Consider the following 288,358-nt stretch of genomic DNA (forward strand, 5'->3'; position numbering starts at 1 on the left):
GATACTCTAATACAAACCCTTTTCTATCCATTGATCAGAACAGTATTTTTAAATTTGGCCATAGGAAAATAAGTGACCAAGAGAAATAAATCTAATAATTAACAGTTAGGAGACTACAAAGTTCTTTGGTGTGTATTAATATAAAGTAGGGACAATATTTATTTTAAAAAGAAGGCATATATATATGGGATTTTATTCATATATATGGGGTTTTATATATGTGTATAGGTGTGTATATATGTATTAAAAATAGGTGTATATGTATTAAAACATATGTCTCAAATACATATATATGTATATATGCACACACAGCCCCATATATATGTATAGACAGGACTGCCTGTTTATATTTATGTATAGGGATATATATGTGGGTGTGTGGGTTTGTATATATATCCCTATATATCAATATAGACAGGTAGTCATATACACACACACATCTATGTATCCCTATACATAAATATAGACAGGCAGTCCTTACTTTGTACAGCAGTGTGAGACCAGAAAAAGACCATGCAAGCTGAAACCACGCAAAGTGATCTTAATAAGCAATGGAAAAAAATTATAATTAATGTTACCTTTAAACATTTTGTTAAAGTATTTAAAACTCTCTTACTGACAGTTTTAAATACAGAGAAAAATAAAAAATAGCTGGTATTTATTCCATACTCTGTTATCTAAAACAGAAATGTTGAGAATTACATGTCTTATTTCTTTGTAAAAATTTTATTGAGTAGTTTTGTTACAGACTGAATGTTTGTGTTTCCCATAAATTTGAATGTTGATGCTCTAATCTCCAATGTGATGGTATTTGGAGGTGGGGCCTTTGGGAGGAAATTAGGTTTAGATTAGGTCCTGAGTGTGGGGCCTTCATGATGGGATTAGTATCTTTACAAAAGGAAGAAGAAATCAGAGCTCACTCTCTCTCTAACCATGTGAGACAGGTAGAAGGCACAGGGAGAAGGCATCTGTCTGCAAGCCAGCAAAAGAGCCCTACCCAGAACCTGACCATTGTAGCTGGCACTCTGATTTCGGATTTCCTAGCCTCCAGAACTGTGAGAAATAAATGTCTGTTACAGTCAAGTGCCACATACTGATGATGTTTCAATCAGTGAGAGACCACACCTATGACGCTCGTCCCATAAGATTATAATACCATATTTTTTACCATAACTTTTCTATGTTTAGATACATTAGATACACAAATACTTACCATTGTGTTACAACTGCCTGGAGTATCCAGTCCAATAACATACTGTACAGGTTTGTAGCCTAGGAGCAATAGGTTATATATCTTATAGTCTAGGTATGCAGTAGGCTGTAGCATCTAGATTTGTGTCAGTACACTCCATGATGTTCACAAGGCAAAATAGCCTAATGATGCGTTTCTTGGTACACGTCCCTGTCCTTTAGTGATGCATGACTGTATTTAAGCCATTCAGTCTATGGTAGTTTGTCACTACATCCCAAGCTAAGACAAGTTTCAACAGTGTTTACCACCACCTTCTTGTCATATAACTTAGGATATGGCGCAAGCATCTTTTCTGTGTCTACGCTAATTGCCATATACTTTTCTACATTTGGATCCATTACTAATTCATTTTTTATCCTTTGTATTTTCAGTGTTGTGAAATATCTCCAAGAATTCCTTTAATGTGAATTTTTTTGAATCAGAATTATTTCCTCTACAATATCTTCATCTTCTTCATCACAAAGTTTTCTCCCATTTATATTAATAAGCTCACTTTCACTAAGTTTCTCTGGATGCATTTCTAGAGTCTCTCAGATGGTAGTGGTAGTTTCAGCATTTCCAAGGTTGGCTATGCTATGTCTTTTATAAGTGTATTTATGTTCAATATTCAAATTTCACTTTCAGTATTGCCACCTTTTTGTCTTTGCTGTAGTTCCATTTTTGTTGACCAGATCCTGGTTAAATTATGCATTCTTTTGCAAGATGTCATTTGGATTTATTACAGGGAGACAAGGAGTCAACACATACATGCTTTGCTGTCTGTGCATGAACAGAATAGCAAATATTCAGTGACAGATCACTGGAAGACTTTAAAGGAAGTGAGATGACTGGTCACTAATCATATGTGCATTTGTTATTTTTATAGTGATTTCTGGACTGAAGAACTGGCAGCAAAGTTTGTACATTTAGTCGTTACTCTCAGTTATTATACTGTAACTAAAATTTGAACGCTGTTTTGGGGGGAATAGTGTTATCTAATCATAGTAACTGAAATTTCTAAAAATCAGAATTATACAAAGCAAACACATGCATACATATACACACACACATCACACATACATATATAGAGTCAATGTGTTGTAACCTGATCTTATATTTTAGTTACTTTCCTATTCTTTCCGCCTAGGTGGTTTTTCTCCTTTATTTCTGCTTGTAAAATTATGTTCTCTTCCTTCATTATTGCCTATTGGAGAAGATCTAGGAGATGTGTCTGTAAACAAAACTTCAGCAAGCTCCCTGTTGCCGTCAGGTGCTGGGCAGACAGTTCTCTAGACAGAAGTCACAAAGGCATTTTGGGATGCGCTCAGTGATTGGTGGCATGGCCATTCTTTTTCAGTTGCAACAAGCTTGCTTTCTATTGTCATTTGTGGGTTTCTCATGTTTATCAGAATAAATCGGTACTTGACAAGTTAGGAACTCAACTCTGGGGAGTACTGCTTGAACAAGTTTAGCAGCAGTAAAAGTCTATGATATATTGAATGCAAAAATGGCCCTTGTTCTCCACCCATCTCTGTGTTCGCCTCTTTGTAATTTGACTTTGTAGCTCCTCCCTTACTTCTTGAATCTGGCTGGCCTTGGGACTTGCCTTGGCCAATTGACTGAGATGGCCAAGTGACAATGTACTACTGCCTGGCATGCCTCTACTCTCTCAGTAGAGCCTAAGAGCCTACCTAGCCTGATGGAGTTTGAGAGACCACATAGAGAAAAATTAAGTTGTCCCAAGAGAAGCCATCCTAGACCAGCATACAGCCAGATGACTCCCATATATGAGACAGCTCAGTGAAGATCAGCCAGAGCCTACCAACCCGATCATGGCTGCATGAAAATGTCAGCTCAGACCAGAAAAGGGACTTGGCTGAACCATAGACTTGTGAAGGATAGTAAATGTTTATTATATAGAATTTTGGGGTTTTAAAAATTACCAATAGTTGAATAATACAATACTGTTTATGGGGGCACTGCTTTTTGTTTTCTTAAATTAACCTAGCTGCTGTTGTAATCTATAAAAATGCCCTTTCTTTAGTCCTCAGCAGCAGATTAACTCCAAGCCAATTCTCCTACTTGAACTTAAAACAGATCTCTTACAGCTCCATCATCAGAGCAGCTGAAGTGTACAATCTGGAAGGGCAGAGGCCAGATCTTTCTGTGTACTGTTTAGTCAGCACATTGCAAATTATCTGCTTCACAAGATCATTCAATAAACATGCCAAATGAATGAAGGCTGAAAGTGCTTCTTGACAAGGAGCAATACATCTAGGGATACTTGATTAATGCTCGAAACATCTCACCATCTTGAAAATGTTTTCCTTTAAAACAAAATTCAATTAAAATTTCATTTTTGCTCCTCCTGGGAAGAAAAAAATAATTCTTTTTCTACGAGCAATAGAGTTTCCATGCAAAAGTGAGAACATATTTGTAGATGAAATAATATGAAGGTAATCATGCCAGAGGATGGCACCTGTCCATATCACTCGTCTAAAGAATGAGGCCTTTGAGACATGGCTTTGAGTTTTCATGTGAATGCTAAAGGCGGTTGTGTCCACTCATCTATATTTTCTTATCTGAAGCTCCTTTGTGAGCAAGGCCACAGTTTTGAAAGATAGCAATCTGAGTTTAGAATTTAGATGCTATGATCCATTCATGGCTCCTAAGACTTGGGGTAAAGAGAGCAAACTTATTTTATTCAATGTTGGCCATGTCCTGAGGCTCTATTAGGCTAAGATCAGACTATAATCTAAAGTGGACAGGAAAGAGGAATTTGAATACTCTCGTTTTTCTTAAAAGAGATTCATTCACTTAAAGTCTGGAGGAAATCCCCTTAATTGATATTCTAAAAGAACTGTTATTTGGAAAATTCGTTAGAAAGCCCATGCCTGGCAAATTTTGAGATCAATATTTTCAAAGCATAAATAGAACCATTTGGTATATTTCCAGGGCAACTTTTTAGAGCATGCAGTCAAAATATAATAAATGGTGTCTTAGAAGGCAGGAATATGCTAATTTACATCCAATCTTAAATGCTTTGCTCAACATAGAAGTGAGCCTATATAGTGGATCATATACCTGCTCAGTGTCTCAAATAGCTTCTAGGGAGTCGTGATTTGGAAATAAGGATGTTAGTAAGATGCCAAGATGGTCCATGAGATGCAGAGGGTAATTGAGCTGTCCAAGGAACTGGTCTAATCTGATCCATTGTGATCCATTTCCAAACATTCTTCAGTCACTCTGAGAATTCTTTCATGCACATTAATAAGCATTCCTTATTCCTCTACCCCCTATCAAGACCAATATATTACAAAGTCAAAATTCAGTTTTCAATTGAATTTTTAAATTTTTATTTGAAAAATACAATACACAGCAGAGAATTCTTTCCTCCCCTACTGTTCTTTCACAAAGGAAACTGTATGGTAAATGTAACTGAGATATTTGGCTAGGATAGATCCTGAGAAAAGAGAGGCCCAGTTAGAAGTGGAAAATACAAAGTCTGTCAAAGAAGATTCACCTCTCTTTTAACATAAAAGAGCCTTTTAAGTTATCATAGGAATCAGATAAAACATGTGCAGAATTTCTGCCATGCAAACAGAGACTACTGAAATTTTCAAGTTGACCAAATTATACTGACCTGGGCCCCAAGTAAGTAGAATAAAAAGGATGTTTTTATCAGAAAGATATGTGTTTGCCTGCTTTTACCAGACTACATATGTACATATTTACATATTAATATTTTCTGAAATATGATTTTCATTCTCAATAATAGCATCATGAATAAGGGCTATTTTCTGGCTTTTGCCTTATTCACATATATCTTGCCTTTTTCATCTGATTTTTCCTCATGACAGCATCACTCACTGTACAATCTTGAGCCCATGATGTGTAAATAGTAGAGGTGACTTTACTCTGGTTCTGGGTTAAATCTGAGTTTTTGAAGAATTTATAACTCCTGCATTCAGATGAGGTTTAGCAAGGTACAAAGAAGCAACCTTGACATACGAACATATAGCTAAGGCTTCCAGCAGGAAAAACATTCCTGCTTGGCTCCTTGGAAGTCTGATGTAGAATCAATAGAACTGATGAAACTCTGGAAGCCTTACTAGTAATCTAGCTTTCTTTACATTGTGATCATCCCCTTCACTTTCATTCTCAATAAGTGAATCCCCTATTATTGTTATTGCCTAAAAAATCTTTAAAAAGGGGCCGGGCACGGTGGCTCACGCCTGTAATCCCAGCACTTTGGGAGGCCGAGGCGGGCAGATCATGAGGTCAGGAGATCGAGACCATCCTGGCTAACACGGTGAAACCCCGTCTCTACTAAAAATACAAAAAATTAGCCGGGCGTGGTGGCGGGCGCCTGTAGTCCCAGCTACTCGGAGAGGCTGAGGCAGGAGAATGGCGTGAACCCGGGAGGCGGAGCTTGCAGTGAGCCGAGATTGCGCCACTGCACTCCAGCCTGGGGGACAGAGCAAGACTCCGTCTCAAAAAAAAAAAAAAAAAAAAAACTTTAAAAAGAGTCAAGACATTCAAAGTTTCTTCATGTTCTAAATTTCCAACAGGACTGAATCACTCTAGAGGTCCGAAGCTAGTAGAAATTTTCTTTGCTTTTCTTTTCTTTTTCCTTTTTGGCCCTAGTAGAAGTGTTTTAGCTTCCACAGTGATAGAAATGGGCAACTTACATCTATCTGGGGAGTAATGGACAATCTTTGGTTATATTTATTTGCTGATTTCTGTTGAAATTACAGAGACAAAAGTTTGCTTTCTTTAGTACTGTAAAGTTTAGAAAGATTCATTTCAGTCAATTACTGCCAAAGTTACTTTGCCATATAAGCCAAAGTTACTTAGGGTAGTTTTAATTATTGCAAAGTTATTGTTGAGGAGCTCACCTTCCTTATATTATGGCGATTTTAATCTGTAATTCCACATGCTAAATGTAAGGTATGTCCCTTGGGCACTCTCCTGAGTGGGAGGCTGGGACCTGAGGCTGAGGGTGGAAGGGGAGATGCTGAATTTAGGCTTCTCTTTTACAAACAGCCTCACATCTAGACTCTTGATATTCATTATTTTAAAACTGGATTACAATTATTATATAGTTTTATATTTGAAAAGTGTTCATTCTTAAAACAGAAACATTTAAAACACAGCAGAGCTTTCATAATTGTATTCTGGCATTTCTTTATTTTTTGAACCATAGGTAGTTGCCCAGGATTCTACTGAGCTCTGAAAGGCCTCAGTGTCCAAAATGAGATGACAGCTGCGCTATATTAGAAAGGAATATGAGTTCAGGGTCAGAAAACCTGAATTTAAGCTTCAACTATGTCTCTTACTAGTTTGTGATTTGGCATGTTATTTACCCTGTCTTGGCTTCATTTTTCTTATCTATAAAAATAAAGCCATACTCTTCATGTTTATACCAGGTTATTATGAGGATTACATAAAATAATTGCTGTAAATATACTTTGTAAACTATAAAGTACTACACAAATGCAAAGTAAAGTACATTAACCATATTTCTAGCATTTATATAATTTAAATTATGTGTCAGGGTGTAGTTCTTTCCCATTTAAATTATGTGGAATCTTTAGTAGTAAAAAAGCCTAAGAGTGGAGCCTTTGACCACTCTTGAGACACTGCTACCCATGGGAAATTACTCAATAATAAGGTACCAGTGCTGAATTTACTCATTTAAACTATTCTAAATACTGCCTGCATTCAAAAACAAGTCATGAATTAAGCCACAATTGTCAGGAGAAGAAGTCCAAATAAATAATTTTTAATTATGATACATTACTTATTACAGTAAAAATTGGCATTTTCCCCTTCAAAAGCAGAAGCACCAGTCTTAGAATGTATAGTATGAATGGTATTTTACGTGAAATATAACATAATGTGGAAACATTATTTTACTATAGGACATACTTTCTAAAAGTAAAGTAATTTCACACACTGAAATGTTAGAATGGAAATAATGTCATGCTGAATAACAAAATAAAAACCCCCATGACTTTCAAAGTCCACTTCAAATTAAATATGGCATACTGCTGAATAGACATATGAAAACTAAAAAAAATAACTAGCCCAAAATAGAAGGTTTTCATACACAAATACGATTTATGTAGAGATTTCTCTTAACATAATTGCAATGATTCTGTGAGAAACTAAAGCGAATGTTTTATTTAAGAATTTTGTTCATTTGGTCATCACATTTTTGTTGAACACCTACTTTGTGCTAGGCTTTGTTGTAACTGCTGGGGACACAGAAAAAAAAAAGACAATCCTGCCCTCGAGGAGCTCACAGTCTAGTGGGGGAAACAGGTTGACATTGATTTTAAAATTATAAAAATTATTAAACAACTTTATAAACTTCCTTTGCAATCAAACAAACTTTGGGTGTTATGAATGGATGGTAAAAAGGGATGATGTCCAATGTAGTGAAAAACCATCTGCTTCAGTATCATGTGACTTCTGCGAAGGCAGTGATGTGGTTCTGCAAAAAGAAAAAGGAATGACAAAGTGAGAGGCTTGGGAACATTAGCTTTGTAAAATATGTAGTACCTTTACAAATAATCATTAGCTTATATGCTGAATGTTGAAGTTGCCAAAACATCCAGCATTATTAAACTAAGTTTTATATATTATTACATAATTTTCACTGCTAATTGCATATTTTATTCAATAATCTTAATTATACAAATAGATTAAAATGTTATACCTGCTTTATTCAAAATTAACTCCGAAATTTGAAAAGATAAAAATGGCAATGCCAGACACGTTAATATTCTGTTCAGTGTTAATGGAATTTTAATGCTGCATGTTGGAGTTTCAGATTAATTGCTCCCTGAGAGACAGATGGTGTAGAATGAGGTGGTGAAATGCTCAGACTAAAATGGCATTTGCTAGTTGACAAAAATCTACTTAAACACTTCATTTTTGATGCATGAATCCTGACTCCAGACCGTAGTCTCTGTTGTTTACCTCTGCCATAGAATTCTTTACAGAGCTTTTTTTTTTTTTTTTTTTTGGAAATCAACAGAATTATGTACAAAGAAACTCTGTGGAATGGCTAATATTTAAATAGAATCAGGCAGGCAACAGGCCATGTCATGCCTGCTGAAATACTGCAATGAAAAACCACTATTACATAATTAATCACGCTACATATGGGCTTATGTCAAGATCTAATATGACTGACAACCCCAACAAATAACATCAACATTACAAAAGGGTTCTACCATCATACTACCCATTTTAAATGTGTTTTGTATAGTTTTTGTATGGCTTTTGCATTCGCTTTTATAATAAATGATATCATAAACAGAATTTTGTATGATGAATGTATGCTATAAAATTTTCTCAACATACATATAGCTTTTTTCAAGTTTAAGTATTTTAATTCATCAAAACATATTTAAAATGTGTGTAAAGAAATTAAATTCATTTTCATTGAATTTAGGCATATTAAACCACATGAAAAGAATCTCATTGACTACAATTTGGGACATTATCTTCTAGGCTTGACCCACTTAATACTAGAGAAAAACAAAATTAGTAAGAATCAGGAGTGAGCAGAGCATGCTGAGTTTTTCACTAACTCCTGGTAACACTTTAGAAACTTTAATTTCCCATTTAAAAATGCATCACGAAAATGCCTGGACATTCAGTAGCTCATCTCTAAGTTTTCTTGAGTTTTCCTTACAAAAGCTCAGGAATGACTTCAGGGTAAAGATGACTTGTCAGAGTTATATAATGCACTACGATTGAATTAAAACAATAAGAACTATGGAAATAATACATCACAGTTTTATTTCTAGTGGCCCCACGGGTACTTGAAACCAGTGAACTGAGAAAATGCAATTTGATATAGAGTGTTTCAGCACAAAACCGTCATGAACATCACACTTCTTAATAGGATCTAGAACAACATAATTTCTGGAAAGATGTTAAGATAGAAATTAAAGATTAATCAGTCAGTGACAACTGGTGGGTAGGAAAAGGGTCAATAAGGGGCAGCAGAGAGAAAAGAAAGGAGGTAAGAAAGAACATGGATGGTGTCCCAAAGGCCACTGGCCTAGGCCTCAGGGTTCCCATTGTTGACCCAGATAATGAAGGGAGGGTTCACAAGGCTCATTAAATTTGCTGAAGATGATCTTTAGGGGGCAACCACCAACCTGGAAAGCAGAATTAAATACACATTAAAGGACTTCAATAAACAGAGAAATAATCAGAAGCAAACCACTGATGATCAATGCAGAGCTTGACAGAAATAGAGGAAAAACCAACTGCACAAGTGCAAGCTGGAGAGTGTAACAAAGAAACTGTAATAACTGTAGGGTGACCATATAATTTATCATCTAAATATGGACATGTGGAAGGGGGAAAAGGGTGCTAATACTACACAAGGACAACAGGCTTAAATGAGGATTGTCCCAAATAGTAATATAAAGTCACCCTAGACTGTGGTTTAATGTGTCCATTAAAATGCACATGTTGGAAACTTAATTTCTAAGGCAACAGTGTTGATAGGTGAGGCCTAATGGGAGGTGATTAGACCACTAGGGTTTTGCCCTCATGAAAGAATTAATGTCCTTATTATAGGTCAGGGTTTGTTATAAAAAAGCAAGTTTAGTCCCCTTCTCTCTCGTTCCCTCTTTTTGTGCTTCCATTATGTTATGGTGCAGCAAGAAGGCCCTTACCAGATGTGAGCACCTTGACCTTGGACTTCCCAGCCTCCAGAATCCTAAGCCAATAAATTTCTGCTCCTCATAAATTACCCAGTTTGTGGTATTCTGTTATAGCAGCATAAAACAGACTAAGAAACCTTAATAATGAGGCATGGAATGTATAACTGTAGGTGAGCTATTGAGATCTAGAAAATACTGGAATTCAGTCTTGGCATTTAAAATCACATGCTTCAGTGATCACTAGATCTCCCTTTAACTGCCCATAAATTTTAAGCCATAATACTCTTTTCCTATGCAAAAATATTACCAAGTTAAACTACAAGGACAACAGTTGATTTCTAGACTGACTGTATTTTTAGATCCCAGGATTCTAGGGAAAACTCTTGCCCCCTCCCCCAAATTAGCATCTTTCCATTTCACATCACTTAAGTTTTAACTTCTGAGGTGCTTTCATTTTTTCCTATTTGACTGGGATTAGAAGTATCCTGCTTGGGGCTCATCATTTTAGTTGCAGTTAGCAGACAGATAAACAGACAAAAATAAAACACTGAAGTGACTATGCCTAGGGAAGAGAAAATTAAGGGGAAATTTAATCGTAGTACATGAAAGAAGTGTACAGACAGATCAGAGAGCTTCTGTTCATTTACTTTACTGTTTAAGAGCAAATGAACCTATATCATAAATGAAAGAGATGGATTATTTATCTCAGTAGTTTGTTTTTTTTTTAAGTTTAATTCTCTTCTGGCACAGGGGTGATCTTCCTTGAAGGAATCTAAAGAAGGGCCAAGATAATTACTTGAGGTCCTTTTATAAGAATCTATTATATGATGGTACATTATACAACTTACATTACCAAGGTATGTACATTCATAATTTGAAATACACAGATGGCCTAATTCCTGTGCAGGAAGTTATTGTCCATTCACTTCCCAGCAGTATTTTTCCCATTAACATGGAAAACCAGAATTCTGTTTAGTATTTTCAGATTGCTGTCTTGAGAAATGGACTGCCTATGAGGCAAAGTAGTTGACCAAGTGTTTCTCTTTTTCAATATGGCTAAATTCTTAATATGCAATACTAAATCTTATTAGTAGATGATAGTGCAAAAAAGCAGTAGGCAAACCAAAAGCTCATGCTTAAAAGTTCTATTCAGAATCATGAGAAGAAAGTGGCCATATAATTTATTGTCACAATTCCTGGTACCTTCTGCAATTACATTAACAGAGGCTTACCATGAAGATGACAAAGCTTGACCCCAAATAGTTGAAGATTAGAATATGCTACATGAAGCATCCATTAGAAAGTGTTCACTCAGGTGCACAGCAAACCACTGAGCAAAATACTGAGTCTGGTCCTTGAGTGCAGGGGTCACAAGAGAAAGCAAACACGTTGTTTCTGGAAAGTTGTACTGGATACTTAAATTTAATAAATTTTAAAGTCTCTATAGCATGTCCATTTTAAAAGCTCTAAGTTCTGCATGAAAATCTCTATTTTACTATTTATTCTACACCTCCACATAGAAAATACAGTCTGTAATTTTAAAAAAATGTTAATTAAGACAAAACCGTCACGATTCATGACACGAAACTTTGGTGATGACTTGCCATCTGGCAAGACCTGTCACTCAACAATCAACAAATAAGGGGAAAAGTATGGGAAAATGCAAAAAGGATACTCCAGGGAAGTCTTTGGAATTACAGCTATAGGAAAACAAGTAAAATGCCATTATTAATGGCTTCTTAGTGAAGGAATGCTAAATTCATATTGATGATTGAAAAATAAAATGTATTTGAAAGATTAATAATTATAACTACAACAGCAGCAACCAAATGCTCTAGTTCCTATATTGCTTTTGGTTGTAAGGAAAACCTGCACAGAAGGACACATTTTTCTGTATTTGTCTTAGCTTTGCAACCCAATTCCAACACCAGTGCGCTCCAGCGCACATACGTTTATTGCCTTAATTGAAGGTGTTCACAGTGGCTTATTCTCATTATCCAGCTGAAGAGCCTGGCAAGACAGTCTTTAAAGGACCTTTCCTGTGAATTTTCTTCTTGACCATTCTCAATAGGTTGATTCTGGCACACCTACAAAATGCGTTTTACATATTACTTAAATGTTTATTTAAATATTGACTTAATTTATTCAAAGTACTGGTTTATTTAAAGTTCCATGTTGTTACATTGTTAGATCAAATGCTGAGATTAAATATTATTCCAGTTTCATTCTTTCAAGATGATTGATGATAAAAAGCTTTTGTATTTGAATAGGAGAAGCTATCAACGATCAGCATAGGGTTTTAACCTAAACATAAAATGGGATCTGTGCACCTGTCTTTCATGCAATGATTTATGTCTCTGACTCTGTTGCTGCGGAAGCTGTGTGGTACAGTGGTCTTTGCAGTCAAGTCGTCTGAATGTCAAGTGTTTAAATGTGGTCTCCATCACAACTGAAATTTTAGCAAGCAATTTAACCTTTCACAGACCCAGCTTTCTCATCTGTGAAATAGAGATAAGAATACATACTTTTTGAATGGATTTTTATTAGGATTAAACGGGATTATATACACAGGGGTCCCTGTCCCTACTCAAACATATTCATCATTTATTTATAGTTACTTATAAAAGCCACAGAAACAAGCTATAAAGTTAAAAAAAGAAAAAGTAAAATAAATAATTTTTAAGTAATTGGTTAGAATTTTACAAATAAAGCTCACCATTTGAATATAAAATACACTATTCTACCGATCTTCAATGCTCATATCCAAACAAAGTTTAAAACTCAACAAAATGTTTCTTTTAAGATTGGCTCAAACTCATTTGGTGGCAAAACCTGACCTGTTGTGAGGCAATTTATACTCCATGTTTTGCTGCAGAAATACTCATCTGTGATTACAGTTGTTGCTCCAGATGCTGCTTGTGTAACAAAATATACATATTCCTAAAATATAAAATATTTTGAATTCTGTAAAAACATCTGACACTAAGGATTCTGCAGAAGGAATCATGGTCCAATAAATTAATCAACAATTCTGACATAGCCTACATTGCATCAGGAAAAGATAGGTGGATGTCATAATCTCAAATATTGTCCATTTATTTTGCGATTTGCTTCTTTAACTCATTCATTTGCTTCATTCACTGTGTGCTTTGAGGAGGGGAAAGTGAGCAGAAGAGAGGAAAAAAGCAAAGCACACGGAGTATGTGTTCATGTGTTCGAAGGTTCTACTTTGTCACATTGTTTTCCTTCTGGTAGGTTGTGAAGTTGGTATTTTAGTAAAGAGAAACAATGTCAGAACTATTTAAGAAGAAATTAGTTAAATTCAGATTTGAAGCTGTAAAACTGATTCTAAAATTTATGTTGAGCAATTTCTTGTTGTTTTAAGAAGTTGGAGACATAAAAGCTATCATGTGACAGAACCAAAGTTTTCTTGGGAAAGGTGACTTTTTTGGAGGACTGTTAACCTTTCTGTACAGTGGTTCTGTTTCAGTTCAGAGTTTTATATTGGTTCAAATTTTTGTTACCATTCGGAAGTTTCCTTTTTTTTACTATTCAGAGAAAAGAGCTAACAGCTATCTTCTAAAAGAATCTCTAGGCAGCTTTCTCTGATAATTAAACCAGAGGCAGGCCCAGTTTTTAGGAGAGCATTAGCTACAGATCTTATGAAGTACTTCCAAGTCCTGAGAAGCCAAAGAAGCTTAAGGCTTTTCACACCAAATCTTTAGAGGCACTGATTCTCTACTGTGGCTTCATGCTGGGATCACTCAGGATCTTTAAGAAAATACTGATGCAACCCCAGAGACCAGGATTTAATTGGTATGAGGCATGGCCTGGTTACTGGAATTTTTAAAGGCTCTCCGGATGATTGTTATGTACAGACAATATTGAGAACCACTGTGTCAGAGGTTCTGCAGGCCCAGCTGTATCCAGATCAAGTGCTGACTCCATATCCAGATCACCTGATATGACTGATGTAGTACAAGTCCTGGGGCCCAAGCCCAGGCCTTCTGGATCAGAATGTCTTGGTGTGAAACCCAGATACCTTCTCTTTTTGCAAGTGCCACAAGCAATGGATTGTCTTTTATGCCAGTCTGAGTACCACTGCCTAAAGTTGAAGAAAAGTTATTAATGGAGTAAGCATTATCAGGGATGTAAAATCAATTCCTTCTTTAAGATGCTGTCCTTTCACTGGCAAAAGAGTATTGCTTAAAAAAATCAGTGAACCAGAATAATTCCAAAAAATAAATCTTTGAATTCAAGCCTTTTGACATTAACTGCACATTATATGTCATGCTTAGAGTTACACAATGCATAAACGTGTTAGGAAGACCTTCAGAAAATACCTGTTTATTTCACTTTTTTTTTTTTTGAGACAGAATCTCGTTCTGTCGCCCAGGCTGTAGTGCAGTGGCGAGATTTCAGATCACTGTAACCTCCGCCTCCCGGGTTCAAGCGATTCTCCTGCCTCAGCCTCCTGAGTAGCTGGGATTACAGGTACACACCACCACACCCAGCTAATTGTTTGTTTTTCTTTAACTCAATGTTTCCCAAATGTATTGACATGAAATTTCATGGAAGTCTATGAATGCTAACGGGTTTATGGTATTTGGTGGATATGGGTATCCATGCACTTTGTCTTCTAAGTTTGTTAACCTCCTCAACTATAATAACCTTCCTCTCTACCACAATTTTATCACATATTCATAGCTATATTCTCAACCAGTAATCATGTTTGAAATGTAAAATCCCAACTTGCCTCCTGTCTTACCTCCCTCACACAACAGGGTTTCTTTGGCCATGAGGAAATTTCCTGACTACTAATTTATCCATCTGTTCCAGTCTATCATGCTCCTTATGAATTCCGCTTCTTTTTCACTCCTTTTGGACCCCACAGTTGATCATATGATCAATCTTTAACAGCATCCTCAAGTTTCTTGCCCTTGTGCCCTTATCTCGCCTGCTGAACAAAACCATTACGCGAGCTGGAATCTCCACCTGGACCATTCTTCTCTCTTGTCCTCACTTGGCTCGTGGTCCTGCAGATCCCCCCTAAGATGATGTTTCAAGCATTGCTAAGTTTAGACAGATCTCCCTTTATGTGTTCCTCCGGTATAGCCATCATCATCTTCTGTATATCGTTACAAATTTCTCTCTCTCCCCACGAGACATATCATAGTGCTCTGTATTTGATATTTGTTACATTTCATATATTACAAATCTGATTATAAATAAAATTTCACTATACATAACAGCTGATGATAAGATAACTCAACAGTAAATTGTATCCATGCCTTGTTTTATATACTAACACTTTAACCTATAAAATTGGCTGCTTCTTAGTTATTTCATTTTCCTTTAACTTTTAAAAATGCTTTAGATTTACTAAATAAGCATCCTAACACTACTTGACAGAGAAGAATCAGAGGATGTGGACAATGGACCAAATGCATGATAAATTCTTGTAGAACCAGGAGTTGATTAAAACTCCTCATTTAAAAACTTGCTTATTTTCACAAAGAGGCACCAGTTGATAAAAATCTGAATGAGCTACATCAAGATTCATCTCAGAACCACTCAAAATCATAAGGGCCATTAGAAATGACACAGATAACTTGAAAAATGTTTTACAAAGGTAAATATATGTTTACCATACAACCTGGCAATCTCACTGCTAGGTATTTATCTAAAAGAAATAAAATATATATACTCCCAAAATCTGTATATGAATGTTTATATCAGCTTTATTCATAATTGCCAAAACATGGAAATAACCCAACCTTCAATTGGTAAATGGATAAACAAACTGTGGTGCATCCATACAACAGGATACTACTCAGCAATTAAATGGGAAAAACACAGACTACAGATGCATGTAACAAATAAGTCAGACTCAAAAACTCAAAATGCATGAGTCCACTTATATAATATCCTGAGAATGGCAAAACGCGAGGAACCAAAACAAATCAGTGGTTTCTCGAAGTTGGAGATTGAAGGAGGGATGACTACAAAGGGGAAGGCTGAAACATTTGGGAGTCACAGAAACATTCTCTGACTTGATTACGGCGATAATTTCATGAAAGTATGCATTCGTCAAAACTCATAAAACTATATGCCAAGAAAGGATGTAACAGGATGCAAATTATGCTTTAATAAGTCCCAATTAAAAAAAATTAGGCCCACCAGCCATAACATGAAGTCTAAAGGCCAAGACATGTCTAAAATTTGGTTTGTCAGTTATTGAATTATTGTTTTATCATCTGGTTATTTCAGTACAAAAGAAAAATACAAAATAAGTTTATTGAAAAATATTCAAAAATATAAATTGAAATGAGAACTTTATTTATTTTTGGCCTATAAGATTGTAAAGATTATGAAGAACAATGTTCTCCATCGTTGCAGAGACCATACAGATATGAATTCAACCAAAAGCCTTTAAAGTGTTCATACTCTGTTTCTGCAGTTCTATGTCTATGAATTTATCTTAAATTATTAATTGAGCTTACAAAAATATATATTTAAGGAACATTTACCTTAGTAGTACTTATAATTGTGGAAAATTGGAAGTGGAAGCAATAATCTATGTTGAACAAATGTAATGGTTAGAGAATTTATATGGATTATAACTTTTAATAATATAATGTTATTATGCAGCACAGTGATTATGATTTGGAGCTCTGAAGTGACAAATATGGAACATATTTCTTTGAAAATGGAAAGTAAGGATTCATATTCTTGTTTCAGAACACAGACCAGTTGTATGACCTTGGGTGTATTAACCTATGTCCCTTTCTCCGTAAAATGGAAATAAGACACACTCAAATGACTTCACATATTTCATATATGAAGTTCTCTGCATAATTCCAAGCACATATTAAGCTATAATTGAAGATTAGCTCTTAATAGTATGCCTGATATGACTGGTATATTTGTTGATCTGAAATCATATCTATGATGCACTGTTATGTGAATAAAAGCAATAAAATATACAGGGAAATTCTGTATTCAATACAAACTCATACACACGTTCATTGGGTCTCGAAGGTTATTTTAAGAAAATGTTTCCTGTGATTGTTGTGATGACCCCATAGATACTTCCTATTCATTTTTTGTTTTGCTTATTCAGATTTTCAGATCATAAATATATACAAATTATTTACGGATTGCTTCTTTAATCAAAACTGTGAAAAATAAACTGTTTCATAAAACTGTGAATTCAGTCATTGCTTATTTACCTAGTTTTAGTCAAATAAAATTTTATATTTTTTCAACAAAATGTTTTCACAGAACTGCAATCTTCTGATTGATTTTGAAGGCCCTCCATAGTGTCTCCAGGATGGTCCCCAATAAGGAAATAGACCTGAAAAAAGAGGGAGATGAATGGCTGGGATCAGGTTCCCATCCATGTGTAACTAATTATGTGTGCATTGGAAATGATTTTTAAATCTATCACTGATTATTCTCTCCTTAACTAATGACTGAATGAATCATATAATTTAAAGATACAGTCATCAATTCTATATTTATTCACATAAATCAGATGAGAAAGCTTCTAGTCTATATTCCAAAGTAATTTAATGAAAGATGCTTTTATAAAAGGCCTGTTAGATAACTGAGGGGGAAAGCTGTCTTTTATTTTTCGTGTAGTATGTAATAATTCATAAATAGTGTGGAAAAATAATTCTGAGTATACTGGAGTACAAATAGGAAAATGACATATGGCAAAATAATAACAGAATGTGCTAGTATTTTCAACCTAAAATGTTGATGCCTGTTGGACATTTTTAAGCTTCTACTTTCAATTTCCTTTTTTTAAACAAAATTAAATTTTACAAATGAGAACACAGTATAGCTTGTAAATATTGATTTACTTCAAATATTTTTAATAAATGCTCAAAGCTTAGATTAAGAAAAATGCCTAAATATGAACATATTTAGTTTCACTATTCCAATATCTAATCACTAATAAGATTGTTTTGACAAGGTCCTATATAACATTTATATTACAGTTCAGCAGCTCTGTAAAACAAAGATTTGCATTATAGAAAATCAACTGAATCTTAAATAGATTGCCAGCGTTACGCACAGCATTCTGAAACCTCAAAGGAATTTATCACAGGGAACACAGTAATGTATAATCATATTTGTCTTGGCAAGAAACCACAGGATTGTTTTCCTATTGCTATGACACTAATATATGCAACATTTTATACTACAGTATTTCCTGCATATGTGCAATGTATGAAATAGACAATCTGTATAAACTTTTAAATCCATGAAGTCTTTGTATGGGAGTATCCTAGTGTGAAATTAAAAAAAAATCCCATTAAAGAAATGATTGTTGCGGGAGGGAACTAACTCGTGTGAAGCACCTACTATGTGCCAAGAAGTTTATCTGTGATGTGTTAATTCCAACAATTATCCTACAGGGAAACCATCACTGTATCAGTTCTTCAGATAAGGAGAGGAGCGATTTGTCTAACTCCACTTCATTATTATGCAGCTGAACCAGGCTTCAAACCTAGCTGCAAAATCCAAGCTCTCTGTCCACCCATCACTCTGACTACATTCCAGTTCCTGTTTTACCATGACCACTGTAATCTTATAAAATCTACAAAATAGTCAATCAATGTAAAATTCAATTCCTTGGGTCACCGTGAGCTCTTTCAGAACATTCCTATCCATATAATTTTTTTTGCAGTTGCCATGGGAATTAAACATGGTAATTTTCATCTGTAATAGTACATATTCATTATAATATTTCTAGATTTTGGAGCTGTCATCACTTCTTATCACTTTCATTCAGCTGATGTGTCTGTTAAGAGGGGTGTGCTTTTACATGATGAGCTTCATTCGGTAGTATAGGTTGGTGAAAAGCCCCTTATCCTAAGGATAAAACTGAATCTTGTAAACTATTCCTATCATTACTTTCCCTTTCTTTTTGGCAAGAGAGAATTCCCTTTGGTTCAACTGATTAGGAGCACACCAACCTAAGAAAAAATAATGCCTGGGTTTAGACGGAAAAAAATCATTTCCTCAAAAAGCATTTTCAAATTAGCCAGGAGTGGTTATTGTGGCCTGCTGTACCTGCCTTAATAAAACTATATGGATATTAATTTCCCTTAGATCTATTGGAAATATCCCATTTTCTATCAAATCCTATTCATTCTTATATTTATTTTTAAATATTTTTGTTCTTTTACCAGATAAAGCCTTTTTCTCTATATTTTCTATATGGCATCAGTTAAAACGGATAATTCATACATTATCTCCACGTGCTGACCTATGCCAGTCTCATAGACCCAGCATTGGCCCTTGGGGTGAGAATAAGCACAGGCAGGAGAGAGAGAAGGACTACAGAGCTCAGTGCTTTGCTGTTGGGGTGACTGCAGTCTGACCTATGAGGATCATCTGGCAGGACTGCCAATGCACACCTTATCCGTTAGTTACAAAGGAGAGGAAACCGTGAAGAAAGAACGGGGAAAGGCCATAGATGAAGGATCAGCATATACTGTGGGTAAGGGAGAGGGATGGTTTTCTTAGTGACACTCTGGCTGGGAGCCCTTTTGTACTGTAAATCATGAGGTGAGATAAGTCCTCTAAATCAGCACCTAACAGCAGACTTTGCCAAATGACATCTCATCAGTCAAAATGGCGTGACGTGCTGGGCTTTACTAAGATTAAGTAAGCATCATCTGCAGCATTCAACTGGATTCTTTTTTTTTTTTTTTTTTTTTTATACTTTAGGGTTTTAGGGTACATGTGCACAATGTGCAGGTTTGTTACATATGTATCCATGTGCCATGTTGATTTCCTGCACCCATTAACTCGTCATTTAGCATTAGGTGTATCTCCTAATGCTGTCCCTCCCCCCTCCCCCCACCCCACAACAGTCCCCAGAGCGTGATGTTCCCATTCCTGTGTCCATGAGTTCTCATTGTTCAATTCCCACCTATGAGTGAGAACATGCGGTGTTTGGTTTTTTGTCCTTGCGATAGTTTACTGAGAATGATGTTTTCCAGTTTCATCCATGTCCCTACAAAGGACACGAACTCATCATTTTTTATGGCTGCATAGTATTCCATGGTGTATATGTGCCACATTTTCTTAATCCAGTCTATCGTTGTTGGACATTTGGGTTGGTTCCAACTCTTTGCTATTGTGAATAGTGCTGCAATAGCCTTTCCGATTCTTTTGTTCTTCCATGCTGCTCTCTTATTCTCTCTGAACAAGCCATTTAGGAATTAAACTACTCACTTCCTTAAAGTCCCTTTATGGAAGGACTTTAAGGAAGTCCTTTTTGGAAGGTACCCAATTGCTTACAGGATAAGAATCAACTTCTTAATGTTGCATAAAAGATCCTTCATAATATTCATCCAAGGTCACACAGAACACTTTTCCGTGTATTTATTTCCTAATTGTATTTACTCTCTAATGATTTGCCTATTCATGAACTTTACCAATTAGGATGTTTTCTATATTACAGACATCAACTTTTTGACATGTGTGTTGTTTATATTTTATACTTTGTAATTGGCCTTTTATAAATCATTTTAAACTACTCTTGGTAACTTATTTTTTAAAATGCTTGAACATTTTTCCTAGTTAGAAATGCCAAGAATGAAGCAGTGATAATGAGTTCCACCTTTATGAAATCTGGAGAATCTTATACTTTTACATTTTTGCTGGTATTATCTAGAATTTGTCTCATTTTGTCATCTTAGATAATTTTCCTTTCTGATATATCTTCTACTTAAATTTTATAGTTTTTTACAGTTTCTGTTACTTTATTTTACCACAGTTAAATCTAATTAAGTTTTATATTTAAATGGCTTCTATTCTTTCTGCCAATTCATTCATATCCTAATTTGATCTCTAGTTACTGGTGTATTACTCAGTTAATTGCTAAACATTTTCTGTACCTTTTTGTGATTAGTGTAATTCCTAAATTCTTGCATAGCTGATATTTTATGGTTATTTTAATACTTAAATGACTTTTTGGGTGGAAATAGGATTATGTCACAAACTAATTCCTTAAAAATTCTGAAGACATTACTCCATCTACATTAGAGTAGGATAGATCTTGCATCCAATGTTATGCAGACACAAGTCTGAGACCAGCATGCTAACAGCCTTGGGTAGGTAAACAATTCTTTCTGTCGTTGTGGTTGTATTAGTTTTCACTAGGTAATGCTATATACCTAGTATATATACAGTGTGTGTATATACACAGTGTGTGTGTATGTATATACTGGGTATATAGTATTACCTAGTACTATATATGCACATATATATGTATATATACACTGTGTAACAACCCCAAAGGCTCAGTGGCTTCCAACAATAATATTTATTTCATCCTCATACTACATGTTGTTGGCCAGGTTCTATGAATCTGCTCTAGGCCACAGGTTGGGGGCAGGCTGGCTTCTCCTGTCTTTCCATTTTACAGCCCAGGCTGAGGCAGCAGTACTTGTCTGGAAAATGATCTTTTCCTGCAAGAAGGCAGAAGCAAGAATACTGGCAGAAACTCATGATAGCTCTACATGTTTCTGATTAATGAAGTTTATATCAGGTCTATTCACATGTTATTGACCAAGTCCAAAGTAACTGGAGTAGGGAAGAACACTCTGCCTAAGGAAGGAAATAGCTAACAACTGGGAACAATACTACTACCTATCACAGAATTTATAGGGTCCTTTCTCCAGTACTGAAATTCCAAAATTTCACTGAGAAACATCTAATTCCAATATATATATTTCCATAATTGTTTTGTATCTGTTTAACCCTTCCAGCTTAAAGATTCAAGTATTTATTTGGAAGAAAAGTTCCTTTAAAGTATATTTCTGAATATTGCTATTGCCCCATTTGTCATCTTCTTCAGATACGATGATTCGTATGTTAGGATTCTGTGGTGTGTCCTCCATATCTATCATCTTTTCTCAGGTATCAATTTAATTCTCATTTTTTTAAATTATAAAACCTGTCAGTAATATAACCGACAACTTTTTCCAGCGTGGACTTTGTTCTTTATGGTTTCTAGTATAGTTTTCATCCCACCATGGCATCATTTGTTTTCTTATATTACATTTCTGAGGTGTCAGCTATCTTTCATCTGACATTCATTTCACATGTTTTCTTTAATTTCCTTGTCTGTGGAAAGAAGATGCTATCTATAATACATTTAATTATATTTATTGTAATCTTTTTTCTTTTTTTTCTGATGAAGTCTCACTCTGTTGTCCAGGCTGGAGTGCAGTGCCACGATCTTGGCCTGCTGCAACCTCTGCCCCCCGGGTTCAAGCGATTCTCCTGCCTCAGCTTCCCAAGTAGCTGGGACTACAGGCACGTGCCACCATGCCCAGCTAATTTTTGTATTTTTAGTAGAGGCGGCGTTTTGTCATGTTGGCCCTCGAACTTTTGACCTCAGGTGATCCACCCGCCTTGGCCTCCCAAAGTGCTGGGATTACAGGTGTGAGCCACTGCGCCCAACCAAATTTCTTACAATCTTTTTCTTTTTTTAATGCTCTATTAAAATATCTCTTTCTCTCTATTCTGTGTTTTTTAAAAGGATTTAAGTTCTTGTCCTGATTATTCATGCTTGAAATAGGACAGATTTAGCTCAGTTCATTTTCCTAAATTGAATGGGAAAAGATTCATCAGTTATCTCTTAATGATAACCATGAATTGCTAGGGAATCCTCCACTTAGATCCTGAGCAGAAGAGCTGGAGGATGTAGTTTTCTACCATCAGTCTGAATGGATTGTGAGAAGCTAAGACCGTGAGCATTTTCAGGAAGGTCACTTTGTTTCTATATAATTTTTCATTATGTTTGTTGAAACCAGGAAGACTACTGATTAGTTCAGTCTAACTTCTATTCCAGGAGTATGTGTAATCCTTGGAGGCAGCTTTTGGTTTTGAATAAAGGTAACTCCCCATCCAGGTGTGGGGTACCCATCCAGTTCACAAAAGGTTTCCTTCATCTGGCATGAACCCCTAATAGTGAGAAGCCTATCCAAGGACAGCCTCTTGTCTGAGAGCTTTCTTTCGGTATTTGCTTATTTGCTAACTCTGTCTCAAAATGGTGTTGATCCAAGGCGTTGAGATGTTCTGGAAATGAAACGGACTCCTTATTCTGTTAGAGATTGCTCCTAGCTGTCATTCTCCCTCTGGAATTTTGGGACATTAGTGAGGCTGCATAGAATTTTAGCTACACACACAGCATTGTAGTTCTTTAACAGCAAAGGAAAAATGGAATTGTCCTTTGTGGGATTTCCTAAAGCTGGATTTAGTTACACCAGATCTAGTCAAAATGCCAAAAAAAAATTTTACTTTACTCTTCACTCTTGGTGACACAGCTATTAAGATATTAATTCCTACATTATTTTTGATAATATAGGAGTGTAAATGTAATAAAATGTAAACATCTCCATCTCTATTTCCTAGAGTCAGAAATTTGTTTCTTGGACTCCTAAGGATAATTAATAGAGTCCTTGTGTCCGGAGATATCCTGAAGCCAGCAACACCGATGCTTTTTTTTTTTGAGATATGTGGGCCATTGAAGACTCGAGCCAGAAAAGCATGAATTTGAGAGAAAGGGGTGGTGTGACCCATGAGGAGATTTGGCTCCCTGGGTCCTTGGGTAGATGGGGGGTTTGTGGATCTGTAAATGACAAGCACCTGCACACAGCTCACATGAAGGGCCCCAGGGCTAATGGTACGTAAAATGGGGATGGCTGCAGATGCCACAGAAAGCTGAACCCTGGGCATGAAGGTGGGAGAGCTACCGCCAAGATTTCCATGCACAATTTGGCAGAGAAAAATAAATCAAACACTTTCAGAAAGGTGGTGTGAGCCCTAAGGAAGTACAGGGTTTTAAATTACCCTGGGGGTGTTTTTCTGAGGGCCTTTTGTCAATCTGAACATATCAGCAGTCAGTCCAATGAGGAAGCACTGGAACCTCCTTAGAGAGCAGCTTAAATAATTGAATAATTTTTAAAAAGATAATGATTTTCAGTCATAAAATTATTCACGAATAGTACAGTAGGAAAAGTAGGCAAGAAGGAAGGAAGGAAAGAAGGAAGGAAGGAAGGGAGGGAGGGCGGGAGGAAGGAAGGAAGGGTCAGGAATGTGGATAAGGTCATGGTCCACTAACCTCAGTTGCCTCCTTAAGTTTAAGCATTGCTCTGACTGGTGTCTGTTTCCCCCTCCCCTCCCCTCCCCTCCCCTCCCCTCCCTTCCCTTCCCCTCCCCTCCCTTCCCTTCCCTTCTTTCTTTTCTTTATTCTTTTCTTTCTCTGTTTCTCTCATCCACATGTTCCTTTCTATACTACTAAAGATAAATAGATGGTATTTCGCATAATTTATTTTATTATATATACATTTAATACACATATAAAGTCTTTTTAAAAAAACTTTCCGATATATATTGGAAAACTTTCCATGTTTTGATTTACCTCATCCATCTTAGCTGTTAAATAATAATAATAATTATAGTTATGATTATTAAGGGTTTCACTGGTACCAGACACAGTATAAGTGCTTTACCATTAACTTATTGAACTCATATGATGATCAATTTATGAAAGAGAAAACCGAATCACTAAGCATTTAAGTGAGTTGCCTAAGGCCAAAATTATCCAAAATCCTCAGCTAGTTTGCCCCCAGAACCTATGAGCAGAAGCACTACACTACGATGTACTGGACCCCATTGATTTAACAATTCACTACTCATGTCTATTTTAGCTTATATATTTTAATATGACAAACAGTCATAAAAAAGTTACTAGTAACCTGAATATTTAGTGGATGTTGGGATACAATGGGCCAGTTTCCACAGATGATTAATTCTTTTCACAAACCAAATGTAATGAATGTTCAGATATACTTGTCTTTCAGAAAAATCAGGACTTTTCCTCATAAACTATGGTAATTAACTATATGAAAAACTCCTATAATTAAGGGATAAATTGCTGGTGTAAAAATAAAGAATGCTTGTATGCTATACTATAATTACACTGCAGCTTATAGTTTATCAAACATGTACTTTGAACATAAAAGGTTATATAAGTACATAACTTCTAAACGAAACCCTTTGCCTTCTCCATACAAAAGTGACAACCAGAAAATGACAGCTTGGCGTAATAATGCTAACTCTTGGTCATACTTGCAGACCTAACTTTCACACCAGGCTCCCTTGCTTTTTTCAGAGGGCCAGCTTTAAGGTCTAATGTCACTCTCCAACTATCAATTATTAAGATCAAAGTACTGGGAAGAATTTTGCGTTGACTTGTTTACCAGTATGAGCCATGATGAATCCAATAAGGTGAGTGTTCACTTAGTGATGTTGACAGGCTCTTGGAAATGAAGTTTAAGTGGAATGAAGTATAATGAAACCAATTTGACCATAGGCTAATTGATATAAACAGGAATTAAGTTTCTATGGCATATTTCTGGTCACAAAGACATCACCGAACTTCTAAATAAAGACCAAAATGCTTCTAGTATAAAACATTAGAATAAATGTGATTATACATATATTTAAGAAAGATTAATAAAAACAAGCATGATAATTATCTGCCCAATTATTTCAGTTCAGGGTAGCAGGTGGCCAGAGCCTAGCATAGCCACTCAGGGCACAAGGCAGTAACCAGCCCTGGACAGGATGCCATCCCACAGCAGATGCACTAACACACGCACATCACACTCACCCACACTGGGACCGTTTAAACATGCCACTTCACCTAATAGGTACATCTTTGGGAGGTGGGAGGAAAACAGGGTAGAAAAGCCATGCAGATATGGGGAGAACGTGCAAACTCCACACAGACAGCAGCCCTAGCCAGAGAGTGTTGTTGTTTTTTTTTTCTCATCGGTGTTAGAAAGAAATGATATTGAATGAAACGATGTAATTCGAAGACCTGCTGTGTATTTATCCCAAATGCTCCTTATCACACACAAAAAGAGAAAGCTATTGTAGGCTTCCCTTAAGTGGTAGCCCTCCTCCCTTTCTGCCTGATGAACACAAATACATGTCCTCTCAGCAGCGCAGTTACAAAGGCAAGCCTGAGATGTATTCTCAGCACCTGGCCTTGTGATCATCCCATGCTCTGTGTGAGCGCAGGGGGCAGAACCTGCACTGTGCAGACAGCATTCTGCCTGGGAACAGGAATAAAAAGATGGGAGAGTAAAGCTGGAGCTCAGCAGGGTGTGGTGCCAATGCACTATAGTGAGTAAGGGGGGAACCAAATCAGATTCAAACCATTTTTATTTCCTAGCTACTGGAGTGAAAACAGAGCACATAAATTTGTTATGAACCAAAAAATTAATAAAAGAAACATGCCACTTAACCTAATATGTACATGAATACATATATTAATGAATACTTATCCCTAACAATTTATAGATGAATAGAATATTTTTGCTTTTACTATCTAATATTTCAAAGCTCACTATAAATAAAAATGAACTAGCATAACATCAACAAGAACCTTTTAAATAATTTAATAGATACATTGATGTAATGATATATATGAATATTTGGCAATGCTAGAAAGCTACCAAAAAACACTCATGCAAATAAATGTTAAAAAGTAGACGGCAGTGATTATTATTGAAGACAATTTCAGAGGTATACAAAATGAAAAGGTTGTAATAGTTGCCCTGACCATATTATTCAAAGTATGTCTAAGATCTCTTCCTATGTTTCACAACCCTTTTTTTTTTAGAGATGGGGTCATAGATGGGGTCTCCATCTGTTGCCCTGGCTGGAGTACAGTGGTGTGATCATAGCGCACTGCAGCCTTGAACTCCTGGGCTCAAGCAATCCTCCTATCTCAGCCTCCTGAGTCTCTAGTACTACAGGCACATGCCACCACACCTGGCTAATTTTTATTTTTTATTTTTTGTAGAAATGGAGTCTCACTATTGTTACAGCCCAGGGTGGTCTCGAAATCCTGACCTCAAGCGATCCTTCCTTCCACCTTACCCTCCCAAAGCGCTGGGATTACAAGCATGAACCACTATCCCTGGGCTAAATTCTACTATTTTTAAACTTTATTTAGTAAGTTAAACAAGATCTAATTTTGTACAGATTATTCAGTTTTTAAACATATTTTCTTACATAGGTATGTGTCTCAAAACATTACATTGTATAATTTTTCTCAGCTGCTTATCAATGATCTGGACTTTTGCAAATTACTTAACCATTTGGAAGTTCAGTTTTCTTAACTGTAAAAACGGGAATATGCATTACAATAGGATATCAGCTAAGTCACTATAGAAAAGAAATTAGAACAATTCAACGGCTTAGAGAGACAGTAGTTTACTTCTTTCTCAGAACCATCTAGGCTGGGTGAAATCTGCTCCATAAGCTCATCCAGGGACCCAGACTACAGGATAGATTGGTCATCTTACAAAGTGATTTCCAAGGTTGCTCCAGTCATTACCTTTTTCATTTGGTGAGAAGGGGTAGAGAATGTCCAGGGCAAGGGTCTTCAAAGAGATAAATCAGAGGTTGAACTTATCCCTTCTGCTGACATTCCATTTGTCTAAACTTGGTTTCATGGTTACACCTAACTGCAAGGGAAGCTGGGAAATATAGATTGTAGCTGGGCAGTCATGAATATAGCTAAAATTAGGGAATTCAATTACTTAAAGGAAGAAGGGAAGACAAAATACTGAGTATTAGCAGTTCTTACCATTATAACGAGGACCATGTTTAAAAATTGCTGTGAGGACTGAAATTGTATTCGTAGAGCACAGAAGTAGTTTGTGGAATTTATATAAACCATCAGCACAGGACTTGACACATACTGATGATCATTAAATGGTAGTCATTATTAGTGTTAGTATATTATTATTATTAAGTACTTCTATCCTTACCTGAATGCTTGAATTCTCTCCCAAGTATCATGGGCAAGTAATTATTTAGCTATTCTGGAATTCCTATAGTAAAAGGAAATTTTATCTCTCTTAAGGCAGCCATTTCATTTTCAGAGTTTTTTCTTCTTTCTAGCCATTATTTATCTTCTTACACTCACTTTTCTTTGTTTTGTCCTAACTGTTATCTCAGACACCCTCCAGAACAAATCTCATCCCTCTGTCATACAAGAGCCCTTCGGATTCTTATGGGAAGCTATTGCTTCTTTCATGAGTTTTCTTTAAGCATGTTTTTGTTCCTGCAACAGTCTCTCATAAACCATGATGTTGAGTACATCCTAAAGACATTAATTCACTCATTTAACAAATATTTATTGAGTGTCAACTATTTTATCAATGTCCACTTTAAAACTGTGTTGTCAAGATCAGTACACAATATTCAAAGTTGATCTGACCAGAGCCTAGCAATGCACACCATCAATCCCCTCATTCAGGGTATCATTTTCCCCAAGTGGGCCTTAAGATCATTTAACTCTTTTGGCAGCCTTATCATGCTGTTGACACATGTTGATTCGGTGCCTATTACACCCCCAGGCCTTTTTCATTTGTGCAATTAACCTGGATGTACCCTACTTTATACGTGAAGTTTTAAAAAAATCCAAATACAAAATGTTTCCTTTATTTCTCGTTAATTATGAATTGTATCTTATTGCAGTGACTGAAGAATTTTTATTCTTTCATTGAATATGTTAATTATCTCTCACAGATTTACACAATCTGAACACCTGATTAGTGTGTAACTGACTCTTCAGCTAAGATATTGACCAAATGTGGAACTGAACAGGACTGAAGAGAAGCTACTAGTAGCCCTCAGAGCAACCATTTAACTAGTTACAAATGCACGTAACTGCACCAACATTTAGGAAATATTATCCTATGTGGTTCACAAAAGTCTCAAGGAAAGTATTTACCTGGTTTCTGTGCTCACTGCCATGCCCAATGAGGCCTTGGCCTACCAGTCCAAGTGCTACCCTCTGGCTGCATTCAGCTCAACAGAGTCTCAGAATCTCCCTGATTAGGAGAGCACGACTGGTGTTTTCCTGATGACAGACCTTTGTGCACTGAGATTCAACAAATATTTATTGAACCGTGAATGTGTGCCAGGCATTGTGCTGAGCACTTTCTCATATAAATGGAGCATGGAAGACGTGAAATATATTTTGTAAAAAATGCATATATCCACAAGTAGAACTATCTTATTTTTCCTCTGTGTGAGGTCAGTACACAATGTTCCTTATTTAGAAACTACAGCAAAGTAGTAAATGGATTTCACACACAGGTACTCCTCAGCTTTTAGCATGAGGAAGACAAACAGATATTTGATTTTTTGATACGGAGTCTCACTCTGTTGCCTAAGCTGGACTGCAGTGGCATGATCTTGGCTCATTGCAACCTTTGCCTCCGGGTTCAAGTGATTCTGGTGCCTCAGCCTCCCAAGTAGCTGGGATTACAGGTGCATGCCACCACGCCCAGCTAATTTTTGTATTTTTTTTGGTAGAGATGAGGTTTCTCCATGTTGGCCAGGCTGGTCTTGAACTCCTGGTCTCAAGTGATCTGCCCGCCTTGGCCTCCCAAAAAGCTGGGATTGATTACAGGCCAGGTGCGAGTCATTGTGACTGGCCTACAAACAGATTTTTTAAATGTGATATATATTTTTCTATGATTATCTCTTTAGTGGCTAAATTCTTGCTAAATATCACATTACACTAAGTAAATCAACATAAACTGTGTGGACATGCTCCAGATATACATACAGGAATAATGATTCATTTGCTCTAGTTATTATAATTTAGAATTTAAATTGTGAATCACCTGTACAGATGTTACCTTTTCCAAAGGACTTTCTACTCGAGGAATGCTGATCATTGGCATCTGTGCCAGATTATCCATGTGTATATGCTCATTTTCTGCTTGTCTTCCTTTGAAATTATTTACCACGCACACAACCTAAAATTTCAGAAAACAATTACAGTTAAAGCAAACTGTGCTCACTGTGACTTTCACCCTTTTGAGGAGCTTAATAAATCTAAACATGTAAGAAAGTATTAAAATTACTTAAATATTACATGTATATGAATTTATATCCAGATTTATTGTATACATTTATTGTATACATTTATTGTAAAGTTTATTGTATAAATGTTAGTAGCTACTCCAATGCAGATATGTTTAAGAAAACTCATCAGTTAATATGTAGCTCACTTAATTATGACAATTTTAATATTTGAAAATTTTCATTACATTATAGTCAATGCTCAAATCAATCATAACACCATAACCTTATAAAAATTCATAGCAAGCTAACCTTTTCCTAATATGGCTAATCTACAACTGAATTTAAATGCTAATTGTTTTTCATTGCTTCAGTATCACTATATTCATAATAAACCTTCTACAACTGGCACTCTCTAATTTAGCAGCATCCCTTAATTAACCTAGTTTATCGTCTATTATTGTGTCCTATATATACTTGGCATTCCAAAAATAGCTTACTGGGGCTACCACTGAAATAGAAAACCCTCTACATAAAGAAAATTGACCCTTGTTTCAATGGATTATATCTCACAGGTGACAGAATTTGAACTAAACCAGAGGTTCTCATCCTTAATGTGCATAAAAATACATTTTGGCATTGTTAAAAATGCATATTCCTAAACCCTCCCCTAAAGATTCTGATTTAGTAAATGAAGAATGGGGCCTAGGAGTTGGCACTTCAAAAATGCATTCGAGAAGCTTCTAATGCAGGTGAATCATATTTAAGAAATAATGAATTAAACATACCAGGAAGATTATTTGCTACTGTTTGCTTACACAATAAACAAGGTATTCTTGGTAAAGGTATTCTTGAGTTTTATTTTGTTTCATATTCTATTACAAATCAAAATACAGGCCTCATTTGCAGCTATAACTTAACATTCATTTTGTAAAGTAAGCACTTAATATATACGTTTACATTTCATATTTTCACAAATGCTACAATGAAAAGCCTTTTCTTTAGTAGAGTTCATTACTGAATATCTTCAAAGGCCAATTAGATCAATTAGATCTTTGTTGCTTTCCAGTTTTTAAATAAAATTTACAAATCTACAAAATAATAACACCTACTGAGATTTTATGTCAGAAAAATACTTCTTTGCAAATTGTTACAGATTTCTTATCCTTCCACTTCCCAGAAGAACTACAGATTAGAAACATAGATCAAAGCCTGATAATTTGATACCTCAACTTTGCAGTTGCCATTTTAAAGATCTTTAAAGTAAGGGGACAGTAAGGGCTTGGAGATGGGTACTTGATAAAGCTACTACCTCATGGTGTTACCAGCTTCATGACCCCACAAATGTCTGATACTGATTGCTCTAGAGATAAGGTAAGCAAATTTTGTCTGTAAAAGGAAGACAGTAAATATTTTTGGCTTTGCAGCCTTACAACCTTTGCAGCAACTATTCAACTCCCCCTTTTTGGTGCAAAAATAGCCATGGACAGTTTATAAACAAATGAGAGTGTCATTATTCAAATATAACTTTATTTACAAAGATAGGTAGCAGATCGAATTTGGTCTGTGGGCCGCAGTTGGCTGGCTGACCACTACTCTAAAATACAAAGGATATAATCAAGAATTTTAGCCAACAATTACAACGATGATTATTCTTCTTACTCTTAGTATTTTAATTATTAGGAAAGAAATTACCTAATCCTCTGTAGAGTTATATTCCAATATTTAATAAGTCTTGTCTGCTAACATTTACAATATGGAACAGATGTCTTGTCTGTAAAAATGGTGATAAGAAAAAGTGAGGGACCTGGTTTTTGATCCTGGGCATGCCTGAGTCTAACATTCTCAGTTCTCTGCGTCTCAGTTTTATCAATTAGAAAGCGAAGAGGTTGCAATAGATCACTAAGTTAACGTCATTTCTTTGGCTGGCAAAGGTATGACAATTCAACAACTACTCAAAACTAAACTCAAGATCTGCCCTCTCCAGCACCCACTCCAAACTTGATCTTTTCTCTGGACACTTTCAAGGAAAGGCAACATGCCACCCCACCCCCCCAACACCCACCTCCACCCCAATGCAGATTCACAAGGCTAAAAACTTGAATTAATCCTTTACACTTCTTATACTTGACCAGTTACTGAATCTGCTCAATGTTACTTTCTAAATATCTTGATACCTAAATATCTTGATTTCTTATATTTGCTTCATTTTATCTCCTCCACCAACTCCAAAAACGAAGCAACCACCACCTGTTGCCTGGATTCCTACACAGCTTTCTAAACTATCTCTCTAAATCTAATCTTGGCCCCTCTATTTCCACCATAATGTGAGAATGATCTTTCCAAATGCAAACTGGATTATGTTACCCCCTTAAAGCCATTCATTGCTTGGCTTTCCGTTTTTCTTAATGTGTAAACTCTGGCCCAGCCCCACTTTTGCAGCCTTCCTTCTCCGTTTTCAAAACACTTTCTGTTACCTTTCACTTCCTGCTGTTTGGATACTCCTCACCTCCACTGTCTTTGGATGCCATATCTAACTCAGCCAAGATATCTCATCTCAGCTTCACTTCCACGTGGATGCCTTCCTTGAACTCCTAGCTGGGATGGTTTATTTTGTTTTTGTTTGTTTGCTTTTTGCTCACATGGAGCTGTGATTATTTTTATCAGAGCACTTAGTATGAAACTAAACATCATTTAAAGTAATACTTTGATTGATGTGTCTCTTCCAAGTTCCACAAATGCAAAGATGCTCTTTTTTGCTCACTGCTGTGTTCCCACTGTCACAGTGAGGGATCAGATTAATGAATAAGCAAGCATCTAGGACAGAAATTCTCAAATTTTCTGATGTGCTTATATAATTTAACATTACTTTGCTTTCAGATGTTCTGGTTTTACTTTAGTGATTTCCGCGTGCATAATTCTTGTAATTCTATTCTCTCCTACCAAGATGATATGAGTAAATCATCACTACATATATTTTTTCTTTTTCCTGTCGTGATGATAACTTAATCTGATCCATTCTTATTCATTTTCACTCTTTGTGGCAAATGAAACATCATTATTGCATGGGGGGTTAAGTGCATGGGCTTTGGGGTCAAACTGGTCTGGATCATAATACTGGATCTCTCAGTTACTAATTTTGTAAACATGGGAAAGTTACTTTATATAATCAGGCTTCAATTTTTTAAGCCTGCAAAATGAAGACAATAAAAACATTTCACTGAGCTGTCCTGAGGGTTAATTGCATTAATGTAGTAAAGAGCACAATAACTATTATTGTTGTATATGATAACATGACAAACTATTTTTGTGGCTCAATAAACTTGAGCTATTCTGCCTGATGCTGTCATAAATATCATATCAATCTACAAATATTGTTCAACTAGTATTTGTCTTGTATTTTGCTAATTACGGTGATTCTCTCTAACCTGAAACAAAATGCCCATAACAGTAATACAATTAACACAGCACATAATTCCTTATTAAATTATAAGAGGACAGACTGAAAGAGTGGTTGAAATTCAGGAAAAAATGGAAAAAATCAGCCAAACAGGGAAACTTCCTGGGGAAACTGGATCTTGTCTGAGCCAAATCTCAAGTGTGTAAAGGGTTTGAATATAGTCATCAAACGTGAACACTGTGGTATTCAGTGTCTTGTCTGCACTAGGCTTCACTTCTTACATGTGGGATTTCACTTAATCCTTAAAAGAACTCCGGGAAGTAAATAAAAAATTCTTTAATCATTCTTTCCTGTATTAATTCATTCATTATATATTTATTCAGAACTTCCTCTGTACCAGACCTTGTTCTAGTTATTGGGGATAAGCTGTGAACAAAACAAAGAAAAAGACTTCACAGAGAGCTTACATTCTAGTGGGATTGATAGCAAAGCAAAACCAAAAATGTTCCATATGGTATATTGCACAGTAATTTATTACACATTAATTAATATTACATATTAAAAGTTGAAACATCCTATGTAGAAAAGTAAAGTAAGGAATGAGGAAAGGAATCCTCAAGGAGGAGAAGTCATATTAAACATGGTTCAGGGAAGGCCTCACTATTTTAGTAAGAAGCAATAATGTCTACAATTCAACAGTTATGGTCAGAGAGCAAAGATACAAGACATGGAAGAAATATTTTTATAGTGGAAATGAATCTGGCCTAAATGAATCACTGGTGTGTGGAATGAAACAGGAGAATGAGCCAAAGACAAATGTTAGCCATTGAGTCTGGGTGACTGGGTGGTCTGGATTCCTTTAACTAAGACATAGAGACCTGGAGTAGATTAGCATTAATTTTATTTTGGAATCACTTTAGAATTCTGCACACACTGCAAGATAATTAGAAACACCCTAGGATATTACAACATACTGCAGGCCAGAGCTGGAGTTACTGCTCAAAATAAATGTGCTGAGTTTCCCAAATGAGAAAACTGGGAATCATCATAGAAGGCTCCCTGTGCCTCGTCCACATCACCTTCCATGTTCCACCAGGCTCCAAACCATTCCACCTCCTTAAATATCCTGGAGGACATGATGGATACCCTCCCTCTTTGTGATGCTAAGGGCCAATTTGCACCATCCTGTTTCCCTGGTTCCGCAAAACCCATCTCTTCTAACCTCAACTTTGTCTTATCGTCCTGCAAATACATTTTCAAAACACAAACCTTACATAGGGTAAAAGGGGCTGAGAGGAAGCAAACTATAGTTTATGGAACTTTTTCCAGTCATTCACATACTCATTCGCTGAACATGCACTATTTTGTTTAACCTTTATAGAGCCTTATAATGATCCTTTAGGGAGGCTGTTGTTTAGCCACATTTAAATATACCTATAGGTATTCACATTCATAAATGGTTGTGAAAGAATGCATAAATGCATTTTTAGTTATTATATAGGCATTTTTTACATATAATCTTTTCACGAAGTCATTTTCCTGGCAGTATGGGAATGTTCAAAGGGCTATCATGAAACGTTCTCAACATGTGCAATTGGAGGGTCTTGAGCTCAAGGGGGATCCAGAGCTCAGCTCAACATTCACCAGACAGGGAAGTGACTTGGAAGGCACCAGCATTCAGAGGTTGGCCTTGTAAGGTAATTGTAAGGTAAGGTGTTCACTGGAAATATAGGGAAGGTGACAACAGCTACAGATAAACAAGAAGGCTGATGAGATGCCAGTGAAAATGTTATGGACCCACAGAGCTGAAACACAGTTGCATCTGACACTAGTGCTTTGAAATTTTGGCTACTTACATGCTCTTGGCTTTGCCTATAATATTTTTTAAGGATTTATGTAAAGTTTGTTGTTGGTTTTGCTTTTTGAATGTTAACCAGTTTCAGCTGTGGTGAGTGAATGCAAAAAAAAAAAAAAAAAAAAAAAAAAAAAAAAAAAAAAAGGTTTTGGTTCAAGCCAGGGCCCCAGTTTTCACGAGGCTACAGGATATCTCCAGCAAAGAGAGAAGGTTGAGTCTAAGTCTTCCAGGGACCTTGGGAATCACAGAGAGTGGTATCAAAAAAAAAAAAAAAAAAAAATGGAGCACAGGATGCAGTACAGAGATGAGGTCATGGTGACTACCGCAGGAGATTCTAGAGGAAATAACTTATTTAAAATGCCCAGTACATAAATTATGTTTCAACATTTGGTAGCTGGAAAGATTCACTGAAGTGTTTGCTTACTGATTATTAACTAGTAAAATGAGGCTAATAAAGTTAAGTTACATGTAAGGGCAATTTAAGTGTAATCAAAATGGACATAAAGTATTTTTTAAATTATAATGTGTCAATGCAAAAATATGTTTTGATTCATAGTCTACACATTGTTTCATTTGAGTAAAATGTGATATACTCATAATGATTAGTGCACATGAATAGAGGGAAGTTCAGGCTGTTTATTGTGTACTCATACTTATAAAATGTTATACACTCACAACTTATACTATACTTTAATAGTATAATCAGATTTTATGGTATAAACATCAGTCAGTATTTGGTACTGATAATAAGTCAGAAAAATACTTAGAAATGCATATAAACCCTTGACTATTGCCTCTGATTAAATAAATAATGATGAATTCTAAAGTCAGACTAAAATGCATTTTCCAACAACCAAAACCTATGGAAATAGTCCTAGAAGATTTTATAATAAGATAAATGGAATGCTTACTTCATTAGAAGTCACTGTGTATGCTCTTTACTATGTGGTGAAATATGATTTGACATGGTACGGTCTTGGAAACTATTCATGAGTTTTTAGTTACTGACGTAAAACGCCTCATCTCACAGGTGAGGCTGACCTGCTAGCACTGGGACATGGAGGCTCAGGGGAAGTACAGCAGGGAGGCACTAGGGGACTTTGGGATGCTCTCGATACCCCAACATGCCAACTTCCCTGAGGAATCTTTAAAAAATATCCGAACCAGTCCTGAAACTCACCTATAATATTTTTTAAGGATTTATATAAAGTTTGTTATAAATCCTTAAAAAATATTATAGGCAGTTTTTACCCAGTCTTAAAAACTATTTGGGAGGGACAGTATGTTTTTAGGCCAGCTCTATTTTATATGAAAATATATTGTTCAACTCTAAGTGTAGGATTTGTATTTTTTTCATCCCCAAACCTGACTTGTGGCAGAACAAATGGGGGAGGAGGAAGAAATGAATGACTTAAATGATTTGTTTTATATACTTAAATGAATGATTTGTTTGATATACTACATTTAGACAAACCCAGTGATTCACACTTGTATTTTCTCACAGGTGATTATGCAAGTTAATTAAAAAGCCAATGATATATAAATAAATTTGTACTTACCAGAAATACTGCTATAGATATTCCGACCAGAAAGCCTGCTATAACATCTGACCAATGATTTCGATATTCTGCTACTCTGTTGAGTCCAGTAAGAAATGCCAAACACATTAAGCCCAAGCATAGAACTGGCTTAGCAAGTCTGGTTCCCTTGGCTTTGATTGTGTTGGTAATGTACATCTGAAACATTCAATAAAAAAACATGACTTTTCATGAAGGTATTTCCTTTATTAGCATAGCATATTAAGTGTATGTACAAACATATATTTATAGACATATATATGCCTGTATGATTCAAATCATTAAGTGGAGTTCATGAAGTTTTTGAAATCAGTTTCTTAAAAGCAGAATTCAAGAGTAGCAATTATTTCATTTTACTTACCTTATATGGCAATCTCTTACAAATGGCCAATTCTTAGCATAACATTATTAATCATCTAGAAACACCAAGCACAGATAGTCCAATTGTCTTTTTTTCTTTTTATTCTTACTGTATCCGTTCTTGTTTTATCTGAATTTTCATTTTAGATCAACCTCAACAATACTGTTAGAAGGGGGAAAACTGATGAAGTGTTTAAGTGTTTTTAATGTTTCCATTTGTGTATGCCATATTCAGAGGATGCATACTTGATAAAAACCAGGATTGTGAATATAGCTAGAAAAAATAAAGTGGAAAAGATTTCTACCAAACAGATGTTACTTTGAAGAAAGACTTTAAGATTCAATGCAATGCCAAGGTTGCTTTCATGTTGTTAAATGAAATTGTGAAATTACTTTGTTTAACTACATTTTATCAGCCAGAATTAGGACAATAAAACACTTAAGTAGGCCGGGCGCGGTGGCTCACACCTGTAATCCCAGCACTTTGGGAGGCTGAGGTGGGCAGATAACGAAGTCAGGAGATCGAGACCATCCTGGCTAATACGGTGAAACCCTGTCTCTACTAAACATACAAAAAATTAGCTGGGTGTGGTGGCAGGTGCCTGTAGTCGCAGCTACTCGGGAGGCTGAGGCAGGAGAATGGCGTGAACCCAGGAGGCGGAGCTTGCAGTGAGCCAAGATCATGCCACTGCACTTCAGCCTGGGTGACGGAGCGAGACTCTGTCTCAAAAACAAAACAAACAAACGAAAAAACACTTAAGTAAAATAAGGGAAATGTGTCAACTAAAAACAAAACAAAACAATGAATAGGTACCTACATTTCTGGCATGTGGACATATGCTAATGAATATATGGTGTCAACTGATTGCAGCGAATGAAATGTCATGAGCCACTATGCTCAAGAATAATTTGGTCCTTCCCCCATCTAATTTATTCTATAGCTCAACTGCTCATAATTTTATGCATTACTTTATAAGCAAATTTGTTGACTGTATTCAATTATTATTTCAAGTCATTAGCAGAGCAATTGTAAAAGAGATGACTTTGATAATATAATCAGATTTTATGGTATAAATGTCAGTAAGTATCTGGTACTGATAATACACTCAGAAAAATTCTTAGAAATGCATATATATCCTTAACTATTGTCCCTGGTTAAATAAACAATACATCTGCCTAAGAGAGTAAACCAAAATCAGAATTTAAGTTTTTAGTTCATATCAGCCATTTTAGAACACTATGAAATCCAGTAATTATCTTCTCTATTTTTTTTTTTCTGGGCAAAGTTTGCAGCCCTTGTAGCTACCAAAAGGGGCTGTAAAAATATGTAAGCAGTCCAAGTGATACAAGCCATCTCTCTAGCCAAGTTCTAGCCTTTTACAATCCATCCCAGGTCTCAATACTCTGGAGCGGGGGGAGCTGAACTGTCTCCATCTTGGCCTGTGACCTTCGGAGCTCGGTCTCTGTGTCTAAGACTGTGTTTGGAAAAGCTTGATAATTTCAGTTACGGGGGATAAGTATATATGAGAGGGGAACAGGAAGAGATGAGAAAGAGAAAACGATGCTTTTGCCATTCTGAGAGAATGTGTTAAAGAGTTCTGCCCACATGAATAACAAGGCGAGGCTATCACATCACTTCAGGTTTCAGTGACGCAGCTAATGGAGTAACTAGTGACTAGTGCGTATGAATAGATAGGGAAATTCAGGCTTCTGGTGAGGTTTTCTTTAACACAGCTATAAGGCTGGTTAATTATTTCTTACTTTTGCATTTCTTTACATCTGTTAATACTCAAGATATTCTGTCCTCATTGAGACAAAATAAATGTGAGAGGATAATTGAATAATATTGATACTGCTAATATCAATGAAAGCTACCATTTAATGAGGATTGCTCTTCACGGCAATGTTCTAAGCATAACAAATTACTTATTCAATCTTCAAAACAATCATCGAAGTTAGCTATCATTATTACCTACATTTTATAGGTTAAAAACGGAATCAAGATAAAGCTTATTATGAGGACTACACAATTTGATGATTGCGGTGGCACTGTTGAGAAAAGACAGGCGTAAATGGAAAGTAGAGGGAAGGCACTTAGGTATCTCCTAATCTTCCTTACTTTTTCATTGATTTCTTGCTTGGAGGAAATGGCCAATGAGCATAAGTTGAGTATCAGTGAATGCAAGACAGTCAGAATCTAAAGACAGGAGAAAGGAGGCCACCATAGAATCATAGGAGTAAGGCTACATTTACGCTCTGCTATTAGGGAGAAGTGGGAAATAGTGTAAATGTGGTCCTTGTGCAAAATACCTTACAGAATCTATATGGCTTCAGAAAACATTTGCCTTTCCCTCACCCCCGAAAGCCATCTCAGATACAGTCCATCCCTTACTTGTCCAAGTTGTACGAGCCCATAGTAAAACGTGGGCTTGGGCTACATCCCTGTGAAGTTTCTCTTGAATGTAGAGTTGATCGTTAAATTGCCCTAATGACTCAAGCAAGGTTTATAAGGAGCCCATAGACAGTCTAGCCACAATGCAAACTCATGAAAAAGCTTCTATTTAGGGATAGCCTGGTATTTGGCTTTTCCCTCCATTAGAGTGGAGAGTGGACAGTGGCTGAATTTCAAGGGTTATGTGAATTTCAAGGGTTATAGATTTAACTTTAAAGTAGATCATAGCAGTGCTTTATGATGCACAAATTTTTCTGCAGCATAATCAGTTGGCATGGATGTTACAAAAGAAAAATTAAGAGAGCTTTCACTTGTACTCAGCAACTCTTTAGTACTTTATGAACATAAGTGCCTTTTTAGCCGGTCTAATTGTGTTATCCTTACAGAAAGTCTATTATTCTTAATTTGCAGAAGAGGAAATTATGGCATAATAATCTATTAAGCATGTTGGATACAGAACAGGAATTGATTATTTATGCTCTCTTGGTTTTTAATTCACTTATGAAACCATCTAGGTTAACCAGATGTCAAAATGTAGCTAAAATAAAATACAAACAGCAGGGTGTGTGATTTGAGCAGGATGGTATTCACTCAGTCCTCTAGGGTCAGTAGATGCTCACTATCTCGCAGGCCAATCCATTTAATCATTATTAGCAGAGCTTATTCATCCATTCCACAAATATCCATTAGCACTAAGATGCAGAAAGCCAAAGCTGATCATTTGCTCCCTGTTAAGAGCCTGGTGTATAGTCTTCTACACTTTTTTTCTTTGCTTATACAAATATATACAATAATTAACACACATATAAAAAGGTTTTGCTTACTTGTTTGCTTTTACTAAAATATAATCATAATGTCCTATTAGTCTATAATATGCATTGACTCACTTGTTATAATATACATCCTTTTTGTGTAAATTGAGAAAACACTGAACTATTATTAATAGTAAAACAATGCTATTATAAAAATAAATGAAAATTAAAAAACACGAATATTTATTAAACACCTACTATGCATCAGAGGCTGTGCTAGGTTTCTTCAAAGAGGAGACATCTATGGTTAGACCCTCAAGAATGAGCATGAGAGTTCCAGGCAAAAGGGAAGTGGTAGGGGAAAGGTGTCCTAGACAACATACACAATCCTCCTCTGTGTTCTCAAAGCACCTTGTTCCGCTTCTGAGAACACTGGCCACAGTGTATGGTTATAATTTATTTTCATTGTTTCCTTCACTAAAGTGAGGACATAGAAGCCAAGTCTAGGCTATTCATTGTGGCCTAGCTTTTGGAGAACCTTTTTCCTTCTCTTGTTTTCATGCTTCTTTCACCTTTTTCTTATGCTATTTACCCCTAAAGACATCCACTAATTGTTTATTTGCAGATGATTATACCTATTCTTTTACTATTTGCCTCTTCTTTTCTACAGATCAAACAGCCTCAATTCCCCTCAGTATGGGAATAACTCAGTGGCCAGATGCCTCAGCACTCTGCACACTCTAGTGCTTTTGACATCTGTTAGTACTTCTCTCAAAGAGTACAGCCCAAAATTAAGCAAACCGGTGCCCACTACAACTGACCAGCCCAGAGTGCAGTTGAGACTCTTCTAGATTGCACCCTATAGTCTTAACTCATTGATTCGTATCTCATAGTCAAGTTAGGATTGGATTATCTTTAAACCGATTTCCAGATTTTGATGACTTTGATTAATGCAATCTAACAGGGCACTACTTTGATTAGTTTGTGTGTGTGTGTGTGTTTTAATAACTTCATAGCATTATTGGTCAAACTGTGTTTGTGGTCCACTGAATCTTCCATGACTTCTTCACATGAAATGATGCCTTATCAAGTTCCCCTTACCCTGGGCTCCTGAAATTGTTCAAAAAATCAAATTTATTATTGTTTTCAAAAAATATTTTACCCTGTCAACACCATTTTGAACTTCTTTGCTGGCATCTATCATATTATATTAGTTATCTTTCTCCCAGATTCTAGTTAGCTCCAGACAGATCACCAATAACAGGACAGCATCAAGGACAGAGCCTCATGGCACTTCGCCTGAGATATGTTTACAAACTGCTACTGACATTTTTCGTATAAAATTTTTATTTAAAAAATGGGGCATTCATTTGTTAAGCCAACCGTGTAGTGTCCTGAAAGTTTTATTTATGTACCTGGACTTGATATTCTTGTTACACTGATAAATTTGCCAAAGAGCAATGTAAAGGTGTCTGATGGGGTGTGTAACAAAATTGTGATGCAATGGTGGAAAGACCATGGACTTGGCCAGACAGACCTGTGTTCACTTAATTCAGACCTTCAGGACTGTGATGGGGGCCAGGGGTGGTAATGGTGGTATAATAAGCAGTGGGATATTGAAGTCATAAATTTTCTACACAGTGCTATAATCTAGATTGTATAAAACATGCAGTAACTCTAGTTTCCATAACTGATCAAAACTTCATCATAAGCACCCATCTTCCACTGAACAGAAATGGGATGGGAGGAATTCTGAATAAATGCTTAGTTGTTCTCAGTTTCTCACCATTCTCTCTTCTGGAAAAACAACAAGTGGGGTCTAGTTGGAGGCCTGCAAGACCTCAAGGTCAAGGTGGGGAGGCAACCCACCAGCCTTCACTGGCCTCCACTGCCAGGTGTGTATCCCACTGCTTCATTGGTGCCCTACTGACAACAACTGCTAACGTCCTTGTGGCCCCATACTGACTTGGTCCATCTAGACTCACAGGAAATAAAGATCCTTTCATCTCCAGCACATCTTCCTTGTAGCCCCAGGTGGGCTGCCTACCCTCCCAAGCTCTGCTGCAAGGTCCCTGGGCTCCCATTGTCTTCTCTGCAGCCTGACTTACCTGCTGCAGGTGTACTAAGAGAAATTGTTCTCCCAGTTTCAAGCCCTTCTTCTTTCTGTTATCTCCACAACCTCTCTGGAGTTTCTGTTATCCAGTAATCAACTGCCTTCTTTGGGTTTCTGACGTAAGGGTGCTCACCTACATGGGCACATGTGCCATTCAGCCCTTCCCTCTCCTCCAATCCTCCACTTCTTAGGACAGGAAGTACTTCCTTCCCTTCCCCTAGGTTGGTGGTATCACCCTTTATAATTTGTGTTTTCTCTATAAAATACTCAGATAATAAAATATAATAATAAGACTTATATTATATATAATTATAATTATATTTTATGCTCATAATAAAATATTCAGATATTCAAATTTTGCTTTTGATATGTAAAGCTTTGATATTTAGAAATTCCTGTTCTCTCTTGACAAAGCTAGCCTCATTTAACTACTGAAGCTAAACACTTCTTTTTCTTCTTATCCTGAGGTCTTTCTCTGAGGCACTGAACTGATATGGTAGCCAGTAGCTACTGTAGCCATTAGCACTTGAAATGTGATGAGGCCAACTATGGCACTAAATTTTCAATTTATTTGGTTTTAATGAAAAGGATTTCAAAAATGGTACTCGATTAGATAATTAGAAAATGTTAATATATGTTTGAAACAAATTGGGCTTCACATCTATTTTTTACACTGTAAATTTTATATCTAAATACAGAATAAGGATTTCAGATGAAAATTTAGTGTCTGAACTGAAATGTATTTTGCAAGTGTCAAAAATACTGGATTTAGAACATTTTGAGAAAGAAAAATGCAAACTATCTTATTACTAACTTATATTGATACATGTTGAAATGGTAATAGTTTGGATATACTGGGTTAAACAAAATATTAAATATTAATATCATCTTTTTTACTTTTAAAAAACAGAAAGTTTTAAATCATATATATATATATATATATGGTTCACTTTCTATTTCTATTGGACAATGCTGACCTAGACAAGAGCATCATAATTTAAAGGGTATGCAAAATGATCAGTGAATATTCCAAAAAAGATTATACCCATTTCAGCAGTTACTGCTACTTTATTATTTTTATTTATTATATTGCTTCGAGTTGGGCACTGATCCTAAAACCATTTTCCAGGCTGCCTGAGCTGCGTTAGGCAACATTTACCTGTATATTTTTATCTACATCTATTTTTAAATATTTGTTAATATATTACCATGTCAAATGGTAAACAGTGCAATAAAATGATAGTATCATGGAATTATTTAGAGTTTTCTAAGTTAAACTAATATATATTCCCTATTTTTTCAGATTCTAATTATCATAATGGCTACTTTTTAAAAATGTTACTTCGTCAAAGTTAACCAGTTGTTTTGTATTTTATTGATACCTTTAGAGACTTGGGAGATTCCGTATTTAGTCAGTGTAAGCTATGAGGAAAAGTTCAGCTTTAGGAATTTAATAGTCAGGGTTAAAAGTTCAATCTACCACCAATTAGCTCTGTGACCTTACACAAATTACTAAACTTCTCTGACTCTTAGTTGTATCACTTGTAAAATGAAAATAACTATGATAATCTGTAGGATTTAGAATGGTAATCACGTAAGAAGTGTAAGTTTCATTGCCGTCACATGGCACCATGAGAATTTTTGTTCGCTTTGTGATTAGAATAAATTAAATGGATTAAAACAATATATTTGGATTAAAACTATACATGTGTTAGGAGAAATAATGTATTCTAACTTATGGGCATGGGGATAAAGCTCCTTATTGTATTTGAAAATCAAGAGTAAACATCCACTTTCTTTACAATATCCTTAATGGGTACCTAACAAAAGATTACATCATCATGAACACAGAATTTATCCTGTAGCTGATGTCCTTGAATGAAAAACACTAAGGAGTCACAAACGTGATGTAAGTAACAACAACCTCAGTGTTCAGGACCAGCTGGTACATGAAGTTAAGATCTGAATATGCTCAGTAACTCTGCTGCCCTCAGCACAAAGGCCGATTGATGGTTTGGTTATGAATAACAGCTCCTTCATCATGGACACATTTACCTAATCCCTAAAGTGCAGCCATGGCTGATGTTACATGGAGACTATTTATCTCCAGTATGACTCCCCGCCGACCCAATAAATATACTGCACATGTGGCACGTCATCCATCGGCTAGAAGAACAAACACACTTTTGCTTGACATTATCATCTATGAAATCAAGAACCACACATATTCACCACTTACCATTTGTTTTCCATACACCAGATAGAAAGTGAGATGATATTTACATAAAGATAGCTTGTGATACGAGCAAAAATAAATAAATAAATAAGCTATGTAACATCTGAAGAATTATCTGCAAGCAAAATATATTTGATTGCTATAATTCTATCCCATCATCTCCAAGATTTAAAATTCCCTGACAAGCAAGTAAGGAACTAAAATCAATATGTAAAAGACAAATCTGGAAATTTTAAATACTACAAAAATATGCACAAGACATTTGGGCGAATTGAAGGGTTAGATTTGGTATACCTTACACAAAAATGAATTAGAACCTGCATAACTTAAAATACATAAATAAAAAATTTAAGTTTATTGTCAGGGACAAGAAATTAATAGTATAACAATAAAAGCATACTTCAAGTATCTCTGAATAGTCCTTAAAGCTGTCTGAAGTACTTAAATCTTTAGGACTCAAAATATTTCTCAGGATTTCTTCAGATAAGGAAAGAAACTATAATTAATGATAATGTGATAATCTATATGTCTGATCTTTGTATGATCTACTATGTACATAATATACATATATCATATAGAACCAGAAAATTTTAAATATTAAGTCACAATTAGATTCTAGATTATGAGATACTGTTGAGATACTATCTTAAATTATATAATAACAGAAAAAGACTCATCATACCTTAGAAAGATAAATATAATATTGCAGCACATTATAGGTTTGTGATCAGCAACAAAATACTTTATCAGCTCCACACTAATTTCAATAAATGTAACTAATATTAATGACAGTGTGACATTTCAAAGGATGTCCTAAAATTTAAGAGTGTGCTTATAACATATTTCTGACCTCATTCCTAACCCTCATCAGTGAGTAAGTAAAGGGCAGGGGAGAAGTTTTCCAGGTTGGGTCCTCAGGAAGTGCTCTTCTTTCCCCCTCTCAAGGCTTGCAATTTCCCTCCCCAACTCCTTTAATTTTCATTCAACCAAAAGCTTCCTACATCCATTCCCACTGAGTCCCCACCCAGCTTCCAACTCTCACTTTACACCCTTTCAAGAAGGAGGAAGGTGATGGGGATGAACCTCTGTGACCTCTCTTCTCCCACACCTACCAGATTCTACCATTCACAACAAAAACTGCGTTTAAGGCATGTTAAGTTATCAGAGGTGTCAAAACACATCTCTTTGCTTAGTGCCTGCTTGCACCTCAAATCACATCCTCAGCCTTAGTGCCAGCTGTTGGAGGAGCAGGATGACTCTTTCTCACTTTGCTACCAGTATTCTGTTCATAATTATTATAAAAAGAGTTATTTTTACATAAAAATATTTATCTTTTTCTCCCATGCTAGCTTATATGGGATAGGAATATCCTTTTCTCTTTGTAACCTCAGCACCTGGTGTGGTTCTTGGCTCACTCTCAGTAACAGCTAATCATAATAAAAGTTAAAATTTCATGAATGCTTACTATGTGTCAAGAACTGTGCTCAGTGCTTTACGTGCACTCAATCAGGTAATCCAAACAATTCCATGACATTGGTACTCAACAACAGAGGTAACTAAGACACAAAAAGGTTAAGTAACTTATCGATGGACTTAAGGCTAAAAGGTGATGAAGCTGGGATTCAAACTCAAGCAGTTCAGTTACAGAGCCCATGCGCTAACAAAGATGCTATTAATATATGCAGTACAGGAGTCAAGGATCCTTTCTCCCTCAGCCTTGGAGAGGAAGGCAGGGCTGGAGTAGTCCTCAAGCAGAGGTAAGACTACTTACCTTCAAAAGCATGCCTGAAGGAGGAGCTGAAAATGACTCAGTGTGTCAGTCTGAAGGTTGTGTGGGTCGGGGCGGGGGTGAGTACAGAGGGGAGTAGCAGGAATTAGTCCAGAGAGGTTAACGGGGCCAGGTTCAAAAAGCTTTGTGTGCCAAGTGAGGGATTCGTATTAAAAGGAAAATGGGAGGCCGTAAGGGGGATATGAGAATGTTACAGGAGTACACTTGAATTTTAAAATACCACTTTAGGAGAAGCAGTTCCCAGTGCTGGATCATCACATCTTGAACTAGAGTCATGGCTGCAGTTATGAACAGACTGGAATATTTAGGATGTTAAACTGGCCAGAATTGTTGGTTAATTGGATGCGTGCTTACGTGCACCCATGAGTTTGAACTGGGTGAGGTCATGGGTGGAAGGTGAAAGTGCAGTGAGGGAGGAATAAAACATAACAAGTCTCAGGCCTCAGTGGCCAACAGAAGTTTCTAGGCAGGAAATCTATAGTTCCACTTGGAAGTACAATTATATCCAGACATACGACAAGAATCAAGATGTTCCACCTGCTTTCTCGTGGAAACACTGTACCTCATGGTAGTCCACAATTAATAATATATTTGAAGGCTGAGTTGGATATCTAAACTCTGTGTATGACATGATTTCCATCAGGTCACAGTTTCAAACAACTGTTAAAACACCATCTAGGCCTCCGTGGAGACAGGAGTAATGTTTGTTTTGCCGCTTACTCAATACTCAGCCCTGGCACAGGGTCACTCAATGGGTGAATAAATGAACGTACTGCTTTGGAGAGCTCGGCTTGTGTATATCACACTGCTTATATCTAATTAGAACAAAAATATATACAAAATGTACAGCAACTCTCACAATGAATAATCTATGTGACCTTTCAGCCTTAAGCATTACTTTAGCTATTTTTTAGGTGTGTAGTAGTTACTATATTTTGGAAATGACCTCTAAGAAACTGTATTATTTTCCAGGAATCTATTGATTTTTCTAAAATCTAATGAACTTAACAGGCTATGGTAAAAGAATCTCTACTTCCCCTCTAGCCTGCAGTAAGCATGCACATTAGTTGGTTATAATGAGTGGATAATGGCCCAGATAGCATCAGAGGATCTGAGTTCCAGTCTTGATCCTTCAGTACATTAGGGCTATGATGTTAGGTGGGTGATGACTTATCCTCATTGAGTCTCCTCACTGGTCAAATCTGGAAAGCAGCAAGGTCTTCTTTACTACAGCTCCACACTCCTTTATCTGAGCCCTCAAGTAGAGAAGTATTTCAGCATTCAGAACATTTTCAGATTTGGGGTAATATGATCTATGTACTGCCCATTGATACCTCCAGTGTGGTCAGGGCTGCACCCTATAATAAAACACATTCACATGTCTACCTCAAAACAGATGGCTACTCACAGTAAGCAGAATAAGTGAAGAACTCCAATAAATTCAGGTCAGATAAAGTTTTTCATCCAGGGACAAACAAAACAAAAATTTGTCTTGCCTTGCATAGAGAGGGCTTTTAAAAAAAAAAGGTTTCAGTGGCTCATGCCTGTAATCCTAGCACTTTGGGAGGCCAAGGCGGGTGGATTACAAGGTCAGGAGATCGAGACCATCCTGGCTAACACGGTGAAACCCTGTCTCTACTAATAATACAAAAAACAAGCCAGGCGTGGTGGCGGGTGCCTGTAGTCCCAGCCACTCAGGAAGCTGAGGCAGGAGAATGGTGTGAACCCGGGAGGTGGAGCTTGCAGTAAGCCAAGATCACGCCACTGCACTCCAGCCTGGGCGACAGAGTGAGACTCCGTCTCAAAAAAAAAAAAAAAAAAAAAAAAAAAAAAAAAATTCAGAATTAAGAATAAAGGATTATGAAACTGAGCTGTTCTGAGGACCACATGAGATAATGGCACTAAAGAACCAAGTGCAGAGATGAAAAGCTGAGCTTTGCATAACCAAAGCTGGTGCTGTAACTACTTGGCAGCTCCAATTATGGTGGCAGGAAGGCATTTACATCTAGCTCTGAAACCTGAGAAAGTACTGAAGACATACTGGCCATTCGAATAGCCAGAGAATGTTGGTTGATTTGGGAAGACCTTTCCTGGTAAAGGGGCTGCCAGGGATGGATGGGGTTGTCTCTGATGCATGTAGTGATGTGAGGAAAGGCACCACAGGGCATGAAGTCAGGCAAGATTTGGGCAACGTGAGCAGATGTATCTGGCTAAAGCTGGAGAATCATGGTGGGAAAACTAGCTTGGCCTTGAAAGCTGTGTAAAGGAATTTGTTACTTATGCAAAAGGAGAGGGGGTAGTGTCCTAGATGCTTGAGGGGCTAGAGGAAGATGTTTCTGGCAGGTGGTGCAGCATGGGCACCAGGGGAGGAAGACAGAACACAGGGATCCTAGGCAGCATTGGCAGCATCAGGAGACATAGAAGTTGGAACCAGAAGGCAGAGAAGTTTAGCTATGCTTCTGGGATAAATGTCCATGGGAATGTGAGATACAGGATAAATTATTTCACAGGCCTGTTCCCCCAACTCTTGCTTTTCTGGGACCTGGAGCTTGGGTGGCAATAGGACATATGGTAAGGGAGCAGAGCAGGCATGTGCTTGCTGATAGGTAGGAGCCAATGGATGCAAGCTTGTCATCCCTGGGCAAAACACAGAAAGGAAGAGTGGATGCAGACTGTGTGTTTATGGCAGATAAGAAAAGATTGCCTACAATACCACTGAATAGATAGTATATAGAAAAAGCTATCAATTAAAAGTTTAAAAACAGCTTGAGGCTTCATGAGAAAGCAAAAGTGTACAGAATACATTAATTCATTCCCACACTCATTCATCCAGTTTCAAATACTATTTATGGTGTCTTTCCCATGTCCTGGATAATGAGCTTGGGCTAGCAATATAGAGATAGGGAAGTCTGTTGCTGCTGACCTCAAGGAGCTCTTAGTCCAAGAGAAAGGAGAGACACGTAAAAGACTAATAAGAATAACCGAGGTGTATGTTGAAGAGCACAAATCACAGAAATAATTCACAGGAAATAGAAGTCAGGTTGATCAACAGTTTCTTCTTAAGTCTCAAGTATAAAAAGACTCATTCCCTCAAGCAGAATGGAAACAACCACCAACCCGGACGTAAGGGGAGTGTTAGGCAAAACTTCCTGTAGGGGCCATTTTTATGAGAGACTTAAAAATGAGGGAACAGGAGAAGAAGAGTGAGGATCGTTTTTGAGGTGTTTGTGTAAACATTAGGTCTGTGACATCCCTCCAACTGTGAAACACTTCATGGTTCACAGAATTTAAAAAAATTAAAGCGGAAGGAAGTTTACAGAAAATCCAGATGCTTCTAAACCACATTCATGAATTCTTAGGTAATTCACAGAGGGGCTTCTGGAGTCTTTATGGAGTTGGGGGTGGATTACATGATTGTATGTTATAGGACTGCATATATAATTTGTAGGATCTAGTGCAAAATGAAAATGAATGACAGACCTGTTTTTCAAAAATCATTACAAATTACAAGATAGTGACAGCAGAGCATCAAACCAAGTGCTGGAGACAGGACCTGAATCAGGTCACACATCCTTGAAGCCAGGTCCACATATCATAATCTCCATTTTAGAAAGTTGTGTAGGCAATTATATAAAGAATGAATAATTTCAACCAGCAGGAGTAGGGGCTATTAGGAAATTATTAGCAGTCCAGGCAAGCCATAATGAGGGCCTGAACTAAGTTTGTACAAGTGGGAGAGGAGAGCAGTTTTATCATCCTAGGTAATACGACTGTTCACCTTTACTATTTAATTTTCTTCATTATATTTGTAATAACCCCCATTTATGATATCAACACCACAGAGCTTCATGAAATAGAAAGTACCCAATAAGACAACTTTATAGGATAAGAAAAACCAATTATAAGAACAAGTCAAACGTCCCTGTGATTCTATGTTAAAAATAGCCGCACTGAATTAGTGGGTGTCACTTTAAGTAAGTTAAACTTAAAAGCGAGGAATATGAGAACACAAGGGCCATTAAGAATAGTTAAATATAAGAAATATGCTTGCTTTATGTGCAGTGGTTCCTTTCGTGTTCCTTATCTGGCAGGTGCACGTTGATTACTTGCTCGCTGTTTACTGAGAAGCCAGCAGTGCCAGTACACTGCTTTATGCCATGGCCATGTGATTAGCAAAGGACCATGCTGGAAATCAAAATCCCACTCTCTTCCAAAAAACTACAGAGACATTCGCCACCCAGAACAAAGTGCCCAGGGTAAGGGACCTGGTATTCTGCATGGTCAGCCACCTCAATATGCACCTGGGTTTACTGGCTGCAAGGGGGAGGCAATGGAATGAAGTAGTTCTGAGAATAGACATGGGGGACGTTCTGGATTCAGATCCTGTCTCCAGCATATACCAGCTGTGTGACTGTGGGCAAGTTATTGAATTTCTCTGAGCCTCAGTTTTCTCATCTTTAATTTGAGAATTATAATAGTACCTATGGAATTTGACTATAAGGATTAAATGAGATAATCTATGTAAAGCACTTAGCACAGTACTGGCATAAATAATAGAAGGACATTATTTATTATTCACACAAATACAGTGTAACCTTCTGTGAAAAAATAAGAGTTAAAAGGTCTTAAGTTTTAGGGCTTTTTAGAGTGTGTGAGGAGCATTCTGAAGTGGGCTGCTGAAGCGTCCTGTGCTGTGCAAGATGCTGACATGGCCATAAGCAGCCATAGACTCAGCTAGTCAGCATCTCCAAACCCAACCCAGTTGTCTCCATGTCTACAGGCATGTCAGAAGTACTCAGAATTGTTTACGGGTGTGCAACAAAATTTCCTGATCCTCAGGATGTGCATGGATCCCCCTCAGGCAGTATCTCCAACTGTGGGATTGCTTAAAAGTTTTCCCAGTTGAGACTGGAGTGATGAAGAGGCTTAGCAGGAGGACATGTGGGGTCTTCTATAAATGCCAAGGTGTATCAGACAGTCTCTCTTGGCTTTAACAGAATTGCCAGAGAAAATGCAAATGGTTACTTTATTTAAGGAATTAGACCTATTTATTCAGAACAATCGATCCAATGCTTTGTGTAGGCACAGCCTCCAAGTCTTGGGTATTTTTCCTGCATCAGAATACATTGAGACAATGGATTTATTAGAGGAAAACGGCAAGTCATCTATTAGAAAGTCTTACTTCCAAATAATGAGCACTGAATATATGGCTGCTGTTGTTTGAACCAATCAACCTATTTTTCTAAGTCTGGGTTATATTTACGCCCCGGCTGGCGTTGTGACAGCTATAGAGAAACAGTCTGTAGCCTCAGAGATGTTATAGTCTACATGAGGTAGGAATACACACATGATAACTGGACAAGGGTAATCTTTAACCTTTTTAAGAGCCACATTACCAAGGCCTGCAGAGATCAGAACATGGGCAGTGGCAAACTAAGGGTGGGCATAGCAGCAGTCTGCCCAGGTGCAGGCCATGAGGGGATGCAACAGTAAAACCTACTAAATGTCTGTCTGCTATTTATCATTGCCATGCTCTAGCAATTCTAAGCAGTGTCAGTGATAACATACTCCTGCCCTCTAAATCTCCTGTTGGTTGTGGCACACTGTATTCTCCAAAGATGGCTATAACAGTCTCTAACCCCTTGCACTACTGAATCTTCCCTATCAAGAGGTGGAGTCAAATTCCCCTCCCTCTCAATCTGAGCAGCCTTAGCAATTTGCTTGTATCAAGAAAATGCAGTAGATGTGACACTATGAGCTCATAAGATTGAGCTCATAAGACACATTTCTGCCTGGTTCACTGGAACACTGGTGCTTGGAGTCCTGTAGGAAGCTGCACTCCCCAGAGCTGCCTCACTGTGTGGAAGCCAAGGCATGTGAGAAGATTATGGGTAGGCTGTTGTGGTCTTCACCTTCTCCTAGCCCAGGTGCAGTAAGGTGAATGAACAATCCTTCAGATAACTGCATGTCCTGGCTATCGAGTCACCTTTGAAGTCAGCCTTTGAATCTTCCCAGTTAAGGCTGGAAACACCATGGAGAAGAGAAAAGATAGCCACATTTTGCCTTTTTCACATATCTGACCTACAGAGTCTGTGAGTATAGTAAAATGGTTGTTTTATGCAAAGTTTGAGGTGGCTTGTTATGGAGCAATAGTAAACAGAACATTGATATAAGTTGAAATAACTGTTGCAGTTATTGTTGAGTATTAAAAATATGTATGTAAGCTTTAAGTAAGCACACTTTTGTTACATAATCTGTAATAAATACTGCATTACACATGGAAATTAATTCAAAGAATGCCCACCTATATACATTTGCCCCCTAGCAGACATGTGGACTCATCTACTCATATTCATCTGGAGAGTAAGCTCATAGAGGGTGGGAATCCTTTGTGGCTTTTGCTACATTTAGTGTCTCCAGCCCCAGTGGTAGTGCATTTAAACAGTAGTTTTGAAAAAAATAAAAAGGAAAAAAAAAAAGACATGATAGTATATTAATTGTAAAAATGAAGAAAGAGAACTTGAGCTATTTCGATTCTTCCAATCTATGTGACCACCTGAAGTTTTTATTCATGTCTAAAACTTAAAACAATAAACTAGTGTGAATGCAAAGTATAGTATTTTATTTGAGAGGCTGAAGTGGGAGGACTGCCTGAGCCCAGGAGTTCAGGGCTGCAGTGAGGAATATACAAATAATTAAGCAGCCTGAGAAACAGGGCAAGATTGTCTCAAAAAAAAAAAAAAAAGTATAGTATTTTTACTGGGTAAGTGCAAATTTTAGTTGATACATAAAACAGCATATTGAATATTTATAGCTTTAAAATTAAAATACATTTATATATTTATATAAATGTAAATCTATATTTAAATTACTTATTATATATTCAAAGTAATATATATCATTCTATCACAAAGACACATGTCTATTCACTGTACCACTACTCACAATAGCAAAGACATGGAATCAACTATAGGCTCATAAAAGAAGATGAAGTTCTGCCTGGTTCACTTGAACACTGGTGCTTGAAGTCTAAATTCCCATCAATGGTAGACTGGATAAAGAATATGTAGCACATATATACCATGGAACACTATGCAGCCATAAAAATGAATGAGATCACGTCCTCTAAAGGAACATGGATGGAGCTGGCAGTCATTATCCTTAGCAAACTCATGCAGGAACAGAAAACCAAAACCAAATACCACATGTTCTCACTTACAAGTGGGACCTAAGTCATGAGAACACATAGAGAGGAACAACACACAGTGGGGCCTATTGGAGAGTGGAGGGTGGGAGGAGACAGAAGATCAGGAAAAATAACTAATGGGTTCTAGGCTTAACACTTGGGTGATGAAATAATTTGGACAACAAACCCCCATGACACATGTTTACCTATATAGCAAACCTGCACATGAACCCCTGAAATTAAAATAAAAGTTAAAAAATTAAATATATATTAAATTTTTTAAATTTAACCATGCATATATAGTATATTTTTAAAATATACTTTACTTATTCTTATCTTAAAACTAAAAAGTAAATCAATAAAATAATGATTATTATCACATAGTTATTGCTGAAAATAATTTTTCCATATAGAGGAAGGGATGCTAAAAGTGATTTGCTTTTGTGTCAAATGTGCTAGGTGCACCACTGAAGATGTGCAGATTAATTTTAAATAAAAAGATGAGATAAAGCCTTAACAAGGGGACCAGCCTTAATCTAGGTTGCAAAGGTAAAAAGAATTTTTTTCCCACTACTTAGAATCTAACCCCTTTCTTGTAATTGGGAAATTCTCCATATGTATTGTCTCCTGTGTGGGAAGCATATATTCTATCCCACCACCAAAACTAAACAAAAATCTGAATGTGGTCTTCCTCAAAGCCTTGGCAGGCAGGCCACTGGCACGTGATCCACACTTAAGCAGATGCTCTGCAAATGATGCAAAGAAGCGGGTGAAGTGAAACATCCCCGCCACTGGCAGCCATAGTGGTGGCAGTGCAGCTGGAGGCATGGAGAAGCAGTGGTGCCAGCGATACCTGGGTCCTGCAGTCACAGCCATGTATCCTTAGCGCGCCCTTCCTGTTGTCTGGTCTTGGCTGTGGTTCTGGCTGCTTAGGTTCTATCAGTTCCTGCTCATTCCCTGAGCCTCATTTTTGAGCCTCTCCTTTCACCTCATTTTGCTTAAATCAACTTGACTCATTTTCTATTATTTATCGCAGAGAATGCTAAGGACACACAAAAAGGTGAAAACAATTTTGATGGGTGATTATGGAGGTTGGAGGCACTGGAAATGTAGGCTGAGAGAATAGCAGAAATAGTCTAGTGTAAATGAGTGGACTAGAGTGATCAAAAGTAGTCTAATATGGACTGGGTTCACATGAAGTGAGAGAGGGCATTATGCAGTAAGGGAGGGGGGTTCAGGTTGGGCACCATGACAAAATGCCATAGGCCGAGTGGCATAAATGACAGAAGTTAATTTTCTCATAGATCTACAGACTGGAAGTCCAAGATGAGGGTGCTGGCATACTTGAGTACTGGTGTGGGCTCTATGTGGCTTGCAGATGCTGCCCTCTTGCTGTGTCCTCACATGGTGGAGAGAGCTAGGAAGCAAGCTCTCTGCTGTCTCTTATAAGGACACAATCCCATCATGAGGGCCTTACCCCTTCATGATCTCATCTAACCCTAATCAGTTCTCAAAGGCTTCATCTCCAAATATTATCACTTAGGGGTTAGGGCTTCAACATATGAATCAAGGGAGGACAAAATTTAGTTCATATCTGGAGGGAAGACAGCTTTTATCCAGGGCTAAGAGGGCCTTGTATAGCACACGTAGGAGTGTAACGCTTGAAAGGGCTTTCACTGGGAGGGCAGGCTATGGAGAGCTTTTATGCAAAGGGATAAGTGCTTATAACTCATGCTTTAGGGGTGTTACTCCAGTGGCAAAGTGCAGAATGGACAAGGATGAGAAAAGAATTATGTTAGGAAGCTTACTGGAGATGATCCTGCAATAGTCAAGGCAAACAACACAAAGAAGGTAAATTCGACCAGTAGAATAACATATATGAAGAGTCTGGATTTAAGAGATATTTCAAATGTGGACCCAACAGAATTAATCAGACATCTGGATGCAGGGGTGTGGAAGAGGGAGGAGTTGAGAACGACTCAGAGATTTCAGGCTTGGGTAACTGGAGGGTAGGAATGTCAATAATCAAATCAGAAGACACAAAAGCAAGAGATGGCTGGGAGCAGTGGCAAGATCATGGTTTCGGTTTTTGAAATTCTGCAAGTAAGGTGCTAATGAGACACTCCAGAGATATGTTCAAGTTAGGCATAAAGTCTGGAGCTGAAGAGAGAGGTTAGGGCCAATGAAGGAGTTGTGGGGTTCACTTGAAAGGCATTGAGGTGGGAACAGCTGAGATCACTGTTGGAAGGGATAACAGAGGGAAGAAAACATCTAGAACAGAAACTTGGTAATTGCTGGTAACAGTTTTCTGACATTGCAATGAAGCACTTAATGAGAAGAAAAGCAAATTTGAAGAATATAATGTTTCCAACATATTAAAAAGAGAAAAACTCAAATAGAGGGAATAATTAAGAGTATCAATGCTACTGAGAAGGCCAGCAAGACAAGGATCTGAAGAGGCTCTTGATAAGATCTGGGGGATGAGGTCTGAGGAGTGGTTTCCGGAGAGTGAGTGTGCATATGTGTGTGTGTGTGTGTGTGTTGTGGAGGTGGAGTGGGCAAACCCCATGTAACTGGTTTATAAGGTGAGAAAGTGTAAAATAGTCTTTCTAGCAATTTCTTTCAAAGATGCCACGGTAGCTTGAATTAATAGAAATTTTTTGTGTGGTTGTGGGTTTATTTTTTTGTTTTTTTGATAGTGGAAGTTTTAGAATGTCCAAGGAGAACATATTTCCCTATAATATATAGAAGTTAATAGCATAAGTCTGTATAATAGAAAGATGCCTGATTAATGTATTTGACAGAACAAAGCAGTAAATACACTGTACATAAAGTAGTTAGCACAGTAAGAACTCAAGAATTATTTTTATACCTCAAATTGCTGTATTACTATAGAGAGATTTCTACTTGTTCTTTGGAGGCTTTTGTTCTCCTTCCAAGAGTTTCTTTAAACGGCATAAACAAACAAATAGCTCAAAGCAGACTGTGCTTATAAGAAGAAGGTAACCTTTATTGTAACACAACAGAAGAAGTACCAAGAAATCTCCTCAATTTAAATGCATCCTCAATTTAGAAGGAGTTTGATAACTGCAATTACAGATATATATACATATATATACACATATATATGCATATATATGTGTATATATATGTATATATGAGAGATAGAGAGAAAGAGAGAGAGAGAGGAAGTCTCGCTCTGTCGCCTAGGCTGGAGTGCAGTGGCGCAATCTCGGCTCACTGCAACCTCTGCTTCCTGGGTTCAAGTGATTCTCCGGCCTCAGCCTCCCGAATAGCTAGAATTACAGCCATGCACCACCATGCCTGGCTAATTTTTTTTGTATTTTTAGTAGAGATGGAGTTTCACCCTCAAGTGATCTGCCTGCCTTGGCCTCCCAAAGCTCTGGGATTACAAGCATGAGCCACTGCGCCCGGACTACATTGCTATATATTTTTTCCTATATGTTAAGGCACTTAAAATGTAAATATATTTGACACAGGGAGGATCAGAGAAGATACTACATCACGCTATTAATCTCTGGCTGTGCATTAGCTTGTTAGATCCTCTCTGCATTAGAACTAGGTGAAAGCAGTGTGGCAGCCACAGAGGTAAGTTTCGCTAATCTCTATTTCAAGAAATGCTGTGTCATTGTGCTGTAAGGAGACCAGTGAGCTGAGTTTCCACCTCTAGTGCACTGGATGGTAAAAACTCTCTGCTGGGCTGGCCCCTAGAAGCATGGAGAAAGTGACAGCTCTATCTGAATGAGGGTGAATTGCCTGAATTGTCTTGGCAAATGGGTAGAAGAAGGAATTAAAAGGCTCCAGGAAGTGGGCATTGCTGGAATGTACACATCATGTGAGAACTGAAAGCCCACCAGATGATATTAGCCTCGAGGGGTGGACACGTCATTCACTGAGGCATCAGAGTGTACTGGTGAGAGGGACACCAGCATCACTCAGAAGTTCAGTGATGCCTTTCCTCTGCAGGTCAGGGCTGATGGTAGGGGAAGCTGTCACAAAGCTGGGTGTCTTAATATCCATGGGGATTACAGGGTCCCTGAAGAAAGAGAAGCCAGGTGCTGGGCTTAACCACCAAAAGCCAGTGGGTCCCAATTGTCATAACAATGCACAAAGCCAGAGTGACAGCCAAAGGGACTTAATACACAGAAAGTTACAGAAGTGGTTTATAGAACATAGCACCCCTTAGGGGCAAAATAGACGGGGAGCCACAAGACTACCTAATATATATCATCCCAAGAAAATGGGAATGTATGACCTGAGGGTGGGTGCCCCAGGGAAAATCTTCAACCCTTTGCACAGTTACAACACTGAATGACTTCATTGCCTGAAGAGGCATCAGGTCCCCAGAGGGAAGGACCCTGAAACACTACAGGAGGTATACACTGTAATGATTTCCCCAGTCCTGCTTCAAAAAGACCCACAGCCATTTACTCAGGTTTCCATACACTGGAGAAAAAAAAATATCCGGATATTTTGAGGATGACTGGACACAGGGTCTGTGTAGACAATGATACATGGAGACCTGAATTAGTGTCACCACGGTCCCCTGTTAGAGTAGGGACATATGAGCCTAGGTAATAAATGAGTCCAGGCCAAAGTCTGGCTGAGAGTGGATCTACTAAGTCTCTGAGCATATCCAGGGGTCATTTCCTCAGTCCATGCATGCATAAATGGGGATGCACAATACCTGACAAGAGGAGTAACTACTTATTAGGTGAATTCAATTGAAATCTTCTGAAACTCCAAGATAATAAATAAAAAATACTACTACATTATTGAAGGGAGGATGGTGAAGATTTAATGTCACCTCTCAAGATCTCAATAATGCAGGAGTGCTGGTTCTTCTATTTCCATGTAATTCACAAGACTGTTCAGATCCTGAAGGATAAGTGTAGACCACTGAATCTTCAACCAACTAATATTGGCCATTGATTTGTTTAATGGGTTCTTTCCAATTCCATTCAAAAAAGAGAATGAGGAACAGTTCACATTCACCTGGTACACGCAATTCCTTACATCACAGTTGATGTCAGTGCTATATTAACCCTCCCACTCTCTGCCATAACTTAGACTAAAGAGATAGAGATAGTTTGGATGTCCCACAGTTTAGATGTCATTGATCATTTATATACAAGACATCATGCTGACAAGATAAACAAGAGGTGGCTAGCACACTGTAGGCCTTGGTAAGACACATGCATTCCAGATTTGGGGAAATAAATCCTACAATATTCAGGGGCCTAATGACATCAGTAAAGATTTTAGGGATCCAGTGGTCAGCAGCATGCTAGACATTCCTTCCAAAGTAAAAGGCAATTACTCCGTCTTGTACCCCTACCACAAAGAAGGACCCACCGTACTTTGTAGATCACTTTGGGTTTTGGGAAAAATACATCCCATACCAGTAAGTATTGCTCTGCCCCGTATACTAAGTGCTATCATCTGAATGTGTGTATCCCCCTCACAAATTTATATGTTGAGATCCTAACTCGCAAAGTGATGGTATTAAGAGGTGGAGTGCTTAGGTTCTGAGGGCAGAGCCCAGAGAGCTAGCTCATACTTTCCACCATGTGAGGGTACAATGACTAGACACCATGTATGAACCAAAAAGCAGGCCCTTGCCAGACACTAAATTACCAGAGCCTTGATCTTGGACTTTCTAGTCTCCAAAGCTGTGAGAAATGAATTTCTTTTGTTTATATGCTATACCCAGTTTGTGATATTTTGTTAGAGCTATCTGAATGGACTAAGATACTGGGTGGCATACAAATCTGCCAACTTTGAATAGAACCTGAAGCAAGAAAGGGCTCTGCAGCAGCAGGTACAGGCTGTGGGGAAAGCAGCTCTGGTACTTGGGCCATGTGATCCAGCAGATGTTCTAGGGATTGATTTGTCAGTGGTGGGAAAACATAGAGTCTGGAGCTTATGGCAGGCTCCAGTGGGGGAATCGCAACGTATGCCCCAGGGGTCCAGGAGTAAGGCCATGTCACCTGCAGCAGATAATTGTGTCGTTTGAAACAGACTCGAGCATGTTACTGCGCCTGACATCAAATGACCATGTATTCAGAGCTGCTCATTATAAGTGGTTGTTGTTGTTGTTTTTCTGTTCCACCTTGTCAAAGTGATATTACCGACCATGGAGTTCTACCCAGCTATAAGCACTGCCAGTGTTAGCTTTCTTGTTATGCAGTCAATTGTTGCATATGGAAAAGAAGTTAAAAATACTTAGAAGTTGTCACTTTAAAAAGCAAAGTTATTTAACACCTTAGATGATATGCAGAGCAGAACATATAAAAATTATAAAATATGCATTCACTTAAAATTAAAGAACAATTAAAATCCAATAATCAAGACTATTTGTATGGCTTTTAGTGCTTGAGCTACCTGGTCACCTGGAAGACAGGACATAAGACAGGAATTTCTGGAGCACACACATTTTCAACTATCTTCCTAATTCATAGTATGCATCATTTAATTAAAATCAACTAACAAGTTTCCTTCACCTACTGTGTGTGAGGCACTGCACTCTGGGGATAATTCAAAATTTGGCTGCCTTCTTTTCAATGGGGGTACATTCCAGGAGGTTGTGTGATGTGAAAGACCAAATATCGACTTTGGAGTCACAGTGGCCTGGGTCACATTCCTGGCTATAAAACAGACTAGCTGAATAACCGTGGACAAGTCAACTAGCTTCTCATAGTCTCAATTTTGTTACCTGTAAAATAAAGACAGCCATACCTTCATTTCAGCCACTCTAAAGAATCAGCCATATAAAGAGGTAAGGTAAAGTAACTAGTACGACAGTAAGCCAATAGTCACTTTTCAGTAAATGGCAACTGGGACATGGGTTTGAAATAAAACAGCAGAACAACTGGCCCATGAACTTGGCCACATTTAGCCGTAAGTAAAGTAAGTAAGCTGGTGATGGTTTAGAAACTCTGAGGTATACACTGCAGTACTGGCTCTAGGTCTACATCTGACTTGCCCATTCCTGTGCTTTAGGAAAAAGTGCTTAGAGATTCCCTAGCAGCTCCAATCTGTACTCACCCTGCCATGGCTCAGGCTTGGCAGCTCACAAGAGTCCCAGCTTACTCCATTCCTAAGAAACTATGACTTTCATTTCATTTCTTCTGGTCCTGGTCACATCAGTAGAAGGGCTCCCAATCTTAAGGAAACCAGCTAAATCCAAATCCAAATCCAAATCCTGAGACTCTGTCTAGGGATTTTGATTTTATGCCCAAGATTCTGTGTTGATCTTCTTAAAAGCTTTCCCTTGCCTTTAGTTTCTTTCAATTTTAATTCTCTCTTTATTCTCTACCAGACCATTTTTAAGCTGCCAAAGGAGTTTATATCAGTATGTAGAGACTTTATGCATTCTAGGTATTCAATATATATTTATGGAATTGAATCAAACATAACCATTCTGAAGCACTGCTTCTGTAATGTCACTTCTCAGTTCCACATTGCTTTTTAATTCAAGTCATAAAGCCTCAGGTTGGTTTACAAAGTCTTCCTGATTTATTCACCCTTGCTAATCCTTAAATCCCACAGTTCCAAATATACACCCCCGTGCTGAGGTTTCCCCTTACCTGTTTCTGATTGTTTCAGTGTTTCTTGTTCTTTGCCTTTGCTCCTGCTATTGCCCTTCCCTGGGATACTTCTTCTCCCCCTATTCAAATCATGTCCATCTTCAAGACTCACCCCAAGTACCACTCACCTCTGAAGCACCTCCCGTGATGCTTGCCAGCAGGACCTCATCCCTTCTGGACATTGGGTGGGACTCGTCATTACCAGATACTCTAACAATCATATTCCGTAGAGAACTTTATTATACCCCCTCCTCAGGGCAGACTAATCCAGCATTACAGTAAGCACAGTACCTAGGGCCCATGACACTTTGAAGGACGCGTGAAAATATCATAACTTTTTTTTTAGAAGCAGAAGGTAAATGTGAATTTTTAGGTTTAAAGAAAATGTTTAATGTATAACATTTATATATTATTTTTATAGAAATACACTTGTAAAATATCATTTTTAATTTTATCTATGGTAGAAGGGGCCCATGAAGGCAAAAGTACCTAGGGTCCATGGAAGTCATAAGACAGCCCTGTCTTTAGAAAGTCCTAGAATAGAAAGTCCTCTTTTCTTAATTAGAATGTTCAAGATGCTATCAGCAGTCCCCAACCTGACGTTTGCTAACATAAGAAACCCCAGACACATAAATACAATTCTGTGACATATTTTTCAGTATTTCAAACAGCCTAATCAAATAGTATATTTACCCATAACAATCCCACATGCATTAACTAAAACTTCAATGTTCTTTGCTTTTGGCTGGGAGTACACTAAGTAATTTGGCAACACTGGTGATCTCATGCTGCTTAGTGGTTGTTGAAGACACGGGAATTTCTGTGATGTGACTGAAGAACCAGAAAACCATTATAAAGCCACACGTCAATCACAGAATACCCAAATATAAGTGTCTTTTACAGAAACCAAGTAAAATTAAGGTAAGGATGCAGAGTATCCCTAGGTCTTTAGTCATTTACTTAACTGTTTATTATCATCCAAGCCATTTTAATAGTTGTATGTGCATAACTGCAAAACAGCATTATTATATTTTATGATTATGAGCAATTATTTAATATCTGGGCCTAAGATACAATGGGAAAGTATTTTAAAGATTTAAAAAGTGTTTTAAAGATTTTAAAACACGCAGTTCACAGAGTAGTGTGGGGAAAGGGAGACAGGGTTAATAATGAAAGGGGTCCATGGTAGTGAAAATATTGGAACCCAGTGGATACTTCACAAATGTCTTTTGTACTCTCCCCCAACTACATCAATAACACTTAGCTGAAGGCTAATAGGTGAAACATCAGTCGACTAATAATAGTGGTCATGGCACCAGTAGTCATAATAATAGTATAGCAGTCACATTATGAGTGCATGCTCAGTAAATATTTTTGATGTATTACATAGTAGATGCTTCATCAAATTTGCTTGTTTGACATTTAGAGCACAGGGACCTTATACGTTTCAGCATTACATTATTCCTAAGCAGGGAGCTTTAGAGGAATGGCCTTCTGATGGCAGCTAGATCTCATTTGCCAGTGAAAAGAAGTACATGATGGCAGCCCGGAGCTTTTCCTTTGGCTTACCCTATTGTTTCTACTCCAAACACAATCCCTGACCAGTCTCATGAAATCACCTGCCACAAGGAAACTGACATGCACCCTGAATCCTTATACCTCTGAGTGAGGGCTGGCTCATGCTCCTGTACAGAATTAGGTAATAAGTCTCAAAAGAAGGGGGGGGGGGGCAAACAGACACTAGTGGGTTGTGTTTATTTAACCCTTGTCTCAGCAACCTGTGAGCAGTGGTTGTTGTGCATGGGACTTTGTGAGCTTATTATAAAAGATGGCTGTGTGGGAAGTGAGAATGGGATAATGCCAACGATTGGCCACCAATGAGGAGGGGGAGAGAGGGAATGATATTTTAGAGTTTCCACCAGTATTTTGGGAAAAGACTAGGATAAATTGTTTAATGCCATAAATTCTTCCCATCCCAGTAAATTCTCCTCATTACAGTGTGACTTTGCTGCACCTCCCATCTCTAGGTGGAATCTATTTCTCTACCCCCAACAATCTGGGCTGGCCTTGTGATTTCTCTGGACAATAAAATACAGTGACAGAGACGTGTAACAAGCTTAGGAACCTAAATCTCAAGATACCCTGCAGCTTGGGTCATTACCCTATTGGAAGGCGGCTCTGAGATGCCATCAGGGAAGATGACCCTTGTGAGAAAGACCTCTTGAGAAGGAGAGAGGCCCAGCTATTTGTGCTGTCTTGGCTGAGCCCAAACCCCAGATCTCTGAATTAGCTTAATGTGTCCTATGAAAGAAGCAAGGATTGACTAGCAGGAAAACCACAGGTCAACCCTGTGTATCCTGACAGTAACAGATTGTTGTTGTTTTAAGGTCTAGGGTGGTTTATAATGCAGCAACACATAGCGGAAACAGAGGCCAATAAATGTAACTGACCCTTTTTTCTTGACATTTTCAAAAATCTAAGGTCAGAATTGGAAGTGACCCAAGGAGGTCATTTCATGTCTGTCTGTTTCAACAATTTATGAGGTTAACTGGAAATTCACCAAACATAATTTTTCATTCTCAACATTGAAGTTCATTTGCTTTTAACTGAGAAAAACTTTACCCATTTATATGAAAAGAAATACCACAAAGGTAAATTTAAACATTCTAATGTCACTGAGCACTGAATTATAAATTTGATGACTGAGGGTTAAATAACTCTCACAATTTTTTTCTTCCTGGAGAACCAATGGTACTTACAAAAATAGGAATAGAGCCTTTTTTTTTTTTATTCCTGAAAGTTTTCAGTAAAGCAAAATAAACTTCCATGATCAACTTAGCACCAAAGCCTTAATTAAAGTCAGATGTTAAGGGAGAGTTCAAATTCCTCAGTTTTATTTCCTAATCCACACAAAGAGGCATCAGAAACATATTTCTCAGTTATTATTTACGTACTCCATAACAGGGCTCATTGATTTTTATTTATATGCATTTACATATGTTTATAACACCAACACTAAATTAAATAAATATGCCTTTAAATACAGCCATAAGACCATTTCCACAGAGGATATTGAATATATGGCTGTTTTCTACTATTTACTACCCATCAAAATTCTGGCAAGCATTTCATGAGACTGCATTAGTTTGAAACACCCCAACATTCCTATTATCAAGTTTTCCCAAGGTGTCTCTAGTGAAAGTGGGAAAAAATATATTTGTATGTAAGTTTAAATATAACAGCAAAGCCTGCCTATAAGGCTTACATTTGCAGCAGGAGTTATATTCAGTGTTGCCATAGCAGCCACCCACACTCACACACACACAAAGGGGTGGGGGGGGGTAAGACAGAGAAACAGCAGAGAACAGAATCTATTGTTAAAAAGACAGAAGTACCCATCAATGTAATTACAAGCAGGAATCCTAGTTTGTAGTCTAAACCAATGTTTAACGGTACAACATTTCCCAGTGCTGGAGTGTCTATTAAGGGATTTTGCTCTAAATGAATCTACCATCTGCACCCTTGGCTTTACAGTTTATTGGATGCTGGTATTATGCAGGAAAGAATTCAGCTGCAGATTATTTAGCACACACTAGGGCTAAAATAATCTAATGTTTCCTTTTCTGGAACATTCAGAAACATTGCCACCAGAAAAATTTGTGGTTCTATAGATCTGAGAAAGTTACTTTACTTTTTGAGTCCCCTTATTTATAAAATGGGTAAAATAATATCACATACTTTAAGAAAATGTTACGAGGATTCAATAAATTATCACAAATAATCAATTATTAAATCAATAATAATGATAAATAACTTTAAAACTACAAAGGAATTAGTAAAGTATTAACTAAGTTAGTAAAAGTGAAGCAATTGGTGCCTGATACTTGGTAAATGTTCAACAAATGTTTGTTATAATAATTATTATCATTATTTCCCAATTTTTCTTATAGAACAGTATGATTTATAATTCAGAAGTTTATAAAATAAATGCATGCTGGTGGCCAGTAGACTGGAGCAAGGCAAGATGTTAAGATTCTTCTAGTGCATAAAAAATAATACTTTCTCCTGTAGCAATGCCTTTGAAACTCTATTTTGCCAGAATAAAAAGGCCAAGCATATTATCATAGCAGCACAATCAACACCACTGGCAAACATTGGTTACACAGCAAAATCTAACATGTACTGTGTTTTAAATTTTTATTTGTTTATTTATTTAGAGACAGGGTCTTGCTCTGTTACCCAGGCTGAAGTGTAGTTGAGTGATCATAGCTCACTGTAACCTCAAACTCCTGGACTCAAGAGATTCTCCCGTCTTGGCCTCTCATGTAGCCGGGACTACAGGCATGCAGCACCACACCTGGCTGAGGTTTTGCTTATTTTTTTTTCTTTCTCTCTCTCTTTTTTGTAAAGATGGGGTCTCCTAGGTTGCCTAGGCTGGTCTCAAACTCCAAAGTGATCTTTCTGCTTTTTGGTCTCCCAAAGTTCTAGTATTACAGGCATGAGCCACCACGCCCCATCTGAATCTAATGTCTATTAGTATTAAAATATTTGTATAAGAATATTTGGGGTCAGAGAGCATTCTGGAATTTGTCTCCCATCATTGGCTAGTTCATGTATTTATATGCAGATATATTTACAATTCATACCCAGATACAAATATGAACATCAAATTTAGACATGATGGCGATGAGTGAAAAGTATTTTGTGACTTCTGATTCACTCAAGTTTCAATCCCTGTTTTAAGGCTGAGTGCTTCATATTCTAGTAGAGGTGAAACATGTAGTCAAGCGATTTCTTGAATAGGAAAGAATATGCATGGGCTACCATACTTCATATCAGGCCCAAAGGTACCTTAGAATGTGCAAGAAAAAGCAATGCTGATGGGCTAAAGAAAACAGGGGAAATTAGAAGAACAGAGTTTGGGGACACAGTGAGATGGCAAGGAGAGAGTTGTAACACACAAACTTTAGAAAAGTTAGGAAGCAGTGGAAGAGAAAATAAATAGGATAGGATTAAGGAAAGAATCTTTGACTCCATAAAAAGTTTCTGGATGGGATTTTTAAAATGTCCAGGCAGTGAGGGATAGAATTAACTTGGCTTAAAAACTTTAAAAAATGTTAAAATGCATACTCTATGGTTCTAAAATTATCCTGCCATTGTAAATGTTATATGTAATGATGTATTTCTCTTCCTAAATTGTCCTTTTATTCAGTAATCTTTATTTGAATCTCAAGTAGAGATGTCACAAGGTATTCCATATATTCTTTCTGCTTTTAGAAATAACATGATTGTATTGAAAACATTTCCATTATCAAATAGCTCTTTGAGGGTAAAAAAAAATTCCAAGTTTTTCCAAGTCATTAGAAATAATCAAATTTGGTTTCAGATTGGTCCTGAGACTTTACAGATCTCTTGTTAATGAGCTGAAATTGGAAGGAAGTAGATTTGGCACCACTGGGAAGGAGAACCCCCAGAAGACATTTAATTCTCTGATCTGGCTGGGTGCAGCAGCTCACGCCTGTAATGCCAGCACTTTGGGAGGCCAAGGTGGGCGGATCGCTTGAGGTCTGAAGTTTGAGACCAGCCTGCCAACATGGTGAAACCCCATCTCTACTAAAAATACATAAATTAGTCAGGTGTGGTGGCACACACCTGTAGTCCCAGCTACTCAGAAGGCTGAGGCAGGAGAATGGCGTGAACCTGGGAGGCGGAGCTTGCAGTGAGCTGACATTGCACCACTGCACTCCAGCCTGGGTGACGGAGCGAGACTCCGTCTCAAAAAAAAAAAAAAAATCTCTGACCTTATTGGGGTTTGTGGAAAAGCCTACAGGGAACGCTTTAGGAGTCCACCTCCTGAGCTGCAAGGCACATCCGTGTGAGGAGGGAGAGGTTGATGATACCATTGTTGGGGACAAGAGCTGCCTGCCAAAGCTGCCCTTCTTTCTCCTTCTGCATATGGGTAATGCACTCACTCACTTCCAACTAAAGGTCCTAGGATAGCTGCATGGGGGCCTGGCTCTTGCCACTAAGATGGTGGCCAATACTCAAGACTAAAGGAAAAAATAGAATTTCTAAGGACACTTTGGTTAGTTCTATGAGAAAACGTTAAATGCTAATTGAGATATGATGAAGATATAGTTGCCTGTAATAATAGTGCTTTCTAGAAAAAAAGAGTGTCCCTTTCATCCCCAGCAGGGACTATGAGAGCTTGAGTAGGCAGCTAAGAGGCCTAGGTAGTTCTCTTAATCGTGCTATTACAAGTTCATAGGGAACTTGTAATGCTACAACGAATTTGTTTCCACTAAGTCCTGTTTAATATAAAGACAAACGTATTCTCAAATACAAATGCGAATGGCTACATTTTTTAATACAACCAACTACCCACACATAATCTCATGAGAGTCAACTGACTTAATTTTGTTCAGAGTACAAACAGCTATTATTAAAAATAGATTAAATGGCCTACAGAAAGATATGAATGTGCTTTAAGTGACTTTCACTATGGCAGAGAAAAAGAATTTCTACATTGGAAAAATTAACAGTAACACAGACTAAGACAACAAATTTATAATCCTTACTTACGGTCAGATACATAGCTGCATAGACACTGAGAGCTGCTTCTTTGGATGGAAAGGTTTTTCGGGCTCTCATGATGAGATCTGGGTTGCCAGTACAGGCCTCTTCCCCACTGATGAATTGTGTATACTGCTGACATCCAAGTGCTGTATAATTGGGCTTACACAGGGCAAGGAAATGTGGGGCCAGATTTCCTGTGACTACTTGTCCAGCATTTACAAAGATATCTGTAGCAAACAGTCCAAATGTATAAATTCCTGGGGAAGAAAACAAATAATTTTAACTTCTTGCGTGTGTGTGTGTTTGTGTGTGTGTGTGTGAATTTCAGTTTACAATAAACCAAAATGGAAATATTTTAGAAACTATAAAATATTCCATACATATACATAGTTCCTTTCATTTCATCCCTCTCCAGTTCTTTCCTTGGCTTTCTGGAGTGGTGAAAGTGGTAAATATTGCGCTGTCTACTACTGGTTTTTGTGCATGGCAGGTTTATAAGACATCAGATAAAATAAGAACATGTATTCTCAGACTCCGGGCAATGCAATTGTTCATGGAGTCATGTGTTCCTTGAGAGGGTATAGTCTATCATGCTCTACTAATGTTAGCAATTTCCTTTTTTCCCCCATTTTTTGAAAATTTTTTTATCTCACTAACAAAGCAAAGCAGTTGTCTCTCTTTGATTATGCTGTTACTCCCATTCAGACGGATGTTAACGCGGCTGGAGGCGCCAATTAGCACTAAATCCAGTGCCATCAGTTTTCATTTAAATATGGAAAATCTTAAGTAAAGCAGAATGCTTTCAGAGTAATCTCTACATTGTCTTCAGAAACACATTTTTTTTAAAGTCATAGAATAGCTAGTAATTTATTTCCACCTTATCTTTTATGGACTGGCTTTCAATTGATCCAATGTGGGCTATTTAGTAAACAAGGCAATCAAAATTATAGGTTATTAATTATTTTTACAGTTTTAAAATTTATTTGCTTTGGTTACCTGAAGGTATAGAACTAAGTGTGTAGATATTTTTTTCCTCCTTTGCTAAGGAACTTGCCAATTTACTTGAATACCAAAAACATTTTCTAAATTCAAAGTCATTGGTTATTATTGTTAAAACTTATTTTTCTGTTATACAGGCAAAAGAATTTTGGGCATTAATTTCAATTAAAATCTTCAAGGATGTGGTACCAACGAAAGGAAATTCATCCTTTTATAATTTTGGGAATAAAATCCAACAGGACCTATTAAAACTATCCCCAAGTAATACTTCTAAAAGTACTGATTTATTAAAATGTCATATACTTAGGTTACAATAATTAGATGTTTTTCTTTTTAGTCATATATTTCTGGATTATTTGTTTCCCAAGACTTTTCATCATTATTGGCTGTTGTATAGTATATCACCATAAAAGTTGTACCGGATCAAATGATTTTCCAGTATTAGATGCATAGCTGTTCTTTTAAATTTTTGAAATATTATATAAGATTACAAAAGGTTTACATACAAAAACCCCCACACAGCAAAACTCTATGTGTACACAAATGGGAATGAAACAAAGATATTAGTTCACTCTTTATCTAAAAAGCAAACAATAAGAAGCCCTTTCTTAACATCTCACCAGCATTGTATGAATCATACAAAGTAAAGGTTATCAAAATCAGAAATTTGAAAGAGGAAGAGAAATTAAAGAGAATTGAGCTCAATAACACTTCTTCCAAAATCTCATGGCCAAGCATGGGAACCTAAATTACAAGTCTTCTTCATTTGTACACCTTTGAAATCTAGGCTGTTTGCTGTAACGGGTTTTCTTGTTTATAACAGAGAGAAATATTTGATAAGAATGTGGAAATGTCTCTTGACACTTTAAAGTTCCCAAATGTGTTTTGGAATTAAAATGTCAGTGCATCGGCCCAAGGCTAATACTATAGTTGACTACAAAGATAATTATTAAAATGAGATCCTGTCAGTGTATCTATTCCACTGACCTAAAGAATATAGTCACTATACAGAATGATGTACTATTATACAGTGATGCTTCGCTTAGATACTTCCACTTTATTATAGCTAGAAACATCCAAATCATAAAGGAACAAGAAACAAATGGGCTTTCGTATTTTATAAAATCATATATTAAGAAGCATGCAGCGACTTAAAAACATACTGAACTTTGAGCCAAATATTCTTTAGAAATACGTGTGCAAATGCAGAAAAGTATTTTACTTAAATAGGCACAATGTAATTTGCTTAACAGTATTTAGGAAAGTATCAATTTCTTTAAATACTTTTAATTCTAAGCATATTGTTGTATATGGTTTTTTTTAATTAAATGACTTATGCAAAAAGAAATTAGTCAAGAACACAGTATTGATACATGTGAAAAAATAACATTAAAGGTTTCATTTAAAAGTTGTCCCTTCAACAGGATAAATGAGGGCTTTGGAGATACATAACTTGATGTCAGTAAAAATAACAACCTTGGATATGAAAGCCTTTCGTCTTCAGAGAGATCCAAAAGCCTTATGACATTTGGCTAGTCTTTAATGGGTTTATAGATAGATTAGGTGATCTATGCATAATATCTTCAAAGTCTTCATCCTGATCCCTTCAATATGAGAAATATGTCGAAGAGTTCCCTTCAATATGAGAACTATGTTGAAGAGTTACATTATCTTTAGTGCATCTCTTAATACTAATAAAAATTTATCTTAAATGGCATTTAGATATACAGATATACTTATTTTTATCTGATAAATCCAGGAAACAATTATTTATATTAAATTGTATTGTGTCAGTTAAAAAATGGGTCTAGGCTAAGTTCTGAATTAAAATGATTTTCAATAATTCATTCATGCATATATTTATTTATTGCTAGTATTTGAGATTGAAAGTTAAATTATTAGTGAATCTTGTCCTCTAATAAAATCCCCAAAACTTTTTTGTTTATATAAAAATCAGCTTAGAAGTAGTGCATGGAGTGCTACATTTCTTCTATTTACCAAGTTGTTTTTCTTATCCTTCGTGATGTTCAACAACCTACCTGGATTATCACCACCCTCCCACTAAGTACTGTTCAAAGATTTTCATAAACACAGTAATCACGTAATTTTTGGCTCTTAAAGAATATTAAACATCCAAAGGTGGTGTTCTTTTTGCCTTAAAAGAATGTGGAAATGACATCCTAAAGTGGGATCTTGCTATATTAAAGAGAAAGTAGTATGTAATGTTTGTTTTTAAAATTTTTAATTTATTTTTTATTTCAGTAGATTTTAGGGGAACAGGTGGTGTTTGGTTACATGAGTAAGTTCTTTAGTGGTGATGTCTGCGATTTTGATGCAACCATCACCCAAGCAGTGTGTCATGTTTATTTTTAAAAGCAAATTGAAACATTTCAAAGAAAAAAACCCCTAATATTTGCAAACAGTTAACATGTGGGTCATTTTAAGGTTTAGCTTATACATAGACACTGTTTCAGAAATATTAAAAATAATTTAATGAACACATACCAAGAAATCGGACAGTTCGGCGCACCAGCGGGTTTATGTAGCAACAGTCTCCAGTTAAAATGGTTTTTTCCTGGTTTTCAAAATCCCTTGTGGCTAGTTGTAGGCAAAAGACAGCAGTTTCTCCAACTATTATCTTGAAAGAAAATAAAAGATTAAGGAATATTAGAATTTAACCAGTATAAATGTAAAGTATTTTTATTTTAAAAATGTAAAATGGAGCCCCTTTGAATGGTAATAATCTCAGTGTAAAACGGAGCCATAATCGATTTCCTAGATCCTTTGATTATAGCCTTGTCCCTATGTATGTAAACCATATTTTTCTCATATTGAAAAATTATGAACAAAAATAGACAACATTTTTTGTTTCCTAAAAGTCTTAATTAAAAAAATAAAATATACAAAAGATATGTAAGGAAGTACTCATTTATTTTTGGTGTGTAATTAAATTCCATGTTTTATTTTTTAAGTTACTGTGTCTTATTTAAATTTGACTGTGTTACAGAATTCACAACAGATTCTCCATGCAAATATTTTTTAAAGCATCTGATATACACATACTAATTTAAAATCATATTAATACTTTTATAAATAAGAAAAGATAAATCTGCACACGTTTGACCTTGAGAGCCTCCTGTTCTGAGACATTACTAGGAATTGTCATAATTAATATGCTACTTATACTTTAGTATAAATGTTATTTTGATCTTCATTAAAACCATATGAAACTAGGAACAGCATCCTACCCTTTTTACAAGTAAAGAAATACCAAGACTTGGAACACAAGTGAGTTGCCCAAGAACAAGGTTCTGTTACAGATGCTTTGCTCTACTCTGCTGACTTGTTAAAGGACCTGGCTATCTTACATCGGTATTTGTACCATTAGTAGTGATTTTTATACATAGTCCTCAAAATCACCTAGTAAGGTATTATAGCAAGTATTAATATTCCATTTTACAAATGAGGAAATGGAGATTTAGGGAGGTTAAATAATGTGTTCCTTTTAAGGCCAGTCAGAAGCCAAGCAGAAATTTCTGACTCTATTTAATACTATGAACAACAGCACGAGAAATAAGATTAAAAGAAACTGGAGCTAACAGTGTGTCTACTAATTTGTCATTGTGAAGTTTGCTTTTATTATGTCTTGTCAAGCTTAATGAATATGCCATACAGGGAGTCCTGACATTCCCTGGGGAAGTGCTTTTAGGGTCTCTATGAAAAGTAATATTTATGATTACAAGACATTCAAAATAGAAAGTGTGAGGTAGCGAAGGAGGTTACAGGAGATTAGGTGTTTGACCTACTTTTACCCCAGTGTGAACAAAAGATTATGAGATACCTCTTCACTTTCATCCTTCTTTCTACCCCCTTTTCCTCTTTTTTTTACTATACTTCTTTTTTTTCAAGTAGGCCAGGGTTCAATGTTAAATCAGAAGACACTGAGTGGAACTAAATTAAAAGAGACTAGTCGTGCCTATTTGGTGAGACTGGATTGAGTTGGGAGAGATAAGAACTTCCAACTTCCTCCTGAATTTTAACTGTGGCATTGGTGAAGTAGAGCAGATGTGTGATGAAACAGTTCATCCAGCCAAAGGATGCACAAGAATTATTTTTCATGAGTATCTGCAGAATCTGATAAGTAGATGAACTGTGTGTTTGATACCTTATCTCTCTTTCTGAATAACGTTTTTCTCATGTCCTACCTCGTCTTCACTGCACCTTGAAAGAGATTACCATGATGATGCTTTCTGGGTTTTCAGATTCAACTTCTTCTGGGTCTGTTTTACCACAGAATGTTCCAAATTCTAACAATGCATCATCCACTCCACTTCATGAGCTGACCAGCTCCGCACATGACGGCTGCACTCTCAGCCTCCTCTTCTCCACTGCAACTTCCACTGGGTCTCCATCCCCAGGCAGGCCCCACCCCACGGTACACTGAACCTCAACTCAGGCTACCATGCTAAACTCCCTAGAATGTAGTAGGTACCCAATAATTCTTATTTAATGCATAAAGGAATCACATTTTCAAAAAACTCCCAGCTTCAATAGATCAGAATGTCCTAGTCTGCTATTAATCTTTTACCTGACTTCTAATAACCAACTTCTGGCTTGTTCCTATGATGAAGGATCTATCCTGTACCTAGTTCCTAAAACTGGAGCCTGTATATGAAGTCCCTGACTTGATAATTCTTTTTAGTTACCAGGGTCTTAACAGACCAAGAACTGCCTTGTTGGGGCCACTTTTCCTGGGGCTGTCTTCCCAGTGGCTTTCTAATGCTGACCTCTTGCTTGCCTGCATCTCAGCACATTTCACGTTGCTGAATTTCCGATTTGTGTCCAGAACAGTTTCTCAGTCACTATCATTTGGCTGCTACTATAAGAAACCCACTTGAACTATGTTAACCAAAATAGTAAGTTTATTCTAGAGTTAGTTTCCTCAGAATTGAAGGGCAGGGAGCTTGGGGATTAGGCCCATGAATGGAAAGTCCTCAGGAGTCCAGGCAACAGCTGTCACCATTTCATTCTCCGTCTTTCCCTGGAGTCACACTGTCTTTCATCTCAGTTTCTCTTTGTATGCCTTTCTGCCAGCCGGTGCTCCTGATTCCGAGCATACATGATTTCCCCAGTTGTCTTCAAGAAGCTTATCTTGAATTTGTCAGCTGGGTCCAAGGAAACAGTTCAGCTGATAAGATTTTCTAAACCTCAATTCCAAATTCCCAGGAGGTTTAGGTTGAGATAAGGCATCTCCCTCTGTCCAATGAGCCAAGGTTAAGAAGGTATGTCACGGTACATGAAAATGTCACTGTGGGTAGAGAAGGTAGTTTTCAAACACAGAGTTGCTGTGATTAGATGCCAATGTCAAACGCCTGTCCATCACATCTTGCTGGACCCTCCGGCCAGTTCTTGGTCTAGACTAGCTCTTTCCAGCATGTTCTCTGGATACTGTATTCTGTCCACCTACTTGGACTTCATCTCATCAAATGCATATGCCTAGGTGTCTGCTTTCCTCCAAGAGTATGTCTAATTCACACACTCCAGTTCTCTTTCCCCCAGAGCTCACTGTGATAGCCATGGAACCCCTCATCAAAACCATATTCTCTCTTAACTTCCCCCACCCAACTTCCTGAGTTAAAACTCCAATTGTTTACTGCTCTCAGATAATTGTTATTATTATTATTTTTTTTTTTGAGATGAAGTATAATTCTGTCACCCAGGTTGGAGTGCAGTGGCGCAATCTTGGCTCACTGCAACCTTCTGCTTCCAGGTTCAAGCAATTCTCCTGTCTCAGCCTCCCAAGTAGGTGGGACTATAGGCACATGCCACCACACCAGGTTAATGTGTGTATTTTTAGTAGAGATGGGGTTTCATCATGTTAGCCAGGCTGGTCTCAAATTCCTCACCTCAGGTGATCCACCTGCGTCTGCCTCCCGACGTGCTAGGATTACAGGCATGAGCCACCGTGCCCAGCCTGCTCTCAGATAAATTCAAATAATGAAAATAAAATAATTATAATTATGATGAATGTATTTATGTAAATGCCTTCTGAGTTAAGGGCACAGTGCTAGACACTAATGTTTGAAGAAAGGTTTATAATCTAATGGGGTAGACACAAGCAAATTGATTAATAATGGTACAAGGTTGCATAGGCTGAGCTTTATTTGACTGGTTTGGACAATACATGCTAGGAGAACACTTAGGAAGAAGTGTCACTGAGTCACTGAGAGAATCTGTGGTGGCAATGAAACACGTCACTCAAATCTCCCACTGCAGAGATGTTTACAGACAGATGGCCCTGGCTGCTGCTCCTCTGGATCCAATACTGTATCCATGCTGAGGCCACACTTCTACAGGCTCCTCCTAGCCAATGACTAAGCATGGTGGGAGTGAGCCTAATCTTCTGAAACATGGGATACCTCCAATTGGCAATTTTGGTTCAAAGATTCTCCATGAGCCTGACCAAATCCTTGTTAGAGCCATGCTTCCTATACAATCCCACTACCCCAATGAGACTACCTAACCTAGTCTGAAGTGTTTCCCACCCAGTCTTCCTTCTTTCTCCCTCTCGCGCACGGGGAGTAGACCTCCATCACAGTCTGAAGGCTCTCCTTGCTGTCTCTGGCTTACCCCTCAACTTCTGTTTTTCACAGATGTTTTTTCTAACAACTCTTGTACTTCTAATCTCACTTGATAATTGCTTCTAGGAGAATATAAACATATATAGCATCAAAGATAGGGTGTGATCCTTACTACACTTAAAGCTTGTTATTAGATAAATGTACAGAATTCAAAAACAACTCCAACTAGAAAGCATTTGGAGAGGAGGAGGTAGCCTTTCTCCTATTAGCTCTCAGCTTGACCTCAACAGAGGCTAAAGTAGATTGAGTTTGCCTTGAAGGCAGAGGCACAGTAGGTAGCACTGTCATAACTGTTGAAAAAATTATTGGCAACAAGAGCATCATTAACAATAGCAATGTTGCTATTAAAGCCAACGGCATTAGTAAACAGTCTAATATATATGTAATTGTATGCAGTTTATATTTCTATTAATAGTTGATATTCATATCTATTCTTTCTTCCTAAGCTTAGCACAGTACTAGGCACAAAGTAAGGAATTTTCATTTTCTACTGTCCTGTATATCTGTCCTTATGACTAATTTAATACCAGGTTATATTGACTGTAAGGTATACATTTCTCTTTTTCCTCTTGAATTTGAATCAGAGGCTCTGGTCAGTGAGTTACAGACCTAAGTTCTATATTAGCTGGTATTTTATTTTGGCTCCCTTTTCCTGACAGAAGCTCTCCCTGGTGGACTTCATTCCTCCTAAGACTTTATCAACCCCTGCTCCACTAAGGAATCCTAAATCTGCATATTTCCCCTAAACCCCAGATGCAGGTCTCCATCCACCTATCAAACAGTAACGTCTCAACATGCTCATATCTACCTATTGGAAGGCCACACAGCCTTTACATCCAAAATAAAATCCATGTGTTCCTCCTGCTCTTCCGTGTCACCATCTCAATTAATCCATTCAATTTCTACTTGGACTCAAGCTAAAACTCTCATATATTTACATATCATGCTGACACCTCTAGTTCCCTCATTTATCTCTTTTCATCAATTGCTTTTATTTATATTATTTTTAATTGACACAAAATTATATACATTTATAGTGTGCAACATAATGTTGTGAAATATGTATACATTAGGTAATGGTTAAATCAGACTTATTTAACATATGCATGACCTCACATAATTAGCATTTTTTGGGTGAAAACACTTAGAATCTACTCTGTTAACAATTTTTAAGTATACAATACATTCTTATTAACTATAGTCACCATGTTGCACAAGAGATCTTATTCCTTCTAACTCAATCTCCATCAATTGCTAAATCCTGTTGATTATATATCAAATAAGACCACTTTTATCACTACCTCCATTTTAAAATCCAGTCCCTCTTCACTTTTTTCCTGCATTAAAGCATACTCAGAACTTGCATTTGTGCTTCCATTTTCTCTGCTCTTCAAACTGTTACTGTCAGATTGGTTTATTGAAAGCAAATTTTGTATAATCCAAATTTTCTTTTCTTTTTCTGGAGACAGGGTCTCCCTCTGTCACCCAGGCTGGAGTGCAGGGGTGCAATTATGGCTCATTGCAATCTTTAATTCCTGGATTCAAGCCATCCTCCCACCTCAGCCTCCTGGGTAGCTAAGACTAACTACTAGAGGCGTGTGCCACCATGCCCAGTTAATTTCTTTTATTTTTTATTTTTAGTTTTCGTAGAGAGATCGGGTCTTGCTATGTTGCTGGTCTTGAACTCCTGGCCTGAAGCAACCCTCCCAAAGCACTGGGATTACAGGCATGAGCCACCACACTCAGCCCCACATTTTCTATTTACAATTTTCAGTGTGTCCTCATAGCTTGTGGATTAACCAAAATTTCATAAGAGATCATTTACTGCTGAGCCTAAACCTATCTTTTACAGCTTCAGCAATTCCTACATAGCCTTCAGACACTCTGTGCTCTAGTCACAGCTAAGCATTTTCATTCTCCAACATATCCAGTATTTCCATACATCCAGGTTTTTATGCTTGGTCCATGGCTTAGTATATCTTGGTAGGCAGTGCATGGTTCTGTGCTTGAGACATGATTTAAATATTGCCTATTCTATTGCAACTTTTTTCTATTCCTGGTGCAGTTCATCCTTCCCTTCTCTGTGTTCCAATGGCACGTTGTACATTTATTATGATAATTTCCATATGCTTTTATAAGTATCAGTAACATCTGTGTCTTCCACTCAGTTGAGAGCCTCTCTGAGGTAAGGATTGCATAACATTTATCTTTAAACTTCTACTATTATAGCACAGTGACTGACAATAAATATGAATACTGCACGAATGAAGAGAATGCAGTTCAATCTTCCCATCTCCATAGATAAGGAAACCTCCAGAGAGAGACAGAGAGAGAGAGCGAGAGATTGAACATGCCTGAGTCACATGGTAACCGGCACAGCCAGAGTCTGAATCCAAGTTCAGTTTTATTTTGACCACAGCCTCTGCCTGGGAACTTGTGAGCCTCTCCTCCAGCTTTTCCAAGTTAAGATAGGTCAGTCCCTACTGCCCACTTACAGGTCACACCCTGGAGTCCTACTACATTCCTAGCATCTCTACAGTTTCAAAAGATAGGAGATAGGGCACAAAGCACCTCATAAGGACCTCTGGACTCCTCTGCTGTCCAGGTATAAGAGAGCCGAGTATAGAAAAAAAGATTTTCCTGATTCTATTAACACACAAGCCAGTCTTCCAACAAATACCAAAAACATTCACATTGCCTTTTCTAACTCCATTGCAATTTTTTGAGACACTTTTTTCACTGAAATGTCTTCATGTCTTCTTTGCATATCCTTGGCTCTTAGGTGCCATTGAGGATCTGGTGTTTTGGTCGTTTTCTCACCTTTATCAAGAAGGGGTTCTTAATTCTGGAATCACAGGCTACCATTTTCACTAGATTCCCAAAGCATCCCTGGGGCAAAGAGCATAACTGGTTTGCTTTCCCCGCTGGGAGTGGGAAATATGAGATTTCCAGGTCACAGAAGCCAGAGATGGAGATGCTAAAAGCTTTGTCACTTCATAGTTTTCTTTGATAAAACTTCCTTTCTTCTGTGAACTAACCAATGAACGCTGTTTCTAGACAGAGTTGAGATGATGAACGGTGTTAACTGAGATTGACTGAGAAGCAGCACGGCCCCTCCTGCCTCCCACAGACACCAGCTGTCTATAGAGCAGGAGAAAGCAGCAGAACCTTGGGAAGGACACCTGTGGTCCCAGTGGGAAGGATCAACTGGCCTCCCATGGATCAGCCTTTCATGGAGGTACTCCTCCCCCACCTCAGCAAAAACTCTCCATTGCTTGGGACATGAAAGGAAAAGGAGGGGAAAAAGGACTCTGCTGGTAGACAGAGGGCAGGCTGGCACAGTCAGTGCAGAGCTGCCAACCCTTACCTCGTTTCTCTTACATCTGCCTTCCAGCTCCCCTCATCTGGGCCCACTAAAATCAACCCATCCTTACTCCTCCTCTGCCAAGAGAGGCAAAGCACCTGTCTGTTCCCAGTTGTACAGGAAGCCCTCAAACAACCTCCAGGGAAGATTAGTGACTGTTCATAGTCCTTATCAATCTGATATGGAATGTGATGAGATGCCCACCAAGGGCTCAGAAACTAATACTGAAGGGCTTTCACTGCTTTATTTATTTATTTATTTTGGAAGCAGGATCTTGTTCTGTTGCCCAGGGTGGAGTGCCGTGGTGCAATCACAGCTCACTGCAGCCTCGACCTCCTGGACTCTAATCCTCCTGCCTCAGCCTCCTGAGTAGATGAGACTACAGGCATGTGCAACCATGCCCAGTTAATTTTTGATTTTTTTTTTTTGGTAGAGATGGGATTTCATTATGTTGCCCAGGCTGGTCTTGAATTCTTGGGCTTATGCAATCCGCCCACCTCAGCCTCGCAAAGTGCTGGGATTACAGGTATGAACCACCACACCTGGCCTCACTACTTCATCTATGCATTCAGAGCTGGGTCTGAGCAATTGTGGTGTTTCTTAGTCACAGTCCCCTCCCTATTGCAATCTGACAGTCTACCTCATTGGGAGGAAGAGATCTGCTCCTGAACCCCAACCTGATAGAAGCCTTGCACCCCACTGACAGACCTTCTCAAACTTGAGTATCACATTCCTTATTACACCTCATCCCCTTGCTGGACATTACATTATGCTTTATTAATCCCAGTGTTGAACATTATGAAGCTCCTCGAATCTTGCCGTGCCTAACAAGCTGGATCTACACACTGTCTGTCCCTTCCTAATGACGCAACTAAGTTTCCATCATGTCTTTGAGGACAGGTCTGGTATCTAGCCCTGTTTTTTGTTTTTTGTTTTTAATCAATTACCTTCTTTGGTAATGAGTAAAAGGCCCCATTCTGCTGATGAATAGCAACCTACAAGAATGCAAGTGTGAATCATAAATGTCTCCAGGATGCACACATCACTTTGTTCTCATACCTCAACCTTTGTTATGCATACTCCAACTTTGTGATCTACAGTCCTTGATGACAAAATACTGAAGTTTTACTAGGAAGAGAAAATCGCTGTAGATTTTCATCAAATGTCAAACTCCAAATAGCTCTATGTTTTCATTTATAAGTACACAATCAGAAATTCCTCTCCCCTCTAACTGGTGGTGACTCAAAGATATCCATGCATCATTGATTTGAAATTGGTACAAGAAAACCATTTCAGATGTAACGCAGCAAAACAGAAGTTAGGTAATCAGTGTGACAGTATTTGGCATGTGTTTCACATCCTTCAGAGATGTGTGAAATAATATCCAAAAAGCAAAATGAATCCACAGAAGTACAGTCATGGGACACACCTAAACTTTAAACTCTGAATGTGCGAATCCAGTGAAATGTGGGGTTTCATTTGTTACAGAAGCTGGAACTTGCTAATTTACCTGTTTTTAAAAAGAGAGAGAGCAAGTCTCAGTCTCAGGGTCTTTTCCAGAAAACAATGCCTGGCTAGAATTTTTAAAACAATGTAGCCTTTTTTGTATTTATTTTATGGTTCCCTTCTACTTACCAAGTGATACTGGTTTTCCATTTGTAGTAATAATAGAATGTATTCTTTTATAATAATTTGTTAGTAAAGTGAACTGATTTTAAGAAAAAATGAATGCTAGCTGAGTTGGTATGCAGCTATATGTAAGTCATGAAGGTGATGTCCTGAGAGGAAAATTTGGGAAACATTTAACATATAATAAAACTCATTTACACTGTTCATGTAAATAGGGCTTAGGTTTTAGGCACTGTTCTAAGTGCTTTCCAAATATTGGCCAATTTAATCTTCAAAGCAATCTGATGAGGTAGATGCTAGTATTAAAATCCAGTTACAGAAGAAGAAAATAAAGAATAAAGTAACCTATATATGTTACTAGCCGTGGTTATAATTGTGGGGATGTGGCAACCAGGAAGCCCTAATACTCTGGGGAGAGGACAGTGTAAGGGAAGTGGAGGGACAAAGGCCGCTTTGATGGAAGGATGTGAGGTCAAGAATTGGATTTGATCCTTTGAGTTGTGGATCTGAACCTTTGAGTTAAGATTCGCAGTCTTTAGGAGACCCCTGTTAAAACGTAGATACCAGAGGATAAGAAACACATGAAGCTACCATCCCAGCCACTGGGTGGGATGAGCTTATTAACTCACTTTTCAATTGGGAAAGATACATGTCTATTTTGAGAGCTCTACAGACAGTAGCTCTCAAATGTGGTCCCTGAACCAACAGTATCAGCAATCTGGGAACTTGACAGAAATGCACATTCTCGGGCCCCACCCCCACTGACTCAAGAACTCTGGGGGTGGGGTCTGGCCATCTATGTTTCAACAAGCTCTCTAAGCTCTATAAGATATTTCAAGGTGTCTAAAACTCCTTTTTATTACATTGTAAATTTGTCAAGGTTATGTTAAAAGGGATTTTTAGATACTGATTCAAACAAATAATTATTATGTACTTGTACTGTGCAAAGAGCTATTCTAGGTATTGCAATAAAAGGATGAGACTATAGAAAGAGAGGTTAAATAAATCTAAAGTAAAAACAAATCCAACACTCTCACTTTCTATATATTTTAAGTGAAATATGAAGAGATGAACTGTCCTGAGAAGGATGGCTCACTTAATCAATGCTCAGCACCCAGGAAGGCCACTCACATCCTCTGCGAGTCTACTGCATGGCTCACTATGCTTAAAATGGGGAGGCCATCAAAGAAACTTACAACTTAGCTTGCACTTATTTATGCATGCATGTGCCAGTACAGACACATGTAAAAATACTAGTAAATAAATGAAGAAGGGATGAGATTAGGGGTAAGTGATAACTGACAACTGAGTGTGCAACTCACCAAAACTTGCACAAAAAGAAACTCAGTGCCTCTTTTTGAAACAATCTGGCAGAAAGGTATCCAATCTTTTCCAGCCTCTTATTAGCTGAATGAACGTAATTAATTAATTAAGTCATATAACTTCCCTTCACCTCAATGTTATCATACACAAAATGGAAACAATAGAAATAATGCCATCATGGGGCTGTTGTGAGGTTATTGTTATAACATTCATAGAAACGAGGTTATTGTTATAAGAGTCATAGTAAAGGGGCTGGCACAGAGTAAGCACTACGTAAATTTTAGTCATTATTAGGTAGCCCTGAAGGCTCTTTCTAAGTCATATCTGCAATGGCTTAGTGTTTGTGGTAAGGGAGTAAAGGAGTCTGGGATGCCTAGAATAGGGTAATAGAGTTGTTTGATAATTTGGAATAAAGTAAAAGTCCTGACACTAATCTTTCACTGCACATGTAGATGCAGGGTCAGTGGGAAGATACAGAAAAAGGAGATTCAGTCTGCTGAACAAGAACACCAAGATTCACAAGCTACGAGCATTCTTTTTAAATGACAAGAAGCTGGTGAAACCATTAACAAACACTTCCCTAGCAAAAACAAATGCTGCTGATTAAACTTTAAGTGATGTTTATGCTTTGCCCAACCACTCACATAAATGTAGCAAACATAAGCTCTAAGGAAAATGAATAAGAGTACTGTAATATACACTCATGTTATATACTTATAGTTTGTTTTTAATTTTAATATATAAAGTCAATGTCTCCATGTTCACAGATCTACTGTTGGCCAGTACTGTTATAATGTACCTATCATTCCTCAAAAGAGCGAGCTTATAATTAATAAAAAATTAGTATGTAGGTTATTAGTAAGCTTTCCAGTTTTTCTAAAATACCCATTAGAATCATTTTCCCCTTTTCTTTATCAACAATAAAAAAGCAACATGATAAAATTTAAATACTCTCTCGGAGTTAAAGATGATGGAGATTTTAGAAATAAACCTTTGAAGCACAAGCAAAATTTAACTGTCCCTAGGTCAATGTTTCTCAAATAATATTTATGTAGCAGGATGTTAAGTGATATTTTCCAGGAAAAAAAATTCTGGTGAAAAAACATCAGCTAAAACCTTACTTGTTCATCAAGATTTACAAATTATATTACTAGGCATTGTATGCCTGTATAAAAATATCTCATGTACCCCATAAATATATAAACCTACTATGTACCCATAAAAGTGAAAAACATTTTAAAAAATGTAAAATGATTCATAATTTCCGCAGCCCCATGATGGCATTATTTTATTGTGTTCAGCATATAGATAAGGACACAATGGCACATAGAGATTATATGACTTATGTAAGGTCATTCAGCTACTAAGATACAAAGCCAGACCCAATCCCATGCAGTGTAGTTTTGGAGTTCAACTTGACATTATAATATTTGATTATTTGCTTCATTTTAGGAAGAAAGGCCTAGTAGCTTAAGCTTTCTCGTATGACATTCTGAATGTATGAGTATACTTTCCTCCCAACTACTTTCCCTGTATGAACCAAAAGCATGACAATCTGTTAAAGAAAATTGTTAACTTTATTGTCCAGTGTTTTCCAAACTTATTTGAGGCTTAGAAATATATATTCTAGGGACAACCCTAAATATCTGGTAGAGCTAGTGTCTCAGAAACACTACAGGGAATACGCAAAAGCAAAAGTCTTCTTCCTTTCTAGAGGACAGAAACTTAAATTTAGGAAAGATAGTCTGGTGTAGTTATTATATGATAGAGAAAAGAATTAGAGGTCTTCAGAAGGCAAAAGTAAAGCTGAGAAATGCTGTCTTTAGAAAGCGAAAAACTCATTCACCACTTCCCCGGTTACTAGAAAAAGAAGAGAGGGAAGTTTAAAATAAAAGAGAGCAAATATTAATTCACACAATGGGAGAGAAAAAATATGATTCTAAAAGGTAACCCAGGTAGGGAACTAAAAAGGCATTTAAGTAGAGTTTTGAGATTTATGTGCAGCAGAAGTGGCTAGGGGAGGATATAAGGATTTACCAGACCTTTTGGATCTATGGCTTAGAAAGAATAACATTCTTTTTCTTATAGTATGGAAGACCTATACTTTTCCTCACTGGACTTCCTTGGAGTGTCTCTGACAACTGTATCTGGGGAGAATTATCAGGGACCTGAATCAGTGGCGTGGCTCTTTGCCAATGTCTGGTAGCAGACAGTAAATTCTACCTCTTTTTCTCCCCTTCCTTCCTTCCTTCCTTCCTTCCTTCCTTCCTTCCTTCCTTCCTTCCTTCCTTCCTTCCTTCCTTTTTTGCTAGTTCAGAAAAATCTGTGTTGTCATATGGTTGAGATGTCCCCAGTTCCAAAATACATGTTTCTGTTGTACAGTGGTCACCTGTAAGTGCCCTGCCGCTGCATTCAAGGAATATATATTCAATTGACTAAACCGTGATACTCTGAGTAACACTCTCCTTTTCAAGAAAATAGGCTTTTGAGGTGACAGCTCTGCCTGAGAAAGCAGAAACAGTATTCCTTGCAATTTCAAATTCATCATACAGATCATTCCCTTGAGGCCATCTTCTTCTGGTTTTCTTGGCTTTCATCTCTCCCATCCTTAAACAGACTGCCAGAACAAGTCTTTTAAGGCCACTCATTTTTACTGAAAAAAGGACTAGACATTTGAAGGACTTTATTTTTAAAATGCTTTCACAGGAAGAGTAAATGTTGATTACATAGGAAATCCTTATATTTTACCAAGTCATTAAAAATGTTTGATGAGAATACACAAAGAAAAGCATGATTGAAACCCAAAAATAAATGAATGAGTCTTGGAACATAAACTCATTTTGCAGTCTGGTCTCATTTGTGCTTGGGATAAATGCAGCTTTCCAGCTTACTGCTCACGTGTACTAGGAAAAGGTGCAATTATAATTTAAATGTGAAACTCTAACAGCTTGGAATGGGTTGAATTCATTATGCAAGCCAATTTAAGGGTTTCTAATACACAATGGGAAATATACTTAGAAAACAGATTATTATTCCAAATGCCTTTAATTTCAGTTTATAATATATATGTATATTTATTATATAAATTCATAAATATATTCCCTTTCCTTGTCATTTTAAAAAGTGACAAACAGCATTTACCTTAGGCCAAGTACTGTTGTAAACATCTTACATACATTAACTTGACTTGGTCCTCACAGCTACCCTATGAGGTTGATATTATTACCTCATTTTACAGGTAAGGAAACTGAGGCACAAAGAGGTTAAGTAATTTTCCCAAGGTCTCACAGCTAGTAAATGACAGATCTGACAGTCTGACTTCAATTTTAATATTATATTCATCATAAGAGATTTTTGTAGGAATGGAGTCAAAGCACTCTATGAGATACATATTAACCTACTTTATCACTCAATGTCAAACTTGACATTATAATATTTTATTATTTTGTTTTATTTTAGGAAGAAAAGTTAAAACTTTTTATCTGAACTTCTGCACTTATGAGTATAATTTCTTCCAATAAGCTTTTCTGCATAAAGCATAAAAAATGCTTGATAAATAAACCAATAAGATGCTCTAATAAACAGTGACATTTATTCAAATGAGAAGTAGAGAACAAAGTCTGTATTGGTGGGCAGTGTGATGAGGCCTGGAATGTTCATTTCTGCAGTGTTTTCCCACACTACTACATCTTATTTTTAGAAGCAGTCAATTGTTTGGACTGAGCTCCTGCACTAGGCCCAGTGAACCAAATATTGGTGATGGGGCAGTTTGGTGAGAGGTGAAGGAAATAACATGATTTCTGATAATACTAACAGGAAGTTCATTTATGAAAAATAAACTTTGGAGAAGAGTTATAGATTCATATTACATCTCAAAGGAATAATGATTATATTTATTTGCAGATGTTGCATAGCATAGCAGAAGCCCATAGAAGTGGTATGTAAGCTTTCCTATTGATTCTAAATGTTAAGGAAAAAAAAAAGTACGACTACACTATCTCTTTCACATATAACTTACTCAGTTTTTATCTGATTTCCCCTCCCTTCAAGATTCAAAGTAGCATTTCCATTTTTCTTGAACTCTGAGATAGGAATCCTTGACTTTTATACTCGTAAGGCAATCTACCCTATCTAGCCCCTTCATCCCTGTGAATATTTGTCCAAATGTCCAAATCATGCACAATCTTAGATTCTGCTTTTCTGCTGAGTCCTATTGTGGGATGCTAAAATATTGAGAGTCATCACATCCCAGCAGTTAGCATGAGTGTTGCTGAGAACATAAAATGCCAGCTGCAAGCCCCCTGGCACCAAGGTCTGTAACTCTGAGCAGCAATGCCCAGTGAAATTTTTAGAAGCAGATTCTCTCTGTTCTGTTCTTTCCATTTCATTCAAAAACAGAATTAGTCTTTCTGACCCCTTCATTGTGATGAATATTTTCATGTTAAGAGTTCTCATGTTGACCCAGAGCAGGCAAGGCTCCCCCCATGGTCTCCCCACTGGGACCATCTGTGTTTCTGACTGGTGACAACAATTCAGAGGCTTGAATGAGCCCCCATTGGCAGAATACATACTAACTTCTGTGCCACATTCTCCAGCTGCTACCTCTGACTTAACTATGGAGGATCATGAGTGGTGTTGGGCCTGAACGAACCCTCAATGAGAAGAAAGAATTCATAAAGGGTGTGAGAGACAAGGATCCTCATTTAGCAGCCTCTCTTCCCAAGCTCCCCTTGGTACCATAAGAAATTTCAAAATAACAATTTTTTGACCAATTGTTGGTCACATTTCACAGCTGGCAGATATCTGAGAATTCTGCAGTCCAAAACCAAATGGTGAATTTGCAATATATATTTGAAATCCTATGAACAAATACTTAGACACTGCCTCAAAAAGCAACAGAAAACAATTCTACGTAATGAGCAATTCTGAACACAGTTTGCTGGCCAGCAGTTTTAGATGGCTATTAAAATCTCAATCAAGTTTTCTTTCAAAATCTTAATTATAATCTCCCCATATGAACTTAAGTAAAATAATATTAAAGTGAACCTGTTATGTGCAGTACTGATACTGTTTAAAGCCTATTTAACATCAGTTTTTATAATTTATGATACCACTAGAATATTGAGGTAAATCAAAATTCTTTACATTCCGAAGTCAAACTAAAGCCCTATTTAATAATTATTAATTGAGCTTAAACTTATAAGTAGCAATGATGTTGGCCTAATCAATGTTAATTATCTTTCCTTCTCAAACAGCCTTAATTTTGTTCAGTTACCAACCTTCTTGAATGGCTATGATCTTCAGGGGAGTCAGGGCCATCTTCTGCCTCAAGGGATAAATGATTTGTCGGGTCCTGATGGCCCTGATCTGGGGTTAGTGTAGGCCTGGGCATGGCATGAGATTCTGCCCAGTGAAGCATGAGGAGACTTCTGGTAGGGATGGATGCTTCTGAAATAGGGGTTTATTTCTTTTAAAAGGACTCACAGAATACTTTTTTTAATGCTAGACATCCTTATGTTTGGATGTGATGTTTAGAAAAAGGGTGATCGTTGTGCAATCACGAGGGGAGTCAGCCCAGAGTAGAACAGACACATACTGCAGCAGAGTGGACAGAGAAGAGACACCTGGATCTTTGACCTGTTGTTCAGATATTGAATTAGTCATTTCTGAGCCACGCTAACTTAACACTGCTTGTTATGTGACAGAATAAATTTTCCTAATTGTTTAAATATCTAAGTCAGAGTTTTCTGTTATTTGCAGATGAAAGCAATTTAATCATTACAAAGACCCTGAACCTGTGAAGTACCATAGAAGATAAAATTTTAAATATACAAATAACTATCTATAAATACAAATAACTGCAATGCCATGTTGGTAAATGTAGGGATTGACAGTAGGAAGAGAATACCTTAAATTAGGGACAATAGGATGGAGAGAGAGTAAGAAAGTCTTACAAAAGTTGATGTTTTCCTATGGCACATGGCTTGAAAGGACAGGGTTATGTTGATCACAAGCAAAGTTAAACAGAGTGGAGACAGAATAAGACTCAGAGAAGCAACAAGTGGAAGAGCTTTACAGATAGGGCCATCATGTAATTTATCATTCAAACTACTATTTTTGAGTTTGAAATGGGAGGCTTAATAATATTGACACCAAGACAAAAGAAATAAACCAGGACGGACCCAGGCAAACCAGGACATAGGGTTGACACAATTATAGTGCAAAGAAGAATATAAATGAAGTCTCAGAGGAGGAGAAGTATAGAATGTCCTTGAAGAACAGCAAGTGGGCCCACTTGGCTGGCATGCAGACTAGATACAGGGGCCTAAGGGACATTATCCTGGGACCATGATGTAAATGGTTTAAGATCCAAGTGAGGTGCTGGTACTTAATTTTGTTCACAGTGGGAGGCCATAAAACTTCTGGGCAGGGGAGGGGTGAGGTCAGACCTATGCTGCAGGAAAATCAATCTGGAAAAAGGCAGGGAAGACTGGAGAGAGGAAGTAGAAAGCCCAGGAAGTGTCTGGTGTAGTAAATCCTTTCCGGGTAGTGAACCATGCTTAAAGCCGCGGGAAAGCAAAAGGGCACATGCAAATAATGAGGAGAAAAGAGCAAAGGGAAAGGAAGGCTCCAAAGTCAATTTTTAGATCACTTACACTTGGGGAGTGGGCAATAAAGAGAAGCAAACAAAGGACACTGGGCAGAAGTGTCAGCAAGTAGAGAAGAAAATTATCATGCCATGAAAACCAGAGGGGACAGACTTTCAAGACAGGGGTCCTCGATCAGCCACATTCAGTGTCACAAAGAAGTGGAAGAAGTAAATGTTCAAGCAAGGAGGTTGTCATTGGTGACCTCTGAGAAAAAGCTTGACAGTAATGAAAGCACAAAACTTTTTCACATTGCCTTTGCCTTTCAGAAAACTTTGTTAGTTAAGTCAATGGAAGAATTCTCCACACACACAGCAAATTTGACATTAGATGACCTGGCAATGGGTTTGACTTAAACGATGAAATCAATTAGGTGAGGAGTAGAAAATGGAAGAAACTCTGAAATGGATCACAGGTCCTTCATCCTATTTCATTCTTAGCTCTGTCCCACCATCCCCACTCTCTTCACAAAGTCATAGGTGCTTAAATATATTTATTTTCCCTTGCTCCCTAAACTCTCTCTGATCTCTGAAAACTCTGATCTGAGGCAGGAGAGTGTTATAGAGCTATAATCCAAGCTGTGATTCAGTATCAAGTCTCCTCTGCTAATTCAGGTTGTATATTCTGGCCTATATTTGTTAACAAGATGTATGCATTATTCCTGAAATGCAATTTCTACTTTGTACCTGAATTCCGTTAGCAGATCCCTATTCCTGAGTTTTCGCTTTGATCACTTACTTTGCACCTCAGTTGCTCTAAGGCTGGGACTGTCTGGGACTGTCTGGGACTGTGATTCCTGTCTGTCTTACAGGCAGTGAAGTTTTGCTGCTAAACCCTATATGGTGGCTAAGGCACTGTTCTCTTACTTAGCAAAAGGTTTTCTTAACACCCACCTGCTCCTAGATTCCTGGGAGCTATGTTCTGCCCACCTACTAGGACATGTCACTACTCCCCACAAGACGTCCCTGATGCAGCCTCTTTTGTAACTGTTCCTTTCAGAGATCATGTTCTGTTGCAGGACCAGATGCCCATAGAATCATCAGGAGAGTCTACCCTTCTATGCCTTGACTGTGTCCATGCCTCAAATGTTTCCACACCCTAGTTCTTGCTGACTTAATTCATCTCATCAGTTTATAGAGTAGGACTCTGCCTCACCCTGTCCTGATGCATAATAGGTTTTTGTGTCCAATCCCATCTTTGCATAAAGCATTCAGGCATGTGGTAACACTTGTAAATTGGAACCAGAGGAAAACAGATTTTGCATTGTTCTCTTCCATCGACAGAAATCACGGCATGTGATTCATGTCCTTGGAGATGTACAGGAAGCAGGGAGAAGCACTGATCCATGCATACAGATGAACTGAAGCCTTTTAAGGTTTCAGCGGAATATTTGTTGACAATATTTGCAGTACAAAAAAAGTTGTCAACAGAAGTACAAATATAACCTACATGTTATTTGGAGATAGCAAAGCACTGACTTCTTTCAATATCTATCCTATCTGATCTGATGCCTCTGACAATTATGCATAAATACAGATCTAAGCTTCCCCTGATAGGAGTATTTACCTGGAAAAAGGGTCAGCTGGAACCCATACACACGAACATACTTTGTACCTTTAAGAAGAGTCAAGGAAGAGGGGGACACTTCCCGATTTCCAGCAAATCAGGATATCTCGACCCAAGCTCTACCGAGCCAACAAGGAACAAGTAATATGTCCTATTAAGGATAGTGGTGAACAATATATGTTAATATTTGTAATCTTCTTGCACAATTTTTCCACTAATGTGAGATCATTGAGGACTTCCTTTTCATTATTGGATCCCATGCCTAGCAAGCTGCCTGGCATGTAATATATACACACTAAGAGTTTATTAATGAATCCATATGTTAAATGGACTGTGATAGAGTCAAGGCAGTTGTGGCTCCAGGGAATACACAGGCCCTGCAATCTGTAAGGCACGTGCTGAAGATGAGATCATCCCACTAAAAAGTGAAAAAAAAAAAAAAAAAAAAAAAGGCTAAATGATGCCATGAATGACCTTTCTCAAACAACTTCTTTTTAACATATAAAATGAGCTAACAAAAGGAAGACGGGTTGGGGAGAGAATCCACACATAGTAATGAATCTTTTCCTCTCACAGTGAGATACATCAAAGGGAAACCTGTAATATGTCTTGATTCAAGTTTAAGCTTCAAAAATGTTCTAATATTTTCACATCCTTCTCTATGTCCTAACATTGATGAAAAAGTGTTTTTATAAAAAGGTGATGTAAAAATCATATTTGAAACAGGTACAGTAAACCAAGTATTTGAGAAAATGGCATTAAAAATCTATTCAGATATATCTTCTAAAGTACAGATCAAAATAGTGCGTATCGGCCGGGCGCGGTGGCTCACGCCTGTAATCCCAGCACTTTGGGAGGCCGAGGCGGGCGGATCACGAGGTCAGGAGATCGAGACCACGGTGAAACCCCGTCTCTACTAAAAATACAAAAAAAAATTACCCGGGCGTGGTGGCGGGCGCCTGTAGTCCCAGCTACTCGGAGAGGCTGAGGCAGGAGAATGGCGTGAACTCAGGAGGCGGAGCTTGCAGTGAGCCGAGATCACGCTACTGCACTCCAGCCTGGGCGACAGAGCGAGACTCTGTCTCAAAAAAAAAAAAAAAAAAAAAAAATAGTGCGTATCAATTCAATGGTATTTCCTAAACCCACAGAAAAAGTAGACTAGGAAACCACCAAGTTTCTTTCATTAGCAAGAAAAAAAACTAGATCTACCCTGTCTGATGAAACTGCCACTTGCCTTGAACATTTGGCAACTGAGCACCAGAAAGGTGGCTAGTCCAGATTGAGGTGTGCTGTAAGTGCAAAATTCAGACTGGATTTCGAAGACTTAGTACAAAAACGATTAACTTATTAATAAAAATAAAAAATAACTTATTAATAAATGTGTATATTGATTACATGTTAGAAGATTTTGCATATATAGAGTTAGTAAAATAAATTATCAAAATTAATTTCACCTGTTTCTTTTTAAAAATGTGGCTACTAGAAAATTTAAAATATGGTTCACATTGTATTTCTATTGAATATCGTGTGTCCAGATTCTCTTCTCATGTCCCCTGGCCCATCATAGCATCAGACACTTGCTCCACAATAATAATTGCTCAATAGGTCCCAGGTTTAAAAGGAGCCAGAGTGGAGGAGACAGCTGCATAGGTATCATGGATATAGATTTTTGAGGCCTCTTTTGGCGTGCACATCTGATTGATTTTCTGGTAGAAATATAAATATGAGCAGAACTTTTAGATAAATTTCATCTTGTTTCTTTTTTCCAATGACTTGGTCTTTAAAAGATAAAATGCCCTATTATGGAGACTCCACCAGGCAACTGGGCATACATTTGCGGATGGATTAAATAAATACATTTGAAACTCTAGTGTATTCGATGGGCATTTTAATCAATTGTCCTAATATTTTTCATGTTCCTGAATTAGATCCAGCTTAAACATGTCAATCACATCTGAGGTCTAATCTGTAACAATCCATGATCCATTATTCTCACATATTCTATAACTAAAACAAATAGATCACAATGGAGTCAACTCACAAAATTTGTTTCTTATTTGTTTCTCCCATCTTCCTGCCCCAAAGCAATGTTCTCATTGGTTCTATGAATGTATGCTAATATATCTAGAATTTCTAACCTGTTTTTCTTATTATGACTATTTGCTTTTCATCTAGGATGCTAGGATGCTTAGATAATAAGCAAAAAAGACCATCATGTTTTTATTGACACAAGTTATTTGAAGGCAGCAAGTTCAATACATTCTTCTTTGTGAATGTATTGAACCTTATCTGTTTCCTCATGCTGACATTTGAACATACCTTCTTCCTGGTATGTTTTTATTGAGGTTAATTTCTCTATACATGGTGAACCTAACATTTGCTTGGAAGAAAGTTTTATCTTCTGGTAGAGAACTAGCCTCTGACCCAGAGAAGGCTCTTAAGGAGCATTCACATCATCTACAGTAAATACATATACTATAGCAAATGGGGCTGTAGAAAAGTACCTTTTCAATCAGTCTTACAAACCAGTAACCAAAGAAAATAAATAATAATGGCATGGTAGAATATCAAGAATGCTAACTTTTTCAAAATGTCCATGCATAATCAAATCAAACTACCTCTGGTGGTATAGCTATGAAATAGATCATGAATGTGACTTTAGATAAAAGTTGTAAAATCTTTTGCTTGCTCCAAATTTTGTCTGTCAAATGCAAGGGGAGAAAAGTAGAAATAATTTTTAATTCCTCTGCAGTCGACAATGATTACATTTGACAATGAATTCCTGACTCTATCTTTGTATCACTAGACCTCTGCCCAGTTCCTCACATAGAGAAGAAAATCAACTAATGATTGCTAAAGAAGGAAAGAAGGAATGAAGGAAGAAAGGGAGGGAGGGGTGCTACATTTTCAGCTGTATATTTCAATTGTTCAAATAGTGCTACATTTTCAATTGGTCTCTCGGTCTTTGATTTTCACATAGAATTTTTATCCCATCTTCAATCTTCTTCTTCATTAATGATGGTTCGATGTTGCATTGGGATTTGTTTCAGCTACATGTAAATTATTGCTCTCTTCACGTGTTCATAACTCTCTTTCTCTTTCTACAAATTCCTCAATACTATAAAATGGACTAAGTAGAAGAAACATGCTCCTTGTCTTCAAAACTCCCCAGGGACCCCTGGAACACATCTCTTGCTGTTACTGGAGAGTGATGGAAAAAGAATGAATTTTGAAGCCAGGCAAAACTGGTTTCAAATTACTTAACTTTATGCAGATTACATGATGGTTTTTTAATCTGTTTCTTCTTCTGCAAAAGGGTAAAGATAATACAAAATGACAGATTTGTTGTGAAAATTAAATCAGCTCCCCTCACCAGAAAAATTAAGATGTTCAAAAGCATTAGCTTCTATACAATGAACACATACCATAAGGAAACTGAGAATCAATGAGGTCAAATAATTCTTTCCATATTACAAGAATTAGTAGGAGAACCAAGACTCAAACACAGGCATGTCTGATTCTAAATCTCTCTCAATGAATATTAGTTATCTTTCCTTCCCAGCCAAATCCAAATACACCTGACAGGATGACATGAAAACATCCTGTCACTGAATTGCTAAAACGCATGTTCTCAGAGAAGGCTTCTCTATATCCTGAGTTCAAATTGATTATTTTCTTCACTGGGCTACCCCAGCATTTCACCTGATACTCATTTATACATAAAACAGTGACTGAGTACCTCCCAGGTCCCAGGCATTCTTCTAGGTACTGGAGTGAATTTTTGAAAGCTTAGCTTCTCATTTAGGTTATTTCTGTATGATTTGTACGTTGACTATAAACTTCCTGAGGTCAGAAGAGCCCTTCTAATTTATCTTCAGAGCAGTTTTCTTGTTCTTTACTCACTGCAAAGTACTTAACAAAGGATTAAAAATGCCAGGTTTATGTTCTAGTTTAAGTTCTGCTACTGTTTTGGTTGCAAGACTGTGAGCAAGTCTAATTTTTTAAGCCTCAGTTTTATCATCTCTAAATGACTGTAATATCCATGCCATTTGATTATTGTGAGCTATTCTCTAAGTGATAGAGCCTATACATATGTAAGGCGCTATGTCGTTGCTATTATAGACATCACATTATTATTTAATACATGAATGCTAGGATGAATGTTCTGCACTTAGCTTCTGTATTAGCAAATGTAAGATCAGATTGTTTGGTTCCATATCAAGGCTTTCATAATTATATTACCTCACATCTGTTGCTCAGACTCTCCTCAGAATCAGTTTCTGGTCCCAGGTTGCAGATTTCTGCCTCCTGTGATGGATTTCTGGCCTCTGACTGCTGGTAATCTGATGTGGGGCTGCCAAGCTCTGCACCCCAGATCGTGTGCCTGGGACCTCATCTCACCACCATGTTCTATACTTTGCCCCCATTTGACTTTGAATCTGACCAGCCTGCCTCATCTTACTAAGGTGTCTTTTCTCAAATTCACCACATCTTTGCTTCTTCCAGACTGCCATGCTCTGCCTTGCCTCTCAGCATCCTGGTTCCAGGCCACCCTCATATCCATAACTGTGGCTCAGCACTGCTCTCTCATGTCCAAGTGACCCCTCTATTAGAGCTATCTTTCTGATGCCTGACTGCCTGCCCATAATCCAAGCAGCCATCCTTATTTTGGTCTTCCTGGTCCTAAATGCACTACTGGTTTCTGTGACAGTCTCTATAACCAAACCCACCTCAGGCATCAGGGATGCTCTAGACCCTTTTTCTCTTGAAAGAAGCAAAAAAATATTGTGATCTGTCTGAATCTTCAGTTTCCTTCTTCCTATGCCCAAGTTTTCCGGCTTGACCTGCCTATATACTGCCAAAGCTTTTACTACTTTTGTTCCTCATAGTGTGTTCTTGCCATGCCATTAACATGACTGCTTTTACCTGCTTCTTTTGCAAACTTTTATGTGTTTTCTCTTTCAAACTCCTTTAAGTTCTCTCTGATAAGTGAAAGAAGCCAAGACTCTAGTATACTCATATCATAAAACTTATGCAAATCCAATTAATCCAATCAAAGCTTATTTGTGTAAAAGCCTGTCTTATGTGCTTTTTGAAGTCATTTCCCATGAATGGAAATCTTAGTTAGATGACTAAATTTAGAAGGATAGTGCATCTTGCAAGAAAACCAAGCACATTTAATCTTTAATAGTATAAACTGGAAAAACTTGAGTTTTTTTTTTTTTTTTTTTTTTTTTACCTACCAGGAATAGTACTGTTCGACTTCACATTAATTACAATCAGTGTTTTTCTGAAAGAACTGCAGTATCATATCCTCAAATTTATAGAGCACTATATAGGTGTATGTGTTACACTTTAATTTTCAATTTATAATGAGAAGATTGAAGATATGTATTACACAGGTGAACACACCTGTTATGCAATTTAGAAAATGCAAGTGAAGATGACTTAATTATAGAAGCAAAACATAGCCAGAGAAATAAAAATAAACTTGCCAAGTTGAATTTTAATTCTATATTTCCAACACAAACTTTCATAATTGCACAAATATTTATCTTTTAGCATTGTCCATGACGCAAGTGACAGTTTAACATCACATAGTATGTTTGTGACAAAAGTTAACTTCTTAGTAACCATCTAATTAAAAATGTATTTCACAGTATTAGTTTTTATTTCAAAGTGAGAAAAATCTAAGAATTCTGCAACACACTTAGCAGCTGAGATCCATGTGCTAAATATTGCCCTAGATTCCTTAAAACTCTAAACCAATATTATATTTTTCTCTTTAGTTTACTAAACTGAAATTGGTCACAGAAATAGAATTACTTGTGGGAGAGAGGTAGATTTAGAAGCCCCATTTTGCAGATAAAGTGAGGGTAAGATGTTAAATTGTGTATTACAGGTTTACCTCTCCAAGCTGGTAAAGGAATCTTGACTTCAACCTCTTAGTATCATTGTAATACATTTTCGACTCAACAGCTTTATGTTCTGAACCTAACTACCTCTGTGCTATACACCTTCCCAGTCTAGGCATTGTTGTAATTCCTTCAACCTACCAAGCTTTCTTCAGCCTAAACAACTTTGCATGCTGTTTGCTGGGAACACTCATCCTTCACTTCCCTGACTAGCAACATCACCTCCTCTCAGAAACCTTCTCTTTCATGATTGCCTCTTCCATTTTTCTCACTCCACTCCACCTCATTCCACTTCCAGTTATACATACCTCCATCAGGATTAGTTAAAAATATACTAATACAGGGATCCTTTCTTCTATCTCTGACTATCTAGAACCCATTACACACAGAAAGACTTGTCCAAGAAAGACTTGGTAAATGTTTTTAATAACTATATGAAGGAATGAATTACTGAATACTAACTTAAGCATGCTTAAGTCATTGTGCTTTAACATGATTGCTAATAGGCCATTTCATTTTGAACCCATATGATAAGGGGAGAAGCTAATTTGCACTTGTTTGATATTTCACAAATTAGGAAATCCTGAATTTCAATGAACAGTATCTATAAACAATAAAATCCTAATTTTATTTTATCTGTTCTGCCTGAAGTTAATTGAAGTTGTGATTGCCTGCCCAAGCAGCACCGAATCTTCCTTTACTCATTAATGTCAATCTCTAAAGTACCACTAATTTTTATCACTATCCAAGGAAAGAAACTTTTCTCAAAAATAGTTCCATGTATTGAGTCAAATGTTTCAACTCTTACTCTATGATTACTGATAAAAATGTACAGAGTATGATTCAGAGATCCTGAGTGACAATAAAATCATGACTCATCTCATTTAGAAACTCTGCCAGCTATCTGAATGCACCATGAGAACAACATCCAAAAAAGTGTTCTAATTTTATCATATATACACATTTTCAGATGTAAATTTTACTGATGGCGTTAGGTAAAATTTATAGGATGCCAATGGTTTGGACCGAGCTCCTGCACTAGGCCCAGTGAACCAAACCAAAATGGAGTCACTCATACTAACATTCCATGTCATCAAACAGAAACTAAGTTGTTTATCTGACCTTCCAAGAAATCAGAAGTGTAAGAGGTAATAGCCAATTCCTCAAACAAGCCAGTTTTAGCTGGCAGGATAAGGAAGTCCCTTCTGCTTTAACCTTTATACAGAAAGTAGCTTTGAAACAACCAATCTGCTTTTTGTTTTCTATTTCTGCTTTCTTTGGCTCTTTTCTTTCCATAAAACCAAACTCCTCTGCCTAGCTCATTGGAACACTGGCTCTATTTTATAGAATAAAGTGTTGCCAGATTCCAGAATCACAAGTAAAAGCCAATTAAGATCTTTAAATTAAATGTGTTGTAATTTTGTCTTTTGACAGTTCTTGCAACCAAAGGGACCTGCATATCACTGCTGACAACTCCAGAGATCTCTTGAGGAAAGCAGGAAAGGCACTGCTGACCCTTTTGAGGTCCCCTGTCTTCTTCATGGAGACCCAAGGGTTGTAAGTTCCTCTTAGGTAGGACTCTGATCTTTTTGCATCAACCCGCTGATTTTATGGGCTTTTGAAGCCAGACTTAGTTTGTGCTGTGAGAAGACATTTGACCTGGGGTTAGGTACCAAGGGTTAGTTTGTGCTGTCTCACAGCACATAACCTTTGGGTTTGGGGTGGCTGAGGAGTCACTGGTAAGAGCTGCAGTTTTAAAGCTACCTGATAGCTGTTGCAGTAAGTGCTTATTATTGCAGAGGGCATAAACTCCATTTTTTTTTTTTTTTTTTGAAATTCACATGTAATTTGAATTCTATTCTCTTAATTTCTTTTTCTTGTGCATTTAGGTAAGGCAGGCCTCAGGTTCCTGACTGAGTCAGACAGAAACTGGAATATCACTAGCTAAGCTGCTCAAGTGTATCTCAAAGCCAAGGCTACAACTTGACTGGTGGGCTCAGTTCAGGAACTTAAGAACTATTAAAGCAGCCTGGCAACAGAAAATAAGACTATTATGTTAGGATAAGCTGGAAATGGAACAGGGCAGTGCCTGCCAGCATCAAGAGAGTGTCTGTGCAATGGAGGGCTCTCAAATTAAGCCCACTCAGGAATACCTATCATGTGCAGAAGCTTCTAAAAAGATTTCAAAACATTTTATTGACTCTTTAAAAATATTCTTTTGCAAAGGTGAATAAAAATCTTAAGTGACTAATTGATAAGAAAATTTGAATCTACTAACCTTTTCCCTTAGTTACTATCCTATCCCAAAAGTGAAAAGAAATCTAAGATGTTTATAAAGGTTAGGACCTCAGGTAGAGCAGGTTTCCTTCTTTTTCAGAGGTACCCATGCTGAGTCCAGGCAAAGAAAATACTTTCTTTGATCTATTTGTTAATAGGTTCCACCCTGAAGTTGGTAATCTAGTAAGGAAACAAGCTAAGTTGAAAAAAAAACTACCTAGCTAACTAAATTTGTCTCCAAAACATATCTTTCTTGTATTGAGCTGGCTATGTAAAAACTCTTCATAAAAATTTATATCTATAAGAAAAACCACTCAAAATTCTTACAACAGAAGAGCTCATTGGTCTCAACAAGCCTGACCTTTGACCATTTTGTCTTAACTTGGCTTCCTACTTACACCTTTTCTTGTTTGGGATGAAGGAGCTCTTAGAACAATAGATGACGGCTATCTAGGTTTGGTGAAGTCTCCTCTCCTTTAATAAAAGTTAATTGTCCCTAATTGCTGGAACTTCCTAGGGAGAGGATTGATAATAACTGAGTTCCTCTGGGATGATCTGTCTTTAGGCAGATAAGGGGAATTCAGAAAGCTCCACCTTGCATTATGCTGTTTTTCAGGTGCCCTCAAACTAATCAACAGAGTTATGTGCTGCATAATAACATTGTGGTCATTGATTGACTACACAGATGACTGTGGTTTCAAAACCTTTTTAGTGGAGCTGAAAAATTCCTTAGTGATATTATACCATCATAACATTGTAGCACAACTACTTTATTTTTTAAAATAAATTTAGTGTAGCCTAAATGTACAGTGTTTATGAAATCTACAATAGTGTACAGCAATGTCCTAGGCCTTCACATACACTCATCACTCACTCTCTGAATCACCAGAGCAATTTCCAGTCCTGCAAACACCTTTCATGATAATTGCCCTATGCAGTGTACCATTTTTTAATCTATTATACCATATTTTTACCGTACCTTCTCTGTTTAAATATGTTTATATAAACAAATACCACTGTGTTACAACTGTCACAGTTTTGAGTATAGTAACAAGCTGCACATATTTGTACATAGCCTAGGAACAACAGATTATTCCATCTAGCCTCAGTGTATACACATTATGCCATTTAGGTTGTGTAAGTACACTTCATGATGTTTGCACAATGACAAAATCACCTAACAATACATTTGTCAGAAAGTATCCCTGTTGTTAAGGGACGTATGACTGTATACAATGCAACATATTTTGAGGTGGCATTTCCTGAATTCCTTCAATGGCTAGTTTTGTTTAAGGAACAACTGAAGTGTAATTGTTAAGAATGAGTAAATTTGGAGACTGTAAATGGGATAGAAGTTTACAAATGCACTTGTCACCGTTTCAAAAATATTTTTTCAGTAACTTGAAACCTTAAAGTCACATTATATTAAATTAAGTAATGGATATTTATGAAATGTCTGAGTCATTTCTAAGTTAGCTAAAATACTGAAACATTAATTGCTGAACATATGTTTAAAGTATATATACTTTGGCATCTTATTTTTATATGGTATGGAGAAGCTAAATATATTTAGGTATGTTAGTAAACATGAAAAAATTGTTCTAGAGGAAACGCACAATTTTAAAAATTATAAAATGTACTAACATTCATAAAATGTTAGTATAAGACACGGAGTTCAAAATTGCTTACTTCCTAGGTTTTCACTAAAACTTAAGGTTACCAGGAATTTAAAATTCTAATTAACATATGGTAACCAAAAGTAGAAATAATAAGGGGAACAACTCTGGATGTGATTAAAGTAAGGCTTTTTTTTTATAAAACAAGTTGTAAAGTATGAGGATATATTTTTATTAAAGGAATAAGGGAATAATCTTTGTTCCAAAGTAGAGTGGTTATTCCAAAATGAGAAAATAGGAAAAGTATAGGCCAAAAACTGAATGGATAAGAAAACTAGAATATTTGTGGAAGATGAATCTTGTGAAAAGAATTTTATGCGTGATAAAGCTGGCTAAAATTAGAAGGTAACTATGTTTTTCTAAATAGGGAACATTACACATCAAAAGTACACTGATGCAAAATTAAAATTTGGTCCTCTGTTACAATGACAAGGTTTTCTTGGAGTGTTGATCTGCTCTTAATAGAAAATAGTGAAATGGGTGGTTTTTTTAACCTTTTAGGTAATTGGCCTAGGAAACAGGGATTCTCTGTTATCAAGATGATTCCCTATGCTTCAAATTTTCTTTATTAATTCTTTGATTACTTAAGAAAATTGATTCTTCTCCATATTGAAAGAGCTAAGATTTTCTGACATCTATATAACTTCCTGTATTTGCCTCTTAAAGTCTTTCAATTATCACTCTGGATAAATAAATGACTAGTACTTTACAGTGATATGTAATATTGTTTTGATCAAGTGTTTTAACTACTTTGATGCTGACAAACTTCCCAAAATCACATGCTAAATTAAGTCTTCCTGATCTCAAGTTAACTTTGGGATTTTCCACTTAAGCCCTGGAAAAACCTCTAAGGATATGTCTCTTACGTAGTATAAGACAGGTATTAAAATAATTAGGCTTATTTGACATGTTAAATTATATGAGAAGCACTTTCAAATATTAAGTGATTTTTCTTTAAGTGATATTTATGGGTATGTTACTAATGAGCATCCTAAAATATTGTATGAAATTCCTAAAAATCTGATCTGTTATTAGTCATAATTTTGGTTTTGTTTTAAAACGTGGTATACAACAGAAATACCATATTTCCCTATGAGTTGTGCCATTATCATAATGAACTCAAATCAGATCTTTAACTATGGTCATTTTAAGTCCTTTTGTCCACAATTAATTGCTTTATTCTAATGCTTTTCTGAAAGCCTTTTGCAAGCAACTGTAATCCTAATGTGTTATACATTCAAATAAATTCACGGAAAAGACTCTGACAAATACTGTTTTCTGACAACTTTAGATCACACCATGGGACTGGGTAAGAATTTCTATCACTCTAATGAAGAAACCAGTGGGTTCATGAAACTGTTAACCAAAGGCAAGCAGAATAAAAATTAATTATATGAGATGAAATAAACTGATAAAGAATTACGCATTTTACACTTTTTTTTTTAACATTGCTGATTCTGTTGATTTGTTTTTCTAGGTTTAAGAAAATACGTTTTTTCTCTTAAGCTACCAAACATTTATAGCAATTTGGTATAGTATACTTTCATGAACAAAAATTGCAATATTTACCTTTTCTCCATAACCGATCTCTCCAGAATTTGGAAACTATTCATGGGCATTCTTTGATGGAAATAAAGTTATTTGCACAAGTGCACTAAGAGTATGTTCTGCTTATAACAGTATAGAGTCAGAAATATTGGTTATATTACCAAAACTTTGACTGGAATGTGGTATCTGAGAAAATACCTAGAATGAATCTGTATGTACTGCAGGTCAAGTCTAAAGTCCACTTTGATTTGGCTTCCCAGCCTTGAGAGGTTTTAAAAAGTCAAATCTGAAATTCTTTGTCAAAAGTTGCAGCAAAGCAAACTTGAAAAGAGCCCATGTTGGTCAATCACTATCCTTGTTTCATTTATGTATTCAGGCCAAGTTTAATGAGATTAGACCTACGTTGCAAACAAATTGGTCTTACCCTAATTATCTTTATTATAAATGGGATAACTGTAGAGAAAAAGCTTATGTTTATGAAGAAAAAATATACTATACCTGTTATTACGTTATAGCCCTATTCATTGTTTTCAAGATTTATTATCAACTTGTAGACTAGACTATATCCTGAATTATCTAGTTTCCTCCAATATTGGGCTACAACTCTCCAAGAACAAGATCTGCTTTGTTCCTGAAGCCCCGTAAGCTAAAACTGGACAACTCAATTTAAATTTCAAGGAATAAGTCTCATGCCTGATATGTGGGCCATATTGAGAGCTCACCAAACACCCGATACCATAACCAGAGATATTGACACTATAAATTAGGACAAGAAGTTGATGACTTCATGTAGTATACTACTTTTCTCAAGATGTCTGGACATATCATAATGAGATTCTTGCTTCTCTTAAGTTTTCCTTGTTTATGCCTATATTTTTCCCTTGGCAGGATCATGCTATAGTTGTAATTTCACAATCGGTGACTTCTGTGGGTAACTTGATGAAATATTGGATTTGACATGCCAAACTCAGATCATTATATGAACTAAGGAATCCTTTAGTCCACCCAGCATGTAACTTTAGCAACATCCCTAACACAACTGCTGTTCAAGTTGTACCAGTGGTTCCTTTTATAGAGTAAGACTTCTAGATCTGCTTTTTCTCACTCCTCTTTAATTTAACAGAGTCATGGGTTGTCAGATTACCTACTAACTGAACAGGGAGGAGTCTGTGCAGTTGCTGACACTTCTCGTTGCACATGAATAAACACATGAAGCATTGTAGGAACTCAGTTGCAAAAAGTTAATATTAACAGCCTATTTGGTTAAAATGGGCAGAATCATCATATGCTCATTCTTTGATCTGTTCAATTTTAGTTGGTTTGGTTCATGGGGACCCTGGCTAAGAAACATATTCCAAACTCTTGGAATTATTCTCCTAATAATCACAATAGTACTCTCCTTGGTATACTGTATTATCTCAAGTTTTAAATGTTTGCATTCAACTATTCATGGAATGTCAAGTGGTCTCTTTGGCTGGAATAGAAAAAAAAACTCAAAGAAATGCTTAATCATGAGGACCCTGTAACCCACAAATAGTGTGTTAAGACTAGAAACCCAGAATAATAGTAACAGAGTTGTGGTACTGCTCCAGCATACCGAAAGTAAGAGTGCAATCAAAAAAGGAGAACTGTTAAATAAAGTGTACAGAACACAGGCGTGGACTGAGCTCCTGAACTTGGCCTAAGGAACCAAACTAAATGTAATCATCCATGCTAAAGTTCCATGTCACCAAGCCAAAACTAAGTTATTTAACTGCCCTTCCAAGAAATCAGGAGAATAAGAGACAACAACCAAAACCCCAAACAAGCCAGTTCTGGCTGGCATGATACGGAGGTCCACTCTGCTTTAACCTGTGTAAGAGAAGTGACTGTGAAATCACCAATCTGCTTTTGGTTTTCTGTTTCTTCTTTCTTCAGCCCTTTTATGTCTATATAACCAGACTCCTCTGCTCAGTTCATTGGAACTCACTCTGTTTTATAGAACGAAGTGTTATCCAATTCTAGAATCACAAATAAAAGCCAATTAAGATATTTAAACTAAGTTTGTTACAATTTTTTGACAGTGGTTTGATTTATGAAAGTGAAAGAAAGATGATCTTAAGTCATCTGATTAATTTCAGAAAAAAATTGTTAAAAAGTGTACAAAGTATATAAAATATCACCCTTGATTAAGAAAGAGCAGGCCAAGCATGGTAGCTCATACCAGCACTTTGGGAGGCCAAGGTGGGTGGATTACCTGAGATCAGGAGTTTGAGACCAGCCTGGCCAACATGGTGAAACCCCATCTGTACTAAAAATACAAAAATTAGCGAGGCATGGTAGTACACGCCTGTAATCCCAGCTTCTCAGGAGGCTGAGGTAGGAGAATCGCTTGAACCCAGGAGGCGGAGGTTACAGTGAGCTGAGATCACGCCACTGTACTTCCCCCTGGGTGACAGAGTAAGGAGGCTCATCCCAAAACAAAACAAAACAAAAAACAAAAAAAGAAAAAGCAATACCGTACTATATAAATGCTTAAGTAGTGAAAATTTGAAGTTATGAATATATGTGCTATGTACTATTAAAGACATGGGAATGTGAAATAGTAACTACAAGGCAAAATATGACAATGTTAAAGATTTTTAAAACAAAAGGATGAGTATGTGAAATATTCTCCATTTGAAGTAAGTGAGATTTATTTTGGACTGTCTTATACAGCTTGGATTAAATGAAAAATGAAATGAATATACATAAGGAGAATATTAGAAATCAGTGATGATTAGGAAATAAAGTAAAACTAAAGACTTGAGTTTTGGAAAAATAATTTGGACTTTATAACCTAGGCCTCTATGGATGGGCAGTACACCCAAATATATTTTCTCATAAAAATTATCTTTTATTCAAGTGCCCAGGAAATTATTAACAGTCTTAAAGAAACAAGAGTATCTAAAATAATTTTAATTTCTATTGATTTTATTTTTTTAGATACACAAGTATTAGCGCTACTTATATCTTCCATTTTAAAGGCATTATGGTAGTCAGGATGTGGTGAGCAAGAAGCAAAAATACGCAAGACAAATATGCTAGTCTATAGGAATTTATAATCTTTTGACAGCCAAAATATGTGTGTATGTAATTAACTATAATGCACAACCATGTAGTATACTACATCATATATACTACATACAATTGGAAGCATTTTGATAATCATCTGATTCCAAGACAGTAAACCCAATTAGATGAGGTTTCCCGGAGTGTTCTCTTAAGGTTTAGAAGCCCAGCTTAATCTCAGCAGGAGAGAAAATGCCATGATCTCTCAGAAACATTTACTGTGTTCGTGAAGCAGGACAGTGTCACCATACTGTGTTTTGCCTATTTGGAAAAAAAAAAGATGAATCTTCTCTAAGGATGAAATAAATTGACCACAAGGTGTCTTTACACCCACCCCAAGTCTAATGCATTGAGAAAAAAAAAAATAGCATGCAAAATAGGTACACTTTCTACTCTATTTGCAAGAGTGAAAGTACACTAAAAATACATCATTCAGTAGTGGTGACAACAGTTAAGAACATAAGACATCTTGTGTACAGTCAGATATGGGCAGCCAGAATAGTAGAAGGGACTCATGTCCATGTTATATGAAGTTAAAGATTCTCAGTTCAAGAAAAGAAGAGTCAAAGAGCTGAAAAGTAACTTCAAACACTATGAAACCACCTAAGTTGTTCCAAATAACTTCAAAAGGTTGAGTGAGGTCAGTGAGGAGATTCAGAGAGACAGACTTTATTTCACTGGAAGGCAGAACATCCCAATAGTCAGACTTGATTTTTACATAGAAACAGCTGCCTGGGGAAGCAATGAGTCAGTATCCTGTCCCAGTTGGAGTTCAAACCTTTGCTAACCAGATAGCTAATGATACAGAGGCCGAAAAACAGGACTAGACTTTCTCAAGGGCTTAAAGCTAGTAAGCAGCAGAGCAAGGAGGAACACTTACGTGCCTGCCTGTCAGGCCAATGAGTCACTGTTCATTTCATTTGTCTTGCTTTCTCTCCAGCAATCCATCCCATACCCACAGGTACCCTTTTATCTTATGCACAGTATATAAGGTAAGGGAAAAATACAGGAGTTTATAGAAAAGATGGATTACTGTTGAGTAGAAGCATTAAGGAAAGAGTTATGAAAGAGATAGTATTGGAGCTGTCTAAATTAAAGGATGGAAAGTGTTTAAATAAATCCAAATTAAGAACAGTGAAAACAATATCAAGTACAGTAGCTCATAGAACTGCTTTCTCAAGTCACTGGTGCTTCCCAGGAAACGGTACCAGGACTGGACCAGTCCTGCTATTATGTTTGCTATTATTTTAAGAGTACTCCTAAGAACAGATTGTGTCCCTTCAAAAGTAAATATGAGTTCAAAATATAAATATATAAATGTCTATGCTTTTCTTTTAAATTTATACCACTGAATAACTCTTATACCTCTAAGTAGCTGCCAAACTAATGACTGTCTCAGGTGCAATAGATATTCCATATGTTACTTATACTGTTATATTATGCTATGTGAAAATCACACTGTAAGAATTCAAAATCTGTGCATCAAAAATGGGTAGATTTTGGTTATATCCACTTATAGCAAGTTTCTAATGTAGTGTTACTTTTTGTCTGAAAAGATTTGATGTTAGAAACAAAAAAGCATCATAATCAAGCCAAATGACGTGGGTGGTAAATGCTCTTTTTCCCTGTCTTTTGCTACCTCTTCACTATCACAGTATTTAACTATAAATACAGTATTCAGTAAAATCTTTTGGGACAACAGTATAGTCACTCGGAAAAAACTCTCATAGTAATCACATACCCTTCACCAATTAATACTGCCATAAAGAAAGATTCATTGCAGATGGCCTTAACATCTCTAGGAAATGGCAAAAAATAACAGTACTAGTGAGAAGGGCCATCCGTGTATTAAAAGCACATATGGAACCATTCTGTCGAGGTATGTCACTTCCTTTATGTGGGGTCATAGGTTAGTCGCTTAATCTTTCTGTGCCTCAGTGTCCTCATCTGTAAGCTGAAATAACAATAGGGTCTCATAATGCTGATGTAAGGGCTACATCAGCTAGTAAGGGCTAGTTAATATGTATAAAGTAGTTGAAACAATGTCTGCTACACAGTAAGTGCTCTATATATGCTAGCTACTTGTGTATTTGTGTTAGCTCATTAGTTGCATAACCTTGGACAAGTCATTTAGTCTCTCTAGGCATTGATTCGAAAATTATGAGATAAAACTATATAATCTCTAAGCCCTTCTTCATGACTAAAAAGTTCTAGTTATGAAGAAGCATGTTCTCTTTCACACTGGATTCACGAATCTTTTCCAAAAATGGGATGACAGAAAGAGCCTGATAGTGTGGCTTGAAAAAAGTGTCTACTGGATTCTCATATCTGTATTCTAGATTTAGCCCAGGAAAAATAAAAAGGGAACCCTAAGTAATCATGTAATAAGGAGCCAGAGAGAAGAGGAAATAAAGATCTCTTTGTGAAAGACCAAAAAGATTATCACATAGTTTTGACTAAGTGTCTTCATTCATTTTAGTGACTGAGCAAACCCAATACTGTGAAGGCACATGTGAAGGAAGAGGACATTGTGACCAACCCAAAAATACTGTCTAGTATTTTTTTAATTGGAAATTTTAGGAGTTCATTTTAAATTACAAGATGAATCCCCAGGTGCATTATCTCTATCCAGGACTGCTCAATTTTGGTGTGTGTGAGAACATAGCGTTCTGCTTTGATGAGATCTCTGGAAATACAGGACGTTTCTGAGTGTAAAAAGTGCTTCTGTGAACCCCAGTGTGAGAAAACGCTAAATATGAAATGGATATTAGAAAGTACAGTTTCTGCTGGTACTATCAAAAGCAGCCTTTAAAAAAGGGATCACTGCACTAGAACACAATTTACTCAGCACAGAGGTTCTGGTTATATCAACACAAATTCAATTTTCATTAGACAGGAAACGCCACATGTTATTTTAGTGTTATGCAGATATGTCAGGGGTACATTTGTACATAACTGCTCTATAATTTCATAAGTATTTTATTTCCAGATATTTCTTTGAAAGATTTGAAGAAGGAGTGGTGGGGGCTGGGCTTTATCCTAGTGTTAGGATTTGGAACAAGTCACTTAACCTCTTTAAGCCTTAATCTCAAGGTATGGTGCACATAGAAGGTGCTCACCAAATATTTGTCCAGAGAAAGGAAGGATGAGAGAGGGAGTGAGAAAGGAAAGAAGGGGGAAATGAAGGGAAAGAAGGAAAAAAATGGAAGGAGGGAGGGGAGAGGGGAGAAAGAATGGAAGTAAAGAAAGTTCCCTCCTTTATTTTCCTCTTTTTGTACTTCCATCCTTTCCACACTGTTTCAATTCCAAGTGTTTTAGATATTTCCATACCATGCCAAACACAAAACAGGTAATCAACAAATTAATGAAAACTTGAAAAATCCAATAGACTAGCAAATGTAATTGTGGCAATATGGCAAATAAAATTCAATCACTTCCACAATTATTAAGTTATCCATTAGCTAACAAATTTTGTATGTCTATTCTAGAAATAATGAGGACAAAGAAGGCCTAGTTCCTAAGTCATGAAGTCTGTAATTTACTTTAAAACACTTCACCATAATCTGTCTGATATGTATGTACCAGTTTGTTTATATTCTGATTTAAGGAGTAGTCAGCTAAAATGCTATCAAAGTGCCAAGTCCTACATAGTCACCAGCATTTTATCAGAATGTCCCACTCCAAAGTCTTTTTGCTATCTGCATGTTAATTACCAATGATTTAATTAGCTTTGTGGATGTAGAAAAGGATTTTTCACTGATGAAAGTAATGACTGAATTTGCATGATGAATGCTAAAGATGAACTCACTGGTAAAATCAAAGATTTTCAAAAGAAGATATACTTGCAGCCAACAAGAATATGAAAAAAAGCTCAACATCACTAATCATTAGAGAAATCCAAATGAAAACCACAATGAGATACCATCTCACATCAGTCAGAATGGCTATTATTAAAAAGTCAAAAAATAACAGATGCTGGCAAGGTTGCAGAAAAAAGGGAATGCTTATATTCTGCTAGTTAGAATGTAAATTAGTTTAACCATTGTGGAAAGCATTTTGGTTTCTCCAAGAACTTAAAACAGAATTGTCATTTGACTCAGCAATCCCATTGTTGGATATATACCCAAAAGAATATAAATCACTCTATCATAAAGACATATGCACATGTATGTTCATCGCAGCACTATTCACAATAGCAAAGAAATGGAATCCACTTAAATATTGAGTATATATGGACACAAAGAAGGAAACAATAGACACTGGGGCCTCCTTAAAGGTGGAGGGTGGGAGGACGGTCACGATCAAAAAACTGCCTATGGGATACTATGCTTACTACCTGGGTGATGAAATAATCTGTACACCAAACCACTGGGACATGCAATTTACTTATAACAAACCTGCATATGTACCTCCTGAACCTAGAATAAAAGTTTAAAAAGAGACTTTCAAGCTATGTGGGTTAACTAAAATAGTTTGGAGATACTTCCTACTCTTGAATGAATAGGGTACAGGACTCTAGTAAGGCCTGCACCCTCTCCCTCAATGGCTTATTCTTAATGAATTTAGAGTCCAGCCCTTGGTTTAAATGGGTTTCTGCTTGGAGCATGTCAACTTGGGGGCCCAGAATCCCACTGTGGCTGTGCCCACACTTTCATACAGGATTTCATGAACTAAAAACTTCTCAAGGACAGAGAGCTGGGAATTCATTGAACTTAGAGAACTTAGAGAACAGAAGAATATGTAAACCGTTGCTTAATAAATTGTTATTAAATAACTATGCACAGCAGAATTTGTTCTGACACTTGAATTTAATTCATTATAACATCATCACCACGAACTTCAGTTGGTGCCTGGATACCTTATCTAGTAAAAATAACCTAAAAGCTGGGCATGACCAAATTGGCTTGAATCAGATAACACCACATGACTTTGAGATGCTCAAGTCTAGTTATGGAAATGTAAATAAAATACAATATAAAGTATAATATAAAGTTATTTGAGTTTCACGACTTGCATAAACGATGAAAGATCATAGAAGAGAATGCAGTTATTCAACTGAGAGAGTCCAAGAGACCTACCTAAAGGCATTGGTGCTAGCTTGGAAGAATATATCAGAATATTCCAGGAAGTTGTTTTTTGGTTTTTTGGGGGCGGGGGAAGCATAATAGAGGTGAGAAGAAAGGAACATAAAAATGAATTCATACAAGAAATTACAAATGTATTATACACACACACACACTACCCCCACCCACACATACATACACATGCTTCACTCATACATGTTGTATCAGTGAGAAAAGCCCACGATAAATTATCTATAGAGTTTTAAATGTACCTGGCCTAGAGAATAAAACTCTAGAATCCTGTTTTTGCCACCAAAAAAAAAATGGTGATTTTACTGACAGTGATTCTCAAACTACATCTGTCATAATAAGACTAAAAAAGTAACCAGCCTGCTGAGTGAAAACTGGCATTCTCATAAAAAGTTTAAATAGTACTGAATATAGAACTCCACTTCACATATGTTAAAATATCTTTTATAATAATGATACTCCTTATGATTTTCCAAAGTCTGTTATAAGGGTGCTGCTAACTATAGGTTAAGATCCTAACTCTGACCTCAGAACTTACCTTCTCAACCTGTATAAATGGGAATGATGAGCTGAGAAAATTTAGTTCTACTGGCTATTCCACCGGTCTTAGGAATCAATAGAGTTTTATCTTTAAACACAGATTTTTTTCCTCTTTTTATGTTTGGCTGTAACTAAACATATATTAACAAGCATGTGGATACTGCAAAGAACATATTGATGTATACTCAATACGTTTTAACTCTCCCTTGCCTGCTAGAAATGCCATCATTTATGCTATAAATCAAATCAGTAGGCAACTGCAGCCAACAGAGCATGGGACCCGAAGTAATAGGTTCAGATCTTAGATATGTCATTTACCAACTGGAGCAAATTGCTAAAGCTCTCTGGATATGTTCCTATATATGATATCTGAAAAGATTAAAGAGTAAATGGTTTACCTCATTCATTCAACAAAAATGATTAAGTACACATGTCATTTGCTCTGCATTATCAATAAAAATTATTAGCATTTATGTTAAACAACTAGCTATCACTTACTGAGCACTTAGTGCACGTAAATATTTAACTCTTATCAGGTAACAGGTTAAGTATTATCTCAATTTTACAGATTAAAAAAACTGAGGCTTGGATATGTAATTTTCAGTATTTTTGTCTGAACTTCCGAAGGGCAGAGATATGCCTTACTTACTTTAGAAGCCCAGGCAATAGCACTATACCTATTACATAGTAGATACATTGTCAACTTTCAGAACTTTTGCAAATGATGAGTTGTGGCACAGTACCAGTTTAAAAATTAATATGATACACGACATACTTAATACATGGTATCAGCTATGCTCCCTAGAAATGCTATTTCAAATTACAAAATGAACGAGATGATTCTTTCTAATCATGTTGACAATACTCAGAGCTTATTGAAATATTTTGAAAACAGCCTTGGGTATTGCATTAATAATTAGTTAGGAGACCATTTTACATTTTTTTTTATCTTTGCTATTCTTTCTACAGGAAAATCAGGAAAAAAAGTATAAAAATCTTCCTCATTTTTCCACACCACAGACTAAGGCTGGCAAAGTAGTGCTGCAAGCAGTGCTAACCATCTCCAATGACCAAGTAGCTACATAACCCACGTAACCTGCTCACGTTATATTTTCCTTATATGTATGAAGTGATTTATTGTCCCCACAGTGTTTTCTCAACCATTTCATTCTCACAACAGCACTGAAAATAGGAAGAAATAAGTCAATATTTTTCAGATAAGGAACTGGCAAGAGAAGCCACATGGATAATGAGCAATGCAAGACAGAGGGAGAGACAGGAACAGGAAAGAGAGAGAAGGGTGGGAGAGGTGAAGGGAGAAAAAAACACTAACTGGTGTTATGGGTCTTTGCTTTTCTCTCAGCATCACCATCTCCTTAGCAGTATGCAAAGGAGAGACAATAAGTGGAAAAAGAGACAAAGAAGAATGGAGAGAGAAAGGGAAAAAGAAAGGGAGGGAAACAGGAAAGAAGGGAGAAAATAAATGAGTATGAGTGAAAGTATCTAAGTGAAGCAAAATCCTAAGAGACACAAGAAGGAGTCTAAACAGACCCACATATCCCCAAAGAGTAGTTCTTAACTTTTGGGGGATTTTGGATCTATCCGACAATCTATTAAAAGCACAGAGGCTCTTACTAAAGAAACTGCATATGTACATACATACATGCAATATTTTACACACAATTTCCTTGCAATCACTGCACCCCCAAATCTAGTGCCAGGTCTCATTTTAAGAAACATGCCTTAGAAACAGAAGTACCTCCACCTCTCCATATACCACGGTTTGCAGATCTAGAACCAGAGGGTGGTTCCACATAAATGTGGTGCTTGTAGCACTGTAGTAGTGTGTGCTACTGAGATGAGACGCATGCCTTTAAATCAAAACAATAGAAATATCTTTGAATCCCTTCTGCTGCCACCTACTCCTCTACAACATTTCCAAGCTTAATAGGAAACAAACGATTTCCTACACCACCCATTGAAATCATCATCTACAATAGAACACGAAGTTTTCCATCAAAGCAGGAAAATTGAAATCGAGGATAAAAGGTTTGAGAAAATTTTGACTCCTGGTATTGAATTACTATGAGTAAAATCTTTAAAGACTAATTAACATGTTAGGATAAAAGTATATAACAAAAAATGAAATGCACAGCCTTTGGTGATTCTGCCATTGCCATCATGGGACTCCAGATTGGTCATCTAATCTCTTCCAAATCTCTTCCAAATAAATTTGTTGTGAAATTGATTACATTAATGAATTTAAATAATTAGAGTCTGACATACAGTAATCTCACTAAACTTCCATTTCTCATTTATAAAATAAATATATTTAATGTTAGTCCCCAATATGTTTAAGGAAAGTACTATCCTGGGGAGTATTAAATGGAGCAATGTGTTAAATGCACCTAACACAGTGGCTGGTGTGTAAGAAATGCATGACCAATTTTAGCTAATGTTAGCCCACTTGGACAAACAGAGGAGTCACCAAAGATAGGAATCATTAATTTCATTCTAAGAACTGAATTCTGCTTAAGTTTTGCTTTTCTTCCTATTCAGACTCCCAATTTGAGAAGGTCAGTAGACTAAACTAGGTGGTTTCTTTCCACATTTAATTTCTTACCGGCCTTGGAATACTTACTTACACATGTTAACCCATTTCATACTCAGTAATCCTGTGAGGCCAGTACTCATATTTACCTCAATTTTACAATAGAGAAAACAGAGGCACAGAGAGGCTAACTGGCTCAAATTCTCACAGCTGGAAAGTAGCAGATCTGGCCTTCAAACCAAGAAGGCTCCAGAGTCTGTGATCTTAACCTGTACACGTACTGAGTCTCCAAGAGGTGGGTGTTTTTATGTCCAGTTTATGAATGAGAACATTTTGACTGAGGTCACATGGCTAGTAAGTGGGAGAAACCAGGATAAGAATCCAGACACATCTGAAACCCATGTCTGTGCTTTTTCTCCTACACCACACCACAGGAATGTTCCAGGAATGGGGATGGGCAGTGATGCCCAAGGCAGGGTTTGGGGGAAAAGAGGTCTATGGGAAAGCTTTAGGCACGTTGATCCAGTGGGGAGCTCTAGGTATGAGATGACTTTCTATCATCTATCTTCACCACATACAATGACGCCAGCACCCTTGGGATAGCAGCAGTAGCTACATTTCTCAAATCTGAGTCTCCAGGTCCAGAGGGAGCTTCCTGGAGTGGCAGATATAAATAATCTGAGATGGAGCTTAACGTTCAAACCTGCCATGCTCAGTGTCAGGGGCTGCCTTGGTTGGTGCTGGTTTTCTTTATGTTTATTCTAGCTTTGTGAAGATGGTGATCTAGCTTCATCTCCTTTAAATCATCTATGTTGCTCAGAGATCTGAGGAACAATAGCTGCTAGTGGCCACTGTATCCAAATTTGGGGAGCAGAAACTACTGTCATCACCAGTTCTTTTCATCAATGAACACCAAGGATCACTAACTAAACCTCTAACTGTACATGCAATGTCCAGTGCTCTGGCAAATGCCATACAGAACAAACTGAACGGTACCTATTTTCAAAGAGTTTATAAACTATATCATCTGTGTAAATAAGCCCAAATTACAGGTGTTTTCTGAAAATGCAATTGAAATAATATTAGACAATGCAAAATAAACTTGGAGATGAGAGTTTGAAATTATGTATTTTGATAACATTAGAGTTCTATACACTACTACCTAAAAAAAAAATGTCCTAAAACACCACCCATCAAACTTTATCTCTGATAAATTCCTACGAAATTGAGAGAATCTCTCAGCCTGGCATGGCATTTCAGGTCTTATCAATGTGAGCCCAGCCTTCACCTTCAGATGTATACACCATTTTCCCCACACACCACTCTTAGAAACAAACAAACCGTAGCCTCCATTTGCTGCCTCCACGGGGTTGTTCACGGAGCTGTTCACGGAGTGATGTCCTAACTCAGATTCCATTTCAGCCCCTGTCAAGACACATCTTAAATACCATCTTCTCCATGAAGCCTTTCCTCATGTCTCCAAACAAAAGTGATCTATCTCATCCTCTTCTGAACCACTAGAGGTCTTTGTGGAATATACAGATGCATGTATATGCATATATACATACATATGTATAACTTCTGTCATAATGACTTATATTATGATCTGTGGTATGTTTATCTAATTTCACAAATTAGACTAAATGCCTTAGGATCAGTTACAATGGTTTACTTCTGAAGTTGCCTTTATAACCTCTACTCAGCCAGATATAATGCTTAGAACACAGGAATTCAATAAATTTTACTGAATTATTATTTTCTTAATAACAATAATGTTAATGATGTAGTGAACTCTTATGGAGTATCAACTATGGGCCAAAGATGACATTTACATATTATAACTAATTTGATATTCAAAACCATGTCACTAAGGGAATTGAGGCTTAAGGAGCTTAAATACATTGTTCAAGGTTACACAGCAAGTAGAGTTCCCAACTCGTTTTTTTTTTTTTTTTTTGAGACAGAGTCTTGCACTGTCACCCAGGCTGGAGTGCAGTGGCGTGATCTCGGCTCACTGCAAGCTCCACCTTCTGGGTTCATGCCATTCTCCTGCCTCAGCCTCCCGAGTAGCTGGGACTACAGGTGCCCGCCACCACGCCCGGCTAATTTTTTGTACTTTTTATGAGAGACGGGGTTTCACCGTATTAGCCAGGATGGTCTCGATCTCCTGACCTCGTGATCCAACCGCCTCAGCCTCCCAAAGAGCTGAGATTATAGGCGTGAGCCACTGCAACCGGCCCCCAACTCTTAACAATGCAGCAGAGTGTACTTCGGATTTAAATCCAAATGTACTAGACTCGAAACCTGGGCCCTATCACTATATAAAAGTGATAAAATTCAAAATATATATTGTTTTTAATTTTTACATAAATGAATTTAGCAAGTGTGAAACAAATCTGTAGATTGTGGTAGTGAGAACGACTTTTCAAAATTACCCTCAAGAACTAGAAATGAGTTTGAAAGTTAAAGATATATATATATATATATATATATATATATATATATGAACATTTATTACTACAGGACAAAAAATGTAAAAGAGAATTTTTGAGGCATTTATTTAGAAGAACGATTCATGAGCAAATTGAATTTTCATCCTGTAATAGAAAAACCACACCTGAGAGTATGATCGAGTAAGGGGGAGAATTCTGGGTGTAACATTCTTAGCCTTGGTCCTTGGAGAAGATACTTAATCTTTCTAAGCCGTCATGTTCCCAAATGTTAGATAAGAATAATAATTATTGCTTTCAGAGATAATGCAAATATCAGAAGGATATAAGGTATGTAGAAAGTTTATTAGAGTATACAGAAGAAAGTAATAACAAATGATGGGTACTGTTAATATTATTATTATTATTTTGATGCCCAAGTGAGCATGCTAACCCAGTGTTCTTGAGAGGAGTGGAGAGGCAGAGCTGCCCCTACTGCTCCCAGCTCCTCACATGGTGACAGAGTGCACCATTCCTAGAAGCAGAAGGGAAAACAAATGCCAGCAGCACAGCTATCCTCCAAAACCTACCACTTCCTTCTCTTCTAAATTGATTCCCAAACCCATTCTCTTGTACCTAAAAGAACTAAAGCCAAAACATAGAAATCAAGGTGGATTCTGACTTCAGAAAAATCTATCCACTTATATTCTCAATGCCTGCCTGACCAGCCAGCTTCCACCTTCTTTCAGAGAACAAGCTCTTTGGAAGCAGTGGAAGTCACATGGCATTCAGGCATCAGTCCTATAGGCATACAAATGCCATACCCACCTTTTTTTGTTTGTTTTCAGATACTCCTTATTATCTGAACCACACTTTCTTCAAATACTAATTGGAGATAATATCTCCTGAAAGAGCTGCTCTGAGAAATATACGTGACTATGACTATTCGGTACCCAAAATAGAGTAGGCACTAAATAGTGACTAATTCATTCTTTTTTCTCCGTCCTACATTCCCCCTAAGTGCAGAATCATCCAAATCTTTGGGCGAGTGTGTTCTTGTCTCTAACTAGCACCTGCCACCATGATTGGATGGTTAGGACTGAAAAGTGCTATCTTATTTAAATAAGACATAGAATGGTAATTAAAGGATGAGTTACAGACATTATTGATTACAGCTATGACCAAACCTATGAGCTGAAAGTGACAGGCTCTTTCCTTTTTCTTTAAAACAATCCTTGAAAAATATCTGAGCTATTTAGTCTCCTGGAAAAAATGTACATGGGAAACCCCGATGTCCAGAAAGCAAAAAGGGCCCCAAAAAATCGACCAATTTTTTTTCTCTGCTTGTCAAATGGAGAAAAGAGAACACAAACATGAAGGCTGGATTTGGGGCTTCTAACAAATTTTAAGAACTTATTTTACATATATATATATGCAAAACATTATCTGGGGCAAGGTCTAAAACATTTCAAACCATTATGATAGAGGCAATTTGAAGTCAACTATCACAGGACATGTGATAAAGTTACTTTAAGGTTATCAAGAAATTCCTTGATTTGTTCATTGAATTCTATTTTGTGTGTTAGGAACTTTTCATTATTTTACAAATTAGTAAGTCATTGCTCCTAAAATAAAAAAAAAGATGAATATCCAAACCTAATGGATTCAACAGACATTCTTAACATTCAATTTACACATTTAGCTACTGAAAATAAAACTTCATTTTTCCTTTCCCCTTCATTTTCTTATTTCCTGTTTGTTATCTGTTGAGGGAGAGAGAGAGCGCGCATCACAGGAAGGGAACCTCCAATACTTTGTCAATATTAAAGGAACCATAAAATACCAGGTTTTCTAAAGAAACGCCAACAATTCTCCTAAGAACAAATATGCAGCATATTCACATATGTAAATTACTATAATAAAATTAATATTATGTGTAACTTATCCCAATAATTTCATATGTATATATGTGACGTGTGTATATATATATATATATATATATGCGTGTATCTGTATAGTCATTCTTTCTCTCACACACACATAGACTCAATAAATCCAAAAGGCATGCTCTGTGAGGTCCTAAGAGAAAAGGACTTAAACTGCCCAGGGAGCGGAGCAGCCTTTAAATAAATCTGAAGTGCTCTTGCAATTGAGGTACAGCTCCTGCTTTTCAGCAAAGCACTGGTGCTGAGGCCTCTTCATTTAGAAATTCTCAAATTCTTTTTTCAGATATTTGTTCCCTGGTCAGCTTATTCCCATTGGCACTTTCATCTGAAAACGAGGGAGGTGGTGAAATAGAAATACGTGCCCCGACTCGGGAAGCGGGAGTCCCTTCCACACCCCAGCAATTGATCCCCTCTCTCCTCGCCGGCCCGCGCGCCGCTGCTCTTCTTCCAGGCGCAATCGAAGAGGAGGCAGTGAGCGAGTCAAGGCCACAGAGTGGATGCAATCAAGGTTCACCCCCAAAGCTCACCTCTTTTGCAACCCGGATCCCCACTCCTCACCACCTACGGCCCCTCTTCCCTTCCATCCCCGCCCCGTCACCCAACGCTGAAGCCACCGCGGGGCGTGCGGGGGTAGCGTGTGGGAAGAGCTGGGGGCTTCTTTTCGCACCCACCCCTCACGCGCCCTAGAATGTCCTCTGGGGAAGGGGCTGCCCATAACTTGGAGGAACTTAGAAGGCAAAACCTACTGTGCCGCAACCCTCCGAGGGGCCTCAACCCCGAAGGCGAGGGGCGAGATCAGGGAGTCGGCGGCGAGGGCGAGCGCCCCCGGGCTTACCACGAGCACTGGGACCCCGGCGGCCAGCGAGTAGAGGAGCACGGGGGGCACGGCGCTGCTGTCCTCCGGGCCCGGGTAGGGCTTGCGGTAGGCGCTGTCGTGGCAGAAGAAGCCCTGCACGTTCACGGTGAACGTGTCCGTATACTCGAAGTAGTACGCCAGCATCACCGTCCCTGCCATGATCACCATCTGGAAATAGAGCATGCTGCTGGTGAGCGCCGCGGGCAGCAGGGGCATGCACGCCTCCCGGGCCGGGCCGAGCCGAGCCGAGCCGAGCGGGCGGCCGACGCGGCGGGCCCCCTCCCCGGTCCGCCGAGGCAGCCACCGGGGGCGCGGCGGCGGGGGCGGCGGGAGGACGAGGCGCGGGAGGCGGGATGGAGCCGCTGGAGGAAGAGGCGGAGGCAGGTCCGGGCTTCGAGGCGCCGGCAGGCTGCAGAGGAGGCGGCTACCCCCGGACGAGCCCCCTCTCCCCTGCCCGCCCCCTGCCCGCCGCAAGCGCCGCCCGCCCCGGCGCGGGGTCGCGAGGGAGGGCGGGGAGTCCCGGGCGACGGGCAGCGGCCGCTGCGCCCCTGCACGAGACCATTCGAGAAGCAGCGGCGCTAGGTCAAGCCCCCAGGCTAGCCCGGAGGAGGCGCTGCGTGGGCGGACAGGGCGGCAGCAGGCGGGACAGCGGCACTTGTACCCCTCAGAGGGCGGACGCTGTGGGGCTGGAGAAGCTCCTCGCGGGGGTAAAATCAAAAAGGAGGGAGGGGAGGCAGTAGAGATGGAGCTTCCAGAAACTCTTCCTAGGCACCAGCTGAGAGGTTTAAGAAATCCGCACAACGCCCGGGAAAATGGTGCGTGGACGCGTCTTCGGAGCGCAAAGCCCACCAAGGCGCAAAGTGCCCATGCGGCGCCTAGAGTTTCAACCGGTGCGTCCAGCCTGCATCCCTCGAATTCCTTGACCCAGCCCGGGCCTGGAGCCTGGCGGTGGTTTCTAGGCGCTGTTAGAAAAATCTCAGCGAGGTTTCTTTGCCTCCTCTGCAGCCTCCTAGGGCTTTGTGTATCTATATATATGTATATATAAATAATAATAGAAATCATAGCCCAGTAGCTCCCGAAGCATCATCTCTTGTACAGCGGCCCCTTCCTGGATCCATGCATTCTCTTTCTCATCTCTTCAGTCTGTCTTTATTAGCTGCTTATGAGAGGAGGCATTGCAGATTCCAGGCACTGAGCGGTCCCAGCCACCAGGGTAGGAAAAAGGACTATTTGCCTCATCTCGTTATTTATTCCCTGAATTCCAGGGAACTGCAGGGATTCCTCAGGGGTCGGGATAAAGGAGAAGGAGACCAATGCTGGCTCACAGCACATGCATACAAAAATTCATACGTCCACGGCTATCCACGCCTATGCGTGAGTATGTAACTAACTGTGGAACTGCATATATGCAAGGAGCCCGTTCTGTCATGCCATGTGGGTCCCTGCTGCAAGCTTGGTCAGCAGACTCTCAAGGGGTCTTTCTTTGAACCTCAGGCTGACACTCCTCTACTCCAGTGAGCAGGTGAGGAAGCATGAATACAAGCAAGAGGAGGAAAATATTTTTAGAACCCTGCCCTGCTCATTAAAACCTGGAATCACCTTAGAAGGGTGCTAGAATGTTGGTTCATTGTAATAGGCTGTAGCTTGATGAATTTTAGAGGTGGGCCTTTATCATCAGGAAAAACAAAACAAAACACTGTTGGTTTAAAAATCTGTTGAAATTTGGCCAATGATTGGTAGTTTGGGGATGGGATAGTAATAGCAGTGTGAGTTTCTTTAATGTAGTATTATACATACCTCACCCTCCGCATTGTTATAAACATAATTCCACAACTAATTACTTAGATCTACAGGATAGACAACACTAAGCAATGTGTATAACAAGCAATTTTGGGCAGTGGGAGTACGCTGTTCCAAAATGGACATGAGCAGCTTATATTATGAAAATATAACTACTACAAAGATACATGTTTTAAGGCTTCATTAAGAAAATCATTCTAAGACTGTAAGGGTATTTAAACTGGTACTCTGGTTCTAAGTAGGAATCCCCCCAAACTATCTCATTCACTAAGGAATGCCCCTGAATGCCCCTGAAGTCTTGTTTATAGACATTTTTTCCAATTTTTGGAAGAATGATGTTAATTTTTAAGGGCAACTCATTTCTTCAGTGTAATGAAAGTGTGCATTATTTTCACAATTAAGACTCATTGTAATGCGTTGTTAGTGTGTATGGAGTGCCCAGCACAGTACATGCAACACAGCAGAGTCCTTGTCTGACCTGTTCACTGCTGTGTCCCCAGCATGAGCACTGCACTGTATTGCACATTATGGTTACTTAAGAAAAATTTGTCGAGTAAATAAATGAACTGACTCCTCTAAGAACAACGGGAAACTGTTTTCACATAGAAAATTTGTCAAGGGTTAAGGAGTCAGAATCCGGATAAACACAGCCCACATACTTCCATGTTCACACTGAAGTAAAAGGTGTAAGTTCAGCATAAGAGCAGTGACTCTGGTATTGCCTCAGTGCAAATGCTGGCTCTGCCACTTACCACCTCTGGAAGCCTGGGCATGATGCCTCGACTCTTTCTGCCTTAGTTTCATCACCAGTAAAATTGAGATAATACTAGTACCTGATTTACAAGGTGGCTGTAAGGATTAAATGATGCTAAGATTATTATGTCTGGCACAGTTTGTAAAATTTAATTTCTAGACATAAATGTATCTAACCTACCTTAAGTAACTCAGGGCATTTCAACAGCCATCACCGGTCACTTTCTTCTCATTTGATTGCTTACAGAATGATTCTGGTTGAACCCATATTTTTGTAAGTGTGCAAATATTTTTTATAGATTTGTGCACATTCTGTCTTCTTCAAATGCTATCTATCTCAAGAATAAGATATTATATTCCTTCAGAATTCTAATATCCCCCATTATTTGTCTGTTTTAGATGGTGAAAGAATGTTGTTGACTGATTCATGGTTGGCTAACCATCCAGTGATGAAATTCAAAGTTAATATTGAATCTTAACACGTTATAAGTATACCAGTATTAAATTCACCTTCCATGAATATTTGAGCAGACTAGATATTCACAGAAGTGGTTCAGGGTGGATAAAAGAGCATGAGTTATGTGCCCTTGGGCTAATTCCTTTACCTTCCTAAGCCTGAGCTTCTTCGGGGGCAAAATGAAGTAATTTTTTTAACGTTTGGGCTTATTTTGGCAATTAAACGAGAATATGTGAGCTACCTGGTCCAAAGTAGGCACTTATTTACATGTTTCTTCACTTTATTTTCTATTAAGTCCTTTAAGCTAATTCTTTTCCAAAATATATCTTTCCAACTGCAAAGAATCCCTTAGAATCCTGCCTCAACTTTTACTTAAGTTTCTGGCTCTTTCTAGATGAAAAACAGCACTACTGTTATTTAATCCTTTACAATCCTGCCTGAATCCTTAATTTCATTCTTAGGCACATCATTGTGCTTTCAAGTGTATTATAGCTGTCAGTCTTAGCAAAACACTGTCTTGTCCTTCAAACTGTCCCTATCTCAGCTGCTACCAACGTGAATAATCTAGATTAAAAATGTGGAATTTATAACTTTTATTTTCAAATTTCTCATAATTCATATTATAGTTAGATGTGCATGACTTAACCACTCCCACTCCCACCTTGTTTCTCCACCATAAAACATAAACCATGGTAAATGTTAAGACAAATCTTGGGAGAAACATTTATCAATTCCAACACCTCTCCTCTCTCCACCCCAATACTATATGCTCTTGGAAGAAGATGAAGATGCTTACAAGAAACAGTTCTCTCAATACATAAAGAACAGCATAACTCCAGACATGATGGAGGAGATGTATAAGAAAGCTCATGCTGCTGTACGAGAGAATCCAGTCTATGAAAAGAAGCCCAAGAAAGAAGTTAAAAAGAAGAGGTGGAACCGTCCCAAAATGTCCCTTGCTCAGAAGAAGGATCGGGTAGCTCAAAAGAAGGCAAGCTTCCTCAGAGCTCAGGAGCGGGCTGCTGAGAGCTAAACCAAACAATTTCCTATGATTATTTTTCAGATATAGACAATAAACTTATGAACAGCAACTAAAAAAAAAAAAAAACTAGTAAGGTGCTCAACTAGCATGGGAAGATACAGTCCTCGTCCATATGGTTTATAACTCTTCTTTCACAGACAGAAGATGGATGTACAAAAAGTCAAGGTGGAGGGGACCCCTATCTTGGTAGGAAGTACAAGGACAAACTGAATAGTCCTTGAATGGGCGAGCATTGAATATTTGTGGATGGCTTAGATAAGTGAGTGTATTCTTCCTATTTAACTTCGAAAAACCTAAGGTGTCTGCTACAAGAGTACAGTACATCTGTACCTGGCTCCTCAAGATTATTATCAATTGGGTACTATACAACAAATCTTTTATTGTTGAGAGAGCTAGATTGAGATTTTCCTCTAAGGGCCAAGGATTTGACCTTCATTGGTTTATAGACATAATGTTGTTGGCAAAGACATACCTGAGCATTTCCAAAAAAAAGTACAGAATGTTAAATGTTGATTTCCGTGTGTTTCGGGTAAATAGTACATAAGCCAAGCCATTTTCCTGAAATGTTCTCATTCCATATGCAAAAACAGAGAAAAAAATTATAGCTGAGATGGTGGAATATGAAGGATTGAGACAGTTTTACATAAGACAAACTAGGGAAGCATCTCCAAAAGAATAGATTTCTCCTTTAAACAACAACAACAACAACAACAAAACCTATATTCATAATGTCAGACCTAAGCTAGAGATAGTTAAGGAGATTCAAGGGTGCACAAAGTTAGATGAGTATGAACTAATGAGGAACTTTAAATATTAACATATAGATTGGTGGAAGATCTCATGAGGGAAAATTTGGAAAGATATTTTTAATAGACCAGGTAACTGCTTTCAGAATAAGTAAGAGTATCTAGTATTTTATTCTAAAATTATTTAAGAGCCTACACAAGGCAGTATCTAGCAGCTTATTATTGGACTGAATCTGGAGAATGAACAAATACATTAGTCTACTAACTCCCAGACTACTTGATATGAGGAATGCCCTTGAAGCTTGAATAAGAGAAATAAGATGTAGAATCTGGTTAACTCAAGAAATGTGTGCTTAAAGACATTCACGTAAATTCAAAGATACAAAATTCTGAAAGGCAAATTTGAAAAGATAGAAACAGTTGGGATTACACCCTTGACCTCTTCATATTGACATCATACGGTACTATATCCTCACAAAATGATTTCCAGTGCTTAATTTAGGTCGTAGCTGCTTTCTTAAGCAAACAGGAAGAAAAATGGCTAGGGTAGTCATTGGAGTGTCTGTCTTTGAGTTTCCAGTTGTTATGGGATATTTATCTCAAAGGCCAGATGCATCTGACCTGGACAAGTAGTACTTATCTTGATGTTGGGACCACTGAGATGTCTTTAAAATGCCTTACTCTGCGACTGTATTATAGCTTATTCTGTTCTACATGTCCAGTATTTTAAGTTTTCACTTTTAACACAGTTATCACAAACAGAACATATATTTTATTAGATAATCTAGTTATATTTCACTGAAGGTACAGATGTGAAATTAATGGACCAGGTGAAAAGAGCTAAAATAACATAAAATATTAAGGCTGGAAAAGAAATGAAATACTTAACTAATATGTAAGGGGACACTCCTATGTGAACATAACATTTTTAAATTATTAAGTTAGCAAAAGTTAATTGGAACATGCTGATAATGTTTACTGTGTAAACCTGGCAATTACTTAGTCTCTCTGAGTCTCAGTTTGCTCATCTCTAAAATTGGGTGAATGAATCTTAACTATGCAAAGATGTTGAAAGGCTTATATTTATAAAATGCTTCATAAATAGTAAAGCATTGGGAAAATCTGCATTAGAAAATATGTGATAAGGAAAAGAGAATGCCTAAGTAGGTCCTGGGTTTTCTTCCCATCACTGGGTTCCAACCCACAAAAACTCAGATTCATCACTGCCTGGTCTGTTTTCACATCTGTGAATATTGGATTGTTTACTGTATGTTTTAATCATAAAAATACACATTGTTAAGTATAAATCCATGAGTCTATAAAATCAGAGGACGTTTCAAAATATTCAAATTCCCTGAGAGTAACTTTAAACAATTACTAAGAAAAGTACATAAGAGTGTGTCAGTGAAATATGGTGGTTAAATGCAAGGATTGGGGATTCAACAGATCAGAGTTTGTATCTTCGCGCTGTAGAATCATGATTGTGGGGCTTGACCAGGTCATTTCAGTTTCTCAGTGTCTACAGTATCCTAAAATGAGGATAATGTTTCCTACTTCACCGAAATGCCATACAGAGCCTAGGCCATTCATGATAGCCACTGATCATTACCGTGATTGTTATTCATCACCTACACTGGTATAATTCTGCCACTGCTGGATCAGCAAAACTTTCATTGATCCATTTGGAATTGTGGCAGCATTCCTGCAGAAGTGTTTTTGTAACTTCATGTTTCTTGAAGACACTTGAAAGTCATTATTTGTGTTATGATAAATGAGGACCACTCTAAACTAAATCACAAGTCCTGTTAATACTTTAAGAAACAAAGGTTCTTTAGCACTGATACAGAACACATGGGGCACCTGAGCTGATGACAGCTGTAGGTTCTTTGTCAAAGCTACAGACTATGAATGCTAATCAGCATTTGCCTGGTTGTCCTTCAGTGTCCTGTACTAGGTAAATGACTGAAATAAAAATATGGCAGAAACTAGGCACTCAAAATCATTCTTTATGTTAATACTTGGACCATAATCAACTATTAATTTTCATCTTTAAAAATTGGGATCATGAGCAGATGAACAAATCAAGGTTCATAATCTTGATTAATGAAAACCTGATTTATTCATAACTGGACCCTCTGCCACACTGGAAGCCTCAATTAAATGGAGAACATTTAATAGTATTCTACACACCATTTTTTGAAAGAGAAGTAAACCAAAACTAATGCTGATACACCTCTTCAGTAAAGTGGAGATGGTTGTGAGGATCAGAAATTTGTGAGTAAAATAGCAACCCCCCCTTCTGACGTATAGCAGTCACTAAATAGTCTTCTTGTCGTTTCAAAAAAAAAAAACAAACAAACATATTTCAGGCACTTTTTTACAAAATGTCCAGAGTTTACCCTGCCATCAGCACTTAAAAAATTCAATCTTCTACATCTTGTTCTGCTACAGTAATGAACAGTAAGAACTGAGCATTAAAATAATGATCCGTGTGTGAGATCATCAAAGATAAATGCAGTATATTCAGCATGTTTTGATGACTAATTTAAGAGTTCTGACAAAAAAAGAGGGTTTCTATTAATAAAAGCTGTAGTTCCCCAGGATACCCTCTTTTATGAGACTTTTATGAAGTTAATTGAGTTTTTACTATTCATGTTCTTCTATCTTTATTAGAGATCTATATAAGCCTAAAGATGTATTAAAGCAAGTCATCAGTGACTAAAAAAACAAGTGGAAATATTTTGTACTTATCCATTAATTAAACATGTAAAGCATCATTACACATTAAAGCATTGGTTATAATGGTTGATTGATACAATGGAATGTCTTTAGAAATACTGATACAATAACAGTGATACTCAGAAAAGTAAACAAAACAATATTCACAGTGATATGCTTCTCTTCCAAATATTTCCCCCAACTTTCTTTCAAAATGATTTTGTTTAATTTCACAGTGGTATAGTATATAAATACTTATTATTAATTATTATTATTTTGGGACAGAGTCTTGCTCTGTAACCCAGGCTGGAGTGTAGTGGTGTGATCATGGCTCACTGCAGACTTGACCTCCTGGGCCCAAGCCGTCTTCCTACTTCTGCCTCCTGAGTAGCTAGTAGCAGGTGTGCACCATTATGCCTGGCTTATTTTTTGACTTTTTTGTAGAGAGGACATCTCACTATGTTGCCCAGGCTGTTCTTGAGCTCCTGAGTTCAAGCTATCCTCCTGCCTTGGCCTCCCAAAGTGCTAGGATTACAAGTGTGAGGCACTGCACCTGGTGTAAATAATTATATCTATATATATTTTTTTGAGATGGAGTTTTGCTCTTATTGCCCAGGATGGAGTGCAGTGGTGTGATCTTGGCTCACTGCAACCCCCACCTCCTGGGTTCAAGTGATTCTCCTGCCTCAGCCCCCTGAGTACCTGGGATTACAGGCGCACACCACCATGCCCAGCTAATTTTTTTTTTTTTTGTATTTTTTAGTAGAGATGGGTTTCACCAGGTTGGCCAGGCTGGTCTTGAACTCCTGATCTCAGGTGATCCTCCCACCTCAGCCTCCCTAAGTGCTGGGATTACAGGCGTGAGCCACCGCACCCAGCCAATAATTATATTTTTAAAGTTAAATTTTTCCATGACTTAGTATCTTCCAATTCAACAATTAAGACATTATTTTCTTTCCTTAATGAAAATTCTATTCCTTGCTTATAGCTGTAAACTCTTGGGGAAAATATAGCCTCATAATTTGGTAATCCATTCAAGTGTGATGAAATTTAGGGCAGGGTTTTCACCATCACCAAAATAGCGTTCTGAAAATCGGCTGAAATTTTTTTGGAAAAATGCCCTTCAGACAATTGCAATTCGTCCACCTTTTCATTCTTCATGACAGAATACCTCATTCAAAGCAGATGATTAGGAAACTAGACAGAGCATGAAGGAAGGTCTGTTTTTCCTAAGTCTGTTATCATTCTCAAAGACAAGAAGAGCCAGAAGCGAACCTTGGATTGAGCTACAATTTGAATCCCGTTCATCTTAAACAAAGAAACCAGTCCCAAAGTAATTAACTAATTGTCTGAGTTCATGTAACTACAGAGCAAGGAAGAGAACCTCTTGGTTTTCTAATTTCCAGTTTACTTTATTACTGTTATTATTTTCAGCAAGACAAAGTCATGTTTTTATCATAATCAAGTAGCTTAGTTCTTTGGACTGAGTGTATCTGTATCTATTATATTTAACTCTATCTAAATGACTTTTTATGAGAAAGGATTCCAAGCATGTCCTATATCTAGGTTCTCTGAATCTTAGTCCAGGTGTTCTTGTACTGTAAAATATTGCTTCTTGGCCAGGTGAAGTGCCTCACACCTAAAGTCCCAGCACTTTGGGAGGCAGAGGAAGAAGGATCACTTCAGCCCAGGAGTTTGATACCATCCTGGGCAACATAACATGACCTCGTTTCTACAGGAAAAAAAAAAAAAAAACTAGCTGAGCATGGAATTGTGTGTCTATAGTCTCAGGTACTCTGGAGGCTGAGGCGGGAGGATCGCTTGAGCCCCAGGAGGTTGAATGCAGTGAGCCATAATCGTGCCACTGCATCCCAGCCTGGGTGACAGAGTGAGATACTGTCTCAAAAAAAAAAAAAAACAAACTTCTTTATGTATCTACCTGATTAATATAAATGTTAAGGAATAGAAGTTTATGTGGGAAATTTCAGTTTGCATAATGGGTCTAACAACAATGTGTGTTTTTGGCTGAGAGAAATAAATGAGAGAGCATATACAAATATACTTTGTAACTTGTGTTGCAAAGGGATCTGCCACAGGTGTATTTGCAGTTTCACTTTTAAGCCCTGTTAACTTTTAGGAAATAAGTCGCTAATGGTGGCATGTCAGGGATGTGGCAAAGTGGATTTGGGGCAAAGTGGACAAAATACATGATAAGCACAGGACTTCCGTGTGCTGTTACAGCATGCAATACAGAGACCTCAGGAAATTTCAAGCTTGAGTCTGCAGACTTTTAAACCCGACATATTTGTAATTCTACAGGAGCATAAAATTACTCTTTTGGAAATAGAAATGGAAGTTGCTCTTGAGTGACACAGAGTTTTCATTTTGGTGTTCAGTGGACCTGCAGATGAGGCTGTAGGTTTGAAGAGTAGGTGCCCCTATATCCCTTTAATATTTGATAATCTGTCTTGGTTACTAACCAGGAGATTAGAGGAGAATTGGGTGTAGACACCTGTATCAGGGTCTCCTCGAGCTGCCATAACAAAATAACAACAGACTGTAAACAACATAAATTTATTCTCTCATATTTGTGAACATTGGGCGTCCAAGACAAAGACACCCATCAGGATTGGTTTCTGGTGAGGCCTCTCTTTCTGGCTTGTGGATGGCTGCCTTCTTGCCCTGTCCTCACATGGCCTTTCCCTCTGTGTGTGCACAGAGAGACATTGATTTCTGGTGTTGTTGCTTCTTATAAGGACACAAGTCGAACCTGATTAGGGCCCCACCCTTATTACTTCATTTAACCTTAATTACCTCCTTAAAAACCCTGTCTCCAAACACCATTACATTGGAAGTTATGTCTTCAACACATGAATTAAGGGGGATACAATTTAATTTATAACAGCTCCCGGAGTAGCTTAGACTCTACTTGGGAGGGTGTTACACACTAAATTCTACTTAGAAGGACCCACAGCTCTCCTAAGTCAACATCTTGGGATGTTTTATTAGGTTGAATCATGTGAAGTTGCCATTTCTTTAGGTGAAAAAGACTTGCTCACTGACAACTTTAATTGCATCAGTCTATACAAGGTCATGTAGGTATGCTTTATTGCTGAACTATCTAGGTGATCTCATAAAGTATAACATTGAGAAATCTATCATATGTACTCATTTTTAATGATGTCATGCCTCCCAATCTGACAGATTTGAACTCTTTAAAGTTAAGTGTGAGACAACGTTAATTTTTATTACCTCATTATAAAAGTCAAAAAGCATGAGTTAAAACTGAATTAATGGCACATAACTCTAATGATTTATTTGGCAAAACGACTCCACTAAAACCTTCTTCAATGTGATTTTCATACTATAAATATTGATAATGAAAGTCACTCTTAATCACTTACATATAGCCAGAAGTAGGAAATGGCAAAATATGAGGAGTTTGGAATAAGCACACTCATATTTTTTATCTTTGGATTAGAAATTTAATTGCATCTTCTTGCTCATACTGATAAAGTCATATGCTATGCTTCAGGAATTGCAACAAGTCAATTACTGACAAGTGATGGGGTCCAGTATCAACTGAGATAAGGATGCTTAGAAATCAGCTTCATCAGAAGACTTTCCTAATGCTGTCTGGACCACCCAAGCCTTTTTTGCACTTAAGTTTTGCTTCCTTCTTTCCAGTTGGATATGACTGCATGAAAAGGAACAGATAAAATTTGCATAAATCACTTATCAGCATCAGATTACATGGTGTCACCAGTTCTGCTGGTTATATTTCAAACAGATTTACCAAATTCCTGGCCTCTAGGAACTCACTCCATAAGATAACCTTGTACTAGAAAGTCATGCAACCTAGTGTTTTGCACTTGTATAGAAACTTACTTGTTAAGAATTTATGATATGCAAAGATCTCTATTATGCATAGTACAATAGATTATCTCTGGTCTGTTAACAAAATCATTCATAAAAAAGTCAGTATTAAGAGTTTCCACACCTATAAATCAGGATGATAAAAATTTCTAAACATATATACCAGGCTACCTCAACTTTATGACAGATGGGAGGAAAAATAAACATGTTTGGCTATTTGCTATGTGACAGACACTTTACATGCTTTAATTTTATTTAATTATTTTGAAAACCCTATGAAATTAATATCATTACTCCCTGCTTTGCAAATTTTGAGCGTCAGAGTACTTTCCTACTTGCCCACAATTCCTAAGTAGCAGAATTGATGTTTGAATCGAGATCTGGCTAGTTCCCAAGGTATTTCTATTGCATCATACTGACAATTTTTAATATGTTATACCAATTCCAAAAAACCATTATATGTATTCAGCAATATATTTGAGTAAACAAGCTGTGATATATCCATATAATAGAATACTAATGAACAATAAAAGAAAAAATAACTCTGTAATTTGGATGAATCTCAAAGACATTATACTTCAGGAAGGAAGCCAATCTCAAAAGGTTATATACTGTACTGTTCTGTTTTTATATCATTCTTAAAAAGACACATCTGTAGTGGCAGAGAGCAAATCAGTGGTTCCCAGGGCTTTGGTGTGTCCATGAGAGAATATCACGAGGAAGTTCTCTGGATTGGTGGAACTGTCTTGCATCTTGGTTGTTATGGTGATGATCTGAACTATATGTGTATTACAATTTATAGACCTGTATGCCAAAAACATCAATGAAAAAATATCTGAAACGTGGAAAAAGAAGAAAGGATGACAATATACTAAAACTTCTACTATTTTTATAGTTTTATTTTTACACAGAAGGTGACATGTTTTGTGAGAGTCTTTAGTCCCATATGGACAGATACATATTCTGAGGTATCTGCATTTGGCAGATGATAAACATGATGCTTACGAATAATGGAGACTGACATGTAACAGTGTTTTGAAATTGGTATGTATGGTGTTTATCCTAAGGAGTATGGTGGACACCACAGACAACAAATCAATGCATTAAGAGTAGATCCCATCCAGTAGCTGGAGAGAACTTAGTCCTTAAATCCAATAGTTCCTTTGCAGGGTAGCCAGTGGGTGGCACGAATAGGCACCCTGTCTCAGTGATTAGAGAGACTGTACCAATTCCTGTGGAGAACTAGGGGACTACGAAAGAGGCATTGGAGGGGAACAAAACACATTTGTGTCAATCGAACCTAGAAAGTGGAGTTTGGCAGGAGGCTGGGGCTGGTGAGAGGGGAGAGTGCCAGAATTCAATCTGGCCATATCAGATAGTAGGTCACCCTCTGACCACATCCACTGACCATGTCCACTACCTAAATCTAACAGCTTATTCAGAATTAGCTTAGGAACTTGCATCTTTGAAGGTTAATGATGGAGGCTTGTGGGGAAGATCTGGCTCTTTAAATGGTTTACTTGTAGCTTCTTAGGATTATTGAACCTTCCCAAAGGTTCAGGAATGCTATTAAATGAGTTCATGTATGTGAAGAGTACTATAAACATTAGGGTACCACACAGGAGTTAGTTATTATTAACCTTGAAATTGGGAGACTGACTCAATGGAATATAATTAACTAAAGGATTAACATCTGTAAGGTAACCAAAATACCAAATGCTCAGTCTTTCAAATTTTTAAACATGCATTTCAGGTAAACATAATCCATATGTGCTTGTACCTTGTGTAAATATTCATACTGCGTATTAACAAACACATACAAATGAGTTGAAAATTATGAATTACCCAATAAAACCACAGCAGCCCATCTTGATTAGAAGATTACCCTTTCAGAAAAACCATTAAAATGCAAATATATTAAATAAATCAAATTTGGGGGGGTCGAATTTTCTGGGGACGTACAATCTTTTAGCAATATTGCATCTCCACGAAATTTCCATCTGAATTGTACTAATGATGTGCAGACTGAGAGTGCAATGAAAAAAAAATGTCTAAGACTATGGGCTTTAACTGTACCAGATGTTATATGTTCTGACAAATAAATCAAAAGGAGACGGATAAAAAAATCTTGGCACACTATATATATTTGCTAAGAGAGATATACTCTATAATAAGTAATTCACAGGAAAAATAAAAAAGTGTATATTATTTTTAATGAACACAATTCATGTGTACCAAAATATTAAGTATATTTACAGCATTATGCTAATATTTTTACGAGGCATACCGGGTAAAGGCCTGAGTTCTGTTTTAACAATGACTTTTTCAGGCAAAGCCCCTCTCCACCCAACTGATTCACAAGTGTTATATTCAGAGATGTATGTTCTGACAAAAAAATCAAAAGAAGATAGATAAATCTTTGCACACACTTTTTATATTTATGCTAGGAGAGATATACCCTATAGTAAGTAATTTACAGAGGAAATAAGTCATATATATTATTTTTGACTAACAATCACATGTATCAAAATATTAAGCATATTTACAATATGCCAATTTTTTTTTTACCAGGCATACTGTGTAAACGCCTGAGTTCTGTTTTAACAATGACTTTCTCAGGCAAAGCTCTGCTCCATTCAACTGATTCACAAGGGACACTGAGGAGGTCACCTTTGATGTATCTGTGGCTACCAGGCTTCTCAAATGAAAACTAAGATTTAGGCTGAGATAGTAAACAGCTGTTTGGTCATGATCAGTGTCTCGTTTTGCTGAATGCATAGTCTTATCCTTTTGAAGTCATCCAAGCAGGACTGTTTAAAGTCACTGTCTGAGATCACCCACTGGAGAGGAAGTCTGACAGACTCTCAAAACACTGGTTGTTGTTGTCTTGTTGTGTTCTGTGACTTCACCTTTTATAACCCTGACAGGGCTCCCAAACTTTGCAGCTCATTGAAATCGCCTGGGGAAACTTAAAACTCTTGCTGCCCAGGTCACACCCTATACCAGTTAAATCAGAATGTCTGTGGGTGGGAGCTAGGTAATCACAGTTTTTAATAATCCCCAGGTGATTTCAATATGTAGCAAAGTTTGGGAACCACTGCTTTATGGCCAATCTGATACAGAGTATAGTGCCTGACGCAGCCAGCACAGCACTTGTATTTGCAGTATAAATCAAAGAATCTAGCCTCAGGATAAAAAGCCTTCTAACTATTGCAACCTTCTAGTCCTGCACCCATTCTTGCCGTAATTTCCCCAACATTCACTCTCTCAGGTAATTTATGTACAAATGTTAAACCTCATTATATGTGGGTATTCAACTCAAAATATTAACACTACATTACTTTTAAAATATTGGATTACTAAAGATATATGCAATGATAAAAACCCATGTGAGTGAGAATGTGCTGAGATGAATATTTTCATGCACTATTTGTAGTACAGCCTTGTTGGAAAGCTATTAGGTGATAAGTGACAAAAACTGGCTCCTTGACCCAGTAAGTCTATATTTTTAAATCTGTCCTAAGAAAATAATTGGGACCTATGAAAAGAAATTATGGTTTAACCACATTATTTACATCATAATTAAATGGAAAAATTGTAATGTCCAGAAACAGAGCATGGTTGAATAAATTGTGGAATAGCAACTGAATAGTATATCATGAAGCAACTAAAAATATTACAAAAAACTTTTAAGAACACTGAATGAAAATCTTTTATAAGAATTAGAATTAGAGTTTTATTCTCTTTTACTTTTTCTCTATTTTCCAAAGCTTTCTTTAGAAAAAAAATCACATTCATAGTGGAAAAACATAACAAAATGATATTGCTAAGAAGGTCATATGAAGCCAAGATGATGGTGCCTAAAATAGGAAATAAATTGCATTTCGCAAGAGAAATATGCCTGTGAAAGGCCCAGTCTTGTTTAGCTCTGTCACAATTATACAAGTACTGTTGGGGTTTAGGGGCAGTGCCCTCACACAATGATCTGGATTGGTTAGGGAACATTTCACAGAGAAGGGAGGATTTGAGTGGAATCGTGAATATGTTTGAATTTTGGTAAGAGGAAGGATTTTGGCAGGAGTTTCAAAACCTCAAAACTTTGAACAAAGAAATGAAAGGCAGAAGTGAGATAGACGTGTTTGCAAGGCAAGTGGAAGATTGACTTAGCCAAACCAATCAGTGTTGGGAAGAAGTGGGAAATTATTTTCAACAAAGAGACTGAACCCAGATGCTAGCAAGCTTCAGCAGAACAGATCTAATAGTTTGGACTGTATCCTAAGAATAATGGGAAGCCAGCTAAACTTTTTGATCAGGAAACAGATAAGATTAAAACAGCACCCTGTGATGATTATGTGGACATTGGTGTGTATAGTAATTCACAAGGTGAAAGGATAGGAGGCACACATACAATCAATTGGGAAGCAAAGGCAGTGATCCAAAAATGCAAAAGTGATCTTCTGAAAATTCAATCTGATCAGGTTACCCGTTTGTTTAATCATGTCAGTAACTTTCTTTTATCTCAAAATAAAGAAAATATTTCTTGACATGTTATACAAGGCTCTACATGGCCTCTCCCTACCTCTCCAGCTTTCCGACTCTGTGCCATGTTCTCCCAAATCAGCACTTAGCTTCTTGTAACCTCTCTTCACCATGCTACCTCCAATTATAAGTCATCTGCACATGGGGAGTGTGACCTGGAGTGTTCCTCTCTGCTTTCTTTGTCTAATTAACTCCTACTCATACTTTACATTTCAACTTAAGTGTCACTTCCCAGATAAGTCATTTCCCACCTCCCTAATCTTCTGATTATAGGCTCACATAGCACTAAGTGTCTTTGAGGCATTGCAGTTGTCTATGTTGAGTCTATACATTTGTTTGGGCTACTATTTGATAACTCTTCATTCATTTTTCTAAGCCCCATGAAGGATGAATTGATGTACCTTTCTTTTGTATCTCCACTGCCTAAAAAATGTTCTGGCATTTGGTATGTCCTTAATCAATAGCTGTTAAATGAATGCATGACAAATAAAAAGTGGCATAGGATGCCAGAAGTACAAATTGGAGAGAAAGGAGAAACATGAGAGATGTTTTAAAAGAAGAACCAATAGAACAAAGAAGAGTGATGAATAAAAGATGATGCAAATGATGATTACTGGAGAGTCATAGTGCCGCTGACCAAAACAGAGGGGAGCATGGGGCAGGGGATGGAGAGAAAGAGAGTCGGCAGTTTCAATATTGGAAAGTTTAGACACACATAATGACTTAGAGATACAGACTTGGAAAGTATTTACATAAAGATGATGGTTAAAACCAATAAAAATGGAGAATATGGTTAAAACCAATAAAAATGGAGAATATCCCACACTGTGAATGTACACATAGCTTCATATTTCCTTGTGGAGAGACTTCTACTAGAGTAATACTCATGGTGTGTCTTCCTCATTTCTGCCCAAGTGGGAGCAATGACTTACCTAACTGGGAGTGACAGTGACATACATTGGTTCACGTTTGTTCCACTAGACGAATCTTATCTACTTAAAAGATGAAAGATCCAGAGATATGTCCCCTCTTTTTTGGGGGAGGCAGCAATTCTGGGTATATATGCCTGCCCCACAGATCTATGTTTCCTTGAGTAGTTTCTTTCAATCTCGGAGCTTGGACTAAGTGGGGAGGCAGACGATATTAACATTCCTGTTTAGTCATGGATCTAAAAGAAATAGTTACTATACCTTTGCTGATCTGCTATGTCTAATTTTGTAATTAGTTTAAAATTATTCAATAGGCCTGGTACAGTGGCTCATGCTTAAAATCCCAGCACTTTGGGAGGCCCTAGTGGGAGGATCTCTTGAGGCCAAGAGTTCAGGACCAGCCTGGGTAACATAACGATACCCTGTCTCTACAAAAAGTATTTTTGAAAAATTAATTGGGCATAGTGGTGCATACCTGTAACTCATGCCTGAAGATGAAAGGCAGGCCTAAAGTGTTCCACCTCCAGGACACGTCCTGCACTCCTTTGTCTTCGTTTACTACCCGTACCACCCCTTTTATTCCCTTTTCCTTTGGAAAAAATAGCAAGAATACACACACTTTTATTTTTATTTTTTAGCGGCTAAAATGTCTTATGAATGTGACTCCTTTTAAAAGAATCTTATATAAGAGCAACTAAAGTTATGCCAACTTCACCAATTGATCCAATGCCATGTTTTGAGACTGAACTAAGTCGTGGGGCACATCAAATCAACATAGCATGGGAAAAAGGCAAAGGAGAAAATTAATTTCACAATGTTTTTCATGTGGTCTAGCACTTGTCAGTGAAAATCAAGAATGTGTTATGTGCCCTACCTTTTTTTTTTGGTGAGAAAATGTTAAAATGTTTCAAATATGCAGTAAACAAAAGGCAAAAGCAATGTAATCATTGACAAGATTAGTTACATATAAAAACATTTTATTTATTAATGATAAAGTTATATGTAACTTTATCTGAAAATAAACACTATTTCCTCTTTATAATTTAGCTCTGTTATCAAAATCTTTCTTTTAGATCATAGAGTAAGTTACGTATTGGTTACATACAAAATCTTTATATTGAATAATGATTTTCTTCAAGTAATTTGAAGCACAGAAAAATAAACTACTAACAATGAACTTTCATTTGTTTTTATTTTTAAAAATAGGAAAATGGAGTTATAAAAGGATTAAGATAATTCAACAATTTCCCCTGAATCAGTGAGTCAGTCTCAATTGAAAATGAGTTTCTTAAAATTCATAAAAAGACTGAAATCCATAAAATAATGAATAAACAGTCACAGAGGGGTGCTGGTTACTTTCAGGACGTGATAATAAGAGCTATAACTTATCATATGTCTCTTACATGGGAGGTACTGTACTAATCAACCTATTTTTTGTACTATTATTAGGAAACATTTCAAACATTTAGAAAAATACAGAAATAATGTTTTAAAAGAAGCCCAGTGACATCCCATAACTAAGTGATGTTAGTTCGGAGGCTTATCCCTTCCAAATCTCATATTGCAATGTGACTGCCGATATTGGAGGTAGGACCTTGTGGGAGGAGATTGGATCATGGGGGCAGCTCCTTCATTAATGGTTTAGCACCATCCCCTTGGTGATAAGTGAGTTCTCCTTCAGTTAATTCATGGAAGATCTGATTGTTTAAAAGAGTCTAGGACCTCCCTCCGTCATGTTCTTGCTCCTTCTTTGCCATGTGATATGCTGATGCCCCTTTGCCTTCCATCATAATAGTAAGCTTCCTAAGCCTCTCACCAGAAGCAGATGTTGACACCATGCTTCCTGTACAGCCTGTAAAACTGTGAGCCAAAATAAGCTTTTTTTCCTTATACATTACCCCCGCTCAGGTATTTCTTTATAGCAACTCAGAAATAGACTGATATGGCATTTTTAACAACTCTGCTTTAAAAATCATGGAAAATTTAAAAACTGTATATAATTAGAGAATAGTATAATAAGCTCTCCTGTTCTTATTGCCCACCTTTGATAATCATGTTATGATCAATCTTGCTTTAACTTTACTCTCACTCTCCGTTTCCCCCAGATTATTTGGAAGCAAATCCCCAACCTGTCATTTCATCCACAAATAGTTTAGTATATATTAATTAATCCACAAATAATTCAGTATATATGCAATGTAAGTATATATGTATACATATGCTTTTTAAAAATAAAAATAAAATAATGATTGTTAACTATTAAAATATTCAATATCCAGTCAGTATTCACATTTCCACATTGTCTCCTTTCTTAATACGTTCTTCAAATAAAGAACCAAATAAGGTTGAGATTTTGCAATTTCTATATTAATTTATAGATTCCTCTTCCATATGTTTTCCCTTGCCATTTATTTTAAACATTAATCATTTAAACCATAGAGTTGCCTGTAATCTCAGCACTTTGCATGGCCAAGGCAGGTGGATGACCTGAGCCCAGGGGCTTTAAGACCAGCCGGGGCAACATGGTGAAACCCCATCGCTACCAAAAAAAAAAAAAAAAAACTTGGCCAGGTGTGGTGGCATATGCCTGTAGTCCCAGCTACTTGGGAGGTTGAGGTGGGAGGATTGATTGAGTCTGGGAGGTTAAGGCTGCAGCGAGCTGTGATCATGCCATTTACATTCCAGCCTAGGCAACAGAGAAAGATCCTGTCACAGAAAGAAATAAAAATTTAAAAAAATTAAAAATAAGCCATAGAGTCCCCATAGGCTAGATTTTGATAATTGCAACCTAATAGGGTTGATTGACATATTCCTTGGTCCCCTGCATTTCTGTGTATTAGAAGATTAATCTAGTGTTTTGTATTTTTTTTTTTTTTGCAAAAATACCTCATAGGCATTGGTATGCCCTTTCATTAGGAAATAAATAACATGGGTTTTTTTTTTTGTTTTTCTCTATTACTAATATTATCCATCATCGATGATTATCTCCTAGATCTGTTTTTTCTTTTAGGGGTTGAAAAATGTTGAATTTTTATTTTTATCATTCATTCCTCATTTATTAACTATAGTACCTATATAAGGAGAAACTTCACCTAATCAACGATTTAGTTAGTCAGTAATACAGCTTATGTAGAAAAACAGGATAAATTCTTCTTTAGCCCCTTTTTAGTATAAAAAGTGAGTTGGTTCCCTAGCATCCTGCAAAGGTGAATAATCTGGATATTAATATATTTTATATAATATTTGTATATAAATTTCATGATATGTAAATTTGAATATATTGCATATGTTATATATAATATTAATTAATAATATAACTATGATTATATTATTAGTATTTAATATATTTTACATTACTTATATATCAATTATATAATTAATTATATATTATTAATATATAATATATTTTATAGTTATAAATCTATGAACTTAGAGGCATTTGATACATTTCAATTCATTATGCTGTTATTATTGATGCTCCAATTATTCACTTTTTGGCCACTAGAAGCCTCTTCAATTGGTTTCCTGTATCCTTTTCACAGAACTGTAATTACAGTATCATCATTAGCTTCCTTCTGGTATAAGATGTAGCAGTTATCTTATATATGTTTTGTCTCAGAACTAGAACTAGCTATTTTTTCAAGGTGCTTTGGTTCCTTTTAGGGGGAAATGGTATTTATTTAGAGGCCGAAATCTGGTCAATAGAGTTGCCAGTTGCTACCCATTGGCTGGCCATTGTTTCCAGTTCTTTTCAGTGGAAAGAACTAGATTATTTTTCTTTCAGAGAAAATATGCCATGAGTTTATACTGACATTCCAATTCACATTCAAGAATACAAGATTTGTGCTTAACCTCTTTAATCTTACATCTGTACTTTATCATGCTGAAAATCCTGCATCACAAAGATATCAACATAATTATGCATCTGTTTGTCACACACCACACAAATAACAGACCAACATCAACATTACCACAAATAATATAATCATTGAAAAGAGTTAAATGTTTTTGTTGTGCTTTTTCACACAATAGTGGGGCAGTATTGTCTGCTTGGTTAGTTTTAAGCTATTTGCCACTAGAAATACAGAGACAAATAAATCCCTGTGTTTTAAAGTTATTTTAAATTGTTCCTCCCTATGTAGTTAAGCCACCAACTTGATAAATAGTAAAGTTCATTTGTTTCATTTTGCTTTTAAGTTTTAGGGATTATATTTTTTCTTCAAAATATGTTATAGCTACAGAAAATATTCACAATATAATTTGGAAGCAAATTCTTCTTTGGTCCGACCTCGAGATGAGAGCAGCCCTAGCTGACATTTTGATGGTAGCCTTGTGAGAGACTGTGAGCCACAGCTAAGCTGTGCCTGAATCAGTGACCTATGGAAACTGTGAAATAATAAATATTTATTGTTTTTAGCTGCCAAATTTGGGGATACTTTGCTACTGGACAATAAGTTACTAATATACTGCATTTCTTTTCTTGCTCATATGTTTAGCCCAGTTTTTTATAAAGTTGCTGGTGCTTTTCTATTTTTCAAGGCTCTTTATATGTTAGGGCTATTATGTTACTACATGTAATATAAGTATATTCCCAGGTTGAAATTATTTCATTTTTATGTACTCACATTTTTAAATCTTTTCTCTATTTTTCTCAATTTTGAAAACAATAAAGTTTTCCCAGTACTAATGTATCCATTCTAGTTTTTGTATGTCTTCATTTATTACATTCTGGCCTTTCACCCATTTGGAATTTATCCACAAGTTGCAATAGCATAAGACACTAAAGCATTATATAGCTTAGGCAGCCTGGTACAGTGGAATCATAATGGATATTAAACAGATCTGGGTTTGATTCCCAGCTCTACTTTTATAAGCCCTGTAACCCTGGACAAGTTATTTACTTCTGTGAGCTTCAGTTTCCACATCTCAAAAATGAAGTAAAATAAATTTACAGGGTGAAGCATAGTGTTTGACCCCTAATAGATATTCATTCTATTTTAGCTGGTGCTAAAATTATTGCTCTCATTCTATTTCAGTTGCTGATAATATTGTTCTTGTTGCTAATATACATTTTGTGACTCACCTATGTTTGCATTAAACCTATGGGTAAAACTAAACTGCAGTTTGCTGACCACGAACCAAGCCCCAGCTTTTATAAAGTTTGTATGCTTCTGGGAACTTCATGTAAGCTTATGAGAATGCCATCATTTAAAATGAAGATTATAATAGGTATTTTGTACTCAAACGCAAGCTCCCTGAGGGCAGTGTGTGTGTGTGTGTGTGTGTGTGTGTGTGTGTGTGTGTGTGAAAGAGAGAGAGAGAGAGAATGAGAGAGAGCTGTCTTCAATTCCCTGGCTGTATTCAAAATAGTTCTAATGAAGTTTTCAAGTGTTCTCCTAGCTGTCTTCTTAATTCATTTATTCCTTTAATATCTGTGTTTTTTTCTTTCTTTTTTTTTTAAGCAGCACTTTTTGAGAAGAGTGGATTATATCTACCAAATTGAATTCCTCGTATCTGGTTCTCATTTTAGTTCACGGTAATATGGCTTCTGATCTCACTGCTCCATTGAAACTTATTTTTGTAAATTCACCTAAATGCCTAATTTTTAAAACACATTATTGTCTTTATAGTACTTGACCTCTATGAGTTAGAAGTTTGACATTATGAATTACTCCTTCCTTCACAAGATTCTTCACTTCCTTGACTCCCATGAGGCTGCTGTGTCCTGGATTTTCTTCCATTTCTCAGATTTCTTCATGGACTTCCCTTCCTCCATTAATCCCTTAAATGTTGGTATTTCCTTACATCAGAAATGATATATTATCTCTCATTTTCACGTGGGACTCCAGCATCTTATGTTCATGATTCTGAAATCCATCTTCCTTAGCTTCCTTTCTTTCTCTCCCTAGTGCTTGCCACCATCTGGCATTTTTGCGCTCTTTGACTAGGAAGTAAATTCTATGACGGCAGATAAGTGATCTGTTTTGTTATTTCCCAGAATCTAGAACAATGCTTGGAAAAATATTCAAGAAATAATTACTGAATCAATGAATGAGCGGATTTTCCCATTCATTTGTTTATTTACAAGTGTTTATTGCATGCCTACTTTGTGCCAGGCACTCATCTAGACACTGCGGATAGAGCAGCAAGCAAAGCAGACAAAATCTTTATGCCTCAGGGAGCTTGCATTTGAGCACAAGAACAAGACATGTAAGTACAATGTAGTGTAGGTTAAATAGGGATAAATACAAAGGAGAGAAAAATAAAGCTGAGAATATGGAGATGAAATGCCAAATGAGAGTTGAAATTTTAGATACAATCACACAATTTTAGGTACAACGGTCCCAGTGAGAAAGAAGATGGCTTTTGAGTAAAGATCTATGGGAAGTGAAAGAACCCACCACAGGTTTACCTGTAAGGAAGAATGTTCCAGGAAGAAGGAGCGTCAAGTGTAGCAGTAGGAACTTGCCTTGCTTGAAAAGTAACAAAGAACTTGCCGGGCTGAAGTAGGAAATTGCCTGGCTTGAAAAAGAACAAAGGCACCTGTGTGGCTAGAGTGGAGTACGTGAGAGGGAAAGTTCTAAGAGATAAGATCAGAAATGGCCAGAAAGCAGCAGATTATATCTGGCCTTGTAGGTCATAGTCAAGACTTGGCTTTTCACTTTGAATGAGATGGGAAGCTATTGTTAGGAAATAGGGAGGGGACAAAATCTAACTTACTGTGTAGGGGGAACAGGTTGCAGAGGGATGTGAGGAGCAGAGACAGAAATCATTTAGGAGGCAATTATAATGATTCCCTGCCCTCTGGGCCCATACATCTGCCTGCCTAATAGATGTCTCCACTTTCATAACTTACAGTACCTCAACCTTTAACATCTTCAGAGTTAAATCCATAGTTGCCTCCCACCTTCTCCACACCTGGTTTTTCTTCTTGATCCCTATTGCAGTAAGTAGCATCACTGTGTATCCAGAAATCATACTGGAATCTTGGACATTATTTCATTGTTTTCCCTCTTTTTTATGCTAACATTAAATCAGTCCCAAATGCAATAATTATAACTTCTTTCTCTTTGAAATCTTCTCCCTCCTCTTCATTCCCTCTGCCACCATCTTAACTCAAGCCTCATCATTTCTTGCCTATTTCAGGCAATAGCCTCTGATAAATGCCCTATCTCCTGATTTGTATCCCTCTAATCTCCTCTCCGTATTGCTTTCAGAGTGAACTTCCCAACATATAAACAGATTATGTCATTTCCTTGCTTAAATAAGAATTGTTAATATGATCTTCTCTTTGTATAATTTCCATTCCTCTATTGTCTTTAAGATTTCAAACTCTTACATGGTATAAAGGCTCTTCCTGATCCCTCCCTTCATCTGTCTCTGTCCATGGCACACGCTTTCACATATGCATGATAAATCATAACCTTTTGAAAACCTTTCCTGATAATTCCCATTAGGATTAGGACTCTTTTTTGGGGTGTTCACATAGTTTTCTATGTTTGCCTCTTATTCTAATCATTTTACTTTGTTGTTGTGTTTATAGACTTATTTCCCCATAAGCGATGCACCCTCTTAGAGCAGAGCCTATATAGTTAAGAAGCAATCTTTATACTCTGGTTTCTCCTCAGATTGTATAAATCTTTTGCCTTTTACTATATAGCTAAGAAGCAAACTTTGATATTAAATATACTTAGGTTTACATTCTGGTGTTGTCTGTTCCTAGCTGTGCAATTTGGGACAACTTAAGCTCTTTGAACCTCAGTTTTCTCATCTGTGAAATAGTCAATTTACCATATAGGACTGTTGTAAGAATTAAATAAGGCAATGCCTATAGAGTGTTAGTATTTGGTATAACTCATAAGAACTTTCCATAAATGTGAGCTCTTACTACTATCATTTGTGCAATAGAGAATTAGTGAAGGTAAAATGAGGACAAGGTCAGCCTCCAAGGGAGGCAGTCATGTCACTAGAGAGGCAGGTACTAAAACAAGAAAAGCAGAACTGGGGCCCTACTGGGGACAGAGGCTGTAGGTCAGCCAGTGGCTCCCCTAATTAGACCAGGAGTGACAGCTAAACCAGACCCAAGAGGCAACTCTCAATTGAGGCTGTCAGGAGCTGGCTGAGAAGAAAAGTAGGACACACAAGGGACAGTTCTTAGAAAAGTGCTTTTCACATAGCTTTTTTGGGTTGGGTGATTTGAAGTTACATGGCTCCCCTAAGCAGCAGTACTTTTAGTAGATGTTTGGTGTTACAGGTTGAATTGTGTCCTCCCAAATATATATATAGAAATCCTAACTCCTGGTACCTCTAAATGTGACCTTAATTTGGAAATGGGATCTTTAAAGAAATAATCGGTTTAAGTGCTTTTCACATTGTTTTTTGGGGTGGGTGATTTGAAGTTACATGGCTCTTCTGAGCAGCAGTATTAAAAGTAAATGCTTGGTGTTGCAGGTTGAATTGTGTCTTTCCAAATATATATATTGAAATCCTAACTCCGGTTACCTCTGAATGTGACCTTATTTGGAAATAGGGTCTTTAAAGAGGTAACCAGTTTAAGATGACATCAGAATAGGCTCTAATTCATATGACTAGTGTCATTATAAAAAAAGGAAATTTGGATGCAGAAACAGACCAGGATGGAAGGAAGGTGATGTGAAGATGAACAGGGAGAAGATAGACATGGAAAGCCAAGGTTACTATCAAACACTAGAAGCTAGATGAGGCAAAGAAGCATTCTGCCCCCTAGAACTGTCCGAGAGAGCATGGCTTTGCCAACCCCTTTATTTCAGACTTGTAACTCCCAGAACTGTGAGACAATAGACTTCTGTTGTTTTAACCCATCCATTGTTTGGTGCTTTGCTGTGGCAGCCCTGAGAAACTAACAAACCTGATGCTATAAAATAACAGCCAGTTCTTTAAGACTAATATACATTAGGCAATGTGCTAAGCACGTTTTTAAATTTTAATTTTTTAACTGACAAATAAAAATGTTATGACCATCCTGGCTAACACGGTGAAACCCCATCTCTACTAAAAATACAAAAATTAGCTGGGCATGGTGGCGGATGCCTGTAGTCACAGCTACTTGGGAGGCTGAGACAGGAGAATGGCGTGAATCCGGAAAGTGGAGCTTGCAGTGAGCCGAGATCACACCACCACACTCCAGCCTGGGCGACAGAGTGAGACTCTGTCTATAAAATAAAGTAAAATAAAATAAAATAAGTTATATATTCATGTCATGCAACATGAGGTTTTGACATATGTGTACATTGTATAATCACTAAATCAAGCCAATTAACATATCCATTATTTCACTTTCTTATTTTGTGGTGAAGACATGTAAAGTCTCTCTTAGCAATTTATATATATATAATGTATTGTTTTTAAATATAACTTCTGAATTTATTTCTCCCTTCCAACAAAAATTTTGTATCTTTTGACCAATATTTCCCAAATCCCCAGTTGGTATGGTTTGGATTTGTGTCCCCTGCTCAAGTATCATGTTGAATTGTAATCTCCAGCGTTGGAGGAGGGGCCTGGTGGGAGGTGATTGGATCATGGGGGTGGATTTCCCCCTTGTTGTTCTTGTGATGGTTTGTGAGTCCTCACAAGATCTGGTTGTTTAAAAGTGTGTGGAACCTTCATCCTGCTCTCTCTTACACCTCCTCTGGTCATGTGAGATGTGCCTGCTTCCCCTTCACCTTCTGCTATGATTGTAAGTTTCCTGAGGCCTCCCCAGACATGCTTCCTGTTCAGCCTGCAGAATGTTGGTCAATTAAACCTCTTTTGTTTATAAATTACCCAGTCTCAGGTAGTTCTTTATAGCAACGTGAGAATGGACTAATACGCTACCCCATACCCTAGCCCCTGATAATCACCATTCTACTTTCTGGCTAAGCACTTTTCATGGATTTTAATATTCAGTCCTCATAGTTTTATGGGTTGTGTGCTATTATGTCCATTTTATAAATGATAAAACCAAGGTTTAGTGAAATTAAAGCAACTTGCCTGGGACCACATAGCTAGTAAAGGGGAGAGCCTAAATTTGAACCCAGTCTACCTGACTGAGAGTTCATGCTTTTAATCACTACCTACTGTTTTCCTGGTGCATACAATAGGACATTGGAGCTTTAGAGTAAATGTGGAGCAAAACCCCAGTTCAAGAATGTTGTTATCTTGAAAGTGATGCCAGCAAGATGGGTCTGACAACCTCTGTCATGGCTGTGAACCCTGAAGCTGCCCTCTAACTCAGCTCCGGCCTCACCCTACCATGGTCTGGAGGCAGCCTTTCTCACCCAGGGATCTGGTGAGAGCCACGTCCATCAATAACCTCCCTAACAGGCCTGCCGACCTTGGACCTGGCTGTAGACCCTTAGCAGCCCTATGATTTTGTTGTAATCCTGCTCTGCTGCAGTCTGTGGGGCAGTCCTTCCCACCCAGGGACTTGTAGGCAGCCATACTCATTAGCACCCACAGTAGCAGGCCCATTCACCTCAGACCTGACTGTGGACCATGAAGCAGTCCTGTGACCAAGCTCCAGCATCCCTCTACTTCATCCCCCAAGGACCTAGATGGAGTCACACTCATCTATACCACTGGAATAAAGGCATCCCGTATTTTGACCTGGCTCCAGCCCTGAATGACTATGCTCTCAGAGGCAGTCCTATCAGCCTATCATCTCAACAGGAGAAGGTACTTACCTACCAAAATCAGCCTGTAAAGACTGAAAGAGCTGTTTGCTCCTTCAAATACACAGACACCAAGGCAAGGCTGCATAGATTATGAAGAATTAGGAAAATATGACACTACCAAAGAAAATTAAGCACCAGTAACCAATCCTAAAAGTGGAGTTATATGAACAGCTTGACAAAGAACTCAATCATCTTAAAGAATATCAATGAACTATAATTTAATAGACAATCAAATGAAATTAGGTAAACAAATGTGAACAAAATGAGAAATTTTATTTGAAAAATAGAAACCATTAAAAAGAACCAAAAAGAAATCCTGGAGGTGAAGAATAGAGTGACGGAACAGCAAAATTCAATAGAGAGCTTCACCAGCAGACTCAATTATGCAAAAGAAAGAATCAATAAACCTGAAGACAGATCATTTGAATTTAGCCAGTTAGTGGAACATAAACAAAAAAGAATGAAGAAGATTGAAGAAAGCATACAATATGGTACACTGTCAAATTAAGCAACATATGTATTGTGGGAATACTGGAAGGAGAAGAGAGCAAACTCAATTCAAAAGCATATTAAAAGGATCATACATCATGACCAAGTGGAATTTATCTCTGTTATGTCAGAATGATTCCACATATGCAAATCAATCAATATGATACACCACATTAACAGAATGAAAATTTATACTACATGATCATCTTAATAGGTGTAGAAAAAGCATTTGACAACATTTAACATCCATTCTTAATAACAACTCTCAACAAACAAGGCATCAAAGGAAATTAACATAATAGAGACCACATATAAAAAGCACACAACTAACATCATAATCAATGCAGGGAAACTCAGATCTTTTCCTCTAAGATCCAGTAAAAGTCATGGATGCTCACTGTCACCACTTCTATTCAACACAGTACTGGAAGTCCTAGCCAGAGCAATTAGACAAGAAAAATAAATAAAACGTAACCAAATTGAAAAGGAAGAAGTAAAATTATCCTTTTTTTTGCAGATTACACAATCATATATGTAGAAAATTCTAAAGATTTCAACCAAAACAATGTTATAGTAAACAAGTTCAGTAAAGTTTCATGATACAAATCAACATACAAAAACTGGTTGCATTTCTATATACATACAATGAGCTATCTGAAAAGAATTTCATTTACCAAGCTGGAAGCAGCACACTTCCTGGTTTCAAAATGTATTTCAAAGCTACGTGATCAAAATTGTATGGCACTGGCATAGAAATAGACACATAGGCCAACAGAGCAAAAGAGAGATCCCAGAAATAAAATCCAAGCATTACAGTCCATTGGCCTACAGCAAAGTTTCCAGGAACACACAATGGGGAAAGGATGGTCTCCTCAATAAATAGTGTTGGAGCAACCATATATCCACATGCAGAAAAATGAAACTAGAACTTTGTCTCACACCATATATAAAAATAAACTCAAAATCAATTAAACATATAAATGCAAGACATAAAATGTAAATCCTATAGAAGAAAACATAGGGAAAAACTCCATGACGTTGGCCTGGGCATTAATTTTGTGGATATGACCCCAAAAGGACAGGCAATGAAAGCAAAATTAGACAAGTGAGATTGTAGCAAAGTAAAAACACCTGTACAGCAAAGGAAACAATCATCTGAGTGAAAAGGCAATCTACAGAATGGGATAAAATATTTGCAAACCACATATATGATAAGTGGCTAGTATCCAAAATATATAAGGAACTCAACTCAATAGCAAGAAAACAAATAACCTGATTTTAAATGGGCTAAGAACCTGAATAGATATTTCTAAAGAAAAGACACAGAAATAGCCAACGGGTCCATGAAAAGTGCTCAACACCACTAATTGTCAGGGAAATGCAAATCAAAACCCCAAGGACATATCACATCACACTTGTTGGAATGTCTGTTATCAAAATGACAAAAAATAACAAATGCTGGTAAGGATGGGGAGAGAAGAGAACCCTTGTACACTGTTAGTGGAAGTATCAAAGCCATCATGGAAGCAGTATGGAGATTCCTCCAAACATTAAAAATAAATCTACCATATGATTCAGCAAATCTTAATTCTTGTTAAATATTCAAAGGAAATTAAATTATTATCTTGAAGAGATATCTGCACTCTCATGTTCATTGCAATAATATTTGTGATTGCTAAAATGTGGTTATAATCCAAACGTTTGTGGACAGGGAATGGATAAAGAAAATTAGGTATATATTTATACAATAGAATATTATTCAGCCTTTAAAAATAATAAAATCCTACCATTTGCAACAGCATAGATGAACCTAGAAGATATTATGCTAAGTGAATTGAGCCAGACACAGAAAGACAAATACTGCCTTATTTTATTAATATTTGGGATCTAAAATAGTTAAACTTATAGAAACACAGAGAGAATGATGGTTGCCAGGAGCATGGGGGGTGCAGGAAATGAGAATATGATCAAAGATAAAGTGATTCAGTTATGGAGGATGAATAAGTCCTGGAGAGCTAATGTACAGCATGTTAACTATAGTTAATAATGCTGAATTTTAAACTTGAAATTTACTAAGAGGGTTGTATTAGTCTTTTTTCATGCAGATGATAAAGACATAACCAAGACTAGGAAGAAAAATAGGTTTAATGGACTTACAGTTCCTCATGGCTGGAGAAGCCTCACAAACATGGTGAAAGACAAGGAGGAGCAAATCACATCTTATGTGGATGGCAGGAGGCAAAGAGAGAGAGCTCGAATGCAGAAACTCCTGTTTTCAAAACCATCAGATCTCATGAGATTTATTCACTATTACAAGAAAAAGCACAGGAAAGACCCGTTCACATGATTTAATTACCTCCCACCAGGTTCCTACCATGACATGTGGGAATTGTGGGAGTTAAAATTCATGATGAGATTTAGGTGGAGACACAGCCAAACCATATCGTTCTGCCTTTGGCCCCTCCCAAATGTCATGCCCTCACATTTCAAAACCAATCATGTCTTCCCAACAGTCCCCCGAAGTCTTAGCTCATTTCAGCATTAACTCAAAAGTCCACAATCCAAAGTCTCATCCAAGACAAGGCAAGTCCCTTCCACCTATGAGCCAGTAAAATCAAAAGCAAGTTAGTTACTTCCTAGATACAAGTATTGGGTAAATACAGCCATTCAAAATGGGATAAATTGGCCAAAATGAAGGGACTACAGGCCCCATGCATGTCCAAAATCCAGTGGGGCAGTCACATCTTAAAGCTCCAAAATGATCTCCTTTGACTCCGTGTCTCACATCCGGGTCACTATGAAGCAAGAGATGGGTTCCCGTGGTCTTGGGAAGCTCTGCCCCTGTGGCTTTGCAGGGTGCAGCCTCCCTACTGGCTGCTTTCACAGGCTGGCATTGAGTGTCTGTGGCTTTTCCAGGTGCATGGTGAAAACTGTCAGTGGATCTACCATTCTGAGGTCTCAAGGATGGTGGCTATCTTCTCACAGCTCCACCAGGTGGTGCCCCAATGGGAACACTGTGTGAGGGCTCCAACCCCACATTTTCCTTCTTCACTGCCCTAGCAGAGGTTCTCCATGAAATCCCTGCTCCTGCAGCAAACTTCTGCCTGGGCATCCAGGCATTTCCATACATCTTCTGAAATCTAGGTGGATGTTTCCAAACCCAAATTCTAAACTTCTGTGCACTTGTGGGCTCAACAACACACGGAAGCTGCCAAGACTTGGAGCATTCATCCTCTGAAGCCATGGCCTGAGCTCTACATTGGCCCCTTTCAGCCATGGCTGGAGCAGAGCAGCTGGGATGCAGGGCACCAAGTCCCTAAGCTGCACACTGCACAGGGGCCCTGGACCCAGCCCACAAAGCCATTTTTTCCTCCTAGGCCTCCAGGCTTGTGATGGGAGAGGCTGCTATGAAGACCTCTAACATGCCCTGGAGACATTTTCCCCATTGTCTTGGGGATTAATATTTGGCTCCTCCTTATGCAAACTTCTGCAGCCAGATTGAATTTCTCCACAGAAAATGGGATTTTCTTTGCTATTGCATAGACAGGCTGCAATTTTCCAAACTTTTATGCTGTTTTCCTTTTAACACTGAATCCTTTTTACAGTATCCAAGCCACCTTTTGAATGCTTTGCTGCTTAGAAATGTCTTCTGCCAGATACCCTAAATCACCTCTCTCAAATTCAAAGTTCCACAAATCTCTAGAGCAGGGACAAATGCTGCCAGCCTCTTAGCTAAAACATAACAAGCATCACTTTTGCTCCAGTTCCCAACAAGTTTCTCATCTCCATCTGAGACCACCTCAGCCTGAATTTCATTGTCCATATCATTATCAGCATTTTTGTCAAAGCCATTGAACAAGCCTCTAGGAAGTTCCAAACCTTCCCACATTTTTGTGTCTTCTTCTGAGCCCTCTAAACTTTTCCAACCTCTGCAGTTACTCAGTTCCAAAGTTGCTGCCATGCTTTCAAGTATCTTTTCAGCAGCACCCCATTCTTAATACCAGTTTAGTGTATTAGTCCATTTACATGCTGCTGATAAGGACATACCTGAGACTGAGAAGAAAAATAGCTTTAATGGACTTACAGTTCCACATGGCTGGGGAAGCCTCACAATCATGGTGGAAGGCAAGGAGGAGGAAGTCACATCTTACATGGATGGCAACAGACAAAGAGAGAGAGCTTGAGCAGGGAAACTCCTGTTCTGAAAACTATCAGATCTCGTAAGACCTATTCACTATCATGAGAACAGCACAGGAATGGCCCACCCCCATGATTCAATTATCTCCCATCAGGTTCCTCCCACAACATGAGGGGACTGTGGGAGTTACAATTCAAGGTGCGATTTGGGCGGGGACACAGCCAAACCATATCAAAGGTAGATCTTAAGTGTTCTCACCACACATATACACACAGATGCACAAATGTTAACTATGTAAAATGATGGCTATGTTAACTACTTTGAGAAGTTGTGCACCTTAAACTATACAATTTTTGTCAATTATATGCCAATAAAGCTGAAACAATTTAGAAAGCCAAAAACAAAAATGCGATATTGTCATCTTAGTAAATGACATGCGCCATCTCTGTTATGTGCCATATTCCTGGATAATGCAAAAGGTAGGCTTCTGTAGTAACCTTGAAAAAGAATAAAGTTAGAATTAGATGATCTGGGTTCAAGCCTCTACATTTTGATTAGTAAATATATGGCATTGGGGGAGACATTTAACTTTTTTATTTATTCTTCTGCAAAAGTAACTCCTGATGCTCCAATCCATCTTTGTATTTCTTTGTATTCATTCATTCATTTATTCATTCGACAAATGCATCTTAAGCGATTACTACACACCAAAGAACAAGGCATGGCATTGGTATTTCAAAAGGGAAAAGATAGCACCTTCTCAGAACTTTCAGTCCCAATTTCTCACTTGTATTACATCATTGTAGTTGATTATCCTTGGTCAACATTAGGGATGAGTCAGATTTTTTACTATGTCTTTATTAGTATATACAGCAATTAAGAGCACCAATTTTGGAAAAGGCAGATCTGGGTTTGAATCTTGGGTCATCGTATACTGTTTACGTGACATTGGACAGGTTATCTAAGTTCTGTACACTTAAGCTTTCTCATTTGTAAAATAGGAATGTTAGTGCTTACTGCATATTGTCATTTTGAGGATTAAATGAGGTAAGATATACAAAACAAACAGTACAGTTACTGTCAAATGGAAAGTCTTAATGAATCTAACATGATTATTAATCATTTGGTACATTTTCAGCAACATAATTACTCAAATTGTTAATAAATTATTGAAATAAGATAATATAAATGAAGGGATTATATAAATTATTGGGTTATAAAAGGTAACATATTGTCTGCAATATCTGCATATCCACTAAATCATTCTCTGTTACCACTTGTTTTCTAAAGGATAACATTTGTTAACTATTTAGAATGCTGCTAAATTTTAATTTTTTTAATATTGATGATAAAAGAGATTGTTAATATTTGTTCCACAAGTTAGAAAATATAACTCAGTGTGAATAGCTGGTACTTTGAGAGCTCATTTATATGCAAACCTTTGACTGGCTATTTTACTTGAATTAGTTACTTAGTTAAAAAGTAGTCTGTATTTAGCTGGCAATATGGCAGAATAGGAACAGCTCCAGTCTGCAGCTCCCAGCGAGACCAATGCAGAAGGCAGGTGATTTCTGCATTTCCAACTGAGGTACCCTATTCATCTCAATGGGACTGGTTAGACAGTGGGTGCTGCCCATGGAGGGTGAGCAGAAGCAGGATGAGGCATCGCCCCACCCAGGAAGTGCAAGGAGCATGGGAGCCTCGCTTTCTCAGCCAAGGGAAGCTGTGAGGGACTGTGCTAACCAACACAGATACTACACTTTTCCCATGGTTTTTGCAATCTGCAGACCAGGAGACTCCCTCATGTGCCTACACCACCAGGGCCCTGGGTTTCAAGCACAAAACTGGGCAGCTGTTCAGGCAGACACTGAGCTAGCTGCAGGAGTTTATTTTTTTTCATACCCCAGTGGCACCTGGACCTCCAGGGAGACAGAACCATTCACTCACCTGGAAAGCAGGCAGAAGCCAGAGAACCAAGTTGTCTTGCTCAGTAGGTCCCACCCCCATGGAGCCCAGCAAGCTGAGAACCACTGGCTTGAAATTCTCGCTGCCAGCACAGCAGTATGAAGTCAACCTGGGATGATCAAGCTTGATGGGGAGAGAGACGTCTGCCATTACTGAGGCTTGAGTAGGTGGTTCTCCCATGACTGCACTAAAAAGGCCTGGAAGTTTGGACTGGGCAGAACTAAACACAGTGTGGCAAAGTGGCTGTGGCCAGACTGCCTTTCTAGATTCCTCTTCATTGGGCAGGGCATCTCTGAAAGAAAGTCAACAGCCACAGTCGGGATTATAGATAAAATTATAGATAAAACTCCCATCTCACTGGGACAGGGCACCTGAGGGAAGGGGCGGATGTGGGCATAGCTTCAGTGGACTTAAATGTTCCTGCCTGCCAGCTCTGAAGAGAGCAGTGGACCCTGACAAGGAGGATTCTACCGGCACAGTGCTCAAGCTCTGCTAAAGGACAGACTGCCTCCTCAAGTGGGTCCCTGAACCCTGTGCCTCCTGACTGGGAGACACCTCTCAACAGGGGTTGACAGACACTTCATATAGGAGAGCTCTGGCTGGCATAAAGCTGGTGCCCCTCTGGGATGAAGCTTCCAGAGGAAGGAGCAGGCAGCAGTCTTTGCTGTTCTGCAGCCTCCCCTGGTGATACTCAGGCAAATAAGGTCTGGAGTGGACCTCCAGCAAACTGCAGCAGACCTGCAGAAGAGAGGCCTGACTGTTAGAAGAAAAACTAACAGAAAGCAATAACATCAACATCAACAAAAAGAACCCCCACACAGAAACCCCATCAAAAGGTCATCAACCTCAAAGATCAAAGGTAAATAAATCCACGAAGATGAGGAAAAACCAGTGCAAAAAGCCTGAAAATTCCAAAAATCAGAATGCCTCTTCTCCTTCAAATGGTTGCAACTCCTCTCCAGCAAGGGCACAAGACTGGACAGAGAATGAGTTTGATGAATTGACAGAAGTAGGCTTCAAAAGGTGGGTAATAACAAACTCCTCTGAGCTAAGGGAGCCTGTTCTAACCCAATGCAATGAAGCTAAGAACCTTGACAAACGGTTATAGGAAATGCTAACTACAATAACCAGTTTAGAGAAGAACATAAATGACCCGATGGAGCTGAAAAACACAGCATGAGAACTTTGTGAAGCATACACAAGTATCAACAGCTGAATCAATCAACCCAAAGAAAGGATATCAGAGATTGAAGATCAACTAACTGAAATGAGGCATGAGACAAGATTACGGAAAAAAGATAGAAAAGGAACAAACAAAGCCTCAAGAAATATGAGACTATGTTAAACACCAAACCTACGATGGATTGAGGTCCCTGAAAGTGACAGGGAGAATGAAACGAAGTTGGAAAACACATTTCAGGATATTAACCAAGAGAACTTCCCCAACCTAGCAAGACAGGCCAACATTCAAATTCAGGAAATACAGAGAATACCACTGAGATACTCCTCAAGAAGAGCAACCCCAAGACACATAATCATCTGATTCTCCAAGGTTGAAATGAAGGAAAAAATGTTAAGGGCAGCCAGAGAGAAAGTTGAGGGTACCTACAAAGGGAAGACCATCAGACTAACAGTGAATCTCTCTGCAGAAACCCTACAAGCCAGAACAGAGTAGGGGCCAATATTCAACATTCTTAAAGGAAAGAATTTTCAAACCAGAATTTCATATCCAGCTAAACTAAGTTTCATAAGTGAAGGAGAAATAAAATTCTTTATGTACAAGCAAATGCTGAGGGGTTTTCTCACCACCATGCCTGCCTTACAAGAGCTCCTGAAGGAAGCACTAAAGATGGAAAGGAAAAACTGGAACCAGCCACTGCAAAACACACCAAAATATAAAACCAATGACACTATGAAGAGCGTGCATCAACTAATGTGCAAAATAACCAGCTAGCATCATGATGACAGGATCAAATTTACACATAACAATATTAACCTTAAGTGTAAATGGGCTAAATGTCCCAATTAAAAGACACAGACTGGCAAATTGGATACAGACTCAAGACCCATCAGTGTGCTGTATTCAGGAGACCCATCTCATGTGCAAAGACACACATAAGCTCAAGATAAAGGGATGGAGGACTATTTACAAATAAGCACGTGGAAAGCAAAAAAAAAAAAAAGAAAGAAAGAAAAAAAAAGCAGGGGTTACAATCCTAGTCTCTGACAAAACAGACTTTAAACCAACAAAGATCAAAAACAAAAAAGGACATTATATAATGGTAAAGGGATCAAAGCAACAAGAAGAGCTAACTACCCTAAATATATATGCACCCAGTACAGGAACACCCAGATTCATAAAGCAAGTTCTTAGAGACCTACAAAGAGACTTAGACTTCCACACAATATTAATGGGGGACTTTAACACTCCACTGTCAATATTAGACAGATCAATGAGACAGAAAATTAACAAGGATATTCAGGACTTGAATTCAGCTCTGGGCCAGGTGGACCTAACAGATACTTAGAGGACTCTCCACCCCAAATCAGCAGAATATACATTCTCCTCAGCACCACATAGCACTTATTCAAAAATCGACCACATAATTGGAAGTAAAACTCCTCAGCAAATGCAAAAGAATGGAAGTCATAACAGTCTCTCAGACCACAGTGCAATCAAATGAGGACTCGGGATTAAGACCCTCACTCAAAACCATACAACTACATGGGAACTGAGCAACCTGCTCCTGGATGCTTTATTTATAAATTTATGATACCAAAAGTCTCCTGAGATTTAATGATACATGATCCTTGCTCTTTAGAAAACTAAATATATATAAATATGATTTTCTGATATAACTGAAGCATTCATTACAGACAGCCTTTAAATAGGAAGCTCTTGATGAATTTAAATGCTGGCAGTTCATCAACTAATTGACAGAATATCCTGAAGGGCAGAGAAATGGCAAAGGTGTTATGAAGGATGGTCAATTGCAAATCAATTAGAAATGCAGATAAAATAAACTGTTCTAATGTAAGTCAATGTAAGTAGATTTGCCCTTATTTAATTTGCATATAGCTTTCTAGAAATTTACCAAATGAATAAAAGACACATTTTCATAATATTAATTCAAAGCTTTGACATTTCTATGCTCTTGCCTCCAGGTTGCAAATTTCTCAAATTAATCTCTAAATTTTTTAAAACATGATTTTGGCCCAATGAGACTAGCCTTTCTTACACAAAATTAATTACATGAATATTGTAAACACTTTATACATTTCCAAGCTCTAAAAACTCCTCTGCCACACCAGATTGTCCAGCTTTTATGTAAAGTTCAAATCTACTTTTTTTGGTCAGGATTTTTTTCCTGCCCTTCAGTCCTACTTTTCAAACTCCAAACAAAAAACACGTTTACTAAATCCTCAAACCCAGTAGAACACGTATTCTTTAAAAACCTCTTTATGGAACAGCAGCCTTGTGCTAGGTACCACGCTAAGTGCTGGTAATGCAGTGCTAACCAAATAATACTTTCAATATTATTTAGGCTCCAGTCTAAAACCATCTCCAACCTCCCTCCGTCACATAAAAGCTTCCAATTGTTCTTCCCATTTAAAATTACACTTTAGGCTGTATTCTCTGAAATCATTATTTTAGTTTTTCTTTATTTCTCCTCATTCTTTATATTTGGTTTGCTACATAGTACTACCTTCTGCAAAATTTTGGTAATATTTATTAATTTACAAAAAAATTCATTGAACAACTACCACGTGTCAGTCACTATTCTAGATTGTGGAAATATAACAATGAAAAACAGACAAAACATGTCACATACTACAGGGGAGATATAGGTAATAAATAAAAATAAAGTGGTAAGGAAAACTATGAAAAAGCAGTTCCTGGAAAGGATTAGAAAGTGTCATTGTGAGCAGATTAATTTTGGTAGTCAAAGAAGACCATCTTTTGCTCTGTATATGACATAGAGTATCCCTGGCCTCTTATCATCTCTTACTTGCAATCTCCACTCTCCCTGGTTCCACATCTCACCCTCCCATTCATCTTTTTTTCAGTCATTCCAGACTACTCTTCAGAGGAGACGAAGTTGATCACATTACACATTTTATAATAATTTCCAATGGAGTTTATGTTAAACATTGACTCTATTCTAATTAACTCTAATCTAAACATAGATTCAATTCTAAAATCATTTGTTTGCTCTGAACCTCCTGACATCACCTTAAAATGACTTCCCACTCCTCCCTGACGCTGACTCCCAAGCTTCATCATCTTCCTTCCATATCTCTGTTCATGCCATCCCCCTGTCTTGGAATTCTCTAACTCCTTCTTTTCAGTATTCTTTCTACCCTTCACTTAAGCTTCACCTCAAGCCTCACTTTTCTTTGGAAATTAATCTGTCTAATCTAGTATTTATACACAGTCTCTTTCCCCAAACTTCCACGTGAAGATTGAAAACCAACAACCTAGTTCTTCATTCTGTCCCAACTTACATCACTCTAATTACTATGTGTTAGGCTCCATCCTCCTTCAGCCCTCAGTACTGACATCAGCACTACTCATCATGTGGTATCTTTGTCTTCTGGGAGCAGGCACAAAGTTCTTGAATGTTCCTTTAAATAGCCCCCATCTTCTATAGCAAGGGCTCCATGTGTGCTTTATGTCCACATGTACTCAATGTTTAGCTCCAATTTATAAGTAAGAACATGTGGTATTTGGTTTTCTGTTTCTGTGTTAATCCAGTTAGGATAATGGTCTCCAGCTGCATCCATGCTGCTGCAAAGGACGTAATTCTGTTCTTCTTCAATAACAAGTTTATTTATTGTGAATATTTCTGTTTGTTTGTTTTTGTTTCTTAAGACAGACAACCTGGAAACACTCTCTTTGTTAGGTTTTAGGTGGCTAATCTCCCCGTTCTAACAAAACCTTGAAGCCCTACTTGAAATATTCAATCTCTTGTAGATTCATTTTGTCACTACCTATCTCCAGTAAATAATTTGGTTTCCTACATCAAACATTTTCACTAAATAATAAAGTTCCAAAACTGTAACTCCAGAGAACATTATTTAGATTACTTCTTCTAGAGAAAAATATTTTTAAAAAATAATTTCAACTTTTATAATAGATTCAGAGGGTGCATGTGCAGGTTCGTTACATGGGTATGTTGCATGATGCTGAGGTTTAGGGTAGGATGATCTATCATCCAGGTAGTGAGCATAGTACCTCATAGGTAGTTGCTCTGACCACACCCCATCTTCCTCCTCCCTCTAGTAGAGGCCAGCATCTATTGTTCCCATCTTTATGTCCATGTGTATTCACTCAATGTTTGACTTCCACTTATAAGTGAGAACACGTGGTATTTAGTTGTCTGTTTCTGTGTTAATTCGCTTAGAATAATGGCCTCCTGCTGCATCCATGTTGCAGCAAAACATAAAAAGAACGTAATTTTGTTTGTTTTTATGGCTGCATAGTATTCCATAGTATATTTATACCACACTTTCTCTATCTACTCCACCATTAATAGGTAACTAGGTTGATTCCATGTCTTGGCTCTTATGATTAGCACTGTAATGAACATATGAGAGCATGTGTCTTTTTGTAGAATGACCTATTTTCCTTTGGGTATTCATTTGCATCTCTGTCCCATCCAAATCTCACGTTGAAGTGTAATTGCTAACGTTGGAAGTGGAACCTTTATTTATTGATGGATTTTTGCCCTGGGTTTCACAGGCCATGTTTATTTAATATTGATGTTGTAATTTGTCAAGTGAACCAGTAGATGATGGTTAAGAGTAATGACTAGCAGATAGGTTCTTACTCAACCATGCATCTCCTTTGTATTTCAGCACATTTGCAGCAGTTCTTTGCGATATGGGAGGGAGAGAAAGATGATCCCCTCACTATGTCTTCTTCTGGGCCTTGGAGGAGCTCCTCCAATCACTGGCACAAGGCCCGCATTTCCTTTGCTAGGTATTCTGAGCTATGGGCTCCATCAGGCAGAGGCCATAGCTGGCAGACAGGCCACAACCTTCTAGGACCAGCCCTGTAAAGGCAGGCACATCCTGCTCTGTCACTGGCCCACTAGCCCATGCATCTCACCTCTCTCAGTGTTCTCAGAGTGGGGGATCCTCCCCAATATGAGCACCGGCTGTGAATCTTGGTTGAGCACTCCTGAGCAGCACTACAGCCCTATGGCAATGAGACCAGCCCATGGCTCCATCTCCAGTCCCTTGAGGTCGGGCACCAGTGGCACTGGAGGATCCAAAGTACACCCCAGCTTCCAAGAAAGTACTCAGATGGGGCTCCTGCAAAACACCCAGGTTGGGTAGCAGAGGCCGCACTGTGTACACAATCCTGCAGGAGCCGCCAGGTATGGGCTTTGGGAGGGGCTGGCAGGCAGGTAGGCCTGCAGAACAGATGTTCTCCAGTCCCAGTGGAAAGTCTGCTGTGCTCTCTCTTGGCCCTATGGTCACCTTGGGCTAGAGCTATTCAGAGGGAGATGGGGAGCCTTGGGAGTTGAGCACCTATTAATACGTCCACATTCCACTGCAGCTGCCCTGTGCGCACAAACTCCCTGGGCTCTGTGCAGGCTGGGGCTCTGTCTCTGCCTACTTTTAGTGCAGATCCCCCTGCCAGTTCAAATGTCTGTGGAGGTCGTGGGCTCTCTTGTAGTTAGGATCCCAGGGGTGTGCAGCAAGAGTTGGCTGTCCCTCTGTCCCTTCATTCACTCCTTAGTAGCTACTGAGGGGCGGGCACTAGCGCTGGCATTCAGCAACCCCACACAGGACTCATAGCTTTCCCCCTCTTCAGCCTTGGTGTCTGAGCCATGGCTCCATTGACTCAGTGTTTTCTCTCTAAAGATCTTTTCAAAGTTTGTTGGTTTACTTGAGAATTTGGTCTCCCTCCATGGGAGCAGCACTTCTGGATGCATTGAATGGCCCATGTTGTCTCTCCTCAATTATTTATTTTTATTCATTGTCAAAACTTCCTTTAATCCTAGACTGCATTCTAGAATATATAGTTGGTTTTAAATTATAACACTTTGTAATTCATACCAAAATTCATCATCTTAGTATACCAAAAATCCAAAAATAAATTTGTCTTTTCAACTTTGTATGAAAAATTGTGATGATATTTTGTCATCCCTTGATAGTCTACCTGTTTCTGACACCTCTGGGCATGGTAAAATTGTGACCCCAAATTTTCTTATCACTCTTCAATTTACAAGACAGATGAAGGCAAGGCAATCTTAGTCTCGTCCAGTTTTCTGTAACCCAGAGACCAAAGAATGTAAACATGAAACGGCCCGCTAACAGAGTGCACATGTCATGTTTTATGTAGCTAGTCTGTCCTTGGGTGCATCCTCTTTGCCTAATTTGTAAGACATACACAGATAGAAATCTGGATTATTTATATTGTTTTCTGTGCTCTTGGCTGCTTCATCCCAATAATATCACATATAGCATGCCTTATAGAAACAAAAAGTTTAAATCTTGTTGGAACTTTGCCTAGGAAGATTTTGCTTCTTTTTTCAACTCCATTGCCATAACCTCAGAGTCTCCCTAGGATAATATACACACAAAGAGAGAAAAAGCTGATTCTCTGCTTTACTTAAATGCTTCTGGGTATGATAAAATAACATTCTGTTCCTTTGTATATCAGTATAATTTCACCCAACTTTGCTTTCTATTGCTAGTTTAAAATTTCAGTTATTTTAAAAGGGAAAATATATAAGTACATATAATGCACATTTTTATTATTGCAAACTCTGTTCATTCTAGCTCTGTGCTGAAGGCATTAGCCTATGCTTGTAAGAATAATGAGAGCGATCCATCCCAATCATGTCTAATCTGCATCTAGCACCTTAACTGGAATATTACAAATCCTTGAAAGGGAAAAGTCAGATGTATAAATAAATGCAAGTTCATTTTTTTTCAATTTAATATTTCTATAATGAGGGCTCTTCTGATAATTTTTAAGTACATATCAATATTTAATCATTAATGATCATATTGGGAATTGGAAGAATATCTTGAAATATTTCAGCCACAGCAAACTTTAAATAAATCATGTGAGCTTTCAGGCATCATTCAGAACCCAAGGCTATGACTGGTATAAAAGTGAAAGAAAACAAATTGATCAAATTATGAAAAAATAAGTTGTCTTAATGTCCACATCAATTTAGCGATTCAATTTTTATATCCATCAAATCGAGGTGAATTCTTTTAGTCAGGCCGGATAATCTTCCTGATTTGGTCAGACTGAGCTATTTCCTAGTTCCTGTATATACTCTCTCACTTTGCCTCAGTTTCCCTTCTCCCATTTCTCCATACATAAATTCCATCTATCCTTCAATAACAATTTAAATGGCACCTCTTCCGTAAGTACTTCTCATAATTTCAAACTGAAAATATTATTTTCTTTATAAAATTGTAGCTTTTTGGTTATGAAACTTGCCATAATGACCATTAATTAATTTCAAATACAGAAAGCCTGTTTAAAGTTCCAGCTCTGCATTTACTAAATGAATGGTCAAGAGCCTATCAACCTCTACATATCTCACTATACTAACCTGACAAAGAGGAATACTAGTTCTTGTGGCAGAGACAATGCTTTTTCTTTGTTATATGATTTCTTTTTTATAGGCCCATTGGAAAACAGGATTTTCTAACTTCTTTTGGATTTACCTTCAGATCATTTGACTGAGTCTGATCAAGAAAATGAGAGCAGAAATGACTAGACTGAGGGAGTTATCATGTGGTCTGCTTCTTTCACTGCACCCTGTCCCTTATCCAGTAGCCTTGTGTTGAGGTGGATGGGCTAGCACTAAGACTTGTAAATGGTAACCATTGTCAAGGATTTTAGTCTCTCTGATCCATGCCTGAAGGTGGATGCATTCTGACCCACATGGCACTTTACTTGAGTGAGAAATAAACTTGTGTTGAATTATGTCGGGTTAATTTATTATCACAGACAGCTTCTCTTACCTGACACCTATACTCTCCTATTTCATAGAGTCAAAGTGAGAATCTAGTGAAGAGTACCACTTTTTGAGCATGTAGTATATACCAAATATATACACAAAATATGTATATATATAAAATGTTAAATATTTGCATGTATAAACTAATGTAATAGTATAGTGAAAGTATTTTGGAAACTATAACTATTAATTATATGAAAAGATTAATACCTTGCGCTTGTACATATTTTCACATTTTCCTGATCTATAGGTTCTTTATAAATAGATTGGAATACAATTTATATATTGAGGGCAGTATAGCATGATGTTTAAAGATGTGGGCTTTAAATTTGAATCTCATCCTTGCCATATATTAGCTCTATGACTTTGTAAAAGTTGCTTAATATCTCTATATCATAGTTACTCATCTGTAAAACAGGGTGGATAAATGCACCTACCTAATAGAAATTTTGTGGAGCATAAATTATTTAATGCACGTGAAGTGCTTAGAAAAATACCTCTCATAAACCAATGGTTCAAAAGAGTTTAACTGTTCTTATTTTTTACAAATTCTTCCCAAAATTTAGTAGTCTTTTAGAAAATGAATAGATGGTAAAGCTAAATGTTTTCTCGTCTCTGTAGTAAATAATTTTCCTAGATTATAATGTGACTACTTATTATGTCTATAGTCAAATGTCCTATAATTTATTTTCCACATTTATTTTGTCCCTTTCCTTTTAGCTTAACTTTTTAAATTGAGAATTTTCCTTGAAAAATAAAGAAGCAACCTTTATTTTTGTGTCATGTAGTTGTGTAGATGACGTGAGACCTAGTTGACCACAAATAAAGATACACATACATCTGCTGAGTCTGCAGAGGCGGTCTCTCTCAGACATCTATTTGCACAAGTTTCTTTGAATATGGCAGAGTATGAAGGCGATAAAGGTGGACAATGTGACTTCCTTTCCCAGACCAATACTTTAACCTGAGTAAATCTCAGCTTTGTAGAGAAAAGGACAAGAGGCATAAACTGAAGGAGATGCTTTTATGAGGGACATTGTAAGAAGAGGAGTATCCATAGTGCTGAGTCAGATGTGCCTTCACTTTTAATTAGGGAACCTCAACATATATGGTCTAATAATTAATGCTTTGTTGATAAAGTTGATGACCCAGAATGAAAAATTTGCTCATTTAATATAAAAAAGTAAAACCCCACCATAAAATATGACTATACATATTTTTGTTTTGTCAATAATTTTAAGCTTATTTAAGCTTAAATTTGCTTAAATATCTTGTAAAATGATCTAAACCAAAGAATTTTGAAAATGAAGGTACAATATTTCAACAAAACGGAATAGTCAATCTTTACTAAATTCATCAAGCAGTTCATTCAGTTGTTTGTTCATTCATGCATTCGACAATTATTTATTGAGAAACTACCATAAGCCAGGCATTGCGCTAGACCCTGGGCATCCACTGCAGAGCAACATAGACATTGTCTCTGTCCCATGAAGCTTAGTCTAATGAAAGACACATAGAATAAGCAAGTAAATAGGTAATTATAAGGCAAAAGGTATTAAGAAGAAAATTCAAAAATATTATGAATAAAACCCTGACAAAGAATACAATGAGAACAATTACTTCAGGTGGTCAGAGGGAGCCTCTCTAAGGAAAAGTCATTTAAACTGAGACCTGAAAGCGAAAAGAAGCCAACCCTGCAGAGTCTGGGAAAGAGCATCCTAGGCACAGGGACGTTCACCTGCAAACCTTTCAGCAATGTTTCATGCACAGAATGGTAGGCAGTGAGAGAAAGTGGTATTAGCCAGGCTAAACACAGAATCCTAGAGCTTATGGTAAGGAGTTGAACTTTTTTCTTTAACACATTGGGAAGACATTGAAGTGTTCTGTGTAAACATGAATTTATTTGTCTTAAAAAAAAATCACACTGGCTGTTTAGTTAAAAGGTTTGACAGCTGGAAGACATATGTGAAAGTTGTTGCTATAATGCAGGGGCTTGGGCCAGGGTTGCAGCAATAGACAGAGAGAGGAGTTCATACTTTGGAGAGTTATTTAGAACGTAAAGTCAACAGGATTTAGTGATTGATTTGATTTAGGGGACAGAAAGCATAGTGAGAGAAAAGAAATGCCTAGGATGATTTCCAGGGATGGTGGAAATAGATACTGTGCCCCTGGACAAAGGACATTAACATGCACGGAGATGAACAAGACAGAGGGGGGACAGCAGTGAAGGAAAATTTCTCTCTGTCAATTCCAGCCTCTTTCAAGTTTCTAGATATTTATAGATTCACTCTAGAACTTTAATATCATTGCTTACTTAACTGGGGATTATATGGGAGTGAGGGAGGCACATGTAGAAAATTACAGAGAGAATTTGGGAGAGCAAATTTCTACTTTTTTCATTAATTTCCTCTAGCCTATGTTGCATCTGTAGGAATTAGAACTATTAAGTCCTGGGAGATGGGATGTGGGAGTGTGGGTAGAAAGCAATAGAAAATTAGTGGCATAAAAATAAAGCCTGCAAAAAAATTAAAGGTTGGGTTATTGAAAAATTTAAATTGATGAATAAAACATTTAAATTCAAGTCTCATATACTTCATTAAGTCTTACTATTTCCAAAAATATTTCTAAAAATAAAAATTTCCATGTCTCACTGAGCTGAAATAGTGTGTTTTCCTAGCCTTTCATGCTCAATAGTTTAGGCAACTCCATTATTTTGTAGAACTTTAAGTGTGTTTTCATTAATGAATATGTGTTTTCATTAATGATTATAGAAGTAAATAAAGGAAATAAGAAAATAGTTCAAGTAGTTAATTCAACTGCAATTTCTATAGATCAAAGTTTCAAAAGTATATATGTGATATATTTAGTTAACTTGATGCTTAATTTCATGAAATTTCCTTAAAATAACACAGGTTAAATTAAGTGTTAGAAAATTTAACTAAAATGTAAAGTAATAGTAAAAGCCTTTTGTTTGAGGGTTAGGAATGAGGTTATTGAATAGTAACATGTTGCAGTTTTAATCTCTCTGAATGTGTTTCTGCATCTAGAAAATATTAATAATATTCTTATCTCAGAGTTGTAAGAGATAAAATAGATAATGTATATAAAATACAGGTCTAGTGTTTGGCATCATTGGTTGCTCTAAAGAAAATAAAGTATATGTATGTGGAACTACATACATAGTAAAAGCAAGTTATAATACATCATATAATGGAAGATCAAACATGTTATATTATTAGTTAGCCAGCAAATATCTTTTGGATTCCAGAGAGTGAAAGAACAAATGGAGAGTGTGAGTACTGATAACTTATTGAGAGATTTTGCCATAAAGAGGGGCAGAAGAAGAAAATAGTAGCCGGAAAAAGATGTGGAGTAAAGAAAGGCTTTTTCTTAAGATGGGAGACATCGTGGCATGTCTTTGTGCTGGTAAAAAAATTATCTACAAAGAGGGGAAAAAATAATGAGAGACGAGAGAAACAACCAATTACAGGAGAATACCTTAGAATAAGTGAGAAAAATATAACTCTATGCACAAAGGTATGGTTTGCTCTTAGATAGACGCACAATCAATTTGTCATTATTCTAGGAAAGAAGACTAGTTACATGAGTACAGATGTACATAATTTGGTAAATTTGGTAATAAGAGCATGGGGACATTGTATTCTTTTTCCTTATATTTTCTCAATGACATAAGAATCAAGGACATCTTGCATGGATGAGGGTGCTGGAGTTTTATGAGAGAGGAGAAAATGTGAAATATTTACCTAGGAGATTGAGAAAGTGAATTAGCTGAGGAGATGTGGTAGAATTACTTGCACCTTAAGGTCTGTGTTTATTAATTTAAAATTACAATGATTATTGTGACTTTTTTCCTCTAGCCATATTTAGCTGCTTGGGGCAGGAGAGGAAAAGGAAAAAAAATGAATTTAATCAGGGTTGATGTTTTGATAAGTTATTACAATGGCGAGATACTAATTCCAAATGGAGAAATCAAAGATTTGTATAGAGCTTGAATGGCCAAAATATTTGGATGGTCTTTCCAAATAGAAGGACAGTTTTGGAAAACTAAAAGTCTAAGTGAGTCAAGGAATCATGGAGATCATCAAATAGATGGGTCTAATTAGCCTCTACATTATATATATCCTAAATATTTTAATGGAGTGAGCAGGGGTGGGAGGTGATGAAAAAGAGGAAGGGGAGAAAGCTCTACCTATTGGAAGGGACCAAATGTTGGCGACTTTTTACTGATGTCTTTTGTTAACATACACAAAAAAATTATGAACTTTGAATTTGACAAAATATCCTATCGGATGCATCCTTTTTACCCACACAACTAAGACATTTTTCTGGGTTTGAAAACGTGCACCAAATTTAAGAACTAAAGTGAAAAATTTTTTAAAAAGAAACAAACAAAAATGTTGTCGTTTGGACCAGATTTTAACTTTTAAAATTCCCTGAAGGTAATAACATAAATCAGTAAAAAATGAGATTGATCAGGCAACCATGTGATCAAACATGCATTTTAGTATGCTAACCTTTTTTCTATTTCATTTTTGAAAGTAAGTCATTTTTATGCCTTCTCTATTTGATATTTTGGTGGACAAAAAAATATCAGCTTATGCCTTGTAATAAACCAAATGTTATTTCCCTGTTCTTCTCTTCTTTTGAAAATTGTATTTCATTTTAAATGTATTTTAGAGACAAGGTCTTGCTATGTTACTCAGAATAGACTTGAACTCCTGGGCTAAAGTGATGCTCCCGCCTTAGCCTCAAGAATACCTGGCGCTACAGGTACACCACCATGCCCTGCTAGGGATTCATCTCTTTGTGCCCCACCCACCACACTCACCCCATTCCACTAGTGTGATCAAATGGATATAGAAAACAAAAGGTTTTACCCTTAAATTTTTGAAACTCCTGTAATGTTCATATCCTGAAATGATTCAACAGAGAAAAATCTTTTTTTTATTTATTGGGATCTATAACCCCTTTAAAAAGATTAATAATGCTCCCAAGTACAGAAGATTAAATGATCAGAATTTCACTTGATGCCCTCCAATTTTTTTAATTCTAAAATTTTATAACTCTGTGTAATTAAATCAGTATAATCAATAACCCATGAATAATCTACCATTAATGGCCTCATTTTTATTTTCTTTGCATAGTATTTTTTCTATTAGATGCATAATGCATAATTTCTTTGTTATTAAGTTGAAACATAATTTAAATTGTATTTCTTTATAAATGATTTTCTCTAAATAATTCTAAATCATGGAAAGAATGTCCTGGGTAATGTACAAAAGAATTATTGTAAAAAATATCTCCACATTATTAGTGTAATAGCATAGTAATATACAATTTAGCAGGAATATGTGTTTAGTGTTAAAATGTTTGTTCTTTTATTTTTTAAGAGAAATCTAAGACATATAGGGTACGTACCATAAATTAGTTCTGTTGAAAATTCATGTTGTTATCTTACTTAATCCTTGTAACATCAATATGAGATAAGTGTTATTATCTCAACATTATCTATGAAGAAGATTTGCCTCAGAAACACAAAATATTTTCACAATATTACATAGAATGTAAATCCTTGAGCAAATAATTAGATAGATACATAGACACATAAAATAATGCCTACATAAAATATTGCCAATTCAAAATTTGTGGAAATATTTTTTAAATAAGTGATTTTACATCTTAAAAGTATATAACATAAACTGTAGCTAAGTATTTACCACTTATTTATGGAGTATATTATAAAGTGACTTTCTGCATCAGAGACTTAAATACCTGGATGTCAAGGTCCCTTATATGGAAGAGTCTATTATCTCTGTTGTTTGTACAATAATTTTGATTTTGGAATCTTACCTTGATTAAGTAAAAGAAATTTATCATTTAAAAAGCTTCCCTTCCAGATGTTTGTGCACTGTATGGAGGTCATAAAGGGAAGCACCAGGGAAGGAGGCTGAGGCCAGGTGGGAGCAGGGGAAGAGGAGATAGCAATCTACACCAGTGAAGGCAGCAGTCAACTGTATATGAACCATATATGGGATACTGGGAAACTCTTTCTTGAGGAATTTCTGTGTTGATAGTGATTTGCAAGCCTGTAGTGAGTTATTGCTTGGCTCATTGGCAAGATTTCAAGTCAGAGGAGAGTCAACAGTCCTAAGAGTACAGCTGTGAGGTCCCAGAAACAAGCCAGGATTCTGACTGGATTGAAATAAGTCATTTCCAACACCTCCTCTGATCCTGTGATATCAGGATCCATAAGAAGCTCTACACATTCTTAGAAACAAGGAGTGCAGATGAAGAGAGGTGCTTATTTTGACTGAATTCCAACAGAAGGATTTTTTGTTATTAAGCTAGATTTTAAGACTGCTGGACTTAATCGCCTTCACAGAGGATACAGAGGCAATTATGAATTAATTACTTTACTAAAGACTATTTGTGACATAGAAGTCATCATACTTTTGAAATCCTTACTATCTGCTTTAATTTTTAAATTTACTTTATATTCTTTGAAGTTTTTTGTTGTTATTCATTTTTAAATTCTTGAGCTGATTGATTTGTTTATACCTTGCTTAATAATGAGGACATCCAATATTAAAATATTTTCTCTGAGAAATGCTTTTTTTTTCTATCCCATAACTTTAACTCTTGACTTTTAGCAAAGTTTGAACCTACACAGGAGTAGAACAGTGTCATGACCCTTCCTGTGCATCGATTACCCAATTGGAGCTATATCAATTGATAGCCAATCTTCTTTCCTGTATAGGTCTCCAGATAGATCTCCCACCATTGGATCATTTTGAAGTGAGACATTGTATCATTTTATGTAACGAGTCTTATCTTCTTATGTAGGTTGTTATGTCTTTTAAATATACTCTACAGCTCTCTCTCTCTCTCTCTGTCTCTCCCCTTGCCTTTCCTCTCTGTGTCTCTTTCCCTCCCTCCTCCCCTTTTTTATTGAAGAAAAACTTATTCTATTATTCAGTAGCATTTCCCTCAGTGCAGATTCTGATGATTATTTCCTTTTGGTGTCAACTTATTCTATTATTCAATAGCATTTCCCACAGTATAGATTCTGATGATGATTTTTTGTGTGTGTGTCATTTGCTAAGTTTTCTCTGTTTCTTATTTCACTGTAAATTGGTTTTTATGTTGAGAAGCTTAAGCATATTCATTTCATAGGTGGAGTAATATGCTTTCATCAAGAGATACATAATATGTTGATTATGTTTTTACCATATTAGCAGCCATTAATGATTACTGCCTAGATTGTTTACATTAGATTTACATTAGAAGTTGCAGAACGGCCATTTGCAATTTTATCATTCTTTATTTATTAGCTGCAAAATTTCCACAAAAGACAAACTTTCACTCATCAATTATTTGATTATTCTGAGATATAGTCCCTATGGGAAAAGCATGTTGATTTATTCCTTTTGCTTATTTTTTTCAAAATATTGTGTTGCTTCCTTAGTGTTTTCATAGGTATCCAAGGAATATTTTGGGGAGTTGGAGAGGTACTTAACCTTATAGATTCAGGGATTTAATTATATATGATTTGTTTCTATCCAGAGCAGATATTATTATTATTGCTCAAAACGCTCATCTTTGTCCAGTGGAGACCTCTTCATGTTTACTCCTGAGTCATTCTGATATGAAATTTGCATACTATGAGAGCTTCCTTACTTTCTGTTATGACAAATGTTCCAGACTTATATGATGAATTTCTTCACCCAGACCTGAAATTTGTTTTCTTCAGTGAGTCCTGGTCCTAAAAGTGGAAAATGACATTGAGATACCATAATCACAGTACTGAGGTAATATCTCATAAGTTTTAGTGGAAACTCCTTATCATTGTTTTCTAAATAATCTGCAATTACAACTTTAATTTCTTCTTTGACCTAAAAAGTATATTTTAAATTTTTTCAGTTTTCTTCAAGTATCTATTTTCGTTTTTGTTACTGTTTTCTTGATGAAAGAAAACCATTTTTACACTTTTTTGCTTTTGTGGTTTAATGAGTTTCTTATGACCTAACATATTTTAAAATATTTTATCAGCTGTTGAAGAGAACGTGTTGTATCTGTTGTAGGATCCTTAAGTTGTTTTATATCAGTTAAACAAATTTACACCTATATTATTGAAAGGCTGATTCTTTGCAGTTTATCTATACACCTATGTGATAGTAAGACCCTAAAATAAAAGTATCTTAAACAAGTCCAACATTTCTTTCTCTCTGTCTTTCTTTCTTTCTGCAATAACCCCAGAATAAGCAATTCAAGGTTAATATGGAGGTCTTTTCATCTTATTGCTCTGACATTTCCAGAATGTTGCCTTATCCCCATCAAGGAGGGCTCCCCACCATGCTCACATCTCAGCCAGCTGGAAGGGGAAAGAGAGCAAAGTGGTAGATACACTTCTTCCCATTAGGGGAATGGGAATGGACTAGAAGCCATGTACAAATTCTGCTTATATCATTGGACCAGAACTTGATCACATGGCCACATTGAGACACAAGGGAGGCTGAGAAAGGGAATCCTTACTTTAGGTAGCTCTGTCAAAATATTCTTACCACAAAAGAAGATGACAGGAGATATTTGGAGCAGGGGGGTGAGGAGAAGGGGGAGGTGTCAATTAGCAGCCTCTAATATGACCGAAAAGATGCTTTGTCCTTGAAATTAAAATTTTTCTAACAATTGTAGAAGGGGTTTGGTCTCTTTCATTAATTTTGGCTTTTGAAACATAATGATTTTCTTTGATATAGATACAGGTTTTATTCTGAATCAGGTAAATTTTCTTCTGTATCAGGTAAATTTTCTTCTGTTTCACATGTACAGTTCTTTTCTTCAGGCTCATTTATTTCTCTAAGATCTGGACCTCTTAAGTTCAGATGACAAGCACCTAAGTGCATAGTTACAAAGAACATCATTTCTCTCAGTGGAGGGATTCCGGCTGGATGATTTTTATGGGTGAAGAGGAATCTCTAAGTCTTGGTAGAAGCTTTGACTGATGACTTCTGAGAATCTTCTCAACTTTAGGATTCTCTGACACTATAAGATGTTCATACAATGTTGAGCTTGCTTTCTCTTTTGTGTGCTTCATAAGGAGCTTATAGACCCTGTGAAACCTACAAAGCGTTCTAAAAGAAGTCAAAGCTGCAATGACCAAATCAAGGTGCAGGTGTATATTTGCAGGGAAATATTTGCCTGCATAGAGCATTTGATCTTGACTGAAGTACTTACGAGTCCTCTGGAGCATCATAGGACAAAGTCTCCTGGCCTCCTATCCCTTTTCTTTTCCAAGGTGGTGTCTCATGAACACATGTTTGGGTGTCCCTTAGTGCGGAGAGATTTGAATCAGGTATATACTCATTCCTATTTGGTTGTGTCCTTACCACATCCAGACTCTGTGTTGTAAAACAAAGCTATAAAAGACTTGTCTGTGTCCTTGTGGATCTTATGGCCTAGAGACCATAATCTAGGCATCTGATTAGAAAATTTATCTTGAAAAATGTTTTACCGCTGACTGCATATGTACTATAAATAGCTGTGAACAGTAGAAAAGTATTAGTTCTGATAAAGTGTTAAAAGTTAGCTATCGCCAGATGTGGTGGCTCATGCCCATAATCCCAGCACTTTGGGAGGCTGAGACAAGTGGATTATTTGAGCCCAGGAGTTCTAGACCAGCCTGAGCAATATGGCAAAATCCCATCTCTACCAAAAAAAAAAAAAAAAAGTTAGCTATTGGTGAAGCACAAAAGTAATGTTTACATAAACCAGTGTTAACGTTAGTTCAGCTTACTGAGGAAATAAAGTATCCTAAGATCATCCTGAGTTACTGATTAAATAGATGAATCACCAATAAATCAGTCTCCAGAATTTTGGAAGAAAATAATACACTATAATTTTTAAAAGTGGTCTTTATGTAGATATGGAATTATAGGGGTACAATAGTTTAACATCTGTCTAACATATACAGATCACTAGATTTTTCCCTTCACTGTTTTGGAAAGAAATTATATAACAGTTCCAATGCTCTTTCCAAGGAAAAAACCAGAGGCGAATTTTCAAATTGAGTGAAGGTATTAGTTCCATAAATCATGTGATTTTATTTTTGCAATATATAAGTGGTTATTTGAGTACTGCTTTGTGAGATTTCGCACAAAAGACATTTATTGAGACATAAAAATGCCCTAGGTCTTAAAGAAAAACTTAGTAAAGCACTCACAGTCCATGCCCAGTGGGCATGCAACCTAATTAGACTGATAGACCTAATGTAATCCTAGGAACTCACACTACATTAACAAATCAGTTAGTTACATTTTAAAACTGGGCGGACAGTGTTAAAATCACATGAGGTTTATTCTGCCTTAATGCAAACTGGGCATCTCTAAAATTGTAAATAACTTGAGAAAATAAAGACTACTGACCACAATTTGTATACTACAATGCGGATCCAGACACCTTTTCACCTGCCAAAGGATATATCTCTATTACGCTTGTTTGCATCAACTGCTCAGTCAGCCTCAATCAAAAGCTTTCGCAGCCACTTGGTGGTGGTGGTTCTGCTTTATGGGCTATGACAAGCTCATCTAATCCTATGTACATCACTAAGTTAGGTCAGTTCTTAAATGGAAAACCCCAGGGGAGATTAAAGACCTTTTATAGCACAAGCTGGGAATATAGGATTTGTATCATACCTGACATGTACATGTGGCTATCACACCAAACACCAAGTGTGATATGGAGAGATAAATCAGCTGCACTGAGTCCTAGGTCAAGCGCTGTTTAAACAACTCTACCTCAAAGAGGACATAGCCTCAGAGCGTGTTCCTTCTGACCTCCTCTTGGAATCTTAGGCAGAATAAGAGCCTTAGATAAAACTCTCAAGTCACTCTTAACTCCCACATGCCAATGAAAAGTCTTGGAAAATACCACATGCCCACAGAGCTGGGTGAATGTGGGGATATAGAGATAGTTGGGAGTCCAGCTATGGTAACTGCTGGAGTTCCACAGTGATGTGGCAGGCACTGAGTGATCTAGGAGTCAAGTACAATACCCTGCAGTCACACCCAAGCCCTCTAAGCACCAGTAAGTAAAGGTAAGCTTGAGTCAAGAGGGGAGAATCTCCGGGCCCTGGTCAGATCCAGGAGGATGCAATACATTCCCCAGGCACAAATGTTAGCATGGTACACCAGCAGACAGCGAGACTTGTGAGTGGAGCAGACTTTTTCTCAACCACTATGGGCTATGTAACCCTCCCCGTTTTGCAATTTGAGACCCACTTGGACATACCAGAGGGATAGATGGGAACCTTGAAAGATGCAGAATTTACCTAAATAAGATAGTCATCTGTAAAACAAAGTTTAAATTGTTGGATCTATATAAATTACTGAATTAAACTAAATTATATTTTCTCTGCTCTCCAGCATTGTTGGTGAGGGTGGCAGGGAGGTGGTCTTAAAGAAGGATTACATCAGTTATTGCAAGTAAACCATATTTTCCGTGGATGTAAATTTGTGGCTCTTTTACAAACACAAACACTGATTAGTGCACAATCAAGTTGCTATGTCTTTGTTACCAATTGCCTTGTGGAGTTTATCGATGTTAGGACAGTCAAGAGTCAAATATAAAAATCCAACTGTCAAGTCTGAAGAGGTGTCAGGAAACTCTACTATGTTCAAAAATTCCAAAGATCTGAATTTGACATTAAATATCTAGGCATATCTGAAGCAGGTTGCTGAATCACAAAATAGTCATTCATTAATTATGAGAGCAGTAATTTCTGTTTTGTCTACTAATGTATCTACAGAAGCTACAATATAATCAATGCTGGAATATAATCAATGCTCAATAAATAACTATTGAATAAATGACTGAAGAATGAAATATGGATGTTGAAATTATAAATACAGAATTCAGTTTCATATGCTAGCCATGATACATAGTAGTAGGCCAATCATCAACTGGAAGTAAAGTTATGAAAGATTAAATATCTGGCTACTCATAGCTGTTTTTCTTCTGCTTGTTTTTACTGGTAGGTAAATCCCTGAGTTTGGTTTACTGACTTTCTTTCTGGTCCTAATTGGTGGTCTAAAAAGATTCCATAGCAAAACATGAGTAAAACTGTGGCAGTGAGTTGACTCAGGGCTGCAAGGATCCACCTCTGTTGTCCCATGGGTATAAGATAACTTTTCTACATACCTAGACCAGATATTACTACCCTTTAAAAAAGTGTAGAGTTCTTCTTCATTGTGACATAATCCAGCAGAGAATTTATCTTTGACCTAGTTGTTTTAACTAGTGGTTGAATAACCTAGAGATAAACAAAGTTTCCCACAAGGCAGGAAAATGTTGAAAATAACAGAATGTTCTTGCAAAATTAAAGACTGTGTCTCAAAAAATGCTGTACATATTATCTTATTCGCAATTCTCTATATTTAAAAACATACAATTTAATGAAAAATATTAACAAAATAATTACAAAAGCACAGAATAATGGAAAAGTTTATAACAAGAATGGAAACTAAATGTTAAGCTAGTTTCAAACTCTTGCAAGAATATTTAATTGCAAGATCAGTGAAACTGAATTGAGGAGCAAATCATGACTTAGATTTGCTTTGCCTTCAGAAACAAAATAGATTTCTCAGGAGACGCTCCCCCTGTCAGACACATTCTGATTTGTATGTACCAGCAAATGTCCCTGATTTTTAATACATCTTCTGCAAAAGACTAAAAAATGATCCATTTTTTCATCTTTTGGATTATAATGGGACAAATGCACAAATAAATATGTAAAAGAATATTCATCTTAGCATACATTTTAATGCTAGAACTAATTTAAATGCTGATTATAGGGAATGGACATATAAATGAAGATACAACCATACAATGGACTACCTCAATTAAAAATGTTGATGTCTATATGTGTTAACACAATTTTTTTGTTTTGTTTGTTTGTTTTTGAGACAGAGTCTCACTCTTGTTCCCCAGTCTGGAGTTCAGTGGTGCAATCTCGGCTCACTGCAATTTCCACCTCCTGGGTTCAAGCGATTCTCCTGCCTCAGCCTCCTGAGTAGCTGGGATTACAGGCACCTGCCACTATGCCCAGCTAATTTTGTATTTTTAGCAGAGACAGGGTTTCACCACGTTGGCCAGGCTGGTCTTGAACTCCTGGCCTGAGGTGATCTGCCCGCCTTGGCCTCCCAAAGTGCTGGGATTACAGGCATGAGCCACTGCGCCCCACCTAGATTTTTTCCAATGATATATTATTAAGAAAAAAAAAAAAAAGACACATTCTTAAACATTAGTGAGTGCTTTAAAAGTGGATGTAAAACTTTACCTTTTCTAAGGTATGTGTGATTATAACAGAAAAAGCCCTAAGAGATTACCACCAAAATATTAAAGGAATTGCCTCTTGGAAGTAGAATCACCAAAGATTTTCGTTTTCTTTTCCTTGTTTAACTATTTTATCATTTTTTGCAAGGACTTGTCTTATATTCTTTTAAAATCAAGGCAGTTTTTTAGGGAAAAATCCTTAATGTTTGCATATAACTGTGAAGAAATGATCAAGCACTATTATCATAAAATATAAAAGGGAAGTAGTCACATAGTCACAAGTTAAATAGTAATCAACACACAGAGTTCTTTCTCCACACTGTAGGAAAGACAGAAATATGATGTGAATTAATCAACAGGCTCTCCTTCCATTATAATTGTGAGTAGTCACATCCTTGGCTGAGTGCGTTGAATTTAGCTGTTGTTGAGGAGCACAGTTATTCCTTCTCATAGCTATAGAGGGTTAGAGACTTTTGCAATATTGTTGAGAAAAGAGCAGCAATTATTTCAATAATGAGAGTTAATTTATATGAAATCATTTAGTCTCCACGACAATTCAGTTAGAGAGTTTGGGCCACTAACCACAAGTAAACACTGTCTTTTTCCAGTAAACCAAATATTTTCTCATATTTCCACCTCTTCCTTTACTCATCTTTATTGCAGGAGTGACTGATAAAATGAGGAATTTAGTGTACATTTATTGGGGATAGAGATATTCTATTAAAGTGTGGATAATGAGTAATTCGTCTCTTTCCTCTAACTTTATCTTTTAGTTTAATCTAAATTTTGTAAACTTCAAAAAATACTTTAACTTCATTTAATCATCAATACCCTCATCTGTATAACTTGGAAATAAGCATGCCTACCTTTAAATCTCTAGGCATAATATCTGGCACCTTGTAAATGCTCGATAAATGTCCATTGTTACAATTGATATTATTGTTGTTGCTTTAGACAAGAGAAGAGAAGAAGAGAAAATTTTGAGAAATTAGTAAAATTTTAAAAGCTCAGCTGGGCGTGGCTGACAGAAGTAGAGGAACAGAGAGAAATAGAACACTCTGGGGAAGTGCCAAAAAGATGGCAAAGAGCAGAATTTGGGATGACATGTAAGGAACCTAGGGATTGAAGCTCTACCAACTCCAAAATTCCAAAAAGGCAGTATTGGGCGAAGTACACAAAGGAAGGAAACATTTGTCCTCTCTTAATCCACTGAGGCACAAGCTTTGTAAAAATCAATAGCTGCTTCAGTTCAAGAATCTCCCGAAGGAAAATCTCCAGCTAAGGCAATTGTGATGCAGAGACAAGGGAAAGAGCCCTCTAAGGCACAGGATTCGTAAGCCCAAGGAATTCTAGAGGGGGAGGCAGTAGCAGCAGACAAATGGCACACTGCTAAAAATGCCTCTAGATATTTTTGTGGTTGAAGAAATCCAGAAAAAAAAAAGCAGAAGATTGACATTGTGGAGAATACAATGCAATGAATTCTGGAGGATAGACTCTTTAAATGTGGGACACTCAGCTCTCCAGAGGAAGAAGAGGTTGTATCCCTAGGCAGCATGCTCACCCTTCAGCATCCACAAGCCAGAATCATAAGGCTCCGAGGAGATATGGAAATGAAAAAATGTGAAATGAATATGAAATGAAAGAAAAGAGCTTCAAATAAGTCCTGAAGGCTGGTGAGGCCATCACAGCAAATTTATATGTATATATTTTTGCAAAATGAAAGAATGCAATAAATGTAGAAGCAATGCCATAATTAACTTCTTAATTAAAATATTCTCATACTTAAATTTAAGTTCATAGGTTAAATATTCAATAAACTAGCCTAGATTATTTGGCATTCGGCTAAAGCTGAATTCAAATCTATTCTCTTCTGGTATTCTATGGTTCAATGCTGGCAATTGCAATATTGCATTATATTATAAACAGGAATAACTGCTTTGGGAGAATTGAAATTATTTTGTCTATTCTAAATCGCATGGGTGAGGGCCGCAGCTGAGATCATCATATGTATCCTATTGACTTTTTGGATTCTTTGTCTGATGTCATGTCACACATGATGTGCCTTGAAATTGAGGGACTTGAAATTGGAGTAATTAAATTTTGAAGTTGCTACACTTATTCTCATGGAAAAGGGCCAATCTGCTTCTGAAAGAGCCCAGATTCCACATGAGTGAAATTGTTCTGGCCGAAAACAGAAAACCATTGGATAGAAAAGATTTTAGATTTTAATTTCTTTAAAATCTAATGAATTTTAATCCGATTTTGTTTTGGGTTCACAATTTCTCTCTGAGAATATAATAATACAGGGAACTCCATGTGATTTAAGTTGGAATCAACTATAAAGTTATACTGTATTATTGGAGGTATTTTTGTTCGAATTTTTTTGGTATGTTCTCTAATAAGAACTATGTGACAATATGGCTGGACATAACTAAGTTGGAAATTGAATAGAGAATGAGCTGTTGGCTAAAAGTGCATTGTACCCTGCAAGTTACATCAGTTAATGGTTTATTCTGAGCTATATTAGAAATTTCTGGGAACAAAAATGAAACTATGCACTAATGTCCCAGAAGGAGGTCCAGAGGGGCAGTGGTAGGGAGTGAAAAGAGGCTTCCCAAATAGGGAGTGGGGCTCCTCTGATACACTGCTAGTCACGCCTCTGAAGAGTTACAGCCACAACCTTGCTCGACCATATGCTTGGTTGTGGTCAAAGGTTAAGGAAACAAAAAGTTTGAGAGTGTTCAGGAAGAAAGCTCATTTCCTGCCTTCTTTTTCTATTATTCTTTATAGAGAGGGGAGTTTGAACATAGTCACATAGGAGCAGAGGTAAAATATCTAACTGGTGAGTTCTTGAAGAGCTTAATATCCGTGAGCCACACTGGAAGGCAGGGGGTCACTAGTTGAAATGCTGCATTGCTAAGGGTGTTCCTTTTCCCTCCCTCATTCCAAAAATCCATTTACCCTCAAGTGCTAAGGGCCTGACTTGTACTTCCTTCATCCTTCTGTAACCAAACCAAAAAAGTCCCCTGGCAAGCCCAGCTTGTCCTCTGCTCTCCCTGTGACTGGGTGAATACATCCCTAAAAGCTAGGTAGCCTTAGTTCAGAAGAGAGCATAGGAAGCGCCAATCTGGCCTCAAATCTATACAGGTCTCTCTGTCTAGCTTTACCAATAATAAAGTTAGCGCTGAAATTTGTTCTTTATTTAGTCTCTTGATTCTATTTCTCAATTAGCTAGAACCAGGAGTTATACAACACATATGCCCATTTTAATTGAAATATTGCTATTTTAGTTCTCAAAGAACCATTTTCAAAATTAAACCAAAGAGAGAAAGGGATTTAAGAAAGAATTTTTAAATTAAGATTATTAAAACAAGACAAAGAACTTTAAAATGTAGGAAATTATATAACAAGCACAACCACATGGGCAAATAATTCTGTTTCTGTCTTCAGAGGGAAGAAATAAAGGCAGTCTCTGAATATGTATAAAACATATACATGTATGTTTATATAGCTGGATGATTGGACAGATGCAGAGAAGACTTTTAATTTTAAGGAGAATTTAAACTTTTTATCCTATTATAAGTCAAATTACCCTGGCTACACAGAAAAATCCAACCTCTGAAAAAAATCTAATTTCCTATCAAAGCACCCCCACCCTAACTCCACATACCCGGCCATAAATGATTCTGAGATTACCCAAGAAATGTCTCATATAACAAGACCTAATTCAGCATTGATGCTACTCCTCTGACTGTATGCTCCATATGGTGCTTCGTTGATTCAGCTTCTCTGCTAGTGGTCTTTGCAGTTCCAGAGTGTGTCAGAGGCTGCTTGCTGATCACTACACAGCTTGTTGGTTATGAGACACTCTCCTCTTGCTTGTCTGGGCACCCAAGGTGTCTGAATGCCCACACTAAGGCATCAGTTACAACAAAGCTGGATGTGGCCTGTGAAAGGATTTGAGAGCTGTCCTGTTTCCCTTCAAATATTTTTTAAATAGGTTTCTGTTACAGTGGTGAAAATTAGTGTCGCCTGTGCCACAGAGTGTTTACACTTTGTGTAAACACAGCAAGCAGCCTCTGACACGCCTTGAAATTGCAAAGACCACTAGTAGAGAAGCTGCTGCATCAAGGAATTATCATATAGTACTTTACAGTGTTTAGTAAAAAAAAACAAAAACTTCCTGTTTTAACGTTTAGATCCATGAAGCTGAGCCTAGAAGGAAATCATGCAACAGCCAAGACGTTGCATCCAGAGTTCCTTCTCCTCTGACGGCTTTGTTGTTGGGTCGGGACCATTTGCCTGGTTCCTTGGAATGAGTTCCCTAGAGCTCTTAATCTCTTGCTCACAATCAGACTTCTTTGGGGCCAACTCACCAGTTCATCAGATAGGATCAGATATATTTGAAACTCAGCAAAGGACACAGCTTATATTCTTTTGTAGAAAGCTTCTTAGTCATGAAAAAATTTCTAATAATAAATCTGTTCTACAACTTATGTAACCTTAACTAAACCCTAGCAGTGGACAATGAGAAGACAATAGTTTATTCTGAGATTCCTCCAACACTATTTATAATTATTTAAAAGCAGAATATGGAATCATGTGGCTAAAGGGACTCAGGTAGCAGCACCGCAGTATCTCATTAACTGCTAGCAGTGTCGCCAAGACATGTTTTTTGTTTTGTTTTTTTGAGACAGAGTCTCGCTCTGCTCTGTCGCCAAGGCTGGAGTGCAGTGACATGATCTGGGCTCACTGCAAGCTCCACCTTTCCGGGTTCACGCCATTCTCTTGCCTCAGCCTCCAGGATAGCTGGGACTACAGGCGCCCACCACCACGCCCGGCTAGTTTTTTGTATTTTTAGTAGAGACGGGGTTTCACCATGTTAGCCAGGATGGTCTCGATCTCCTGACCTTGTGATCCGCCCGCCTCGGTCTTCCAAAGTGCTGGGATTACCGGCGTGAGCCACAGCGCCGGGCACAACATGTTTTTATAAATTCATGTACCAGGGAATTCAATTGCCTGCTTGTAGACCCTTATTGCTCTTTAGTTTCTAAATCAATGGTATTCCCACAAGCACAGCTGCAGGTACAATACTAAACTGTAGTACTCATAACCTTCAGTTCAAGTAATTACTATTTTGATGTGGTGCTATGATAGGCAAAATCCCAGAAGTATTAATCACTTTGATTGTCCAAAGTGTATGAGGACTGTCAACTCTTAAGTTGATTTAGGAACAAGTTGGATAATTCTATATCTGTGAAAATGATCTTGAATTACATTGATTATTAAAGACCTTCTATTTTAAAGCATTTAAAAATGATGTGGCTCTATGACCCTTTTCTCTAGGGAAAATAACTTTTAAATTTCTGGAAAATTAAACTCATACATAAAATATAACTTTCTATCAGAGTGGAATAATTATACCTAAGAGTTGCTTTGGGATCCTAGACTGAGTGAAAATGGGTGGTAAGAGGTGAAATACCACTGATGCAGAAACAAGTAGAGCCCAGTCCAAAGGAAAGAGGATTCACAGAAAGAAAGAATGATGAAAATTATTCAAATAAAATTTGAAGATGTAAGGGACTTTGAAATCAGCTACTGATAAAACTCCCATGAATCCACAGAATAATGCTTAGAGCCTGTGGTGAATAAGACAATGTAGGATTGTTGAAAGCTTAATACTTCTGTATTTCAATGATAAGAAGGCTATGAAAGCATTAACTGTGAAAGCAAGTGCTCTTCTTTTATTTGGCAGCATATTGGATTGTGAACATATTGATGAAAGAAAAAGATATTCGAATTTGGAAGTTGTCTAAAAGTAAAGGAAACAAAAAGAGAGTACAGATCAAAGGCTTAAAAAATTTAGAGAGTAAATATAAGAAATAAACATATCCAAAAAATAGAAATTGACACCTCTTACACCTACAGAATGACTGCGATGAAAATACAAACAAAAAATGCCGAGTAACTGGAATTGTCATTAATTGCTGGTGGGAATGAAAATCTGTGCAATTACTTTGGAAAATGGTTTGGCAGTATCTTCTAAAGTTGAACATATGCGTGTCTTATGGCCTAGCAGTTCTACTTCATATCTCCAAATAGCATGCACTAGAATGTTCATAGCAGCACTATCAGTAATAGTTCCAAACTGGAAATTACCCACATGTCCATCAACAGTAAAATGTGTAGGAAGAAAGAATAATTTTTCCTCTACCCTTCTGAGTTCTTGGCTGGGATATCTGCAACAAAAGACAGATTAACAAAGGAAAAGCAAATGGAAGCTTATTAACATGTATATTTCATATATACATGTGACATGCCCAAGAAATGAGTAATTCTCAAAGAGATGAACTAGAATTTTAGTTTATATAACATCTTTAGTTCAAATAAAGAGGGAGGCAAGTTACAGGAAACTAATGGTAGGTAAAGTCTAGATAATAAAGGTTTGTTTTGTTGATTCCTCTGGTTCTGTCTCCTGGCTTATAAAAGTCTAAATTTATCTCTGGTGATCAATCTTTGTTTTTCTTGGTAGAGGTGGAAGGAAAGACATCTTTATAAATGTATGCCCTGCTTTTAGGCAAATGTGGGAGGACAGAAAGTTTTTCTTGTATCTGCTTCTTCTCAATTGCCTTCAATTCAAAATAACCCTTATGCCAAAATGGCATATTTTGGGGTGACATACTTTGCTACCCTTCAAATGAGTAAATTAATTTTGATAGAATCACTGATTGAATGCTGTAACAGCAATGAGATTAACAAATTATAGCTGCATGCAACAAGATGGAAAAATCTTAAAATACGGAAAGATGGGAGTGAAAGACACAAAAAATTATGATTCCAGTTACAGAAATTACAAAACAAGACAACACAAAACATCCCAACAAAACATATCTACCTATGCTGTTAAAAGTGAGTGTAGTGGTGGTCCTTATAAGAAGAGAGGGAGCGCCTCTGCCCAGCCCCCATACCATCTGGGAAGTGAGGAGCCCTTCTGTCAGGCTGCCCCACAGTCTGGAAAGAGAGGAGCCCCTCTGCCTGGCCGCTGTGCAACCCTCCAAGTGTGAAGTGGCAGTCTTGTGTGTGATCTTTCTGCCCTCCCCACATTTGCATTTTTGACATTAAAGTTTACTTTTAAATTAGGAGTTTTAAACTGGAAAAAAAAAAAGAGAGGGTGATCATGCCTGGAGAAGTGAGGGGGGTTCAAGAGTACTGGCAAGACTTTCAAACTGTAATGACGCTCTCCTCTTCGCTCCTCTCCTTCTAGCTGCCATTACCTTTTACCTAAACCATGAAGACAGCATCTTAACCAGTTTTCTTCTGTCCTTTGCCTACCCACAAACTATTTTCCACTTCATGACCAGGGTGACCTTTTTACATATAAATAAAATTAGGTCACTATCTTGTTTTAAACCCCTTCTGTGGCTTCTCTTTACACTCCAGATATTTCCCAAAGCTCCTCACCAACTGAATGGTCCTGCATGATCTGGTCTCCGCCCACCTCTTCAAGATCACTCCCTACCATCAAAGCTCCACCATACTGGCTTTTCATTTGCTTCCCAAGCATGCCTGTTTTTCTTCTGTCTTTGCACTAGTTATTTGCCCTGCCTAAAATCCTCTTCGTCCCTAGATCTTTCTGTGACTGATCCTTCCATACTATTTACCTCTCAACTCAAATATTACCTCCTCAAAGAGACTATTCCTAATCTATTGTTCCAAAAGCAGTCCCATCATACCCGTACCATCAGTGTATTTCCACCATATTATGTATATGTATATGTATATTTCCACCATATTATATCATGTTGTCTTTTTCAGAGCACTTGTCATTATCTGAAATTTTGCTAATTTCTGTGTTTTCATATACATTGTCTCTCTTCATTTGTATAATATGAGGTCCACAAGAGCTAAGACTCTGTCTTTTTGTCTTGTCTACTGCTTTATCTCCAGCTCCAAATACAGTGGCAGGCACACAGAAGATGTTCAGTAATTATAGAATAAATGGAAAGGCTTAAGAAACTTTTAAGGGTTTAAAAGCTCAAAATGTTGAACAGAAATTTTCTGGGAAAGAGGTGATGGAATGAATGTTAAGTCGGAGAAAACTGAATAGGCAGGGAACTTAGGGTAGAAAAAAGGTTGGGGTTTGAGCAACTTGGAGAAGTATAAAGCTTAAAGAGAAATAGTAGAGTGGTCCAAGGTAGCTCGGAAGTGTAGGCAAACTATTAGGGTCCATTATAAATGGTTTGGATTTTATCTTTCATCTTAGGGAAAGAGTGTAAGGTTTTAAGCCCTAATGCATTCCTATTACTTTTAACAGATTACTTTTAACAGATTACTTGGCTTTTAACAGATTTTAACAGATTACTTGGCTGCTGGTTGAAAAGGATACTTTTAACAGATTACTTGGCTGCTGGTTGAAAGAGGAAGATCAACTTGAAAGATGGGCCTTAATGAAAGATGATGGCAGCTTGAATTAGAGGCTCATAAGAAATACGGAGAGACCTGGATGGATTCATGACCTGTATCACAGGGAAAATATTTAAATTTGCTGATAAATTGTATGTATGTAGGGTGTATGGTTAATGGAGAGGAAGAAGTCAATTATTTTTAAATTTCTCATTTGGGCTATTGGGTAAATGCAGCAAAACTGGAGTAAAAATATATCTCAGACTTTATATCCCTGGAGTTTTGTGGGTTGTATAAAGCAGTTAACAAACATAGGTCAAAGGAGTAAGTGAATAAATAAATGAATGAATGAAAAGTGCAATTCAGAGAAGAGAGAGTAAGACGTAATCACTATCTTATACTGTTTAAGGGAAGCATATCACTATGCAGGGTCCTATGGCAGGTATTATATTTTATTACATTTTCATATAGTTAACACATTCACACCTATGTAATGTAATGGTTATACTTATGAACTTAAATACTTTTAATATATGAAAAAAGTTAGCCTTGGCGGTCTCCAGATTCCATGAAGATTAGTAGTACTATTCCTCCCAGATCCTTCTTAAAACAAAAGAACTTCGGGTATGTGTAGCAAACAAACAGGAAGCCTCCGAAATGTAGAAGGAAGATGTTCTGCCTAGGGATCTCAGAACTTGAGGGAAGACATAGCAGTGGGTCCACTGGATTTCTTAGTGCCTTCCATATATCCTGGACAGGGAGATCCAGAAGCCTCCAGCCCCAAACCTCCAATAGACATGGACACAAAGCTCCAAAGAAAACCTGTCCCTTTGGCCAAGAGACATGAAAAAAGATTGCCCGACAGCAGATTTTTTTTTTTTTTTTTTGCAATATCCTCCCTAGTCCAGCTAAACACCAATAAAAAATCTCATTCATCCCAAAGAAGTAGGGAACAAATTTTCACTCCCCCATAAGGTGGTGTTGGAGTGTAAAGCACAGTCTGACAGAACCAGATGGTGCCCTGATTCCCTGCTGGGGTAGTGTTAGCACTAAGCAGGGCTGTGTGTCTCTTTTTCATGCTAGTACCATACTGTTTTGATTAATATAGATTTGCAATAAAGTCTTAAATCAGGAAGTGTGATGCTTCCAACTTTGTTTTTATTTTATGAATTGTTTTGGCTATTTGGGGTATTTTTGGCTCCATATTAATTTTAGGATGGATTTCGTTACTTATATAAAGAATGCCATTGAGATTTTGATAGGGATTGCATGACTCTGTATATTGCTTTGCATAGTATGGATATTTTAATAATATTAATTCTTCCTGTCCGTGAGTACAGAATATTTTTCTATTTATTTGTGTCTTCTTCAATTCCTTCCATCAATGCTTTATAGTTTTCAGTCTGTAAGTCTTTGGTTAAATTTGCTCCTCAGTATTTTATATTTCTTGATACTTTTATCAGGAAATATAATGGGATTGTTTTCTTTTTTAAGTAGGTTGTGATTTCTGTATAAAAATTCACCCGATTTTTTTATGTTAATTTTGTAACATGTAATTTTATTGAATTTAACTATTAGTTCAAACAGTGTGGAATCTTTACGGTTTTTTAACATATAGGATTATATCATATAAAGACAGAGATAATTTTACTTCTTCCTTTCTGATTTGGACAATTTCTTTCCTATACATATTAAAAATGAATATGTGGAAACTGAAATTAAAGGATCAATACCATGTATAATCTCTCTAAAGAAAATGAGACACTTAGGTATAAATTTAACAAAACATGTACAGGAACTGTATGCTAAAAATTCCAAAATGCTGATGAGAGAAATCAAAGAAGACTTAACTAGATGGAGAGGCATACCATATTTGTGGGTTGGGAGACAGCATAATGAAAATGTCAGTTATCTCCAAACTGATCTATAGGTTTATGCCATTCCTATCAAAATTCCAGCGAGGTTTTTTATAGACACAAACAAATATATTCTAAAATGTATAAGGAAAAGCACCCTAGAATAGCTAAAACAATCTTGAAAAGGAAGAATAAAGTAGAAAGAACCACTCCACTTGATATTAAGTTCTACTATATAGCTATAGCAATCACAACAGTGTGTGGTATCAGTGGAGGGACAGATAAATTGATCAACTGAACACAATAGAGAATTCAGATGTAGACTCACAAAAATATGCCTGTATTCATCTGTTTTGTGTTGCTATAACAGAATACCACAAACTGGGTAATTTATAAAGAAAATAAGTATATTTCTTACAGTTGTAGAGTCTGGAAGTCTAAGGTGGAAGAGATGACATTTGCTGTTCTTGCTGTCATTTCATGCTAGAAGGTGGAAGGACAAGTGGGCACAAGACTGCAAGGGGGCCAAACGCACTTGAAACAAACCCACTCTGTGATAACTAACCCAATTTTGTGATACTGGTATTAATCTATTCATGAAGGCAGAGCCCTTATGATCTAATCACCTCTTATTAGGCCCACCTCTCAATACTGTTGCATAGAGGATTCAGTTTCCAACATTTGGACTTTGGGGGACACATTCAATCCGTAGCAATACCAAACTTACTTTTGACAAGGGTGCAAACACAATTCAATAAAAGAAAAGTAACCTCTTGCACAAATCATGCTGCAAGCCAATGGACATCCATAGACAGAAAATTTAAACCTTGGCCTAAACTTCACACCTTTCACAAAAATTAACTCCAACTGGATTGTGAACTTATATGTAAAACATAAAGCTATAAAGCTGCTTGAAAAATATAGGAGAAAATATTTGGATCTAGGACTAGACATAAACTTATTAACCTTTACACCAAGAGTATGGCCCATAAAAGAAAAACCTGACCAACTGAACCTCATCAAAACTAAAAACTTTGATCCTGCAATGACACGGTCAACATGTTGAAAATATTACCACAGACTGAAAGAAAATTGTTTCAAACCATATTACCAACAAAAGACTAATATTCATCACAAATTAATTATCATCAGCATAAATATATTAAGGAATATTAACACATAGATGTTTATTAATATATTAATGAATATTAACATAGAGAACTCTCAAAACTCAATAATAAGAAACCCAAGTAGAAAATGGACAAAAGTATGAAGAAACATTTCAATAAAGAAGATATACAAGTGGCAAATAAGCATATGATAAAATATTTAACATCATAACCATTAAGAAAGCTGCAAATTAAAACCACAAAGAGGTGTAATCATACATCTATTTAAAGTGCTAGAATAAGAAATAGTGACAACACCAAATGCTGATGGAGTATGGAAAAACTGGGTTTCTCAAGCATTGCTGGAGGGATTGTAAATGTTGAGCTGTTTTGGAAAATTGATAGTTTCTTTTAAAACTAAACATTCAACTACAATGTGGTCCAATCATTGTACTTCTAAGCATTTATTTCAGAGAAATGCACCCTTATGTTCACAAAAAGCCTGTAGATAGATGTTTATAGCAGTTTTATTTGAAATAGACAGAAACTGGAAACAACCCATATGTCTTTCAATGGGTGAATGTTTAAATAAACTGCGGTACATCCAAACCATGAAATACTATTCAGCAATAGAAAAGAATGAACTACTGTACTGATACATGCAACAAATTCGATGGATCTCCAGGAATTATGCTGAGTGAAAAAAGCTAATTCTAGTGGGTCATATACTATGTGATCCCACTTCTATGACATACTTGGAATGTCAAAATTATAGAAATGAAGAGAAGATTAGTTGTTGCCACATGTTGGGGACAGCGTTGGAGAGATGGGAGTGGTTGTGGTTTAAAAGGCAACACAGGGAATCCTTGCAAGGATGGAACTATTCTGTATTGTTCTGTATCTTTACTATACCGATATCAAAATCCTGGTTGTGATATCATACTAGAGTTGTGAAAGATGTTATCTTTGGGAAAAACTAGGTAAAGGGTATTTGGCATCTCTCTGTACTATTTCTTACAACTGGATGTGGGTCTATAGTTATACAAAATAAAAAGCTTAATTTTAAAAAGGTAGCACTGGAGGGGAAAAAAAAACAGCTCTCCTAAAGAATATTTCAGAATTCCAGAGTTAAAGAGAGCGCATCTACTTAAGGGAGAAGGGTTCAACACTGGTTCCTGAGTGCACACTAGAAAAAAACTAAATGACAACTGGCAACGTTTGGGGAGAAGATTGTGAACATATGGTTTTAAGAATTATATGTGAATTTGGTATGAATAAAATAGGATGGTAAACAAAAATATTTGGTGTACATTCTGAGAAAACAAATATGCTATCATGTATAAATACATAAAAAAGAAAAAATGACAAGACATCTTATTGAAACAGAAAGAGAAGAAGATATAAGAGGAAAGAATAAAAAATTACTTACTGTGATTATATGAAATGCATTAGCTGAAGCTTAAAGGATAAGAAATCAGCTACATTGACAAAGGGACAGAAATGAAGAGGGTATATGTTCTAGTTAGAGGAATAACAAATGCAAAGCCCAGGGCTGTGACTGAATATTTGAGGAAATGCCACTAATTGGTGTGACTGAAGCTGAACATGAGGTGTATTTATAGAGGTTACAGAGGTTCCCAGAGCAAAGAATTGTCTTGTAAACCATGCTAAATAATTGGAAGTCTATCTATACTTAAAGAGGTAGGAAATTATTGGAGAAATATATCTCTTTGCCTGCTTGCTATCTCTTATTCTCACCCTTCCTGCTTGTTTTACTTTCCTTCCTTCCTCCCTCCCTCCCTCCCTTCCTTCCTTCCTTTCATTTCCCTACCCTCTCCCATCCTCCCCTCCTCTCTTTTTCTGCATTCTTCTCATATTATTTTCTACTATTCAGTAATACACTAAACTAGGCACCAAAAGTGCAGAAAAAAATGGCTGCTCTAAGTGCTTATAGTCTAGTAGAAAAAAGTACACGTGCAATTAGCTTATTATCTTTGGAATTTTTTTTTTACTTTTGGTGACATAGAAATGAAATATATTAAGCCCTATAATGTTTCAGACTCTGTGCTTAACATTTTGCCTGTGGTATCTCATTTTATCTTCATAGTAGGAAAAATTACATGTAAGCATATTAACGTATTATATAAATGCTTTTCATAATTAAAACTCTGTGGAATTTTGCCCACGAGGTGTTCAAAACAGTCTAGACATGCTTCTGTTGTGAGTACTCCAGTGAGAGCTTGAGGGATGCTGTAACCCTTGACTCAATGAAATTGTCAGTTTCCATCTATTTCAAAAGTTCTATAATCAGATGGAAGTGATGGTGAACTCTTGCACTATTCTTAGATGATTTAAATATGATATATATTTTTTGAAGATAAAAACCAATGTTTTACCATATCTTCTTATTAAAAATGCCATGCCATTCTCTCTGGTGTGGTGGTGGCTATGCTCGTGCCAGGACCAGCTTCCAAAAGAATCATTTTACATGGCTTGCCTAAGTTCCCTAGGAATTTCAGAGGCTTAAGACATTCTTTTGTTCTGGTTTCAGTAGTTGCATAGTTGTATTGGTCATAATTACACGGAAGTTTAAATGGGGTTAAATGTCTGTATGTGTATGTATTTACATACATGTATATAAAATTGAATCATCCTATGTCCACAGCAGTCATAGCTAACAAAATAATAGAATTTGAAGAAATCCAAGAGTCCTGCAAATGACTGCTGGTGCCCTGGCACACGAAATTCAGAAAGAAAAGGGCAGTGTTATTAAAGGATTCTTGGACATTTCTAGGACCAAGAAATGTTCCTAGGTGTGAAATGTCATGTTTCTGTTTCCTGAAAACTGTATCCTCAATGGGAAAATTTTGATTCATTTTGCTACAAAATGCTTTACTAAATCAGAGATATTATCTCTAAGCAAAATTCTATTAAATTTTGGTTTATGATTAATTGATGAAAGTCAATACATCATAGAATATATCATTAATATAGAGCAGTGAAAATTAATGTTGTAAATCTTGATATTCTAGTATAACTTTTGTCTCCACTGAACTATTTGGCCTGAAGCAAGTAGCTTTATGCTTGTGGGTCTCTGTTTTCTGCTCTAGAAAATGAGGAAGCTGGAAACAGTGACTTTTAAATTGTGTTCGATGTCCCAAGAATCACTGGGTCAGGAAGAGGGTACTGTGTTCGATGGATCCCATTTTCTGAGGTCAGAGACTCTCTAGGCTGTAAAGACCAGAGCCCACTGGATGGTCAAATGCAAAAGAGAAGTCTGAATAGTAGTCCTGTTCAGCCTTATGATTGTGTCATGGCTGATGAGGGGTTCATATCAGACATAATCTCTAATTTATAAAGAAGCGCCTCTAGACCACGCATTTCTGAAAATCAAATCATCCACCCTTTTACGGAAGCAGAAGCAGGAGTGGGAGCAGGAGAAGGAAAAGAAGAAGAGAAGAAGAAGGAGAAGGAGAAGGAGAAGAGAGGATTAAACAAAGGAGTGTCAAAGTTATGCTCATGCCTAGTGATCATAAAGGCAGAGATTTTTTTTTTTCATTCTATGAACTGTCTCATTTTGGGGAATCTTCGGAAACTACTTTGCTATAAGAGATTGAGAAACCAGATCCCTTACACGTTGGTGAGATCACCTGATCTGAAAGCATGTTTCAGCCAGGGTGGCTGCTACCTCAGAAATTCAAATATCGTGCAGACCAGAGTTTATTTTAAGAAAATCTGAAAGAAGCTGCCAATCAATCCAGTTTCTATAAATCCCAAAATAGAATTTCAAAAGTCTAGTCAGATTTTTAGGGTAGTGAAACTATTCTGTGTGATACTTTAATGGCAGATACATAATCATTATATATTTGTCATACAGAGTGTATGACACCAAGAGTGTACCACAAAGTTAACTATGGACTTTAGGTAAAAGATGTGTCAATATAGGTTTATTAATTGTAGCAAAGTTCCACTCTGGTGCAAGATGTTAATGGTAGGGAAGCTGTGTGTTGGGGCAAGGGGTTATAGGGCAATTCTACTTTCTGCTCAATTTTGCTGTGAACCTAAACCTGCTCTAAAAAATAAAGTTTAGTTTTTTAAAAACTCTAGCATGACTTCCTCTTTATATACGAGCAACTGAACAAATGCTTATAAAGCACCAACCATGCATAGGTCTGTAAGATCCATGGAGCAGGAACCAATTTCCTCAATGCTATTTCCCTGTCGTTAGAACAGTGTCAGATACAGAGGGAGCATGCATGTATTCAACTGAATGGTGAATAAATGCATGCCTACATACATGTATGAATACAAAGGAACTGTGATAGGTGTTTGAGATACAATGGTGAATGTGAGACCTACTGTCCACACTGTCTTGGCAGAACAGATAAAGGCAAGTTCACTTTTAGTTGTGACCAACAACTGGAATGGAATCAGGTTGTGTGTGTTTGTGTGTGTGTGTGCGCATGTGTGTACATTTGAGTGACAGATAATCATAATTAGGGCAGGAGTGCATCACAGATGGGCTTCTAATTTTTCAGATGACATCACAGATACCAGGACTGGATACCATGAATTAAGGAAGGCTCTCTACAGTTTAAAAATATCAAATGGAGGTTACTGAGATGAAGACTAGAGTTATTCTTATAACCAAGGCAACTAAATTTCTTTCCATTATCTCTATGTGTTGGGACAACTTATATTGCTGCCCTGGAAATGAGTAATATCTGGCTAATGGTGCCAAATGGGAAAACTGTATCCAAATTAGTGCAAGAGGCCATAAAACTGTCAGACTCTGCTCGAAGTCATTTGTATCTGTGTGACAAATTTCCAGGAGTTAGGTCTTAGTGATGTTGAACTCTATTTAAGCAATCCCAGGTGCACAGTTCCAGTTTTAACAAGCTTATTTGCTTATGCTTCAGCTTAAAATTTCATTTAACATAATTCATAAAAAACTTTAAAACTACCAGGGTGTTAAACATTCCAGTTCTAATAGATATTCTAGCTCTAGTAGAAATTAGAACAGACTCTAATTTCTTTATTGATGCACACAAGGAAACATTCTAGAATGTATTAATTTGTAACTTATTAAGTTCCAACTGTAAACATTACCTTACTATTCTGTACTATTTTTTCTTAACAGTTATATTATTAGCTTTATTTTTCAGCTGAGGAATCTAAGGCAAAGATTGACTCAGCTAGAAACAAACCAAGTGTCATATCCAGAAAGAGACCCAATTTGTGTTAATGTTAGAACTGACAGTCTCTTTGAAGGCAGGAAATATGTCATTTTCTCCAGAGAATCCCTTCATTCCCTAGCAGCATGCTCTGAATTTAATTGACTTGAACAAAGCACCAGATAACACCATAGCCTCAGAATGAAGTAAACAATATTGACCTGGACACTCATGATAAATGATGATAAATGAATTGCTTAGCTGAATTTCTGTAAAAGCCATAAATACCAACCAAACAACAACTATGACTTTTAAAAGTAATTTAAATGTTTCACGTTGTTTTGATTTAATGTAAAGATTCAAGAAAATTTATCAAACCAGTGATATGAATACAAAATATAGAAACCTGGAAAAATTATAGAATTTAAGAACGAGGCCGCCAAAGACATTTCCTAATGCTTGTAAGGCTTCCAAGTTCATGTCTGATTAATATTTTATCCTTTATTTAATCATTTCATCATTATTTAAATAAATTATATTTATTGAGTATTTTGGTCACTAATTAATTGTATGTAGTCAGCCACTAATGCATGCTTGAGTTTGTCAGATGCTATGCAGCCTAGTTTGTTAGTGCTTATATCAGAAATGATGTGTTTGAGTCCAGTTTAAATAAAACAGTTTGTTAGTAGTAGAAAAGAAAGTCTAAGTTTCTATACAAAACTTTTCTTCACTTATCCAAGACCCACCTCTGAACCATTGTGCTTCATTCCTTCACTTAATACTATGTCCTAGGCACTCTTCCAGGCACTAGACATATAGCCACGAAAAAAAAAAATTAAGAGTCTCTGCCTTTCCATGAAGCTCACATTTACATGGGGGGAAAACAAATAAATAAAAAAGAACAAATATCTATATGATGTCAGATGATAATAAGCATTACAAGGAAAAAATTTAAGTAGGATTGGGATCAAAGAATGACAAATATGGTCGTTTAGAAAGGACAATGAGGAAAGTGCTATTGTGGGGAAGGTATTGGAACAGGCATCTGGATTAAGTGAGTAAATGAGTTATGTGAATGTCTGGGAAAAGAATTCTCAAGTTAGAGAATGGCAAATCAAAGGCCCTGAGGTGAGAGCTTTCTTGGCATGGTAAACGAATTGCAAAAAGGCCCGGTTTGGCAAGAGAGGAAATTGTAGAAAATGAAATCAGAGAGAGGCCAGGTGATATGGTTTGGATTTGTGCCCATACCCAGATCTCATGTTGAATTGTAATCCCCAGTGTTGGAAGTGGGGCCTGGTGGGAGGCTATTGGATCAGTGGGAGTACCTCATGAATGGTTTAGCACTGTCCTCTTGGTGCTAAGTTCTCATGAGATCTGGTTGTTTAAAAGTGTGTAGCACATTTCCCTTCTCTCTATTCCTCCTGCTCCAGCCATGTAAGACATACCTGCTTCCACTTTGCCTTCCACCCTGATTGAAAATTTCCTGAGGCCTCCCAGAAGCCATCATGCTTCTTGTTCAGCCTGTGAAACCCTGGGCCAATTAAACCTTTTTATAAATTACCCAGTCTCAGGTATTTCTTTATAGCAGTGCAAGAACAGAATAGTATACCAGGCATGGTGGCTCATACCTGTAATCCTGGCACTTTGAGAGGCCAAGGTAGGAGGATTCCTTGAGCCCAGGAGATCAAGACCAGCCTGGGAAACATAGTGAGACTTGGAAAATTCAAGAAAGCAAGAAATGAAGGAAGGAAAGAAGGAAGGAAGGAAAAAAGAAAAAGAAAAGAAGAGAAAAGGAAAAGAAAAAAAGTCAGAAAGGTAAGCAAGAGCAAAATAATGGAGTCTTGTAAACCATAGTAAAGATTCTGGATTTATTTTTTCTAAGTTACCTGGAAATACCATTAAAGATTATTATTTGCCAGACAAACTATACATGTGTGATAGGTAAGAGAGGAACTGATATGGTGTGGCTGTGTCCCCACCCAAATCTCATCTTGAATTCCCACGTGTTGTGGGAGGGACCTGGTGGGAGGTAACTGAATCATGGGAGCAGGTCTTTTCCATGCTATTCTTGTGATAATGAAGAAGTCTCATGAGATCTGATGGTTTTACAAAAGGGTGCTTCCCTGCACAAGCTCTCTTTTCTTATCTGCCACCATGTAAGACATGCCTTTCACCTTCTGCTATGATTGTAAGTCATCCCCAGCCATGTGGAACTGTAAATCTTTTAAGCCTCTTTCTTTTATAAATTGCCCAGTCTTGGGTATGTCTTTATCACCAGCATGAAAATAGGCTAATAAGTTGGTACCAGCATAGCTGAAAAGATACCAGAAAATGTGGAAGTGACTTTGGAACTGGGTAACATGCAGAGAGGTTGTAACAGTTTGGAGGGCTTAGAAGAACACAGGAAAATGTGGGAAAGTCTGAAGCTTCCTAGAGACTTGTTGAATGGCTTTGACAAAAATGCTGATAGTGATATGAACAATAAGGTCCAGGCTGAGGTGGTCTCAGTTGGAGATGAGGAACTCGTTGGGAACTGGAGCAAAGGTGGATCTAGTTATGTTTTAGCAAAAAGCCTGTCAGCATTTTGTTCCTGCCCAAGAGACTTGTGAAATCTTGAACTTGAGAGAGATGATTTAGGGTATCTGGTGGAAGAAATTTCTATGCAGCAAAGCATTTAAGATGTAACTCGGGTGTTGTTGATGGCATTCAGTTTTATAAGGGAAGAAGAGCATGAAAGTTCAAAAAATCTGTAGCCTGACAATGTGATAGAAAAGAAAATCCCATTTTCTGAGGAGAAATTCAAGCCAGCTGCAGAAATTTGCATAAGTGACCAGGACCCAGGTGTCAATCCCCAAGACAATGGGGAAAATGTCTCCAGGGCATGTCAGAGGTCTTCACAGCAGCCCCTCTCATCACAGGTCTGGAGGCCTAGGAGGAAAAAGGGGTTTTTTTGGACCAGACCCAGGGTCCTTGTGCTGTGTGTAGTCTAGGGACTTGGTGTTCTATACCCCAGCTACTCCAGCCGTAACTCAAAGGGACCAAAGTACAGCTCAGACCGTGGATTCAGGGGGTGCAAACACCAAGCCTTGGCAGCTTCCATGTGGTGTTGAGCCTATAAGAACACAGAAGTCAAGAATGGGGTTTGGGAACCTCTGCCTAGACTTCAGAGGATGTATGGAAATGCCTGGATGTCCAGGAGGGAGTTTGCTTCAGAAGCAGGCTCTCATGGAGCACCTCTGCTAGGGCAGTGTGAAAGGAATATGTGGGATTGGAGCTCACACACAGAGTCTCTTCTGGGGAACCACCTAGTGAAGCTGTGAGAAGAGGGCCAGCATCCTCCAGACCCCAGAATGGTAGATCCACCAACAGCTTGCACTGTGTGCCTGAAAAGCTGCATACACTCAACACCAGCCCATGAAAACAAATGGGAGGGAGGCTGTATCCTGCAAAGCCACAGAGATGGAGCTGCCCAAGACCATGAGAACCCACCTTTTGCATCAGTGTGACCTGGCTGTGAGACATGGAATCAAGAAAGATAATTTTAGAGCTTTAAGATTTGACCGCCTTGTTGAATTTCAAACTTGCATGGGACATGTAGCCTCTTCATTTTAGCCAATTTCTCCCATTTGGAATGGCTGTATTTAGCCAATGCCTGTACCCCATTGTATCTAAGAAGTAAATAACTTGCTTTTGATTTTACAGGCTCATAGGTGGAAGGGACTTGCCTTGTCTCAGATGAGACTTTGGAGCGTGGACGTTTGAATTAATGCTAAAATGAGTTAAGACTTTGGGGGAATGTTGGGAAAGCATGGTTGGTCTTGAAATGTGAGGACATTTCAAGGGGCAGAATGATATGGTTTGGCTGTGTCCCCACCCAAATATAATCTTGAATTCCCATGTGTTGTGAGAGGGACCAGGTGGGAGGTAATTGAATCATGGGGGCAGGTCTTTCCCATGCTCTTCTCATGACGGTAAATAAGCCTCATGAGATCTGATGGTTTAAAAAAATGGGAGTTTCCCTGAACAAGCTTTCTCTTTGCCTATTGCCATCCATAAGACATGACTTGCTTCTCCTTGCCTTCCACCATGATTTTGAGGCCTCCCTAGCCATGTGGAACTGTAAGTAAGTTCGTCAGACTTTATTTTATAAATTGCCCAGTTTTGGGTACGTCTTTATCAGCAGCATGAAAATGGAGTAGTATAGGAACCAAATAATTTTTTGGCTATTCTGTAATCTTTGGGGGAATGATGGTAATGATGTTGGAATGGAGGTGTAATAAGTGGTTGGATTTGGAATATATTTGTCATCATTAGAAACAGTAACAAGAAAGGTTTATGATATCCATGTTTCTCAAGATGAATTTTCTACTATTAGCTCAGACTTTTAGAGTCAAAAGGCACAAAATTGATCAGTCCCATTGCTGTACTGTAGCAGAAACCATGGTGTATAATATAGAGAGAATTTATATAGAGGAGCAAATCTTAACAAGGAGATAGAAAACTGTTTCTAGTTTACCAAGTAACAAAGCTAGCTCCCATCTACAGAGCAAAGTAGAGGGAAGCAAAACTTACCTAGTGTCTGTTTTTTCTAAAGCTTTTATTTTAGGTTTAGGGGTACATGTGCAGGTTTGTTATACAGGGAAACTCCTGTCACAGGGGCTTGTTGTACAGATTATTTCATCACCCAGGCACTAAGCCTAGGATACAACAGTTATTTTTCCTAATCCTCTCCCTCCTCCAATCCTCCACCCTCAAGTAGAGCACAGTGTGTGTTGTTCTTCTCTTTCTGTCCATGTGTTCTCATCATTTAGCTTCCATTTGTGAGAACATGCTGTATTTGGTTTTCTATTTCTATGTTAGTTTGCTAAGAATCATGGCCTCCAGTTCTATCCATGTTCCTGTAAAGAACATGATTTCATTCTTTTTTTAATGGCTGTATTGCATTCCAGGGTGTATATGTGCCACATTTTTTTTTATCCAGTCTACCATTGATGGTCATTTAGGTTGATTCCACGTCTTTGCTACTGTGAATAGTGCTGCAGTGAGACACATGAGTGTTTTACTTCCAATTGTGTGGTTGATTTTAGAATAAGTGCTGTGTGGTGCCGAGAAGAATGCATATTCTGTTGATTTGGGATGCAGAGTCCTGTAGATGTCTATTAGATCAGCTTTGTCCAGAACTGAGTTCAAGTCCTGAATATCCTTGTTAATTTTCTGTCTCATTGATCTGTCTAATATTGAAAGTGGGGTGTTAAAGTCCCTCATTAATATTGTGTGGGAGTCTAAGTCTCTTTGTAGGTCTCTAAGAACTTGCTTTATGAATCTGGGTGCTCCTGTATTGGGTGCATATATATTTAGGATAGTTAGCTCTTCTTGTTGCATTGCTCCCTTTACCATTATGTAATACCTTCTTTTTTTTGTTGTTGTTGTTTTGTTTTGTTTTCTTTTAACTTTGTTAGTTTAAAGCCTGTCCTATCAGAGACTAGGATTACAACCCCCTGCTTTTATTTTTCTTTCCATTTGCTGGGTAAATAGTCCTCCATTCCTTTATTTTGAGCCTATGTGCATCTTTGCACATAAGATGTGTCTCTTGAATACAGCACACCAATAGGTCTTGACTCTTTATCCAATATGCCAGACTGTGTCTTTTAATTGGGGCATTTAGCCCATTTACATTTAAGGTTAATATTGTTATGTGTGAATTTGATCCTGTCATCATGATGCTAGCTGGTTATTTTGCACATTAATTGATGTAGTTTCTTCATAGTGACATTGGTCTTTATATTTTGGTGTGTTTTTGTAGTGGCTGGTACTGGTTTTTCCTTTCCATGTTTAGTGCTTCCTTCAGGAGCTCTTGTAATGCAGGCCTGGTGGTGACAAATCCCTCAGCATTTGCTTGTCTGTAAAGAATTTTATTTCTCCTTCACTTATGAAGCTTAGTTTGGATGAACGTGAAATTCTGGGTTGAAAATTCTTTTCTTTAAGAATGTTGAATATTTGCCCCCACTCTCTTCTGGCTTGTAGGGTTTCTGAAGAGAGATCTGCTGTTAATCTAATGAGCTTTGCTTTGTAGGTAACCTGACCTTTCTCTCCAGCTGTCCTTAACATTTTTTCCTTCATTTCAACCTTGGAGAATCTGGTGATAAGGTGTCTTGGAGTTGCTCTTCTCAAGTATGTTAGTGGTGTTCTCTGTATTTCCTGAATTTGAATGTTGGCCCATCTTGCTAGAGTGGGGAAGTTCTCCTGGGTAATATCCTGAAGTGTGTTTTCCAACTTGGTTCCATTCTCCCTGTCACTTTCAGGGACCCCAAACAATCATAGGTTTGGTCTTTTCACACAGTCCAATATTTCTCAGAGGCTTTGTTCATTCCTTTTTATACTGTTTTCTCTAATCTTACCTTCACACGTTATTTTAGTAAGTTGATCTTCAATATCTGATATCCTTCAGTAGAAGGATTATATATCATTCTACTGTAAAGACACGTGTGCACGTATGTATATTACAGCACTATTTACAATAGCAAAGACTTGGAACCAACCCAAACATCCATCAATGATAGACTGCATAAAGAAAATGTGGCACATATACACCATGGAATACTATGCAGCCATTAAAAAAATCAGTTCATGTCCTTTGCAGGGATGTGGATGAAGCTGGCAACCATCATCCTCAGCACACTAATACAGGAACAGAAAACCAAACACTGCATGTTCTCACTCACAAGTGAGAGTTGAACAATGAGAACACATGGACACAGGGAGGGGAACATCACACACTGGGTCCTGTCGGGGGGTAGGGGGAATGGGGAGGGAGAGCATTAGGACAAGTACCTAATGCATGCAGGGCTTAAAACTTAGATGATGGGTTGATAGGTACAGCAAATCACCATGGCATGTGTATACCTATGTAACAAACCTACATGTTCAGCACATGTATCCCAGAACTTAAAGTAAAAGAAAAAACAAAAACAAAAAAGCAAACGCAAACTGTTCCTGGCCTTATGTTACTATCAATTGTTTCCCTTACTTCTTTTAAATAATCCTTTTTCTAGCTTTGAGTACTTTTCTCAAATGCATGTACTGATCCATATTCAGCTAGATATTCAAAGAGGATCCTCTGCAGATCTCTTTCTCTCTCTCTCTCTCTCTGTCTCTCTCTCTCTTTACTGATACCCTGCTCCTGGACTCTCAACTTCAATGCTTCAACTCAGAAAGAACACTGGGCTGTGCTTAGGTTCCCCCTCTGTTCTGTGGCCCCTATGGAACTGCTGGGACAGTCATTTGACTTACCTTATCATTTCATCTCTCTCCTGTATAATTTTCTGGCACTGTCTGATTTCTAATATCTGAAAACTGTTGTTTTACATATTATGTCTGCTTCTTGTTTCATATGGGACTGCAAATACAATTTTTGTTCCTCCATTTGGTCTGATGCAAAATTCCATGTAAGCACTTTAAATAAAATGTGGTATATTTGTAAGTAAATATATTATAAAATATTACATATATGTATACTTTATGTTCTGCGATACACGTGCAGAATGTGCAGATTTGATAGATAGGTATACACATGCCATGGTGGTTTGCTGTACCCATCAACCCATCATCTACATTAGGTATTTCTCCTAATGCTATCCCTTCCCTAGCCCCCCATTCCCCATTAGGCTCTGATGTGTGATGTTCCCCTCCCTGTGTCCAAGTGCTCTCATTGTTCAACTCCCACTTATGAGTGAGAACATACAGTGTTTGGTTTTCTATTCCTGTGTTAGTTTGCTGAGAATGATGGTTTCCAGCTTCATCAATGTCCCTGTAAAGGACATGAATTCATCCTTTTTTATGGCTGCATAGTATTCCATGGTGTATATGTGCTGGAAATAGGAATGGTTTTACACTGTTGGTGGGAGTGTAAATTAGTTCAACCATTGCGGAAGATAGTGTGGTGATTCCTCAAGGATTTAGAACCAGAAATCCCATTTGACCCAGCAATCTGTTACTGGGAATATACCCACAGAATTATAAGTCATTCTACTATAAAGACAAATGCACACATATGTTTATTGCAGCACCATTCACAATATCAGAGCCTTGGAACCAACCCAAATGCCCATCAATGATACACTGGATAAAGTAAATGTGGTACATATATAAAATAGTTCTAAAAGCAGAAAAACTTTTCCTGGAAAAGGAATTCTTAGATGGTAAAGCATTTGACATCTTTTCCAAATTTGTAAGATTTTAGGTAAAAATTGTTGTTATCTCATTCAACTTATACCTAAAGGACTAAATTTGGACCTCTCTTCCTTTGGAATGGTTTCTTAAATTTTTCAGAAATTAAGCCCCAATATGAGAAGTAAATATTTCTGACATTCAGTAACACATAAAAATTAGAATTAAGGATGCATTTGCATAAAATTGGTTTTACTACTGAGGAAAGCTCCTCTTTTTTTTTTTTTTTTTTTGTTTTTGAGACAGAGTCTCGCTCTGTCGCCCGGGCTGGAGTGCAGTGGCGCAATCTCGGCTCACTGCAAGCTCCGCCTCCCGGGTTCACGCCATTCTCCTGCCTCAGCCTCCGAGTAGCTGGGACTACAGGCGCCCGCCACCGCGCCCGGCTAATTTTTTGTATTTTTTAGTAGAGACGGGGTTTCACCGTGGTCTCGATCTCCTGACCTCGTGATCCGCCCGCCTCAGCCTCCCAAAGTGCTGGGATTACAAGCGTGAGCCACCGCGCCCGGCCGGAAAGCTCCTCTTTAAGTCTCAAAATAATCTACATATAATTCATGTTTATAATTTTTTAATTAAATAAAATTAGAATCCCAAAAAATTGACATTAACTAATAACTATAGAATTAGCAGAAGGTAATTTACATGTTTTATTTGGGTTCATTAATGTATATCATTAGTATAAAATATTACCTTACATTCTCAAAAACATTTTCCAGGAACCCAGTATATATGAATTATGCAAAATATAAATTTTAATAAGCAATTACTATATATTCACTACTGTATTCCACATAGAAAATACACTAGAACATGAGTCAGGGCATTGCTGGGGCACACAATTTTGAGGCAGGAATTTCTATCATTTTACTAACAAATATTATTTGCAAGTTATAGTATCAATGAACTTTGACCACTACTATTATTATAAGTTCCACAGTTTCATAGCTTAGATTTCCATAAGGAAATGGTTGAGAGTCTGCTGAGAAAGCAATAATACGCTCAACAAAATTTGGTTTGGGTCTCGGGCATGTACTAACTTTGCTACTCAGTTTTTATTCAGTTTTCACTCCTCTCTTCCTATAGCTTCTCTTTTTATGACTAACAACAAATCTTACATCAGATTGGACTTGGTTTCCAGATCTTTAAATATTAGTTCACTCCTTCACATCAAATCATGTGTCTTAGTTAAAGCACTTTGGTTTTAAGCAACAGAAATTAAATCATACAAACTGAAAAAAAGATGATTACGATACAGATTTTTAAATTTAACCCACAAACAGCAAGTATATTTTGCTTTTACAAATAAATGGAACCAGAAATTGGAAAACTTACAGAAAGCAAAGCAACTGTACTCACAGTTTTTTTCACTCCTACCTTATCAAATTTCTCTGATTCATTTTGGAATTAGCTGACCATGAATCTCATAATTTCTGACTGTGCTTGTCCTCAATTCAGGTAATAATCAGAGGTCAATTTTCATTTTTGAATGTCAATTCAAAATTACCTAAAGCCATAAACTGACTGGTTCACTTTGAATCGAATAGCAACACCTGGTACAATCACCTGATCAAAAGAGCAAGATCACAAAAAACAAATACAGCCTCCAGGACTTGCCACTATAGGTCCTGCTCATTTAAATGACTTGTCTGTGAAGTTATCTTTTACATTAGATTGCAGACTCCTTGAGTGCAGAACTGTTCAATTTGCAATATCTAGAAAGGATTATAACATGAAAGTTATTTATTTTGAATAAATAAAAAGAGTAACTAACATTAAGGAGAACCAAATATGTATCAGGCATGTTGATAAATACATTACATAAAATAATTTATTTATTCCTTACAACAATCCTCTGTGGTAGCCACTATAATTATTTTCATTTTACAGATGTGAAAACGGAGTCTCAGAGAGAGATTTCAGTAACTTCCTAAGCTTTCACTTGTATTGAGATGAATTTGAATCTAAGACTCTAACTCCCAAATTATCGACAAATCAAAACTTATTCTGTACCAAGTGATCCCAGGTTTCCCAGGGATCTTGAGCATCTCAACTTAGCGGTCTTCCTCTCTAACGCATTGCCCTTTCATCATTTGTATTAGTATTTAGTAGTCTCATTTAAATTTACAGCTATTTTTCTTCTCTAAAAAATGAACTGAGTAAAAGCAAGCATTCATCACTATACATAAATCCAGCTACTTATACAGAAATTGACAGATTGCCTTTCTTTGGTGAAGTAGATTTTACAAGGTGTTCCATTATGTCTTTCATCAGAATGAAGAAAAACTTTTGTGTGGAGGTTGTTTTTTTAATAATTGTTTTTTAACTGGCCAATTTCTATAGAGATTTAAAGGCCAAATCTTCTAAACATTTCTGCTCTTACCATTTCTCTGGGAAGTTAGCAATGATAACATCAAGTCATCTTGTGATGAATATAAGAATCACAGCAGGGTGTTACTGGGTCCAGGAGTTGTGATTGGGTGGAAGGCCTGTTGTCGGAAGTTGTCTTCATACATGATTGAAAAAGCAATAAGCCTGCTGTGGAAGATGCCTTAGTGAAGTCCGAATGCTACCTGAAGGGAGTGAATGTAAATTGCTAGGTTACCAAAGCAATTCAAATTGTCTGATGGAAAGAGTGTTGTATATGGCAACAACACTGCTCTTTGATGCTTTGAAAGTAAATTTTGAAAAATGTCTTTCCTCTAAAGATAAAAAGAAACATGAGAGAAAGAGGTGAAGGATCAGCAGGAGTCACAAATCATTTTCAAGAGCCAACTGAGTTTAAAATGTGTCAGATGGAATATAAATAAGATAAATATCCTATTGTCTTATAGTAAAATAGAATAGAAAGCACTATCTACTTATTCGTGGTGAATTTTTGAGACAGTATGTGTTCTAGTTACCTAGTAAGTTGAATAAACATAAGACAAATTCAAACACATAAAAGTAGTCTGTTGGAAATGTTGCTCCATTTCCTCATTTATTTTCTTTGCTTACACATTCCTCTATTTTGACAGTTTTGAGGAATTAAGATATGTAAGATTTTTCTGGCAGAGAATACAGAGACAATTTGACTTAAGACTTAGTTTTAAAGAGAAGGTTGGGATTTAATATAAGCCATGAAAAGATATATTGGCCTCAGGCAACTGTCAATAGTTGTTTGCCATCTTAGGTATATATTTTTTCTCCTAATCAACTGTACCCCTAGCACCTGGTACTATACCATGCATTAGTAGATACCTGGTTATGTTTATTTTGGGGAATGATGGCACCCACTAATCTATAGTATTCATGACATTTAGGTATAGTCACTTGCTCATTCCACAAATATTTATTATGTGGTGCTAATGAAACTTGGGCATAGGACTAAAATAATTAATACTGTTTAGCAATTTAACCCATGTTAAAAATAGGAGGGAAAAAGATGGATTTTAAAAATATTATCAAATTATACAAACTTGCATAAAAAGTATATATTTCTTAGCTTGGGAATTATCCCATATGAAGAAACTGTGTTATAATATTCAAATCACTATACGATCTGAATAATAATTTTTAAATATCCAGAAGTGAATAGAAATTATGTGGGCATTTCATTCATACAGACATACAGAGTGTTAAGTAATTAAAGAGTTGTTGTTTTTAAGATATAATACTTTTCAAGAAGAAGCCAGAAACTTGGTCATAAAAATGGAGATGAGAAAGAGATAAGACTAAATGGAGAATGACTAAAGTTTTTTAAATGTAAACAGGAAATGCTGAAAGTGTAGATCACTTATACTCTATATAATAGCACTATTAATGGTTTCAGTATTAGAATGCTACCGAATACTGAAAATATTTCTTAGCACACAACTTTCTTAAAGTTGGTTCTAAGCTTGAAGTTTTTGTTATCTTTAACATCTCTATTCTCTTTCCTAGGTACTTAATCATTGAGTGACTATTGATATTTCCCTTAGAAACAACACCTTAGATGCATCATTTCCTCTTTATATACTATGCTGCTTAATAGTTTAGGATTTTATCACTACAAAAGTTAATTAATAAAATATTGTTCTATGTGGTCTCCCTATACCAGACTTCACTTCACAGAAAAGAATCTGGAATACCACCACCACTCTAATTTTTATAAAAAATATCCCACCAATAAAATTACTTCCAGGGACTTGAAGTGGAACAAGTTGGTGGAATAGAATTCTCCACTGAGAAATTCTCCCACCTCAAGGACACCAATTTAACAACTATCTACACAAAAAAAGAATCGGAAAAAAAAAGAGGCCAGGGTGGTGGCTCATGCCTGTAATCCTAGCACTTTGGGAAGCCTAGGCGGGTGGATTACCAGAGGTCAGGAGTTAGAGATCAGCCTGGCCAACATGGTGAAACCCCAGCTCTACTAAAAAAATGCAAAAGTTAACGAGGTATGGTGGCACATGCCTATAATCCCAGCTACTCGGGAGGCTGAGGTAGGAGAATTGCTTGAGCCTGGGAGACAGAGGTCGCAGTGAGCCAAGATCCCACCACTGCACTCTAGCCTGGCCAACAGAGTGAGACTCTGTCTCAAAAAAAAAAAAAAAAAACCAACAACGAAAACATTTTTTGTCCTTCATAAGAACCAAAAAATCTTAGTGAGCACGCACAGTACCTGGTTTTAACTTCATATAATTGAAAAAGACACTGAAGAGATAGGAAAAACAGTCTTGAATTGCCAGGGCCACCCCTCCCCTTCTCCCGGCAGTGACACAGTGGGGTGGAGAGCATTTCTGTGTTCCGGGGAGAGGGAGAGCACAGCAATTTTGAGGCCTTAAACTCAGCGCTCCCCTATTATAAAAGAAACAAACTGGACCATACTCCACTGATGCCCAGCCACAGAGACAGTATTTAAATCAGCCCTAGCCAGAGGTGAGTCACCAATCCCAGTAGCCCAAACTTGAGTTCCTGAACTTGAGTTCCCGAAAGCCTCACCACCATAGGCTAAATTGCTCTGGGGCTCTAAATAAACTTGAAAAGCAGTCCAGACCACAAGGACTGCAACTCCTAGGTGAGTCCTAGTGCTGAACTAGACTCAGAGACAGTGGACTCCAGGGACAAATGACCTACTGAGACACTAGCCAGGGCAGCTAGTAGAGTGCTGGCATCACCCCTCCCCTAACCTCAGGCTGCACGGCTCCAAAAGAGACTTCTTTATACTTGAGGAGAGGAGAGGGAAGAATAGGGAGGACTTAGGCATACATCCTGGATAACAGGTCAGCCACAGAAAGATAGGGCACTGGCTAGAGTCATGAGATCCCCTTTCCAGGCCCTAGAGCCTAGAAGACATTTCTAGACATACTCTGGGCTGAAAGCGAACCCAGTGCCTTAAAGGGAACGACCCAGTCTGGGAAGGATTCATCACCTGCTAACTGAAGAGCCCTTGGGCCCTGAATACCAGCAGTGATAGGCAGGTACTACGTCGAGGGCCTTGGGTGAGACTCTGAGACTTGCTGGCTTCAGGTGAGACTCAGCACATTTCCAGCTGTGGTGGCTAACGGGTGAGACTCTTGCTTGAGAAAAGCAGAGGAAAAAATAAAGAGGACTTTGTCTTGCACCTTAGGAACCAGCTTGGCCACAGTGCGGGTAGAGCACCAACTGGGCTCTTGGGGTCCCTGATTCCAGGACTTGGCTCTTGGACAGCATTCCTGGACTTCCCCTGGGCCAGAGAGAAGCCCTCTACGCTGAAGAGTGAGCCCCAGGCCATACCACAAGCTGACTGTAGAGCCCTTGGGCCTTAAGGGAACCTTGGTGGTAGTCTGACAGTATTCCCCATGGGTCTGTTGTGTCAGTGGCCATGGGATGAGGCTTCTTTGCCTTTGGAAAGGGGAGGGAGAAGTGAGAAGGACTGCATCTTGGGTTTGAGTATCAGCTGAGCTGTAGTACAACAGAACACGAGGAAGGCTTCTAAGGTTTATGACTCTAGTCCCTGGCTCCTGGATGATACCACTGAACCCACCTGGGGCCTGGAAGAACTTGCCACCCTGAAAGGAGGGACACAGGCCTGAATGGTTTTGCCACCTGCTGATTATAGGACCCCCCCCCCAAGGGCCTTCAGAGAACAAAGGACGTAGCCAGGAAGTGGTTACAGCAGGCCTTGGATGAGACCAAAGCTGCGCTTAGTTCAGATTGGAGCCAGTGCAGAGTCCCAGTTGTGGTGGCGATAGCGCTGCTTGTGACACTCCACCCCCAGCTTCAGGTGGCTCAGAACAGAGAGACTCCATTTGTTTGAAATAAAAATAAGAAAAGAGAACAAGAGTCTCTACCTGGTAACCAGAGAATTTCTCTGGATCTTGTCCAAGACCATCAAAGTGCTACCTTTAAGAGTCTACAAGAACCACAGTGTTACTGGGCTTGGGAGGCCCCCTAAAGCAGATACAGCTTAGATCACAACACCTTCATCCTTTTGAATGTCCTTCCCAAGAAGGACAGGCACAAACAAGTCCAGACTGAGAAGACTACAATAAATGCTTAACTCTTCAATGCTCAGACACAAACATCTACAAGTATCAAAAACATCCAGGAAAACATGATCTCACTAAAGGAAGTGAATAAGCTACCAAGGACCAATTCTGCAGAAACAGAGATATGTGACCTTCCAGTGAGCCAAGATCGTGCCACTGCACTCCAGCCTGTGCAAAAGAGTGAGACTCTGTCTCAAAAAAAAAAAAAAAGCTGAAATAAATGAAATTAAGAGCAGGTGGAGACAGTGCAGGACACAGAAGAAAATTTCAAAAAAAAACTTTTTAAGAGACAACATTGCATCTCTAAATCAAGAAAAGAATGAGATGAAAAAGGACAGATCAGGGACTAAGTGCAATTCTTATAAATCACACATTTTACAATTAATTTATTATTTAAAATTCAGTGAGAATGCTGGAACGTAAAACTTAGGAAAACTTTGGAAATCTTTCAGAAAGCAAGGAGTTAACAATTAACAATAAAACAACAGAGAATGTGGAATGTGTGTGTGTATATATATGTAATTTCCCCTTTTTTATATTTATATTTATACACTGTGTGTATGCATATGTCTCTGTAACATCTCTTCTATCTCATATATGTGTGATATGGTTTGGCTCTGTGTCCCACCCAAATCTTGTGTTGAAGAGTTCGTGTTGAACTGTAATCCTCATGTGTTGAAGGAGGGGTCGACTGGGAGGTGATCAAGTCATGGGGGTGGACTTCACCCTTGCTTTTCTCATGATAGAGTTCTCAGGAGATCTGGTTGTTTGATAAGTGTGTGGCACCTCCCCCTTCACTCTCTCTCCTGCTCCACAGTGGGAAGACACGCCTTGCTTCCCCTTCGCCTTCCACCAGGATTGTAACTTTCCTGAGGCCTCCTCAGCCATGAGGAACTGTGAGTCAATTAAACCTCTTTTCCTCATAAATTACCCAGTCTCAGGTAGTTATTTATAGCAGTGCGAGAATGGACTAATACAATGTGTGATATTCAGGAAGTCCAACACCCAAACTGTTAGAGCTCTAGATGGAGAAAATAGAAAAATGATGATGAAGTCATTAATAATTGCAAATAATTAGAAAAACTTCAGAATGAAAAAATGTGGAAGAACCCCACTTAAGTGACCAAAACAATAAATGAAAAAATATACACCAAGACTGATGTTTGTGAAATTTCGTAATACCGATAATAACAAGGCCTTGAGATTTAAAACTTATTGAGACTCAGAACGTCGTCTTAGTTGAGCAATTTGCAAGATACAAGAGATGAAGTAATGCTTTATAAATTTTTATTGGAATTATTTTCAACCTAGAATTGTACACCCAGCCAATCCATTAACTAGATGTGCATGTACAATGGAAACTTTAAGACACATTTTCCAGGCACATTGTGGTATGCAGAATAATGGACTTCCTAAACATATCCATGTTCTCATCCCTGGAATCTGTGAATATGTTACTTTAAATGGCAAAGGAAAATTAAGGTTGCAGATGGGATAAAGTTTACTAACAAGCTGTCCTTAAAATATGGAGATTATCCTAGATTATCCAGATGGGCTTGGTATAATCACAAGGGTCCTTAAAAGTAGAAGTGGGAGTGCAGAAGAGGAGGTCAGATGTAACATGAGAAGAATCCAGGCCACCATTGCTGGCTTTGAAGATGGAGGAGAAGGTCACCAGTCAAGGAATGTGGAGAGACTCCAGACACTAGAACAGACAAAAAAAAGTGATACTCCCCTTGATTTTAGCCCAATGAGATCTAACACTTCTAAACTACAGGACCACCTGGTAATACATCTGTGTTTTTTAAGCCACTAAATTTGCAGTAATTTGTTACAGAAAAAAATAGAAAACGAATACATATGCTTTTGTGAGAACTTACAGTAAGATTTTCTCCACTAAAATGGAAGAATAAACCAAGAACAAGAGACCTAGGATACAGGTCAATACAGGCACTATAACACAGGAGAAAGGGAAAGAAAAGGTAATTCCCAAGATGGCTACAAAAGAAAATTTCAAGACAACTTTTGTGGACCAAACCTAGAGACTGAATAGACCAACCTGAAACAAGGGGATAAAAGACACTTGGATGGAGATGGAAGCCATTATCCTCAGCAAACACAGGAACAGAAACCCAAACAGCATGTTCTCACTTATAAGTGGGAGCTGAACAATGAGAACACATGGACACAGGGAGGGGAACAACACACACTGGGGCCTTAGGGCTGAGAGGGAGAGCATCAGGATAAATGGCTAATGGATGCTGGGATTAATTCCTAGGTGATTGGTTGATACGTGCAGTGAAACATGATGGCACACGTTTACCTATGTAACAAACATGTACGTCCTGCACATGTATCCTGGAACTTAAAAGAAAATTTTTAAAAAGACACTTGAAGGATTCAGAGGAAAAAATTAATTAATAGATTATTTGATATATTTGATCATGCAGAAAATTGTAGCAAGATATTTTTAACAGAGTGATTAAATTGTGTGTCAAGAGTTAGCCGGATATTTAAAGAAAACTAAGCAAAAAGTTGTGAAAAAAAGGAAGTTCATTCACCCATAGTACAGTACTTGAGTAGAATCTATGTAGTCATAATAATAATAAGACATTATATATATTTTGCCAAAAATTGTAATCCATCTATTATAAGGGAATGGTTAGGAGGAAAAGGAGTAGGGGTAAAAGCTAGAGACTTAATTCCCTTAAAAAGAAATCAATAGATAATATTTAACATTTATAAGTCAAAACATAGCAGTCTACACATATTACTTGGAGAAATAGATTAAGTTATTTCATAATAGGGGGATACAGAAGAGGTAAAGTTATTTTATAGTAGGGGGACATAGAATTAGTATACTGTAATTTTTTGTTTTAATTTTCTACACTTTTTAACCTTTTAAGCTATGTGTATGTGTTAATAGATTAAAAACTAAAATAAATGTTAAAAAGAAAATATGTGGTAATTTATAGCTAAAATATTAACAGATAAATAGCAATATTATAAGGAAAATTATGAGGCCCCATCTGCCATCACCAGACCTCACCCTCATCTCCTGATTTGTTTTTCTCCATAGCATTTATCCACAATTACTACCATAAATACTCTGCTCACTTATTTGCTAATTGTTTTCTCAGATCATTGGAATGTAACATTCATGAGGAGACAGATTACATAATTTCACCACCATTGTATTCCCAGAGCCTAAAACAATGTCTGCTACCTAGAAGGCATTCAAATAGAAATGAATAAATGAAATTTTAAAAACTTTGCTGTAGTATTTTTTAAACATTACAAATATTTATTACTTTAAAATTAGAAAAAGAAGTTTCTTTTTTTGTAAGAAAAAGAAAAAGTGCTGTCTAGGAAGAAAACAGGGGAGTGGGGTGGATGATCCAGCAGAGGTTGCTGGTTTTGTCTCATTGCTTTGAGAGACCAAGGACATGGAGCATGGAATATGCACGTGGGCCTGTGAAAGTCCAGAAGTTGAGCTAACAAAGGAGGGTCCAGGAAACCAGGTTAGAATAGGATTTTATATTCTCACCTACCTAATTAAGTATAGAGTGGATGGAGTTGGTGCAATAGTTGGGAAAGAAGGGACATGCCTGGATTTCCCTTCTTGGTTATGCAAAGTTAGGTAGATTAGTGAATGCTATGCAACAGGTTTTTTTTTTTAATCCAGTCTCTAGTTTACCCAACTGGGGCATAGGTTAACATCACTGAAAGTAAATCAATAGACCAACAACCTCTGTTCCTACATAACATCAGTCAGAATACCATTTAAAGATAATTTAAAACACCTAGTCCCCATTTCTGCCTTCCCCACTTCAGTCCCAACTATTTTCTGTCTCTGCTTAACTGTCTGGATTCCTGGATGTACTCCACAGATAATTTAGCTAGCATCCCCAACTCAGCCTGAAGCATTTTTATCAGTTGTTAGAATCCTTCTAAAGAACATCCATTGCTCCCGAAACACCAGAATTGTTTCAATTTAGAGAGCAACGTGATTTGGCATTAGAGGTTGTCATTTATCCCGCTGTGCTCCAGTTCTCTTGCTCTATATAATCTCGAGAACTTTCAATAGCAAAATCTCTCATATCTGTGCTTCCCATTGCCAGCCCTATTCAGCTACCTAGGAGCTTCTTCCTGTTTAACTTGTGATCTAAAATTAAAATTACAAATTCTTCCCACTGCCGTAATCTTTTTTTTCCCCCAGATTAGAGAAAAATGATTGGTAGAAATAGCATATTAGATATCTTTTCACACAACCACAAAGCAAGCATTCTCTACAGTCCATCACTTGTAAGTTTGTCTTTAGGTAAATGTTGCTCATGCTAAGGCTAAACTTCTTTGCCATAAATACTAAAAATACTTCATTTTACCTTACTTTCAGATTTTTGCTAAATTTTTTTTCAAAACATAGTTTCTTTTTTTTTTTTTTTGAGACGGAGTCTCGCTCTGTCGCCCGGGCTGGAGTGCAGTGGCGCAATCTCGGCTCACTGCAAGCTCCGCCTCCCAGGTTCACGCCATTCTCCTGCCTCAGCCTCTCCGAGTAGCTGGGACTACAGGTGCCCCCCACCACGCCCGGCTAATTTTTTTTTTTTGGTATTTTTAGTAGAGACGGGGTTTCACCGTGGTCTCAATATCCTGACCTCGTGATCCGCCTGCCTCGGCCTCCCAAAGTGCTGGGATTACAAGCATGAGCCACCGCGCCCGGCCCAAAACATAGTTTCTTAAAAGAGTTTCACTTCCTGTAGTTCTCATTCATTAAAAAATATTTTAAACAATCTATAAGTTTGAAAACTAAATGAAAATGATGTCATTACCTACCCTCCCCTACTATCCTGATATCGTTGCCTCCCAATACACAAGAGTGCCTTAGATCATTTTCTAGAAGGATACTAGAAAAGTATTGCAATCATAAAAAAGGAGGCAGACGCCAAGAAAGTAATTGTAATGACTGAGCACTAAGCTATAATCTTGTTAAAGTCATTGTTGAAAGAAGCTATTAGCAATTTAGCATTTATGGCTTAATTAAATTATTAATTTTACTCATTATACCATGGGAATAACATACATACCATAAAGGTGACATCACTGTAAAAGTGTATGTGTGATATTTCTGTTTTATATACACTTAAAAAGAAAGGAAATATACAACAGTAGTTTGGGCTGGCCAAACATTTCCAACTTGGTGTCCCTTGATTATTGTTGATGCACTGCTATGGATATGTTGCATATGCACACACAATCTGAAAAAGCCAATATAAGTAATGGTTTCATAATTATAATTATATATTATATAATGTATATTTTATAATATATAATGATAAATAATTATAAAAAATATATTATATAATATATTATATAATATAATTATAAATAATATATAATATAATATATAATATATTATATTAAAAAGCCAATATAAGCAATGGTTTTGTAATTATAATTATGTAATTATAATTATATATTATAGTATATATTATATAATATATAATTATATATAATTACATATTATAGTATATATTATATAATATATAATTATATATAATTACAAATAATTATATATTATATCACATATTATATAATATATAAGTATATATTATATTACTTATTATATAAGTATATATTATATTACTTATTATATAAGTATATATTATATTACTTATTATATAAGTATATATTATATTACTTATTATATAAGTATATATTACATAATATATAATCATATATAATTACAAATAATTATATATTATATTACATATTATATAATATAATTCTATTATATTACATATTATATAATATAATTCTATTATATTACATATTATATAATAAATTGCTGAGAATGATGCTTTCCAGCTTCATCCATGTCCCTATAAAGGACATGAACTCATCCTTTTTTATGGCTGCATAATATTCCATGGTGTATATGTGCCACATTTTCTTTACCCAGTCTACCATTGATGGGCATTTGGGTGGGTCCAAGTCTTTGCTATTGTGAATAGTGCTGCAATAAACATACGTGTGCATGTGTCTTTATAGTAGAATGATTTATAATGGTTTGAGTTTATACCCAATAATGTGATTGCTGGGTCAAATGGTATTTCTGGTTCTAGATCCTTGAGGAATCGCTACACTGTCTACCACAATGGTTGAACTAATTTACACTCCCACCAATGCTATAAAAGCGTTCCTATTTCTTCACATCCTCTCCAGCATCTATTGTTTCCTGACTCTTTAATGATCGCCATTCTAACTGACATGAGATGGTATCTCATTGTGGTTTTGTTTTGCATTTCTCTAATGACCAGTGATGATGAGCTCTTTTTCATTTGTTTTTGTTGGTCCTGTAAATGTCTTCTTTTGAGAAATGTCTGTTCATATCCTTCGCCCATTTTTTGATAGGGTTGTTTGGTTTTTTTCTTGTAAATGTGTTTAAGTTCCTTGTAGATTCTGGATAATAGCCGTTGTCAGATAGATAGATTGCCAAAATTTTCTCCCATTCTGTAGATTGCCTGTTCACTCTGATTGTAGTTACTTTTGCTGTGCAGAAGCTCTTTAGTTTAATTAGATCCCATTTGTCAGTTTTGGCTTTTGTTGCCATTGCTTTTGGTGTTTTATTCATGAAGTCTTTGCCCATGCCTATGTCCTGAATGGTATTGCCTAGGTTTTCTTCTAGGGCTTTTATGGTTTTAGGTCTTACATTTAAAAGTCTTTAATCCATCTTGAGTTAATTTTCGTATAAGGTGTAAAGAAGGGGTGCAGTTTCAGTTTTCTCCATATGGCTAGCCAGTTTTCTCAATGCCATTTATTAAATGGGGAATCCTTTCCCCACTGCTTGTTTTTGTCAGATTTGTCAAAGATCAGATGGTTGTAGATGTGTGTTGTTATTTCTGAGGCCTCTGTTCTGTTCCATTGATCTATATATCTGTTCTGGTACCAGTACACATGGTTCTGGTACCATGTGGTTTTGGTTATTGTAGCCTTGTGTGGTTTGAAGTTAGGTAGCATGATGCCTCCAGATTTGTTGTTTTGCCTAGAATTGTCTTGCCTATACAAGTCTTTTTTGGTTCCATGAAGTTTAAAGTAGTTTTTTTCTAATTCTGGGAAGAAAGTCAATGGTAGCTTGATGGGAATAGCATTGAATCTATAAATTACTGTGTACAGTATGGCCATTTTCATGATACTGATTCTTCCTATCCATGAGCATGGAATGTTTTTCCATTTGTTTGTGTCCTCTATTATTTCCTTGAGCAGTGGTTTGTAGTTCTCCTTGAAAAGATCCTGCACATCTCTTGTATGTTTTATTCCTAGGTATTTTATTCTCTTTGTAGCAATTGTGAATGGGAGTTTACTCATGATTTGGCTCTCTGTTTGTCTATTATTGGTGTATAGGAATGCTTGTGATTTTTGCACATTGATTTTTGTATCCTGAGACTTTGCTGAAGTTGCTTATCAGCTTAAGGAGATTTTGGGCTGAGACAATGGGGTTTTCTAAATATACAATCATGTCATCTGCAAACAGGGACAATTTGATTTCCTCTCTTCCTGTTTGAATACACTTTATTTCTTTCTCTTGCCTGATTGCCCTGGCCAGAACTTCCAGTACTATGTTGAATAGGAGTGGTGAGAGAGGGCATCCCTTTCTTGTGCTGGTTTTCAAAGGGAATGCTTCCAGCTTTTGCCCGTTCAGTGAGATATTGGCTGTGGGTTTGTCATTAATAGCTCTTATTATTTAGAGATACATTCTATCAATACCTAGTTTATCGAGAGTTTTTAGCATAAAGGGGTGTTGAATTTTATTGAAGGCCTTTTCTGCATCTATTGAGATAATCATGTGTTTTTTGTCATCAGTTCTGTTTGTATGATGGATTACATTTACTGATTTGGGTATGTTGAACCAGCGTTGCATCCCAGGGATGAAACTGACTTGATCATGGTGCATAAGGTTTTGATGTGCTGCTGGATTCGGTTTGCCAGTATTTTATTGAGGATTTTGGCATCGATGTTCATCAGGGATATTGGCCTGAAATTTTCTGTTTTTGTTGGGTCTCTGACAGGTTTTGGTATCAGGATGATGCTAGCCTCATAAAATGAGTTAGGGAGGAGGCCCTCTTTTTCTGTTGTTTGGAATAGTTTCAGAAGGAATGGTACCAGCTCCTCTTTGTACCTCTGGTAGAATTCAGCTGTGAATCCATCTGGTCCTGGGCTTTTTTGTTTGTTTGTTTTTGGTTAGTAGGCTGTTAATGACTGCCTCAATTTCAGAACTTGTTGTTGGCCTATTCAGAGATTCGACTTCTTCCTAGTTTAGTCTTGGAAGGGTGTATGTGTCCCGGAATTTATCCATTTCTTCTAGATTTTCCAGTTCATTTGCACAGAGGTGTATATAGTATTCTCTGATAATAGTTTGTATTTCTTACAATCCTTCATGTACATAATGAGACTGAAAGAAGAGAACACTAGAACTCATAGATCTTGTCATGTGTATGAGGAACCAATGTGAGAGAAGCAAAGTTAAGTGGAGGGAACTGAAACAGGTGAGTGGTGCTGATCCAGGAGAGAGGAGAAAGATCCCAAAGTACTTGACATTAACCTCAGGGTTTGCTGGTTAAATAGGGGTCAGTTGTAGCTGTATCATCCAATCAAGTGAAGGTAACATTATGGGGTTCTCAAACAACGCTGAGAAGTTCTGGGATGAGGAAGAGCTTGTGAGAAGAGGGATAGATACTAGAAAATGGGGACAGATAGAAAAAGATGTATCAGTAAGGTAATACGATAATAACTCTGGACCTAAAAAGACATTTGTGCATGATGCAAATACTGCACCTGTGTTCCTAACTACAATGACCATAAAACACTTCAGATGGTAACAAGCCCATGACCTTACATGTTTCTATAGTTAAATCATCAATGTATGTCAAAAGGGATACATGAAGTATGTATTAAAAGAACAATATATTTCTTTTGAATAATACATATTCTAATGGTAAATGTCCAGAGCTTTCTTACCTCTACAAAGATGAAGCAGGGAAAAATTGTGTCGCTTCTACTAATCTCTTGGCTTTGATGATTTGGAAACATGTTATCCTGTTGGGATAGGAGGAAAAACACAATGATTTTGTAATCCAGTTTGTACATGGCTACGTGCTCTGTGGAAGTTCAATAAATTCTCATTACAAAGCTAACTTTGTCTTTACCGGGAACTGACATCTGGCATCCTGAGTAATTGTTTGAAAACATCAATATCTTCCACTTACATTACATCTAGCATCTACAAGGATCCTTCCTTTTTAAATGTTCCCTCTGGCTTGAGAGATCATCAAACATTTTCACTTCTACCCTAGTGCACACATAATCAGATAACAAACATTTGACTATATCTGTTGGACAGAAACACATTTGACTAGAAACAGTATGTTGGAGTTCACTGGGTACCATGGCAACATCATCCCCTACAGTTCTGCACCTGTCCTTCCCCTAGCCCTATCACAATTTTAAGCATTTTCTTAGATGGCCTTTTATTAAGAAGCTTGTCAATAACCCCTTCAAAGGTATTCCTGCCTCCAAGATTATGGGAAGGTGGAAGAGGTTCTGAAACCTAAGCTGAAGCAGGAACTCAAATTCCAAGGAGTTTCCACATTATCCCCGCTATATAGCTTAAAAATTTCAAAATAAAATCTTAATATGAAATATCTGATTTAGGTATACATGGGTCGAAAGAGTAGAATCATCTACACAGAATTATCAATTAATACTTTGATTATAATCCTTATGAAAAAAATACACAAGTAAATAATTTGACCTCCTTTCAAACAGCCAAGTAGGCAAAACCAGAAGAACTTACGGAGTCAAAATTAGATGTCTGTGTGGAATCACTAGCTGAGAATGATGTGCAAAAATGAATATGATCCTATAACCCATCAAAACAGAAAACATATATAAATTCCTCTGTAGATGAAACTGAAGTGGTCAGTGTATTAGTCTGCTTTCACAGTGCTAATAAAGACATAATCGAGAATGGGTAATTTATAAAGGAAAGAGGTTTAATGGACTCACAGTTTCACATGGCTAGGGAGGCCTCACAATCATCACGGAAGGCAAAGGAGAAGCAAAGGGATTTCTTACATGGCAGCAGGCAAGAAGAAGTGCATGTGCAGGGGAACTCCCCTTAATAAAGCCATCAGATCTCGTGAGATTTATTCACTATCATGAGAACAGCACAGGAAAGACCCGCCCCCATGATTCAATTACCTCCCACCATGTCCCTCCCACAACATGGGGCAATTATGGGGGCTACAAGCGAGATTTGGGTGAGGACGCAGCCAAACCATATCGGTGAGGAAGTGTAATTTTTTTTCCTGTATTGCAATATCATGACCAGGCCCAAATGTTGATGTATCCCATATTCTAAGTTCAATTTGCTATAAACATTTGAGATCAGCCTCCTTCCTGAGAGAAGCCAAAGCACCACTCTCCTCATAGTTCAGTAGTTCTCAGTAGAATGTCTCCTTTCAGAGAATATTTGGAAATTGTATACAGAAAGTGGGTTTTCATAATGAGTTAGACCCTTTATTGATAGGCAGGCACAATGACCAAGGGTGTTACATGCTCTACAATGTACAGGACAGTTCAACGTGTAGTATAGAATTGTTTCCTCATCCTGTCCTACATTCTAATGTCCTATTATGAAAATATGTCAGTAGTAGTTCAGTTATTGGAATAATAGAAGTATAAAAACATATATGAAAATCCTGGTAATTTAAAAGAAGGCTGTAATGCATAGGGAAGCTTAAATGGAAAAGAGTAATGGTTTTGCAATTATAAAAATTATACTTACATGGAACGTATTTTCACCAAAAATTATTCCCCACTACATACTTAATTTAAGAGGTTTTCATTCATGGTGCAGTAATGCAGTTATGGCAAAAGCAAAGAAGTGATCACAGACATGTAATATTTAAAGATGTAAGGTTTTCAAGATATAAGGCTTTTAAAGGATTCATATCTAATCCAATGTTATTTAGCTAGTGAAGTTTATGCCATGCATCAGCATGACATTTGAATTTCATTAATAAAATTCATTTTAAAACATTCTATTTTACTTCTTTATATGTATGCTTTAATTTTTGAGTATAATGATAAGAAATCTGTGTGATGACAATTAGATATCCAAATTATCCATTTATTTTGGGGATGCACCTCTTTTTCAATTTTACTCTGACACTTTCACTAGAGTCTTAGAAAGAAATGGTAAGGCTGAAGAAATGGGCTCGTGGAAAAGTGGAGTGTATTCCCAGGGACAATTGAACAGAGGGCGAACGGAGCTGTCATATGAGAAAGTAGCTGGACTTTGGGCTTTATTGCCAGCACTATATTAGCGACAGCCACTTTGCCAAGCTACAAATTCCAAGAAGCAACAGAATGCAGGGAGGGAGACTTCAGTGGGGACTGAAGGATTGGAAGAGATGGAGGGGTTTCTGAACTTCCTTGCAAACCACTTTCACATAAGCCTTGGAAGAAAAGTAGAGCTGACTGTGAAGTAGTTCTACAATAAAAGATTAATCCTGACTGACGATGATGAAAAACAAACAAAATGAGAGCCCCAAAAATTTAAGATGAAGGAGAAAAAGGTGGGAGAGAGAGGGAGAAGCTAATGACTGGGACTCTTGCTTCAGCTATGGGTCATGTAGCCCTTAGACACCAGCTACAGTGCAAGTGTTGTCAGCCCGTGTCACCCAGGGCATTCATTCCCGTAGCCTCCCTCTCTTCTCCCTACATGTAACACAATGTAATATTTTACAAAATTAAAAATGTACAGTGAATGAGTGATGAGGAAGGAAATGTGATATTTATTAAACTGGAATGAAAGTAAGGATTGATACTACAAGGGCATATTGCAAACATCATTTTAAATATCTTTAGATCTTAGTATAAGGTATCAGGGACCTCCTTTGAAAATGAAGACATTATTCTTCGGCTCTTGGTGCTGTCTTTTGGAGAGCTGGAGCAAAGGTAAGGGGGAGTTTTTGATAACTTTTGTACACTGATTTGTCATACTGCTCATAAAACTATACATTTTGATCTATTTTTTTAAATTTTGTACAAGTTACCCATGCCTTTGGGATTTAAATAAAATCAAAAGGTGAATAGAAACAGAACATGTCAGCAAGGGATGAGCTAACCATAAATAAAAGGCCAATGTTGTCTAATGTGTACAATGTTTTAGAACCAAAAAATATTTTTGTACTTTTAAATAGGCCAAGACAAATTACTGCTGGTGTATTTCATTTTGTTGACATACTTTTCAGAAATGGTTCAGGCCTATTTAACTTATTTAATGTATTCCATTATATGTGACAAGGCTAAGACCTAAATAAGCCCATCCTTGAACTTTCATTGCTGTTTGAGAGCCATTGAATTTTCTGAACTTGATTGTTTTTTCACACCGTATATGGGTGGTAGTTACAGACAAATTCTATGATGGTCCTCCTTTTAAGAAGTGAAGCCTAATTCCCCTCCTCTTAACTGTGGCCTGAACTTAGTGACACTTCAAATGGATAACGTATAGCAGAAATGATGGGGTTTAACTTCAGAGACTGGGTCATAGAAAGCACTGTGGCCATCTGCTCACTGACTCACTCTTAGATTTCTGGGTCTAGAGCATGTCAGCTGCCATGCTGTGAGGAGAGACCCACGTGGCCAGGAATTTTGACTTCCTGCCACAAGCCAGTGAGAAAGTGAGGCCTCCTGCCAATAGTCGCATGAGGAAGGCACCTTGGAAACAGATCCTTCATCCACAGCCAAGTCTTCGGATAACAGCAGCTCCTGCCAATGTCCTGACAGCATCAACGTGAGAGACCTTGAGTCAGACCCACCCAGCTAATCTACTCCCAGATACCTGGACCACAATATCTGTGAGATGTTAACTGTATTAACTTAAGCCATCAAATTTTGGGGTAATATTTTGCACAGTAATAGATAACTGCTATAAGTATTGTTGGTGATGCATTAGCATATTGGATATCAGTCAAAAAGAAAGTTGTCTTGGTATGTTTTTGGTCAGTTTGTGTTTTGTAAAGAAATAACCATCCTGGGAAGGGGAACACCCAACAGTAATCTTAGAGGTGGTTCCTATGTTTTACTGTTTGCTCATGATCCACTCACCTATTTACTCCCCAACATACATACTGTCATGTCTGCCTTGACCCTTCTAGTTTGGTCTGAGGTTGTTATCATGGAGGGCACAACTGGCTGACAAATGGCTAGGTTTGAGATGGGGTCAGATGAAAAGCAAACAATGAGGGTAAATCTCAAGTGAACGCATGCAGAGGAGACAAAACCAGAAAACCGAGCGTTGGCTGTAAATTATTTCTAAACTGACTCATATGGAATCATGCTTTTATAGTTCAAAGCTGGTTGAATATTGGCACTTTCATCTGGTGTTTTCCTTTGGTTTAATTAAAGACCAATCCTTGTTGACTCTATAGCATTTGAAAAAATAAAAAGTTAAATAGAGCATCTAAAACACCAAAAAAGAAAAAAAAATAGACAGGAAAGAAAGTAGAAAGGAAGGAAGGGAAGAAACAGAGAAGTTGGTTGGTAAATTCCTTGCAGCAGGTGCAGTGTCCTGTGATTGCCTGAGTCCTAGCTTTATCAATCGCTACAAACCTTGTGCAAGGCATTTAGCCTGCATGGTTCTCAATTTTCTCATCTATTTCATGAGTGTAATAATAATACCTACCACACAAGTTCATGTTGAGGCTCAAATGCAATATTGTGTATGAAGAGGACTTTTTAAATTACTGTCCACTCCAAATAGGCTGTGAATATGGACCCTGATCCTCCAGACCTGAATTCCCAACCAAATGGATTAATTGCACGCTCCTCTCTCAGAAACTGTTTGAGATATATGTGATAGAAAAGAAAAAAGGGAGACTATATTTTCTAGGTGTTATGAGCTAAATTGTTTTCCTCCAAAATTTTTATGTTGAAGTTCTAACCCCCGGTACCTCAAGATGTGACTGTATTTGGAGACAGGGCCTTAAAAGAGGTAATTAAGGTAAAATAAAGCTGTTAAGTTGGGCTTTAATTCAATTTTCTGGTGCCCTTATAAGAAGAGGTGATTAGGACACACGCACATACGTAAAGAAAATCATAGAAAATGACTATCCGCAAGCCAAGAAGAGAGCTCTTGGAAGAAACCCACCTGCTGATGTCTTGATCTCAGATATCCACCCTCTAGAACTGTGAGAAAATGAACCACTGTTGTGTAAGCAACCCAGTCTGTGGTACTATGTTATGGCAGCCCTAGCAAAGTAATACATTAGGTAATAGCTACCAAGGTGTTAAGAGTGGGGCCTCACATGCTATCTCAGATTGAATACTTATCTATATACATTTGGTACTAGCCGGTATCTGGGTAGCAGTTTTGTGGTGATAAAAGATGATGAGATTGTTGAGGGGAATATCTTAAGAACTGTTACTAGCTGTGTAACCTTGAAACAATTTCTACATTGCTATAACATAGACAAAAATTTGAAGGAATTATTCAAGTTATTCAAATGTAATTTACTCTGGAAGGTTTTTTTTTCCCCACTTAGGGGAAATTTAAAAATTTTTCTCATGGAAAATAATATACACAGAAAAATCTACTTAATTTGCACATAGCTTAACTTGGCAAATTTAAATTCTAGAATCATTTTCCTTGTAGGTGCAAATTGAATGCTAACTAATGTTAATACTAGTCTCAGAAAAACATAATTAGGAAGGTAAATCTGCTGCTTTTCCCATCCCTCAAACCAAATAATGTACCCCATTAGCAATTATTTAGGGGAAGATCAGAAACTTGTCTTAACTTCACTACATCTATTCACCATTAGTGCAAAAAAATTGAGAGGGGAATGGGCAGCATTACTACTTTTATAATATTATTTTGTTTTCTTAAAGTATGTGATTATCAGCAGAAAAAGTCACATAATGTTTGCAAGGCAAAATTAATGTAATTGTGTTGCACCAGTACTATTTTATTATTGCCAGAGATCCCTACAATAGTATTCTACATTTTATTACCATTTATATATTGTTTTAATACCACCTTCTGTATTAATTGATTTACATTAATTGGCCCCTTGTGTCCCAAGCACTTGCATAAACATGAACACACCTTCTACAATAAAATAACTGCATTGGTGATTGACTACAGCTTCTATTGAGGAATTTCACAAAAGGAGATTAAAATCTTCAATAACTCCAGTAACCTTGTGTGCTCTAGAGGACTGTCATAATGGGTTGTGTCTAATTTCAGAGAATATTTGGCTAGATTATCTTTTCACCAGCCCATAGTAATTACACTGGTAGCTTATATGATGCATTTTCTTGGAGAGGAGAGCGGAGGGGGAAAACCTAAACATACAAGTTTCCTTCTTGTAAAGTTCTAACCTCGATTTTTAAATTATGAGGTTTTAAAATAGTAAGTGAATGTGTTAGCTTTCCGGCAGGTAAGGAAGCAGCATGTAAAATCCTACTGGTTTCAGAGTGAGAAAAGAAAAGTGACTCAGAGCAGCCCGAGCTCCATGAGGAATGCAGGCCCAGAGAGACAGGAGCATAGGACCTCGGTCATGTCCCCACATGCATGGCTGGGGGCAATTGTTTAAAGTTACTTTGTTCTTGACTATCTTCTTCACCCACGATCTTCATGTTCTTAGAATTTGTGATACAAGGAATGAGGATGGCCAAACAATACTTATGTTATTTTACTGTGAATTCTTGGTAAACAACTTAGGTACTGCCTCTTCTTTTCCCTTAAAAACCTGCATGTAATGGTTGCTAATTGGAGTGTATATTCAAGGCCACTTGAATCTATGCTTCCAGGTTGCAATCCTCAAGCTTGGCCCAAATAAACTCTCTGCTTACATTAATTTTGCCTCACCTTCTTCCTTTTAGGTTAACAATAGTGAGTCCTTAAATATGACAAAAGGGTTTAAAAACTGACTCTCCCAGGAAAAGGCTATTCCCTTGTTATTCCAACAATTTTGAACATAAAAGTGGATCACTTAGGAAAGGCTTAAAACTTTCATGACTTTACTTTTCCATTTGTGATGAGTTCAGTATATAAATTAAAGGACTAAATTAGAAGACTAAAATCACAATAGTTTAAACAAAACAAAGAATTGTATTTCCCACTTAGTAAGAGTCCAGGTGTACATAGTCTAGGGCAAGTAAAGCTGCCCAGTTCTGAAGATCTAGGCTTATCCTGTCACATTACTGTGTCATCCCACAGTGTCTCCTTCATCTAAGTAGACCAGTATGGCTCATTTTCACCAGGTTTGCTTTCTGGGAAAGAAGAATGAGGAAAGGGGTGGGAGGAAAGTGTGTCCTATCCTTTTAAAGATATATGAACATCACTTCCAGATTGGCCAGACCATATTCAGAAGGCCACAGCCAACTACCCGTGAGGCTGAGAAATCTGTCCCACTGAAATTTCTTATATGGAGAAGAAGTTAGGGGATGAGTAAGTTCTTCCACCTGAAAGAATAGGTAAATGTCTTTTTTTCTTTGGAAATCTTAATTCAGAACCCAGACATTCTACAAACACCATGTTGGAAACTGAGGCCATGTCCTAAGGCTTTGTGTGATATTCAATAGTCCACTGTAAAATGTGGAGCAGCGTAGCTGATATCCAGCAGTATACCTTGGGTGCTTCATAGTGAATCAGAAAGTCTCCCCGTGCATTTCAGAGCTGTGGTCATGTCATGTAAGAGCTGTGACAGTATGTTTTTCTCTCAGTGGGAACAGAAATTGTGAGATAAACATATGCTATAAAACTTTGGAGTGAAAAAAGCACTCTAGGTTGTTATTGATCATTTCCACTTTCTTTTGGTCTAATTGGACTACTCTTAGCTCCTCTAGCAGTATGTTCCTTATGGCAGCCTGAATCTACCATTACTAACACAGTTCTAATTTCTATTTTATCAGTTGGAAATAATTACTTTATTTTTTTCTGAGTATAAAAGTATTTACTTCTCTTTATAAATGAGTGTAAAAAGAAAAAAGTAAAAATATTGCGTAATTTTTTTTACGCAATCCATCCAGAGATAATTCCTGCTAGCATTTTGGTATATATTCCTCCAGATTTTGTCAATGCATAGGGACCATGAACTAGTAAGTTCATTACCACAGATTATCTTAAGCACATGCTATCATGCTATTTGGTAACTATGATACTATTTCAAGTTTTAAGGGAAAGTTGCTACAGGGGTTACTTGGAAATTCTCTGGCTTTCTTGGTCCTCTACTTCCTACATGTTCCATCAGAGTCTCATCCCTAACTATCCCATGGTAATCTATCACCTTGGTTTGGGGATGCTCAAAACTTTTATGACTTTACTTATACATCTGTGATGACTTCAATATATTAATTAAAGTCTGTGGAAAGGTTTGCTTTTCTCCAACATTCTGATTTGTAGTAACTGAGAGAATAGGTCTTGTGATGCAACTACTCTGAGTCTTTCTCCCATGGGTCCTGAGTGCTTGTTGCTGGGCTGTTCACCTCTTGGCTGAGAAATATTCCATGTATTATTTATATAGCTACAGTCTCTTAGGCATACTCAGGAAAAGAAAGAAATTTTACTCTCCACTTTTTAACAGAAAAGTAAACCATTTATTAAGGACTTCACTGCCACAAATAGGCTATCAAGGAGTAACATTCATAAGTGTAATTTTAAAATATATATATATTTTTTTAAATATATATATATTTAAGGTGAGAGTGGTGAGAGAGCGGTGGCTCTTACCTGTAATCCCAGCACCCTGGGAGGCCGAGGCAGGTGGATCACGAGATCAGGAGTTCGAGTCCAGCCTGACCAACAAGGTGAAACCCTGTCTCTACTAAAACTACAAAAATTAGCCAGGTGTGGTGGTTGGCGCCTGTAATCCCAGCTACTCGAAGGCTAAGGCAGGAGAATCGCTTGAACCCAGGAGGCAGAAGTTGCAGTGAGCTGAGTTGCAGTGAGCTAAAGTTGCACCACTGCACTCCAGCCTAGGTGAAAAAGTGAGACTCTGTCTCAAAAATAAATAAATAAATAAAAATAAATAAAATTTAAAAAATATGGTGCTATATTCAACAAAGTAAACGGTACAATCAGGAGAATCTTAGTTTCCATGTTCAGAGAGCAGACTTCTGATGGAATCTCTCCTTCCATGAAGATACAGGAAATGAGAAAAAGGGATAACATGGTAGCAATGCAGATGACACAGCAGAACTCTCTTTATGAAAAAGAAAGGGTGCCTTTAGGAGAAATAAAGTATCTGACCTGTATATACACGTTAATGTTTGTTAGAATTTTTTTGTTTGTTTGTTTTTGTATTCGTATTTTAATCAAATGCTCCCAGGTCAAGCAGGAAATTGTAGAGAGGATGATGAGATCCCAGTTGGTGCCTCCAGGGAGGGATGAGTGGTTTTGCCAGCAGCTGGGAAACCTCATGTAACAGCTGATAGGTCAAGATCACAAATGGATAAATCCACCTCTACTCCTATCCCACAGGATTTTAATTCATTGAGGTCTTAGTTTGTTTCCGACCCAAATAAAATACACAGGACTCTCTTCTTACTTTCTTCCTTCATGTTTTATTTCCTGTCTTTCTTTTGTTTCTATGATTCATGTATTCACAATAAAACTGGCTGATTTGAAAAATCCACATACTCCAAAATGTAATTATTCCGTTCAACAACAGTCTTTTCATACATAAAGGCTTACTTCATCTTCCTATTGGGGTCACCCATCTGGCTATCCTGGTGAGAGAAAAAGAAGCTTTAACAAGAAGATTCTCTTTGGTCAGAGTAAATGAAAACCATCAAGAGAAAACTCAAGCAGGGTTAAGTGTAACTGACAGTGCAGTTTCCCTTTTTGATCTTTCCTCCACCCCTTCCGTAAGCCAATTCATTCTTCCAGGTGTGGAGCACTGAGATGAATCCTATCACTGATCTGTAGCTCTTCTGTAGAATATCACAAAGTGTTTACAAATTCATTTCCATCCACCCATTGTCTGTTGTCCTTGGACGGTTTTCCTCTTTTCATTTGTTACCCATTGTGCTTGTTTTGTTTCTTGGTTTAATTTTTCTTTTATCAGATTCCATTATGTTTCCGTAACTCCCACTTTATCTCCCATTCCTTTTTAAACAGGCATCTAAGTGGAAATAACTGTGTTTGCTTCTGTAGAATATAATGGTTATATTTATAAGATTTTAAAAGAATAAGTACAAGATCTCTGGTTTAGAAGGCTCTTCAAGAACAATGCTTATCGTAAGGACGGTCCGTAAGTGTTCTGTAAACATTTGTTGAAAAAAATAAATGAAGCAGACAGAAACTCAGTTTTTCTTTTTCCTCACTGTCAATCTATGCCTTCTGTCTTCAAAACTTAACCCCTTCCAAATGCTATCCAGGCAAAACCCACACAGCTGCATGTATCTCTACTTGACATCCCTTGATATCAAACTTAATGGAGAAAGGATATTAATACTTATCAGGTACCACCTACCAATGTCAGGCTCCAAACTAAGTAGTTTTCACATGACATATTTAAATCCTCTCAAAATTTTCCCTTACAGAGAGAACAAAATAGTGACTCAGAATGGTTAAGGTAAGATTCTCTCAGTTTGTATGTAGAAAATCACAAATAATCATTGCTTCCAACAGAACACCTAATGAAATTTTTGGAGAGAGTACAAAGAAATTATAATTTTTAATACCCATCAGAGAGATGAGGTGAACAAAAAAGTTAAAGGAACTAAATTTCAGAGCTCTACAAGCTCCTCCTAGGAGAAAAGGCAACTCCTGATAAGTTCATCCATGGAAACATAGTGGGAGAAGATGCAGGCCCAACATAGACGGTGAAATTTACAGGGTAAGGAGAAGCCAGCCAAACTTTTAAAGGGCACACACAGGCTGGCATGACATTAAAATCTTGAGGAGCTCCAGATGCAGAGCAAGTTTGTACCCACCTGCCAATTCTTTCTCAGAGCAGAAGGTCAGAGAAAGATGTATAGAATGATGAAAGCTGGAAATAGGACTGGAGAGCAGAGAAAGTTTCCTGTTAATGTTAAAAGCAATACATATAAAGCACTAAGACATCATAAGATTTTTATGGGTGCCTAAATCAGTCAAGTTCTGCTTGAGCGAGAGTCCTAAGAGGGCCCTCAAATTACTTGGAGCAAGTAGTGCCTTGAAATTTACTCAAACTGTAACCCCTCCCAGATGCAGCTAAATTATCGATTAGAAAAAAGATCATACTAGACTAGGGGGATAAATATCATTTACTTCAATCTCTATACCATGTCTATTGAGTTGCTTTCAACCAGAAGTCTCCTAATCTAGATCACAAAATGACTGTGGGCAAGGTCTGTGTCCTCTAAGTCAATTCCATTCTGTGTAATCCCAATTTGAGGTATCTTCATACAAAAATCCTGACATACATGTGGTCAAAATTGAATGAGATCTACACCGAAAGTCAATTCAGATGGAGAGGTGGATAGATGCAAAGACAGATACAGACATAGATGTTCTTTAGAGGCTTTTTGGTTGGATTTTCAACTAGTCAGTGATCCTATGTCCTTTCATTTTCCCTCCCAGATTCCAAATTTACTACTTCTTTGATCCAATAGAGTAGGAGTCTCAAAAATCAAATGTCTTCTGTAACCAGGAAGGTAAACTAACTGTATTGAGCCAAATCAGCTGCTTAATAAGGCAATAGAGAGTAATAAGAAATGCAAACATGCAAAGAGATGCAAAGTAATGCCATGCCAAAATGTGTTCAAATTCATGTATATTTTTAACAGTCTCCTGACCAAGAAAGATCTGTTTCTTACACCACCAGTTTGTCCTATGAAAAGAGCACAGTGGTTAAAAACCCACAGTTTTTGATGACAGACAAAACTGGTTTCAAAGTCTAGCTCTGCCACTTGCTGACAGTTTTAACACAGGCCCTGTCATTGACCACTATTAGTCTTAGATCCCGTTTTAGTCAAAGGATAATAATAATAACACCTACTCCATATGTTGTAGTATGGAACAAATAATGAGGGAATGTGTATAAATTGCTTTGAACAGCACCTGATACATAGTGAATCCTCAATATATATGAACTATTATTAGTATGAATGAATCATGCTGAAAACATCTTTGCAAAATTATCACAGTAAGAGAAATCTGACATAGTTGACTCCATCTTGCTTCTAACCTCCAAGCTGTCCTTGGTCGTTCCTGGGCATAGGCCAAGCTCATTTGGAGAGGAATTTAGTTTACAGTTTATCCTTAAAGCAAGGATGACAATAGTGCTTCCCAAAACTAAATCACTTTTGTGAAACTAATAAAAGGCTCAAGGTTAGGATTATGAGAGGGACCTAAATTCTGATAAGATGTAGGTATATTTTCTATAGTTCCTTACTGCTCAGGAGTCATGTGGCCAGAGGCCACAAAATTTGTGACTTCCCCAATTCCTCCTATAGATAACATCACTATTGTAGAGCCTTAGATTAGTCTTTTGAGATTTTTTTTTTAATCAGACTGTGCATTCTTGCAACTAAGGGACCCCACCTGGACACGTGACTCATGACTCAACTGGTCCCGTGGCCCCACCCAGAGGTGGACTTAGTGTACAGAGATAATTTTCTATGCCCTTATGATTTCATCCCCAACCAATCAGTGGCAGCCATTCCCTACCTCCTTGCCCACCAAATCGTCCATAGAAACCCCAACCTCTGAGACCTTGGGGAGGCTGATTTGAGTGATAAACCAGTCTCCCATGTGGCTAGCCTCGTGTCAATTAAAATCTTTCTCTACTACAATGTCACTGTCTCAGTGAATTGATCATTGTCTGTGGAGCGGACAGGAAGAACCCATTGGGCTATTAATATAACCAAGTTTTCCAAAAAGATTTTACAGTTAAGTTTTCAAATGTATTCTTAATAGGATCTAGAAAGATTTATTTTAAATGTTCCTGGGATTTTATTATTATGATTTATGCTTGCAGTTATTCATACAAATATAGTATATATGATCATGCAGGAAACCAGAATATGCCACCCCAAAATATGCCTCTTTGCCATAAGAATTATTTTGAGCTGATTATTTTTAGAAATAGCTAACACATAAGAAGCCCTGAAAAGAGAGTAGAAATTACCCTTTTGTAAGAGCAATTTACATTTATAAAGGAAATCTGCATTTGTAAGGATGTCTCTCTTTCTGTATCAGCAGAAGGATGACTAAATCACCAGAAAATCTTATCAATGGAAAAGTAACCAATTTAAATCTGCATAACAAACCTTACTCTTGATTTACTCTACTTTTTCTGGTTACCTCCCTAACCAGCCTTCCCTTACCCTCGTTTCTTTGTTTCCTCTGAGGATAGTATTTAAGTCTCAATTCTAAGCTACCTCTTTGAGATTTACTCACTTCTTTGGGTATCTCCCACGTACAGTCATACACCACATAACAACCTTTTAGTAAACAACGAACCAGTATATGACAGTGGTCCTACCTTTGCCGAAAAATTGCCATCGCCTACTGATGTCATAACCGTCATAACATCACAGTGCAACACATTGCTCATGAGGACTAAACTCAGAGTTTTATCTTGCCCAAATTCCTATCTAAGGGGTCTGGGGAGTCATGCCCTACAAATCATAAATTCTCATCAGATGAGTTTTATTTAACCCTATATATCGTGACTTACTTTTCCAACCCAACTCTGGCATAACATTACAAGACAAGGAAGAAAATCAAAATATTTTACCCCAAACATGTTTCTTTGCCAGATCTTGAAATGGCTCTGCAAAGCTGTCCTTTGTAGGGGGAAAATTTGCATCTGTAAAGAATCTCAGTAACATAGCTAGATCTTTTTATTCCAGGCCCTCCCAGTCCTAAAAAGATCGACTAAAAGTCTAGCACCTTTTAAAGATCTGAATAGGAAACATTTGTCATCTATTGTCTCTAAGGACAGCCACTATAAGACTTCAAAAGAACCCTGGTCTCCACAATCTTTTATCTTACCCTGAACATTTCCGTTCTACCAAACGCCAGTCTTTAGACAAACTCAGCCAATTGTCAACAAGAAAATGTTTAAATTTACCTATAGCCTGGAAGCCCCTGCTTTGAGTTGTCCCACCTTTCTAGACCAAGCCAATGTATTTCTTAAATGTGTTTGATTGATGTCTCATGCCTCCCTAAAATGTATAAAACCAAGCTGTGCCCCAAACACACTGGGCACATGTTCTCAAGACTTCCTGAGGGCTGTGGCATGGGCCATGGTCATTCATATTTGGCTCAGAATAAATCCTTTCAAATGTTTTACAGAGTTTGACTCTTTTCCTTGACACATACTTGTGGTGATGCTGTTGTAAACAAACCTACTGCATTGTCAGTCATATAAAATTATAGCACATGCAATTAGGTATGATACATAATACTTGATAATAAATGTATTACTGGTCTGTGTATTTACCATACTATACTGTTTATCATTATTTTAGAGTGTACTCTTTCTACTTATTAGAAACATAAGTTCATTGTAAAACAGTCTCAGGCAGTTCTTCAGGAGGTATTCCAGAAGAAGCCATTCATAGGAGATGACAGCTCCATGCATGTTATTGTCCCTGAAGACCTTCCAGTGGGACAAGACATGAAAAGACAGTGATATATATAAGCCTGACTCTCTGTAGGCCTAGGCTAATGTGTGTGTTTGTGTCTTAGTTTTTGACAAAAATGTTTAAAAATTAAAAAGTAAAATAAAAAAATTTAAAAGTAGAAAAAAGTTTATAGAATAAGGACATAAAGAAAATAATTTTGGCTGGGTGCAGTGACTCATACCTGTAATCCCAGCACTTTGGGAGGCCAAGGCGGGTGGATCACTTGAGGTCAGGAGTTCGAGACCTGCCTGGCCAATGTGGTGAAATCCTGTCTCTACTAAAAATACAAAAATTAGCTAGGTGTGGTGGTGCACACTTGTAATCCCAGTTACTTGGGAGGCTGAGGCAGGAGAATCACTTGAACCTGGAAGGCGGAAGTTGCAGTGAGCAGAGATAGCACCATTGCACTCCAGCTTGGACGACAAGAGTGAAACTCCATCTAAAAAATTTATATATTTTGCACAGCTGTACAAAGTGTTACAGACCCTATCATTAAAACAGCTATATTCAATAAAAAAATCTAAAGGCAATGACAAGATTTCTTTGGGAAGTAACAAGTGAAATAAAAATGAAGCAGTATTATGGCTCATTTTATGTTATTTTATCCAGCTGTCATGTTAATAAATTGCTGTTGACACAGTAAAACTATGGCTGTTGTTTCAATGGCTAAAACCTATTTATATGCACCCTATCAATGTTTTATGAATAGATTTCCCATCATGTTTTGACTTAGAGCAAAATGTGTTACTTTGCTGAAGGAAATCTTCTGTGATCACAGTCTCCTGATGACTTTTAAAATAAGGACTTTAGGCCAGGCATAGTGGCTCACACCTATAATGCCAGCACTTTGGGAGGCAGAGGTGGGTGGATCATGAGGTCACGAGTTAAAGACCAGCGTGGCCAAGATGGTGAAACCCCCTCTCTACTAAAAATACAAAAAATTAGCCGAGCATGGTGGCGGGCACCTATAGTCCCAGCCACTCAAGAGGCCAAGGCACGAGAATGGCTTGAACCTGGGAGTTGGAGGTTGCAGTGAGCTGAGATTGCACCACTGCACTCCAGCCTGGGCGACAGTGCCTCCTGAGTAGCTGGGATTACAGGCACAGGCCACCACGCCCAGCTAATTTTTTGTATATTTAGTAGAAACGGACTATTCTATTTCACTTGTTACTTCCCGAAGAAACCTTGTCATTGCATTTAGATTTTTGTATTGAATATTTATAGTTGTTTTAATAAGAAAGGGCCTGTAAAATAATCAATAATTCTGAAAAATAATATTCCAGGGGTATATATCCAGATTTATTCTCAACCCAGGAAGCAGAGGTTTCAGTGAGCCGGGATCGCACCACTGCACTCCAGCCTGGGCGACAGAGTGAGACTTGGTCTCCAAACAAAAATAAATAAAGAAAGAAAGAAAAGGCACAGTAAAAATACTGTATAAAAGATAAAAATGGCACACCTATATAGGGCATTAGGGCATTTACCGTCAATGGAGATTGCGGGATTGGAAGTTTCTCTCAGGTAAGTCATTGAGTGAATGCTGAGTGAATGTTAAGACCTAGGACATTACTGTATAGTAAGCTTCATAAACTCTTATTTTTCAAAAAAAATAAAAATGTAAAAAATAAGGACTTTAAGGACTCCTATTATTAAACGGGATTATTTTCTGAAATGTGTATTGATCATTTACATAATAATTTTTCTATGCAAATGTTTCACATAAACATTTGCTGAGGTCTCATAATATCCCTAAGAAATAATAACAATTCATTTGATAAATTTTTTTTGACAAGCTACTCTGTTCTAGAACCAGACAATACAACGGTAAACAAGATTGACATGGTCCCTGATCTCCTGGAGCTTACTATCTAATGAGAAAGATATTGTTAAAAAATAAGCTTAGTTGCATTCAAATTTTAAAAAGTTTATTTGAGCATTCAGTGATTCATAAATCAGGCAGCACTGGATTGCAAATAGTTTGGCACTCCACTGGAGAAGTGAGAAAGGAAACTTATGAAGTGTTGGCACAAGCAAGACCAACACTTATATAATTGGTTAGAGTGGCAAGTTCCTAGTTAGAGGTTAGTTGATAGTTTCTCAATGGCTGGAGGTTTGATTTGCTTTGGTAGGAACTTAAAGTGCTAGAGCCATGCCAATCTAATGGCCCCTCCAGTTACAATTATTTTTAACAGCATTCATTAAAAAATAGAATAGTTACATAAAGTTTATTCTCAATTATGACAAACATTACAAAGCAAAAGCAATTTGTATTTATTACATTCGTTCATTTATCAAATGTATATGTCAGGGAATATGCAGGGTGAAAGAAAACCATGAATATTACAGTTCTTCTATCAATAGCCTAACTTGTTATCTCTAGGAAGATAGATAAATAAAAACACAATTAAAGATGATGAGGATAAAATAGAGACCAATAGATAGTAATACAGCATTCTAGAGGAGAGGCTAAGATTCTACCTGGGCAAGCATAAATGAAGGCTTCTCAGAGGAGTTTAAATTCTGTGTAGTTATGGCAGAATAAACAGAATATGGCTGATAGAAAAGTTAGAGAAAAGGAATCTAAGTAGAGGATACTTTTAAAAAGGCACTGGTGTACAAAGAATGATATATTCTTTAAAAAACTTGTTGTTTCAATCACAATGTAGGTGGGAACTATTGTATAAAATGCAGAGCTGAAAACAAGTCCTCCTTGTCCTTTTGGAGCTCAAAGTCTAGAAGTTGAAGGAAAAAAAGTACAAATAAGTACATGTTATAAAGTGTTTATTGTATTAGAATCCTATGCCACATCTATAATCTGATTTCAAAATATCAGAAAATTATTACTTTTAAATGTAGGAAAATGATCACATAAATATCCATCAAATTAGTGTAGGAAAAGAGCAAGAGGGAATAACCATCTACTTAAATATTTAAAATATAATCTTCAACACCTCTATAATTTAAGCAGTTGGGAACTGGTGAATGAATGGACAATTGTAGGCCTATGAATAAAAATAAATGAAGTAATTGAAATGTGGTACTTGGAATCAGTGGGGAAAAGTGTGTTTTAATGACAGATGCTTAGAAAAAAAAATAAATCTGAACCCTTACTTTGAGGGATCAGTGAGACTCCTCCCCCTTCCTTCTGAATTTCTCTAAGCACTTCTTGCCTCTCAACACCTCCTCACAGTCATTAATAGATTTGACAGGAAGAACTGGGTTGAGCTCCACATATTACTCTTTTCTTTCTCCTTGAAATTGGCTTGCCTGCAGAAAGCATGCAATTGATCTACTCTCAAATATGCAGTAAACTGGTAGTAATTGCCTTCTCCCTCCAGTAGGCACCTATACTGTCTTGTGCTTCCTGTGACTGGGTGGGTAAGGCTACCTGAAAGATCAACAAGGTCTGGTATTTAGCTTAAGGAAAGAAAAAAAAAAATAGACTTCTAGTGTTGTTAGAGGGAATGCTTTCAAGCTTTGCTGAGGCTTGACAAAGTACAGAGCATGTGGGTTTGTGACTCTAGCCGTTGTTGCTGGTGTATATCATGCCGTATTTTTCCAGGTATACCAATGGCTGCAGCCTGAGCCAGTGGCTTTAAGCCTTGGACATCAAGCAGGCAAACCAGGCAAGCTTTTGACCTTGCTGCATTACTGCAGGTATGGCAGGTTTGCCCAGAGGTGAGTGGCTGCTTTTATATAGGAAGGATTGCGGGCAAGTGGCCTTAACTAAAAAGCATGCAGGGCTCACAGACCCTAAGCTGCTGCAGCTTATCCTCTTGTCCCCAAAGGGGCAGTCTGCTCTGCCATTGCTGGAGAGGCTGACATAGAATTCAATTTATTTTCATGCATTGGGAGGCAGCATCATAGTTGCTACTTTTAATTGCAAAGAAGCTGGTGTCCCTGTGAACTAGTGAGTTTCTGATTTGAAATTGTTGGTACTAGCCCTAAAGAGTGTTAGAAAACTGCTCCAAATGCCATCCTACACCCATAGTCCTGGGGAGGGACAAATCTTGGATTCATGTGACTGGTTCAGACACTCCAGTACGAAGCCCCTGGCATGTGGTCTCCAACTGGTCTGGATTAGTTAATAACACAGGCTCTGACCATGGCTTTAGGTTTACCGAATCCAATGTGTATGGAATCTTGTGGGCACATGGCAGAGGTATTGATTCTTTTCAGGCCCTCAGGGACACAGCTTCAGAAGCATACATAGCAGCAACAATTGGCTGGCACAGTGGCTTACATCCGTAATCCCAGCAGTTAGGGAGGCTAAGGCCAGAGGGTCGCTTGAGCCCAGGAGTTTGATACCAGCGTGGGCAACATAGTGAAACCCTGTCTCTACAAAAAAAAAAAAAAAAGAAAGAAATTAAAAATATTAGCCAGGTGTTGTGGCTTGTGCCTACTCAGGAAGCTGAGGCTAAAGGATTGCTCGAGCCCAGGAGTTTGAGGCTGCAGTGAGCTATGACTGCAGCACAAACAAACGAACAAATAAATAATTTCTAAAAATAGCATCAACAACTTAAGAATCTGAGGAAAGGATTTCTCCATTTAAACAAATGTAGGGATGAAGAGAAAACCTTCCTAGGAGATAGATTTCGGGAGATAGGTCCAAACAGGTGCGTGCAAAAAGCAGTGACAATAGCCATGATGGAAAAAGTCCGCCAAAGCCTGCTCTTGAGGGTGTGTGGATAGATCCTACACCCACAATCAATTCAGTGTGAGGATACCAGAAACTCAGTGTTCAAAAGCAAAATGGAAATTAAGAGATTTTACACAGAGAAATCTATTTTATTTCCCTAGAGATGAGAATTTCATAATGTCAAAATTAACTTCTTGTAGAGGGATTTCTCTCCAGTAAGTTTTATTCCACCGGCCATTGATTCTGGCAAACTGCATAGAATCAGCCTAAAATCAAGATTTGTTTTTATCTATCCCCTTCACCCATATGCCACTGTGCTCCTGCTGCTGTTGTGGCCAACATGAAGTACAAGCAGGTGTCTAGGATCACAGCGCTGCCTGAGTTAACTCTTTAGGGGCTAGAGAGTCACTCATTTGAAATCTGGGAAAGGGGAGCACAGCTATAAAATCTTTCATGTCCTTCTTAAATCTTTGAGCTTCATTAGCATAATGTCAGTGACTAAATAGTTAATTCTGAGACTCTGGAATAATCCCTCATTCCATTAAAATAATCCCCCATTCTGTTAAGAGACAGTCTAGAATGCAGCAGTTGAAGAAACCCCAGATCCACTCAACATGAATTTTCTAGCTGAGAGGGGGCAGAATTAAATGTTTCAGAGGACACATGGAAGACCTTTATTTCCTTGAACATTTTATTCATAAGACAAGATACTTTGATATCAGATTTGAATTCATTTTAGACTTTAATTTTGGATTTATAAAGACAGCCAATCTTTAGAATTAATTTCTCCCAGGAAATGTGGTAATATGACAAAGTTTACAGTAAAAATTTTTAGCATCTCGAGAATGTTTTCACTGATTATTAGAAGATCTTAATTTCATTGTTATGCTAACCACATGGGTAGTCATATTTTAGAAGAGAACATAAATCAAAAACAAACATTTGGCTTTGAATTTAGCATTAACTTGGATTCAATTTAATTAATTACAATAGTGAGTCACTTCAGAGTCTTCCTGAGTAAAATGTGTACTGTCTACCAGGAGGATCTACAGAGGGGCAGTGGTTGGAATAGAAGGAGGGGGCTTATGAAGGTAGAAGCCGAATTGCCTGACAGGCTGCGGACCTCTGTCTTTGAGGAACTGATGGGAGAGGCCAGAAAGCCTGCTTCTGCCATCACCTGGCTGCAGTGGGGAGGCGCTGCCCAGGCTGCATGCTTCATGGAGCCAGCGGGAGCCCCACCCCATCCAAGTTGGGGTGGGAACTTCCTGGGTGCTGCTGCAGCCACCCAAACTATGGCTGCAGACCCAGGTCTCCTGCTCCAGGGACCAGGCTGGAGCCCTGCCCTCCTCGGAGGGGCTGCAGCTGCCCAAATTGCAGCTGTGGATCGAGCCTCCCTGTGCTCTTGGGGGCCTGGGAAGGTTCCCACTGTTCTCACAGGCTCAGAAGTGCCTGCTCCCGCTGCCTGGCCTATCCCTGCTGTTGGCACCTGCTGGATATTAGGGCAGAGTCCTGCTGAGTCTGGGCGGTGATGAACAGCAGCAGGAGGCAGACAGATTTCCTGACAGAAGGGGCAGGTCCCTCATGAGGCTCCACCTTCAGGCCAGGGAGGGCCTGAAGCTAGAGTCAGGCTGCCAGTCCCGTGGACCAAAGTGAGAACTTGTAGTGCCTTTTCCAGGCCCCCACGACTACTCATGGGGCAATTGGCATCCACTGCCTCCTCTCTGAGGCCCACAAAAGATCCGTGCTCAGCCAGAGCTGAGCAGATAATTGGGTGACCGGCTGCAGAGAGGAGCTCTCTGCTGAGAACTTCAGAGACCTGCAGAGATGATGGGACTACCAGTTCCAGAGAGGAGCTACCCTCTCCAGGGCGTCTTCTCTGCTGAGCGCTGGACACTCATTGGGATGATCTGCCTGCAGAGAGGAACCTTCTCCTGCTCACCCACTCCAGGGCCTCCACTCCTCCTCTTCCACTCACTCCAGGGCTTCCTCTCTGCTGAGACCTGAATGCTCAACAGGACAACCTGCCTACAGAGAGAAGCTACCCACTGTGTGTCTCTTCTGAGCTGTTTCTAACACTCAGTAAAGCTCCTCTTCACCTTGCTCACCCTCCATTTGTCTGCATATCTCATTCTGCCTGGACACAGGACCAGAACTCAGGCAAAGGTGCCACCGGCCACAGAGGTTTCCGGCCAGAAAAGTGACACCCCAAGGATCCCATAACAGAAATTGCTCCTGCTCCTGCTTGACCTATGCTTAATTGTTAAGTCCAATGTATTAAAAGCACAAAGTGTGTATGTTTGTGAAGAGGGTACACTTCATCTCTAATTTTCTAGTTTCCAGGAGGAGGGATTGTCCTTAAACATGAATAATCTCTTGATTCACTTCCTTGATTCCTCCCACCAAGATAGACTGAGTTATCTGCTGTTTTTGGTTTTTGTTTTCTCACCTAGGTAAACTTAAATTTTCCCAAATCTTAAACCAAGAGCATTTGTTCTTTTACCCTTGCCTGCCCTCCACTAAGATAAGTGATTTGGGTGCTAGTGTCTGCTCTGAAGACCCAAACTTCCCTCCAACTCTAAAGACTACCCTACTAATACTACTCTAAAAATTAGGCTGGGGAGAAGTCAGAGGCTCATTTAGGGCTTAGTAGTGACTAATTATGATATTAATAATTTGCTATTGTAATAATAATGCCACCTAACAAACACTCCAAAATCAGTAGCATACAACAATAGGCATTTAGTCACTTGCTTGCAGATCTGCAGATAGGCTAGGGAAGATATTCCATTCCATGTGTCTCGTTTTGCACCCAGACAGGAGGTACCGCAAAATCCTGAGGTATATTTTCTCATAAGGAAAATCGGAGGCTCCCAGATAGGGCAGTGGGAATAGTTGTTCATAAGGATTAGGTTTGGCACACTCTCACTCTCATCTATTGGGCAGAAGTCCACAGGCCAGGGCAATATCTGGGCTTAAGGTAGTATCTGCTTCCATAGAGGTATTAGGTGTGGGAATGGAATAAATATTTGTCAAACAATAGCATATCCCACCTGGAAATATTAAGATGATATAAGTCACTATTTTTGATGCAATTAATATGAAAAGTAATAATTTGTTGCAAAGCTTGCTTTCTTTTATATTTTCCTATGCTGTACACAATAAAAAGATATTTTTTCTTCTTTTATACATGCCTTAGTTTAAGAAAGCTTAATTTGATTGAAATACGCCAGAAAGAACTAAGATTGTATACATATCACACAATTGGGTGTAGAAGTCATTGCATTACATTTTTATCCTCTGAAATTCTCATAATTCTGCCCTCACTTTCTAGAGATCATTTGTTAATTTATGAAAAGGTAATAATGTAAGAAATCAATCACAAATTTATGCTGAATATTTTGCTCTTTCAAAAAGCTTATATATTTGTAATCTATTTGACTCTTACATCAATCCTATAAGTATAGATACAGATATAAATATAGATAGAGAGAATGGAAATTCATATGTTTAAAAATAAAGAAAATCCAAGAAGTTCTGAAAATTTAAATGACCAAAGTCATTCCACTAGGCTTAAACTTAAAACTTTTGGCTCTAATCCTACACTTTTCTTCTACTCAGCAATCTTTAAGACAACTCAATAGATCCAATAACAGGCACAAATTGTATACATATGAAGACAACTTACCGTAATATTGTAAAACTGTAAAAATTACTTTGTTATTCATATAACTTTTCAAAGAAATAAAAATATATTCTATATTTCTAGTTGTGTTTTTCATTGAATTTTGCATGTATCATTTTTAGAAAATGTTTTGTGAAGTACTTTTGCTCTGGAAAATATAGAAATTGAACTTTGCATCCCTCTATTGAATCCTTTACTGATCTGTATCTTTACCTTGATTCCTCTTTCTGTATCTCTACTCCTCCCCCTACCCATATGTATACCAGTATAGTCTATGGTTTTATTTGTTAAGAAGATTGTGAAGTGCCTGGAGTGGTAACTGTCTATTTAAAATATTAATGGATTAAAAGTGGGAACTTTGCAGTTCTAAATTTCTTTTAAAAAGAGACTGTAGAGAAATGAGAGCAGTTTGGCAACAAGTCAGAATACCCAGGTGGTAAGTGAATCATTTCAGTAAAATTCAGTAAATGGCAATTTTTTTGAAGTGTGGTTTCCTGTAACATAGAAGTCCTGGTGGCAAACACTGTAAGATGAAGTGGCAGGACCAATGCAAACGAGTGGTGAGTGGCCATGGAAAACAACACTTCTGAAATCATCACCATCTGCTTTTGAAATGAGGGACAAATAAGGTGATTCTTTGTTTTGAAAAACAGAATGATAAGCAGTTTTTAAAAAACTCTGCCCCAACTAATACTCCACACTGCAGCTTCCCCTAAACCTGGGACTTCTGAAGATCACGGATTTGAGAATGTTTGACATTTAAGCCATTCTTGGACCAAAGCTTTTGTACCAAATCAGTTCTATGTTGAGGATAGAAAAAATGAAACAAAAACAAAAAACTAAGAATCCTCTTATTGTTCACCTTCACAAAATAAGTATTTAAGCCAAGAAATGGGATAAATATTTTTTAAAGGTTGTCATATTTTAAAATTTGAATAACTACATTAATAAGCCTCAGCATAATAGCTTATGACTACCACCACAACAACCCATTAAAACCAAGCAGTGCAAGTTGTAATATGCTATCTTTTAAATTGAGTGGGTTATACTGTATTTTTTAAAACTAATTATGTTTTTATATAATTTATAATAAAATGTTCTTTAATCCAGTTTTAATCCAATTTTCTAAAGTACAACAGCCCTCCCTAACCATGGTGCTTTTCATTATAGATGCATGCCTAAAAGGAATCTGCCTCAAGAGAAATTATGTCTTTTATCTACCTCCATCTAATAAAGAAAACCCTGCACTTACGAAGTAAAAAGAAATTTCAAAATACCACTAGGTGACTTCTGACATCTCAGCCATTTTCACACAGTAAACGCTGTGCATCCTTATCAATAGGACAGACCAGAGCCTGGAAAATAACGAAACCTAGATTGTAGGAGTCAGATTTACGGAAATTGCACTGTGGGCCAATCCTCTTCCTGGATCTAGCAAGAAATAGGAGGAAATACTCAGAGCTAAACTGGATTTCTTGGAATGGAATGGAAAAAAAAGAAAATGTAATAACAAATATGTGTATTACAGTTTACAGATATAATCTGTACAACAGCATTGTATTTCACCTGGATGGTTGCAATAACCTTCCAACTGGTCCCTCCACTTCTACTCATGACCCTATGCTGTCTATTCTCCATAGAACAACCTTAGTGATTTCTTTAAAATATGTCATTGTATGTCACTTCTCTGCTCAAAACCCTTCAATGATTTCCCATGTCTCTCATGATAATATCCAAAATCCTCACCACAACCTATAAACTGTACTTGGTCTGTCCTCCCACCCCCCAAATCAACTTCTTCTCTGATGCCATTTTCATCCTTTGGTCACTCTGCTTCAGATATCCTGGCTCCTTAGATTATACCAAGTAATCTCCCATTTCAGAGTGTTTGTATTTGCTATTCCTTTTGCTTGAACTATTCTTACCTTAGAAAACTACACGGCTTGGTGCATCACTTCATTCGAGTCTCTCCTCAAATGCTAACCTTTCGGGGGCCCTCTCAGACTGCTATTTGTAAAAGGACATATACCACTCCACTGGCCTTCAGAACCAAACCACCATTACTCTTTTTCTTTTTTCTTTTTTTTTTTTTTTGAGACGGAGTCTCGCTCTGTCACCCAGGCTGGAGTGCAGTGGCGCAATCTCGGCTCCCTGCAAGCTCCGCCTCCCGGGTTCACGCCATTCTCCTGCCTCCGCCTCTCCGAGTAGCTGGGACTACAGGTGCCTGCCACCACGCCCGGCTAATTTTTTGTATTTTTTTAGTAGAGACGGGGTTTCACCGTGGTCTCGATCTCCTGACCTCGTGATCCGCCCGCCTCGGCCTCCCAAAGTGCTGGGATTACAAGCGTGAGCCACCGCGCCCGGCCTCCTTACTCTTTTTCATTTTATTGTCCTTATCACCAAGTAGCATGGTTTACATTTTCTATTGTCCCTATTTGCCTCCTGGATGTAAACTCTACAATGGCAGCCTAGTTAATAAAAATCAGCAATTGTCACAAGATCTCTTTGTACATAAGAAAAGTGAAGTTTATAAGCATAAATAGCTTACCAATATCACAATTACATAGCACAATCATAATGGAACCCTAGTTTTCAGACTTCAGGACTTACTCGCTTTTCTTCTAACCTCCAGTTATTGTTCTTGAAAAGGGAAAGCATTAATAAAATGTTGGGACACAGAAAATGTGATTTGGGGATGCTGTAGGAAAATTCTTTACATCACTACCTCATCCGTGTGATTGAATTTCATTTACAGTCTCCTTTTACCTGGAGTTGAGTTTCCTCTTTTTGTCATCTATTTAAACCCCTTACCTCATCCGTGCGATTGAATTTCATTTACAGTCTCCTTTTACCTGGAGTTGAGTTTCCTCTTTTTGTCATCTATTTAAACCCCTTTCAATGCTTCCCCTTTTGTAAAAACTTCTGCAACCTTCTTGTTTGTTGCGATCGATTGGCTATTTTTTTAGCAGCAGAGCCCTTTCTTTAAGCTAAGCCTGAAGCAGAAAACAAAAAGCAAAACAAACAAAAATGGAACTTCTCTGCAGAAGCAGGTTTGCAGGATTTGTTGTGCATCATCTGATCTTTACGATGACTTAGGTACCACCCAGACTTAGAGGAGGGAGAAAAGAAATAATCCAGGTCTTTCTCTTGAGTTAAAGAGATGTATTAGTCCATTCTCAGACTGCTGTAAAGAAATACCTAAGATTGGGTAATTTATAAAGAAAAGGGGTTTAATTGGCTCATGGTTCCACAGGCAGCACAGGAAGTACGGCTAAGGAGGTCTGGGGAAACTCACAATCATGGCGGAAGGCAAAGGGGAACCAGACACGTCTTACATGGCCAGAGCAAAAGGAAGAGAGGGTGGGGGGATGGTGCTATACACTTTTAAACAACCAGATCTCATGAGAACTCACTCACTATTACAAGAACAGCAAAGGGGAAATCCACCCTCATGATCCAATCACCTCCCACCAGGCCCTCTTTCAACATTTGGGATTACAATTTGACATGAGATTTGGGCAGGGACACAAATCTAAATCATATCAAGGAACAAGAGATATTCTCTAAGTTTGCAGGTTATCCAGCCTGGCTCCTCTGGGTAGGTAATCAGGTTGTGCAGAAGAAATTAACATTTTCCATAGGAGTTCAGAGAGATATGAATATGATCAGTATTTCTCTTAGGAGTCATATTTTTCAATCCAGAAATGTAATATCTGAAACTTTGCATTAGTATTCTGCTTTTATTTTCCTATTTCTAAAATATACAGCTATAATACAGAGACTGCATAGCCAAAAGATACAGAAGAATTTCATTGCAATTCTGTATTTGTGATCAAGATTGATAGTTGTGTAAAGCAGCTTTAATGGTATTTTATCTTGCTTTTCCCTATCTGACCTTTTAAGCTACTTAATTGTGAAACGTGGTTTGTCTGACCCTTGTAACATCACATCCTTTAAACCAATATATTTCCCAATTGCACATGAAACAAACACTAATAGTAATAGATAACCTCTCGAGCTATTTACCCTGTAGACATTATTTCTGCTTTACTGGAAAAGATGACTGTACTGAATGGAATATCCCCAGAAGCCATGCATGTCTGTTTTCTTCTTCTAACACTCACCATAAATAATCAGTCTTTTGGTAGATACCTGGTCCAAACCAGGCAAATTATATTTTCCCTAGGAATTTGAAATCTAACAAGGAGAGACACCGAGCCTGCATCCTTGGATTTAAGTGACATGATTGCTCAACTCTTTCTAAATTACTGAAGATGTCCAGTGTCTTGTGAATAAATTTTCTCTATCTCCTCCACATCCTCCCCTTTGTTTGCAAATGTAATGCAGTAGTTGTTGGCAACTAAAATAAATTTCATCTATCTATCTATCTATCTATCTATCTATCATCTATCTATCTATCTATCATCTATCATCTATCTATCTATCATCTATCTATCATCTATCTATCTATCTATCATCTATCTATCTATCTATCATCTATCTGTCTATCTATCTATCATCTATCTATCTATCTATCATCTATCTTTATCCAATAAAGGTACAGTCCAGTCTTCATACTTTGAAATGCTTTATTTTCTTATTGATAGCAGCGTTTAAATTTTACTTAGAATGAATATTATTCCACTCCAACTATAACTCCCACTAGAGAATCAGATTCTTTTTTTCCCTATGTACTAGACCAAATAAACATGTTTATAATAGACTGCCAGACAATACATAGACTCAGACAATAAAACGCCAACACTCCTGATTAGCCAGTAGCTTCTTGTTGGTACAGAGCATGATATAGAAACATTTTCTAGCATATGAGCCTCAGTTTCTCCACCTGAGAAATGAGATGGATTCTGAATTTAAACTTACTACTGACAATTCAAACTGACTACTCAAAATAAATTTAGTAAAATTTATTCCCTGAATGTAAGAACCCTGTATTATACTTATTTTTGTATGTATGTATGTATGTGAGAGAGACAGAGTCTTGCTCTATCACCCAGGCACAAGCAATCCTCCTGCCTCAACCTCCTGAGTAACTGGGACCACAGGCATGCGCCACCATGCCCAACTGTCTTTGCATTTTTTGTAGAGATGTAGTGTTGCTATGTTGCCCAGGTTGGTCTCAAACTCCTGACCTTGATCTTCCTGTCTTGGCCTCCCAAAGTGCTGGGATTACAGGCATGAGCCACCAGGCTTGGACTATTATATTTCTTTTAATCTTTATGATCCCTAGTATGTAGAAGGTGTTGAGTTATTGTAATTCTGTTGAATGAATTTGAATATTTAAAACAATTGGGAGATTTAAATTGGTATATTAAATTAAAATATGTAGGTTAGATATAAATGTTAATTTTATACTGGTGAAGCTTTCAAATTTTATATAGCAAAAGAATATACTTAAATGTTAAGCATATTCTGAATAAATATTTTTATACGTAGACATAAGTGTTAGTTTTGAGAAGTGGTAGAAGACATAACATCAACAGAAAGCAGATTGGTGAATGCCAGAGGCTGGGAAGAAGGAATAATGGGAGTAAATGCTTAATGGGTATGAGATTTTCTTTTGGGGTGACAAAAATGTTTTGAAACTTGATAGAGGTGATCATTGCACAACATTGTGAATACAACAAATGCAACTTAATTCTACCCTTTAAAATGGTTAATTTTGTATTATGTGCATTTCATTTAAAAAAATATTATCAGGAAATAATGTGAAAAAGTCAGACAGGAGGAAAGAATCTTTGCCTTCTTAAATTTTCATTATCTTGAGATTAATGTAAGAAAGCTGCAAATATGTGCCACTCATTGCATAAAATTTCTCCCTTTGCTCTCTCCAAAGGATAAAGATGGCTTATAACGAGAGAAAACAGCAGACGAGAGTTGAGGCAAACAGCGTCGTTTTCATTAATCATAATTACTAGCTAAGAAGATTTTCATGGTCAGAATGTATTATGGATACGCTTTTGTGAGGGAAATTAACAAGATTAACTTGGTAAACTTATAGCAAGTAAATATCTAACATCAGCCAAGTGTATAAAAGAGTTTCTGTATATAGAGGATGTATCTGCCTTAAATGCAAAGCACTGTAAAATAAAGCCCTGAAACATAAAGTAATACCTGGAATTATGGTGTGAGCTTTAAAACTTCATTTAATTTTACGAGGTCACTGTGCAGTGACCAATACAATATATTGTTTTGGAAAGCAGTGTGACATTACTAAATGCCCTATCTTACCTATGTAACAAACCTGCACATCCTGCACATGTACTCTTGAACTTAAAATAATTAAAAAAAAAAAAAAGAAATCACATAGAAAAGACCTTCTTTGACAGAATATTTCCCAATTGCACATGAAACAAACATTTTAGACAGATTTTTTTTTGGCAGAATATTTTGTCATTAAATAAAATCTTTAGCCCAGGTCTAAAGATTATACCATATGTCATTAGGGGATAATTTTATTCTTTCTTAAGGTAGAAGGTACTATAATAATAAACCAGTCTTTTTGTTATAAGAAAAGTCTAATGTGTGGTCATAAACCTCAGTCATTTTAAAGACTGATTTTTATAAATATTATTTAAAAATCTTTCCTGTCTGGACTCTTCATACTTTCTTATTTAAATTTGTTAAGAACGACAACAAAAATAAATGCCTCATCTTAGTGAAGGGAAACACCATCCTCTGAGGTATAGGTGTCAAAGATGATTACCAGCTCCCTGGTTTGTGACTACACAAACCAGGTTATCTTCAAACCAGGTAATCACAAACCAGGTAATCATCTTTGACACCTCTATCTTCCTAAAACCTTCGTGCAATATATCACCACATCTGGTTGAGTTAACCATCTATCCATCTATGCATTTATGTAGTATCAAATTTATCTACTTCTTCACAGCCTCACCACCAGCATTCCATTCATCTACCAGAGGTCCTTGTACTATGCAAACCTCTTATCCCTATGAAGCCTGCTTTACGCTCTCCCAAACCTATTGAATATATACATGCTAGAAGATCCTTAAAACATGAGAATCTGTTCATGACATTCCCTGTGTAGAATCCTTCACTGGCTTTTCACTACTCTTCACATGGTTATGAGAACCTATTAAACCAGCCTTTGCTTGACTCTCCTTCTCCAGCCAGGCATCTAGTACCTCCAGTCACAACAGCCTCCTCTCACTTCCTCAAGTACACCATGCTTCCAACAAATCCAGAGGCTTCACCCATGATTCTCTGGAATCAATGCTTTTCCTTCCACCTCTATCCCCTATCTTCTCTTCTTCTCTTCATTCACATTCAACTCAAATGACATTTGAGCACAGAAGTTTTTCCTGATAACAGATTAGACCAGGCCCCTCAAATGTTTTCATAACACATAGAAGTATTTATTTCATAACAATCATCATAGTTTTAAGTCACAGATTTTGTGTAAATATTTTATCTTTTACTATATCATAAGTTCCATGACAAGTGGACCAGGTCTTACAGACCAGGTCTATTTTCCTCGATACTATGTTCCAGTTACAAAGAATAAATGAATTTGCAGTTGACAATAACTAAATTAGAAAAAGAATCTGGCAAAGTAACATTAGCTGTTATTTGACAACTAACACTAATACTAATCATCCTCTTCCCCCAGTTCTTATTGATGAGATTATCAAATTTAGCACTTAAATGTACTATAATTAATTTGTGATTTTAGCAATACTTCTAGTTAGCTTGCAAGTTTCTTAGAGAAATAAATATGTCTAATATATCTCCTGTATTCCTCTGGCATCTCACATTGTGAAGAGCACATAGATGGTACTTCATAAATACTACCTGATTAATATCTTTCATTTTTTTATTTTTTATTATACTTTAAGTTCTGGGTACATGTGCAGAACTTGCAGTTTTGTTGCATAGATATACACGTGCCATGGTGATTTGCTGCACCCATCAAACCTTCACCTACATTAGGTATTTCTCCTGATGCTATCCCTCCCCTACCTCCCCACACCCTAACAGGCTCTAGTGTGTGATGTTCCCCTCCCTGTGTCCATCTGTTCTCCTTGCTCAAATACCACTTATGAGTGAGAACATGCGGTGTTTGGTTTTCTGTTCTTGTGACAGTTTACTGACAATGGTGGTTTCCAGCTTCTTCCATGTCCCTGCAAAGGACATGAACTCATCCTTTTTATGGCTGCATAGTATTCCATGGTGCATATGTGCCACATTTTCTTTGTCCAGTCTATCATTGATGGACATCTTGGTTGGTTCCAAGTCTTTGCTATTGTGAATGGTGCATAGTATTTCATAGTGCATATGTGCCACATTTTCTTTATCCAGTCTATAATTGGTGGACATTTGGGTTGGTTCCAAGTCTTTGCTATTGTGAATATTGCTGCAATAAACATACGTGTGCATGTGTCTTTATAGTAGAATGATTTATAATCCTTTGGGTATATACCAAGTAATGGGATTGCTGGGTCAAATGGTATTTTTAGTTCTAGATTCTTGAAGAATCACCACACTGTCTTCCACAATGGTTGAACTAATTTACACTCCTACCAACAGTGTAAAAGTATTCCTACTTCTCCACATCCTCTCCAGCATCTGTTGTTTCCTGACTTTTTAATGATTGCCCTTCTAATTGGCATGAGATGGTATCTCATTGTGGTTTTGATCTGCGTTTCTCTAATGACCAGTGATGACTAGCATTTTTTCATATGTTTGTTGGCTGCATAAATGTCTTCTTTTGAGAAGTCTCTGTTCATATTCTTCTCCCACTTTTTGATGGGGTTGTCTGTTTTTTTCTTGAAAATTCATTTAAGTTCTTTGTGGATTCTGGATATTAGCCCTTTGTCAGATCGATAGATTGCAAAATTTTTCTCCCTTTCTGTAGGTTGCCTGTTCACTCTGATGAGAGTTTCTTTTGCTGTGCAGAAGCTCTTTAGTTTAACTAGATCCCAATTGTCAATTTTGGCATTTGTTGCCATTGCTTTTGGTGTTTTAGACATAACGTCTTTGCCCATGCCTATGTCCTGAATGGTATTGCCCAGGTTTTCTTCTAGGATTTTTACAGTTTAGGTCTTATGTTAAAGTTTTTAATTGATCTTGAGTTGATTTTTGTATCAGGTGTAAGGAAGGGGTCCAGTTTCAGTTTTCTGCATATGGCTAGTCAGTTTTCCCAACACTATTTACTAAATAGGGAATCTTTTCCCCATTGCTTGTTTTTGTCAGGTTTGTCAAAGATCAGATGCTTGTAGATGTGTGGTGTTACTTCTGAGGCCCCTGTTCTGTTCCATTTGTCTATGTATCTGTTTTGGTACCACTACCATGATATTGTGGTTACTGTAGCCTTGTAGTATAGTTTGAAGTCAGATAGCGTGATGCCTCCAGCTTTGTTCTTTTTGCATAGGATTATCTTGGCAATGCAGGCTCCTTTTTGGTTCCATATGAAGTTTAAAGTAGTTTTTTCTAATTCTGTGAAGAAAGTCAGTGGTAGCTTGATAGGGATAGCATTGTATCTATAAATTACTTTGGGCACTATGGCCATTTTCACAATATTGATTCTTCCTGTCCATGAGCATGGAATGTTTTTCTATTTGTTTGTGTCCTCTCTTATTTCCTTGAGCAGAGGTTTGTAGTTCTCGTTGAAGAGGTCCTTCACATCCCTTGTAAGTTGGATTCCTAGGTATTTTATTCTCTTTGTAGCAATTGTGAATGGGAGTTCACTCATGATTTGGTTCTCTGTTTGTCTGTTATTGGTGTATACGAAGGCGTGTGATTTTTGCACAGTGATTTTATATCCTGAGACTTTGCTGAAGTTGCTTATCAGCTTAAGGAGATTTTGGGCTGAGGCGATGGGGTTTTCTAAATATATAATCATGTCTCTGCAAACAGGGACAATTTGATTTCCTCTCTTCCTATCTGAATATCCTTTATTTCTTTCTCTTGCCTGATTGCCCTGGCCAGAACTTCCAGTACTATGTTGAATAGGAGTGGTGAGAGAAGGCAGCCTTGTCTTGTGCCAGTTTTCAAAGGGAATATTTCCAGTTTTTGCCCATTCTGTATGATATTGGCTGTGGGTTTGTAATAAATAGCTCCGATTATTTTGAGATACTTTGCATTGATACTTAGTTTATTGAGAGTTTTTAGCATGAAGGAGTGTTGAATTTTGTTGAAGGACTTTTCTGCATCTGTGGAGATAATCATGTGTTTTTTGTCATTGGTTCTCTTTATGTGATGGATTACATTTATTGAGTTGAGCATATTGAACCAGCCTTGCATCCCAGGGATGCAGCTGACTCGATCGTGATGGATTAGCTTTTTGATGTGCTGCTGGATTTTATTTGCTAGTATTTTATTGAGGATTTTGGCATCAATGTTCATCAGGGATATTGGCCTGAAATTTCTCTTTTTTGTTGTGTTTCTGCCAGGTTTTTGAATCAGGATGATGCTGGCCTCATAAAATGAGTTAGGGAGGAGGCCCTCTTTTTCTATTGTTTGGAGTAGTTTCAGAAGGCATGATACCACCTCCTCTTTGCACCTCTGGTAGAATTTGGCTGTGAATCCATCTGGTCCTGGACTTTTTTTGGTTGGTAGGCTGTTAATTACTGCCTCAATTTCAGAACTTGTTATTGGTCTATTCAGGGATTCGACTTCTTCCTGGTTTAGTCTTGGGAGGCTGTATCTGTCCAGGAATTTATTCATTTCCTCTAGGTTTTCTACTTTATTTGCATAGATAATATGTTTATTTTATCTTTTAATATATTATTAAAATAATAATAATATTTATAGTATTCTTTGATGGTAGTTTGTATTTCTGTGTGATCAGTGGTGATATTTCCTATATCATTCTTCATTGCATCTATTTGATTCTTCTGTCTTTTCTTCTTTATTAGTCTGCCTAGCAGTCTATCTATTTTGTTGATCTTTTCAAAAAACCAGCTCCTGGATCCACTGATTTTTTGAAGGGGTTTTCGTGTCTCTATCTCCTTCAATTCTGCTCTGATTTTAGTTATTTCTTGTCTTCTGCTAGCTTTTGAATTTGTTTGCTGTTGCTTCTCTAGTTCTTTTAATTTTGATGTTAGGGTGTCAATTTTAGATCTTTTCTGCTTTCTCTTGTGGGTATTTAGTACTATAAATTTCCCTCTAAGCACTGCTTTCAATGGGTCCCAGAGATTCTGGTATGTTGTGTTTCAAATAACTTATTTATTTTTGCCTTCATTTCGTTATTTATCCAGTAGTCATTCAGGAGCATGTTGTTCAGTTTCCATGTAGTTGTGCGATTCTGAGTGAGTTTCTTCATCCTGAGTTCTAATTTGATTGAACTGTGGTCTGAGAGACTGTTTGTTATGATTTCTGTTCTTTTACATTTGCTGAGGAGTATTTTACTTCCCATTATGTGATCAACTTTAGAATAAGTGTGATGAGGTGCTGAGAAGAACATACATTCTGTTGATTTGGGGTGGAGAGTTCTGTAGATGTCTATTAGGTCTGCTTGGTCCAGAGCTGAGTCCAAGTCTTGAATATCCTTTTAAATTTTCCATCTCATTGATCTAATATTGACAGTGGGGTGTTAAAGTCTCCCACTATTATTGTGTGGGAGTCTAAGTCTCTTTGTAGGTGTCTAAGAACTTGCTTTATGAATCTGGGTGCTCCTGTATTGGGTGCATATATATTTTGGATAGTTAGTTCTTCTTGATGCATTGATCCCTTTACCATTATGTAATGGCCTTCTTTGTCTCTTTTGATCTTTATTGGTTTAAAGTCTGTTTTATCAGAGATTAAGATTGCAACTCTTGCTTTCTTTTGCTTTCCATTTGCTTGGTAAATATTCCTCTCTCCCTTTATTTTGAGCCTGTGTGTGTCTTTGCACATGAGATGGTTCTCCTGAATACAGCACACTGATGAGTCTTGCCTCTTTATCCAATTTGCCAGTCTACGTCTTTTACTTGGGGCATTTAGCCCATTTACATTTAAGGTTAATATTGTTATGTGTGAATTTGATCCTGTTATCATGATGCTAACTGGTTGTTTTGCCCATTAGTTGATGCAGTTTCTTCCTAGTGTAGACGTTCTTTACAATTTGGTATGTTTTTGCAGTGGCTGGTACCGGTTGTTCCTTTCCATGTTTAGTGCTTCCTTCAGGAGCTCTTGTAAGGCACGCCTGGTGATGACAAAATCTCTCAGCATTTGCTTGTCTGTAAAGGATTTTATTTCTCTTTTGCTTAAGAAGCTTAGTTTGGCTGGATATGACATTCTGGGTTGGAAATTCTTTTCTTTAAGAATGTTGAATATTGGCCCCCACTCTCTTCTGGCTTGTAGGGTTTCTGAAGAGAGATCTGCTGTTAGTCTGATGGCTTCCCTTTGTGGATATTCTGATCTTTCTCTCTGGCTGTCCTTAACATTTTTTTCCTTCATTTCAACCTTGGCGAATCTGACGATTATGTGTCTTGGGGTTGCTCTTCTCGAGGAGTATCTTTGTGGTGTTCTCTGTATTTCCTGAATTTGAATGTTGGCCTGCCTTGCTAGATTGGGGAAGTTCTCCTGGATAATATCCTGCAGAGTGTTTTCCAACTTGGTGCCATTCTCCCATCACTTTCAGGTATGCCAATCTATTGTAGGTTTTGTTTTTTCATATAATATTTCTTGGAGCTTTGTTCATTCCTTTTTATTCTTTTTTCTCTAATCTTGTCTTCTCACTTTATTTCATTAAGTTGATCTTCAATCACTGATCTCCCTTCTTCAACTTGATCAATTCAGCTATTGATACTTGTGTACACTTCACGAAATTCTCATGGTGTGTTTTTCAGCTCCATCAGATCATTTATGTTCTTCTCTAAACTGGTTATTCTAGTTAGCATTCATTTGACATTTTTTCAAGGTTCTTAGCTTCTTTGCATTGGATTAGAACATGCTCCTTTAGCTCCTTTATTACCCAACTTCTGAAGGCTACTTCTGTGAATTCGTCAAACTCATTCTCTGTCCAGTTTTGTTCTGTTGCTGGGGAGGAGTTATGATCCTTTGGAGGAAAAGAGGCATTCTGGTTTTTGGAATTTTCAGCCTTTTTGCACTGGTTTCTCCCCACCTTTGTGGATTTATCTACCTTTGTTCTTTGATGTTGGTGACCTTCATATGGGGCCTTTGAGTGGTCATGCTATTCCTTTCTGTTTGTTAGTTTTCCTTCTAACAGTCAGGCCCCTCTGCTGCAGGTCTGCTGGAGTTTGCTGGAGGCTCACTCCTGACCCTGTTTGCCTGGGTATCACCAGCAGAGGCTGCAGAACAGCAAAGGTTGCTGCCTGTTCTTTCTTCTGGAAGCTTCATCCCAGAAAGGCACCTGCCAGATGGCCAGATGCCAGCCAGAGCTCTCCTGTATGAAGTGTCTCTCGGCGCTACTGGGAGGTGTCTCACAGTCAGGATACACGGGGTTCAGGGACCCACTTGAGGAGGCAGTCTGACCCTTAGCAGAGCTCGAACGCCATGCTGGGAGGTCCGCTGCTCTCTTCAGGGCCATCGGGCAGGGACTTTTAAGTCTGCTGAAGCTGCACCCACAGCCACCCTTTTCCCCAGGTGCTCTGTCCCAGGGAGATGGGGGATTTATCTACAAGTCCCTGACTGGAGCTGCTGCCTTTTATTCAGAGATGCCCTGCCCAGAGAGGAGAAATCAGGCAGTCTGGCCACAGCAGCCTTGCTGAACTGCAGTGGGCTCAGCCCAATTTGAACTTCTTGGCTGCTTTGTTTACACTGTGAGCATAAAACTGCCTACTCAAACCTCAGCAATGGCGGGTGCCTCTCCCCCCACCAAGTTAGAGCATCCCAGATAGATCTCAGACTGCTGCTGTGCTGGCAACGAGAATTTCAAGCCAGCAGATCTCAGTTTGCTGGGCTTCTTGGAGGTGGGACCTGCCAAGCCAGAACACTTGGCTCCCTGGCTTCAGCACCTCTTTTCAGGGGAGTGAACGGTTCTATCTGCCTGCCGTTCCAGGTGCCACTGGCATATGAAAAACAACAACAACAACAACAACAACGACAAAAACTCCTGCAGCTAATTCAGTGTCTGCCTCAACAGCCGCCCAGTTTTGTGCTTGAAACTAAGGGCCCCGGTGGGGTAGGCACCAGAGGGAATCTCCTGGTCTGCGGGTTGCAAAGAAGACAGTGGGACAAGTGCAGTGTCTGAACCGGAGTGTGCATGGTTCCTCAAGCTCAGTTCCTCACGGCTTCCCTTGGGTAGGAGAGAAAATTCCCCAACCCCCTGTGCTTCCTGGGTGAGGCAATGTCCCAGCCTGTTTCAGCTCGCCCTCCATGGGCTGCGCTCACTGTCCAACCAGTCTCAATGTGATTAACTGGGTACCTCAGTTGATAATGCAGAAATTACCCGCCTTCTGCGTCAATCTCACTGGGAGCTGCAAAAAGGAGCTGTTCCTATTCGGCCATCTTGCCAGCAATCTCTATCTTTCATTTTAACAAAATTGTAGCCATAGTATTTTCCTAGAACTCCAGGATATTTAATGATTATATATGGATATTTTATATGTGCATCATACCAAGGAGAGCTGAAGCAAAGTTCATGATTTTCCTCCAAAGCAGCTCCTTCTCTCAACTTCCTAGTCTCTATAAATAGCACTACTGCATGACTGAAGTGATTCTTGAAAAATACTACCTGCCTAAATACTTTCCCGCTTAAAATTCTATGAAGTCTTCCCATCAGATGTAGAATAACACCTGAACTCTTTACTATAAACCGAGTTCTCACATGATCTGGCCCTTGCTTATCTTTCCAACTTTATCTAAAAACTTTGCTGCTCTTTGTCCTCCTTGTTCTTGCCACATTGATGTTCTTGTAAATCAAAGGTGTCAAGCTCATTCCGATTTTAGACCTTTTGCCTCAATTTCCACTTGCCTAGAAAGCATTTCTTCTGATTTTCACTGACTGAATCCATCTTTGTCATTTGCATATGTATTAGTCCATTCTCACACTGCTATAAATACCTGAGAGTGGGTAATTTATAAAGAAAAGATGTTTAATTGGCTTGTGGTTCCTGCAGGCTGTACAGAAAGTATGGCTGGGGAGACCTCAGGAAACTTACAATCACGGTGGAAAGCCAGTGGGAACCAGATGTGTCTTCACATGGTTGAAGCAGGAGGAAGAGGAGGAGGGCAGAGTTGCTACACACTTTTAAACAACCAGATCTCAGGATAACTCACTGATATGGTTTGGCTCTGTGTTCCCACCAAGAACTGGAACAAAAATGACTCTTGTTATGTTTTAGCAAAGAGATAGGCAGCATTTAGCCCGTGCCCTAGAGATTTGTGGAAATTTGAAGTTGAGAGAGATGACTTAGAGTATCTAGTGGAAGAAATTTCTAAGCAACAAAGCATTCAAGATGTGACTAGGGTGCTGCTAAAGGCATTCAGTTTAAAAGGGAAGCAGAGCTTAAAAGTTAAGAAAAATCTGCAGCATGACAATGTGATAGAAAAGAAAAACCCATTTTCTGAGGAGAAATTTAAGCTGGCTGCATATATTTTTATAAGTAAGGAGGAGCTGAATGTTAATCCCCAAGACAATGGGGAAATGTCTCTAGGGCACATCAGAGCCCTTCATGGCAGTCCCTCCCATCACATGCCTGGAGGCCTAGGAGAAAATGGTTTTGTGGGCCAGGCCCAGGGTCCTCATGCTGTGTGCAGCCTAGTAACTTGGTGCCCTGTGTCCCAGCCTCACCAGCTGTGGTTGAAAGGGGCCAACGTAGAGCTGGGGCCATGGCTTCAAAGGTGAAAACCCCAAGCCTTGGCAGCTTCCATGTGGTGTTGAGCCTGCAAGTGCACAGAAGTCAAGAATTGAGGTGTGGGAACCTCTGCCTAGATTTCAGATAATGTATAGAAATGCCTGGATACCCAGGCAGAAGTTTGCTGCAGGGGCGGGGCACTCATGGAGAACCTCTGCTAGGACAATGCAGAAGGGAAATGTGGGGTCGGAGCCCCCACACAGAGTTCCTACTAGGGTACTGCTTAGTTGAGCTATGAGAAGAGGGCCACTATCCAGACCCCAGAATAGTAGATCACCAATGGCTTGCACCATTCATCTGGAAAAGCCACAGACACTCAATGCCAGCCCATGAAACTATCTGGGAGGGAGGTTGTATCCTGTAAAGTCACAAGTGCAGAGCTGCCCAAGACCATGGGAATCCATCTCTTGCATCAGTGTGAACTGGATGTGATAAATTGAGTCAAAGGAGATCATTTTGGGACTTTAAAATTTGACTGCCCTGCTGGATTTTGGACTTGCATGGGCCGTGTAACCCCTTTGTTTTGGTCAATGTCTTCTATTTGGAATGGCTGTATTTACCCAATGCCTCTACCCCTATTATATCGAGGAAGTAACTAGCTTGCTTTTGATTTTACAGGCTCATAGGTGGAAGGGACTTGCCTTTCTCAGATGAGACTTTGGAAGGTGGACTTATGGGTTAATGCTGAAATGAGTTAAGACTTTGGGGGACTGTTGTGAAGGCATGATTGGTTTTGAAATCTGAAGACATGAGATCTGGGAGGGCCAAGGGTGGGATGATATGGTTTGGCTCTGTGTCCCTACCCAGATCTCAACTTGGATTGTACTCACATAATTCTCATGTGTTGTGGGAGGGACTCAGTGGGAGATAATTTGAATCATGGGGGCAGTTTTCCCCATACTGTTCTCATAGTAGTGAGTAAGTCTCATGAGATCTGATGGTTTTATCAGGGGTTTCTGCTTTTGCATCTTTCTCATTTTCTCTTGCTGCTGCCATGTAAGAAGTACCTCTCACCTCCCGCCATAATTCTGAGGCCTCCCCAGCCATGTGGAAGTGTAAGTCCAATTAAACCTCTTTTTCTTCCCAGTCTCGGGTATGTCTTTATCAGCAGCGTGAAAATGGACTAATAACCTCACTCACTATCACAAAAACAGCACCAAAGGGGGAATCCACCCCCATGAGCCAATCACTTCCCACCAGGCTCCACCTCCAACATTAGGGATTATAATTTGACATGAAGTTTGGGTGGGGACACAGTCTCAAACCATATCAGCATCTCAGCATAAGTGTCAGCTACATGGAGAAGCCTTTCATAAATTATCCAGTTTAGGGATGTAAATACCCAGTCTGTGTTTATAAATAAAATTGAGATCCAGGAAGAGGACAGATCAATGGGGTGAATGGGGGTGGGGGTGGAGGCTCAAAAAAGGCTTCTCTGAAAATATACTGAGGAAAGACCAAAGAGAAAGCCATGTGGATATCTGGACAACAAACCTTTAAGGTAAAGGGAACAGTTGTGTAAAAGCCATGAGGCAAGACTTAGTGTGCCAAGGAAGCCATGATGGCTGGAGATGAGTGAGCGAGGAGGAGAAAGCAGGGCATGAAGTCAGACAGCAGCAGACCAGATCATGGGCTCGTAGATACGGGACTTATAGGCCATGATAAGGATTTGGGATTTTACACAGAGAGAGACAGTAAGCCCTCAGATGGTTGTGAGGTGACACATTATAAAATCAAGCATATATTTGTTTAAAAATAGCTGAATGGATAAATGAACAACATTAGAAAATAAATTAGTCCTGAGACACAGGGCTGTAATGATATATCCTATAGATATGGACAGGGAGAATCTTTTATCAGCATTCATCTAATAAAGCACAGGGGAACTCTGAGATTCAAATGGTTTTGAACCGATTCTTGAAGAGTGGCTGACCAGCCATATACAGTGACCCCTGCCAATTCTGCCTGTGCGCCACCCCAACTTTACTCTTTTCTCATAACTCTTATTTTCTAATATTCCCCTTTTTGGTTGATTTATTTTTGTTTGTCTTCTTTCACTAGAATAGCAGCTTCTTGAGGGCAGGCAATTTTGTCTGCCTTAATGAGTGCTTTTTCTTGAGTGTCTAGAACAGCATTAAGTGTTCAATGGAGAGTTGCTGAGAAAACAAATGAAGAGATGCTGATAGAGTGTAGCCACGGGTATCCCATTGTACCTGAGGCCTCAACATGGGTGCTATGTGATGCCATCTCCTCTCCCAGACTCACCCTGCACCACCACACTGTGGCTCAGAGACCAGCAACACTGCCTCCCTTTCTCCTCCTTCCATGAAGTTCTATGTCTCCTCTACAGGAATTACTCAATATGAAGTTTCCCTCTGGAACAAAAAGGAGATTCTTCCTTCTTTCATGGTCTAAGAAAACACATTGAGAAAACTCCAGTGGTTGAAAATGAGAGTTTTAGCATTGTTATAAAAAATAAAAATTATTGTGTACCTTGAGATCCAGGAGAGCAGCATATATTTGCAATATCCAAATCCCTAAAACAATGGCAGCTTGGACAATTTTGTAAGTACCTTATTTTCTCAACATATTTTCTGTTTAGGATATTTTTGTCAGGCTGCCAGCATATGGTTAAGATTTATCTTGTTGCGTAGGTCATCTGCTTTTAAATGAAATACACAATACCAATAAGCAATTTCCTGCTGTGACAGAGAAAGATTAGACAGTACTTATGTCTCAAAAGTACACTCATAATTATTGTTCAGTTTACTTTGACTGAAAGAATGAAAAGAAAAAAAATTTGTCTCCCCAAGTAGGTGGATATATGTAAAATAGACAAGTTTAGAAGCATAGTCTCAAAATTTGGGATACGGGTTTCAACTTCATGCTACTTTCAAGGTCATTCATAAACTGTAAAGTCATATTTGTTGCCAGGAGAGACTATAAATGTCATAGAGAGTAGTAACACATGCACATACTGACTGAACCAAATTGTTTCAATGTTTTCATCTTTGCACAATGCTTTGAATTGTAAATTTAAAAATATAAATAGATGTCATTGGTGATTAAAGAAAATAGGTTGGAGTTGGCAATGACATCTAGCTGAGAATGATTAAATGCAAAATATCATTTTTTTGTGAAAGAAGAAAAATATACTACTTCTTGTGACATTGACATTTATGTTTTGGGTAAGTATATTTGATGCTTGATTAAGCTTAATATTATGGAACATAGGGCAAAACATCCCTGTCAATTCTCATTTTCTGTGATATATATTAATTTTTACATTTGGTGAAGGGGTAGAAAAGAGGTAGACAAACAGAAAGACACACTGAGCTGTTTATTCCTTGTGATTTCATGTATTATGGAAAGAAAATTTCAAATCTGAGATTATCCCAGAAGACACTCTGGTTCAGTGCTTCTTAAATATTAATGTTCTTAAGAATCACATGGGGATTTTGTGAAAATTCAAATTCCGATTCAATAGTTACAGGATGTTTCTTGGGATTCTTCAACATTCCATGCAAGTCCTCAGGAAAAGATGATACAGCTGGTCACAGAATCATACTTTGTAAGTGCTAAGGTCTGTCCCTCACCCAGTGTGAACCTATAAAAAATGTGACTGTTGCAAAGAAAAATCTACTTCCAAAAATAAATATAACCTACTCTGAACCAAGGGAAATGTTTCTGTATCATCTAATATTGTATATTATTTGCATCGAAGTTTACTTCTTATTGTGAAATCAGAGAATAATCAAAAGGTGACTGTATTTGAACATAGAAGCCTTACTTTACTATATTCCAAAATTTCATTCTAGGTCTGAAATCATATTATTGGTGAGATACTGTTAAAATACTGGCTTTGTAATATAACCATAAACAAAATTATGGAATTAGTAAAACATCTCAGAAAACTTTTCTGAAAATTCCTATTAATATAAATATCTTACTCTGAATTTTTATTCTTTTAAACTCTGGATAGTTTGTTTTATGTTTGTTTAAATTTAAGTTAAAGAGAAAACTGGGTTGGGAAGAGTTGCTAGAAGACTCTTCTAGTCCAGGAGAGGTGATGATGGCTTCTCCTGGTTACTGGCAGTGAGCAGTAGAGAAATGGAAGAGCCAGGAGCCAGATCAACAGGCTTTACGTCTGTGCTATTACAGACAATTTCACTTCCTCCTATGAGGCTAGCTAGTTATCTCAATGCTATTTATTGAATAATCTATTTGTCTGCCATTAATTTGAAATGCTACTTTTATCATATACCTTATGAGAAAATTATCCCACATATACTTGATTTATCTCTTACATCTGGCCCTTTCTATTGATTTTCCCATTCTGAGGCAGTACCACACTGCTTTATTGCTATATACCACATTACTGCTATATTTTAAATTTTCCCCATGCTTACTCTTCCAGATGAACTTTAGAATCATGTAATAGAGTTCCAAACTTTCTGCTGGGATTTTGAGTAGTATTACATTGCATATTTAAATTAATTTAGTAAAATCAACATCTTTCTAATTTAAGAATTTCAAATGAAGAATAGAAGATGTCTCTATTTTCATTCAAATTTTATTTTATACTTCTTAGTAAAGTCTGGCTTGTACATATGCATATTGTACAATTTATTTAAAGTTTTTTCCCTTGGAAATTATCATTGTATTATTATTGTAGATGACGTCTCTTTTTCCTTCATTTCCCTCTATCTGGCGGTTGTTGGCCTTACAGAGACTTTTACATTATCTTGTACATTATTTAGATTATTTGGCAATTTAATTTACCAAACTCTCTTATTTGCTTCTATTGGTTTTTCAGTTAATTTCTTGGCATCTCTAGGCATAGCATATAACAATATCATTTAGAGACATTCATGTATTATATTTTCTTTTCTAGTGCACACACATTGTATTTCCTTCTTTAACTTCTAACTCCTTTAACATTTCTCTGACAATATTAAATAACAGAGATGGTAGCAAGTATCTGTGTCTTTCTAGTTCATGACTTTAATAGAATAGTTTTATGGCTCACTATAAAGCATTTTGCAAACCATGAGATATATATCATAGTTACACATTAAAGAGCATTTAATATAATGATACTTTTAAACATAATATCATTTTAGTGTATAAGAAATAGAAATGATATCCATCTTGTGTTTATGATTTTATTTTTCTTTGAGACAAAGTCTCACTCTGTTAACCCCAGGCTGGAGTGCAGTGGCACGCTCCCGGCTCACTGCAACCTCTGCCTCCCGGGTTCAAGCAATTCTCATGACTCAGCCTCCAGAGTAGCTAGGATTACAGGTGCCCACCACCACTCGCAGCTAATTTTTGTATTTTAGCGGAGACAGGGTTTCACCGTGTTGGCCAGGCTGGTCTCAAACTCCTGACCTCAGGTGATCCATCTGCCTCGGCCTCCCAAAGTGCTGGGATTACAGGTGTGAGCCACGGCGGCCAGCCTGTTTATGATTTTTTAAAAAGGAATCATAGTTGAGTTTTAGCAAACCTGTTTTAGTATTCATTGATAAGATGATTTACCTACTCTTGTAACTTCTTAAAATAACTAATAAAATTAATAGATTCTGGATGTTGAACTATTCCTTAATTCCAAGAATAATTCCACTAGGTCATGTACAAAAATATTAAATACATTATGATGTTAACCATTTGGGGAGTATGCCGTATTTTTGCATCAATGTTCAAATTTTGTTTTTAAATTATTATTTGTTTTACTGGGGTTTTTTATTTGCACAGATTAGAGAAAGATTTGTTTTTTAATTCTATATTATCTCCATCAGATTCCAGTGTATGTGTAATTCTCACTTTGCAAAATAATTGAAAAGATTTCTTTCTTTTTATGAAATCAGGCACAGTTTAAATACCAATGTTTCTATTTCTATTCATGTTTTGAAAGAATACATCTTTGAAATCATTTTGATTGGAAATATTGTTCAAGGATCTCTTGACAACTTTCTCAAAATATTTTCCAGTTATTGGAACTTGGAAACTATATGTTTCTCTTCTTGTATCAAATTATATAATTTGTATTTTATCAACAAATCAGTTTATATTGGATTTTAGTTATTATTCATTACATATTATTGAATTTACTATTCATTAGTTGAGAAAATTATGAGTTTCTAATTTCTGAAATATTCCTATCTTTCATGATCTAATTTTCTTGTTATTGTCAGTTTTGCTTTCCTCTTTATTTGGATTATCAAATTTATTGGCAATAGAAGAAAATAGGCTGGAGTTAGCAATGACATCTATCTGAGAATCATTAAATTCAAAATATAGGTTTTTTGTGAAAGAAGAAAGGTATACTACTTGTTGTGACATTAACATTTATGTTTTGGGTAATTATAGTTGATGCTTGATAAAGCTTGATATCTTACTGTTGTTGTTTTTACTGCTGCTGTTTTCCAAGAATCAAACCTGGGGAATTTATGTTTGATTCTGCCTTCCTCTCTTGCTCCAAAATTCATTAATATTCTTATTAAATCATTCCTATTGCTTTCCTCACATATATTTTGGTGATCTTTCCCAATTTCTTGGCTTGGACGCTTAATTAACTGATTTCAATTCTTTCATATTTGGTGGTGAAGCTATTTAAGATACCTGCCGTTCTGTGTACATCTCTGATTTCATCTCCTACTATCTTTTTGCCTGTATTTGACTCACACAAAATTAGTCATACTTTAACTAGATTTAGATATGACTCATCCACATAGGGTGCATTGTAGTTGGACTTTGTTTCTTTAATAGAGCTGACACCATCTTTTTAAAATTTAATTCTGTCCTTATGTTATTTTCCAATCAATATTTTTAATAATTATGCATGGTTTCATTTCCCTCACTTATTTAATTATTTTTGCTTGTGTGTTTGTGTGCTTGTTTTTGTGCTCCCTCTGATCCTTTTATAATGTATGTGCTATATAGTCTATGTGCCTTTCCCTAAATAATTTGGAGGGCATAGTCTTTTAAAAATTATATCAATGAATACCTACCAGACTTCTTAAGGCTAATTAGAATTAACGTACAATATGAGTGCTATGGTAGGTATTACTAGTGTTCACCAATGAACAGTTCCCCTGTTCTTCCCTGCATAAAAGAAGCTGTGCTCCCCTAAGACCATATGGTTATATGGGGGCCCTCAGACTTGTTCTGGACAATAAAATGTGAGTAGAAGTGACTGCGTCATTGCAGGTGAAGGCACTGAAAAATCTGTGGCACACCCCATTCTCTCTCCCTCTCTTGAAGCACCTGTGAGGTTCCAGAAGGTGGAGCCTCAGTCTTCCTGGGACCTTTAGTGCAGAGGTCCAGTTGTCAACTTGACAGCGTACATGAGTAAGAAATAGACCATGATTACTGTTAACATGGACATTTTAGAGTTAAATTGCTACCACGACAAATCCTAGTCTAGCCTGACTGATCCAAATAGAAAAGAGACTACAAGCACATGCAGTGCAACCTAAAATTAACGCTAAAATGGTTGGCACTGGCTGAAAATAAACATGCTGATTACAGGAAAGACAGTCTAATAGTAAAAGCACAGGCTTTGAAAGCAACCTTGAGGTTGATTAATGAATTGTATGAGTTTGGCTATTTTCTTAACCTCTGGATGTTTATGTTATTCTTATTTGTAAGATGGGGTTAATAACTACCTTGGAGAATGTCATGGAGAATTATTAACCAAAATTAATACATGTTAAGCACTTGGAGTCTAGTTGATCCCAATGAAAACAGATACAATAATTATTATGAGTTTCTTTTATTTATTCAAAGCATATTACAAAACGAAGCATTATTAAAATTTTCTGCTAATAAAATCTTATGAATACTAATGAAATTGTCAGATAAAGTCAACAAAACTACTGGCCCAACTTTCATTATTTAGTAACTCATTCCATGTCCACAGAAAAGCCCCCAAATCTTGAGGTTCTTCAAAGAAACCATATTCTCACATGTACAATATATTAAATTCTCTTTGTGGACATAATCAGAGCTTGAAATTTGAGTTCTTTATATTGCAAAGTTTATGCTAAGGTATTTTCTCATGAAACGAGTACCTCTGAGATAAACATAAAACACAGGACTTATTTTAAAATATAGAATTAGAAACTTCTATTCCCTCTCCTCAATATCAAATAAGTTAAGGAACATGTTAAAAGACAGAAAAGTGTTTTGATATTCCTAGCTTAGATGGCTAAATATCCTTATTGTTTTCTTTCTCATTTATTTTCCTTCTTTCTTAAAAACAAAACTCTTAGGATCTTGGGTACATGTGCAGGTTAGTTACATAGGTAAACATGTGTCATGGGGATGTGTTGTGCAGATTATTTGTTCACTCCCTCGTCCCACCCCTCACCCTCTGATGGGCCCCAGTGTGCGTTGCGTTGTTCTCCTCTATGTGTTCAGGTGTTCTCACCATTTAGCTCCTACTTATTAAGTAAGAATATGTGGGATCTGGTTTTCTGCTCCCAAGGTACTTTGCTAAGAATAATGGCCTCCAGCTCCATCTAATTTTTTATTTAATTACTGAGAATTTTATTATATTTTAGTCACACTTTGGAGGCAATTGAGTCAATTTTTATTTGTTTAGAAATTAGAAATACATGGATGTAGTGGTAAATATATATACATTTACGTGTGTGTATACATACATATGTGTATCTGTGCATGTTTGTATAAAACAAGATTTTTTTTCTTACATCATTGACAAGGAAATCTTTAACATATTATTATCTACATCAGTCTCTTATTTCTTCTTTATCAAACAGGGCTTTTTAACAGTTTGACCAATAACAAAACTTAAACAAATTCTAAGGGATACATGTTAACTCATATACCCACTCACAGTACAGTTTGGGAAATTTAAGTATTTCTTATCTGACAAAAATAACAAAATGATCTCAATGTTTTAAAAGTTCCTTGAAGCAAAAATTAAAACCACTGAAAATAGGTTTCACAAATATTTTTGCTAAATCTTTTCATAAATATTTGTCTAATTAAAATATTTAGATATCATTTTCTATATCTTTTTTACTTCTAATATCAGAAATAGAATCATACTCAGCAACTTCAATGGATAAATTACTTCAGGAATGTCAACTTGATTTTAGAAATGTGATTCAAAATATATTCACCTAAATTTTAAAATCCAAACATATACCAAAAGACTTCTATTACTAATAATTTAAAGAAAAATAAGGTGGAAATATAAAGGTAATAAAGGTAATTTGTTTAATTTGGGAAACCAGATGCTGTTATCACATCAACTTGAATTTTCTTTCCATTTTTAAAATACATCCCAGAAATAGGTCAAGGAAAAAAAAAAAAGCATACACATGATAAAATGGAAAAAAATGTAACTATGACTACGGCAACAGGATAGCAATATTTTGCCAAGGAATTTTTTTTTTAACTCAGATATACCAGTTCCAAAGAATACACTCCAGATGGCAAATCCATAGTTTATGTGGGTGATTTTATCTTTACTACCCAAAAGAATCTTGCCGGCTGCCGTCCTGAAACTTACATCTGCTATGAATGAAAGTGATTAAGATTTGAAGTTGTAGCTCTCTTGCTTTCACTTCCTACCTGGTTGCCTATCTCTGGCAACCTGGGAGTCAGTTACATTTCCTCAGAATGACTCACAACAAATGTGTTTCTACCTATGAAAGATAGTTACTAGTCAAGGGGTTGAAAGTGATCTTAAACTCGAGATTCCATGTTACACTTCCTGGTGGTAGCCGTGATAATGGGTGTTCCTAAGGGATAGAGGTAGAGATCACACACAAAAGAACCTGGATAGAGACATCTACTGGAGATGGGAAGTGGGTGTATTTGATTATTTGTTTGTTTAATGTAGTACACAAAACACAAATTCCTGTGGCTGATTTTAATAGTAGTAGTCACATTTGAGGCCTTTTTTAGAGGTTTTACAGCAGAAGAAAAAAATGTGGGCTGTATCATAAAATGGCGAAAAGGATTGACTCTCATTATCAATATCTGTTGGCTCTGTGACTATGAGAAAGTTACTTGGCCTGAAGTCTCAGTAGTCTTATCTATAAAACAGAGATAATAATTAACTAGAAGCAGGGTGTGGTGGCTCATGCCTGTAATCCTAGCACTTTAGGAGGCCAAGACGGGCATATCACCTGAGGTTGGGAGTTCAAGATCAGCCTGACCACCATGGAGAAACCCCGTCTCTACTAAAAATACAAAAAATTAGCCGGGCACAGTGGTGCATGCCTGTAATCCCAGCTACTTGGGAGGCTGAGGCAGAAGAATCGTTTGAACCCGGGAGGTGGAGGTTGCGGTGAGTCGAGATCGCAACATTGCACTCCAGCCTGGCAACAAAAGCAAAACTCCATCTCAAAAATAAATAAATGAATAAATAAATAAACAATAATAATTATCTTGAAAGGTCGTTGTGAAGATCAGAGATAATACTCTTAAATACCTTGTCACCTAGTAGTTACTCAATAGTGAGAGCTATATTAATATTCGTTTTAATAATTTCAAAGCTTCTCATGTACTATACTAATCTAGGGTAGGATGCTTTGTCTTTTGATGTAGTTATGTAAAAACTGAGTTTCTTCCTTTTCCCTTTCTTTCTTTCCTTTCTTTTGTTTCTCTCTCTCTTCCTACTACCTCACTTTTTAATTCAATTCACCTTCTTAACATAATTTCTGGGTGTGTTTAGTTCCATTGCTAATGGTAAATGACATTAAATGTTGAGATTTCCAAGCCATCTTAACCAGGTTGTCTTCCTGCTTATTTCTCTAGCTTCATCTCTTTTGACATACACAGGAAGAAAAACTATAGCTGTGAGGCTTTTCAGAAAACATACCATTTGTTTTACTCAGGGTTTATCCCTGTAACAAATTGAGCTTCCAAGCAATAAAACTGCCATGTACAAGTCTTCTTTAAAAGAAATTCTACTTGAAGATGTATCGGGAGCTAGAATATTAGAAGAAAGTGACAGGCTTCTGATAGCAAAAGCAACTATTCCCTTTACTAAAGAGAAATAAAATAAATTTCCTAAGTAAATTTATTGTCACTGCATTTAGTGCAATATTGAACTATGCCTCTATGGGGTTTCTCTCTGAGCCTAATCAGACACTTGGCCATGGAATCATATTTTGTAAACTAGAGCACTAGAAAAGAACTTAGGGGGCTCGAGGGAAATACTCAGCAATACTGATGGTTCAGAGGAGAGCACTGAACAAGTCATTTAGCCCCTCCTTGAATTACTATTCTCCCTTTATGGAGTAGTCGAATTTAGGATTTTCCTTCTTCTTAGGAACAGAAGGTTTCTATACTCTTTTAGTTCCATCAGAACTAAATCAAGATGAAAGGATCTGAGAAAACGATACTTGAGAGATGCTTAGGATAAGATCCAGATTCTTTAACCTGGTCACCAGGATTCTGCTTCCCTGCCAGTCTCATTTAAGGTGCTTCTCTAACCCATGCTTACTTGTAGCCCCAAGACTTTCCCACCAGTAATTTTACTTATTTATTTTAATATTTTATTTTGAGTCAGGGTCTCTACAAAAATAAAAATAATTAGTCAGGCATGGCGTTGCACACCTATAATCCAGCTACTCTGGAGGCTGAAGCAGGAGGATTGCTTGAGCCAGAGAGTTTGAAGCTGCAGTGAGCTATGATTGTGCCACTGTACTCTAGCCTGGGCAACACAGAAAGACCCTGTCTCAGAAAACACACACACACACACACACACACACACACATACACAGAAAGAACATTAGTAATTTAACTCTCATTTAGCACTTTAATGTATGAATTTCATGGGGTAGTCCATTTAATCCTCAAAATAACATGAATGCTATTATCTCTATTTTATAGATGGGGAAATAGATTTCTGAGAGATAACTAACAGGTTAATATTAGCCGTATATTCCACCTGGTCTTGGAACCCAGGTGTGGGTTCCTTTTCCTATTAGGCCCTACCTCTTCATTCTCTAGCTTGCATCCCAAGTGTAGCTGGAAGAGAAGCATGGGTAGAGCTTCAGAGCTGTAATATACTTGGGTATGTTATACTAAAGCAAGCTAAATCAGAACTCAAGAGAAAACCTATAGTGAAAGCCAGGAAGATGGAAAAGGGGGATGGTGGTGATAGGAAATAAAGTCACTGAAGGGAACTTCTACCCCTCCCTATTTAGAGAGATAGAAATTAAGAGAGAAGTATATGTAGTTAGAGTGGTGTTCATCTTGTTTTTAGTTGCAGAACTCTTACTCTTCTACAAATAAAACATTTCAGAGAAACTCAAAATGTGAAACATTAAAAAAATTTCTCTGCAACATGCTGAAAAACCAAGTTGTACCTGCTCAGACACTTCTCAGATCCTTCCCCAAAACTTGGAAGCACCTGAGATGCTTCCTGGTCTCTAAGGCATCAAGGAAGCCATTGACAAATAGCTAGGAAACCACTAAGTCAGACAGGTGTGGGTTCCAGTCTCAGCTTTGCATTTACTTTTTATAGGAACTTGAGAAACTTAATTACCCTGATTGATGGTGTCTTTTTATTGTAAAGATAATAAGAGATAATGGCCATAAAACATTAGTACATTACCTGAATAACAGTATAGATGCTCAGTAAATATCTTTGTTGGAAGCAAATTAGAAGTTAACATTGAGCTCTTCCTAATAAATTAAATTGATGAGGTTTGAAAATTACTTAAATAGTAAGCTTGTATTTAAAAGATCCTTTGACCACATAAAATTTCATTTGGAAAGAATTGCAAGTTTTTCATATCATCTCTATTTTTAGAGTGGAGATGAGAAGAAAAAAAAACACAAGAAAAAAGCACATGGCTAGGACCACTCATTATGATTCAGAAACATGAGTTAGAAAGTGCAGCTGTCTCCCTGCTTTCAGAGCAGATAGCAGCATCATTTTATAAATGAAAGTAGAGATAAAGTCACTGTGATACACATTTCTGCAATAACAAACCAGGGAACATTAGAGACAAATAAATACTCATTGCCAGGGGAATATTTTCTTCTGGGTAAAAGGCATGCATTAACTCTCACAATAGAGTCATCTAATAAATGATTCATCTAGACACTAATATTTAATCAGTTCATGCCTTCAATTGCTCTAAGAACCTTTTAAACACTATAGCATATTTAAACATATTCAGGTTTATTACTTATTCAAGGTTAATTCCTTAGTCAAACTTGTTTTAAAATGAATAAATGACACAAAAGAAAAGAATATTATCGCTTCATACTAAATGCTAATGTTGTATTATTTTCTTTAGATAAGTAGATTTTTACCAGTAATGTTTTAACTTAGAATTTTTCTGATAATTTTAAAAGTTAATAGGAACTATTTGTTAAGCCATGCAGTTTGCTCTGCTGTTACTTACAAAATGGATTTCAATTTTTCTGTGGAATTGCTTTTTAATTTTGTACAGCACTGCAATGTTTTACCTACTTAATTTCATAATGTGAGTCATCAATAATATATTTCCTACATTCAGTGAAACCAAGTGTGATGCCAGATTGAAAAAATAATGAATTTTCTTTACGTTTAGGATTTCTTTTCACATATATGACAATCCTTAGATAAATAAAAATGCTATCCTGGATTATTATACTTTCCCACAAGAGGGCTCTTGAAAGTCAAAAATATTGCCCATGATTAGTAATCTGCTTACATCTATTGGTAAAAACCAGAGAAACAAGATTTTGAAATATTTCCTGGATAATTAAATTAAAAAAAATACTTTAAATTAAAGGGTTAACTAATAGTAATCAAAGCCAAAATTGATTGAATGCTTCCTGTGTGCAGGTCATGTGGTTAGTGCTGGATATATAGCTATTATTATTATTCATTGCACTATAGAGAGTCAGTTATGGTTCAGCATGAAACTTTGCAGATAAGATTACCTGAGTTTGAATCCCAGCACTGCCATTTGTATTATTTCTTTGACTTTGGGCAAGATACTTGGTATTTAACTTTATCTATAAAATGCGGTTGTTGTAAGGATTAAGGGAATTAAGATACATAAAGCAATTAGAAGAGTGTCTGGCACCTAGTAAGTGCTTTGTAAGTTTTAGCTACTACTATCATGACAGAGGACAAAACTGAGGCACATAGAGATTAAAAGATATGCCCTAAATCGTGCGCCCAGTGTCTGGAAAGATACAAGGTTTTGCCCAACCAGTGTGCTAGAACATGTACTAGCCAATATGCCTCTAATATAAGAGAAGATTGGCGACACCATCTGCTTATTCCTACCCCCACTGACAGCACTGGGGGACCCACCCCTGCTTGACCACACTGCCCACCTGTCTGTGGTCCTCGATTATCTGTATCTGTCAGTGTTACCTCTTATCGTAATAATCATTGACTTATGTATTGAACTCCATCACGAGTCTACTTGAGTTCCAGGACAATATCTTATTTATTTTTGCTTTCCTAGCACATTTTGGTTAGCAAGAATTAACAAGGATGATTTAAAAAAAAAAAGGGTGTGCTAATATTTCCAACTGTCCTATAGAACGATTTTTGTTAAACCCATTTAACACATGAAGAAATCAAAATTCTAAGATCAAGATCTCACGATTTGAAACAGCCATGCTATTGGAAACCAGATCTGAATCTGAAGCCTGCATTTTCTTCACTATAATGACCCACACACACGCTCAGTGTTGTTTGTGCATTTACTGACTGAAGAGAGACTGTGAAAATTCTACCAAGAGACGTAACGGAGTGTTATCAATATATAGATGGGCTAAGGGGAGATTCTTTTTGCAATAACTCAAGTATTCAAATGAGGATTGTTCCCGTCAAATAGTTTTGGTCTAACTGTTTTTTTTTCAATAAGGTTAAAATTTTTTCAAATTGATTTTATAACTTCTCTTTTATAATTATTTTTGTGGAAAATTTTTAAAATGTTATAAGCACTAAGAATAACAATATTATACGATGAAAGTGTATAATAAGGAGAATTACCTGGTCAGGGACTGGGTTAAAGCTTCCTTCAAAGGGAGATATCTGAACTGAGAACCAGAGGATGAGTCTGTGTTAACCAGGTGAAAAAGGGGAGTAAAGAATGTTATTCCAGGCAGACGAAACCACTTGCAAAGGCCCTGTCGCAGGGGACACCATCCTAATGAGAAGGAATAAAAAGAATAAAGGTAACAGGAAGCAGAATGGTTCAGGAGGGGCTGAAAAGTAAAAGGCAGACAATTCATTAATTTTGCAAATATTTATGGGAAGCCTACCACACCCCTGCTAGTAATGTAAGTACAGAGGAACAAAAAAGTAATAAAGCGTTTTTCTCTCAAGGAAATTCTTAATCTGGCAAAAGACGGCTAAACGCACACACACGCTTACCTCCAGATATAATGCAATGGAAGCGGTATTGTAATAGCAGTAAGAACAAAAGGTTGTGGGAGCACAATTAGAAGGAGAAATTAATTGTGATTAAGGAAATATCAAAAGAAGGGATTGGCCAATATTTTATTGGGTAATTGACTGATCCTTAAAGGTATTCCAAGCAACAGCATGAAGAGAGCACCAGGTGTAAATAGTGGCCAGAAGTCTATTAAATAATAATTTATTTGACGGACCTATTTATTTTAAATCTCAGAGGAGGTTCTATTCTCTGCAGAAAGTAGAATTAAACTAGAAAGCAGTAACAAAAAGATAAACAGAAAAAAACCCTTAATAATTGCTATCGTGTATATAGGTGTTAAAACATGCTTGCAAAAAGAAGTAATCGCAATGAAAATTAGAAAATGTTTGGAAATAAATGTTTGGAAATAAATAACATGGTTGGCATATCAAAATATATAACTAAAGTTATGCGTAGGTAAAATGTGCAGGCTTATGTGCATATGTTAGAAAAGAATATTGAATATCAACACTCTACATATCTATCTGAAGAAGCTATGAGAAAAGCAAATTAATACAATGAAGGTTGAAGAAAAAGATAATGACACAGGCAGAAGCCCAATGAAGAGAAAACAAACATAAAATTAATAAAGAAGACCAAAAGTTGGTCCTTCAAAAATAAAACACAATTTATAAACCCCAAGATCAAGAAAAAAAGAGAAGTCAAAAAAGTCAGAAATAAAAGCCAGGATATTACTTTAGATTCTATCATTGTTAAAATATAATAGCAAGATATAAACAATGTTATGCCGTAATTTCAATACTTAAATGAAATAAGCAAATGCCATTAAAATATTATTTTTTAAAATAACGAAATAAGGATAGGAAATCAGAACTGTTCTATATCTTAAGAAAAAAAAGAAATGAAGCGTCTCTTTATAAAGGTAGTTATTCTCTTTTCTTTCTGCTTCCTACTAGCCAGAAGGTAACAATGTTTACTATCTCTCAGCATTTCTCAGTTGCTGCCACTAGGTGGCAAACGTTTCCAAACTATTGCAGGAGGCTACAGTGAATATCAAGAGTCTGTTGGACACCATTTTGTGTGCTCTCCAGCAATCACAAATAGAATATTCTAAAACGGTCTCATTATTGTCATTATAAGCACTCTCACTGTTTTCATGAAACAAAAGATAGCAACAGGAACAAAATTGCACTGAAAAAAATCTAAACACAGGTTTTATTGCAAGAAATTGAAAACCTACTCTAACAATAGAACCTTCCACTTCAGGCTCAGAACAAGGCCAGCGAAGTGGAGCAGGCCTACCACAGATTCCCATCTCCATGACAACCTTTTCAGTTCCATGCACAATTAAAGCTACAGTATCAGTTTTTTTCAGGAAAAAAAAATCTGAGTCCTGGCTAGTATTCATTTTTTATAATAGATTTGAGAAATTAAATTGATTCTAATTAGTGCAGCTGACTTAGTGGGTAATAATAATTCATTACTCAAGCAGCCCTAACTCTCTTCTCCAAAAGCAAATGAAAATATATATTTTGTGTGGTTTAATGTACTATCATTATCAGTATCCTTTTTAGCTTTCTTTGACAACAGCTCTTTTGTGCCAGGCATTCTCTAAAATCCTGGCTTAATTCCCCTTTAGGCTATACTTGTGGATAAAAAAAAAATCTGTTCACTTCATTAGCAATTAGATTTCAGCCAGATGGTCTGGAAAGTGTTGGGACTCCCTCAGAATCCTGGAATAACCTTTTCTCCAGACACATGCTTGTTTTCATCTTCTGAAGCCATTTCAGGAGTTTTTAGTTATTACTGAAAAAATGGGTAGAGCTCAGATTTTTGCTGCCCTGAAAGAGATTGTTCGGAAATTTTGAAGAGTTAAAATATATATATTCAAAGTGTTAAAAAATGCAACTAGTAAAGAAAACTTAGTGGATCAAGAGTTTAGCGTATGGAGAACAAATGATTGGTGGAGGAATTTATGACTTAATAACATTTTCAAGTACCATATATATGAAGGTATTTAAAAATAGAGTGACCAGCTATATTTTTCCGTTTTAAAAAATTAGTAAAGATAGAAAAATGGGACGTGAGTTTTCATGTTATTTCATATAAGCAATAACATGAAAGACTAGTTGGATTTAAGACATTTCTGAGATTCCTAAGAATGGAATCAAGGTGGTAATACATTACCAAGCGTTATCATAGAATACTATGCCATGAAAATCATAAACATATATTTTTTTCTTCTTCCTAGAAATGTGCAAGTGTAACTTTTCCTGAAATCAGAGGGCTGAGGCAGGTGATGCTTCATGAACCCTTTCATTGCTAGCATCCTATGATTTTTATAGGTACGAAATGTAGATACTATGGCACTGTCGCTTCATTCATTTTAACCATCTCTAACATCCTATGATGATGGCTGGGAGAAATAAAGCAGCCAGTTTGCAATCCAGCTTACTTGTGGATAGATGTTGTCATTGCTTGAAGAAAGTATGATTATTATTACCTTTTTGCGTGGTCAAATTGAGACAAAGAAAAGTTAAGTGTCTTCCCCAGCACTAAGTCCAAGAGAAATGACATATGTTTTATGTCTGTCCAGCATGCCTTTGGTCAATCGCGTTTACTTCATTCTTGCCTGGAAATGAATGGGGCTGGCTCAACAGCGGACATAAAATGGATGCCTAGACAAAGAGAAAGCTCTATCTCCTCACCAAATGATACATTGAGGAATGGACGTGGGACATAGCTTTGCCAAAGAAAATTGTTTCCTCCCAGAGAACTCTGAACCTATTGAGAAAGAGATAATTTCTTCTTTTCTTTTTCTTTTCTTTTCTTTCTTTCTTTTTTTTTTTTTTTTTTTTTTTTTTTGACTGAATCTTGCTGTGTTGCCTGGCCTGGAGTGCAATGGTGCAATCTCGGCTCACTGCAACCTCTGCCTCCCGGGTTCAAGTGATTTTCCTGCCTCAGCCCAGCCTCCCGAGTAGCTGGGATTACAGAAGCATGCCACCACGGCAGGCTAATTTTTTATTTACTTTTTATTTTTTATTTTTAGGAGAGATGAAGTTTCACCATGTTGGCCAGGTTGGTCTCGAACTCCTGACCTCAGGTGATCAACCCGCCTCAGCCTCCCAAAGTGCTGGGATTACAGGCATGAGCCACCACACCTGGCCAGAGATAATTTCTTTTTGCTTGTGGGGCAAACATAAACCTGAAATTATTGTCATCTTATAGGGAGAGCTTTTCAAAATGAAGCCAACACAGATAAAGGGGAGAAAATATAGCTTACCCAAACCATATTTAACATATAGATTTAACACATGGAGACGTAGAGGCCTGGTTAGATTTTCAACTGTAAGGTCGAGCAAGAGAAAATACCTCTAATGTTATTGTAGAAGCTCCTTATAGCTAGAACCTGACAAACTCATCCAGATCTTTGTAAGTTGTAAGCATGGGATTTAAAAAATATTAATTTTGCTTTTAAATTATCATGTAGTCACAGACTTTCTTGTACAGGTCTTTGAATTTTGATACTTTTATAGATTCAAATAACTACTACCATTATCAGGATATGAAAAGAGTTCCTTCTATCACCTCAGACTCCCTGGTATCATTTCTTTATAATCACAGCACTCCATTCCCCTAATCTTTGGCAACCCCTGATCTCCTGTTCATTTCTTTTATCTTTTTGGGAATTTCATATAAATGGAATCATGTGGTATGCAACCTTTTGAGACTAACTTCTTTTTCCCATTATAATACTCTTGAAATTAATTCGAATTCTGATCTGAATCAATAGTTTGTTCTTTTTTATTGCTGAGTAGTATTTCATTGTACTGAGGTATCATAGTTTCTTCCTCCATTACTCACTGAGGGACTTTTGTGCTGTCTCCAGTTTTGGGATTATATTATGAAGACAGCTACTATATTAACATCTGCGTAGAGGTTTTTGTTTGAACACAAGCTTTCATTTCCCAAAAAATCAGAGTTGCTGAGTCATAACTACATGTTTAACTTGATGAGAAACTGTCAAACCATTTTATGTAATAGCTGTACCATTTTTCACTACCACCAGCAATGTATGAGATGTTTTAGTTGCTCTACATCCTCGTCAGCACTTGGTGTTGTCAGTATTTTTTATTTTCTGCATTCTAATAAGTGTGCAGTGGTATTTCATGAATGCTTAACTTTGCATTTCACCTATGGCTAATGATGTTGAACATTTTTAATATGCTTCTTTGCTATCCTTATAACCTTCTTGGTAAGTGTCCAAGCTTTTGCCCATTTTAAAAATTGATTTCTATGTTTTCTTACAGTTGCATATTGAGCTTTTTGGGTTTTTTTGTTTTGTTTTGTTTTGTTTTTGATGGAGTTTCACTCTGTTGCCCAGGCTGGAGTGCAGTGGCACAATCTCAGCTCACTGCAACCTCTGCCTCCCAGGTTCAAGCGATTCTCCTGCCTCATTCTCCCAAGTAGCTGAGATTATAGATGCCCACCACCATACCTGGATAATTGTTTTGCATTTTTAGTAGACACGGGGTTTCTCCATGTTGGCCAGGCTGGTTTTGAACTCCTGACCTCAAGGGATCTGCCCACCTCAACCTCCCAAAGGGCTAGGATTACAAGAATGAGCCACTGTATCTGGCCTGAGTTTTATATATATATTGGATGAGAAATTTATAAAGGAAAGAGCTTTAATTGATTCACAGTTCCACATGGTTGGGGAGGCCTCACAATTATGGCAAAGGAGAATGAGGAGCAAAGTCACATCTTACATGGTGGTAAGCAGGAGAGCATGTGCAGGGGAACTCCCCTTTATAAAACTATCAGATCTCATGAGATTTATTCACTATCATGAGAACAGCATAGGAAAAACCTGTCCCCATGATTCCATTATGTCCCACTGGGTCCCTCCCATGACACGTGGAAATTATGGGAGCTACAATTTAAGATGAGATTTGGGTGGGGACACAGCCAAACCATATCAACATGTATATTTGGTCAACTTATCAAACAGACCTTTGGAAACCTAACTATTTAAAGGACTAAGGAACGTCCAAGAGAAGCTAATTCTGAAACACAGACAGGTAGACACACACACATCTAGTAACAAATTTCTGAATTTGAGTAGCGGAAGATTTTTTAGTACAACGTACTGTCACTCAGAATTGTTTCTGATACTGTCCTTGTTTGAATTCTAGGAGAAGGCAGAAAGTCAAAAGTAAAAGATATATTTCACTCAAATATACCTGATTTTATCTTTAATGGAAAAAAATGAGAGTATATTTTCCCCCCCAATTTATTGTAGAGTGCCAGAATCTATTTGCCCTGCATTTGCCCAGTGCATCACCAGCAGCACCCAGTGGAATAGGTGATAGTGTTTAGCTGAGATGGCCCTGCTGATTCCCAGGAAAACCAGCAGTAGTGGTGCCCCTTTGCAGTGGCAAAGTTTGGAGAAGACTGTTGTCCTCAAGAGTAGAAATGGTTATCATGCCTATTGAAAATGACACCTCATAGAAGTGAAAGCAATATGTGACAGCTGCCAACTAAAGCAACTGCCCAGTGGAAAGGCCAAGAAAACAGAAGGCAGGAAGGAGAAAAACATGGCCAAAAGCACAATTGCTCCTCGGATTATTCTGAGAGCTTCGGAGACACAGGGTCCTAGTTTATCATGTCAGTGCAAGGGCCAGTGAATCATAGGTTACTTATTGACACTGAATTTGGTGCCTATTTTAATCACTAATTGCATTGTAATAAGCTGTACATTTGAATAGCTTGTTTCTTTTTAAGTAGTTTAAAGAATAATAAACCAACGGAAGCTGGAGGTTACAACTAATATCTAGGAGTTGATCTTGCCTTTCAAAAGGCCTGTGCCATTTATATGCTTTTAAAAATATTATTTCCCAGGCTCTACTCAGGAACTTCTGTTTCAGTCACTCCAAAGTGCAGCCCATATGTCTGTATTTTTAACAAGCTCCACAGAGTATTCTGATCCAGAACAAGACTTGAAAACTCTGCTTTGAAATTCAATAAAGAAAATTCAACAGCTTATATGATGGTGAAATAACATAGAATTCAAGAAGCATTCAATTTTAGTAACTACTTTTGGAGTACTTTAAGTTAACTTTAAAGACACATTCACAAGTCCTGCAGGTGAACTTGTGTTTTTTTCTGTAGACCTGAAACCCATGCAGAGAGAAAGGATGTGAGATGGACTATGGGAATTCTGTAATGGGCCACCCAGATCCCCAATTCAGGAAGGGAGAGTTTACTCCCCCAGATGCTGCGAGTATGGCCAGGGAATGACCCTCAACTGCCACCCCACTTCAGTGATTGCCTTCGTTGCAGAAAAATGTCTCACCATAAGTTACACACTCTTTCTAGCATGGCTTACATCTAATGACTACTGAATGTCAGGGGAAAACATCTCCTGGCCCAAATTAGAACAGACCTCTAAGGACATTCCAGGTTCCAGGCTGTCTTTCAGGTCAGCTGAGGTCTTCATTGAGGTTGCATTACATCTCAACTTCTCCTTCTATCCAATCCTGCTGTCTTCCCTTCCCTTCACAGAAGTTGATCCCAAGAACACGCCTGAGCAAATGTTCTGCATGCCAATCATCATCTCAGAGTTTGCTTCCTAAGGAACTCAGCCTGTGTCAACCCCTTAGCTTGCCAATGGTCAAAACCAAACTAGCTTAAAGTAAAGGGAGAAATTCATCACAAGGATACTGGGCTATCTCAGGTTGAACTACAAAGAGTGGACAGAGCAGAGAGGCAACCCAGCTTAGAAACAACTAAAATGACAGGAGTGAAGACGGCCAGATCGCTCTCTCATGTCCTCTCATTCTCTTATGCTCTCTTCTCTTTCACTTGCTCTTTCTGTAATCCAGCTTCTCTTTGCCTACCTGGTTTATTCCCTCACTGTGGATGGGCTACTTCTACTGGATGAGAAATGTAGCTATTATATTATACATTTTCATATTTCTACCATCAAAGAAGAACTATCTCTCTTTCTTAATCTAGTTCATAAATTTTTAAGGAATATTCTGTTTGTCCAGACTTGGGTCAGTTTCCAAGGATTGGACCAATCACTTGTTAAGAGGCAGGGGCAGGTAATATACCAACTTTCCCTGAAATCACATTGGGAGAGAAAGGAGATAATGTCCCTAAGAATGAAGCTCTTCAATGCAGAAGGGTTTAGGAAATGGTGTGTGTAAGAGTGTATGAAACATATATAAGACTTGCTCTGAGTGGAAGTCTCTACAATATCTCCCTGCACACACACACACACACACACACAACTATATATTATTATAACAACATACAACAATATGCTTTGTTTGAATGCTTTCCAGTTGAAAAACATCTTACTTGCCTCATTTTTATCTTTACAAGGTATTTAAATATATAAGAAAATTAGTCATAAATTATATTCTTGAAAATTACATGCCTATATGAGTTAGATCTGGAATTCAAACCCGATCTTCTGATTTCAAGTCTAAGTCCAAAAGTTGTCCACTTTTGCACCTACTTACTTATGGTTTTTTCTTTTTTGATTTTTAATTTCTGTGGGCACATAGCAGGTGTATATACTTATTAACATATTTTTTCTAAAAACATGTGAATCCTACTTGGTCCCCCATTAAAGTAAGACACAGTTATCTTTTCCTGAGGTGAGTATGTAATGCAACCAAATGATTTCCAATTGTTTATTGGCCATTTTAGGTGGGTGTGCTTCTTGATGGCTATATTAAAGCCTTGTCAAATAGCCGATTGCTTAGAATGGTGATCATTAAAAAGTCAGGAAACAACAGATGCTGGAGAGGATGTGGAGAAATAGGGATGCTTTTACGCTGTTGGTGGGAGTGTAAATGAGTTCAACTACTGTGAAAGACAGTGTGGTGATTCCTCAAGAATCTAGAACTGTAAATACCATTTGACCCAGCAGTCTCATTACTGGGTACATACTCAAAGGATTATAAATCATTCTACTATAAATACATGCACAAGTATGTTTATTGTGGCACTGTTCACAATAGCAAAGACTTGGAACCAACCCAAATGCCCATCAATGGTAGACTGGATAAAGAAAATGTGGCACATATACACCGTGGAATACTATGCAGCCATAAAAAGGATGAGTTTATGTCCTTTGCTGGAACATGTGTGTAGCTGGAAATCATCATTCTCAGCAAACTAACACAGGACCAGAAAACCAAACACCACATGTTCTCATTCATAAGTGGGAGTTGAACAATGAGAACACATGGACACAGGAAGAGGAACATCACACACTGGAGCCTATCAGGGGGTGGGGAGCTAGGGGAGGGAAAGTATTAGGAGAAATACCTAATAGAGATGACAGGTTGATGGGTGCAGCAAACCACCATGGCACGTGTATACCTATGTAACAAACCTGCACTTTCTGCACATGTATCCCAGAACTTAAAGTATAATAATAAAAAATGCATTATTTCTTCACAAATATACTCATTAGACCAAAACAGTTTTGTCCAGGAAGTAACCACTTTTATTTTAATTTTCTAGCACTTTTTCCTATATATAAGGAATCATATTATAATACAGTTTAGAATCTTGAATTTGACTTCACGTAATTGTAACCTGAGTATTTTTTATAGTTGTTATTTACATTTTTAACTGAGGCATAACATAGATAAAAAGTATATATGCTTAAATTAAAACCTGAATGATTTTTATATAACTATGTCCCCATGCAACCAACACTTAGATCAAGATACAAAACAAAAGTTTCTGTTTGTCCTCTGCCCAGTTCACCCCATCTCAGAAAATAAAGAATATTCTGACTGTTAACCATTATTGATTTGTTTTGCCTATTCTTAAAGTTTATAAATTGAATTATACAATACACACTCTCTTATAATTGACTTCTTTCATGCAGCATAATGTCTCTGAGATTCAACCATATTGTTACATGTGCCATTAGTTCATTTTTTTAACTGCTAGGTAGAATTCATTATATGAACATATCACAATTTATTTCTTCATTCTATTGATGGGCATTAGAGTAGTTTCTAATTTTCAGCTACTATAAATAAAGTTACTAGAAACATTTTTATCTTTAGTGTGTGTATGAGAGACTGTAAATGTATGCACTCATTTCTTTTTTTTTATTTTATTATTATTATACTTTAAGTTTTAGGGTACATGTGCACAATGTGCAGGTTTGTTACATATGTATACATGTGCCATGTTGGTGTGCTGCACCAATTAACTCGTCATTTAGCATTAGGTATCTCTCCCAATGCTGTCCCTCCCCCCTCCCCCCACCCCACAACAGTGCCCAGTGTGTGATGTTCCCCTTCCTGTGTCCATGTGTTCTCATTGTTCAATTCCCACCTATGAGTGAGAACATGCGGTGTTTGGTTTTTTGTCCTTGCCATAGTTTACTGAGAATGATGATTTCCAGTTTCATCCATGTCCCTACAAAGGACATGAACTCTTCATTTTTTATGGCTGTATAGTATTCCATGGTGTATATGTGCCACATTTTCTTAATCCAGTCTATCATTGTTGGACGTTTGGGTTGGTTCCAAGTCTTTGCTATTGTGAATAGTGCCACAATAAACATACGTGTGCATGTGTCTTTATAGCAGCATGATTTATAGTCCTTTGGGTATATACCCAGTAATGGGATGGCTGGGTCAAATGGTATTTCTAGTTCTAGATCCCTGAGGAATCGCCACACTGACTTCCACAATGGTTGAACTAGTTTACAGTCCCACCAACAGTGTAAAAGTGTTCCTATTTCTCCACATCCTCTCCAGCGCCTGTTGTTTCCTGACTTTTTAATGATGGCCATTCTAACTGGTGTGAGATGGTATCTCATTGTGGTTTTGATTTGCATTTCTCTGATGGCCAGTGATGATGAGCATTTTTTCATGTGTTTTTTGGCTGCATAAATGTCTTCTTTTGAGAAGTGTCTGTTCATGTCCTTCGCCCACTTTTTGATGGGGTTGTTTGTTTTTTTCTTGTAAATTTGTTTGACTTCATTGTAGTTTCTGGATATTAGCCCTTTGTCAGATGAGTAGGTTGCAAAAATTTTCTCCCATTTTGTATGTTGCCTGTTCACTCTGATGGTAGTTTCTTTTGCTGTGCAGAAGCTCTTTAGTTTAATTAGATCCCATTCGTCAATTTTGGCTTTTGTTGCCATTGCTTTTGGTGTTTTAGACATGAAGTCCTTGCCCGTGCCTATGTCCTGAATGGTAATGCCTAGGTTTTCTTCTAGGGTTTTTATGGTTTTAGGTCTAACATATAAGTCTTTAATCCATCTTGAATTAATTTTTGTATAAGGTGTAAGGAAGGGATCCAGTTTCAGCTTTCTACATATGGCTAGCCAGTTTTCCCAGCACCATTTATTAAATAGGGAATCCTTTCCCCATTGCTTGTTTTTGTCAGGTTTGTCAAAGATCAGTGTAGATATGCGGCATTATTTCTGAGGGCTCTGTTCTGTTGCATTGATCTATATCTCTGTTTTGGTACCAGTACCATGCTGTTTTGGTTACTGTAGCCTTGTAGTATAGTTTGAAGTCGGGTAGCGTGATGCCTCCAGCTTTGTTCTTTTGGCTTAAGATTGACTTGGCGATGTGGGCTCTTTTTTGGTTCCATATGAACTTTAAAGTAGTTTTTTCCAATTCTGTGAAGAAAGTCATTGGTAGCTTGATGGGGATGGCATTGAATCTCTAAATTACCTTGGGCAGTATGGCCATTTTCACGATATTGATTCTTCCAACCCATGAGCACGGAATGTTCTTCCATTTGTTTGTATCCTCTTTTATTTCATTGAGCAGTGGTTTGTAGTTCTCCTTGAAGAGGTCCTTCAAGGCCTTTGACAAAATTCAACAACCCTTCATGCTAAAAACTCTCAATAAATTAGGTATTGATGGGATGTATCTCAAAATAATAAGAGCTATCTATGACAAACCCACAGCCAATATCATACTGAATGGGCAAAAACAGGAAGCATTCCCTTTGAAAACTGGCACAAGACAGGGATGCCCTCTCTCACCACTCCTATTCAACATAGTGTTGGAAGTTCTGGCCTGGGCAATTAGGCAGGAGAAGGAAATAAAGGGTATTCAATTAGGAAAAGAGGAAGTCAAATTGTCCCTGTTTGCAGATGACATGATTGTATATCTAGAAAACCCCATTGTCTCAGCCCAAAATCTCCTTAAGCTGATAAGCAACTTAGCAAAGTCTCAGGATACAAAATCAATGTACAAAAATCACAAGCATTCTTATACACCAATAACAGACAAACAGCCAAATCATGAGTGAACTCCCATTCACCATTGCTTCAAAGAGAATAAGACACCTAGGAATCCAACTTACAAGAGACGTGCACTCATTTCTTCTGAGTGTATGCTCCAGAGTTGAATTGCTGGGTCATAGGAAAGGTTTATGTTTAGATTTAGCAAAAACAGCTAATTTTCTAAAGAACTTATATCATTTCATATTCCCCAAAAGCAAAATATGAGAGTTCTAGTTGCTCATCTTCACCAGCATTGATATAGTCAATCTTTATAAATTTTAACAATTTGGTGTCAGGGGAAATATTACCACTCGTTATGTTAATTTGCATTTCCATGATCAGTAATGATGTTCTTTACCTATCCATATACTTACTGATTATTTAGATATCCTCCTGGGCTAAATGCTTCTTTAACTCATTTATAGTTTTAAAATTTGTTATTGTCTTTTGCTTATTGATTCGCAGGTTTTCTTTATATATTCTGGACATGTTTTAGATATGCGTGTGCAAGTATTTTCTTCTATTCTGTGGCATAATGTTTCCTTTTCTTTATGGTAGTTTTTGATGAACAGAAAATTTACCTTTTACCTTTAGGTACTTACTTTCTCTCAAAACTAATTTTTAAGTGTGGTATATGAAGTAGAGATCAAAGTTCACATTCTCCCCATATAGATATCCAGTTGGCCAACATTACTTTTTCAAAAGACAACCCTTTTACCCACTGAATGTATTGATGTTTTTGTTTTAGATCAAGTGACCAGACATGTATGAGGCCACCACTGGATTTTCTGTACTGTTCCAATGATCTCTTTGTCCATCCTTGTTCCTATACTATATTGTCTTATTAGCTGCATCTTTGCTGATAGTCCCCAACTTTTTTTGCTCCTTCGAGATTGTACTGTTTCTTTTATATCTTTGACTATTTCATGTAAATCTCAAAATCAACTTGTTAGTTTACACAAAAAACTCTGGTTGAATTTTTATTGAGGTTGCAAGAGTATGTGTGTCAGTTATGAACATGTACATATTTTCATCTATTTGGCCCTTCTATGATTTCTCTAAGCAGTATTTTGTAGTTTCCAGTGCTCACGTCTTGCTGGCACTGACCCTCTACAGTTGGAAAGCATGGTGATGAACCAGACTTGAGAAGAGCCCTCAGGACACAGAGGAGGCCAGAGCTGAGAGGTATGGATGAGCCCCAGGAAAACTAGACTCACCTAGGAATTTAGAATCTTTCTTCGCAAGCTCCATTGACATTACAATATATTTTTCTAATTGAAAATAATAGTATTGTACTAGCCAGTCTAATAATCCTCTTTACTTAAGGCCAATTGATTGTAAATATTAATCATATCTACAATATACCTTCACAGCAACACCTCAGTTAAGTGTTTGGTTAAATCACTGGTTACTATAACCTCACCAACTTTACACAGAAAACTAGCCATCATACCAAGAAACGCCAACGGCCCCCAGAAGCAGGAAGAGATAAGGAATGGATGCTTCCATAGGGCTTCTGGAGGGAGTGTGGTTCCACTGACCCCATTACTTTCAGATTTCTAGTCTCCAGAACTGTGAGAGAGTAAATTTCTGTTGTTTCAAACCTCCCAGTGTACGGTAATCTGTTGCGACAACCATAAGAAATTAAAACAGGTAGTTCAGGTCGACAGATTTGGGAGTCATAGGCATAATGGAAGGAGGAAGAAGAATAAGATGGAAGGTGTGGCATCACAAAATTCAAGAGAAAAACATTTCCAAAGGTGATCTAGGCCATCGCATGCTAAAGAAAGATCAATAAAATAGAGACTAAAAGATTTTTATTAGATAAGGCTACAGGTATGGCAATGAGAATCTTTGTGAGAACAGTTCAATTTGAAAGATAAAAAGCAAATTTTAATGTCCCAGATGGTAAATGGTTAAATGAGGACTTTACCTCATTTAATGGCTGTTCTAGATACCTCTTTTCTTTCAAAATGTTTGAGTTTGAAGAGAAAGAAATAAGTAGCTCTCTGGTTAAATTGATTTGTAGGGTTAACTTAAGGGTCTTGTTCACTTCCTTAAGGTAAAAAAAAAAAAAAAGGTTAGACTATCATGTGTTTAAATCTTCTTAAACAATTGAAATATCAAGGAGAAAAATGTTAGCTATACAAGTAAAAGAGCATAAACCACAGGAAACAGGCAGGTTTAGAATCCTCAACTTTAGACATGGGAAATGGCACCTCTTCCATTGCAAACACAAGCATCAGGGAAGAATGAGTTCAGACAAATTGTATATGTGATTTAAGGAAGCTGAAGAAAATCTTGTGTGATGGTTTCTATTTTCTATTTTCCGTGCAAAATTGAATAAGTTATTTCCTAAGAGCAAAGGGTGAAGCCTGGAATTAGAAAGTTTTGAAATGAATAAAAAAATTGAAATAGCCAACCTGGACAATGAGAAGACAGCCAGTGAGAAAAAAAAATAATAAAACAATAGGATATTTCTGTGCAGACCTGAATACACATTTTTGGTTAAAAACTATCAATTTATAGTGGCATCAATCTGCGGTTCCCATTATAATGCTCAGATTCCAGGGGGGAAAAAAAAGAGGACATTTGGATTGGTCCAGTATTCATATTGAATCAGTCAGGGACAACGGAAGAAGAAATAATTAATGGAGATGAGGACAAGAGCAAAGAATGAGTGAAATGAAGGGAGACATTATATCTAGGCTCAATAGGGGTTTTTAAAAATATTTGTTTCCATCCTTTTCCTCCAACACCTCATCTTAACAAATGAGAAGGAATGTTGTCCAAGGAAGAAAAGTAATCATTAAAAGAAAGACATATAATCCCAGCACTTTGGGAGGCTGAGGCGCACAAATCACAAGGTCAGGAGTTCGAGACCATCCTGGCCAACATGGAGAAACCCCGTCTCTACTAAAAATACAAAAATTAGCTGGGGGTGGTGGCACGTCCCTGTAATCACAGTTACTCGGGAGGCTGAGGCAGAAGAATCACTTGAACTTGGGAGGCGGAGATTGCAGTGAGCTGAGATCGTGCCACTGCACTCCATCCTGGGTGACAGAGTGAGACTCTCTAAAAAAAAAAAGAAAAAGAAAAAAGAGAAAGAAAGAAAGAGAACATAGGCCAAAAGGAATCAAAATGGAAAACAAAATGGAGGTGAATTGAGGAGAAAATAAAGTGAAGGGACAGAAGAAAATGATAGATATGATAGTATTTGATTGTGGGGATGGCTATACCATTTGCTTCAGTAAATTTAAATGTTAAAAATGTGATTATTTATGAGAGCTTTTAAGAAATATTTCTAAAGAGCTGGAACAGGAATGGTGGGAGGGAAGTAAAGTCAAGAGAATCTAACAGCATGAGAAAGCATTCCTAGAAACAGATTTGATGTATCCCCTCTAAGATTACCAAGTGAAATATATGATGCCCTGTGAAATTTGAATTTCAGGTAAACACGATGTAAGTTTTTCCACATAAGTACATTCCAAATATTACATGGAATATACTTAAGCTAAAAAAAGTACTCATTATCTCTCTGAAATTAAAATTTAACTGAATATCTTGTGTTTTCATTTGCTGAATCTGGCAACTCTATTACCTGTCCCATCATGGAGATTGCCTATAGTCAATTTTGCCAAGGAGCAGCATTGCACAAGCTGAGAGAGATTAAAGTGCTAGATCTTTTTAAATGTTGTATTTATAATGTCTGTACCATGAAGTTTCTTGAGGAACTACTCAAACAAGATTTGGGTCAGAAGTGTGTATGATAGCAAAGACACGGAATCAACCTGTCTATCAATGATAGATTTGATAAAGAAAATGTGGTATATATAAACACCATGGAATACTATGCAGCCATAAAAAAGAATGTGATTATGTCTTTTGCAGGAACATGGATGGAGCTGGAAGCTATTATCCTTGGCAAACTAACATAGGAACAGAAAACTAAATACCACATGTTCTCACTTATCAATGGGAGCTAAATGATGAGACCTCATGAACACAAAGAAGGGAAAAACAAACACTAGGGTCTACTTGAGGGTAGAGGGTGGGAGGAGGGAGAGAGGCAGAAAAAGTAACTAAGCGGGCACTAGGCTTAATACCTGGTTGATGAAATAATCTGTATGACAAGCCCACATGACACAAGTTCACCTATATAACAAACCTTCACATGTACCCCCAAACCTCAAATAAAAATTTTTTTAGAAGTGTCTGTGTATGTGTGTGTGTGTGCACATGCGCTCATGCACAGGTGCACGTGCACATGTGTGCATGGTGTATTTTATTTTGAAGTATCTTCATTTATTTTCTTTCTAAAAGAAATATTGTATTTGATAGTACATCCCAGAAACAAATTCAATGCTTATTAATGTGTAACTGGTTTGAAACTATTTTCAGAGTGACTATTTGCCCTCATCATGGAGATAGCTAGATTAAATGTCTTTCTCTAAGTCACTAATGAGTGAGTACAATGACAATCTTTATGGCAGTCCATGAAAATTTAACCTAGGAGAAAATGTTGAGCATCTGAAACTGAAGATAAAGAGAAAATGCCTAATGAGGTCTTTTAAAATGCCACGAAAAATGACAAAATAGAAATTAATACATTTAGAGTAATTAATCAATATCAGACAGCGTACTAAGTGCTTCACATGTATTAATCTTACCACAATTTTATGGATCAGAAATCATTAATATCCATATTTTGTAAGTGATGAAACTGTGATGTTACATTCAAGATCCCTCAATCAGAAAAGGGCAGAGCAAGGATTTGAACCCAAGCAGCTTAGCACCAGCATTTCTGCTCTTAATCACTGAACTATATTTCGCCAACATATTCAGAAAAGCAATAAGATTAGAAGACATTTAAATACTTTATTTTTACAAAAGAAAAAAGTTCTGTGTAATGACAGCACCTAGCACAGTGCTTAGCTCATATTGTTGGCCAATAAATATTGGTTAATTGATGGTCTGAAATAGTCTTCTATCCTCAGTGCACCCATAGCACTGTTTATATTTCTATCACAGCATTTATAACACTCCACTGAATTTGTTATTTAAGTGTTTTATGTAGTAAACTACAAGCTCCATTGTGTTAGGGATTAGGTATTTATCTTTCCAATCTTAGCTCCTAGCAGAGTGCCTTGTACATAGCTTTAGCTTGGTAATATTAAATGAAGGCGTAAATGAATGCATACAAAATGATGAATTATAAAGTTAGGATTCAAAGGGTTTTTTGCTGATTTGGAGGCATAAATTTTCTATAAACATTTCTAAATATGCCATGGAATTGTAGAAAAGAAGGTAGCTTTCCAGTGTGAAATGCTGGATAACTAAAAGCATTGCAGTGATGAATTTCCAGCTTGACATACTTAACATTTATACAGCAAAACTACCTTTAGGGCCTTTTGTAAGTTTCCTGATTTTGGTAATTTTATCTGATTAGTTGTGTCTTAGAAATTGATAGGGTAAGAAAGACTATTTGGGCAAAAATATGATGTTTTTCTTAGTACAAATCGCAGAGGAAATCCTCAATTACTTTTCTAATATTTCATCTATAAGTACTAACATGGAAAATTTGCAAAGGGCAAAATACCAAAGGATACCCACCACATTGATAATCATCATTACCTCTGGATAATGATACAACTGGAAGAGGTGAACAAGTAAATCATGAGTTGTAACTATAGCAGAATTCTTTTGTTGGTTTTTAACATAAGTATATTTAGGCCTCATTTATGTAATTAAAATAATTTTTAAGGTCTAATAGTATCTCAGTTATCAATAAGAGAAGCATTATATTTAACATAGGAATGCAAATCCTGGCCAGAGCAATTCAGCAAGAGAAAGGTATAAAGGCATCCAAATTGGAAAGCAAGAAGTCAAATTGTCCCTGCTTGCAGACAACATGATGATTTTATATATGGTAAACTCTAAAGATGACACAACACACACACACACACATGCACACACACCACTGTTAGAACTAATAAACAAATGCAGTAAACTGAAGGATACAAAATTAACACACAAGCATCAGTAGTGTTTCCACACACTAACAACAAACTATCCAAAAAACACAATTTTAAAAATCCGATTTATAATAGCTACCAACAACAACCTAAAAGTCTAATGTCATTAAATTATTTGACAATCATGGGAAACAAGTGAAAAACCGATAAATGTTAGCTCTTAAAGATTTAAAAACAGGTTTATGTAAAAATATCTGATTGTAAAATCAACATATACTTATTAAAAATTCCAACAACACAGACAGTAAGGTACACTAAGGTAAAAACGGAAAGTCTTCCTTATTTGGTAAGTGGAGGGTGGAAAGGGGGTGTAGTATAAAAGGAGAATAAACTTGAGACGCATGTTGTAAATATGATTTGGTATTAAAATTCTTACATTTTGGTAGGACTACTTTGACTTGGATGCTTCAAAATGGCCTTATCAAAACTATCTGTCACTTCAAGGTGAATTAAAGCACATGACTGACCTTTCTCTTTTCTAAAGCAAACACATTTTCTAAAACCATTTGTATTTTTTAAACTGATATTATCCTCTGAACTATTCTCTGTACCCAGTGAGCACTCTATTTAAATATCTTCTCTTTTTATTGGCATTTAAAACCTGTCATAATGAAGAAATGTCTTTCTGTTGTTTCCAAATTGAATAACTAGAAGCTATTGATGCATATGGATTTCTGCCAAACATCTAGAATAATAAGGAGTTCTAAACATATCTTCTCTAAGATTATTTATTGGCATATGTTACTTCTGAATCCAGAGATCACTTTACTGCTGTCAAAACACATCATCAAAATTATGGTGACGCACAGCATAACGACGTTTCGGTCAGTGATGGATCACCTATACACGAGTGGTCCCCTAAGATTACGATGGAGCTGAAAAATTCTATCGCCTGGTGACGTCATGTAGTGCAACGCATTATTCATGTATTTGTGGTGATTCTGGAGTTAACAAACCTACTGTGCTTCCAGTCATATAAAAGTATAGCACATACAATTAGGTACAGTACATAGTACTTGATAATAATACACAACTATGTTACTAGCGATGTATTTACTATACTATACTTTTTATTGTTATTTTATAGTGCACTCCTTCTACATATTAAGCCAATAACTAAAACAGCTTCAGGCAGGTTCTTTAGGATGTATTCTAGAAGAGGGCATTTTTATCACAGGAAATGACAGCTCCATGCATATTATTGCCCCTGAAGACCTTCCAGTGGGACCAGATGTGGAGGTGAAAGACAGTGATACTGATGATCCTGACACTGTGTAGGTCTAGGCTGATGTGTGTGTTTGTGTCTTAGTTTTGAATTAAAAAGTTTAAAACGTTTAAAAAATAGAAAAAAATGCTTATAGAATAATGACATAAGAAATAAAATATTTTTGTACAGTTGTACAATGTGTTTGTGTTTTAAGCTAAGTGTTATTACATAAAAGTCAAAAAGTTGGCTGGGTGCTGTAGCTCACACCTGTAATCCCAGCACTTTGGAAGGCCGAGGCGGGCAGATCACGAGGTCAAGAGACCAAGACCATCCTGGCCAATTTATTTAATATTGAAAAATATTGTTTTATAAATTTGGGGTAGCCTAAGTGTACAGTATTTATAAAGTCTTCGGTAGTGTACAGTAATGCCCTAGGCCCCACCACTCACTACTTACTCATCTGGGGAAGCTTACAGTCCCGTAAGTTTCATTCATGGTAAGTGCACTACACAGGTGTACCACCTTTTAAAATCTTTTACATCATCTTTTCACTGTACCTTTTCTATGTTCAGATATGTGTAGCTACATCATGCTTACCATTGTGTTACAATTGCCTGTAGCATTCAGTACCGTAACATGCTATAAAGGTTTGTAGTCTAGGAGCAACAGGCTACACCATATCGCCTGGGTGTGTAGTAGGCTCTACCACATAGGTTTGTGTAAGTACACTCTATGATGTTTGTATGGCAATGAAATTGCCCAATGACCCATTTCTCAGAGCATGTCCCCATCACTAGGCGACACAAAATTGTACTTGTTAAATTAAGACAACAAAGGAAGAGCCTATTAATTTGCTTGGTTTAGCAAATCATCTACACTGACTGGGCAGTATAGTCAACGGTTGTTTAGTGCGTGCCTCCTACACGCTTAGTCTTGTTGTATGTCTTGGGGATACAACGGCAAACAAGACAAAGTCTCCATCTAGCTGTAACAATCAGAATCATCTTGTGTGGTATCTAGAGATTGACTGTATGGTAGAATGAGAAGTCTCAAAATCA

At 37.3% G+C, this 288,358-nt stretch overlaps 2 protein-coding genes across 3 annotated transcripts; one reads left to right on the forward strand and one right to left on the reverse strand.

Annotated features, from left to right (window-relative positions):
• Nucleotides 1-7,000: 7,000 nt before the first annotated feature.
• On the reverse strand, nt 7,001-119,089 carry PLPPR5 (phospholipid phosphatase related 5). Of its 2 annotated transcripts, none has more exons than XM_063624345.1 (6): nt 117,829-119,089; nt 71,264-71,396; nt 67,766-68,016; nt 36,668-36,844; nt 29,688-29,807; nt 7,001-7,730 (listed from the first exon to the last, which is right to left on the reverse strand). In XM_063624345.1, the coding sequence occupies exons 1-6, from the start codon at nt 118,909-118,911 to the stop codon at nt 7,698-7,700; spliced, it is 1,797 nt and encodes a 598-aa protein (XP_063480415.1). In that variant the 5' UTR covers nt 118,912-119,089; the 3' UTR covers nt 7,001-7,697. The 2 variants fall into 2 exon arrangements, with proteins under 2 accessions (XP_063480415.1, XP_063480414.1); XM_063624344.1 differs by having other exon boundaries at nt 29,673-29,807; nt 117,829-119,084.
• Nucleotides 119,090-121,610: 2,521 nt separating this feature from the next.
• Nucleotides 121,611-121,935, forward strand: LOC134734638 (large ribosomal subunit protein uL18-like). The gene has a single exon (XM_063628012.1). It carries the CDS (start codon nt 121,626-121,628, stop codon nt 121,890-121,892), a length of 267 nt encoding a protein of 88 aa, XP_063484082.1. The 5' UTR covers nt 121,611-121,625; the 3' UTR covers nt 121,893-121,935.
• The last annotated feature ends 166,423 nt before the right edge of the window (nt 121,936-288,358 follow it).

This window comes from Symphalangus syndactylus, chromosome 12, assembly GCF_028878055.3.
Source record: "Symphalangus syndactylus isolate Jambi chromosome 12, NHGRI_mSymSyn1-v2.1_pri, whole genome shotgun sequence".
Taxonomy (NCBI): Eukaryota; Metazoa; Chordata; class Mammalia; order Primates; family Hylobatidae; genus Symphalangus; species Symphalangus syndactylus.

Bases quoted from the DNA above. Each gene is read 5' to 3' on its own strand.
- PLPPR5 (XM_063624344.1), bottom strand. From the start codon at position 118,911: ATGATTTCTATTATTATTTATATATACATATATATAGATACACAAAGC. The intron at 68,017-71,263 runs GTATGTGTTCAT...TTTCTTCCCCAG, and splicing joins CCGAACTGTCCGATTTCTTG to GAATTTATACATTTGGACTG. The intron at 36,845-67,765 runs GTAAGTAAGGAT...TGAATGTTTCAG, and splicing joins ATGCAGCTATGTATCTGACC to ATGTACATTACCAACACAAT.
- LOC134734638 (XM_063628012.1), top strand. From the start codon at position 121,626: ATGCTCTTGGAAGAAGATGAAGATGCTTACAAGAAACAGTTCTCTCAA.